The sequence below is a fragment of the Hyperolius riggenbachi genome, chromosome 3, assembly GCF_040937935.1.
Source record: "Hyperolius riggenbachi isolate aHypRig1 chromosome 3, aHypRig1.pri, whole genome shotgun sequence".
In the NCBI taxonomy this organism is placed as follows: Eukaryota; Metazoa; Chordata; class Amphibia; order Anura; family Hyperoliidae; genus Hyperolius; species Hyperolius riggenbachi.
In genome coordinates, this window is record NC_090648.1 from 417,044,236 (window position 1) to 417,332,593 (window position 288,358).

Below are 288,358 nucleotides of genomic sequence, written 5' to 3' on the forward strand. Positions count from 1 at the left end.
CTCCCTGTGAATGGACTCCACAATATACGTCATTGCAAAATATAACAGTACTTCAGCTAAATAGGCGGCAGTGTGCTCAGACCATTTTATATATTGTCAAAGGTGGAGCACATGGTGTGGGGCAATTAGCCAAATACAATGCAAAAAGACAACTCTGGCTCACTCACGCCAGAACAGAAAAAATGTAGGAGTATAAATGTAATAGTTGCTCCACACTCTGTCATAGATTATGCACCACTAGTGAATGCAATGGTTTCTGTTCGTGTGGGGGTGTGTTTCTTCTTTTCTTTGTAGTGGAGGTGGTGTAGTCTATTCAGAAGAGAAACAAGGAAAAATGTGCGTAAAATAGCACCAGTAGAATATCTATAAGTTTACTGATATTCTACTATCTGCTATAGTAGAATATTGGTAACTATACCAATAATCTACTACGCTTCTCTGTACCCTAATAACTCTTATAATAACCCTCCTCTACATATGCCTATCAAGAACCCTCCCCATCTATGCCTAACAAGAACCCTCCCCATCTATGCCTAACAAGAACCCTCCCCATCTATGCCTAACAAGAACCCTCCCCATCTATGCCTAACAAGAACCCGCCCCAGTCCCCATCTATGCTTAGCAAAAACCCTCCTATATCTATGCCTAAAAAGAACCCTCCCCTATCCATGCCTAGCAGGAACCCTCCCCTATCCATGCCTAGCAGGAACCCTCCCCTATCGATGCCTAACAGCAACCCTCCCCTATTGATGCATAACAAGAAATCTCCCCTATTAATTCCTAACATGAACCCTCCCCAATCAATGCCTAACAAGAACCCTCCCCTATCGATTCCTGACAAGAACCCTCCCCTGTCTATGCCTAAAAAGAACCCTTCCCTAGCGATGCTCAGCAAGAACCCTCCCCTAGTGATGCCTAACAAGAACCCTCCCCTAGTGATGCCTAACAAGAACCCTCCCCTATCGATGCCTAACAAGAACCCTCCCCTATCGATGCCTAACAAGAACCCTCCCCTATCGATGCCTAACAAGAACCCTCCCCTATCGATGCCTAACAAGAACCCTCCCCTATCGATGCCTAACAAGAACCCTCCCCTATCGATGCCTAACAAGAACCCACCTCTAGCGATACCTAACAAGAACCCTCCCCTATCGATGCCTAACAAGAACCCACCTCTAGCGATACCTAACAAGAACCCACCTCTATCTATGCCTAATAAGAACCCTCCTCTAGCGATACCTAACAAGAACCCACCTCTATCTATGCCTAACAAGAACCCACCTCTATCTATGCCTAACAAGAACCCACCTCTATCTATGCCTAACAAGAACCCTCCCCATCTATGCCTAACAAGAACCATCCCCATCTATGCCTAAAAAGAACCCTCCCCATCAATGCTTAACGAAAACTCTCCCCTATCTATTCCTAACAAGAACCCTCCCCTATCGATGCCTAACAAGAACCCTATCTATGCCTAACAAGAACCCTCCCCTATCGATGCCTAACAAGAACCCTCCCCCATCTATGCCTAACAAGAACCATCCCCATCTATGCCTAACAAGAACCCGCCCCAGTCCCCATCTATGCTTAGCAAAAACCCTCCTATATCTATGCCTAAAAAGAACCCTCCCCTATCCATGCCTAGCAGGAACCCTCCCCTATCCATGCCTAGCAGGAACCCTCCCCTATCGATGCCTAACAGCAACCCTCCCCTATTGATGCATAACAAGAAATCTCCCCTATTAATTCCTAACATGAACCCTCCCCAATCAATGCCTAACAAGAACCCTCCCCTATCGATTCCTGACAAGAACCCTCCCCTGTCTATGCCTAAAAAGAACCCTTCCCTAGCGATGCTCAGCAAGAACCCTCCCCTAGTGATGCCTAACAAGAACCCTCCCCTATCGATGCCTAACAAGAACCCTCCCCTATCGATGCCTAACAAGAACCCTCCCCTATCGATGCCTAACAAGAACCCTCCCCTATCGATGCCTAACAAGAACCCTCCCCTATCGATGCCTAACAAGAACCCTCCCCTATCGATGCCTAACAAGAACCCTCCCCTATCGATGCCTAACAAGAACCCACCTCTAGCGATACCTAACAAGAACCCACCTCTATCTATGCCTAACAAGAACCCTCCTCTAGCGATACCTAACAAGAACCCACCTCTAGCGATACCTAACAAGAACCCACCTCTAGCGATACCTAACAAGAACCCACCTCTATCTATGCCTAACAAGAACCCTCCCCATCTATGCCTAACAAGAACCATCCCCATCTATGCCTAAAAAGAACCCTCCCCATCAATGCTTAACGAAAACTCTCCCCTATCTATTCCTAACAAGAACCCTCCCCTATCGATGCCTAACAAGAACCCTATCTATGCCTAACAAGAACCCTCCCCTATCGATGCCTAACAAGAACCCTCCCCTATCGATGCCTAACAAGAACCCTCCTCTAGCGATACCTAACAAGAACCCACCTCTATCTATGCCTAACAAGAACCCTCCCCATCTATGCCTAACAAGAACCATCCCCATCTATGCCTAAAAAGAACCCTCCCCATCAATGCTTAACGAAAACTCTCCCCTATCTATTGCTAACAAGAACCCTCCCCTATCGATGCCTAACAAGAACCCAACCCTATCTATGCCTAACAAGAGCCCGCCCCTATCTATGCTTAGCAAAAACCCTCCTAAATCTATGCCCAACAACAACCCACACCATCTATGCCTAACACTAACCAACCACCCCGCACTTGCCTCTATTTTACGCCACAGTTCAGATACAGCGTTAGGAGTTTAGAACACATAGCAGTTCGGCTACTATTCCCAGCATGCCCACGGTCCTTCCTGCAGAGCTTCACTACATCATAGCAGAACTCTACCATCATTATTTTACATCGGAGATTCGCTACAGGGTAGCCAAACTCCGGTGAACTATTCTACCCAGCATGCCCACCACTACCTTTACTGCAGCACTGCATTACACTGTGGCAGAACTCTGCCGCCAATGTCTTTTATGTGTGCCTCTGGCACCAGCTATTTTGAATGGCCACCATCCTATGCCCAGATTTCCAGCTCTGTACTGTTTGAGGAACAAAGTATGTAACCTGATTTATCCGTTAGCACTCTGCCCCAGCTGAGAGGAAACCACCAGACACTGACTCAGACACGATTATCAAAGATTTATTTATGACCGAACAGTGGTCACTGGTAACTTCACTCAACCAGTACCACTTCAACAACGAAATACACTTCCCTTGCCTATCATAGGTCAAATAATACAATCTTTTCCTCTTCACAGCCAGTGCACCGGTAAAAGCTGCAGAATAAAAAGGTTAAGCCACACAACAACCCTGACATGAAAGCTGAGCTACAAAAGGTCTTCTCATACAACCATCAACCACTTTACAATACAGCACCTTCAAAGCACAGTACCACTACTGAGGTATAGGGGCTTGGGCAGGGACAGGTCTACTGAGCAATTCAGTTCCTAAACAGTCTCAGTCCCCTGTAGCCAAGTCCAAGCTATATTGCTCAGCAAAACCCTGGGGAACTCGTGACTCTTTTTAATATGGTACGGAACAGTTTCCACAGTTCGTTGGTTGGCAATATGGCATCCAAAAGAATATCCACTTCACTCAGAAGATCTCTCGGACTCTTACTCTTTATCCTGTATCTCACTATACTCTTGAGCACCACTTGTTTGGATAGGTCCCCCAAAAATAACAAACAAAATAAAGAATAAATCAAATAATCAAAAAGTGTTAGAGAAATGAAAGCAAATAAAATAAAGCACAAAAGTGACCAATGCACCCAGCTATACCATCAATATCACCCTCCAACATAACTCTCTGAATAAGCTCTAATTTTGTTAGGTTGTAAAACTTGTAAATCCAACGTTCTTGACTCTTTATCTCTGTCAGATATCGCTCCACTTTTCACTGTAGTACTGTAACCCGTATGATCCGTTAGCACCAGGCTCCGGCTGAGTGGAATCCACCAGACACTGACTCAGATGAGATTATCAAATATTTATTCGTCAACTAACAGTGGTTCCGGTAGTTGCAATCAACCCAAAACACTTCAATGTCACAACACATCTCCCTTGCACTTCAAAGGTCAATAATACACAATCTCTAGTCTTCACAGTCGGTGCACCGGTAAAACCTGCGGAAGGAAACGGTTAGTTACATACAAATTATAATGAGCTACAATCGGTCTTCTTGTACAACAATCAACCACTTTACAGCATATACAGATCACAGTACCATTGTTGGGTGTGGGCTGGGGAAAGGGCTGGTCTACTGAGCAATTCAGTCCAATACCTAATCAGTTCTCAGTCCCTTGCAACCAAGTCCAAGCTATATTTCTCAGCAAAACCTTGGGGGAAACTTGTGACAGTTCGCAATATGGTACTGAATAGCTGACAGTTCATTGGTTGGTCCAATCAGGACATTCACCTTGCTCCAAGATCTTTTAGACTCTTTAGGTTGTATTTGTAGCACTCAATACACTTTACTCTTAATACCTCCCCTCTGGATTGGGCCTCCCAAAACAACAAACAAGAATAAAATATCAAATAATCAAAAAGGGTTAAAGCAAAATAAAGATAAACAAAATAAAAGATAAAGTGACCGATGCACCCCTTTATACCATCAACACCTTCCCACTACAATAGGACTCTCTTTAAAGGATACCCGAACTGACATGTGACATAATGAGCTAGACATGTGTATGTACAGTGCCTAGTACACAAATATCTATGCTGATATCCTTTTTTTCTTTCTCTGCCTGAAAGAGTTAAATATCAGGTATGTAAGTGGCTGACTCAGTCCTGACTCAGACAGGAAGTGTCTACAGTGTGACCCTCACTGATAAGAAATTCCCCTTTTTTTTATCTCTTTCTTGCTCTCAGAAGCCATTTTCTGCTAGGAAAGTGCCTCTGCACCTGTGCTGTGTCTCTCTGACAGGCCGTGCGGGGCTCTGGAAAGTCACAGCAAATTCCCCTACTTTGCATAATGCGGTCGCCTAGCAACCGACTAAGCGGCCTTTCTTTTACTTACTTTCCCTTCTCATGCGCCGTTTTGGTTCTAGCAGCTTGATACTTAGTCTTAAAGGCGCCACACACATAGTAATACTTTAGTATTTTGGAACCCTCTTTTTGGGGGGGTGGGGTTACAGTACACTTTAGTATCACAAGATGCAAGGAAACTCCTCCTTCACTTATCTTCTTCAATGCTGACAGGTTAACAGACTCAGTTATCTCTCACTGACAAGTTTGCTTCATTTCAACGGCATTTGTTATCTTTCTCTCTCTCGGGCCGTGCACTTAGGTAATATCCACATCACACTTTGGTTCACTTCTTATATCAGCCCTCTAGTAATACTGCAGAACACATCAACTGAAGAACAAATGAAATCTAAACTCTTGACTTGAAAACAGCTTGTCAGGAATAATGTCTTTACATCAGGATTACTGCGAGAGGTTGGCTGTGTCAGCTCTGAGGGGAGTCTAATGAAGGCTAATCACTTATATAATGACAGAAGGGCTCACACACTTAATACATTCAGCAGCAGATTCTTTTCTTTGGCTGTGCAGCTCTATCTTGCATCAATACATGAATTATCATCACATGGTCTCTGTCTCTTTGAAGCTTTATCAAACAGGCAGTCTCTAGTCACACCACATTGATCAGAATATGCCTTCTCAGTACTTTGGGTTAGCTATCTTTCTATCTCAGCAAACCTCCACAGAACACTGGCCTGTATCTGAATACACACTGTGGCTTGTAGCTGGCTCAGAGACCCATACTCATCTGCACTGCCAAAGTCTCTCTCCCTCCATGTCAGTTCAAATCTTGCCTGCACACACCACCTCTGGCCTCCGGTAGCTGTCTGGTCTGGCTGTCACTGCCCTGCTCTCTCTGCTGGTGGTCTCTGGGTCTCCGCCGGGTCCCTTCCTTTACTCGTGGCGGTAACTGCTGTGGCCGTCTCCCTCAGCCTCCTCTCCCACTCACCGCCGCCTCCTTCCTCTTCCAGAGCGCTCCACTGACTGAACTCGCGCTGAGGGAAAACTGGTTAAAACCAGTTCCCTCTAGCTAGATCTCGCGTGCTCTGCCCCTCTGCACCTGTGCTGTGCTCTCTGACCAGATGCACTGGGCTTCCAGAAGATTCCACTGCTTTGTGCACATGGTCGCCTTAGCAACCATGTCTATGCGACCATGTCAGCGCTTAAGCCTCTCTTTCTGTGCGCAGTTTTAGTTCCACAATTCAAAGGCACAGTACACACAAAATGTTAATTTCACAGAATAAAGGCAAATTACACTCCTACTTCACAATACCCATTTTTAAAGGGTTTCAAAAGTACTTTTGCAAATACATTATTTTCACCAACTGCATCAGCAGCAACTGGCATGAGGTCATGAAGCTTGAAGGTAATTGTACCCAGCAGCAGACATCTAAAGTGAAATGACATTTCAAGAATGCTAAAATTACTTTATTGTTATTATTTATCTTCTTACAAGAAATTTCTCGTGCCTCAGTAGAAACTACTTTGAAACTGAATTTGTAATAGCTGGATTAATTCACCATAATCATTGTTTTATATTTAGCGTTGTTTCTGTGCTTGCAGTGTAAAGGCAGACTTCCATAAAAAGCACAATATAAAGTCATTGGTCAGTAATTGCATGTTTGTGCTAATCAGCTCTAGGTGAACTAAACCCGCTAATTCTGAGAAATACAGTGGGCTCATTCAGCTGGAAAGCTTATGGATGCACAAACTAAAGAAAAAAATAGCCTGCATTTACATCAGTCAGCAATTATGTACCTGACAGAAAGAGCAGGAGGTGTGTAATGGTGATCATGTTATCTTTCAAGTATTCCAAATTAACCCTTTGCACTGCTGCATCAGTAGAAAAACAGACTTTCTAAGCACAAGTATTCAAAAGCAGGAGTTCTCAGTAATACCTAAATTGCTCCCTTTAAGGCGTACTTAAACTAGGTGAGTCAAAACGTTTTAGGCCAAGGGCCACATTGCCATTCTTGAGAGTGCTAGGCGGCTGAACTAGCAAAATTAAACACATATTTTGCTGATTGCAGTTAGGCACACTATGTCTGCTGTGACATTTAGTCAAATAAAACATTTCCACAGGAAATAAGCCATATACCGTGTGCAGTTAGCATGTCCCTTTCAGTATGTAGGAATAGTACACATCGGCAGCTGTTACCAGAGCAGGATCATCCACCAGGCATCCTAGGCAGGTGCTTGGGGCCCACTGGGTGTCAAAGAGCCAACATGCCACCATCTTCAACCTCCCTCCACTTCAGCTTACTAAAAGGTCCACAAGGAGGCCCCAAATTTATTACCTTTCTATGGCCTCTTTACATCTCAGTCCATCTCTGGCTGATACTACTGCTGTCATAGTGCCAGTGGCTAATCAGTGGCTGCTACTGCTACAGTGGTGACTGATAATCTACAGGCGAGCAAAGGGGGAGGCAGAGCGATGATACAAGGGGGCCCCTACATGTGGCACTACAGCTAAAACCTATGGGCCATATGGAATTAACAACTGTAGAGAGCTTCGGGAGTCACCACAGAAGGCTTGGTTGACCCCCGGGCTGGACTTAAAAATAAAAAAATCAGTTTTACTTTCCTGGGGCTTCTACCAGCCCCTGCAGACCCTGCCCTTGCAGTCACTCACGGAGCCTCCGATTCCCCGCCACCAGCTAGTTTTGTTTTCACCGACAGGCCTGGTCACGCGTATTTTTCTTTGCGTTCCCGTCCACAATAGCATCCTGCATTTGTGCAGGACACTATTGAGGACGGGAACATGAAGTAGGATACGCGTCGCCAGGCCTGCGCAGGCACAGAAAGCGCCGTCGACGTCCTGTCAGGGCCTGTAAGCGAAATCTGATCGCATCTGAGGAAAATATTGCACCATTAATGGGCACCTTTACATAAAACAGAAACTGCCCAACTCTAAGGACTGGTTCACAATGCAAGAACTTTTTAACTGCTAGTGATTTGAAAAGCTTTTAGCAAGGCAATGCTATGGGTGATTTTTATAAAATCACATTACTCAAATGAGATCACACACATAGAATTACATTGGCGTGTGGTCCAAATAGCAAAATTAATTATACTCACAAGTGTAGGTTGCAAAGACTCACAACCACAGAGTAAATGCCAGTGAGGAAACCCCGCCCTCACTCGGCCTTTTGCAGCAGGTCACACTCCAGAAAAAACAGGGTATGGTGGTACGGGACCCCGCGACACTAACCCGCTCCCCAAGCTGTGGGGGCTGGTGTAGCTAACACTTGGAAGTTATCTACACCCCTTTTAAGTGATAGCATTACATTACATTAGCAAGAGTCAATCACACACGCTTAGAAAAATCTCTTGCAGTGGGAACCAGCCCTAAATGGGTGATTAGCAGGCAATTATCGCTAATCGCTGGCAATCACTAGCACATTTTAATACTAACTATGGCCTAGTGCACACCAAAAACCGCTAGCAGATCCGCAAAATGCTAGCAGATTTTGAAACGTTTTCTTATTTTTCTGTAGCGTTTCAGCTAGCATTTTGCGGTTTTGTGAAGAGTTTTTGGTGTAGTAGATTTCATGTTTTGTTACAGTAAAGCTGTTACTGAACAGCTGCTGTAACAAAAAACGCCTGGCAAACTGCTCTGAAGTGCCGTTTTTCAGAGCGGTTTGCGTTTTTCCTATACTTAACATTGAGGCAGAAACGCATCTGCAATCCAAAATCTGCAGCAGCCCGGGAGTATGCGTTTCTGCAAAACGCATCCCGCTCTGGTGTGCACCAACCCATTGAAATACATTACCCAAGCGCACTAGGCCTCTGTGGCAGTGATCGCAAAACGTGCTAAAAGCATCATTTTTCCAGAGCGATCACGATTACAATGCTAAAAAGCGCAGGAATGCACAGTGATTTTACCGCGTTAATCGCTGTAAAATCACCAGCGCAAAATGCTACCGCTAATCACTAGCATTTTGCAGTTACAAGTGAGAACGGGCGGTCCTCTGCAACCAGGCAATCCACTGTGTGTCATTTGCTGACATGTAGGTGTTACTAACACTCCCATTCGGCTGTATTTTAATTGCACTCAACTGGGGCTTGTGGGCAGCAGACGGGATGTTAAATTGCCTGACAAGCATGCAGCACAACCTCCCTTCTGAGGCTGGGTGCACACATAGCAGAAACGTTAGCGTTGCGGAAAACGCTGCGTTTTGCCTCTAATGAAAGTCTATGGGCCGCAGTAAAAAACGCATATAAAAATGCATATGCGTTTTCTATGCGTTCTCAAAGCTGCATTTTCAAAAACGCTGGTTTTGTTGCATATTATGCCGGAATGCTGCCAAAATGCACATAATGAAAGTCAATTGGAACGCAATGGTATGCGCTTTTCATGCGCTTTTATATGCATTCCCCCCCCCCCCCCCCCATCTTTATTACTGTATTTTCGCTTCCTGTTGTCCTCCAAGTGATTTGCATAAATGGAAATATAAAAAACACATGGAAAACGCATACAAAAAGCATATGCATTTTGTATATGCGAACCGTAAACGCATTAAAACGCATCGCAAAAACACACCAAAAACACAGTAAAAAAAAAAAAAATATCACAAAAAAATGCACATAACATTAACATTAAACTTGACATAAAATGCAGCTTTTCACGCCATGTCATAAATGAACCCAGCCTGAAATTATTTTCAAGTTCAGTCTTGCAGTTATTGGGCCTTCGTGAGAAATCGGCACACAGTTTTGCCATGAAAAAAATTCACCATTCACAAAGTGGGTAAAAATAAAAATGACAAGGTTTACTCTGCAATGTATTTTGCAATGATGCCTGTCAAATTTGAGGGATTTTCAGGAAGCACAGCTTAGCACGTAGGAGACAGGTAGGGCCCATTGACACTTGAGTATTTTGCCGCGATTTTGGCAAAACGCTCAAACGCTAGCGCTTTTTAAAAGCGCTAGTGCAATGAAACCCTATGGAGCTGTTCTTACTTGGGCGATTTGCGCTAATCATCGCAAATCGCCCAAAACCCCTAAACGCAAACGCGTAGCCTGCACCATTTTCAGGCGATTTCCCAGCGATTACGTTTTAGTGCAATTGAAGTGCAAAACGCGTTCGCTAAGAAAAAAAAATAAAAAAAATAAATAAAATCGCCAGGTGGGAATGGTGATTTTTTTGCCTTACTCGCCAAAAAATGCCAGAGCAGAACGCTACCAAAATCGCTAGCGTTTTGCGATAAGCAAGTGTGAATGGGCCCGTAATGTGTACAGTTGCCCAGTTTATTCAGGTTAAGATAACAGAAATCACTTTTCTTTAGCAAAAGGTTTTCAATACAGATATAAAAGCTTACTTCAGCCTAGTAGGATGTCAGAGTCCTTGCTGTCTAAGAAATCTCAGAGTCCAGAAAGCAGTCCAGTTTTTTTTTCAAAATGATAAATAGATCCAGTAAGCAATCCACTCAGTAGAGTTCAAGAGACAAACACACACTCCTGACAGTTCACCTGCTGCAAACTTAATTACCTCACCCCCTTCACAGAGCTCCAGGTAAATGCTGTATGTCTCTTCCAAAACCAGGCATGGACTTAGGTGGAACAGGAAGGGCCACCCAGTTTCATTCCTTCCCTCTTTCAGAGCTCCAGGACCATGCAGACAATCTAATTGAAACATAGCATTCCAAACTACCCAGGCTCCTTTCCCCCACTTTGCACCTGCCTTAGCCATTGCCTAAAATAAGGCGGAATATATCTGCCATCCAGGACCCATCCCTGGAGTCCTGTACATGCCAATTGATGCAGCGTCTATTAACCACTTAAAGAGAACCCGAGGTGGGTTTGAAGAATATTATCTGCATACAGAGGCTGGATCTGCCTATACAACCCAGCCTCTGTTGCTATCCCAAACACCCCTAAGGTCCCCCTGCACTCTGCAATCCCTCATAAATCACAGCCACACTGCTGACAAACAGCTTGTCAGAGCTGGCTGTGTTTATCTCTATAGTGTCAGTCTGCTGCTCTCCCCGCCTCCTGCAGAACTCCAGTCCCCGCCTGCATCCCTTCCCTCCCTGCTGATTGGAGGGAAGGGACGGGGACAGGTACCGGAGCTATGCAGGAGGCGGGGGAGCAGCTGAGACTGACACTACAGATGTAAACACAGCCTCACAGCACGGCTGGGATTTATGAGGGATTGCAGAGTGCAGGGGGACCTTAGTGGGGTTTGGGATAGCAACAGAGGCTGGGCTGTATAGGCAGATCCAGCCTCTGTAAGCAGATAACATTCTTTAAACACACCTCGGGTTCTCTCAGTCATTTTCACTTTATGCATCCGAGCAATGTTCACCTCCCATTCATTAGCCTATAACTTTATCACTACTTATCACAATGAACTGATCTATATCTTGTTTTTTCCGCCACCAATTAGGCTTTCTTTGGGGGGTACATTTTGCTAAGAGCTACCTTACTGTAAATGCATTTTAACAGTAAGAATAAGAAAAAAATGAAAAAATTCATTATTTCTCAGTTTTCGGCCATTATAGTTTAAAAATAATACATGCCTCCATAATTAAAACCCAAGTATTGTATTTGCCCATTTGTCACAGTTATTTCACCGTTTAAATTATGTCCCTATCACAATGTATGGCGACAATATTTATTTGGAAATAAAAGAGAATTTTTTCCATTTTGCATCCATCACTATTTACAAGCTTATAAAAAGAAAAAATATAGAAATATTTCATCTTTACATAGATATTTAAAAAGTTTAGACCCTTAGGTAAATATTTATGTTTTTTTTTGTAATGTTTTTGTTTTTTTTATTAAACATTTTATGTGGGTATTTTTGGGAGGGTGGGATATAAATAGTGTTTTATTTGGGGAAATATTTGTGTATTGTAATGTTTTTTTTACTTTTAGATGTAGTTTTACTTTTTGGCCACAAGATGGCAATCTTGAGTTTGTTTACATGACGTCACTCTAAGCGTACAATGTACGCTTAGAGAGACATAGAGTCAGAAAAAGCATAACTTCCGAGAGAAGCTGACACTTTTTCTGGGGGGGAGAGGAATCAGTGATCGGGCACCATAGCCCGATACATTGATTCCTGGGCTACCGAATCCGCCACCGGGAGTGCACGTGCACGCGCGCGATCGGCCGCGGGAGCGCGCATGTCCTCCTTGACGTTTTTATACGTCAAGGAGGACAAAGTGGTTAAAGTACCTCTGAACTGCTAGATTACAAACATATTTTGTATGCTGTCTTACAGTATATATGGTGCTGTGACATACATCACAGCACCATCCTCCCTCTCCAGTGCCCCCTGTACTCCCCGCTCTGCTCAGCCGAAATATTGAACTTGAGCAGAACTTCAATTATGGGCGGGGAGGAAGTGTCAGTGCTTCCTCCTCTCTGCCCATCCTCACTCGCCACTAATGGTTCCTATATGCACAGCGCCATGGGGAGCTGTGCTGTGTGCGGTCTTGAGGTGATTAATGGCAATTAGGAACAATTAGCGGTGAGTGAGGGGGGCATTCCTGAGGACAGGCAGAGAGAAGAAAGTACTGACACTTCCTCCCCAACCATCAGTGACGTTCTGCTCAAGTCGTTTATTTCGGCTGAGCAGAGAGGGGGTACAGGGGCACTGGAGAGGGAGGATGGTGCTGTGATATTTGTCACAGCACCATATATAAGTCAGCATGAAACAAGTTCAGGGGTACTTTAAGCCTAATATTTGTATGACACAACCACACCTTCTTTTATTTTGGGTCTAACTTTTCAGCTTTTGTAAGAACTATAACTATAATACTGTTTTGCAAAACCATTTCCAGGGATTCTCACAATCCGCATGAAAGTTTTATGAATTATTGTAGTAGCGCAGCCACTATTACATTAATTAAAGTAGCAGCGGCCATGCTAGTAAACTATTACAATAGCGCTACATCCAGGGCCGGATTTACAGCTTAGGAGCCTATAGGCACATAAGCTCTGGCGCCCTAAACTCTGCCCCTTAACACAGACCACACCCTCCAATGTCATGACCCTTTTTCTTATTTAATAATACCACACAATGTAATGTAGATATCCAGATAGGTAGGTGGGAAAGCCCAGCAGGTAGGTGTAGAGGGCACAGAAAGAAGTCAGTGGAGGTAGGTAGGTGGGAAAATTCAGTAGGTAGGTATAGACAGCACAGAAAGAAGTCAGTGGGGATAGTTAGGTGCAGAGGTGTAACCAGAAATCACTGGGCCCCCCCTGCGAAAATTTGGATGGGCCCCCCCAATAGATGCCAAATAATCGTAATGGGACAGCGTTTCAGTATAAAATAATTGTAATGGGGCAGCGTTTCACCATAAAATAATCATAATGCTGCAATGTTTCACCTTAAAATAATCGTAATGTGTGCAGAATGTCACCATGAAATAATCATAATGCTGCAATGTTTCACCTTAAAATAATCGTAATGTGTGCAGAATGTCACCATGAAATAATCATAATGCCGCAATGTTTCACCAGAAAATAATTGCAAGGGCTACCAGGGCTACGGGAAGATGGCGCCCGGAACCCTGTACTGGAGACACAAATAGTCTCCAGTGCAGGGCTTCGGACGCCATCTTCCCGTAGCCCTGCTCTGCTTCCTGGAAGAGTCCCGCAGGCTGAGGTGAGCTGCAGGTAGCTGGGAAAAAACTGGTGTGGTGTCTATTAGACGCCGTGGCCAGTTCAACACTTTAGGGGTCCCCCCGCATATGGAGCTTCTGCTGCTGGTAAAGGGAGCAGATGCAGAGAGCAGTCAGTGGAAGGGTTAAAGCGGACCTGAACACAGAACTTCCGCTCTGCTCTAAAAGATACACAACAGCATCAGGGCTGTGAAGTTGGAGTCAGAGTTGAGGAGTCAGAGAAATTTTGGGAACCTGGAGTCGAAGGTTTCATAAACTGAGGAGTCAGAGTCGAAAGATTTTTGTACTAAATCCAAAGCCCTGAACAGCATAAACACCTTTAAAGATCCATTACAGCTGATACAAATCCTGCAATAAATCTGCATTGTGTCTACTTCCTTCTTTCATGAAATCAGACATAGGCTTAACATCCTGTGCTTTCAAATGATGCTTAAAGGATTCATTAAACAGATAATGCTACCCCCAGTACTACTTACAGGGCTTCCTCCAGCCCCTCACAGCCGCTATCTCCCTCGCCGCAGCTCCGCGCTTCGCCGCTGGCTCCCGGTCCCTGACAGTGTCTTGCCAGTGTCCTCTACTGCGCCACTGTCAATCACCTCCACATGGTCCGGAGCGTACTGCGTAGGCGCAAAACTACTGAGCCTGCGCGGTACACCCCAGACCACGTGGAGGTGAATGACAGTGGCGTTCGCACAGGTGCAATAGAGCACGACCTGGAGGTCTAGGACTAGTGTTGGGCGAACATCTAGATGTTCGGGTTCGGGCCGAACAGGCCGAACATGGCCGCGATGTTCGGGTGTTCGACCCGAACTCCGAACATAATGGAAGTCAATGGGGACCCGAACTTTTGTGGTTTGTAAAGCCTCCTTACATGCTACATACCCCAAATTTACAGGGTATGTGCACCTTGGGAGTGGGTACAAGAGGAAAAATTTTTTTAGCAAAAAGAGCTTATAGTTTTTGAGAAAATCGATTTTAAAGTTTCAAAGGGAAAACTGTCTTTTAAATGCGGGAAATGTCTGTTTTCTTTGCACAGGTAACATGCTTTTTGTCGGCATGCAGTCATAAATGTAATACATATAAGAGGTTCCAGGAAAAGGGACCGGTAATGCTAACCCAGCAGCAGCACACGTGATGGAACAGGAGGAGGGTGGCGCAGGAGGAGAAGGCCACGCTTTGAGACACAACAACCCAGGCCTTGCATGAGGACAAGAAGCGTGCGGATAGCATGCTTTGTACCACCATGCAGTCATAAATGTAATAAAGATAAGTGGTTCAACAAACAGGGACCACGCGGCAACGCTAACCCAGCAGCAGCACACGTGATGGAACAGGAGGAGGCGCAGGAGGAGAAGGCCACGCTTTGTGAGACACAACAACCCAGGCCTTGCATGAGGACAAAAAGCGTGCGGATAGCATGCTTTGTACCGCCATGTAGTCATAAATGTAATAAAGATAAGAGGTTCAATAAACAGGGACCACGCGGCAACGCTAACCCAGCAGCAGCAGCAGCAGCAGCAGCACACGTGATGGAACAGGAGGAGGCGCAGGAGGAGAAGGCCACGCTTTGTGAGACACAACAACCCAGGCCTTGCATGAGGACAAAAAGCGTGCGGATAGCATGCTTTGTACCGCCATGTAGTCATAAATGTAATAAAGATAAGAGGTTCCATAAACAGGGACCGGCAACGGTAACCCAGCAGCAGCAGCAGCAGCAGCAGCAGCACACGTGATGGAACAGGAGGAGGCGCAGGAGGAGAAGGCCACGCTTTGTGAGACACAACAACCCAGGCCTTGCATGAGGACAAAAAGCGTGCGGATATAGCAGCAATGCTTTTTGCCGCCATGCAGTCATAAATGTAATACAGATGAGAGGTTCAATAAACAGGGACCGGAAACGCTAAACCATCACAGATGTTCATCGGTCATGTTACTTGGTTGGGGTCCAGGAGTGTTGCGTAGTCGTTTCCAATCCAGGATTGATTCATTTTAATTTGAGTCAGACGGTCTGCATTTTCTGTGGAGAGGCGGATACGCCGATCTGTGATAATGCCTCCGGCAGCACTGAAACAGCGTTCCGACATAACGCTGGCTGCCGGGCAAGCCAGCACCTCTATTGCGTACATTGCCAGTTCGTGCCAGGTGTCTAGCTTCATGCCCGGTTTCAGGTCCAGCGGTGCCAGCCACAAATCCGTCTGTTCCTTTATTCCCCTCCAAATTTCCTCCCCTGTGTGCCGCTTATCCCCAAGGCAGATCAGCTTCAGCAACGCTTGCTGACGCATGCCAACAGCTGTGCTGCACTGCTTCCACGATCCTACTGCTGCTGGTGCTGGGTTAGCATTTCCGGATGAGGTACAGCTTTGAGATGCGTTGGAGGAGAAGGAGTCAGAGAGGTAGGTGCTGCTGTTGTTATCCAGCTGTTTGCGGCGTGGGCAACACCCGCGCCGTAGCAGGTGAGGAATCGCTGCCAGGCTCCACAAGGTTCACCCAGTGCGCGGTAAGGGAGATGTATCGACCCTGGCCGAACGCACTCGTCCAGGTGTCAGTGGTGAGGTGAACCTTGCAGGCAACGGCATTCTTCAAGCTTCGGGTTATTTAGCTGACCACGTGCTCATGCAACTCAGGCACTGCAGAGCGCGCAAAGTGGTAGCGGCTGGGAACCACGTAACGTGGGATGGCCACTGACATCATGCCCTTGAAGCTGTTTGTCTCCACCACTCGATATGGCAGCATTTCGCAGGCCAGAAGCTTGGCTATGCTGGCTGGCTGTTACTGCCACGGCCCGGGGGTCATTTGCTGGCAATTTCCTCTTGTGCTCAAACATCTCAGAGACAGACAACTCAACCGTAGCGCTGCACACCGAAGGGCTGTTGGTTGTTGTGTTTGATGAACACTGGGAGACCTCAAGAGCACTAGTCCGGAAAGTGACAGTGTCAGCATCGTCTGATGTTTGTGAATGTTGTGAACCACGCAATGGCTGGGCTACTGCTGCTGCTGAGGCGGGTCTGGTGGTGAGTCTGGTGAACCCAAGGGAGGCAGTGTTGCTGGTGGTACCCTGTCCTGCCGCGTTTGCCCACAGAGTGGGATGTTTGGATAGAATGTGGCGGCTCATGCTGGTGGTGGAGAGGTTGTTAATACTTTTCCCCCTGCTCAGGCGGGTCTTGCACACCTTGCAAATCGCCATGGTAACATCCTCAGTGCAGTCTTCAAAGAAAGCCCAGACTTTAACTGGCTGAGGACTCGGACCTCGTGCGTGATGTGCTGGTGCTGCTTAACCCACTGCTGGACGCTTGAGAGGTCATCCAAGTAATTATCTGGTCCTGTTCTTTTGGATCTGTGAGGGTTGTTGTCCTGGACAACATGGGCAGTATTGAGTGGGTTTTCTTGGGTGCTCCCCTGTGGCCTGTACGTGAACCGTCAGGGGAAACACCTCTTCCCTTGCCCCTCCCTCTTTCACCGGATTTCTTCCTCATTTCACTTATCCTTAAAGTACACGCTGACTGGCAGCAGTACAGTGGCAGTACAGAAATGCTATACAGTGGTGGGTGAGCGGTGTACCACTATTGTCAGCAGTGACACAGAGCACAATGCTATACAGTGGCGGGTGAGCGGTGTACTACTGTTCCCAGCAGACACAGAGTGGAAGTAAACACAATGCTATATAGTCTGGCTGAGCGAGCGGTGTACTACTGTTCCCAGCAGAATCAGAGTGGCAGTAAACAATGGTATATAGTCTGGCTGAGCGGTGTACACAGAGTGTCAGTAAACAATGGTATATAGTCTGGCTGAGCGGTGTACACAGAGTGTCAGTAAACAATGGTATATAGTCTGGCTGAGCGGTGTACACAGAGTGGCAGTAAACACAATGCTATATACTCTGGCTGAGCGAGCGGTGTACTACTGTTCCCAGCAGACACAGAACAGTAAACAGAATGCTATATAGTGTGGCTGAGCGAGCGGTGTACCACTATTCCCAGCAGACACAGAACAGTAAACAGAATGCTATATAGTGTGGCTGAGCGAGCGGTGTACCACTATTCCCAGCAGACACAGAACAGTAAACAGAATGCTATATAGTGTGGCTGAGCGAGCGGTGTACCACTATTCCCAGCAGACACAGAACAGTGAACAGAATGCTATATAGTGTGGCTGAGCGAGCGGTGTACCACTATTCCCAGCAGACACAGAACAGTGAACAGAATGCTATATAGTGTGGCTGAGCGAGCGGTGTACCACTATTCCCAGCAGACACAGAACAGTGAACAGAATGCTATATAGTGTGGATGAGCGAGCGGTGTACCACTATTCCCAGCAGACACAGAACAGTAAACAGAATGCTATATAGTGTGGCTGAGCGAGCGGTGTACCACTATTCCCAGCAGACACAGAACAGTGAACAGAATGCTATATAGTGTGGCTGAGCGAGCGGTGTACCACTATTCCCAGCAGACACAGAACAGTGAACAGAATGCTATATAGTGTGGCTGAGCGAGCGGTGTACCACTATTCCCAGCAGAGACAGAACAGTAAACAGAATGCTATATAGTGTGGCTGAGCGAGCGGTGTACCACTATTCCCAGCAGACACAGAACAGTAAACAGAATGCTATATAGTGTGGCTGAGCGAGCGGTGTACCACTATTCCAAGCAGACACAGAACAGTGAACAGAATGCTATATAGTGTGGCTGAGCGAGCGGTGTACCACTATTCCCAGCAGACACAGAGTGGCAGTAAACAGAATGCTATATAGTGTGGCTGAGCGAGGTACACAGAGTGGCAGTAAACAGAATGCTATATAGTGTGGCTGAGCAAGCGGTGTACTACTATTCCCAGCAGACACAGAGTGGCAGTAAACAGAATGCTATATAGTGTGGCTGAGCGAGGTACACAGAGTGGCAGTAAACAGAATGCTATATAGTGTGGCTGAGCAAGCGGTGTACTACTGTTCCCAGCAGTGACACAATGACAGGGGGGACCCTGGCTAGCGTGGCTGGAGCGCGAACTACCCTGCCTGCCTACCCAAAGCTAAACCCACAGACAAATGGCGGAGATATGACGTGGTTCGGGTATTTATTTACCCGAACCACGTGACCGTTCGGCCGATCAGAGCGCGTTCGGGTCCGAACCACGTGACCCGTTCGGCCAATCACAGCGCTAGCCGAACGTTCGGGGAACGTTCGGCCATGCGCTCTTAGTTCGGCCATATGGCCGAACGGTTTGGCCGAGCACCGTCAGGTGTTCGGCCGAACTCGAACATCACCCGAACAGGGTGATGTTCTGCAGAACCCGAACAGTGGCGAACACTGTTCGCCCAACACTATCTAGGACCAGCGACGGAGAGTGGAGCTGCGGCAAGGGACATAGCGGCTGTGAGGGGCTGGAGGAAGCCCTGGGTAAATAGTACTGGGGGTAGCATTATCTGTTTAATGACAGTGACAGTCAGGTGACACGGGGAGAAATAACGATTTGTGATTAGACACAGATTAGCGTGAATTAGACTAAACTCTTTAATCAATACATACAGTGCACTTCTACATGTTTTCCTATGTCCTGTGCACGAGTTCAGATACAGGCAGGCAGCGCTCCTAGGAGTCGGAGGGGGTGGAGCCGCATAAACTTCAAGTCCCTCTTCTCCCAACTATGCCGTGCGGCTCCAGACAGTGGCTGAGGGGAACTTGGGGCAGAAGAAGGCCATGCAGAGGAGACGGTATGGGATCCGGAGGAGCGGCAGCCGCGCAACCCCCTCGGCGGTAACAGGGACGATGCTCACTCCTCCATGCGTTCCAGGCAGCTAACGTCACTCCTGAGCAGCGCCCCCTGCGTCCTCTTCATGGTTACACACAGCGTGACATGGAGTGACAGGATGCAGGGGGTGCTGCTGAGGAGTGACATTAGCGCTGGGTCTGGAACACAGGAACCTTCACTTTACATGCCCCGCTATCCCAAGGATGGAGCCGCTGCCTGCTGCACTGCCATATTTTTTTAATAAAGGGAGGGAAGGAGGAAGAGAAAGAGGCACAATGGGTCAGATTTATCAAGAGTGTCTGAGACAAAATATTAGTAGGTTTTCAGAAATCCGTGCAGAACTGCCTCAGACATCCTAATAAATCACTAGCTAGTGCAGATTCCTTCTTAAACTGTAAGGACTAGAAGGAGCTAGGAAGGTCTGTCAGGCAGTGCGGTGTGTGAGGGGAATTGTTGTTGCTGAGGTAACCAACACACCTGCTCAGAGCAGGGACAAGGTCCTCCAGCACCCAAGGCTGAGACACCAAAGTGCGCCCCTCCATCCCTCCCACCCCAGCAGTCACACAATGATTGCTATTAGACTAAGAGGGCCACAAGGCCCACAACCTCCCCAACACCTTAATCTCTAGTTGTCTGGCTTGCAGTCACTGCCATGTATCCCCTTTTCTTATTTCTTTCTGCTTCATACACAATTAGGAATGACAGCTGAATGAATTGTGCGCCCCCTCCTACACTGCGCCCCGAGGCTGGAGCCTCTCCAGCCTATGCCTCGGCCCGGCCCTGCACCTGCTGTCAGCAAGCTCTGAGTGAGGGGGGGAGCCCTTCACACATCACATCTAGCCTACACTATCTGTAGCACTGCTAATGAGCACTTCTTATCTGCAGCAGTTAAGGAATGGATTTGCACTTTTCTTAACTGTAGTGTAGCTCTAGAAATCCACCCTAAACTGCCATTATTACATAGGCTTTGGGAAGGTTCTTACTATCATGCAGAACTGTTCTTCTGCTGGTTAGAACAGTTTTAGAAGAAAAAACTGTCGTTAATGCTTTGATAAATCTCCCCCATTGGATGAGCAGTGTTCCGCCTGACCCTCACAAACGGTTCCGCCCCTAGGCACGTGCCTACAGTGCCTAATGGTAAATCTGGCCCTGGCTACATCACATCGCACAGCATTTCAAAGGAGCACGTGTAGCTTCAAGGAGCGTGCGTATATATGTGCAGTGATAATCGTAATCAGCAAATTAGGATTACGCAAAATTTTGCATACATTTTTGCAATTAAGCCTGTACGTAATTACAAATTGTTAATTCAATTGATTTTGTATATTCATACGTATACTCAATTTCGCATGAATTTTTGGGTAATTTTTGCGTAATTTCGTGCCAACTTTGGTGGTGAATAGCAAAGCCCCCATACATGTTATTACTACCAAAATTTGAGTTTAAAACAACATTTTCTTTGCATTTGCATTTTTATAAACTACATGGTCTTTTTGTAAAAATCCTTTTTTGACTTGTACCCACTATTCTCCTTAACATATGTAGTATTCTGGTAGCAATAGCATGTAAGGGGGCTTTGATATTAACCACTAAAATCTGCACAAAATTACACAAAATTATGCGAAAAATTCAGCGAAATTTTTAATGATTACAATTACATACAAAATTACGATTTTCCACAAAATTTTGCATTACGATGTGAATTATGATGGGTAATTACGCATAGGTGTAATTTCTGCTCATCACTGTATAGGTGGCCTCACTTTAATCATAATAATTTGTAGAATACATGTTTATGTGTCTTATAGCTTGTGCCCCTGCCACATAAAACATACCATATTTTTCAGCATATAAGATGATCTAGACTATAAGATGAACCTAGATTACGAAGACAAATACCAGGTAATATATATATATATATATATATATATATATATATATATATATATATATATATATATATAAAATATATATATATATATATATATATATATATATATATATATATATATATATACTAAACCTTGTGCTTCCATGGTCCAAGAGCGTCTTGTAGATGTTCTTCCCCCACTTACTGTGTCCTCCTGTGTCCCCAATGTGTCTTCTTGTGTCCTCAAGTGTCCCCATGTGTCTCCTTCCATCCCCAGTGTGTCCCCTTCTGTTCCCAGTGTTTCCGCTTCTGTCCCCGGTGTGTCCCCTTCTGTCCCCAGTGTGTCTCCTTCTGTCCCTAGTTTGTCCCCTTCGGTCCCTGTGTTTCCTCCTCTGCCCCCGTTTGACGCTATCAGCAGAAACCGGCACTAGGAGAGCCATGAAGGAGAGGTCTTTGATTACTGCTAGAGCTATGGATTAGGTGAGCCGTGCTGCTGTTTCTCATAGTTATACATTGGGGCTGAGAAGGACACATGGGGGAAGTAGAGGAGGAACAGGGGACCATACAGTGAGTCCCTGACATGGGACTCGCGACAGCTCAATGGATCGTATTGGCAGGCGTTCGTAAGTAGGGGACTCCCGGTATTTGGCATATAAGAGTGTTATAATAGTGGTATGTGCACTCAATTTGAAACCGATTCCTGCTGCATCCATCTGCTGTGTATGTTTCATCTCTAATCTGACCTGCACTCAATTTGAAACCGATTCCTGCTGCATCCATCTGCTGTGTATGTTTCATCTCTAATCTGACCTGCACTCAATTTGAAACCGATTCCTGCTGCATCCATCTGCTGTGTATGTTTCATCTCTAATCTGACCTGCACTCAATTTGAAACCGATTCCTGCTGCATCCATCTGCTGTGTATGTTTCATCTCTAATCTGACCTGCACTCAATTTGAAACCGATTCCTGCTGCATCCATCTGCTGTGTATGTTTCATCTCTAATCTGACCTGCACTCAATTTGAAACCGATTCCTGCTGCATCCATCTGCTGTGTATGTTTCATCTCTAATCTGACCTGCACTCAATTTGAAACCGATTCCTGCTGCATCCATCTGCTGTGTATGTTTCATCTCTAATCTGACCTGCACTCAATTTGAAACCGATTCCTGCTGCATCCATCTGCTGTGTATGTTTCATCTCTAATCTGACCTGCACTCAATTTGAAACCGATTCCTGCTGCATCCATCTGCTGTGTATGTTTCATCTCTAATCTGACCTGCACTCAATTTGAAACCGATTCCTGCTGCATCCATCTGCTGTGTATGTTTCATCTCTAATATATTACATGTGGCTCATTTCTGCTGTCCTGCTCTGCTTTTCATATTAGTAGCGCCTAAGTAACATATTTACATTGTAATTTACTACTTGCTATTGAAATTCTGGCTTTTGTTTCACACTGCTGGCCTATCTGTAATTTCAAACAAAGTTGTAACACCTACAAGCTTGTTTGATTTGCAGGAGACTATAGTGGCCCTCCCCCCTGCTTAATTGCAAATCGTCTGCCAGACCATCCTGATTACTCATTTGCTCTGATGCTGTGTGTATATCAGGAGGTCTGGTAGTCGCGCCGGCCGACTTCGGGTCGTCTTCTAAGGGTCGTTTCAAAGGGTGGAAATTAACCAGAATTTACCAAAATTCAACAGCAATTCAGCAGAAATCAGCATTACACCAAGGTAACTTCCTCAATCTTTTAGCCTCACCTGCATTCCTGATCACTATCCAAACCTCACACACATTGCTTCCTCTCTCCTACTCCATGCATCTTCCACCGTTCTCTACACATCTACCTCTGTCCAAACCACTGCCAGCCTCCTCTCCACACAACGTAATGCACCCCTTCCCCCCAGTCCTTTCTCTGGCTCACCCACACTTCACCCACCATATTCCTACCAACCCTTTGCCACCCCTCCACCACTACCACATGCTATTCCTCCACCTGCTTCTCCAGCTGGTCCCAGTGCTTTCTCCCTCCATCCTCAACCCACCCGTTCCTAGACCCCCACTGGTCCCCAAACCCCCAGCCAACCCCCTTCCAGCCCCTCCACACTCTTGCATCCGCAGACCACACCATAATAATCTCATTCCCATCCATACAACCCCCAGGCACTCTCTCCCTCTGTTTTGTGGTCTATGGAATGCCAGATCTGTCCGCAACAAGCTCACATCCATCCATGAGCTCTTCCTCTCTAAATCCCTCACCTTCCTCGCCCTCACAGAGACATGGCTCACCCCCTCTGACTGTACCGCAGCCGCTGCTCTCTCCTATGGGGGACTGCATCTCAGTCACACCCCCAGACCTGACAACAGGTCTGGAGGAGGAGTGGGTCTGCTTCTCTCCGCACCCTGCACCTTCCGGGTCCTATCACCGCCCCCTTCCCTGCACTTCTCATCCTTCGAGGCCCATGTAATCCGCCTGTACCAACCTCTCCCAGCCATCATTGCGGTCCTATATCACCCCCCATCTGCTCCAACTTCACTCTTCCTGGACAACCTGGCCTCCTGGCTCCCCCACATCCTGTCATCTGACCTCCCCACCATCATACTCGGGGATTTCAACTTACCTATCGATTAGCCTATCTCCACTGCTGCCAAGCAGCTACTCTCCCTCACCAAATCCCTTGGTCTCTCTCAGCACACAAATTCCACCACCCACCGCGCTGGTCATACTCTTGACCTCATATTCTCAAAGTCCACCTCCCTCAGCAACCTGGACATCGCACCTTTCCCTATCTCTGACCATCACCTCCTCACCTTCACTATCTCCCCACCAACAACTTCTCTCCCCACCCCTCAGCCTGGTCGATGGCAGAGAGACCTACGTAATCTCAGCCCAAATGTCCTAGCAAGTCCCCTTCTCTCCCTCTCCTCCCACCTACCCACCCTAACATGCCCCAATGAAGCGGCTGCACAATATAACCTTGCCCTCTCATCTGCTTTAGATCAAGCTGCCCCCTCAATCTTCTGCCCTATCAAGCCCCCCAACCCCCAACCCTGGCACAACACCCACACACGTAACCTCAGGAAAGAAACTCGAGCAGCCGAACGGAAATGGAGGAAATCACATCTCAATGCTGACTTCCTAGATTACAAGGCCAAACTGTTACTCTTCCACACTGCCCTCTCCGAGGCTAAACAAAGGTACTTTGCAGCACTGATTGTAACCCAAGCTTCCAACCCTCGACAGCTTTTTGCTACCTTCAATTCCCTCCTCAACCCCACTCCTCCCCCTCCCAGCTCCTCCCTCTCAGCCAATGACCTTGCCAACCACTTCACCACTAAAATTGCAACAATACGCAATGAAATTTCCCTCCTCCATCCCTCCCTTACCAATGCGTCTCAGGTTGTCCCCTTGCCTTCCCTCCCAGCGGCTCCCTTGTCTCATCCACCCCTCGCCTCTTTTGCTCCTGCCACCATTGATGAAGTCAGCCTGCTGCTAGTGGCTTCCCCCCCCACATCCTCTCCCTGTGATCCCGTACCCGCGAATACTCTTCGTCCCCACTTCTCTGACCTGGCCCCAGACCTCACCTCCTTGTTCAATCTCTCCCTTTCCACAGGCATCTTCCCCAAAGCATTCAAACAGGCCACTGTGCTTCCCCTGCTGAAAAAACCCTCACTCGACCCATCCCTACCCTCAAACTACCGCCCAATCTCCCTCCTTCCCTATGCTTCTAAACTCCTCGAACGCCTAGTCCACCAGCGCATTACCCAATACATCAACACCAATGCCCTACTTGACCCCCTACAGTCTGGATTCCGACCTGCGCACTCAACTGAAACAGCCCTCGCCAAGGTGGTCAACGACCTTACCCTTGCCAAGGCCAAAGGCAGTTATTCCATCCTGCTCCTCCTTGACCTCTCTGCAGCATTTGACACTGTTGACCACTCCCTCCTCCTCCAATCACTACAGTCCATGGGCATCCATGGGCTTGCCTTGGCCTGGATCTCCTCCTACCTATCCAATCGCTCCTTCACCACTTCCTTCAATGGCTCCTCCTCAACTCCTGCCCACCTTTCAGTTGGGGTCCCCCAGGGCTCTGTTCTAGGCCCCCTTCTTTTCTCCATATACACTTCCTCAATTGGCAAGCTTATCTCCTCCCTGGGCTTCAATTACCACCTTTATGCAGATGACACTCAGATTTACCTCCATACCCCCGATCTCTCAGCCACCACCATAAACAAGGTCTCCTCGTGTCTCTCAGCAATTTCCTCCTGGATGTCAGCTAGGTTCCTAAAGCTTAACCTAGACAAAACTGAGCTCCTGATCCTTCCACCCCATGCTGCTGCACCCATCCCAGGTTTCCACCTCACAATCGACAACACAACCATTCTCTCTACCTCCCAGGCCCGCTGCCTGGGTGTCACCTTGGACTCTGACCTCTCCTTCATCCCACACATCCAAAACATCACAAGAGCCTGCAATTTCCACCTCCGTAATATCTCCAAGATCCGCCCATTCTTAACCCCGGACACGACCAAACTGCTCATCCATGCCCTCATCATCTCCCGCCTTGATTACTGTAACTCACTCCTTTCTGGCCTCCCCCTGAAACGCACTGCCCCCCTTCAATCAGTGATGAACGCGGCTGCAAGACTCATCCATTCTTCGCACCGCTCTGCATCCACATCTCCCCTTTGTGAATCCCTGCACTGGCTCCCTATCCGTCTCAGGATAAGTTTCAAGATTCTATGCCTGGCGTATAAATCTGTGCACAAAACATGCCCTACCTACATCTCGCAGCTTGTTCACAAGTATACACCAGGTCGCCCCCTCCGTTCCTCCAACGACCTTCGCCTCACCACCCCGCGCATTTCACACTCCCATGCCCGCCTGCAGGATTTCTCAAGAGCTGCCCCCACCCTCTGGAATGCCCTTCCACCACCCATCAGACTTGCTCCCTCTTTCAACACATTCAAGCAAGCCCTCAAAACCCACCTCTTTATGATGGCCTACCCACCTCCTACCACACAGTAACTCTCTAAGGAATATTTAACAGCCCCCCCCTAGTGTTTCCACCCCTCCCTTTAGATTGTAAGCCTCTGGCAGGGTCCTCCACTCCCTAGTGTAATCTACAGGATCATGTGCTCCTGTCCTATGACAGCCTGTACTTGTATTACTGGGCCTACCTAACCAGCCCATATTGCATGATCATGTATTTTGTACAATTTGTATGTATAACTTTGTTCTATGTATGTCATCCTTGTATCATTGTATATATTTATTGTCCAGCGCTGCGTAATATGTTGGCGCTTTATAAATACAATAAATAATAATAATAATAATAATGTGCACTCCTCATACAACTCAAACAGGTAAATTCCTGTTTATCACTACTCCAATAGATCACTAAACATTGGGGGGGGGGGGTAACACCGCCCCATCTCTTCTCACAGTAGAAAAAAGTAACACCTGGTTCACACTGACCCAATGGATCGCTGCACAATGGGGGGTATCACCACCCTGTTTGAAACAAAGTATGCACATATGCAGAGTACAGCGCTCACATCTACACCATAATGTACCTAATGAAATTGCAATGATCATAAAGCATACAAATTGTAATGCAGCGAGGAGAACGCCAGCGCATACCACTAAGGCTGCATCTGAAATGACCACCAGCTCAGTGTGCAGCACCTAAATAGATTTTCTGCACACTTTGCATTCATCTCAGATGCAAATCATATGCAAATATGCTACTACTTGTCATGCAAACAGGAAACTCAGAACTTTCTAAGTGAACTGATTTGGACTATTTTTTGATTCATTTGAGAGAAATTTTTTAATCCTTATGTTTTGTGATTATTACAATTTGTATGCTTTGTGATCATTGCTATTTCATTAGGTGCATTACGGTGTAGATATGAGAGCTGTACTCTGCATATTTTCATACTTTATTTGGCATACAAGATGCAGGGACTTCTTGAAGAGAAAAAGTGTGTCTTATATGCCAAAAAATACGGTAGGTAGGGACAAACTCAATCAATCATTCAAAATAAGTCATTTTTAAAGTTTCGATCAAGCTTGGGAAAGTTTCAGCAAAACTACACGAGTCAGTAGCTAATAAAAGACACCCACTTTTGAATAACCCTGTTTTTTTTGCTTTTTCATAATGGTGACATTTTTTCCCTTTTTATGATGCCCTGAGTCTTCTGGGGCTATGCAAACAAAGAATGACCCTGTAATAATTTTAGTGCAAAAAAAAGCCATGGGTGCACCTTGAGAATAAGCGACTACTTTGCATCAAGTTTGTTGTCAAATGACGTATATGTAACCTTATTTTAATCACAATGAGATGTAGAATACATTTTGATGTGCATTATAGCTTGGACAACTGTCACATAAAAAATAGGTAGGGACAAACTCGATCCATCATAAAACAACATGCCACTTTTAAAGTTATGATCACATTTGGGAAGCTTTCAGCAAAACTACAAGAGTCAGTAGCTTACAAAACACCCACTTTGAATAGCCCTGGCTAATGCTTATCATAAAGGTGACATTTGTGGCCTTTTTTCTGCTGGTGAGACTCTTCAGGGACTATGCAAGCAAAATATGGCACCAACATGGGCGTCCGCACATATGGCAAAACCGGGCATCTGCCCGAGCCTGGCCGCCCGCTGCCCCCCCCTGGCCGCGTGCCCGTGCAGCCAGCAGGAGGGGAACACGCAGATAAGAGAGAGAGCGCTATGGGCACAGTGGGGAAGGGCGGACGTCTCCCCCCCCTTCCCTCACCTTAGGGGTCTCTCTCTCCCTCGCTGTCCCCTCCGGATTGAAGTGTGCAGCGGCTGGCAGCGGTGGGCGGAACTTACCTCCTCTCGCTCCTGCGCCGGAAGTTCTGGTGCCGCACTCTGGTCTGGATCAGGCCAGAGTAGCGGCTAATCCATCCGGCGCGTGCGACGAGAGGAGGTAAGTTCCGCCCACCGCTGCCAGCCGCTGCACACTTCATTCCGGACTCCGGAGGGGAGAGCGAGAGAGGGAGGGAGAGCCCCCTAAGGTGAGTGCCCATAGCTCTCCCTCTTCTCTCCGCTGCTCCCCTCCTCCTGCACACATGGCCACTTTTTCTGGGGACATATCCCCCTGGCTACATATACCGGGACATATACCCCTGCCTACATATACTGGGACATATACCCCTGCCTACATATACTGGGACATATACCCCTGCCTACATATACTGTCTGGGACATATACCCCTGCCTACATATACTGTCTGGGACATATACCCCTGCCTACATATACTGTCTGGGACATATACCCCTGCCTACATATACTGGGACATATACCCCTGCCTACATATACCCCTGCCTACATATACTGTCTGGGACATATACCCCTGCCTACATATACTGGGACATATACCCCTGCCTACATATACTGGGACATATACCCCTGCCTACATATACTGGGACATATACCCCTGCCTACATATACTGTCTGGGACATATACCCCTGCCTACATATACTGTCTGGGACATATACCCCTGCCTACATATACTGTCTGGGACATATACCCCTGCCTACATATACTGGGACATATACCCCTGCCTACATATACCCCTGCCTACATATACTGTCTGGGACATATACCCCTGCCTACATATACTGGGACATATACCCCTGCCTACATATACTGGGACATATACCCCTGCCTACATATACTGGGACATATACACCTGCCTACATATACTGGGACATATACCCCTAGCCTACATATACTGGGACATATACCCCCGCCTACATATACTGGGACATATACCCCTGGCTACATATACTGGGACATATACCCCTGCCTACATATACTGGGACATATCCCCCTGGCTACATATACTGGGACATATACCCCCTGCCTACATATACTGGGACATATACCCTTGCCTACATATACTGGGCACATATACCCCTGGCTACCTGTTCTGGGGACATCTCTACCCCTGGCTACCAGTTCTGGGGACATCTATACCGCTGGCCACCTATTCTGGGGACACCTATAGACCTGGGGCTACCTATTTTTGGGGAACCACTGCTGTCAGATTGAGTGTATTTTGGGGAACTGCTGCCAGGTGAGAGGTGTCTACATATTAAGGGGGCATTCTGCCTATTTATGTGAAAAGCTGTCTATTTATGTGCCTCATGACTGCTGAATTTGTCTTGTTGCGGGCCTCATGGTTACTGACTTTGTCTTGTTGGGGGCCTCATGATTTGTTGGGGGCCTCAAGATTGCTGAATTTGTCTTGTTGGGGGCCTCATGATTGCTGAATTTGTCTTGTTGGGGGCCTCATGATTGCTGAATTTGTCTTGTTGGGGGCCTCATGATTGCTGAGTTGGTCATGTTGGGGGCCTCATGATTGCTAAATTTGTCTTGATGGGGGGGGCCTCATGATTGCTGAATTTGTCTTGTTGGGGGTCACATGATTGCTAACTGCGAGACTATGGAAAAAGCTGAATCATCATCATATGAGACAATAGCATTAAACCTACTTTTTCTGCTTTTTAAAACAGAAAATGAAACTGGGAGGTTCTAAAAAAAATGAATAATTTTTTTCAGGAGTACGATGGATGAAATTGTTTATCTTCACAGTTTATTTTCAACTTAATTTTCCATAATGTTCATGTATGAGTTAAAACGTTTGTATTTAGTTTAAATTGCTGTTGGCACTTTGTGATAGTAAAGTGACTTTGCAGTTTGGACACTCGACCTCCAAAAGGTTCGCCACCACTGTCCTAATCTAATGTCCCACCATTGCTTAGTTCATGTAAACTTGTCTCCACCCACGACCACACCCACATTCTGGTTCATGACCACACCCATTTTTCGGCGCGGCGCGTAACGTAGCTCCATTTTTTGGCGCGCTACGCGCGCCACACAACACCAGCCCCAATTTTTAACTCCCCACTTTTTGCCCCCCCCTGGAAAATTTTCTGCGGACGCCCATGGGCACCAAAATACTTTGTGGAAAAAATGTTTCCTGTACAAAGCCACTTGCACACTTCAGAGTTAGTGGCCTGCTAGATGCCCAACTAGTCCTCAACTGAATGATATGTGGTATTATTTGAACCATGATAAGATGCAAAATACATTTTAGGGTGTTTTAGGGATGAGGCCTATGTCTTTTTAATTCCTACAACCATTTTCACTGGCATTTGTTTGTAAAGCTAATTCACATGCAGGTGGTATAGTAATATTCTGGAACCACTTTCTTTTAGCAGCTCTACAATGAATTCTATAACTTCTAATACATTGTACATTTCCGCATACTTACTGTGGTGGGAAAAAATATTCTCGAAGGACTCCTAGCTTTAATACATATCCAGGAGATCAGACGGGATATAAATTTCACTATGTGTTGAACTATGAACGGATTTCAAGAGTTATCATTTTCCCATTAGCAGTCCCCATGTAATCCTATAAAATACTGAGAAGGGATTTATTTCAGACTGATAGCTCCGTGAAATTAATATAAATAAATCTATCCAAAATGAGTTTTGATTTTTATATTAAGCTTTCGGTATCAATCTGCATTGAATATCTATTCAGAGTTTTCCTAAAGATAAAACTGTATCTGCAAACCAGCCGCTTAGGGCTTCATGCAATCTGTTATTTGTATGCTTAGCTTTAGACATTTTTATTTAAACTAAAGGTTTAATATTACTATAATTATTATTATACATTTCTATAACCTGAGCACATTTTAAATAGGGCTTTTCAGAACACATTGAACAAGTTGCACTACTAATTGTCCCTCAGTGAGACTCCCAGTCTAATGTTATGTCTCCAAAGCATAATATGGCACACTTTTGAAGGCGATTCAATCAGTTGACAATCATGCTTTTGGATTGTTGGAAGAAAGCACTCAGAAAAAGCCCACACAAACCCCCATACTCAGAACATACAAACATACAAACTCCATGCAGATGGTGTACTCATAGCGATTTAAATCTGGGACTCTAGGTTCAGTTCATTTACCGGTAGTCATGTTCTCCATTGAATGAATGTTGTGTGGAATATTTTTTTCCCTCTTCTTTAACCCTTTCAGGACCGGCCGCCTAACCCCCCTTAAGGACCAGGCATTTTTGCTGAAAGGGGGGGGGTGCATTTGGGGGCAGAGCTGGGACAAGGCCCTCCAGCACCCAAGGCTGAGACACCAAAGTGCGTCCCTCCGTCCCCTCCACCCCAGCCGTCACACACTGATTGCTTCCAGACTAAGAAGCCCCCCCCAACATTTTAATCTATGGTTATCTGGCTTGCAGTCACTGCCATGTATCCCCTTTTCTTACTTCTATCTGCTTCAAACACAATAGGGGAATGATAGCTGAGTGAGTTGTGCACCCCCTCCTACACTGCGCCCTGAGGCTGGAGCCTCTCTCGCCTCTGCCTTGGCCCTGCCCTGTTTGGGGGGGTCAAGCAGCCAGATCCCTGCAGGGTCTTACTGGGCATAGTGTCCCCTGTGTGGCCAGGTGTCCCCCCTTTAGTCAGCAGCCATCATTCACCTTCCAGACTCCAGCGATGAGCCGCAGCCGACCTCTCTGATCTGGCCGTCATCTCTGCTCCTACTGCCGCTCAGTTCTGGGTCGCGGCTTGATGACGTCAAGCTGGGACCTGGCGCTGAAGTCAGAAGGAGCAGAGATGCCGGCAAGATCGGTGGGGAGCGCCGATCGTCACAGGAAAAGCAGGGAAGTGAGTGGATCCTCTTATTTTCCCCCCTTACCGCCGCAGCTGTCAAATTGTTCACCACGATCCGCCGGCAATCGTAGTGATCACGTGATCAGCAGCCATACACGATGGCTGCTGATCACTGAGGGGAGATGCCAGCTGTCATATGACAGCTTAATTGCGTCGGGAGCGGAAACAGCAGGCAACGTAGATTCTACGCTGCATCAGGCTAGAACAGTGGCGGTCCCCAAAAGGTTAAGCTTCAGGCCTAAGCATGAACATTTTTTATGGTTTGGCGTCTGGAGTGGTATTTTTAGGGTTAGGCATCAGGAAGGGGGGTTTTAGGGTACAATGTCAGGAAGGAAGGGTTCTATGTGAAAGCAGAGTTAGGTTAAGTTATAGTAAAATATTATTAATATATACCGATATGTTATCACAACAATTGACACTATTTACACTTTAAAAACGAAGAATATTGGTAATATTAATGATAATGTTATTAACAAAACGGGCGTCCATTTTTCCTCGCACCCCTATTTCATGCACACGTTCAGGCAGTACATAAAGTCAAAGTCAGTGAACAAGAAACGTTTCAAAATTCTGATTGTGTTGCTTAGAGGAGTTTTGAGCATGGAGTATCCCTAGCATGTGCCCTATTCATATTTCAGTATGCATTGGTCTCTGAGCATATACTGCCATCTCCATCCCTGAAGGAATTTAGGTCCAAACTGAAAAGCCAACTCTTTAGTTTGGCATTTATCTGTTACACAGTCTACCCTGCAACTACGTATTTATATCTATGGGCTTTCAGTTCTATGGGAGAGCAAATGTAGTATGGTTTGGTGTTAGTCAAGGAGCAGAAATGCAGACATCAAACCAACAAACGTTGATTCCAGTAATACTGACTAACAGTACATGGTTTATTGCAAGCTTTCAAAATGTTAAGTTTCTTCGTCAGGCATTATACAGAACTGTATCAGAATGGTACACGTTATTGTACGGTTCTGATACAGTTCTGTATAATGCCTGAAAAAGAAACTTAAAGCGAACCCAAACCAACATTTTTTTTAACCACTTTACCCCCGCCCGTACGAATTTCTCCGTCCCTTTTTCCATCCTTTCACCCCCAGGGCCGGAGAAATCCGTAGTTTCCGCTGCCCGTGCTCCCGCTCGCTCTAGCGCGCACTCCCGTGGGTAAACACGCCGCCGGCCGCTCGCTCGGAGATCAATGAATGGGAAAATCCATTCCCGTTCGTTGATCTAAGCCCCGCAATGATCCGCTGCTTCTCCGCTAAGCAGCGCGATCATTGTGAAAAAAAAATGTTCCCAGCCTCCTAGTACTTCCTCCAACTGTCCGGAAGGACGCTTGGAGGTCGCATTAAACAAAAAGTTACTGTTGCCATCTTGTGGCCAAATAGTAAAACTACACCCTAAAGCATTTTTCACATACAAATACATTACTTATACATAAAAAATTAACTCATTACCTCCCACACTCCCCATTTTTTTTTTGTAATTAAAAAATAAATAAAAAATTTACAGTTAAAAAAAATACATAAATAGTTACCTTAGGGACTGAACTTTTTGAATATTTATGTCAGAAGGGTACAACACTGTTACTTTATAAACTATGGGCTTGTAATTAGAGATGGACGCAAAACTGAAAAAAATGCACCTTTCTTTCCAAATAAAATATTGGCGCCAAACATTGTGATAGGGACATAATTTAAACGGTTTTATAACCGGGACAAATGGGCAAATACATTTCATGGGTTTTAATTACAGTAGCATGAATTATTTAAAAACTATAATGGCCGAAAACTGAAAAATAATGAATTTTTTCCCACATTTTTCCTATTTTTCCATTAAAACATATTTAAAATAAAATAATTCTTGGCATAATGTCCCACCTAAAGAAAGCCTAATTGGTGGCGGAAAAAACAAGATATAGTTCATTTAATTGTGATAAGTAATGATAAAGTTATAGATGAATGAATGGAAGGAGCGCTGAAAGGTGAAAATTGCTCTGGTGCTCAAGGGGTAAAACCCCTCAGTGGTGAAGTGGTTAATTCAAAATATTTAGTTGGACCACTCTGACACATACAAAGATAAATAAACACTCCTTCAAGCCTATGAGCATTTCAGTGCATGCTTTTCACCCTTCTCTTTGCATAACTAGGGTTATACAGGTGGCAGCCATTAGCAATTCCTCCTTTGCTGGACACCACCTACTCCACCAGTTTGCCGGATTCTGTCCCGGCAATATGAAAGGAAGAGAGGGGTTCCTCCAATAAATGTAAAATATTTTATGTTTGTCATCATGCAGCTGAAAAAAGGCTACTATTTATTATTATAATTTAGAAAATAGTTTTTATTTCTGAAATCTTTTATTTTTAATTTGGGTCCACTTTAACATTTTAAAACCTTGCAAAAAAACATGTACAATGAGTCATTAAAGCTAACCACAAAGTAGTATAGAGGAGCACCAATAGAGTTAAAGTGGTGTGCCTAGACCCCGCGTACATCCAATAAAGGTGCGGGCAAATAAGGGAGCACAGTAGTAACGTTGTTAGTAAAATACTGTTCTGAAATACCGATGTTTTACTATAAAATCGTAGAATAGCGATATTAAATAACAATATTTTACTACAGGCAAACCTAACTCTACTCTCACACAGAACCCTCCCCTCTCGACACCTAATTCTTAACCCCCCACCTGCGCACACCACCTGCCTAATGCGTAACCTCCCCCCCAACCAGCTGTGGTGCGGTGCATGGATCGCACCACACAAATTAGGCGCCGAAGAATAGCAGCTTTTGGGCGCCCGCGATGCCCCATAGGTTGCTGGCACTTAATCAGCCCCTGCTATATATCGGGCACCCAAATTTCCACTCTGGCCACCAGAAACCATTATTTGTATTGGCAGCACCCATTTAGTCCACTTGCCACGTGCGCCCTTTTTTTCCTGCTCCGCTAGACCCCTACTCCGTGTCTCAATAAAAGAGCTGAACAATTGTACTTGAGTGGTGCCGACCCATCTTTGTTTCTGTATTACAGGAATCAACGTTTGCTGGTTTGATGTCTGCATTCCTATGGGAGAAACACAATTTACAAATGTTGTTGTTGTGGTCATTAGTGAAGATTTCTGCAGTTTGTGCTTTCTCATTCCCAGTTCATACGCTGGCCACACCTTCTTCTAGTGTAATTGTTCAGTGGCACCTTCAGTTTGATAAAACAATTCCATCTGTCTAAAACTGAACTGTAGAGTGAATGCCTGCTTAATCCTGATTTTTTTTTAAACTGCTTTATTTAATTAAAGAGCAAAAACATTTTGATTGCATGTCAGTGAATCAATCATTTTTGAACACACACATGATCACTTTATGGTCTTTTACAATTGGTTTAAAACCAATAGTTTAAGAAGGTTTCATTAAAATCTGTGTTTTGTCCAGATGACTAAATATTCTTTTAATGAATGTCTGGCTGAAGTGGCATGTGGCAAGATGAGAGAACTCTATGTAACTATAGTCCCAATCCTACTTTTCTGTGTTTTTTCCACTTTAGTTTTTTCACTGTAAGGGCTTATAAAGTCCAATTTCAGCGGCAGCTGTCTTGAAAGTAGTTAGAGGCCAAAACACTTGTATCTGGCTGTGCAAGCAATCCTGATAGCAGGTTGGTAATGAAAAATTCAAAACATTATTTCTCTGTGGAGGAACTGTATGAACCATAGACATGACTTATGTCATGAACCACTGACATGCATTTCAGACGTATAAATTCAGCTCCTAAATGGATTGGGTGCTTGTCAGTATTCTTCCCCCTCCCCAGTGCCTAGTGCACTATACATTACCTGTCTGTGTCTGCAGCTTGTCTGCTTCTGTCTCCAGGCACAGTTCTTGATCCATACACGTGCCCCGCGTGGTTGCCGGAGTAACGTGGGTGCATGTGTGACATAATGCACATGGGTGCATGTGTGACATCATGCACGTGCCCACATATATGCCTTCAACCATGTTGGGGGTGTGTATGGACCAAGTGTACAAGCGGCAGACACAGACAGGTAATATATAGTGCACTGGGCAACAGGGGGCACATTACACATTAGGGGGACAGTGTCAGACCGGCAAGGCAGCAGATGCAGTGTCACAAGGCCAATTCTGGAACTATTTCAGCATGAAATTGATCGGGAATCAGCCTGCCGTGTATAATCAGCCTACAGATCTCTCTCTAATCAGATTTGATCAGAGAGGGATTTGTCTCTTTGTCGAACCTGCCCATCATCGCTAGATGTATGGCTACCTTTAGCCATAGACTCTAAACAAGCACGCAGATTAGATGTTTCTGATAAAAATCTGACAATTTTAGCTGCATACTTGTTCCAGTAGTGTGATTCAGACTCTACTAAACCAGAATGAACAGCAGAACTGCCAGACAACTAGTATTATTTAAAAGGAAATACATATGGAGTCCTCCATATACCTGTTGTTCAGGTTCCCAATAATTTGAAAAAGAGAAACAGTAGGTTCTGGACAATTTAAACCGCTAAGGTGTTCACCACTGAGGGCCCATTTCCACTTGTTGCCGTGAGACGTGCAGCGGCACTTCCGGGTGTGTGGAATCTCAGGCGAATCCCAGAAGCCTCCCGCACAAAATCTGTGGCCAGTGCCGGCCGAACCGCTAGGATAAATCTGGGACTTAGACTGACTTTGGGAATGTTAATTCCCATTCACCAAACTACCCTGTAAGTGCTAATGATGAGAGCGAGCATGGGTGGGTGCGTGCGCACACACATGCACCACACATGTGCAGCAGAAAACGATTCTCTACACCCCTGGAAGGGTAAAAGACATACTGTGGGGCATAGATATACTGCCAGGATTATGGTGAGTGGTTAAAAATCTGAATCTCTGGTCGTATTCTTAAAGTAAGGCAGTCTTATTGGACTTCATAACTATTTGTCTTGTCTATTTTTTGGGGGGGATGAGCTGGATTGCCACACCCAATCAGGACATCTCCACCCCTAGCAGCATGTATGTCCAAATTGAAAAGCCACCTCTTTAGTTTAGCATTGATAAATACCTTACTATTTCCTCTGTAACACAATTCACCCTGAAATTATGGATTGATCGGAGGCATATCTATGTGCTTTGAGTCCTATGGGGGAAAAGCGCTTTACAAATGTTATTTATTGTATGATATCAATGAGGCAGTGGAGGCACAGGGGGACAGTAGGGGCATAGCAGAGGCACAGAAGGAGATACTGGTGACACAGAGGGAGGCACAGAGGGACATTGGAGTAATAGGGGGACAGAGTTGGCACAAAAGGAGACAATGGAGGCACAGGGTGGCACAGTGTTCCGACTTACAAATGGATTCAGGTTATGAACGAACCTTAAGTTCCTATCTCGTTCGTTAACCAGGGACTACCTGTACCATAAAATTCAAAAGAAAATGTTACTATCACGCTTAGTTACAGACGTATACAGTGAGGATCAGATTAATCATTGTCAAAACGTAGGCAAGGGTCATACACGTGAGATCAGATAGCTATGGTACAAAAGGCTGAGACAAAGGCTAGGTCGAAAACAGGCTAAGGTCATAAACGAGATATCAGATAGCTGTGGTACAATAGGCTGAGACAAAGGCTAGGTCGTTAACAGGCTAGGGTCATACACAAGATATCAGATAGCTGCATTACAATAGGCTGAGACAAAGGCTAGGTCGTTAACAGGCTAGGGTCATACACAGGTGATCAGATGGCTGAGGTACAATAGGACTAAAAGAGAGAGTGGTTAGTAAGGCTAGGGTCAAAACTAGAGTCAGTGTAGCAGTCGCATTAATACACAATAACAGAGTAGTAAAGTGAAATACAATACCAATTTTATTACAGAGTGACAAAGTGCCCAGCAGACCAGCGTACTGATTGCTATCACGGGCAATGCAAGATGAGGGTTTAAATACTTAGAGTCTGCCCACAGCAACCATCACAGGCAGACTCCAATCAGAGTGTCAGCTGACAGCGTGTCAGCTGACACTAAACCCTCTGACGTCTCAGTGTGTAGGACAGGCGTCTGCCAGCAGACACTTGCCTTCTGACGTCATCAGAAACTCCCCGAGCGTCCTGGTTGCCATGGACGCCGAGGACGAGGCAGGAGGTAGTACCCGGACGCGCACACACGTCTGGCGAGAACGCCGCATCGCAGGAACCCGTAGGTGAGTTCCTTACAGTTAATTTCTATGTAAGTGGACTAGCTTACAAATTTAACAGGGGGTGAAATAATTATTTTTCCCATTGTCTGTTCAAGTACACGCAAAATCAGGAACATTGATGATCAGAGGGAGCATCGTATTTTGTATGCACTTAGTTATATGTATACTGCCATTTTAAATAGTTTATGGAAATAGGCTTTAATAGTACAGTGTCTCTGAAAAGTGTTTTAGTTGGATTTATATTTATTTTTCAATCCCTATAAGATTGAAACAAATTTACATATACCAGCCATTTTTGTGGTTATGGCAGTTCATTTGCATGTAAAAAACTGAAGGCAAGGAGAAATTATTCCTTATAAACAGAGAGGTAAATTTATTTTTAATCAGGAAAATGCATTTTCCTGCCTGTTAACTGCCACTCGCTAAATTGCTCTCTGAAATGCAGTGATAAGACAGTAAATGAATGGCTTTTGGAGCGGTATCCTGAATAGAGTAATTAACAGCAAGTTAAAATGCAATCATTGACAGACATTCGTTAACTCATCTGTTATTTCAGTCACCGCCGCAATTAAAGAAGGTGATTAATACTTCATAAGACTGCATTCTTTTATTGAAGCGTCTGCAAAAGACCTTTACCAGTTTTAAATAATGTGCAGCAAATATCCTGGCACAGTCCATCAGATTGGAGCTGTTTAATTAGTGAAACATTTTCTGTGCAATTGCAGGAATGGAGAACATGGACTTCTATTTAAAGCGGACCTGAACTCAGAAATTCCTCTCTGCTCTAAAAGATGAGCAACAGCATAATAACCTCTAAATAAATCTGCCATGTGTCTACTTCCTGGTTTCACAAAAGCAGAGAAAGGGTTAACCTCCTGTGCTTACATATTAGCTGTGTCTGCGGAAACTGCCAAACTCCTGTGCTGACACAGTTGAGAGCTCAAATTACACTTTTGATTACTTGAAGATGAGGGGGAATTAAACAGACTCTTCTCTCTAAATACACACAGGGTGGGTTTTTCTGTCTTTTCCTTGTGTCCTGTAAGATAATTCAGGTCCACTTTAAAGCAGCATTTAGAAAACAGAAGGTAAAAGCACTGAAATGTATGCACCAGCATTTAAACTTAAACTGAAGTAGGTGTAATATGTCAAATGTGACACAAAGTAAGTACCTTGGAGCTGGTAGTTGTTTTATGGTTTATGCTTTTATTACAAAGTGTTAAATATCCCTACAGCCCAAAAAATGCCTTGCATCTTCACGTGGTTGATATTTCATCCATTAGTTCTGGTTCCTTACTCCATAAGTGGGGGAGAGCAGTAGGCACAGTGGGCGGCTACTACCAAAGACGACTAGCCCTCCAGGCCCACCAACAGCTACGTTGATAACATTTTAGGTGGCCTGAATACAATATGCTTGCTAACTTACAACGCTACTTTGACTCTATGTTTGTTAACCATCACCTACATTGCTTGCTGCTCTTGCCGTAGACTACTACTGTGCTACCATCTTCATATGTTACCTTAATATCACCATTGGGTGGTGCATGCCAGTTATTTGATCTATATGTGAATTATATGAATTAAAGCAAGCTTATTGTGTCAACAGTTGTGGACATTTCAATATTGCATTTGTCAATTCTCTAGCTGTAATTTGTAGTGCATACTTATCACATCATGTACTGCACACAGGGTCAACATTTCAAGTGCTTATGTCAGTAATATCACATCATACTTTTGGAGCAATATCAATATTTATATGCATGCTGCTTTCAACTCCAATCAGCCATTCAATATGGTATGATAATTACATTGAGATCAGTATGCGGAGATGACAGATACAGCTGTATGCTATTTTTAACAACCACTTTTGGCTCTCTGATATAGCCAGGTGGCTGCAAAAGAGTTTTACACTGGTAGAACTTTTGCCTGGACACATACTATATTTATAAACCCTGCTGGATGACATATCATCAAGGAACAAGTAAAAGCTTCATAATTACATAAACATTATGGTTTAAACATATTGTGATCATCACACCCAATCTACCATCTGTGACATGCATGCACATTTGTGTGTAAGCATTTAACTTTAAATTTGGATTACAAACGCATAATACAAAAGCATAGTCCTGTAGCTATATGAAAGCCTGAATAGCAACACATTAATATTTAGATAAGGGGCCCCTGGTGGACTTCATGCTACTTCTTGACTGCTCAGTTTTCTAGCTCATAGCTGCACTTATCTCCTTTTTAAAGAGGAGCTGTCAGCCATTCTCTCAGAAAAGAACACATATATAAGTAGATAAATACTTGCTCTATTTACATAACAGATGTATTGCACTGTCCATGTTTTGATATTATTGATTTTTGTACAGTAAAAAAAGAGAAAATCCTTCTTAGCATTTCCCATTTTAACTGTGGCTATTTTGAAGCCAATCCTGATGTAATTTCCTCCCCTACTCTCCTCTGCATGATTGTGTATGTAGTTGCATGCCCTTCACTATAGAATGTGCATTGTCTCAGCATGAGAAATATTGGCCAATCAGAGAGGGACAGCGGTGTGGGAGGGGAAAACAGGATGGAAAGGCTTCAGCCAATCAGGCTGCATTAGTTAAGTCTGAGGGGTAGTAGAGAAGCAAAAAAGGACAACCCAGCATGCCCTGCAACTTCCTTTTTGTGTACCAAATTTTTGTGTGTACCAAATAAGAGTCAGGTAAACTGGGCAATGATCATTTATCAACAAGAAAAGTTATAGTGATTTTAATTTTTGGATTGCCTGGTTAGCATCCTTATTATTGTTTACCAGATCAAAATAGAGAATTGATTTTTGATTTTATGCCCGACAGTTACACTTTAATGTTTATAGAATGTTTATAGATTGAGAATCTTAATGAATATTATTGAAGAAATAAAGCTCTATAAGTTTTAACTGCTAAATGTGGGAATACTTCCCTTTGTTCTATAAGTATACAGGACTAACCCAGCTCTCAACCCAAACTGACTTGTCTTAGGAAATGCTGAGCTCAAATTTCTTATCCTGGCTGGGCACCAAATATGTACCTTGGGGCTGCTAGCTGGACTATGCTTTTATTACCAGGTTTCATATATCTCTACAGCCAAAAGAGCACGCCTTGCATCTTCTTCACATGGCTGGTGGTTCATTCATAAGCTCTGGTTCCTCACTTCCTAAAGCTCCCAGTCCATCTGACCCCAAAAAATTATTAAATCAAAATATTAAAGCAAATTAATTTTGTATGCATTGTTAACTTGGCTTTACTTTGATTGCAGGTTCAGAACACAACTATTAATTAGAACATGAGGATGTCAACTTATTTTTTTGTCAGCTAAACTGCACCTCTCCCAGAAATTTGGTCAGTTCTGTTGCTTTCCACAACTTCTGGGGCCTCAAAATTTGCTTCACTGCCACTGTTAATGTCTTCGTTATGCTGTAACATGCTGCATGCTCCATGTTGGGATACCAGCATCTGTTTGATCACATCACACCAGATGCACTCTTTACACCCACAGTGTGATACTGCACGTTAAATTGCCTCTTTTACGTAACATCGCTATGCCCCACTGTGAATGTAGCCTAAAAGTCATTAATTTGCCATTCATTTACTTACTGTATAGGCTAGTAATCAAATGACATTTGCACAGACAAAAATGAGGACTTGCATGAGGTTGGACTGTAAGGACTTAACTTTTTTATCTTTTTTTAAGTCGGCATAAGAATACCTAGTGACGACTTCATGAAAAACAAACTTAGTGTTATTGTCATTGCTATAAAGGTATAGTTATAGATAATGAAACACATAATTTTTCTTCAGAAATGATTACTCATTTCATCTATGTATAATTGTAAGACTTGCTTTGTCAAGAAATGAATTGCTGCTCTCAGTTCAGTCAGTAATATCTTTCCTACCATTGAAGACTATTTCACAATGACATTTTTTAATCTTGCATTAAAAGCCATCTTGAACCACTTCCCATATAGTGGTGTGTGTAAACCTGATAGACCTTATGGTTTTGACATTTTAGCCTTGTCCTTTTTTTTCAGCAATAACTTAATAGTCAAACAAGACCTCTCCTTAGTAAAAACCATGTTCATACTGAGAAATTAGGTTTTTTGCTTTATCCTCTCACCCACCGTCATACAACCTTCTCATATCGTATTGTCACTGTTCTTACAAGGGCCAAGAGGAGCTTTTGTAACTAAAGCAATCTTAGATAGGATCCTGTTCATGCTTTCTTGATACCCATCTGAATCAACAACATGAATTGCGCACTGGTATTATGAAACAAACCATTACCATTCAACTAGCTGATGGATTGACAATACGCTCTGGTTTCATCACCTAAGAGACTCTTTCATTTCTGTCACCATGTCATCTGAACACCGGTACTTCAGTTTTTACCTTATTCCTTCCAATTATATTAGACATGCCCTTGCTGCAGGCATATAATCCATTTATCGACTGGGCCACCAGAAAGATCTCCCTACAATCCTTCCATACAAGTTTTCCCATAGTTTCCTCCTTTACTTATCTACAATTACCATCTGTTCTTATTAGAGCCGAGAAAGAAAATCTTGTCTCAATTGTCTGTCATAACTACTTAGGTATTTTTGAGCAGACTCGTTACCCCCTCATAACATTTATGACTGCCAACTGGGGTAGAAATTCCATTTAGGTGGATGTATCCACAAGTAGTTATGACAGACAGTAGGACAAGAGCTTCTTTCTCTGAGCTAATGAGAACAGATGGCTAATTGTAGGTAAGCAGAGTAGGAAACTACAAGGACAACATGTTTAGATGAAACTCCGTATTTTTCAGCCCAGTGGCCAAGGCAGCAGGATGATACAGAGTTGCAGTATACATTTTGAATGCTATATTTTATTATTTTCGCTTACTGGAGGAGACTCTTTTTGTTTTGTTAAGGCCAGATGAAGAATTGAATACTGACCCAAAACACACTAGTGCTGTTGCCTAACAGATTTGCAAACAAAGTTGTAAGGAGACAAAATGTAGAAAACGGGAGCCCCCAATAGTGTATTATTGATGATATATAATGACAGTAATTAAATGATAAGAGATATACTCACAAAAACGGGTTGCCAAGGTAAGGCAACCACTATATGCACATATGGGGATATTAGACCTGTCCCCACTCAGGTTAAGAAGTCGCTCTCTGTAGTAGGAAAAAGAAAGGGGGTGTTCACACCCATCCACCAGGTGGATAACAATGTACAGTAGTAACAGAGGCGCCAACAGAATAAAAACCAGAACTGTTTTAAAATGATAAAAAACGAGGGGGTAAGGGTGGACTTACCTCCCTAATATCAACACAACCACTGTAGTCAGTATGCAAAAAACATTTAATCTGTACTCCAAGTAAAACACATGCAACGCGTTTCGCGGGTCTCAAGCCCGCTTCCTCAGGCAAAATATAAAAAGGAGCAGCTCAAAGGTTGTGCAGCATAGCGCAGCGCCTCTGTCACAGAGGCGCTGCGCTATGCTGCACAACCTTTAAATTAAATGTTTTTTGCATACTGACCACAGTGGTTGTGTTGATATTAGGGAGGTAAGTCCACCCTTACCCCCCTCGTTTTTTATCATTTTAAAACAGTTCTGGTTTTTATTCTGTTGGCGCCTCTGTTACTACTGTACATTGCAAACAAAGTTATAAGTCATATCATCTCTGGCCAAAATCGTTAACTATATGATCTTCATGATAAATTAATTGATTCTTTGGCACAAGTTTCTGAAGATTCATTTTATTTGACAAACAAGTTTTTTACAAAAAAAAAATGGATTTTTTATATAATAAAGTTGAATACTATTTTTGGAATTATCAATATTTATTTTTCTATTCAATTTTGCATCAGTTTCCGTTCCGTTTTAAATCGGAAGGTGCTAAAAATAGCCCTTTTAGGACACCTATATATATGTGCCCTGCAAAATGTGAAAACATACTCCGGACAGTGTGAGAAAAGCAGCAGCCATTTTTGACAATAGAACTTGTCTATTTTTTTTATTTCTCTCTTGGGATAGCCTCTTTACTGGTCTTTGCATATTATGTGGGCCGTAGGCCTCACATTCTCAGAAGGTGGTGGGTGCATCCACTACTCCTTAAAAGGCAGGTGAAGGGACAGTTCACCATGCTGTATTAGGATTTGAGGAGCCGCCCTGCTTAGCTGAACTGCCAATGTGAACCGGCCCTAACACTTCCCCTGCACACAGCTTTTTACAGCAGTAAAATGCCTGCGCAAACATAGCACTGTCTGCTGAGGGTCAGTGGGCATGAGAGAATGAGCAGCATTGATTTACTAAGAGATGCTCCTGTCAGTTCACCAATAACACTGGCTAGGTACTGTATGTTCAAACAACCATAAATCTGTAGGGATACCAGGCAAAGGAAGTGGCTGAAAAATGTTCATATATCATAGGCAACCTCAGGGGGGGATTACAGCTGGTCAGAATCAGAATCAGAATCAGAATCAATTTATTTTCGCCAAGTAAGTTTGCACCTACAAGGAATTTGTCTTGGCAGTTGCTTAACAAACACAAACAAAAAACAATACAAGGACAGACAGTGTGAATATTACAAGTTAAGGACATTATAAGTATAGTGGCAGTAAGCAATGTGAGAATTGTTCATGTTTAGTTCTGTGCTGATTACTTTCAGTCCTAGCAGCTCTAACGTGGTTCAGCATTAAGTATGGCTACCGCTTGAGGAAAAAAAACTGTTCCTGTGTCTGGAGGTTTTGGTAGCGATTGACCGGAATCTTACTCCTGAAGGCATGCGCTGGAAGATGGAGTGAGCTGGGTGAGAGGGGTCAGAGGCAATTTTGGTCGCTCTCTTTCTGCACCTGCTAGTGTAAAGATCCTGCAGGGAAGGTAAGCTACAGCCAATTATCCTTTCCGCTGATCGGATGATGCGCTGCAGCCTCCCCTTTTCTAATGCTGAGCAGGAGCTGAACCATACAGTCATGGATGATGTTATGGTGGATTCGATGATTGCAGTGTAGAACTGCACCATTAGCTTTTGAGGTAGGCCAAACTTTTTCAGCTGCCGCAGATGGTACATTCTCTGTTGTGCTTTCTTGACAATAGTGGCAGTGTTGTTGTCCCATTTTAAGTCGTTTGAGATCGTGGACCCAAGAAACTTGAATGACTCTACTTGGGTTATTGTGGATCCATTTATGGTTAAGGGGAGGTGCTGGGGGGGGGAGATCTCCTAAAGTCTATTATCATCTCCATGGTTTTGAGAGCATTTAGTTCTAAGTTGTTGCTGCTGCACCAGGAGGAAAGCTGTCCCACCACATGCCTGTATGCAGACTCATCCCCGTTTTGAATGAGACCAACAACTGTTGTGTCGTCTGCAAACTTCAGAACCTTAACAGATGGATCTGTGGAGATGCAGTCATTGGTGTAAAGTGAGTACAGCAGTGGGGAAAGTACACAGCCCTGGGGTGCACCAGTACTGACTGTCAGAGAGCTTGATGTGAGTTTACCAAGTCTAACACGCTGTCTTCTGTCGGTTAAGAAGTCGGTTATCCATTTGCAGAGGGATTCAGGTATGTGTAGCTGGGAGAGCTTGCTGTGCAGCAGTGATGGAATTATGGTATTAAATGCAGAGCTGAAATCTATAAATAAAATCCTGGTGTAGGTTCCTGGGTTATCTAAATGCTGTAGTACATAATGCATACACATGTTCACGGCATCGTCTGCGGATCTGTTAGGTCTGTAGGCAAATTGCAAAGAGTCCAGCAGGGGATCTGTGATGGATTTCAGATAAGTCATTATCAGTTTTTCAAATGCTTTCATGACCAGTGATGTCAGGGCAACAGGCCTGTAATCATTTAAACATGTAGGTTTTTTTTTTTTTTGAATTGGTACAATAGTTGCGCATTTAAAACAGGCAGGAACAATTGAGAGTTCTAGAGATGCTTTGAATATGTCTGTAAATACAGGCGCTAATTGGTCGGCACAGAGATTCAAGCATTTCGCAGACACAGCGTCTGGTCCCATTGCTTTCCTGGTGTTTTGTTTTTTAAAGAGTCTATTTACATCTGATTGGCATATTGTTCGAGCATGCACATCTGGGGACAGGTTAGCAGATTGTGTCTGGCCTCCTGTGTTGTGTAGTTGCTGAGGCACCGCAGGGGGTGGAGACATTGGCTGGCAGGAAGAGTGTTCAGTTTGCCTGTGGCAGAGATGCAAATTGACTTGTTGTGTTTGGCTTTTGTTAGTAGTGTCAAACCTGCAATAAAATGTATTCAGTTCATCTGCAAGCTGCAGGTTATGTAGTGAGGGGGGAGGAGATTTCTTCCTGTAGCTGGTAATTTCATGTAGAGATTTCCATATTGTGGATGAGTCTGCGTTAGAAAAATCCCCTCTCAGACCAGGGCCAGTGCAGTGTCATGGGACAGGCACAAGTTGAGACACCAGAATAACTGCAGGCATCCTGCAGCTCACAGTGCTGCCCCCTTTCTTTCCCTGCTACAGTTGACATTGGATGTAGCAGCAGCGTGTCTACAAAGCATGGAGCAGCTCTGGGGATTTGACAGAGTCAGGTATGAGCACAGCCCTGTGTTTCATTTCCAGGTGCCCTTTTTACATGTAAGCGCATATCACACCCTTCAGAGAAGGAGCTTCATCATCAGTATATTTTACTTTACCCATGGTTGTTTATAACAGATCTGTATCTGCATTGTAGTAGTACCATGTTTAAATCACTAGACCCATTTGGCACAAAAGAAGGGGAGATCTTTAAAGCGTAACTGAAATATCCTAAAAAAAATAAGAGTTTCACTTACCTGGGACTACTGTCAGCCTCCTGCAGCTGACCTGTGCCCACAATGTGACATATTGATCTTTCGTTCCCCGGCCGCAGCTCACTTTCACTTCTTGCAGGCGGTGTCCACTGTGCCTGTGCGGCCCTGGCTGCTCCCGTCACGCTCCACTTGTGCACGCTGGGAGCGTACTGCACAGGCACAGTAGTGATTTTCTCACAGCCAGGGCACAGTGGACGTCGACTTAGATGTTTGCTTCCACTACGAGAAGAAAAGTGAGCTGCGGCGGGGGAACAGAAGATCGGTATGTCACGGCAAGGGCACAGGTCGGCTGCAGGGGGCTGGCAGAAGCCCCAGGTAAGTGAAACTCTTATTTATTTATTTTTTTGACATTTCAGTTTTTTTTTTCCGCTTTGAAGCCCTGCATTAGCTATTAGGATGTCAACAAAAATTATCATTAAAAAAAATACCTTCTGCCTTTGAACCCTGAACTTTTCTTAAAACTCCAAACTGCAAAATCCTTCTAGGAAACTGGACTTCAGGGGTGTTTACAGACTTGTTCATTCCAGAGTATGGGACACATACAGTAGTTGACAGCCTTTCGCTAATGCTTCAGACAGTTTGAGTATATAGCTCTTATTATGTTCCAGCACCTTGTTAATGATGTTTTTAGATACCTTGTAGAATTTTTTTTTTTTATAAATGTATACATGAATGCTATTTCGTTTTTTTCACCAGCAACATGTGAATCATGGTGTTGTACAGTTCCCCCTTCAGGAGCAGTTTTAGGACACTCCTATTTGCTCCCCAAAATATAAAGCTAAGTCCTGTTAACAATTTATGCAATGCCAGTGCTGTTATATTCTAGGAAGCAAGCCTGCAAGTTAAATGAAAGTCAGAATAATAAATATTTAAATCTTTGCAATTAATAAAGCCTGCATATGTCCAATTAGTAAAGGGTGAAAGAGGCATTTTTTCATTTACTGTAGAACGCCAAAAGAAATAAGGACTATTGGCCCTGCCAAATAAAGCTGGGGTTTCTAATTGGTGGAATGTTTTTATAAAGTCTGACATAACCTTTCGTCAAATCATGGCCAGCATTTCAAACAAGATACATCTGTTTAAAATCTCTTTTAATCTTTATTCAATGCATTGTACAAACACTATAAAACATTAATCCTGGTATTGAGTAAAGTCAGCATGAGAGGATTCTATCTGCTGTGTTGTTAAAATCACAGGTCTTTACTATTAGATCTCGAAGACACTTAAACTGTTTTGCTCCAACAATCAGTTGATAACGGTGCTAGAATCAGCATGCCTGGAGACTGTGCACTGTTTATGCCATAGGTCAATCAACTTCTTCTTTGAGACTTGGGCAAAGTATGTGATGGAACTAGGTATCTGGAAATTATTTTTGTCACTCGTTATACAGAACTTCTGGCTGCATAAAGGCAAGTTAGGGAGGAGCTCTGCCCTTTGGTTGTGTGTGTCTTCCTAAAGGATAACCCTCTTTGCCTTTTGGTCTCATCACAGTTGGTGATTATTTGAATTTCTCAATATGGCTGAAATACTGTACAACAGTTGTATTTAGGGCCGGATTTAAGCCAAGGCCACCTAGGCCATGGCCTAGGGCACCACAGGAGCAGGGGCACCAAAGCCGCAGGCTAAGCTGGTGCAGCATTTGCAAGCTTGCAAATGCTGCAATGCAGAGAGATCAGGTGAGCACCTGACCGCAGTACTCTGCTGCTAGCTGCCTGTACAGTAGCCACCTTGCTCTCTGTGCACTTTTGCATTATAGCCAGCGGCTATGGACATGGGCACCATTGGAGATGGAAAGGAAGAGGAAGCTTCTGCACTAGAGACGAGTGGAGAAATGAGTGACACTGATGGCTGCTGCGGTGTGAAGGCGAGCTGGCTACTTATACTGAAAGGTGCGGGGGTGAGAAAAGGAGGGATTAAGGGAGTCATCTGGCTACATATATTAGAGGGAAGGGGGAGGGGTCATCTGGCTACCTATACTGGAGGGAAGGGGAGGGGTCATCTGGCTATCTGTACTGAAGGGGGGTGGTTGGTGACAGTGGCCTAGGGCAGTAAAGAGTACAAATCCGGCCCTGGTTGTATTTCCATAGCATAGGAGCTAGAAGGAGCACCAGTTACTTTACAAGCAAGCTAAAAGCCTTGGATCAACACTGGGGATGCTAATTCTGATTACGCAGAATTGAAATTTCTGCATTTTCAAAAAATGGAAAAGGAAATTGAAATTCTGTGGAAATTTGATTTGCCGCAACTCAGTATTTTTAGCCCAATCACAGAACTCTGAAGCATTGGACCAATCAGAGAATGCAGATATCTTCTATAAAAACTTGATTACTGTGGTACTTTAAGACCAATCAGAAGATTTCATTTTCCAAATTTCTTTTTTGTCATTTTTTTTGCATTATCTGATGTAAACAATTACAAATAAAATACTTATCAGAAATTAAAAAATTGGAAAAACTAAAAATCGGATATCAGAAAGAGTATCGGAAAAATAGAAATCGGCATTGGAGGAAATCAGAAATGTTTGTGGAATGGGAAAAGGTTAAAGATAGGAGCCTCAGAGCTCTGTAGTCATCAAACAAGTTATAGAAAATAAAATGTTACAACCCCCTATCTTTTCGACCCTAATGTTTACAATGGACAAATATGTAAGGGATCTTACTGGTCAGGGAGATGCTGCTTATCTCCAATTTTACTGAAGTGTGATAGTACCATAAAGGCCTGTTTCCACGACACGCAGATTCTGGATGCAGAAAACTGACTCCAATGAATACCTATGGGAAATCTGCATCAGAAAAATCACATGTAGTGGCCCTAAACCATTTCCCTCTATTGCTGAGCATCCCACAGTCAGGATTTGACAAAAGAGTTCCATGCCCCCTAACCATTGATGCGTTGCCTTCCCAATGTGAGCCAAAGATGGCATTTGTATAGTGAATCCGGCTACCAAAGTTTGGTAGCCAGCATTAAAGTTTGCACTGGTTATTGCAGCCTAGGTTTACTGTATGTCTCAGGCCTTTCTAACCTTACACATGAAAACCTGTTACTGACTTATATCACTTTTCTTAGCTTTCTAAGGCCCGGTTCACATTAGCGGTGGCTATCCGGAATAGCCGTGCCGGAGCCGCACCGCATGCTGGCCGGACGAAACGGACGCACGGCATAGCAATGTAAGTCTATGCCAGGGTTCACATGTGTCCGTTTCGTCCGGACCGGAGCCGGACCGGATCCGGACTCCGGTGTCCGTTCCAACATGCGCTATTTTTTGGTCCGGCTCCTCCGGCAGCCGTATCCGGGGCGGAGCCGGACTGCACCATCCGGCCAATGGAAACCAATGAGAACCGGAGAGCGCACAACACACTGGCAAAAAATCCGGATGTTCTACCCCACTTCCTATGAGGATTGTTGCGGCGATATTGTATCGGGGACACATGGGCAACCATTTTGGAGTGGAGCAGCACGAGCTGGAGATGTTGGCAGCATGTTGGAGGTGGAGGTGAGTGCTAAACAGCGGAGGGCCTGATTCCACAGGTCCCCCTTCTGCTGACCTCCCAGACCCCAACATTTTTTTTTGTTTTTATACAGGTTGTTATCTCTTTAAGAATCCGGATCCGGACCGCAACCGTGTTCATACCGCACGGAAACCGTATGCAACCGGACCGGATCCGGACAGGAACCGTACGGTTCAGGTCCGATCCGGCTCCGGTGCGGTCCGGACATCCGGTGCGGTTTTTGCAAAACCGCAAGTGTGAACCGGGCCTTATTCATAGTTGTAGTTGCACCCTTTATATGAACTTCTCACCAGCGGAGGCAAGGTTAAAAATAATAAAAACACCCCCAATTAATATTTACATTTTTTTTAACTAAAAACAAATCTTCACTCTGACTTTGAAAATAAAGATTATTATTTTTCCTGATTCATTTTATATCATTCACTTCTATCTTCTTTTCTTCTTTTCAGGCTTCAATGGTTTTTCCGGTCTGCCCTTCTTGTGCCCTTCTTCCGTTCTAAGTTAAAATCTTCAAATGGGAGATGCAGGTCAAAAAGTTGTCTCTTCAAAGTCTCACCAACAACTGATAGTAAAGTTGGTTAATGTGTAAGTCAGGGGTGCCCACACTTTTTCGGCTCCCGAGCTACTTTAAAATTCATTGAGGCCAGGAGATCTACCGACATTTCAAATGCACCCTCCCCCCTAAAGGTAGTTAGGTATAGATCCCTTCAGTACAGGTTAGCTAGGTATGTGTGCCTTCAGTACAGGTTAGCTAGGTATGTGTGCCTTCAGTACAGGTTAGCTAGGTATATGTGACTTCAGTACAGGTTAGCTAGGTATATGTGCCTTCAGTACAGGTTAGTTAGGTATATGTGCCTTCAGTACAGGTTAGCTAGGTATATGTGCCTTCAGTACAGGTTAGCTAGGTATATGTGCCTTCAGTACAGGTTAGCTAGATATATGTGTCATCTCTTATACCTATTCTTCCAAAACGTAAGCCACAATTACGATTTAGCCACAGCAAAGAACCAGCAGTTGACTGTCCACCCTCTTTGTCACATGCAGCACCAGCCAGCTCCCCAGCACCACTTGCACTGCATCGGGAAACAGGCTATGTGCAGCAGCACTACGTGCAGCTATGACACCTCGTCCTCACCGCCTACATCACCAGCAGAGATCGCTGCACTTCAGGCGGCTGAGGGAGCGCTCCGGCTGGCAGCGTGAGTGGAGGCGGAAGTGTTGCCTCCAGCGCCGCCCCCAGCCAGCCATGACACTGCGTCATGGCAGAGACACCCCTGGCCTCTCAGCCGTGCCTCTCTCCTCCCCGATTGGACACAGATCAGCGGCCAGCAGCAGAATATGCTAGGACACGGCCAAGTGGCCGGCCGCAAAATTCAATGGGACACGGCCATGAGGCTGCAATCTACCAATCAGGCGGTTGTGATCTACTGGTAGATCGCGATCGACCTATTGGGCAGCCCTGGTGTAGGTCATGCCATGTTTCTTTCACATGCATCATTGACTGTTTATGCTCCTGCCCTTTTATGGTCATTGGTATCAGTGAGGTAACTTTGGAATGTGAATACTGGATTAAAGTCACTTGGCACCGAGGGTTTGAACTGTGAAGACTTGGACCCTCTGTTACCTAATATGGGTTTCGATTAAAAACCAAAGACCCTAAAGTCATGTAAACAAAACCTTGATGCCTGCAAGAAATGAAACAAGATTGATAGTGTTAGAATGCAAAATTGTTATATTAACTTTTTAGTAGTGCTTGTGGTAAAAGCAGCATTCACCGCTGAATGGTCATAGCTTTTTCACGTAACTGCCACGCTCAATCCCGCAGACTCATCTAGACTTGGACGCTACATATAGCCTCAAGGATTGACAATGCTTCCGTGAGCCTATTTGTTGATGCGACAACCGAACGATGGGAACTGATGCCAAATTTTTCTCTGCTCCTATGCAGGGAAGCATTTGCCATTGCCTAAGTGGGATGTCTCTGAACACCCATCTGTACAGTGTCTGTTTTTTTAGATTTTTAACGATTTTAACTAGTGTGATTGTTTTGTTTACTTTGTGCACTGGTAAATGAGATTGGATGTCAACCAGGTTACTCGGTCCATTAAGTTCTACCTTGTGATCATATGTACTCACATTTGAGAAAAACATCATACGTAATTAATGAATCATGCTTACATTAAGGAATTATGCCAGGCATTAATTAATTCCTTTTGTATTAGATTCCTTTCAAATGTGAATGAATCAGCCCCATAATATGGTATATATTTGCAGATAATGGAAGGATTTAAAAAAATACGCATTTCACATTTGTATACTGAAAATGCATATTGTGATTTTACACATTTCAAACTCCATCTACATAATTGTGCTGTTGATAACAATGCTGCACGCCTACCATTCAGCTGAATAAGGCAAAAGGTATTTGCATAAGATGTTGTTACTTCCTGGAACAGGGAGAGAGGGGGAGGGGCTGAGTGACAGCTCAGTCTCCAAATGGGTCCTTTAAAAAACATGGCTGGGAGGTTACTTACGATATATAAGCTAACAGATTTAACTGGAAATGTATGCCAGATTTGAATTCTTATTTTGTATCATGAGAAACCAGTGTTATCAGGGCTTGCAAATCTTTATCTGCAGTAAAAGCATTCCGTTTATTGTTAGAGCAAGAATATTTATGTCAAGCAATTTTATTAAAATGTTAAAATGGAATAGCTTTCAGTTATGTGGCGACATCAACTTTTAAACATGCAAATAAAGATTGGTAGAAACAGTAATTTAACTTTAATGAAAAATCTCCAGTATTATTCATATCAGCCTGCCCGTCATTGCGGATAATGTTGAGGCAGTCAACAAAAACCTTGAAAGTAATTAAGATTTGCATAACGCGAACAAACACAACATAAACAGCACAACAGGTAACCAATAATAGGAAATGAGACCAAGAGGAATAAAAGTCTGAAGTGAATCAGAAAGTGGAACAGCATGGCTCCGGGTTACCAATGTTAATTGAATTGAGCCAAACTGAAAAAGAGACAGATAGGAAAGTATTTTCAAATCATTGACTGAATTGTGCAATAAATGTGTCAAGCAGGGTAACTTAACAAGATTTACAGTCAGCAAAGAGTAAAATCTGCAAAAAGCCACAGGGACGACATTAAAAAAAAAGCAAAAGGCTTGTTGAATTTATTGCAGTGGGCATCTTTCATAATACCAATAAATGCACATTTCATTGCTTAGAAATGTGGTCTATGTTTTAATAAATACTGTACCTGTACAAAAATGAAAACATATTAATTAATGAATTATCTTTAATCCTATTTGGACAGTGTCATTATTGCTATTACTTAAACGTGTATGCATTCTGCAGAACAACGGGAACTAATTTGATCATTGAATAAATTGCATTCAATGGAATACCATGTGACCTTGGGCTATGACATGATTGGCAGATGGTACTGATGCCAAGTGTGAAGCAGTCTCTAGAGTGAAAATTCAATACATAATTTATACCTGCTGTGCTCTGAATATCACTCCAGCTGCAAAGTTCTTCAACGTGTGCTTTTGAGTTATATGTCTTGAATGCAAGGTTTGTCGTGAACTGTATTATAAACTTTTGTAAAACACCAACGTATTATGCAGAACTGTACAATAATTAGTTGGGGAATTAAGGATGCAGATGTAACGATTGCGGAATCGTCTCCGTGGTCAGCGCACCAGACGTGCGCTGACGCGGCGGATTTCCTCCACAAGCGTATAATTGAGGACACCCAGGCTAGGTGCTATGCACCTGCAGAGGGAAATTCCTGTCGGCAGGTGGAGCTGTGGAGTGCAGAGGAACAGCTCCTCTGCCCTACCACACACGCCAGACAGGAATTGTACGAAGGGAAGAAACGCAATCGCAAGAGAAGCGATTGAGAGTGAGCACAGAGACAGATTGTGTGTGTGTGCATAAAATTAGTCGCCAACCCGCGACTGTGCACACACCACAGCAGATAAGAAGCAGGAACGCGATCGCGAGAGGTGCGATCGCCAGACGTGACACAAGGTACAGCAAGGCGGAGCACGAGAGTAGCAAAGGCACAGCAAATAATACAATAAGGAAATACGGAAAATAACAAAAGCTAGCTAACCGCGAACACCGCACTCATTCGCAACAGTGCACGCGGTTATGCGCGGTCTCCACGTGATAAGCACAATAGAGACAAGCACGCCTAACTAACCATAAACAGACAAACATGAAACAGAGGACGCGAGCGCTTGCTTAACGGTTACCTCACCGAGCCTCCAGCAAGCGCAGCAGACAAGACAGACACACGAAAACAGGGACAAGCGACAGAAGGATCCCCAGCGCTAGCGAAAAGTGGCTAGCGCGATCCCAGAAGACAGAACAGAAGGATCCCCAGCGCTAGCGAAAAGTGGCTAGCGCGATCCCAGAAGACAGAACAGAAGGATCCCCAGAGCTAGCGAAAAGTGGCTAGCGCGATCCCAGAAGACAGAACAGAAGGATCCCCAGCGCTAGCGAAAAGTGGCTAGCGCGATCCCAGAAGACAGAACAGAAGGATCCCCAGCGCTAGCGAAAAGTGGCTAGCGCGATCCCAGAAGACAGAACAGAAGGATCCCCAGCGCTAGCGAAAAGTGGCTAGCGCGATCCCAGAAGACAGAACAGAAGGATCCCCAGCGCTAGCGAAAAGTGGCTAGCGCGATCCCAGGAGACATAACAGAAGGATCCCCAGCACTAGCGCTAGGGCGAGTGCGATCCAAACACACGGCAGACAGAACAGATGAGGTAGGCAGAAACAACCGCTGTTCCAACCTAGACTCCAGACTCAATCAGAAGGATCCACAGCCGCTAACGCTAGGGCTTGTGCGATCCAAACACAAGACAGACGGAACAGGCAAAACAGATAATACAACCTGACTGGACTAGAAGGGGAGCCTAAAGCAACCCCCAGGAATTAACTATACTAGATAGCAATGGCTGACACTCCAGCAGTGTCCATCAGGAACAGACCATGGAAGGGAAATGTCCAGCCAAGCATTCTGGGAGCAGAATGCTTTTATAGTGCCAGTCATCAAAAGAAGGCAGGTAACGGATTTGCATGACTAATGTATGCAAATCCCTCAGCAACACAAGCTGCACAACTGACAGAAGGTCTCCTTTCCAGAGTCCTGCAGCAAGCAAACCTAAACAATGGTCAAAAGGCTGCCTGCCTGCACAGGCAGCTGAGCGGATTCTCACAGTACCCCCCCTCCTAGGGTCGATTTCCAGACGACCCTCAAAACTGATATCTCCAAACCACTCTAACAGAAGACTCATGAAGGTCGGGGCAGCCCGACAAGGTCCAATTCCAGAGTCAGTCCACCCGAAACCGACCTCATCGGAAACAGAAGCCACCGAAACATGCCCATCAGTACTACCAGTCTCAGTATAACACCCATCAGGACTGTGAACGCCAGAGAAGAAGCCATCAACACCCTCCAGACAATACCCACCACCTTCCAAGGAGCGTCCGAAAATACCAAACCTGCCACAATACCTGTTCGAAGTGTCCCTTACAACACAAAAGCCACCGTTGATCTTATCCAGGGTACCAAGCAAAATCTCTCCCGGAATCTCCCAGAACCTTTTGAAGCTCCACAGAGATCCCAAGAGGGTAGAACAATCACCAGGCTCACATGGAGAATTACCAAGAACCCCCATGGAACCAATGACAATTCCGGATTCAAAATTATGAGGACACCCATCAAGATCAAGACTTTCAGGGACCACTTCTGGGCATGCAAGCAGGCAGGCCATATCAGAGCATGTCTCCACCGAGGAAGCATCTGAGTACGCTGGTAACCGAGGCACACTTGGGCTTTCTGGGTCACAGAGCACACTGGGGTACACCAGCACAGGAGAAACCTCAGGACATGTCGGGGAACTGCCAACCTCAGAGTCCGGCACGTCAAGACCAAAACCAGTACCGGGCAGAGAAACATCATGAGTGGAGGTCACAGGCACTGGACTTTCAAAAGAAGACTCGGATACAAATTCAGAAATTTCTGTGACAATAATATCATCATTGACTACACAGGTGTGAAGCTCCATCAGAGCTGAAAAGGTAGCCAGCAAGGCAGCAATGCCTACTGAAGTGGGCAACACCTCAGAAGGACTTGGGGGGCAGGAGACGTCTCCTACAAGTTCTGCACCCTTTGGGAGGAACTCGGAGATCTCCAGGAGGTCAGACAGGACCTCAGGAACATCCTTTTTCAAGTTTCCTAAGAAGGATTCTGAACTATCCATGTTACAGGGCAAGGCTTGAACTTTATTTTGTGAACCGGGCAGATGTCCCAGGGAAAGTTCCACCATAAACTGAGACTGAATTTCATCATCAGAACAGGGATACACAGAAATATCTAGTGAAACTAACTCTGGCTTTCTGAGTTTCGTTTCACTGCAGGGAAATTCCTCCATAGCAGTCAAACCAGACTGCAATTCCAAAATAGCAGAGAAACAGGTAACAATGGTTTCAATACCTAGACGAGCCTCTAGGGACACTGCAGGAGATTTTAAACAAGGTAATATTGGCTCATCCAGATTACTGGGTGGAGAGTCAGTACTTACTTCAGAATCAGCCTCGCAAATGTCAATGCGAGTGGACATAATGTCTTTATTCATGATACAGGACAGGCTCAGAGACATCTTCTCTGGACAGACTGGACAGAGCAAAGGTGCTTCAGTATCAGGTTCACAAAACCAAAGTGCTGTCTCATTCTTAGACTCGGCTAACGATGTCGAATCCGAGGAGACAGAACGCAAAATTTGCGAATCCACAATCGCTTTAGGTTGCGAAACCGAACACTCCAAAGACAGGGATTCTGAGGTCTCCAGGCTGGATTGCTGGATCTCAGAAACGCCAGCTGACAATGTACCTTTACAAACGTCACCTGAATGACGTACACGTAATTCATTCAGAATCATTTTCCACATACAAATCAGCGGACTCACAAAGTCAAATTCACACCCCTTTTTTTCTCTTAAGGCGGAAGCATAACTTATACATGCTCTCAAGACAGATTCACTTCTGGCAATGTAGTACTCACAAAACGACTCTGAATCGTTCTCCAATTCATACGCCAACGCTTCGAGCTGTTTTTTCTGGAACGGGGGCTCCCATTCACACCTGACTAGGTCTGAGCATTCATACTGAACCATGTTAGGGGAAGTTGTGACAACAACATGAGGAATCATATTAATTTTACTCTTGAAACTGCATAGTTTGGGAATTTTCCCCATAGCAAGATCATAGATGGAGGATCTTAAAGTAGTACTGAGAGAAGAAGACCTGTTTTTACATGACAAGGGATCACACAAATCATTGACAAACCTGACACACTCACGCCGATCACAATCGACAGGAACATCTGAGAAACCGGCATCAGATCGCACAGATTTAACCTCTAAACAAACGGGAGAAACTCCATCAGAATTCACGCAGGTGTCCACAGTCGAGGCACACCCATTCATTTCAGGTCGCACAGTGTTCAAACTCACTTGCTTTACCCCAGAAAGACAGGAATAATCATGTGACAATGGTGTCTCTTTATTGGAAATAATTGGTTGGTGTGTGTGCAATTCGTCCAAAATAGTCTGCCACACATAAATCACCAGATCCACATCACACTTATCACATTCATCAGAATCGATCAAAAGGTACATAGAGTCGAGACAATCATTCAGGTCATCCGCGCTCTTTGCGATATAAAAATCGCAAAAGGCTTTCCAATCGAAATCAAACTCTTCCAACAAGGCCCCAATCTCCCATGAGGCAAATGGCGGTTCAAACAACCCAGTATCTAGGAAATCTCCATATGGGTTGGGGTCAGGAACGAGGACAGACTTTTTAACTGCTTTAATGTAGTGTGCGATCCTACCTATAATAGGATCCACATATGCCTTTGCCTCAGGCAATGACATCTGAACAAAATCGAAGGTTCCCTCTGCCCTGGGAATTTTGGTTTGGCTGGACATTCTGTAACGATTGCGGAATCGTCTCCGTGGTCAGCGCACCAGACGTGCGCTGACGCGGCGGATTTCCTCCACAAGCGTATAATTGAGGACACCCAGGCTAGGTGCTATGCACCTGCAGAGGGAAATTCCTGTCGGCAGGTGGAGCTGTGGAGTGCAGAGGAACAGCTCCTCTGCCCTACCACACACGCCAGACAGGAATTGTACGAAGGGAAGAAACGCAATCGCAAGAGAAGCGATTGAGAGTGAGCACAGAGACAGATTGTGTGTGTGTGCATAAAATTAGTCGCCAACCCGCGACTGTGCACACACCACAGCAGATAAGAAGCAGGAACGCGATCGCGAGAGGTGCGATCGCCAGACGTGACACAAGGTACAGCAAGGCGGAGCACGAGAGTAGCAAAGGCACAGCAAATAATACAATAAGGAAATACGGAAAATAACAAAAGCTAGCTAACCGCGAACACCGCACTCATTCGCAACAGTGCACGCGGTTATGCGCGGTCTCCACGTGATAAGCACAATAGAGACAAGCACGCCTAACTAACCATAAACAGACAAACATGAAACAGAGGACGCGAGCGCTTGCTTAACGGTTACCTCACCGAGCCTCCAGCAAGCGCAGCAGACAAGACAGACACACGAAAACAGGGACAAGCGACAGAAGGATCCCCAGCGCTAGCGAAAAGTGGCTAGCGCGATCCCAGAAGACAGAACAGAAGGATCCCCAGCGCTAGCGAAAAGTGGCTAGCGCGATCCCAGAAGACAGAACAGAAGGATCCCCAGCGCTAGCGAAAAGTGGCTAGCGCGATCCCAGAAGACAGAACAGAAGGATCCCCAGCGCTAGCGAAAAGTGGCTAGCGCGATCCCAGAAGACAGAACAGAAGGATCCCCAGCGCTAGCGAAAAGTGGCTAGCGCGATCCCAGAAGACAGAACAGAAGGATCCCCAGCGCTAGCGAAAAGTGGCTAGCGCGATCCCAGGAGACAGAACAGAAGGATCCCCAGCACTAGCGCTAGGGCGAGTGCGATCCAAACACACGGCAGACAGAACAGATGAGGTAGGCAGAAACAACCGCTGTTCCAACCTAGACTCCAGACTCAATCAGAAGGATCCACAGCCGCTAACGCTAGGGCTTGTGCGATCCAAACACAAGACAGACGGAACAGGCAAAACAGATAATACAACCTGACTGGACTAGAAGGGGAGCCTAAAGCAACCCCCAGGAATTAACTATACTAGATAGCAATGGCTGACACTCCAGCAGTGTCCATCAGGAACAGACCATGGAAGGGAAATGTCCAGCCAAGCATTCTGGGAGCAGAATGCTTTTATAGTGCCAGTCATCAAAAGAAGGCAGGTAACGGATTTGCATGACTAATGTATGCAAATCCCTCAGCAACACAAGCTGCACAACTGACAGAAGGTCTCCTTTCCAGAGTCCTGCAGCAAGCAAACCTAAACAATGGTCAAAAGGCTGCCTGCCTGCACAGGCAGCTGAACGGATTCTCACAGCAGATTAGAAATTTACATAGATAGCAAGAACAAATTATCACTCAGGAGGGGAAGAGGTAGGGAAAATGCGCACATTCAAAATGGGCGCCATGGCAATCTGGGTGCAGGAGAAAGCCACTTGTGTAATATCAGTGAAATTCCTGATATTCCACTACTTAATTTGGGGGTCGCCCACTAGACAAACTGTGGCTTCAAATATCAGGCACCTGCTACTTTATCAGGTGCCTCCGGTGCCCTAATTTCCACTTAAAGAGAAACCGTAACCAAGGATTGATCTTCATCCCAATCAATAGCTGATACCCCCTTTCCCATGAGAAATCTTTACCTTTTCTCAAACAGATCATCAGGGGGCTCTATATAGCTGATATTGTGGTGAAACCCCTCCCACAGTGTGATGTCAGGACAATGGTCCTGACATCACACTGTGGGAGCCTTGTTGCATCGTGGGAAATAACAGATGTTTCCAACTGCCAAAAAAAGCAGCATCTCCTTCCACAGACATCACCTGCCAGCAGTAAAGATGTCGCCATGTGATACATTTCAGAATGTAAATCAAGGAGAGGAAAGATTTAACAATGGGCAAACACCGACTAAATCATTTATAAATACTTATTGTAAAAATTAAGTACTTTTTTAATGACATTATTTTCATTGGAGTTCCTCTTTAAAGCTGCTAATTGCAGCTTTTAACATGGTGTCTATGGAGGTACTTAAACTACCTACTTCAGGGGAAACAGTGTTATCAATTCTTGATGCCATGTGACTACTTGATGAATTATCTAGAAGCATGTGACTCTTTGATTATTTTATCTGGAGGCATTGAAATATTTGATTCTTTTATCTGGAATCCGATTATTCCAGTGATTATTTATTTACTTAATTGTTAGGCACATGGCTACTTAAAGAGACACTGAAGCGAAAAAAAAATGGTTTAATAATATGTATATGTAGTACAGCTAAGAAATAAAACATTAGGATCAGAGACAAAAGTCTAATTGTTTCCAGTACAGGAAGATTTAAGAAACTCCAGTTGTTATCTCTATGCAAAAAAGCTATTAAGCTCTATGACTTTCAAAGTGGTGGAGAGGGCTGTCTTCTGAAGTTTATTATCTCAACTGTCAGTGAAGAATTTTCTTTTTCTCTGCCAGAGGACAGGTCAATAGTTCACAAGACTGCTCTGAAAAAAATAATTTAGAATGCTGAGTAGTGTGTAACCTGCAAATATTAAAGAATGATGCAATGTTATAAAACACACTATATACCGTATATACTCGCAAGCAAGCCGAATTATTGACCCCCAAAAAGTGGGTCAAAAGTTGGGGGGTCGGTTTGCTTGCGAGTGTGTAAAAAAAAATGAAGCCCCCCCTCCACTTCCCCGCTCCCCCCGCGGCCGCCGCTGCTATTACCTTAGCTCGGCGCCGCTTCTATTACCCTGTCCTGCTCGTATAATCCACAGCAGCGCACCCCACGGCTGCTGCTGTGATGAGGGAGCCGTAGAGAGAGAGTGGTTCCCATAGTAACGGCGATACACATCGCCGCTACAGGAAGCCGCTCTCTCTACGGCTTCCTCTCTCATCACAGCAGCCGCCGTGGGGCGCGCTGCTGTGGATTGTACGAGCAGGACAGGGGAATAGGAGCGGCGCCGAGCTAAGGTAATAGCGGCGGCCGCGCGGGGGGGGGGGGATTGGGTCTTCACTACACTACCTACGCTGGGCACTATACTGGGGCACGTTACTAGCTATACTGGGGCACGTTACTAGCTATACTGGGCACTATTGTGGGCACTATACTAGCTATACTGGGGCACGTTACTAGCTATACTGGGCACTATTGTGGGCACTATACTAGCTATACTGGGGCACGTTACTAGCTATACTGGGCACTATACTAGCTATACTGGGGCACGTTACTAGCTATACTGGGCACTATACTAGCTATACTGGGGCACGTTACTAGCTATACTGGGCACTATACTACCTACGCTGGGCACTATACTAGCTATACTGGGCACATTACTAGCTATACTGGGGCATGTTACTAGCTATACTGGGGCACGTTACTAGCTATACTGGGCACTATTGTGGGCACTATACTAGTTATACTGGGGCACGTTACTAGCTATACTGGGCACTATTGTGGGCACTATACTAGCTATACTGGGGTACGTTACTAGCTATACTGGGCACTATACTAGCTATACTGGGGCACGTTACTAGCTATACTGGGCACTATACTATCTATACTGGGGCACGTTACTAGCTATACTGGGCACTATTGTGGGCACTATACTAGCTATACTGGGCACTATACTACCTACCCTGGGCACTATACTAGCTATACTGGGGCACGTTACTAGCTATACTGGGGCACGTTACTAGCTATACTGGGGCATGTTACTAGCTATACTGGGCACTATACTAGCTATACTGGGGCACGTTACTAGCTATACTGGGCACTATACTACCTATACTGGGCACTTTACTAGCTATACTGGGGCACCACCTACCCACACTGGGCACTATACTAGCTATACCGGGACACACTGGGCGGATCACACGGACAGCATTTCCTACCCCCGGCTTATATGAGGGTCAATCATTTTTCCTGGTTTTCCAGGTAAAAGTTGGGGGTCGGCTTATATGCGGGTCGGCTTGCTTGTGAGTATATATACGGTAACTGAAAATAAAAATATGAGAATATTTTCTTTGCTACTAATCTTCTAGTAATTATCCGTACTACACAACCAATTAATTATATCATATATATTTTTTTCGCTTCAGTGTCTCTTTAAATCTACTATATAGAAGACCAAGGCTTCTCAATTTATGTATCTAGGGGCATATTGAACTCTGGTATTTGGGTAGCCCTGCTGCTTAATTCTGGTATCTAGGGACAACACAATTGTTTTACAACAGATAAAACACAGATAAAAGTTAAACTGAACTGCCTCTCCTGCAGTATTGCTTGTTAGACTGAGATTTTCAAACTTGCCTTAACACCCTTTCCTTTCAACCAATAAACAGGGAGGACGGGGGAAAAGTAGGGGGCACATATTAATTGGTTTTCCTGGTGCCCTGCATGTTCTTAATCCATATCCAATTAGTTCAGACTAATTAGCTGTAATGGTGAGGGGAAAGGGGGGAGGTTAGTGTTAGGATAGGAGAGTGTCAGGAGTCAAGAGGGGAAGGTTAGAACCCGGTGTGGGAGGTTAGTACTACGTGTTAAAAGAGGGGAAGGTTAGTATTAGAATAGAGTAAAGAGAGGTAATAAGAAATTTCCCAAAAAAGTAACTACGGCAATATCGCGAGCCAAAAAACAACCAAAACAAATGTACGCAAGAAAGGATGCTGTTCTTAGAGGGTTAGGGGGCTCTGACTGAGGGTGGAGTGCAATGTCAGTGTTTGCCATAGGGGCTATATTACCCAGATACACTCCTGTTTCTAGGTTCCAATAACCAGTATAAGGGCCAGTGCACACCAAAAACCTTTAGCACATCCGCAAAAAGCTAAGGGTTTTTGAAGCAGATTTTCAGAGCGATTCTAGGCATGTTTAGAGAGATTATCTAAACTTGCCTAGCGTTTTTTGGAGCGTTTTTGTGTAGCAGATGTTACAGCTTCTGTAACAAAAACGCTTGGAAAACCGCTCTGATCTAGCATTTTTCAGAGCGGTTTTCCACCTTCTTATACTTTAACATTGAGGCAAAAATGCCTCAGAAATAAAAAAAAATGCTGCAGGACAGGAGTTTGCGTTTAGGGGAAAAATGAACCACTCTGCACCATCCCATTCACTTTCATTAGCCAAGCGGTTTTCCCCTGCAAGCTTTTTAAAAAATGCTTCAGAACCGCTCTGGTGTGCACCAACCCTAAGAGAGCGTGAGAGTGATAACACCAATTTTAAAACTCCTGCATTCCATTCATAGAGATGGGCCAAAGTATTTGCCAGGCGAATAATTCGCTGTGAAGATTGCGTATTCGCATTTGCCTTCTCAGTCGAACACTTGGTGGATTCGATTCACCCCCTATACATCATTATTGAGCTAAGCTTTTACCCCTTAGCTCACAGTCAGCAGACACATGGCAGCCAATCAGCTAGCACCCCATCCTGGACCTCCCACCCCCTGTAAAAAAGCCAGGACGGTAGCCATCTTAGACTCATTCTATGGCTACTGTCTTAGTAAGAACAGGGACAGTGTGTTGCTGACAGGAAGGGAGTTAGGTAGGCCTGGGTTCTGTGTCCTCTCAGTGCAGGTTCTTGCTGCTACCACATTGTTCTGAACAGCTAAGCCCTTCTTATGGTGGTCATACACTGGTCGATTTGCCATCATCCCTCTCTGATTGAATCTGATTAGAGAAGGATCGTATGGCTGCCTTTACTGCAAACAGATTGTGAATCGATTTCAGCATGCAATCGATTCACCATCTGTGAAGCTGCCACTGCTGCCACCGCCCCTCGGGCACCCGCATACATTACCTGATCCGGCCGGCGCGAGTCCCCCGGTCTCCGGCGGGGACTCGTGCTGGCCGGATCAGGTAATGTATTGCCATTAGCGTCGGTCGTCAGGCATTCGAACGCGCTATCGACGTACTCCCGACCCGCCGGTGATTGAGCCAAATCTTCCGCACAGACAGGAACGACGGGAATTGATGGGAATGAACGATTTCTGACAGAAATCGATCGTTCGGTCAGCGTTTGCGCAATGATTTCACAGCCGATTCGATGACAGTGATCTAATCGGCTGTATATATCGGTGGGAAAATCGGTAAGTGTATGGGCCCCTTTAGGGCTGAAACATTGTTTTTCTTGCTATTGTATTGCTCTTCTGTGGCCAGTGCACAAGTTAGCTGTTGGAGCCAGGTCTGCTGGTCCTAGTAGTGCACCAACCATAACCCACCTTCACACCACTACTGGCATCTAGTATCCACCACTGCCCCCTGTAAAAGGCCTCAGTGCATAATCAGTGTTTTTTTGGTCACTTAACTGTCATTGAACTACCTCAGCCTGACCATAAGGGCTGGAAAACCGTGATCGCCTGCACTCCCACAACTGTGCGCACAAGCACGGCGGCCACTACACAATTCTGCGCACAAGCACAGCGGCCACTATACAAAGATTGCCGCCGAGAGGACTAACATTTATGTCCTGTAGGTGTCAACAAGTAAAAACAAAGATATGCTCACCTGACGTAAACACTAAAGGCCTTTGCAGTTGTTTGCGGACTGCGGTGCGTTAAACGCGGCGTTTCGTCTTTCAGTGGGAAGCGGGCGTAACCCTTACACTACCTGATCGACATGTACACACGCTGGATATTTAAAGCACTTTATTTCATCAATTTAGGAATGTAATGTGATTTCTGCCCTTTAGCGATTAAAACACAACTCTGAGGGACTTTTGCCATAGATCCCCCTCCGGAATGCCCCCCAGGTGTTAGGCCCCTTGACACAACTTTTACATCACTTTTGTCGCCAGAAACAGTCTTTGTAGGTTTTAAAACTCTCCTGCCCATTGCAGTCCATGGAGATTTGCAGATTCGCCAGATTCATGAACTTTTGCTGAGATTCGGATTCCAAATTCGCGAACACAAAATTTGATACTCGGCCCATCACTACCCATTCACACCTGAGATCTTGTAACACTTATGAGTAACATTAACTCGGGGAAGCAAAATGTCTACTTGGGCAGAATTTTTATATTCTTCACTTAGGAGTGTAGTCACTCTTGTTGCCAGTGGTTTAGACATTAATGGCTGTGTGTTGAGTTACTTTGATGGGACCGTAAATTTACACTGTTAGACAAGCTGTAGACTGACAATGTTACAATGGCCTCAATTCACTAAGATTATGCTGGAGATAATAAGGCAAGAGATAACTTGCCACCACACAGTGAGAGAGTTATCTTATCTCTTCATTCCTTAAGTTACCTCCTCTGTAGTTAAGTTACCTCCTCTGTAGTTATTTACACACACAGTTAATTAACCACCTTGGCGGTAATGACGAGCTCAGCTCGTCCATTACTGCCGCAGTGGATATCTCCGGCCCCTGTGGGCCGATTTTGATAATTTTTTTTAATACACGCAGCTAGCACTTTGCTAGCTGCGTGTGGAGTCCGATCGCTCCACGGAGATTCGCCACTAGTGGCGGCATCAGGGAGCCCCCCTCCCCACCCAGACCCCTTGCACAGCCTGGCCAATCAGTGCCAGGCTGCGCTATGGGGCTGGATCGGACCCCCTCCCCCCCGACGCCATGACGTCATCCCGATCGTCGCCATGGCAACAAGGGAAGCCAAGCAGAAAATCCCATTTACAACGGGATTTTCTGCTTGCTGTAAAAGCCGGCGGCGATCGGATTAGATAGGTAGATGCGCCCTCTAGTGGCGAATCATGTAGCTAACTTTCAGTTATCTACAATGATTCAGAAAAAAAAAATTGAAAAAAACTGTCCGCACGCCACCCTGGCGATTTTAATGTAACGCCAGGGTGGTTAACAGCCTGAATTCTGGAGTTATTTTAAGGAGTTAACTTTAGGTTTGCCTGAGGTAAAATGTTTCCTGAATAGGACATGCTTCATCACCATGGTGATCACTCTAGAAAGTGTATCAAAGACAGGAGATAAGCTTAGTGAATTGAGGCCATTGGCCTCAATTCACTAAGATCATGCTGGAGATAATAAGGCAAGAGAAAACTTACTTCCACACAGTGAGAGAGTTATCTTATCTCTTCCTTCCTTAAGTTACCTCCTCTGTAGTTAATTTACCTCCTCTGTAGTTAATTTACCTCCTCTGTAGTTATTTTCACACGCAGCTAATAAACAGCCTGTCTTTAACTGTGGAGTTATTTTAAGGATTGAAGAGTTAACTTAAAGACAGAAGAGTTAACTTTAGGTTTGCCTGAGGTAAAATGTTTCCTGAATACGACATGCCTCATCACCATGGTGACCACTCTAGAAACCGTATTAAAGACAGGAGATAAGCTTAGTGAATTGAGGCCATTGTATCAAAGTATCATATTTTCAGTGGTGTCCCCAAAAAGTTATAATAAAAAGATTTACAAAATATTTACAAAACTGTGAGAGGTGTACTCACTTTTGTGAGATACTGTACATAGTTGTCTATGTTGAAAAATGACAAGCAGCCATCAAGTTCAGCCTCACAAATCATCTCCCTGACCAAAACACACTTCAAGAAAGTCGACGCTAATAAATACATTCATTTTGACAGTCATCACCACCGCCCCTGGACCACCAACACTCCATATAGCCAATACAGACGAATATTTCGCAACTGCACAGATAGAAAAGATTACAATGAACAATCAAAAACACTCACAGAAAAATTCAGAGAACGCCAATATCCACGTAAACTAATCAGAGATGCCAAACACAGAGCCACCATCCCCAACCCACCACCCACATCACAACTAGTGTTGGGCGAACACCTAGATGTTCGGGTTCGCGAACGTTCGCCAAACATCGCCGCGATGTTCGGGTGTTCGCGCCGAACTCCGAACATAATGGAAGTCAATGGGGACCCGAACTTTCGTGCTTTGTAAAGCTTCCTTACATGCTACATACCCCAAATTAGCAGGGTATGTGCACCTTGGGAGTGGGTACAAGAGGAAAAAAAATATTTGAAAAAGAGCTTATAGTTTTTGAGAAAATTGATTGTAAAGTTTCAAAGGAAAAACTGTCTTTTAAATGTGGAAAATGTCATGTTTCTTTGCACAGGTAACATGCTTTTTGTCGCCATGCAGTCATAAATGTAATACAGAGAAGAGGTTCCAGGAAAAGGTACCGGTAACGCTAACCCAACAGCAGCAGCAGCACACGTGATGGAACAGGAGCAGGCGCAGGAGGAGAAGGCCATGCTTTTTGAGACACAACAACCCAGGCCTTGCATGAGGACAAGAAGCGTGCGGATAGCATGCTTTTTACCGCCATGCAGTCATAAATGTAATAAAGATAAGAGGTTCAATAAACAGGGACCGGGCGTCAACGCTAACCCAGCAGCAGCAGACGTGATGGAACAGGAGGAGGCGCAGGAGGAGAAGGCCATGCTTTCAGGTGCAACTCAGGCCTTGCATGAGGACAAAAAAATGTGTGCGCAAAGCAATGCAATGAGTAGTTTTCAGGACACAATGGGCTATTCGGAGGAGCTATTCCCACCCCCACAATCTTCTACCTGTGAAAGGTCAATGGAACAGCCACAAATGTTGTGCCCGGATTCACAACCTTTTTCTGTGGAAAATGCACCTCGCACTGAAATGCAAGGCGAGGCCGAGGATGAACATGACATCAACAACTCAACATGACGCAAAATGGGGGCGGAACAGAAAGCTGCTTTCAATGTTTTGAAGGCCTTAATTGCCTCCGGTGGCCAGTTAGATGCATCATTCATCACACCCAAATCCAAGATCAATGTGTGCAGGAATTTGAATCGCAGGAGGTGTACTGAGATCATCTGGACAAGTGACCAAGTGACCAAGTGACAAGTGACCAAGTGACAAGTGACAAAGTGAAAAGTGACAAAGTGACCAGTGACAAAGTGACAAAGTGACAAAGTGACAAAATGACAAAGTGACAAGTGACAAAGTGACAAGTGACAAGTGACAAAGTGACAAGTGACAAAGTGACAAGTGACAAAGTGACAAGTGACAAAGTGACAAGTGACAAAGTGACAACTGAGAGGTTGTTCTGGGGAGCTCCACTGCACTCAGTCGCATATGAGGAGGAGAGGTCTCGTCGGGACTGCTGATCCTCCTCAGCTTGCTCAAAGCCTTGAGGGTTCCTGAAGATCCTCTGCTTGGAGTTCGCCGGGGTTCAGCTTGGTGTCGGGGTCGGCGGCGTCCTCCTCACTCCAACGTGGCAGATCTTCTGTTGAAGGAAAAAAAAAAAAACATTGTTAAAAGTCCAGTACCGCTTCTGAAGGACTCACCAAGAGATGCAGGAGCGCTTCAATCTAGCGCACCATCGCTCGCTGGGTGATGTCCCTCCCTACGCGCTGGAATTCTACGCTGCACATGCTAGCACGCTTTTGCGCATTCCAGCAGCTAGCTACCAAGCTTCTGTGGATCTGATTGGGCCACCATGTTGGATCTCTGCCAAGTCCTCCAAAATTTTGAGCAATCCACGTTGCGTGACTGAGCAGTGACAACTCTACAGTCAGCATTACAATACCACTGCTGTGTTTACTGAAGAAATCAATGTTGAAGATGGAAAACCGCTGGCATGATGCAAGTGGGGGATTCTGAAGATGAAAACGATCAGCGTGATGATACCAACATCAGGCAACCTGCCTCAGGAAACGCTGGTCCCAGCTATGACAAAGAACAGGACGAGGAACAGCTGGAGTTGGAGCAGGAATTGGATGCCCCCACTGCCGAGGGACAGAGCGGTGCACGTTGGACTTCCACAATTTAGCGGGAATGGACAGCAGCAGAGGAAGAAAGTGATGCTGGTGACGAATATGGTGCATCACAACAATCACAACGCTCACAAGAACATGAAGACAGAGGAGTCTGGCAGGACTCTCTGGCACACATGGCTCAATTCATGCTAGACTGCATTGAACGCGGCCCGCGCATTATTCACTATTCATTATTATTCATTATTCTGGAATCTGGACAACACCAATTACTGGGTTTATACCCAGTTTATACAAACACAATGTTAAAAAACTGATTGAAGAAAGTGTCAGACAGGTCAAAAATGGAACAATTCCAGCAGGCCCTTGAGGATGGAGACTTTAGAGAGGAGATTGACATCCTCCTCCTTCTCTAGCCAGTTGTACGCCGACAGACTGACTTCAGCAAACCCAGGAGGACCAGGAGGGCAGCAAAGAACACAAGCTGCTGCTAGTGCCGAAAAGGGAATGGTATTGGCAGTGTCCTTGGAGTGGGAACATTTTCTGACACCCATGCAGCAGCCCACAGAACAGCAATCGGGCAGTTCCACGTCCTCCAACACCAATCGCCTGGAGAAGATGGTCAAGGTCCAGGACTACATGTCAGATGGCGTAGCTGTGTTGAACAATCCATCTGCAGACAGACGGTGAGTGTGACAGGCAGCACAGAAGGACCATGGCAACTCACTCATAGTACCACAGTTTGATAGTGCTGCCCAAAAAATTATATGGATCCGTGGACCCGGGCACTGCGGGCAGTACTGGGAAGTGGGAACGCAGATTTTAGTACCTAAACACACGATACAACATGTTTTCCGGGGTCGGACTCTGAGGCACATACAGATGGTCCCGATCATCATCCTCATCATACAACTCTTCTCCTGAGTCTGACCCACCCACCACCTCTGCCACCCCAACATCCCCAGACACAGACCCCTCATCGTCCTCAACATTAACTTGGGATGCTGGCCTGAGCCAGACCTCCTCCTCCACATCAGGCCCCATCATCTCCTCAATGGCAGCCCTCATTAATCGCTCTGGCGACGGACCGATGGACACAACGTTCTCCTCCGGGGAGGGCTGCTGCTGACCACTGGCTGCTGGGGTGGATGTTATAGCTTGCGTGGGGCGTTGGCTGTTGCTGTTGTTGGGAGTGCTGCTCACAGCGGAGGTCTCTGAGGAACTCATGGTGAGCTCATATAGTGGTTGGCGGTGAGTGGAGTATTACTGATCCCAGCAATATACACACTGACTGGCAGAGTACGCAATGCTACAGTATATAGTCTGGCTGAGCGGTGTACACAGAGTGGCAGTACACACAATGCTATATAGTCTGGCTGAGCAGTGTACAAAGAGTGGCAGTAAACAATGCTTTATAGTCTGGCTGAGCGGTGTACACAGAGTGGCAGTAAACAATGCTATATAGTCTGGCTGAGCGTTGTACACAGAGTGGCAGTAAACAATGCTATATAGTGTGGCTGAGCGTTGTACACAGAGTGGCAGTAAACAATGCTATATAGTCTGGCTGAGCGGTGTACACAGAGTGGCAGTAAACAATGCTATATAGTCTGGCTGAGCGTTGTACACAGAGTGGCAGTAAACAATGCTATATAGTGTGGCTGAGCGTTGTACACAGAGTGGCAGTAAACAATGCTATATAGTCTGGCTGAGCGGTGTTCACAGAGTGGCAGTACACACAATGCTATATAGTCTGGCTGAGCGGTGTACACAGAGTGGCAGTAAACACAATGCTATATATAGCGTGGCTGAGCGAGGTACACAGTGGCAGTACACACAATGCTATATAGTCTGGCTGAGCGGTGTACACAGAGTGGCAGTAAACACAATGCTATATATAGCGTGGCTGAGCGAGGTACACAGTGGCAGTACACACAATGCTATATAGTCTGGCTGAGCGGTGTACACAGAGTGGCAGTAAACACAATGCTATATATAGCGTGGCTGAGCGAGGTACACAGTGGCAGTACACACAATGCTATATAGTCTGGCTGAGCGGTGTACACAGAGTGGCAGTAAACACAATGCTATATATAGCGTGGCTGAGCGAGGTACACAGTGGCAGTACATACAATGCTATATAGTCTGGCTGAGCGGTGTACACAGAGTGGCAGTAAACACAATGCTATATATAGCGTGGCTGAGCGAGGTACACAGTGGCAGTACACACAATGCTATATAGTCTGGCTGAGCCGTGTACACAGAGTGGCAGTAAACACAATGCTATATATAGTGTGGCTGAGCGAGGTACACAGTGGCAGTAACCAATGCTATATATAGTGTGGCTGAGCGAGCGGTGTACTACTGTTCCCAGCAGCGACACACAATGACTGGGGGGGACCCTGGCTAGCGTGGCTGGAGAGCGAACTACCCTGCCTGCCTACCCAAAGCTAAACCCACAGAGAAATGGCGGAGATATGACGTGGTTCGGGTATTTATTTACCCGAACCACGTGACCGTTCGGCCAATCAGAGCGCGTTCGGGTCCGAACCACGTGACCCGTTCGGCCAATCACAGCGCTAGCCGAACGTTCGTGGAACGTTCGGCCATGCGCTCTTAGTTCGGCCATGTGACCGAACGGTTTGGCCGAGCACCATCAGGTGTTCGGCCGAACTCGAACATCACCCGAACAGGGTGATGTTCTGCAGAACCCGAACAGTGGCGAACACTGTTCGCCCAACACTAATCACAACCTACTCAAACAACCACCTCCTCCGCCCTCTTTCCAAGATTCATTACAAAATTCAGCTCCCAACATAAGACCATCAGAACCATACTCAAATCTAGATGGGAAATACTGCTACAGGACCCTTATCTAGTGAAAACTATTCCCAAGAATCCCACATTAACCTTTAGGAGAGCTTCCAATCTCCGAAACCTACTGGCCCCAAGTAGATTAAAGAACCCTCCTTCCAACACCCCAGGACAATCTACCAATCCCTCACGCCCAGGATCTTATACCTGCAAAAAGCCCCGTTGCCAAGCTTGCACCTTCATTACACAAACAGACACTTTCCAATCATTCACAACCAATACCCAGTACACAATAAAACAGACTATAACATGCGAAACAAGGAATGTAATTTATTTAATTTCATGCCCGTGTAAGTTACAATATATCGGACGTACTACCAAGACCACCAGGAGCCGCATTGGGCAACACAAGAGAAATATAATCAACAACTATGCGCTGCACAGCGTGTCTCGCCACTTTGGTACCCATCACCTCAAAAACCCCCACTTGTTCACGATCACCCTAATAGAAGCCCTACCCACTAATACCACCAATGCTTTTGAGATATTGCGGCATAGGGAGATGTACTGGATCCAAATTCTGAAGACCTTAGTACCCATGGGGTTAAATGAGGTTCTTGAGAAAATCTTCTGATCCAACCTCCCATCTAATTCTATAAAATACCTGATTTTTAGTACTCACAATTTTATACTATTTTAATGGTCCTCTCTTTTACTTTATGATCTTATCTCCTCCCATTTAATCTGTTTAACATTTTATATATTTTTATAATTCCCATTTTAACTTGTGTTTGATTCTTATGTTGCTTGTATCAAATTCAGAGCTTTTAGTATCATTTTTATCCAGCATTGTACATAACCTGGGCTATCATATATACTTTCATCACTAGATGGTGACACTGTTATCTGATCACCACAAAAAATGGTGTTAACAATATATAGACTCCTCTGATCTATTGGTTTACTAGCAGTTTCACAAATAATGCAATATGACATCTTTTTTCATTCAATTTTTTTTTTTTTTTTTTTATGATTATTTTTTAACAACGAATACCAGTGACTAGTCCTTACATAGATACTGCCCACTCGCAGAGTTCATCTACTATTATAATTATTGAGACTTAATATAATATATATACAAAAACCTTGCAGATGTTGACCGGGCTGGGATTCAAACCAGGGACCCAGCACTTGCAAGGCGAGAGTGCTAACCATGTTTGTGAGTATATCTAAATATTTTGCTTTTAACCAAAACCAACTTAACAATACTACACCATATCGGGCTCTCGATTTCTCTTTGTTCTTCCAAACATCTCCCTGACTAGATCAAGGTATTATCTTGCGCGTCTAGCAGTTATAGCTCTGGAATCCTTTCAAAGTAAGACCAGCAAAGATTTAACTACACGGGGTCATAAAGTGAGTAGTATAAATGCCATCCATTCTTTGACATCTGTTTAAAATTTAAATTTCTTGCAGAAAGTTTTAAATCAGGATGAAACCATTTATTGTCTAATTTCAAAAGGCTTACAATATATGGTAATATCTTTTAAAGTGGGATTGTCAGCCACAAAATCAAATGCATTTATCCACTGTTCTGTGATTATTATGCAGCCTGCAACCTAACCCTGCATTGCAAGCATTCCAATCTAATCATAAATGTTTCTGCTGTAATAAATCTTATCTCAGACAGACTGGTTCTATTTGGTACATTGCTGATGAGCGGAAAGCTTGTCATCTCCCCTCCCACATTCCTGCTCCTCACTGATTCACTGAGGGCAGTTCAGTGGGAAGCTGATGAAATACGAACCATGCTGTGCTCACATGTGCTTACAAAGCAATGGCAGTGCCATTTCTAAGAGTAAAAAAAAGAGTAAGGGAGAAAGTTACACCAGAATTGGCTTTGATCAAAAGCAGTAAAAATGGAAAATGCCTGAAACAGTTTTGTCTTTATTTACTATACAACATTCATTGAAATCAAAACGTGGACAGTACAATACATGTTATGTAAGTAAAGCAAGTATTTATCTACATATACATATACATATACATATACACATATATATATATATATATATATATATATATATATATATATATATATTTATTTTTATTTATTTTTTCCTGGGATAGTATGGCTGTCCCTGCTGCTTTAAGTCTCTTACATCCTGAAGAAGGTATTACTAAACAAAGAAAGCTTACTCTATGAATCTTTTCAAGTTAGGCAATAAATGAACATTAGAGGCATCCAAGTATATATAAAACTGTGCTAAACACAACTAAAATGAAAAAAGAGGGGGTGGCCAACGTCAAAAATGACAACTTCATGTAAAAAATTTAAATTTATTATGCACTGGCGAATTACGTGAGTTTTAGCTCACTTCATCAGTCCAAATGAAGTGCCATCTAATGGATTCAGCTAACTAGAGGAGACTTTCTTTGGCTGAATCCATTGAATGGCACTTTGTTTGGCCTGCGGAAGTGAGCTGAAACTCAGTGCATAATACATTTTCATTTGTTACGAGAAGCTGTCATTGTTGAGGTAAGCTGCCTCCCCTTTATCCATTTTAGTTATTTTTAACACAGTTTTGTATATCCTTGGGTACCTCTTACCCTCCAACCACCCCACCCCCTGTTCATGCTTCTTACCCTCCTTTGGAGGTGTGATATTGGACCTAGGTGGCCTGCCGCCTGACTACTCCAATACTCTTTGGACACCCAACCCGAGTGGAGTTGGGCTTGTACATTTCCACCTTCCTCCTGCAACCTTCCTTTGTGAGTATAAAGTCCCTTTTCTAAAAGCCTTCCAGTTGGATGACATAGGGGCCTGATTCACAAAGCTTTTCTGTTAAGTTATCTCACCTTATTTATTAACTCACAATTTATCTCTCCTGAAATGACTTAACTCATAAGTTACCTCTCCTGGGGCTCGATTCACTAAAGCGTGATAACACAGTTATCACGTGTTAAAGCTTTTCACGTGCAAACGTGCGTGCAAACCATTGTGCGCGCGTGTTGCGCGTGAAAAGTTTAGCGATCGCGTTTTAATTTTTATCGCGAGTACGCCATTGCACTTCACGCAATAAGCATGCTTTTCACGTGATAATGACGGCACTTCGCGTGTTAAGCAGATAGAGTTTGGTACTGAAATCAGCAATGGTGCTACGCTGATCGTTCGCAAAGTTTCAAGCAGATCGCATGATGTGCTGAGTGCAGTGATATCACGTGATACTGATGTTTATCACTCGATATCCCGCCTTTGCACACAAAGTCATTAGTTATCTAGTTAAAGGTTTGCGTCCTTGCAATCGCGCGCAAAAGCGCTTATCACCGCCGTGATAAGCGTTATCACGCTTTAGTAAATCGAGTCCCTTATCTAGCTTAACTTATAGTTTAGCTCTCCTTATCTAACTTAAATCATGGTTTAGCTCTCCTCATTTGAGATAAATCATGGTTTAGTTCTCCTTATCTCTTTTTCTCATGAATTATCTCTCCTTATTTGTTTATATCATGCATTAGCATTCCTTACAGTTAAGGTGAAAAATAAATAACCTTTGTAAATCAACCCCCTATTTTGCTATTTGGGCTCCCATTGCCTCTGGGTTCTGTTTTCAAGGTGTACAGCCACCCTACTCTATAGCCAATAAATGCTATAATCCTGACTGATCCCTATGCACCTATCGTCTACATGATAGAAGGTTCCAGAGTGTTGCCAGACCTTTCAAGAGTATTAGCCTTGATTTCCAACTCATCATCAACAAAAGCATTTAATAATAGCAAAAACATTCCCCAGAATTCTGCACTTTGCAAATGCAAATTTTGAAATAAGCTTTTAGCCTTGGGCGTTTTATTGCAAGGTAAAACGTTGTTGTTTTGTTGATCATTACAGAAAAAGACATAAATAACCTGTCAACTAACAACAATGCTGTGAGGAATAGATTAAATAAAATAAAATGTTTTGTTAACAGACATTTTGTAGCAGTAAGGAAGAATATATATTATGTGCGCTAAGCTCAGCTAAAAAATTATGCAGACATCTTGGAAGATTCCCGCCTAATATTTAGCTGACGTTTAAAGGATAATAAAATTAAATAAAAAAAAAAACAAAAACAGATATATATTCCAGGTGGGTAAGGTTTCACAGGTAGTGCACTCTCTGAGTGAAGATTCAGTTTATCAAACATTCATTTTTTAAGTTGCTTATTAGTAGGAGGGCTTTTCGGTCTCTTTTATCCCCCTATACCTTCTTAGTGGTTTGGGTCATGACGAGCTGCTTGGTTACTCTGTTTTTTAAGTTTGCTTCTCTTTAACCTCAGTGACTGCCTTTTAGACTGTACTGGCCTGTGGTGCTAGCCAGCATAATGATCTATACCGTATTTTTCCGACCATAAGACACACCTTTTCTCCCCCAAAGGTGGGGAGAAAAAGTAATTCCGTCTTATGGACCAAATGCAGGGAGTCCCCATGTTGGTGTCTCCCTGCACTGTGCTCCTCCAACCCGGTGCAGAGTAATCTGCGGCGGAAGCAACAGCTCACCTTCTCCAGGAACTTTTATGTAATGAGTGGCGTCTTCTCTCCCACATGGCGCTCATTGCGTGGAGGCGCTTAGAGCAGGTGAGCTGCCGCTTCTGCTGAAGTTTACTCTGCACTCTGCTGGGGAGAACAGGAGTGTCAGAGGGACATACTGGGGAAATCCGCATCTGCCTATTTTCTGCATTTACATTACAGTAAAAATCCGCCGACTTTAGCGGTTAATAGCAAAGCCCCCGTAAGTCCTAGAAACACCAAATTTTTAGGGTTTAATAAGCAGAATCTCCTGAACAAGATGCAAAAAAAGTTTTCAAAAAGACCCTATAGTTTTTGAGAAAATCGATGTTAAAGTTGGGCGGAATTTTCGTGATTTCCGGCGAAAATTCCGCATTGGAATGCGGAAATTGGTAGCGGAAAGCGGAATCAGTATTTGGCAATGGCGGAATGTGGATTTACTGCGGAATCGGAAATTGGCATTTCCGACCATCCCTAGTCAGGAATACATTGGTCAGAAGGGTCTTTATAGAGGGCAAGAGGGAAGTGAGATGTTCACCTTCTGAGGCCAAGTGATGCCCCAACATATCAGATTCAAAAGTAACTCCAACAAGCCCAATTAAAGAGGCGCACTACTAATTTGGAAGAAGACATTATTCATTTACAAACAAATCAGAGGTAAGAGTGCAGACACTTTAACAGACAATGGGGTTGATTCACTAAGCTACAGCAGCGCAGCTTAGTGACCGCAGCGCGTGGTAATAATCCCCAGTGCACACTATGCAGCCATAGTGTGCGTTGCTAAATTACGCTCTGCTCCTATAGTTTAACGAGCGCATTGTTAAACTTAATGAGGGCTCCACTAATCCCGCCCCCAGCTCTCCAGATCACCCTCAAGGCGATCCTTTGCCTGAGCATTTCAACACAACTTTACTAGACATGGGGCAGAAGGGCAGTGGCGTGCCTAGGGAATTTGACACCCAGTGCTAATTGTATACAGACACCCCCCCCCCCCCCCCCTTCCAAACAACCAACTTTTTTGATGGGAAGGTCGACAGGGCGCAGATTTAAAAGTAATCATCAGGATGTGGACAAAGCAAACCGTTATGAAACTCTGTACTCTATACAGTGCTGCAGAAGATGTCATTGCTGTATAAATACACAATAATAATATTGTAGGACATTAGACTATGACTATGATACAATTAGATTTCTAGATTTCTAGATGAGCTCCTCTAAGGACAGTCAAAACAGGGGGACATACAAAAGAGGGGGGGGGGGGGGGTAAATAAGTAGAGGCACAAGACAGAGAGCCTGGTGGGAGAGGAGAAATGGCAGGAAGGGCTTTCATCAGAACTGCAGACTTCACCAGTGCTGGTTGGCAGGGACATGCTGTTAATAGAAGCCACTAAAATCTGAAAAGAGGAAAGGGTCATGGGGAAAGACAACAGAGTGGGAGGGGGAGCTGGGAAAGTAGATAAGATTACCTGCAATCAAGCTAATTTAAATTGCCTGGAGCTTGCTTCTCTGCTCACTACAGAAGATGGCTGTCAGCACCTGTTTCACTGTCTTCTGCAACAGCAGACTGCCCTGCATTATTGATTCATTACTCTGATCAGGATAAATAAATAGTCAATAGTCCAGGGAACTTTGGCATTACAGCAGGAAATCTGGGGAGCGCTTTCTGAAAGAGGCAGAGCTTAGCGCAGTAGCTCTGCCTCTACTGAAGTCAATCCCCGGTGCTCGCCACCTCTCCCCGCCCCTCTCAATCTTCCTTCACAGAGAGGGGCAGGGGAGAGGTGGAGATCCGCGCGGAGATTGACTTCATTAGAGGCAGAGCTGCAGCTCAAAGTTCTGCTTCCCCGGCTTTGAAAGTCGTGGATGTTTGCCCTGGGATTTGGGGGGTATACACCCCTCGTTTTGCCACTGGAATGCGGGGTTTCACTTCTCCTCAAACTCCTTATGCAAGCTAGCAGGCAAAAAGAACAATTTATTTTCGCTTCAGAGTCTCTTTAACAAATACACACTGATTCATATTTTTCATGTTCATCACTTCTTCTTTTTTGTTTTGTAGAGTATTCTAGATGCTCCTGTCTTTACTCTCCTTCTGTGACTCACCTTAGCAGTAATATGCATTTTCTTTTCTCCATCATTAATCAATTTTAAACCACATACGATTTGTCAGTGCAGTAATGTGTGTCTGTGTGCCTGTGCATGCACAAATACATGTGCAACCGCTGTGGCTACCAAACCCTTCATGAATGTGAGGCTTGGTGGTGTATTCTCCACAGTCAGCATGCAACGCATGAGCTGGCGTGGAGGAGGTACACACACCAGCACAAGGAAACAGGCTATCCCTAGTATAGTGGAGGGGAGGACTGACTCCAATAGGAGATTGTGGCGCACAGAGCCGGTGCAGATCTGACAGCCACAAACAATGCTTTCGTTATAACGTCTCAGCGCAAAGTAGCGCTGAGCGCATAAACCAGAACTGAGGAGATCAGGACAGGTAGACAGAATGAACGCTTGCTAGCTAGCGGCTACTTAGCGACAGCAAGCGTCCAAAACAAGACAGACTGGAATGAGGCAGCCAATGCGATTGCAGCGATGGCGTTCCTCACAAAGACAGGACAGGATAGTCAGGAAATAGCAGGATCAAGATAGATGAACGTAACACAGACAAATATACAATAAGTATGTTTTCCTAGCGTATTACAATTACAGCTATCAATGAAACTATTTGTAACGTCTGACTAACATATGTATATATCGGCAATGAACCGATATATGACATAAGCAGGAACGCTGACTAGGACTGGAGTAATACAGGGAACAGGACTCAGAAGGATTCGCTATCTCTTCGCAGAGATGAACGCAATCCACAAACGGTAACAGAACAGGATTCAGAAGGATTCGTTATCTCTTCGCAGAGATGAACGCAATCCACAAACAGTAACAGAACAGGATTCAGAAGGATTCGTTATCTCTTCGCAGAGATGAACGCAATCCACAAACGGTACCAGGAGCAGGGTAACTACCTCAGCACGGGTGATCACGGTACGCGCAAACTACCAAAACGTGCTGGAAAACTGACTAACTGAACACAGAATATAAACAGTTCGTGTACGTATATATCAGCGACACTGATGTATCAACGTAACACGAATACAAGGAAAATAATAAACGTGCTGGTATGCATATATATTGGCAATGAACCAATATATGATGCAAAGACCAGCAAAGTATCTTTAGAACAAGAAACACGATCGGGGGCTGAAGCGACAGCAAGACAGGCTTAAACTGAAGCTATGAAAACCCGAGGAGTCCTGCAGGAAGCAGATCTTTATACTGAGGTCATCCAATGGGAGCAGACATGCAGATTCCCACACAGGTGAATAATAATCAGTCACAAGCTGACAGCAGGGAAAGGCAGACAAAGCTATGCAGCTTGCATGGAAAGAGATCAGAACTGCCTGAGCTGCAGCACTACTACTTCCAGCAACACCTGCTGCAGCAGCGATCATTACAATGAAGATGTGCAACCAAAGCTTAGGTCAGGATGCATTCCCATCATATCTGTGGCTATTTCCAGAAGTGGTTTTTTTTATCAGTTTGTGTGAGTCTGATGTTCGACCACCAGAAAATGTACCTGTACTGTAACGCTCGGTGAAGCACAGAGAGATCTGATTACCGGTGACCTGCAGCGTCACGGGGAATACAGACGTATACCAGATTATATGTGATCTGCAGTATCACCGATAATCCAATATACCAGCTAACCTCTGTTCACCGGAGTAGAGTGTAGTGTTTAGGTGTAACAGTAACACTTAGAGGACTAGGCCTCAGTACAGTAAGACGTACTGTACAGATTACTTCCGCAACCCTGAGCTCTCCAAGACGGGAGGAGTCAGACTGCAAGCAGGAAGTATCTTCTGAAAGTCACCCTCAGGCGGAAGGGTTACCAACAGAACGAAGAACCTCCTCCAATGATGAGGTCGGTTCTCGAGGTCGGACAAACCAGGTCGTACACACACAGACAGATAAAGTACAAGATCGAGAGGCAGAGACGGAGTCAAAGTACAGGCAGGGTTCGGCAACGGGGTATCAGATATATCGGGGTACAGAATCAGGAGGCAGAAACAGAGTCTAGGAGCGAGCCGGGGTTCGGCAACGGTGTATCAGAAATAACGAGGTACAAGATCAAAGTTCAGAAGAGTAGTCAAGGCAGGCAAGAAGTCATAACAAATAATCACAATCAAACTAGTACTTTAAGCTATCAACAAATCTAGCTTTAGTGTAGGATTACAGCTCCAGCTGGTCCCGGCACACTAACGGATCTGACTAACGGATCTGGGTGCTCCCACGTATGTGAACGCAACGCCAGACACCAGAGAAGTGAATTGCCGGCAGTATATATACTCAATCGTGACCCCCAGCACCTCCCTGATTGCTGGACCAATGGGGAGCGGAATCAGGGTCAGCTGACCAGCCTGGTCAGCTGACTCCCCTCAGACTATCATAAATCTTCCTTGAGTGCGCGCGCGCGCGTCACTCTAAACACTGAGGGACTACGAGTCCCAGCCCTGCTCTGTGGTGCAGCGGAGAGATGTGCACCAGCCGCCGCGTCTAACGCGGCGGCTTCTTCGCGTTCCGTCCGCCTCTCCACGGGGACAGCCGCCTCACGCTGGGAGGAGGCGGCTGCCTCCCCGTGTGAGCGGGCACTGCACGCGGGAAGAGCCGCCGACCGCTGGCTCATGGCGGCGGCTCTTCCACGCTTCCTCACAGTACCCCCCCCCCAAGGAGTGGACTCCGGACAGCTCCCACCAGGTTTCTCGGGATGTAAGGCATGAAACTCCCTCCTTAACTCGTCCGCATGCATGCGGTTCCCAGGTACCCATTGCCTCTCCTCAATGCCATACCCTTTCCAGTGTACGAGATACTGTACCGAGTTCTGTACAGTACGTGAATCAATTATCTTCTCCACCTCGTATTCAGGTTGGGCATCTACCAACACAGGAGGGGGAGGAGTGGGACCCACCTGGACCGCTGGTTTAAGAAGGGAAACATGGAAAGACCTTACCCCCCGCATGCTAGTGGGAAGTTCGACAGTATAAGTGACATTGTTGATCTTTTTGGTTATTGGGAATGGACCCACAAACCTGGGACCAAGCTTACTAGAAGGTTGTTTTAGGGCCAAGTGACGTGTGGACACCCAGACCGGGTCTCCTGGTCGGAATCTCCACTCCACCGACCGTCTCTTGTCGGCTTGACCCTTCTGACTCAAAAAAGCCTTCTCCAGGTTATTTCTTACTGTCCCCCACAGGTCCTTGAATGACCTTTGCCAGACCTCCAGGGCTGGGAATGGAGTGGAAGCTATAGGCAATGGGGAAAATTTGGGTGATCTTCCCGTCACTACTTGAAAAGGAGAAAAACCGGAGGACGAGTTTTTTAAATTATTTTGGGCAAATTCTGCAAACGGCAGAAATCTGACCCAATCGTCCTGTGCTTCAGCTACATAACACCTTAAGAACTGTTCTAACGATTGATTTATTCTCTCAGTCTGGCCGTTGGTCTGTGGGTGATAGCCAGACGAGAAAGACAATTTTATGTCCATGAGCTGGCAAAAAGCTTTCCAAAAACGTGAGACGAATTGGACTCCCCTGTCTGAGACTATGTCTTCGGGAATACCGTGCAAACGAAAAACATGCGTGATAAACAACTCGGCCAGTTCTCGAGCGGAGGGGAGTCCTTTCAAAGGTACAAAATGGGCCATCTTGCTAAATCGGTCGACCACGACCCAAATGACCGTCATCCCCTCAGATCTGGGAAGCTCGCCTACAAAATCCATGGACAGGTGGGTCCACGGTTCAGTCGGGGTGGGCAATGACTGCAAGGTACCGACAGGTGCCAGTCGGGAGGGTTTACTCCTGGCACATGTCACACACTCCTTCACATATTCCTTGCAATCTGCTGCCAAGGAAGGCCACCAGGCGCATCTGGCTACTAGATCCTGTGTTCTGGATGCCCCAGGATGTCCCGCATTCTTATGTGTATGGAACATCTCTAGAACCTGAAGGCGAAACGGCAGAGGAACGAACAGAACCCCTGCGGGCTTCCCTTCCGGGATGTCCTGTTGAAAGGGAATCAGCGTCTCCGCCCAATCCTCCCAGGTTCCAGTGGCTGCCAGTATCAACCTCTGAGGAATAATGGTCTCTGGAACGGAGGGCTGTGCTGTCTCTGACTCAAAGCATCTGGACAAGGCATCTGCCTTAACATTCTTGCTTCCCGGGGTGTATGTAATGATAAACGTGAACCTGGAGAAGAATAGCGACCATCGAGCCTGACGAGGGCTCAATCTCTTAGCCCCCTCGATGTATTCTAAGTTCTTATGATCGGTGTAAACCGTGATGGTATGCTCAGCTCCTTCTAACCAGTGTCGCCATTCCTCGAAAGCTAATTTGATGGCTAGGAGCTCCCTATTACCAATATCATAATTCCTCTCTGCAGGGGAAAACCTGCGAGAGAAGTAAGCGCATGGGTGCATTCTACCCTGCAAGCCTGACCGCTGAGACAGCACAGCCCCCACCCCTACCTCCGAAGCATCCACCTCCACAATGAACGGGAAGGATGTATCCACATGTCTGAGGATGGGTGCTGAACAGAATAGGCCCTTCAGAGTGGAAAAAGCATGTAAAGCCTCAGGAGACCAGTGAGTTGTATCTGCCCCTTTCTTGGTGAGACTCGTAAGGGGAGAAATGACCGTGGAGTACCCCTTTATAAATCGTCTATAATAATTGGCAAAGCCAAGAAAGCGCTGAAGAGATTTCAACCCCACCGGCTGTGGCCACTCCAGCACAGCCGAGACCTTGGCAGGATCCATCGACAGGCCTGTGGTGGAAATTATATACCCCAAGAAGGCGACAGATGTTACTTCAAAGATGCATTTTTCAAGTTTTGCATATAAAGAGTTCTGCCTTAACAGATTCAAAACAAACCTCACATGGTCTCTATGTTCAGAGAGGTTGTTGGAGAAGATGAGAATATCATCAAGATAGACCAAAACAAACTTCCCCAACACCTCTCTGAATACCTCGTTAATGAGTTCCTGAAAGACGGCCGGGGCATTACACAGCCCGAAGGGCATCACCAGGTACTCATAATGCCCGTCTGGTGTATTAAAGGCCGTCTTCCACTCATCGCCCTTTCTTATGCGTATCAGGTTATACGCGCCCCGCAAATCTAATTTAGAAAAGATTTTAGCGTCTGTAATTTGTGTGAATAAATCGTCTATCAGTGGCAAGGGATAGCGATTTTTGACTGTAATCTTGTTAAGGCCGCGATAATCGATGCAGGGTCGCAGGCCTCCGTCTTTTTTCTTAACAAAAAAGAAACCAGCTCCAGCAGGTGACCGGGACGGCCGAATGAAACCTTTGGCCAAGTTTTCACGGATATAATCCTGCATGGCTACCTTTTCGGGTCCCGACAGATTGTACAAATGACCCCGGGGAGGTACACATCCCGAACGGAGGTCAATGGGACAATCGAAAGGGCGATGTGGGGGCAACTTGTCTGCTGCTTTGGGACAGAACACGTCGGAATACTCGGAGTACTGGTCGGGTACCCCTTCTACCTGAACTTTGGTTTGTCCCAGGGTCAATTTTCCCAAACACTGTTGAAAACAACGAGGTGACCAAGTGGTTAGCTGACCTGTGGCCCAGTCTATTTGAGGTGAGTGGAGTTGCAACCATGGCATGCCTAGGATGATAGTGGAGGTTGACATGTGCAATACAAAAAATGATAATTGTTCCCCATGTAGTACCCCGATGGTGACCTTCACCTCCGGAGTCTGAGACAGTGCATGATTCCGTTGTAGCGGGGAATCGTCTACTGCCGTGACCTGAATGGGGGGACTCACAGGAGTGAGGGGAATACCCAACTCTTGTGCGAACTCAAAATTCATAAAATTGGCCGCTGAGCCTGAGTCAATAAATGCCTCAGTGGCCATAGACTTATTTTCCCATGTAACCGTACAAGGGAGCAAAAATTTCTTTTCCTTAAGGGGTGCAATTTGTGTACCTAGGGTGTCACCCCCCACTACTCCTAGGCAAACTCGTTTCCCGACCTGTTAGGGCAGTTTCGTACCCTATGCCCTGCTGCTGCACAGTACAGGCACAGCTGTTCTGTCATTCTCCGCCTTCGCTCCACCTGGGTCAGTCTCGACCGACCAATCTGCATTGGTTCGGGCGGCGGTAAAGCCGGGGAGGGTGAGACAGGCGGAGAAGGTGTTACTAGAGGTGTAGCGGACGGTGCCGCGTACGATGTCACCCTGACACGGTGACTGCCTCTAGCCTGCCTCTGATGGCGCAACCTGCGGTCCACTCGAATGGCCGATGATATGGCCTCATCAACTGTCTTGGGCTCGGGTACCGTCAACATTAGATCGGAAACCTCTTCCGACAACCCAGACAGGAAGTAGTCCATGAGGGCAAAATTATCAAATCTTGAGGTGACTGACCACCTACGGAACTCTGCCGCATAATCCTCGACTGACCCTCTGCCTTGCCGTAAGAGTTTGAGCTTCCGCTCTGAGGATGCGGCAAGGTCAGGGTCGTCGTAGATTATGGCCATGGCCTTAAAAAATTCCTCCACTGAGGTCAAAGCAATATCGGTAGTGGGCAGGTTGTAAGCCCACGACTGGGAGTCTCCAGTCAACAAAGTTTTAATGAAAATGACCCGTTGGGTCTCAGTCCCCGAGGATCGGGTCCTTAATTCAAAATATGACAACACTCTACTCCTGAAATTCCGGAAGTCAGACTTGTGGCCGGAAAATTTATCAGGGACAGGCATGCGGATGTCGTCACTAGGAGGGGATCGCACTGAATCAACTGATGTCTGGAGGGTTCTCACAGAGCCTGATAAAGCATCAATTAAGGCTTTGTGCTGGCCTAATGCTTGATGAATGCTATCCACCGAAGTGGCAAGCGCAGTCAGAGGATCAGTGCGTTCCATCAGTATTTTTGGTCTGGCGTTCTGTAACGCTCGGTGAAGCACAGAGAGATCTGATTACCGGTGACCTGCAGCGTCACGGGGAATACAGACGTATACCAGATTATATGTGATCTGCAGTATCACCGATAATCCAATATACCAGCTAACCTCTGTTCACCGGAGTAGAGTGTAGTGTTTAGGTGTAACAGTAACACTTAGAGGACTAGGCCTCAGTACAGTAAGACGTACTGTACAGATTACTTCCGCAACCCTGAGCTCTCCAAGACGGGAGGAGTCAGACTGCAAGCAGGAAGTATCTTCTGAAAGTCACCCTCAGGCGGAAGGGTTACCAACAGAACGAAGAACCTCCTCCAATGATGAGGTCGGTTCTCGAGGTCGGACAAACCAGGTCGTACACACACAGACAGATAAAGTACAAGATCGAGAGGCAGAGACGGAGTCAAAGTACAGGCAGGGTTCGGCAACGGGGTATCAGATATATCGGGGTACAGAATCAGGAGGCAGAAACAGAGTCTAGGAGCGAGCCGGGGTTCGGCAACGGTGTATCAGAAATAACGAGGTACAAGATCAAAGTTCAGAAGAGTAGTCAAGGCAGGCAAGAAGTCATAACAAATAATCACAATCAAACTAGTACTTTAAGCTATCAACAAATCTAGCTTTAGTGTAGGATTACAGCTCCAGCTGGTCCCGGCACACTAACGGATCTGACTAACGGATCTGGGTGCTCCCACGTATGTGAACGCAACGCCAGACACCAGAGAAGTGAATTGCCGGCAGTATATATACTCAATCGTGACCCCCAGCACCTCCCTGATTGCTGGACCAATGGGGAGCGGAATCAGGGTCAGCTGACCAGCCTGGTCAGCTGACTCCCCTCAGACTATCATAAATCTTCCTTGAGTGCGCGCGCGCGCGTCACTCTAAACACTGAGGGACTACGAGTCCCAGCCCTGCTCTGTGGTGCAGCGGAGAGATGTGCACCAGCCGCCGCGTCTAACGCGGCGGCTTCTTCGCGTTCCGTCCGCCTCTCCACGGGGACAGCCGCCTCACGCTGGGAGGAGGCGGCTGCCTCCCCGTGTGAGCGGGCACTGCACGCGGGAAGAGCCGCCGACCGCTGGCTCATGGCGGCGGCTCTTCCACGCTTCCTCACATGTACTAATGCTAGGGCAGTAGCAGGAGTTATGCAATTAGCCTAATGCACTCCTATGGTAAGGTGGTATGCTACTTGTGGGCGTGGCATAGAGCACGTTACCATAGCAACGTGCATGTTACCTTGTGTAACGTGTGCTACTCCCCTGGAATTAGTAGCTGTAAAATTTACCTGCGGTTTGTACATCAAGCCTTTTGTTTGCTCCATTGCAGACAGAAAGCACAAGATTATAGCAAGTCTACAGAGGAACCTGCTATCCAGTTGCTGGGCCTGGGAACCACATGAAAGATTATGGATGCCATCTAAAATGGACTGAAAGGGGACACTTCCAGATATGACTTGATGATGGCTTATATGGACATAACTGGAACTTTACTACCAGCTACTTTTTTAATGTGCTAAGCAATTAGCTGTGTATTTTGTCCCTGTGGATTTGGGGGCAGTGTGGTTTGGGGAACGACGACAAGAGAAATGTGTGTGTGGGCAGAACTGAAACAACTGGGTGGCTTGAAGCAGTTGGGTGGAGGGGGAGTGAAACACCAGTGTTTGGGAGGAAGGGAGGGAGGGTGAAATACCTGTGTTTGGAAGGGGGGGAGGTAAAACACCTGTGTTTGGGAGGGAGGGGGGGTGAAACTCCTGTGTTTGGGAGGGAGGGGGGGTGAAACTCCTGTGTTTGGGAAGGAGGGGGGGGGGGTGAAAAACCTGTGTTTGGGAGAGAGGAAGGCGAAACACCTGTGTATGGAAGGGAGGGGGTAAAACATCTGTGTTTGGGAGGGGGGGGGGGTGAAACACCTGTGTTTGGGAGGGAGGGGGGGTGAAACACCTGTGGATGTGGAAGGGGGTTGAAGGAGTTGTATGGGTGCTGGGGGGGGGTGAAACACCTCTGTGTGTGGGGGGTAGCAGTTGTGTGAGGCCCCTTCTCCCAGGGGCAGTGCCAAGCCAATAGAGGACTATTATTGGTGCTCTCTACTTTCACAGAGAAGCATGTTCTAAATTATATATATGGGGGGATGATATCTGCATTCGATCTGCCGGTGGCATAATATCTGGATCTGATCTGTGGGGGACATTATCTGCACTTGATTTATGTGGGGCACAATACCTGATCTGTGGGGTAAATGCTATCTGCATTAGATCTGTGGAGGATATTATCTGCAGTTGATGTGTGTGTTCGCATGTGCATGTCCACGTATGTGTGTGTGTGGGGGGGGACCGCAACAAACTTTCTCGCCTGGAGTGACAGAGAGGCCAGAAACGCCCCTGCCATACTGTATGGGGAAATTTTTTCCTTGAGAATTGGCCTTTGTTAGTGTGGTGGAGATACGGCTTGCCTTTCTGCTGTGAACAGTACTAGTCGCTTTATTGGAATCCTTCTTCCAAGTGATTATTTAAAGTGGAAGGGAATTAACGGTGATTTGTCTCACTTACACAGCATGAAGATATTTTTGATAACAAGCTTTTGTTGGCATATAGGAGACATAACTTGTTTACTGGGAGCAATTACTGCAATCACAGCATCAGCTAAACAAAAGACTAAGTTCTAAATTGTCCTTTTCTTTGTGTAGAGAGTGATTTTATTGTACTGGAAAATGTTTATTTAACCCCCACTTGACTAAAGATGCTCTCCGTAAATAGTTTCTAGTTTAGGAGGACAGGGGATGCCCTTCAGAATTTGGAAAGATCTGACAAAGGGTAGATAGATTTGGACTTCTCCTTGCAAGTATAAAACGCTGCTGGCCTATGTGCGACTATTGTTTTTAAAACCTTAGATTTAAAAGACCACTATCGTGAAAAAAATGTACATTTTAAAATATATATTTCTTTCTGAGTAAAATGAGCTATGCATTACTTTTCTCCTATGTTACTATCTCTTACAGTAGGCAGTCAAAGTCTTACAGATCTGACAGGTTTTGGACTAGTCAATCTCCTCATGGGGGTTCTCAGTATTTCCATTGTTCTTTACAAAAGTACTCCCTGGAAAGGATCTATACAGAGATGCTGGCCTGCCTCCCTACTTGTCATGCATATTTATTTGGCAGTTGGAATAAGCAACTGGCATCCAGTGAGTTCTTTAACCACCCTGGTGGTATTGACGAGCTCAGCTCGTCCAGGAAAAACTTGCTGAAAGCGGTATTGACGAGCTGAGCTCGTCAATACTGCCAGGGAGATTTATTGTTTCTCTGCCCCGCCGGCTGCACTTTTCCCTCATCAGAGGGATTCCCCAGGATGGCTGGATGCCTGTCAGCACGCTGTGGGTAGCGATCTGTGCTACCCACAGCGTGCAGAACAGGCATCCAGCCACCCTAGGGAATCCCTGTGCAGCCATCGGAGCAGAGAATGTGTTCAGCAGCATGCGGGATTCCCCTTCTGTGCTGCGGGTGGCTGATGCGGGGATCCCCTCTGTGGGGGGGGCGGGGGGTGTCCCCTTCTGTGCTGCGGGTGGCTGGTGCGGGGATCCCCTCTGTGGGGGGGGCGGGGGGTGTCCCCTGCTGTGCTGCGGGTGGCTGGTGCGGGGATCCCCTCTGTGCGGGGGGAGGGTGTCCCCTTCTGTGCTGGCTGGTAGTGGCCGGTACTGGCGGGGATCCTCTCTGTGGGGGGGGGGGGGAGGGGGCATCCCCGTAATGGGCGTGCGGGTGACCCTGTAGTGTGTGTGTGGGGGGGCGGGTATCCCCCCTATGGGGCTGGTCTTGGCCGGTCGGGGACACCCCCTTCTGTGCGGGGGGGGGGGGGGGAGGTGGGTGTCCCCTTCTATGAGAGCTGTGGGTGGCCTTTCCCTCCTCCCTCTCTGTCCCCCGTGCCCCCCTCACCCCCGATCCTGTGTCCCCCCCCATCCCGTGTCTCCCCCCTGTCAGTCAGAAGCCCTGCTTTACTCACCTGAGGGCTTTCTCCTGCGCTGGCCGAGATGCACACCCTCCATCTCCATCGCCGAAGTCCCGGTCTCTGTAATTACAGTACGCGGCTTGGTGACATCACCAAGCCGCGTACAGTAATTACAGAGAACACGAGACTTCGCGATGGAGGAGGAAGTGCGCCGCTTCTGCCGCAGGAGCAAGCCCTCAGGTGAGTAGATCAGGGCTTCTGACGGGGGAGACACGGGCTTGGGGGGGGGGGGGCACGGGGGATCGGAAGGGATGGGGGGAAGAGGAGGGAGAGGCCACCCACAGCCCTCATAGATGGGGACACCCACCTCCCCCCCACAACAGAAGGGGGTGTCCCCGACAGACCATGACTAGCCCCCATAGAAGGGGATATCCCCCACACACACAGAAGGGCCACCCAGCCACCTGCACGCACAGTATGGGGATCCCCCCACAGAGGGGATCCCCACCGGCCACTACCAGCCAGCACAGAAGGGGAGCCCCCCCACAGAAGGGACACCCGGCCAGAGTCAGGGGGCATCGGGGGCAATGGGGGGGGGGCAGAGGCACCCGCAAACCTGGCTCCCTATACATATGACTCCCTACACCTGGCTGCACATCTGTCTCCTATAGACCTGGCTGCACATCTGTCTCCTATACACCTGGCTGCACATCTGTCTTCTATACACCTGGCAAACATCTTGCTCCCTATATACCTGGCAAAACATCTGGCTAAACTATTCCTGGCTAATACATCTGGCTAACTACACCTGGCTGCACATCTGGCTAACTATACATCTGGCTAACTATACATGGCTATACATCTGGCTAACTACACCTGGCTGCACATCTGGCTAACTATACCTGGCTATACATCTGGCTAACTATACCTGGCTATACATCTGGCTATACATCTGGGTCTTATACTCACCATTGACATGCTGATCCCTCGTCGCGTACCTCTGATAGCTTCCCCGGTGCCTTCTTCCATGTCCCTTGGCGGATTTTGCTTCTCCCTTGGAGATCACATGTCCCCCGTCGATCGGCGTTGATGGAACCAGTGTCACACAGCATCATCAAAATCTCGCAGCAAACACTTTTTTTTTTAAATTTAATTCAATACAATAACCTGTATTGAATTCAATACAAAAAAAAAAAAGATTGCAAAAAAAAAAATTGGTTGAAAATTATGGGAAATTAATTGAACCACTTTTTGCACGGAAATCCTGGGGAAATAGAACGCCAGGGTGGCTACAAAACAAAGAAAGCCCTGAGAAACCCCCAGGAGGAGATGGACTAGTCCAAAACCTGCCAGTGTTTACCTATGTACTGTAAGTGATAGAAGCGTATGAAAAATTTTATGGCTCTTTTTACTCTGGGACAAACATACATTTTATACATACAGTATGTATACACATGTATTTTACATTTTAAAATGTTTCACCATAGTGGTCCTTTAACAACACGGTTGCAAAATGATTGAGTGTTTGATTCTCTTAAGTCAGTGGTACCCAACTTTTTCCAGGTCGTGACACATCATGACAAACATTCAGATCTCCGTGACATGTCACATATGTATAATAGAAAAATGAGCATAATAATTATGAAATCAATGAATGAAATTTTTTTTCAGAAAACACTTAAAAATGTGGCCTAGATCTTATCATCATGAAGACGATTTAAAAAAAATCAGCGGGACAGCTGCAGAAAGGTCACAAAAACCCAGACAGGCTATATACTGGTCAGGGAAAAAATCTGACAATGCTGTGGGACTGAATTACAGAGAACACTACTGCAATAACTCAAACAAGGTCACTTTTTTTTAAATGTGAACAGAAACTGTGCATGTGGTGATATATTGGGGTGCTGATGATGTTAAGGATAATACAGGAACATATTCTTTCATTTTTCTATCTGCTGTGTATTATGTCAAAGGTGTAGATATGCCAGGCTGGCTTCATGGAGTTCCTGTATGTACAGTGGGTTGCAAAAGTATTCGGCCCCCTTGAAGTTTTCCACATTTTGTCATATTACTGCCACAAACATGCATCAATTTTATTGGAATTCCACATGAAAGACCAATACAAAGTGGTGTACATGTGAGAAGTGGAACGAAAATCATACATCATTCCAAACATTTTTTACAAATAAATAACTGCAAAGTGGGGTGCAGTGATGCTCGGATACCCCTTTTTATTATTCGAGTTTGGTCGAATTTGAATAGTAAATTATTCGAATTCGGTCGAATATTCGAGTCGAATATTTTTTGCTATTCGATTCGACCTCTGACTTCGAGCTCACTATTCGAGTCGGTATTCGAGCTCATTATTCAAGCTGACTTTTCGAATTGGCCTTAAATTGCTTCCAACACTTGTTTTGAGGGTGAATGATGCAAGAAACATCTTTTTTCACAAGTAACAACAGCAAGTGATTATGTGGGGATGTTCCTTTGAAAAAAAAAGGTGGAAAGAGAAGAGAAGTTGTGTCCAAAATTATGTTCAGTAGTGTATATACTTCTTCTTCTTCTTCTTCTTCTTTATCTTCTATATCATCTTCTTCTTCTTCTATATCTTCTTCTTCTTCTATATCTTCTTCTTCTTCTTCTTCTTCTTCTTCTTCTTCTTCTTCTTCTTCTTCTTCTTCTTCTTCTTCATCTTCTTCTATATCTTCTTCTTCTTCTTCATTTTCTTCTTCTTCTATATCTTCTTCTTCTATATCTTCTTCTTCTATATCTTCTTCTTCTTCATTTTCTTCTTCTTCTTCTTCTTCATCTTCTTCTTCATCTTCTTCATCTTCTTCATCTTCTTCATCTTCTCCTTCTATATCTTCTTTTTCTATATCTTCTTTTTCTATATCCTCTTATTATTATTTTTCTATTTTGTCTTCTTCTTTTTCTATATCGTCTTTTTCTATATCCTCTTATTATTATTTTTCTATTTCGTCTTCTTCTTTTTCTATATCTTCTTCTTCTTCTTCACTTATTTCTCTTTTATATATATTTTTTTTAAAGAAATGCAGCTATTTTTGAGCGTAATAAATAGCTGGTGGCGCACGCATGTTGGAAGCGCCATTGTATGTGCTCCCTGGCAGTGGAAACACACAGACAGCAATAGGTAAATTCAGCAGCAGGAGGATGAGTGTGTGGCAGCAGGCAGTCAGGTAGGTAGGCAGCGTGACATAATAGCCCTGGTACCTAGCGTTGATACCAGGGCTGTAAATAAACACAACAGGAGGTCCCAGACAGCGGTCGTGCAGCCCACATCGTGTCCAATACACAACTGGGACAACACAGTTTTCAACCCGGGCACCTCAGAAAAATTAAACCTTTTTTTTTTTTTTTTTTAATGGTTTACTGTTTTTTTTTTTTTTTACAACAAATTACACAGATATAGCTATTGTTGGACGTAATAGCTGGTGGCAGAGTGGCAGCAGCAGAAGGTAAAATCTGTGTACCCTTGGCAGTGGGAAACACAGACAGGCAGCAGCAGCAGCAGGAGGAATGGAGGAGAGTAGTGTGAGTGTGGCAGCAGGTAGGTAGGCAGCGTGACATAATAGCCCTGGTACCTAGCGTTGACACCAGGGCTGTAAATAAACACAACAGGAGGTCCCAGACAGCGGTCGTGCAGCGCACATCGTGTCCAATACACAACTGGGACAACACAGTTTTCAACCCGGGCACCTCAGAAAAATTAAACCTTTTTTTTTAACCAGCTTGGCGGTATGGACGAGCTGAGCTCGTCCATACCGCCGATACAAATAGTGGTAATGACGAGCTGAGCTCGTCATGCAGGAGCAGGGGCTTACCACTGCGATCGGCGGCGCGTCCGCTGCATCCCGCTGTCTGTGCTGGCTCTGCGGGCTGTGTGGTCTCCCCTCCCGGGCTCCCTGTATCTCTCTGTGCGGAGGATTTCCGGATTTCCAAGATGGCGATGCCCAGCTTCCTTCTGTGATGTGTATCATGCGCCCTCTGCTGGCCGGCGCATAAATTACATCATAAAGTGACTCATTACACAATTACAAAGTAACACCAATCATGATACATTCATTCAAAGTTGTTTAGTAAATACACCTGATCACAGAATAAAAAGGGTGGGCTGTTACTGATTCTTCCTCTTTCAGAGTCACTGGTGTCCCATTGCTAGTCTGCTTGTCAGCTACTTTTGGTGATTGCTGTGCTTTGAGTGATTTTCCTGCATTTGCTTCATACAGTTTTGCAGTTTTGCTAGTCTTTCTAAAGACGCTGTGATTTCTGTGTGTTTTTTTTTTTTTTTTGCCGCTGACCCCGTATCTTGTTTGGAGTCATGGCTTCGTCCTCCCGGAGGCGTCTATGTGACCAGGAGCTGATGGACGTCTTTGAGGATAGCGGCAGTGATGTCGAGTCTGTGGCGGAGGAATCTACCGACAGTGACGTTCCAGGGGATCTGTCATCAGAGACCGACGCCACAAGTGACAGCGACATCGAGGAGCCAGTCGTTGTGCGCACATGGTGTGAGCTGGAGAGCCTGGACCAAGTTCCGCCACCCAAGTTCCCTTTCACTGGGGTACCTGGGCAGAAGCGCAACTGCGACCACAACCCGCTGGCCTACCTGGAGCTCTTCCTGACCGAGGATGTCATCCAGCGGATTGTAGAGGAGACCAACCGCTACGCAGTGCAGCAGCAGGGTGCTCCTCTCAGCAGGTTTTCCAGGAGCAGGAGGTGGGAACCGGTCACCAGGGATGACATCTGGTTGTTCCTGGGCCTCATCTTCCTCCAGGGACTGGTTGGTAAGCCGCTGCAGAAGTGGTACTGGTCCACCAACCGGATGATTGCCACTCCGTTCTTTGGTTGTGTGATGCCGGAGTACCGCTTCAGCCTCATCATGAAGTTCTTACACTTCGCGAACAACGAGGACTTCGATGAGGCCACCCATCCTGCACCCAAGCTGAAGAAGATCTGGGACATCTACCAGATGATGGTAGGCAATTTCCGGGATGCCTACACACCAGATCGAGATGTCACCATCGACGAAAGTCTCATGGCCTTCAAGGGGAGACTCAGCTGGGTGCAGTTTATCGCATCAAAAAGGGCCCGCTTTGGGATCAAGTCCTTCATGCTTTGTGAGGCCAAGTCTGGGTACATCTGGAACTCTATCGTGTACACGGGCAAAGGCACGAAGTTTGGTCCCCAGTTCAGTGAGTATGGGTTGGCTACCTCATCCGTGCTCACTCTCATCGAGCCGTTGCTGGGTCAGGGGTACTGTCTTACGACGGACAACTTTTATACTTCCCCTGAACTTTGCGACTACCTAATCCAGCACAAGACGGATTCATACGGCACAATAAGACCCAACCGGCGCCAACTTCCACCGGCCTTTTCTGCCTGGCGTTTGAAAAAGGGAGAAATTGTTGCCTGGCAGAAGGGGAAAATGATGGCCCTGCGGTGGAAGGACAAGCGGGATGTTTGTGTTCTTAGTTCCGTGCACAACGCTGCTACCGTGCACACCACTAGTGTTGGGCGAACAGTGTTCGCCACTGTTCGGGTTCTGCAGAACATCACCCTGTTCGGGTGATGTTCGGGTTCGGCCGAACACCTGATGGTGTTCGGCCAAACTGTTCGGCCATATGGCCGAACTAAGAGCGCATGGCCGAACGTTACCAGAACGTTCGGCTAGCGCTGTGATTGGCCGAACGGGTCACGTGTAGTGTTGGGCGAACATCTAGATGTTCGGGTTCGGGCCGAACATGGCCGAACTCCGAACATAATGGAAGTCAATGGGGACCCGAACTTTCGTGCTTTGTAAAGCCTCCTTACATGCTACATAACCCAAATTTACAGGGTATGTGCACCTTGGGAGTGGGTACAAGAGGAAAAAAATTTTTAGCAAAAAGAGCTTATAGTTTTTGAGAAAATCGATTTTAAAGTTTCAAAGGGAAAACTGTCTTTTAAATGCGGGAAATGTCTGTTTTCTTTGCACAGGTAACATGCTTTTTGTCGGCATGCAGTCATAAATGTAATACATATAAGAGGTTCCAGGAAAAGGGACCGGTAACGCTAACCCAGCAGCAGCACACGTGATGGAACAAGAGGAGGGTGGCGCAGGAGGAGAAGGCCACGCTTTGAGACACAACAACCCAGGCCTTGCATGAGGACAAGAAGCGTGCGGATAGCAATTTGCATTTTGTCGCCATGCAGTCATAAATGTAATACAGATGAGAGGTTCAATAAACAGGGACCGGAAACGCTAACCCATCACAGATGTTCATTGTTCATGTTACTTGGTTGGGGTCCGGGAGTGTTGCGTAGTCGTTTCCAATCCAGGATTGATTCATTTTAATTTGAGTCAGACGGTCTGCATTTTCTGTGGAGAGGCGGATACGCCGCTGATCTGTGACGATGCCTCCGGCAGCACTGAAACAGCGTTCCGACATAACGCTGGCTGCCGGGCAAGCCAGCACCTCTATTGCGTACATTGCCAGTTTGTGCCAGGTGTCTAGCTTCGATACCCAATAGTTGAAGGGTGCAGATGGATTGTTCAACACAGCTACGCCATCTGACATGTAGTCCTTGACCATCTTCTCCAGGCGATCGGTGTTGGAGGTGGATCTGCACGCTTGCTGTTCTGTGTGCTGCTGCATGGGTGTCAGAAAATTTTCCCACTCCAAGGACACTGCCGATACCATTCCCTTTTGGGCACTATCTGCGGCTTGTGTTGTTTGCTGCCCTCCTGGTCGTCCTGGGTTTGCGGAAGTCAGTCTGTCGGCGTACAACTGGCTAGAGGAGGGGGAGGATGTCAATCTCCTCTCTAAAGTCTCCACAAGGGCCTGCTGGTATTCTTCCATTTTGACCTGTCTGGCTCTTTCTTCAAGCAGTTTTGGAACATTGTGTTTGTACCGTGGATCCAGAAGGGTATAAACCCAGTAATTGGTGTTGTCCAGAATGCGCACAATGCGTGGGTCGCGTTCAATGCAGTCCTAGGCCGAAGAGGTCATAGCCTAGGGTCACAAAACCTGTTTATTGGGCAATTTCAATGGTGGCGAGTCTGACGTACATAAATCGCAGCAATGGCCGTTAGCAACGTCTGAATCTCACGAAATGTCTCATGCAGGTAGAAGACATATTGTTAGACTTGGGCTCCAAAGATGGGTTCCCTACATCTCTGCAAACCAGAGTTACAGGGCTCCAAATTTGGTAAAATCCCCCATAGGCTTTCATTGGGCCTCCTTTTTACAGTTCCAAAATCTCACATCTTTTCAAAGGGCAATTACTCAGCAGTGGCAAATTTTCTAGCATTGTAGGGACCCTTAGGGGGAACATGACTGGTGAGTTTCGGGCCCCTAGGCCGAAGAGGTCATAGCCTAGGGTCACAAAAACCTGTTTATTGGGGCTATTTCAATGGTAGTGATGGTGACGTACATAAATCGCAGCAATGGCCGTTAGCAAAGTCTGAATCTCACGAAATGTCTCATGCAGGTAGAAGACATATTGTTAGACTTGGATTCCAAAGATGGGGTCCCTACATCTCTGCAAACCAGAGTTACAGGGGTCCAAAATTGGTAAAATCCCCCATAGGATTTCATTGGCTCCCTATTTCACTTTCCAAAATCTCACATCTTTTCAAAGGGCAATGGCTCAGCAGTACCAAATTTTCTAGCATTGTAGGGACCCTTAGGGGGAACATGACTGGTGAGTTTCGGGCCCCTAGGCCGAAGAGGTCATAGCCTAGGGTCACAAAAACCTGTTTATTGGGGCTATTTCAATGGTAGTGATGGTGACGTACATAAATCGCAGCAATGGCCGTTAGCAAAGCCTGAATCTCACGAAATGTCTCATGCAGGTAGAAGACATATTGTTAGACTTGGATTCCAAAGATGGGGTCCCTACATCTCTGCAAACCAGAGTTACAGGGGTCCAAAATTGGTAAAATCCCCCATAGGATTTCATTGGCTCCCTATTTCACTTTCCAAAATCTCACATCTTTTCAAAGGGCAATGGCTCAGCAGTAAAAAAATTTCTAGCATTGTAGGGACCCTTAGGGGGAACATGACTGGTGAGTTTCGGGCCCCTAGGCCGAAGAGGTCATAGCCTAGGGTCACAAAAACCTGTTTATTGGGGCTATTTTAATGGTAGTGATGGTGACGTACATAAATCGCAGCAATGGCCGTTAGCAAAGTCTGAATCTCACGAAATGTCTCATGCAGGTAGAAGACATATTGTTAGACTTGGATTCCAAAGATGGGGTCCCTACATCTCTGCAAACCAGAGTTACAGGGGTCCAAAATTGGTAAAATCCCCCATAGGATTTCATTGGCTCCCTATTTCACTTTCCAAAATCTCACATCTTTTCAAAGGGCAATGGCTCAGCAGTACCAAATTTTCTAGCATTGTAGGGACCCTTAGGGGGATCATGACTGGTGAGTTTTGCCACTGCTGAGCCATTGCCCTTTGAAATGGTGTGAGATTTTGGAACGGTAAATAGGAGGCCCAATGAAAGCCTTGGGGGGATTTTACCAATTTTGGACCCCTGTAACTCTGGTTTGCAGAGATGTAGGGACCCCATCTTTGGAATCTAAGTCTAACAATATGTCTTCTACCTGCATGAGACATTTCGTGAGATTCAGGCGTTGCTAACGGCCATGGCTGAGATTTATGTACGCCACCATCACTACCATTGAAATAGCCCAAATAAACAGGTTTTTGTGACCCTAGGCTATGACCTCTTCGGCCTAGGGGCCCGAAACTCACCAGTCATGTTCCCCCTAAGGGTCCCTACAATGCTAGAAAATGTGGTACTGCTGAGTAGTGATGCTCAAATACCCCTTTTTAAAATTCGAGTTTGGTCGAATTCGAATAGTAAATTATTCGAGGTCAGTCGAATATTCGAGTCGAATAATTTTTACTATTCGATTCGACCTCGGACTTTGAGCTCACTATTCGAGTCGGTATTCGAGCTCACTATTCGAGCTGACTATTCGAATTGGCCTTAACCTCCTGAGCGATAATCCCGAGCTGAGCTCGGGGTATGTCGCGCAGGAGGATTTCTCAGGCCCCGCTGGGCCGATTTGCATAATTTTTTTTTTGTTACACGCAGCTAGCACTTTGCTAGCTGCGTGTAACTTCCGATCGCCGCCGCTCGCCGCCGATCCGCCGCTACCCGCCGTTCCGCGCAGCCCCCCCCCTCCCCAACCCCTTGCGCAGCCTGGCCAATCAGTGCCAGGCAGCGCTGAGGGGTGGATCGGAACTCCCTATGACGTCACGACGTCCATGACGTCGGTGACGTCATCCCGCCCCGTCGCCATGGCGACCAGGGAAGCCCAGCAGGAAATCCCGTTCTGAACGGGATTTCCTGCTTACTCTGATCGCCGAAGGCGATCGGAGTGGGTGGGGGGATGCCGCTGCGCTGCGGCTATCATGTAGCGAGCCCTGGGCTCGCTACATGATTTAAAAAATAAAAAAAATTAAAAAATAGTGCTGCGCCACCTCTTGGGCGATATAATTGTATCGCCCAGAGGGTTAAATAGCTTCCAACACTTGTTTTGAGGGTGAATGATGCAAGAAACATCTTTTTTTCCAAGTAACAACAGCAAGTGATTATGTGGGGATGTTCCTTTAAAAAAAATGTGGAAAGAGAAGTTGTGTCCTTAATTTTGTTCAGTAGTGTTACTGTATATACTTGTTCTTCTTCTTCTTTATCTTTCTTCTTCTTCTTCTAGATCTTCTTCTTCTATATCTTCTTCTTCTTCTTCTATATTGTCTTCTTCTTCTTCTTCTTCTTTATCTTCTTCTTCTTCTTCTTCTTCATCATCTTCTTCTTCTTCTTCATCATCTTCTTCTTCTTCTTCTTCTTCATCATCTTCTTCTTCTTCTTCATCATCTTCTTCTTCATCTTCTTCATCTTCTTCTTCTTCTTCATCTTCATCTTCTTCTTCTTCTTCATCTTCTTCATCTTCTTCATCATCTTCTTCTTCTTCTTCATCTTCTTCTTCTTCTTCTTCTTCTTCTTCTTCTTCTTCTTCTTCTTCTTCATCTTCTTCATCATCTTCTTCATCTTCTTCATCTTCTTCTTCTTTTTCATCTTCTTCTTCATCATCTTCTTCATCTTCTTCTTCATCTTCTTCTTCATCTTCATCTTCTCCTTCTCCTTCTTTTTCAATATCGTCTTCTTCTTCTTCACGTATTTCTCTTTTCAATTTTTTTTTTACAGAAATGCAGCTATTTTTGAGCGTAACAAATAGCTGGTGGGCGCACGCATGTTGGAAGCGCCATTGTATGTGCTCCCTGGCAGTGGAAACACAAAGACAGCAGGAGGTAAATTCAGCAGCAGGAGGAGGAGGATGAGTGTGTGGCAGCAGGCAGTCAATGAGGCAGGCAGCTCGCCGTGACATAATAGCCCTGGTACCTAGCGGTGATACCAGGGCTGTAAATAAACACAACAGGAGGTCCCAGACAGCGGTCGTGCAGCCCACATTGTGTCCAATACACAACTGGGACAACACAGTTTTCAACCCGGGCACCTCAGAAAAATTAAACCTTTTTTTTTTTTTTAATGGTTTGTTTGGTTTTGGTTTTGCAACCAATATAGCTATTGTTTGACGTAATAGCTGGTGGCAGAGTGGCAGCAGAAGGTAATTCTGTGTACCCTGGCAGTGGGAAACACAGACAGACAGCAACAGCAGCAGGAGGAATGGAGGAGTAATGTGAGCAGCTATTGTTTGACGTAATAGCTGGTGGCAGAGTGGCAGCAGAAGGTAAATCATCTGTGTAGTGTACCCTGGCAGTGGGAAACACAGACAGACAGCAGCAGCAGCAGCAGGAGGAGGTGTGGAGGAGTAGTGTGAGTGTGGCAGCAGGTAGGCAGCGTGACATAATAGCCCTGGTACCTAGCGGTGATACCAGGGCTGTAAATAAACACAACAGGAGGTCCCAGACAGCGGTCGTGCAGCCCACATTGTGTCCAATACACAACTGGGACAACACAGTTTTCAACCCGGGCACCTCAGAAAAATTAAACCTTTTTTTTTTTTTTTAATGGTTTGTTTGGTTTTGGTTTTTTAACCAATATAGCTATTGTTTGACGTAATAGCTGGTGGCAGAGTGGCAGCAGAAGGTAAATCATCTGTGTAGTGTACCCTGGCAGTGGGAAACACAGACAGACAGCAGCAGCAGCAGCAGGAGGAGGTATGGAGGAGTAGTGTGAGTGTGGCAGCAGGTAGGCAGCGTGACATAATAGCCCTGGTACCTAGCGGTGATACCAGGGCTGTAAATAAACACAACAGGAGGTCCCAGACAGCGGTCGTGCAGCCCACATTGTGTCCAATACACAACTGGGACAACACAGTTTTCAACCCGGGCACCTCAGAAAAATTAAACCTTTTTTTTTTTTTATTTTTATGGTTTGTTTGGTTTTGGTTTTGCAACCAATATAGCTATTGTTTGACGTAATAGCTGGTGGCAGAGTGGCAGCAGAAGAAGGTAATTCTGTGTACCCTGGCAGTGGGAAACACAGACAGACAGCAGCAGCAGGAGGAGGAATGGAGGAGTAGGCGAGCAGCTATTGTTTGACGTAATAGCCGGTGGCAGAGTGGCAGCAGAAGGTAAATCATCTGTGTACCCTGGCAGTGGGAAACACAGACAGACAGCAGCAGCAGCAGCAGGAGGAGGTATGGAGGAGCAGTGTGAGTGTGGCAGCAGGTAGGCAGCGTGACATAATAGCCCTGGTACCTAGCGGTGATACCAGGGCTGTAAATAAACACAACAGGAGGTCCCAGACAGCGGTCGTGCAGCCCACATTGTGTCCAATACACAACTGGGACAACACAGTTTTCAACCCGGGCACCTCAGAAAAATTAAACCTTTTTTTTTTTTTAATGGTTTTTTGGTTTTTGGTTTTACAACCAATATAGCTATTGTTTGACGTAATAGCTGGTGGCAGAGTGGCAGCAGAAGAAGGTAATTCTGTGTACCCTGGCAGTGGGAAACACAGACAGACAGCAGAAGGGCAGTACACAGCAGCCCACTGTAGGTGTAAAATGTGTGGCTGCAGGCGACGTAATAGTCAAAGTGAACCAGGCTGGCTTAGTGAGCAGGAGCCAGGAGGTGGTAAAGGGTGGTAAGGCACATTAACGATGGTTCCGGCAGCCAGTTCATGTCCCCCTCTCGCCGACAACAGGGGCCAGGAACTCGCCTTCCACCCACGCCTGGTTCATCTTGAGAAACGTCAGTCTGTCCACAGACTTGTGAGACAGACGTGAGCGTTTCTCGGTGACCACGCCACCAGCTGCACTGAAGCAGCGCTCGGACAGCATGCTGGAAGGGGGGCAGGACAGCACTTCCAGGGCGTACTGCGCCAGCTCGCTCCAGATCTCCATGCGCTTGACCCAATACTCCATGGGATCAACAGGGGCATCGCTGTCAAGCCCGCTGTACGACCCCATGTAGTCAGCCACCATGCGGGTCAGGCGCTGGCTGTGACCGGAGGAGGATGCTGCTGCATGCATCTCCTCTCTAGTCACTGCTGCCGGAGCCTCTACAGTCTTGTAGAGCTCGTGGCTGAGAGACAGCAGGTCTGTGGGACGCTTGCTGCTGCTGGATGCAGGCACCTGCTGCTGCCTCTGTGCTGGCTGCTGGACAGTGGGGGTGGAAGGCTGGGGGAAGGCTTCCTCCAAGCGCTCAACAAGGGCCTGCTGCAAGCTCCTTATTTGTTGCGCTGGGTCTCCTCCTGCAGGCGGCAGGAACTGGCTCAACTTCCCCTTGAGGCGTGGGTCCAACATCATGCTGATCCAGATCTCCTCCCTCTGCTTCATCTGGATCACCCTGGGGTCCCTGCGCAGGCACGTCAGCATGTGCGCTGCCATTGGGAAGAGGCGGGCCACGTCTGCTGGCACATCGACGTCAGTGCTGTCCTCATCCTCCTCCTCTGCCGCCTCATCCTCTCTCCACCCCCGCACCAACTCAGCTGCGCTGTGCTGATCCCCCTCATCAGCAGCCAGGTCAGGGACCTCCACCAAGTCCTCCTCCTCCTCCCCCTCAGAGGTGGACTGCGCAGCTGGTTGCCGCTCCTGCTGGTCCAAGGCTGCCGCTCCCTGTTCCAGCAAAGCATCGAGGGCCCTGTTCAGCAGAGAAACCAGGGGCACCCACTCGCAGACCATAGCATGGTCCCTGCTCACCATGTTTGTGGCCTGCAGGAAGGGAGCCAGCACAAAGCACACCTGCTGCATGTGCCTCCAGTCATCATCGGGGACGATGGACGGGATGTTGCTGGTCTTGTCCCTTCTCTGAGCTGCGGAAACAGTGGCCAGGGCAAGGTACTGTTTGACAGCGTGCCTCTGTTCAACCAGACGCTCCAACATCGCCAGGGTGGAGTTCCAGCGAGTCGGAACGTCAAGGATCAGCCGATGGCGTGGCAGATCCAGCTCCTTTTGCACGTCTTCCAGGCTCGCACAGGCTGCAGCCGAGCGCCGGAAGTGACGCACAACATTCCTTGCCGTTTCCAGCAGTTCGCCCATCCCCTGGTAGGTGCGCAGGAACTTCTGCACCACCAGGTTCAGCACGTGGGCAAGACAGGGGATGTGGGTCAGGTTTCCCCTGTCTATTGCGGCAACCAGATTGGCCCCATTGTCGGCCACCACCTCTCCGACTCTGAGGCCTCTGGGGGTCAGCCAAATCCTCTCCTGCTCCTGGAGTTTGGCCAACACATGGGTTGCCGTCAGCTTGGTCTTCCCAAGGCTGACCAAGTGCAGCAGCGCTTGGCAGTGGCGGGCCTTCACGCTGCTGCTGAGGCGGGGGGTTTGGCCAGGTGTGCCGGAGGATGGCAGAGGATCGGAGGAACCTGCTGCAGTTCCCCTGACCCTGCGGGGTGGCACCACCCACTGTGTTGCTGCTGCTGCTGTGCCCGCTGCTGCTCTCCCATCCTCACCCCCTTCCACCAAGCTGACCCAGTGGACAGTGAAGGACAGGTAGCGGCCTGTCCCGAAGCGGCTGCTCCAGGAGTCCATGGTGACGTGGACCCTTTCACCAACCGCGTGCTCCAGCCCTCGCTCCACATTGGCCATCACAAAGCGGTGCAGTGCAGGAATGGCCTTGCGGGAGAAAAAGTGTCTGCTGGGGAGCTGCCAGTCTGGGGCTGCGCAAGCAAGCAGCGCACGAATGTCGCTCCCCTCCTGCACGAGCGTGTACGGCAGGAGTTGGGAGCACATGGCCCGTGCCAGCAAGCCGTTCAGCTGCCGCACGCGACGGCTGCTGGGAGGCAGAGCCCTAACCACCCCCTGGAAGGACTCGCTCAAAAGGCTCTGGCGTGGTCTTTTGCTGGCACGGGAATCAGCAGACACAGCGGAGGAGGCCACTGAGGACTGGCTGCCAGAACAGGCCTCAGTGTCGGCGGCAGGAGTTGCAGAGGGGGGAGGAGCAGTGCGTTTCCGCACTCCTGCTGGTGCTGCTGGAGGAGCAGGAGGGCGGGTGGCTGCTGTTGCTGCTGCTGCTGAAGGCTGTGCAGTGATGGGTGTGGTGCCACTGCCAGCACCAGATGCCTTCAGCCTCTGGAACTCCTGATGCTGGTGGAAATGTTTCGCAGCAAGGTGGTTGATGAGCGAGCTGGTGCAGAACTTTAAGGGGTCTGCACCTCTGCTCAACTTCCGCTGACAGTGGTTGCAAGTGGCGTACTTGCTGTACACTGTGGGCATGGTGAAAAAGCGCCAGATTGGAGACAGAAACATCCCCCTACGGCATGGAAGCGCTGCTGCCTGTCTCCCTGTGGTGGTTGGGGGTGGGGCTTGGGGGGCTTGGGTGCGGCTGGTGGTGGTACTGGCAGATGCTGCTGCTGCTGCTGCTGAGCCTGAGACACCAGCAGGCTGTGGGACCTGCCTACTGCTGCTGCCAATGCTTGCAATGATGCGCCTCCTTGCAAGGCCCACAAGAGCATCCTCCTCCTCCTCCTCAGAGCTGCTGAGGACGACATCCCCTGGAGGTGGTGGCACCCAGTCTCTGTCTGTCACCGGGTCATCAACATCCTCCCCCTCCTGAAACATGTCCTGCTGGGATGAGGACCCCCCAAACTCCTCTCCTGATGCATGGATGGGCTGCTTGACTGTCGCCACAGTCTTGCTGTCCAATCCCTCATCCCCCAAAGTGCCCATCAGCATCTCCTCCTCAAGATCGCCAACAACAGCAGACAATTTACTCATGATGCCTGGGGTCAAAAGACTGCTGAATGACAGGTCGGCGAGTGACGGTGAACTGGCCTCCTCCCCAGACCCTGCTGGGCGGCTGCTGCGAACAGGGGTGGTGGTGGTGGTGGTGAGGGTGGAGGCCTCAGATGCAGAGCTGATGGCGGGCTGCTCATCCTCCGTCATGAGTTGCACCACAGTGTCTGCATGCTTTTCCTCAATGGGACGTTTCCGACCCGGCTGGAGGAAAATGGGAGCAGGTGCTACACGCTGCTGCTGCTGTGTCTCTGCAGCGTGAGTTGCAGATGCTCCTGCTGGGCGGCGCCCAAGGCGTCCACGGCCAGTGGCTATGGGAGGAATGTTAGCCACTGACGCTGCTGCTGCTGCTGCGGAACTGTGCATGGTGGCGCGCCCGCGGCCGCGGCTTGCCACAATGCTGCTCCCTCTCCTCCTGATTCCCTTGCTGCCCTTCCCCTTGCCCAAACCGCACTGGCTGCCACTTCCAGACATCTTCAATGTTTTGGGCGTATAGACAAAAGTTTTTTAAAAGGGCGGGTGAAAAGTGGGGTACTTTAATGGAGTGGGTTGGTTGGTGAGGTGACTGAGTGAGTGTCCCCTAGTACAGTAAGTAAGTAGTAACAGTCAGGAAGTACAACTAGCAGTTACAATAATCAGTAGTAATCACAAGTAAATTTAGTGTGTGTACACTCAGACAGTGAGTGCACGCACGCAGGAGCTAGTAGCCTATGAACACAGTGACTGAGTGTCCTAGACTCCTAGTACAGTAAGAGTAAGTAGTAACAGTAAGTAGAACTAACTAATTACAATAATCAATCAGCGATCAGAAGGAAATGGAGTGTGGGTGTGTGTACACTCAGACAGTGAGTGCACGCACGCAGGAGCTAGTAGCCTATGAACACAGTGACTGAGTGTCCTAGACTCCTAGTACAGTAAGAGTAAGTAGTAACAGTAAGTAGAACTAACTAATTACAATAATCAATCAGCGATCAGAAGGAAATGGAGTGTGGGTGTGTGTACACTCAGACAGTGAGTGCACGCACGCAGGAGCTAGAAGCCTATGAACACAGTGACTGAGTGTCCTAGACTCCTAGTACAGTAAGAGTAAGTAGTAACAGTAAGTAGAACTAACTAATTACAATAATCAATCAGCGATCAGAAGGAAATAGAGTGTGGGTGGTGTGTGTACACTCAGACAGTGAGTGACCGCACGCAGGAGCTAGTAGCCTATGGACAGTGACTGAGTGTCCTAGACTCCTAGTACAGTAAGAGTAAGTAGTAACAGTAAGTACAACTAACTAATTACGATAATCAATCAGCGATCAGAAGGAAATGGAGTGTGGGTGTGTGTACACTCAGACAGTGAGTGCACGCACGCAGGAGCTAGTAGCCTATGGACAGTGACTGAGTGTCCTAGACTCCTAGTACAGTAAGAGTAAGTAGTAACAGTAAGTAGAACTAACTAATTACAATAATCAATCAGCGATCAGAAGGAAATGGAGTGTGGGTGTGTGTACACTCAGACAGTGAGTGCACGCACGCAGGAGCTAGTAGCCTATGAACACAGTGACTGAGTGTCCTAGACTCCTAGTACAGTAAGAGTAAGTAGTAACAGTAAGTAGAACTAACTAATTACAATAATCAATCAGCGATCAGAAGGAAATAGAGTGTGGGTGGTGTGTGTACACTCAGACAGTGAGTGACCGCACGCAGGAGCTAGTAGCCTATGGACAGTGACTGAGTGTCCTAGACTCCTAGTACAGTAAGAGTAAGTAGTAACAGTAAGTACAACTAACTAATTACGATAATCAATCAGCGATCAGAAGGAAATGGAGTGTGGGTGTGTGTACACTCAGACAGTGAGTGCACGCACGCAGGAGCTAGTAGCCTATGAACACAGTGACTGAGTGTCCTAGACTCCTAGTACAGTAAGAGTAAGTAGTAACAGTAAGTAGAACTAACTAATTACAATAATCAATCAGCGATCAGAAGGAAATGGAGTGTGGGTGTGTGTACACTCAGACAGTGAGTGCACGCACGCAGGAGCTAGTAGCCTATGAACACAGTGACTGAGTGTCCTAGACTCCTAGTACAGTAAGAGTAAGTAGTAACAGTAAGTAGAACTAACTAATTACAATAATCAATCAGCGATCAGAAGGAAATGGAGTGTGGGTGTGTGTACACTCAGACAGTGAGTGCACGCACGCAGGAGCTAGAAGCCTATGAACACAGTGACTGAGTGTCCTAGACTCCTAGTACAGTAAGAGTAAGAAGTAACAGTAAGTAGAACTAACTAATTACAATAATCAATCAGCGATCAGAAGGAAATAGAGTGTGGGTGGTGTGTGTACACTCAGACAGTGAGTGACCGCACGCAGGAGCTAGTAGCCTATGGACAGTGACTGAGTGTCCTAGACTCCTAGTACAGTAAGAGTAAGTAGTAACAGTAAGTACAACTAACTAATTACGATAATCAATCAGCGATCAGAAGGAAATGGAGTGTGGGTGTGTGTACACTCAGACAGTGAGTGCACGCACGCAGGAGCTAGTAGCCTATGAACACAGTGACTGAGTGTCCTAGACTCCTAGTACAGTAAGAGTAAGTAGTAACAGTAAGTAGAACTAACTAATTACGATAATCAATCAGCGATCAGAAGGAAATGGAGTGTGGGTGTGTGTACACTCAGACAGTGAGTGCACGCACGCAGGAGCTAGTAGCCTATGGACAGTGACTGAGTGTCCTAGACTCCTAGTACAGTAAGAGTAAGTAGTAACAGTAAGTACAACTAACTAATTACGATAATCAATCAGCGATCAGAAGGAAATGGAGTGTGGGTGTGTGTACACTCAGACAGTGAGTGCACGCACGCAGGAGCTAGTAGCCTATGAACACAGTGACTGAGTGTCCTAGACTCCTAGTACAGTAAGAGTAAGTAGTAACAGTAAGTAGAACTAACTAATTACGATAATCAATCAGCGATCAGAAGGAAATGGAGTGTGGGTGTGTGTACACTCAGACAGTGAGTGCACGCACGCAGGAGCTAGTAGCCTATGGACAGTGACTGAGTGTCCTAGACTCCTAGTACAGTAAGAGTAAGTAGTAACAGTAAGTACAACTAACTAATTACGATAATCAATCAGCGATCAGAAGGAAAGTGTGTGTTGTGTGTGTACACTCAGACAGTGAGTGCAGTGCGCACACGCAGGAGCTAGTAGCCTATATGAACAGTGACAGTGAGTGTCCCTACGGGTACAGTAAGAGTAAGTAGTAAGTAAGTACAACTAACTAACAATAATCTATCAGTAATCAGAAGGAAATAGAGTGTGTGTACACACAGACAGTGAGTGAGTGCACACACGCAGGAGCTAGCTAGTAGCCTATAAACAGTGACAGTCAGTGAGTGTCCTACTCCTAGTACAGTATAACTACAATACTATTAGTAAAGGACAGCAGAAATACTGGTATAGATGAGAGAAATAAACAGAGGACAGCTGCCTAAACCTGTAAGCTTGCAGCAGCTGCCTGTCTCTAATGTAACACACAAGCTACTAACTAAAATACAATGTCTATCTAACTAACAACAATATAGGTGTATATGGCAGGTGTAGGTGAGCAAAAACGCTAGGTAAATGATCACAATAGAGCACTTGCTAAGCCAAAGCACAAAGGAGCAACTCTCTCTCTGTACAAGTCTCAGGCAAGCATGGAGAAACGGAACATGGCGGCCGCTATTTATAGGGTAGGGGCTGGCCAGGGTCCCCCTCTGTGATTGGCTGCCGTCAGAGGGCCTGGGAGCCCTCTGATTGGCTCTAAGGACATCAATCTGGGCTATGACGCTATTCGAGCTTGGTACCGAGCTCGAATAGCGCCGGGTTGCTCGAATAGCTCGAATAGTGAATGGGCTATTCGAGTGTACTCGGATAGCCCATTCGAATAGCTCCAGCTATTCGGAGCTCGAATACCGAGCTCGAATAGCTGAAAAAGAGCTCGAATATTCGAGCTACTCGAATATTCGAGCTCTGCTGAGCACCACTGCTGCTGAGCCATTGCCCTTTGAAAAGATGTGAGATTTTGGAAAGTGAAATAGGGAGCCAATGAAATCCTATGGGGGATTTTACCAATTTTGGACCCCTGTAACTCTGGTTTGCAGAGATGTAGGGACCCCATCTTTGGAATCCAAGTCTAACAATATGTCTTCTACCTGCATGAGACATTTCGTGAGATTCAGACGTTGCTAACGGCCATTGCTGCGATTTATGTACGTCACCATCACTACCATTGAAATAGCCCCAATAAACAGGTTTTTGTGACCCTAGGCTATGACCTCTTCGGCCTAGGGGCCCGAAACTCACCAGTCATGTTCCCCCTAAGGGTCCCTACAATGCTAGAAAATTTGGTACTGCTGAGCCATTGCCCTTTGAAAAGATGTGAGATTTTGGAAAGTGAAATAGGGAGCCAATGAAATCCTATGGGGGATTTTACCAATTTTGGACCCCTGTAACTCTGGTTTGCAGAGATGTAGGGACCCCATCTTTGGAATCCAAGTCTAACAATATGTCTTCTACCTGCATGAGACATTTCGTGAGATTCAGACTTTGCTAACGGCCATTGCTGCGATTTATGTACGTCACCATCACTACCATTGAAATAGCCCCAATAAACAGGTTTTTGTGACCCTAGGCTATGACCTCTTCGGCCTAGGGGCCCGAAACTCACCAGTCATGTTCCCCCTAAGGGTCCCTACAATGCTAGAAAATTTGGTACTGCTGAGCCATTGCCCTTTGAAAAGATGTGAGATTTTGGAAAGTGAAATAGGGAGCCAATGAAATCCTATGGGGGATTTTTTACCAATTTTGGACCCCTGTAACTCTGGTTTGCAGAGATGTAGGGACCCCATCTTTGGAATCCAAGTCTAACAATATGTCTTCTACCTGCATGAGACATTTCGTGAGATTCAGACTTTGCTAACGGCCATTGCTGCGATTTATGTACGTCACCATCACTACCATTGAAATAGCCCCAATAAACAGGTTTTTGTGACCCTAGGCTATGACCTCTTCGGCCTAGGGGCCCGAAACTCACCAGTCATGTTCCCCCTAAGGGTCCCTACAATGCTAGAAAATTTGGTACTGCTGAGCCATTGCCCTTTGAAAAGATGTGAGATTTTGGAAAGTGAAATAGGGAGCCAATGAAATCCTATGGGGGATTTTACCAATTTTGGACCCCTGTAACTCTGGTTTGCAGAGATGTAGGGACCCCATCTTTGGAATCCAAGTCTAACAATATGTCTTCTACCTGCATGAGACATTTTGTGAGATTCAGACTTTGCTAACGGCCATTGCTGCGATTTATGTACGTCACCATCACTACCATTGAAATAGCCCCAATAAACAGGTTTTTGTGACCCTAGGCTATGACCTCTTCAGCCTAGGGGCCCGAAACTCACCAGTCATGTTCCCCCTAAGGGTCCCTACAATGCTAGAAAATTTGGTACTGCTGAGCCATTGCCCTTTGAAAAGATGTGAGATTTTGGAAAGTGAAATAGGGAGCCAATGAAATCCTATGGGGGATTTTACCAATTTTGGACCCCTGTAACTCTGGTTTGCAGAGATGTAGGGACCCCATCTTTGGAATCCAAGTCTAACAATATGTCTTCTACCTGCATGAGACATTTCGTGAGATTCAGACTTTGCTAACGGCCATTGCTGCGATTTATGTACGTCACCATCACTACCATTGAAATAGCCCCAATAAACAGGTTTTTGTGACCCTAGGCTATGACCTCTTCGGCCTAGGGGCCCGAAACTCACCAGTCATGTTCCCCCTAAGGGTCCCTACAATGCTAGAAAATTTGGTACTGCTGAGCCATTGCCCTTTGAAAAGATGTGAGATTTTGGAAAGTGAAATAGGGAGCCAATGAAATCCTATGGGGGATTTTACCAATTTTGGACCCCTGTAACTCTGGTTTGCAGAGATGTAGGGACCCCATCTTTGGAATCCAAGTCTAACAATATGTCTTCTACCTGCATGAGACATTTCGTGAGATTCAGACTTTGCTAACGGCCATTGCTGCGATTTATGTACGTCACCATCACTACCATTGAAATAGCCCCAATAAACAGGTTTTTGTGACCCTAGGCTATGACCTCTTCGGCCTAGGGGCCCGAAACTCACCAGTCATGTTCCCCCTAAGGGTCCCTACAATGCTAGAAAATTTGGTACTGCTGAGCCATTCCCCTTTGAAAAGATGTGAGATTTTGGAAAGTGAAATAGGGAGCCAATGAAATCCTATGGGGGATTTTACCAATTTTGGACCCCTGTAACTCTGGTTTGCAGAGATGTAGGGACCCCATCTTTGGAATCCAAGTCTAACAATATGTCTTCTACCTGCATGAGACATTTCGTGAGATTCAGACTTTGCTAACGGCCATTGCTGCGATTTATGTACGTCACCATCACTACCATTGAAATAGCCCCAATAAACAGGTTTTTGTGACCCTAGGCTATGACCTCTTTGGCCTAGGGGCCCGAAACTCACCAGTCATGTTCCCCCTAAGGGTCCCTACAATGCTAGAAAATTTGCCACTGCTGAGTAATTGCCCTTTGAAAAGATGTGAGATTTTGGAACTGTAAATAGGAGGCCCAATGAAAGCCTATGGGGGATTTTTTCCAAATTTGGAGCCCTGTAACTCTGGTTTGCAGAGATGTAGGGAACCCATCTTTGGAGCCCAAGTCTAACAATATGTCTTCTACCTGCATGAGACATTTCGTAAGATTCAGACGTTGCTAACGGCCATTGCTGCGATTTATGTACGTCAGACTCGCCACCATTGAAATTGCCCAATAAACAGGTTTTGTGACCCTAGGCTATGACCTCTTCGGCCTAGGACTGCATTGAACGCGACCCACGCATTGTGCGCATTCTGGACAACACCAATTACTGGGTTTATACCCTTCTGGATCCACGGTACAAACACAATGTTCCAAAACTGCTTGAAGAAAGAGCCAGACAGGTCAAAATGGAAGAATACCAGCAGGCCCTTGTGGAGACTTTAGAGAGGAGATTGACATCCTCCCCCTCCTCTAGCCAGTTGTACGCCGACAGACTGACTTCCGCAAACCCAGGACGACCAGGAGGGCAGCAAACAACACAAGCCGCAGCTAGTGCCCAAAAGGGAATGGTATCGGCAGTGTCCTTGGAGTGGGAAAATTTTCTGACACCCATGCAGCAGCACACAGAACAGCAAGCGTGCAGATCCACCTCCAACACCGATCGCCTGGAGAAGATGGTCAAGGACTACATGTCAGATGGCGTAGCTGTGTTGAACAATCCATCTGCACCCTTCAACTATTGGGTATCGAAGCTAGACACCTGGCACAAACTGGCAATGTACGCAATAGAGGTGCTGGCTTGCCCGGCAGCCAGCGTTATGTCGGAACGCTGTTTCAGTGCTGCCGGAGGCATCGTCACAGATCGGCGGCGTATCCGCCTCTCCACAGAAAATGCAGACCGTCTGACTCAAATTAAAATGAATCAATCCTGGATTGGAAACGACTACGCAACACTCCCGGACCCCAACCAAGTAACATGAACAATGAACATCTGTGATGGGTTAGCGTTTCCGGTCCCTGTTTATTGAACCTCTCATCTGTATTACATTTATGACTGCATGGCGACAAAATGCAAATTGCTATCCGCACGCTTCTTGTCCTCATGCAAGGCCTGGGTTGTTGTGTCTCAAAGCGTGGCCTTCTCCTCCTGCGCCACCCTCCTCTTGTTCCATCACGTGTGCTGCTGCTGGGTTAGCGTTACCGGTCCCTTTTCCTGGAACCTCTTATATGTATTACATTTATGACTGCATGCCGACAAAAAGCATGTTACCTGTGCAAAGAAAACAGACATTTCCCGCATTTAAAAGACAGTTTTCCCTTTGAAACTTTAAAATCGATTTTCTCAAAAACTATAAGCTCTTTTTGCTAAAAAATTTTTTCCTCTTGTACCCACTCCCAAGGTGCACATACCCTGTAAATTTGGGGTATGTAGCATGTAAGGAGGCTTTACAAAGCACAAAAGTTCGGGTCCCCATTGACTTCCATTATGTTCGGAGTTCGGGTCGAACACCCGAACATCGCGGCCATGTTCGGCCTGTTCGGCCCGAACCCGAACATCTAGATGTTCGCCCAACACTACACACCACCACCAGAGGTAGCAGGGAGGTGGACAAGCCACAAGCTATAGTGGACTACAACCACACCATGGGAGGTGTGGACAGGGCTGATGCTGCCATGACTTTTTATCCGGCTGTCCGGAAGCAGCAAAAAAAATACTATAAAAAAATTTTTAGGCACCTCCTGGAACAGTGCATATGGAATGCCTATGTCCTGTTCAAGCAAAACAGTGAAAGGCCTGTTGCACACCATGACTTCATTTGGCAGTTGTGCGAAAACATTTACCTGAAGCACCCCCCACCGGAGTCCAGTAGAGTGGGGCGCAGAGCCTCATATGTTGTGAATCCAGAGAGACTGACTGGACGCCACTTCCCTGAATATTTGCCCCCGACCGCACAAAAGCTTCACCCTACAAAAAAGTGTGCGGTGTGCTGCGCCAAAAAAGGCCCCGAAGGTAAAAAAGTGCGCAAAGAGACACGCACTTATTGTCCGGAATGTGACGTTGCACTTTGTGCTATACCTTGTTTCAAAATCTATCATACGAAGGAGGTATTTTGAGATATACCATGCATTTGTTTTTCTGCCTCCATTTATTTCTGCCTTTATTTTCAGCATATTACTGCATTTATTTATTTGTATTATTATTTATTACTGCATTGATTTAAAGTTATTTCTGTTTGTCATTAATAAATTTCATTTTATTTTTGACAAGAATTTGTGTTTGACGATTTTATTATACTCCTATTGTATACTAAACTCTTGCTTGACTCATGTTGGTAAGTTACAGGAAAAAGGTTATGAAAATTAATTGTACCAATTTGGGCACGGAAATCCTGGGGAAATAGAACGCCAGGGTGGTTAATGGTTTACTGTTTTTTTTTTTTTTTTTACAGCAAATTACACAGATATAGCTATTGTTGGACGTAATAGCTGGTGGCAGAGTGGCAGCAGCAGAAGGTAAAATCTGTGTACCCTTGGCAGTGGGAAACAGAGACAGACAGCAGCAGCAGCAGGAGGAATGGAGGAGTAGTGTGAGTGTGGCAGCAGGTAGGTAGGCAGCGTGACATACTAGCCCTGGTACCTAGCGTTGATACCAGGGCTGTAAATAAACACAACAGGAGGTCCCAGACAGCGGTCGTGCAGCCCACATCGTGTCCAATACACAACTGGGACAACACAGTTTTCAACCCGGGCACCTCAGAAAAATTAAACCTTTTTTTTTTTTTTTTTTAATGGTTTACTTTTTTTTTTTTTACAGCAAATTACACAGATATAGCTATTGTTGGACGTAATAGCTGGTGGCAGAGTGGCAGCTGAAGGTAATTCTGTGTACCCTGGCAGTGGGAAACACAGACAGACAGACAGCAGAAGGGCAGTACACAGCAGCCCACTGTAGATGTAAAATGTGTGGCTGCAGGCGACGTAATAGTCAAAGTGAACCAGGCTGGCTTAGTGAGCAGGAGCCAGGAGGTGGTAAAGGGTGGTAAGGCACATTAACGATGGTTCTTCCGGCAGCCAGTTCATGTCCCCCTCTCGCCGACAACAGGGGCCAGGAACTCGCCTTCCACCCACGCCTGGTTCATCTTGAGAAACGTCAGTCTGTCCACAGACTTGTGAGACAGACGTGAGCGTTTCTCGGTGACCACGCCACCAGCTGCACTGAAGCAGCGCTCGGACAGCACGCTGGAAGGGGGGCAGGACAGCACTTCCAGGGCGTACTGCGCCAGCTCGCTCCAGATCTCCAGGCGCTTGACCCAATAATCCATGGGATCAACAGGGGCATCGCTGTCAAGCCCGCTGTAGGACCCCATGTAGTCAGCCACCATTCGGGTCAGGCGCTGGCTGTGACCGGAGGAGGATGCTGCTGCATGCACCTCCTCTCTAGTCACTGCTGCCGGAGCCTCTACAGTCCTGTAGAGCTCATTGCTGAGAGACAGCAGGTCTGTGGGGCGCTTGCTGCTGGATGCAGGCACCTGCTGCTGCCTCTGTGCTGGCTGGACAGTGGGGGTGGAAGGCTGGGGGAAGGCTTCCTCCAAGCGCTCAACAAGGGCCTGCTGCAAGATCCTTATTTGTTGCGCTGGGTCTCCTCCTGCAGGCAGCAGGAACTGGCTCAACTTCCCCTTGAGGCGTGGGTCCAACATCATGCTGATGCAGATGTCCTCCCTCTGCTTCATCTGGATCACCCTGGGGTCCTTGCGCAGGCACGTCAGCATGTGCGCTGCCATTGGGAAGAGGCGGGCCACGTGTGCTGGCACATCGACGGCAGTGCTGTCCTCATCCTCCTCCTCTGCCGCCTCATCCTCTCTCCACCCCCGCACCAACTCAGCTGCGCTGTGCTGATCCCCCTCATCAGCAGCAAGGTCAGGGACCTCCACCAAGTCCTCCTCCTCCTCCTCCTCAGAGGTGGACTGTGCAGCTGCTTGCCGCTCCTGCTGGTCCAAGGCTGCCGCTCCCTGTTCCAGCAAAGCATCGAGGGCCCTGTTCAGCAGACAAACCAGGGGCACCCACTCGCAGACCATAGCATGGTCCCTGCTCACCATGTTAGTGGCCTGCAGAAAGGGAGCCAGCACTAAGAACACCTGCTGCATGTGCCTCCAGTCATCATCAGGGACGATGGACAGGATGTTGCTGGTCTTGTCCCTTCTCTGAGCGGCGGAAACAGTGGCCTGGGCAAGGTACTGGTTGACAGCGTGCTTCTGTTCAACCAGACGCTCCAACATCGCCAGGGTGGAGTTCCAGCGAGTTGGAACGTCAAGGATCAGCCGATGGCGTGGCAGCTCCAGCTCCTTTTGCACGTCTTCCAGGCTCGCACAGGCTGCAGCCGAGCGCCGGAAGTGACGCACAACGTTGCTTGCCATTTCCAGCAGTTCGCCCATCCCCTGGTAGGTGCGCAAGAACTTCTGCACCACCAGGTTCAGCACGTGGGCAAGACAGGGGATGTGGGTCAGGTTTCCCCTGTCAATTGCGGCAACCAGATTGGCCCCATTGTCGGCCACCACCTCTCCGACTCTGAGGCCTCTGGGGGTCAGCCAAATCCTCTCCTGCTCCTGGAGTTTGGCCAACACATGGGTTGCCGTCAGTTTGGTCTTCCCAAGGCTGACCAACTGCAGCAGCGCTTGGCAGTGGCGGGCCTTCACGCTGCTGCTGAGGCGGGGGGTTTGGCCAGGTGTGCCGGAGGATGGCAGAGGATCGGAGGAACCTGCTGCAGTTCCCCTGACCCTGCGGGGTGGCACCACCCACTGTGCTGCTGCTGCTGTGCCCGCTGCTGCTCTCCCATCCTCACCCCCTTCCACCAAGCTGACCCAGTGGACAGTGAAGGACAGGTAGCGGCCTGTCCCGAAGCGGCTGCTCCAGGAGTCCATGGTGACGTGGACCCTTTCACCAACCGCGTGCTCCAGCCCTCGCTCCACATTGGCCATCATAAAGCGGTGCAGTGCAGGAATGGCCTTGCGGGCGAAAAAGTGTCTGCTGGGGAGCTGCCAGTCTGGGGCTGCACAAGCAAGCAGCGCACGCATGTCGCTCCCCTCCTGCACGAGCGTGTACGGCAGGAGTTGGGAGCACATGGCCCGTGCCAGCAAGCCGTTCAGCTGACGCACGCGACCGCTGCTGGGAGGCAGAGCCCTAACCACCCCCTGGAAGGACTCGCTCAAAAGGCTCTGGCGTGGCCTTTTGCTGGCACGGGAATCAGCGGACACAGCAGAGGAGGCCACTGAGGACTGGCTGCCAGAACAGGCCTCAGTGTCGGCGGCAGGAGTTGCAGAGGGGGGAGGAGCAGTGCGTTTCCGCACTCCTGCTGGTGCTGCTGGAGGAGCAGGAGGGCGGGTGGCTGCTGTTGCTGCTGCTGAAGGCTGTGCAGTGATGGGTGTGGTGCCACTGCCAGCACCAGATGCCTTCAGCCTCTGGAACTCCTCATGCTGGTGGAAATATTTCGCAGCAAGGTGGTTGATGAGCGAGCTGGTGCTGAACTTTAAGGGGTCTGCACCTCTGCTCAACTTCCGCTGACAGTGGTTGCAAGTGGCGTACTTGCTGTACACTGTGGGCATGGTGAAAAATCGCCAGATTGGTGACAAAAACAACCCCCTACGGCCTGGAGCCGCTGCTGCCTGTCTCCCTGTGGTGGTTGGGGCGGGGGCTTGGGTGCGGCTGGTGGTGGTACTGGCAGATGCTGTTGCTGCTGAGCCTGAGACACCAGCAGGCTGTGGGACCTGCCTACTGCTGCCAATGCTTGCAATGATGCACCTCCTTGCAAGGCCCACAAGCGCATCCTCCTCCTCCTCCTCCTCAGAGCTGCTGATGACAACATCCCCAGGTGCTGGTGGTGGCGGACCCCAGTCTTTGTCTGTCACCACGCCATCATCATCATCATCATCCTCCCCCTCCTGAAACATGTCCTGCTGGGATGATGACCCCCCAAACTCCTCTCCTGATGCATGGATGGGCTGCTTGACTGTCGCCACAGTCTTGCTGTCCAATCCCTCCTCCCCCAAAGTGCCCATCAGCATCTCCTCCTCAAGATCGCCAACAACAGCAGACAATTTACTCATGATGCCTGGGGTCAAAAGACTGCTGAATGACAGGTCGGCGACTGACGGTAAACTGGCCTCTTCCCCAGGCCCTGCTGGGCGGCTGCTGCGAACAGGGGTGGTGGTGGTGGTGGTGAGGGTGGAGGCCTCGGATGCAGAGCTGATGGCGGGCTGCTCATCCTCCGTCATCAGTTGCACCACAGTGTCTGCATCCTTTTCCTCAATGGGACGTTTCCAACCCGGCTGGAGGAAAATAGGAGCAGGTACTACACGCTGCTGCTGCTGCTGCTGCTGTGTCTTTGCAGCGTGAGTTGCTCCTGCTGGGCGGCGCCCAAGGCGTCCACGGCCAGTGGCTATAGGAGGAATGTTAGCCACTGACGCAGCTGCTGCTGCTGCAGAACTGTGCATGGTGGCGCGTCCGCGGCTTGCCACAATGCTGCTCCCTCTCCTCTTGATTCCCTTGCTGCCCTTCCCCTTGCCCAAACCGCGCTGGCTGCCACTTCCAGACATCTTTGATGTTTTGGGCGTAAACAAAAAAGTTTTTTAAAAGGGCGGGTGAAAAAGTGGGGTACTTTGATGGAGTGGGTTGGTGGGTGAGGTGACACTAATCACTAAGTGATTAGATCGCTAAGTGATTACTAGTACAGTACTAATACAAAATACAATAATTCAGTAATCAGTATAAGTGTGAACAGTGAACAGTGAGTGTGTCCCCTAGTACACTAACTAGAAAATACAATAATCAGTAGTAATCAGATTAAGTAGAGTGTGTGTGTGTGTGTGTACTGAGTGCACGCACACACACACGCAGGAGCTAGCCTATGAACAGTGACTGAGTGTCCCTAGTAGTAAGTAAGTGTACAACTAGAAATTACAATAATCAATAGTAATCAGAAGGAAATAGAGTGTGTGTACTGAGTGCACGCACACACACACGCAGGAGCTAGCCTATGAACAGTGACTGAGTGTCCCTAGTAGTAAGTAGTAAGTAAGTGTACAACTAGAAATTACAATAATCAGTAGTAATCAGAAGGAAATAGAGTGTGTGTACTGACAGTGCACGCACACACACACGCAGCGCAGGAGCTAGCCTATGAACAGTGACTGAGTGGCCCTAGTAGTAAGTAGTTAGTAAGTACAACTAGAAATTACAATAATCAATAGTAATCAGAAGGAAATAGAGTGTGTGTACTGTGCACGCACACACGCAGGAGCTATGAACAAACAGTGACAGTGAGTGTCCTAGTACAGTTACTACAAAATACAATCACTCAGTAGTAAAGGTAGGACAGCAGAAACACTGGTATAATAAACTAACAGAGGACAGTCACAGGAGGACAGCTGCCCACACAGGCAAGGCCCTGAGGCCTAAAGCAGTGTAAGCTTGCCTGCAGCAGCTGTGTCTGTCTCTATGTAACACACAAGCTACTAACTAAAATACAATGTCTATCTAACTAACAACAATATAGGTGTGTATAGGAGGTGTATGTGAGCAAAAACGCTAGGTAGTTGACCACAATAAAGCTCTTGCTAAGTTGCTAAGCCAAAGCACAAAGGAGCAGATCTCTCTCTGTACAAAGTCAGGCAAGGACGGAAAAACGGAACATGGCGGCCGCTATTTATAGGGTAGGGGCTGGCCAGGGTCCCCCTCTGTGATTGGCTGCCGTCAGAGGGCCTGGGAGCCCTCTGATTGGCGCTAAGGACATCAATCTGGGCTATGACGCTATTCGAGCTCGGTATTCGAGCTCGAATAGCGCTGTTAGCTCGAATAGCTCGAATAGTGAATGGGCTATTCGAGTTCACTCGAATAGCCCATTCGAGTAGCTGCAGCTATTCGAGCTCGGTATTCGAGCTCGAATAGCTGAAAAAAGAGCTTGAATATTCGAGCTACTCGAATATTCGAGCTCTGCTGAGCACCACTGGTGGGGTGTGCGTAATTATTCGGCCCCCTGAGTCAATACTTTGTAGAACCACCTTTTGCTGCAATTACAGCTGCCAGTCTTTTAGGGTATGTCTGTACCAGCTTTGCACGTCTAGAGACTGAAATCCTTGCCCATTCTTCTTTGCAAAACAGCTCCAGCTCAGTCAGATTAGATGGACAGCGTTTGTGAACAGCAGTTTTTAGATCTTGCCACAGATTCTATGTGATGGTCTGTGAGTTTAGGTGGACGGCCTTGTCTTGGTAGGTTTACAGTTGTGACATACTCCTTCCATTTCTAAATGATCGCTTGAACAGTGCTCCGTGGAATGTTCAAGGCTTTGGAAATCTTTTTGTAGCCTAAGCCTGCTTTAAATTTCTCAATAACTTTATCCCTGACCTGTCTGGTGTGTTCTTTGGACTTCATGGTGTTGTTGCTCCCAAGATTCTCTTAGACAACCTCTGAGGCCGTCACAGAGCAGCTGTATTTGTACTGACATTAGATTACACACAGGTGCACTCTATTTAGTCATTAGCACTCATCAGGCAATGTCTATAGGCAACTGACTGCACTCAGATCAAAGGGGGACGAATAATTATGCACACCACACTTAAGAGCAGAGAATGCTAAATGGATTTGTTAGCCTCTGGCAAGGAGATGTCTAATTAGTCAATAGCCAGTCAGATCCTTACCTTTGATCTGCTAGGAAATAATGTCACCAATGTGTTGTCACCTGTAACCTGGAATAGGGAAGTCTTTTGTTGTGTGTGTGCTATAATACCCTTTTACATGTGGAAGTTAGATTTCTGGGAATTAAATTAAATAAAAAGCAGGGGCAGATACCTAAAATCAGTCCGCTCCTGACGATAGCTGAAGCTAAGGGGGCTCCTGGTCCAACCAGAACTGTGTCCGTCCACAAAAACCAAGTCCAAGGTTCTTCTATCTTGATCCCTGTTTATTTTGGTAAGCAAATAGCCCTGTGTGTATCTTTGTAACTTTTTAAACTTTTATTTTGTAACTTTTTTTACTTTGTTTTTTTAAATCTTTTGTATATATTATTTTCTGCATTGTTCCACTTTTTTTACTGGAATATTGAATCGTTATTTAATAAGTTTGACTTCTGCTGTACTAAACTAACACGCATAGCCTAGTAGAGATGTAGCGAACGGTTCCAGGCGAACTTTGGTGGTTCGCGTTCGCCTGGACCAGGCAAACTTTTGTGGAAGTTCGATTCACCCCATAATGCACTATGAGGGTCAACTTTTACCCTTTGCATCACAGTCAGGAGGCACATTGTAGCCATTCAGGCTACACTAAGCCCTGGAGCCCCACCCCCCCCTTATATAAGGCAGGCTCGCCGGCCATTAGAGTCACTCGTTTGCCTGCTATTAGACAGACTAGGGCGAGCTGCTGCAGATTGTTCTCCTAGGGACAGATTAGTTAGGTTCTTGGCTGCTTAGCTTGCTCCTGGCTGATTATTATTGCTTTTATAGCACCCCTCAACAGCTCTTTTCAGAGCTAATCCTGTCCTATTTTTTGTGTGTGTGTGTCAAACTGACACTTTTGTTGCAGACACAGGCTTGCTAATTCATACTGTGTGTGCCACTGCCAGCAGCCCAGCACATTTAGTGACTACCTGTGTGTGTGACAGGGAGCTGCACATTGTACTACTACCCAGTACTGCATATACACAGTACCTGTTGTGTTTACTTAACCCACCTCATCACTGCATATACCTAGCTTTCTGTTGAGTGAACCCAGCTCACTGCATCTATAACTACCTGTTGTGTTGAGCGAACCCAGCTCTCTGCATCTGACTACCTGTTGTGTTGAGTGAACCCAGCTCACTGCATATAACTACCTGTTGTGTTGAGTGAACCCACCTCACTGCGTATAACTACCTTTACTTTTGAGTGAACCCACCTCACTGCATATGCATAAGCACCTTTACTGTTCAGTGAACCAACCTCACTGCATATAACTACCTGTTGTGTTGAGTGAACCCACCTCACTGCATATAACTACCTGTTGTGTTGAGTGAACCCACCTCACTGCATATAACTACCTGTTGTGTTGAGTGAACCCAGCTCATTGCATCTAACTACCTGTTGTGTTGAGTGAACCCTGCTCACTGCATCTAACTACCTGTTGTGTTGAGTGAACCCACCTCACTGCATATAACTACCTGTTGTGTTGAGTGAACCCACCTCACTGCATATACAGTGGTGTGAAAAACTATTTGCCCCCTTCCTGATTTCTTATTCTTTTGCATGTTTGTCACACTTAAATGTTTCTGCTCATCAAAAACCGTTAACTATTAGTCAAAGATAACATAATTGAACACAGAATGCAGTTTTAAATCATGTTTTTTTATTATTTAGTGAGAAAAAAAACTCAAAACCTACATGGCCCTGTGTGAAAAAGAAATTGCCCCCTGAACCTAATAACTGGTTGGGCCACCCTTAGCAGCAATAACTGCAATCAAGCGTTTGCGATAACTTGCAATGAGTCTTTTACAGCGCTCTGGAGGAATTTTGGCCCACTCATCTTTGCAGAATTGTTGTAATTCAGCTTTATTTGAGGGTTTTCTAGCATGAACCGCCTTTTTAAGGTCATGCCACAACATCTCAATAGGATTCAGGTCAGGACTTTGACTAGGCCACTCCAAAGTCTTCATTTTGTTTTTCTTCAGCCATTCAGAGGTGAATTTGCTGGTGTGTTTTGGGTCATTGTCCTGCTGCAGCACCCAAGATCGCTTCAGCTTGAGTTGACGAACAGATGGCCGGACATTCTCCTTCAAGATTTTTTGGCAGACAGTAGAATTCATGGTTCCATCTATCACAGCATGCCTTCCAGGTCCTGAAGCAGCAAAACAACCCCAGACCATCACACTACCACCACCATATTTTACTGTTGGTATGATGTTCTTTTGCTGAAATACTGTGTTACTTCTACGCCAGATGTAACGGGACACGCACCTTCCAAAAAGTTCAACTTTTGTCTCGTCGGTCCACAAGGTATTTTCCCCAAAGTCTTGGCAATCATTGAGATGTTTTTTTTAGCAAAATTGAGAAGAGCCTTAATGTTCTTTTTGCTTAAAAGTGGTTTGCCCCTTGGATATCTTCCATGCAGGCCGTTTTTGCCCAGTCTCTTTCTTATGGTGGAGTCGTGAACACTGACCTTAATTGAGGCAAGTGAGGCCTGCAGTTCTTTAGATGTTGTCCTGGGGTCTTTTGTGGCCTCTCGGATGAGTTTTCTCTGCGCTCTTGGGGTAATTTTGGTCGGCCGGCCACTCCTGGGAAGGTTCATCACTGTTCCATGTGTTTGCCATTTGTGGATAATGGCTCTCACTGTGGTTTGCTGGAGTCCCAAAGCTTTAGAAATGGCTTTATAACCTTTACCAGACTGATAGATTTCAATTACAGTACTTTTGTTCTCATTTGTTCCTGAATTTCTTTGGATCTTGGCATGATGTCTAGCTTTTGCGGTGCTTTTGGTCTACTTCTCTGTGTCAGATAGCTCCTATTTAAGTTATTTCTTGATTGAAACAGGTGTGGCAGTAATCAGGCCTGAGGGTGACTACAGAAATTGAACTCAGGTGTAATAAACCACCTTTAAGTTATATTTTAACAAGGGGGGGCAATCACTTTTTTACACAGGGCCATGTAGATTTGGAGTTTTTTTTCCTCACTAAATAATAAAAACCATCATTTAAAACTGCATTTTGTGTTCAATTAGGCTATCTTTGACTAATAGTTAACGGTTTTTGATCGGCAGAAACATTTAAGTGTGACAAACATGCAAAAGAATAAGAAATCAGGAAGGGGGCAAATAGTTTTTCACACCACTGTACCTAGCAGATGGGCAAAATGGACAAACCAGGAAGAGGAAGAGGTAGAGGCAGACCCAGAGGAAGGCCACCTGGCACCGGCAGGTCTGTGCGAGGTGGTGTTACTGTGATTTCGTGTGGACCTGGCCCAAAATACAGTGCTCAGAAGAAGGCACGTGCCATCACTTCCCAAAATTGTGAGGACGTGTATTTAACACAGAAAACCTCATCTCCTGCAGCCAGTGCCACCAGCGCTAGTACAAGCACCACATCCGCTGCATTTGACACTTCGCAAGAGTTATTTGGTGGTGATGAAATCACTGATTCACAGCCACTACTGCAACAACAAGAAGAAAGCGCAGGTACACCACCTCATACGTCTGACTTAGGTGGCAATAGTATGGACGTAACGTGTGAGGAGGGGGATGATGAACCACCTGAAGTTGGTGCAGTTGTGGAGGTGTCTGAGGAAAGCGAAGCTGGGCAGGAGGATTATGATGATGATTATACGGATGCCACGTATGTTCCCAGTAGAGGAGATGACCAGGGGGACAGTTCAGAGGGGGAGTCTTCAGAGGGGGAGTCAGAGAGGAGTAGGAGGAGATGACTCCATGATAGAAGCAGAGGGAGCTCGTCCTCAGAAACAGCTGCGGGCAGTGTCTGGTGCCATGTATCGCCAGCTATGGACACCCAGCCAACATTCCCTTCATCTGCTGATGCACCCGTAGCGCCATCACACCAGGGGGGCTCAGCAGTTTGGAATTTTTTTAACATGTGTGTCTCAGATCAGAGTAAAGCCATATGTTCTCTCTACCAGCAAAAATTGAGCCGTGGAAAGGCCAACTCTCACGTAGGGAGTAGGGACAAGTGCCTTACGAAGGCACCTGGAGAAAAGGCACAATCAGCTATGGCAAGAACACCTGAGGAAAAGCAGCACCCAAAAGACAAGCCACCCTCCTTCCTCTCTTCCTCCTTCCGGTGCATTGGCTTCATCCGCTTTCTCCCTTGCACCTTCACAGCCACCCTCCTCCACACCGACTCTGCTTTTGAGCGGTTCCTTCTCCTCTGCCCACAGCAGTACCCAGCTGTCCGTAAAGGAAGTATTTGAGCGTAAGAAGCAAATGTCTGCCAGTCACCCTCTTGCCCGGCGTCTGACAGCTGGCGTGGCAGAACTATTAGCTCGCCAGCTATCACCATACAAGCTGGTGGAGTCAGAGGCTTTCCGTAAGTTTGTGGCCATTGGTACACCACAGTGGAAGATACCAGGCCGCAATTATTTTTCTCAAAAGGCCATACCTAAACTGTACCGTGCAGTTTAGAAGCAAGTGGTGTCATCTATTGCGAAAAGCGTTGGGTCAAGGGTCCACCTGACCACGGATGCCTGGTCTGCCAAGCATGAGCAGGGCCGCTACATTACGTACACAGCCCATTGGGTCAACCTGGTGACCGATGGCAGCAAGCAGGGAGTACGTGGCTGCGCAGTGGACCGACTTGTCACACCTCCACGGCTTGCAGGCAGGCCTCCTGCCACCTCCTCTCCGCCTGCTACATCCTCTTCGCTGTCGTCATCCTACTCCTCCTCCTTGGCTGGTGCCGCAATCTCCTCTCCAGCTACACAGCCCCCGCATGCCAGGTACGACGGTGTCACTCAGTCTTAGACATGTCTTGCCTCAAAGCGGAGAGTCACACTGGAGCAGCTCTCCTGGCTGCTCTTAACAAACAGGTGGAGCAATGGCTGACCCCGCACAAGCTGGAGATCGGCAACATGGTGTGTGCCAACGGCAGCAATCTAATTTCCGCGTTGAATTTGGGAAAGCTGACACATGTACCCTGCATGGCACATGTGCTGAATCTGGTCGTGCAAAGATTTGTGTCCAAGTACTCAGGCTTAGAGGACGTCCTGAAGCAGGCCAGGAAGTTGTGTGGGCATTTCAGGCGATCTTACACGGCCATGGCACGCTTTGCGGACATTCATCATAGAAACAACTTGCCGGTGAGACGCCTGATTTGGGATAGCCCGACTCGCTGGAATTCCACCCTGCTCATGTTCTCTCGCCTGCTAGACCAGGAGAAAGCCGTCACCCAGTACCTGTATAATTACAGTACAAGGACACAATCTGGGAAGATGGGGATGTTGTGGCCCAACAACTGGACAATGATGCGAAATGCATGTAGGGTCATGGAGCCCTGTGAGGAGGTGACCAAACTGGTGAGTCGCGCTGAGGGCACCATCAGCGACTTGATCCCCTACGCTTACTTCCTGTAGCGTGCCGTGCGTAGAGTGGTGGATACAGCTGTGGAGGAGTGTGAACAGGAACAGTTACGGCAGGAGGAGTCGTGGGAGCGATTTTCATCTGAAACAGAGGTTACCTCAACACCTGCGGCAGCACAGAGGGGGGAGGAGGAGGAAGAAGAGGAGTCGTGTGGGGAAGGAGAGGAGTCAGACTCTGATGATGATGATGAGGAAGGTGTTTCTGTGGAAAAGGAAGAGGCGGCGGAAGAAGAACAACCACAGCAGCCGTCACAGGGGGCTTCTGCTGCTCCACATTCCCGTGCAATTGTTCGTGGCTGGGGGGAGGAAGAGGAGTTGCATGCCGTCACTGAGGAAGAGCAAGAGGAGATGGAGAGTACTTCTGCATCCAGCTTTGTGCAGATAGCCTCTTTCATGTTGTCCAGCCTGTTGAGGGACCTCCGTATCAAAAATCTCAAGGCGAATGACTTGTACTGGGTGGCCACGCTACTAGACCCTCGGTACAGGCACAAAGTGGTGGACCTGTTACCAACGCAACACAAGGCGGAAAGGATGCAGCACTTGCAAAACAAGCTGTCAATGATGCTTTACAATGCGTTTAAGGGTGATGTGGCAGCACAACGCAATCAAGGTACCACTGGCAGTAATCCTCCTCCTCCCAAGTCCACGCAGGCAAGGACAGGACGCTCCAGCCATCTCAGGGTGATGTCGGACATGCGGACATTCTTTAGTCCAACTCCTCGCCATAGTCTTTCCGGATCCACCCTCCACCAACGCCTGGACCGGCAGGTAACCGACTACTTGGCCTTGAGTGTGGATGTAGACACTGCTAGCAGCGACGATGAACCCTTGCACTACTGGTTGCGCAGGCTTGACCTGTGGCCAGAGCTGTCCCAATTTGCCATACAACTTCTCTCTTGCCCTGCCGCAAGCGTCCTGTCAGAAAGGACCTTCAGTGCAGCTGGAGGCATTGTCACTGAGAAGAGAAGTCGCCTAAGTCACGACAGTGTTCAGTACCTGACCTTTATCAAAATGAATGAGGCATGGATCACGGAGGGCTACTGCACGACCGAAGACTAAGTCAGTCCCCACACACAGCATCTCTGCCTGCAGGCCACTTGCCTTCTCCGCCACCACCAACAGGGTCCAGGACTCTAGGCGGATTCCTGAATTTTTAAGGCCGCTGCTATCAGCGGCCACTACACTAATTTTTCTGCTGCGTGTACATGCCTGCCTAATTTTTCTGGCTGCACTGCGGGCGGCTGCAACAAAATAACAAAAGGCATGTACATGTGCCCATCCCCCTTCATGATCATTACCTTGCAGTGGTGAAGAGGCTTGCATATCACAATGAAGCAATGACCGCCGGCTATTTGATTGTCTCGGGTGGGGAGTGGCACACAAAAGATAATAAGGTCGTTGCATCATTGTGGTCAGACCAAATTTGATTAGCTGGACAGTCACTGTTGTTCTATCATTGAGCTACCACAGTCCGGCGACTATATGGACTTGAAAACCCCCACAGCCTACACTCTCGCCATGGTGCGCACCAATCCAGCACGGCCATCACTACGCAAACAGCTGTTTGCGGTGCGTTACACAGTGAGTTTGGTGTGTTAGTGTGAAGCAGAACTCCCTGATTGATGTATACACATGCAAGATGTTTTAAAGCACTTTAGGCCTGCAATTTAGCATTCAATGTGATTTCTGCCCTTAAAACGCTGCTTTGCGTCAAATCCCGATTTTTCCCCGGTACTTTGGGCATGTATCCCACTCCGCCATGCTCCCCTCCAGGTGTTAGACCCCTTGAAACATGTTTTCCATCACTTTTGTGGCCAGCATAATTTTTTCTATTTTTCAAAGTTCGCCTCCTCATTGAAGTCTATTGCGTTTTGCGAACTTTTCCACGAACCGAACCTTCCGCGGAAGTTCGCGAACAGTGTTCGTGAACCGAAAATCGGAGGTTCGCGGCATCACTATAGCCTAGTAGAGACTGAAGTGTAACTGTGTATAAGTCCATGCCTGATTGTATGACTGAGCAACACTACCGTATAAGATTGTAATTGCATTGTGTGTATGGGGCAGTTCCGCACTCGACAGCAGAGTGGGAAGTCTCAGAGTGTCTAACAGTGTTGTTCAGAATGACTGTTAGTGGTTTTGCTTCACTACAGTGTAAGATTGCAATTGTGCGTGTCTGTGCGTGGCAATCTCGTATTCGGCCTAAAGCGCAAAGCTGACCCGAGTACGAAAACGTGGATAGCGTGCTGAGCATTCGACAGCAGAGTGGACGTGTCTAGCAACAGCTAGTGGTGGCAGTGAGAAGTGTTTGAGGGGTCCCAGCCTTGTTTTTAGCTTGAATAAGGCTGCTCTCCGCTTGATCTGGTCAAACTCGCAGTCAGGAACCGTATACGCAGGCGTGCCGCGGGCCGGTTCCTGACATAATTGGCTGGCAGTGGTGGGAACGTTTGGTACATTAGTACGCAGTTTAGCTCGCTATTCTGAGTACTAAAGGCTGGAAGCTTGCTAGAAGCGACTAGCCTACAGAAGTCTACTCAGTGCAGAAGCTATATACTTTTTTTTTTTTATCACAAAAGGTACAAACTTGGCATTTTTGCTTTCCCTTCCCCTTTTTCTTTTTATTTTGCCACACGATGGTTCAGAAAGCAACCAGTTATGCAAGGCAAAGCAAAGAAAGAAATACTACTCAGCCTGTGTAAGCACAAAGGCATTGAGACGGTGAGCGGCCAGACAAAGGAGCAGTTAGTTTGTGCCCTCGAGTCGTATGATAAGGCAGAACAAGCCCGTGCTCCACCGACAGTGGATGCAGCTCACAACACGCCAGAGGAGGAATCGCTCCCGCCGCAGGATGCGAGTAGAGACGATGTCCCGGATGATCCACCGAACACGGAGATGACATCTCTGGAAGCTGATCTACAGCTACTGAACTTTGCTGATCCTGAACTGCGCCTAAAGCTGATCCTACTGCACCGACAGGCAGAGAAGGAACAAGCTGCACAGAGACTCTGGGCAGAGGAGGGAAGAGCTGAACGGCAACACCAGCTGGAGCTGGCTAAACTTCAGCAGCAGAACTGGTCTGCTGGACCCGCAGAACGCGAAGGTTAGCGAGTCCACAGAATCCCCCTGGATAAGTTCCCCGCTATGGAGAAGGACTCTGACAGACACTTTCTTACAGGGGTTTGAAAGGACTTGTCATCAGTATGGGGTGCCCCGTGAGCAGTGGGCAAGATACCTCACACCAGGGCTGAGAGGCAAGGCCCTGGAAGCGTTTGTGAGTCTCCCGCAGGAGGAAGAAACAGACTTTGAGGCGATTAAGACAGCCATTAGTACGCAATACCACCTCACGCAAGAGGTGTATCGCAAACGTTTCAGGACAGTGCAGCGAGGTCCTAATGACAGTTACCTGGATCATGCGCAGGGCACTGCCTTCCAGCAGTGGTTAAAAGGACTGGCGGTTGAAACCTTTGATGCCCTGCAGGAACTGATAATAAAAGACTAGTTCCTCCACACTTGTCCTGTTGAGGTCCGGCAGTTTGTATGGGACCGAGAGCTGAAGACCGTGGATGAGGCCGCGAAAGTCGCTGATTCCTACACGTCCAATCGAGCATCTGATTTTCAGAGTACTACGGCGCCCAGCTGGAAGGGAGAAAAGACCGCGAGACCTTCTCCTCTGAGCACCCAGCAAAGCCAAGCACTGCAACCTCCTGGAGGTAAAACAGCCACCGTTGACACTCGGAAATGTTTTGCCTGTAACAAACCGGGTCATATCAGTGCTACGTGCCCAGAAAAGAAGAAGGAAGCCCCAAACTCTGGCAGGGCCCAAAAATGTGTTGTGTGCCACCAGGAATGCAGGTAGCTATGCAGAGAATCTGCAACCTGTCACGGTTAGGGATACAGTTACCACCGGTCTGAGAGACACTGGAGCAGAGGTGACTCTAGTGCACCCCCAGCTTGTGAATCCTGAGGAGTACATTCCTGGCAAGACTATGGCTGTCAAAGGAGTTGGGGGTTTCAACCCCGCCATACCCACCGCCTTGGTCCACCTGGTTTGGGGGGCCGGCAGTGGAATGAAAGAAGTGGGGGTAACAGATGCCATCCCCACGAACGTTTTGCTGGGTACTGACCTGGAACGGTTAGTGGCCCGGTATTAGCCTACTCCAACCCCCGTGGAGCCTGTATCCCCAGCAGAAGTTCAGGACTCTTGCAAGGTACTGTTTGATAACTCTGTGCAAGTGGGGGGTGCTGGTGGGGCCCCAGGGGCTAAGGACTGTGTACTAGGAGCCAGCCCTAGTGAGTCTTCAGTGCCCAGGCCTGGAGGGGGACACGTTGTTACCATGAATACAGATAATGTTGATGTAATATGTGATGTGTTGCATAATGACATATGTACAGTGAACGCTCCGTCAGCTGCAGTGGTTACCCGTAGTACTCACCAGGCTGCAGCAGACGAATTGTCCACTTAAGGGGCTGATGTCACTGGGTCGGGCTCTTACACTTCAGAGCCTGGCTCTGAGGACGCAGAGGCCTCTCAGTTTGCCACCTCTCTGGTGCCTGTGGTCGACAGCGCTGAGTTCTCTGAGGCTGTATGACTTGATAGCAGCCTGGAAGACCTCAGGGGTCTGGCGGACAGGGCACCGGCTGAGGGCAACAAAGTGAGGGTGTACTGGGAGCAAGGCAGACTGTACAGAGCGCTACCAGTAAGGAAAAGGGGGCAACTGCCCCCAGGCCCCAGAGTCCCTGGGGGGCCCCGCTTTGCCTGGCAGCCAATGTCCACGCGGCCCCGTCCGATGCTGACAACTGTGTGTATCTGCCCGACTGCCCCACGTGCCGCCTGTGTGGTCTGCTGCTGGGTGCAGGTGGCGGCTGTGCGGGCAGTGAAGTAACTGAACCGGAGGGGGACAGACTGATACATACCTCTTCCTAGCGGTTCCAGTGTCTGTCTCCATGGTTTCCTCCATGCACGCAGCACTGCTGGCATAGCTGCGTGTATGGTGCTGCTCCTGCTGGTGATTAGTCCAGATCAAGAGGCCGCAGTGTGCTACGTGCCGACGTGTAGTCACTGACGCCAAGCCTGAGCGACCCTGTGAAGAGGAGGGAGTGCCGAGCAGCCTGCGCGGACTAGAGCTGAGCCAAAGTGATAGCAGAGCCAGCGGAGGAGGGTGGCCAATATCTCTCCTTCCCCCCTCCCTCTCCTCGGTCCATCCTGTACTGTGCTGTGAGCCTGCAATGATGCAATCAGCACCCCGTCCTGTCACTGTGCACATGGAATCCACCTGGTAAGCTGCTGGCTCACATTCCTATCCCACATGACTTTCTTTGATCTTCTCCCCTCTGCCTGCCTATTCACCCCCTTCTGCTCTCCACAGCAAGGCAGATTCATTGCTTATCTCAGAGTGAGTGTTAACACTCTTTCCCTGCTGGTTTATTTATTTGTTTTATGTGGCTGCAGGAAAGCTTCTTGTTTTTCTATATTGGCATGTGTTTATTTCTTTACTCGGTTCTCCTGTTCACTTGTGCATAATCTGTCAGTTTACACAGTCTATTCACTGACAGACAGCACTAAGCACTTTTTATTGGTTCCTTGCTGCTAATGGCATTTAACAACTACTGTATTTATCATGTGTACATTCTATAGTCTAAGGGACCACTAGTCCTAATGTAGATCTATGTGTGCGCCACTAGGACATGTGCCATCTTCTCCACCAGACCGGCTGCTTCTGCTGGCTTTGTAATTCTTGGAAATCATGCATATGTGTGCCGCAATACATTCCTGGAGATGTAGTCTATGGCATCTGGGGACTACATCTCTCAGCATGCATTGTGGCATACGTGTGACACCAACAGGAATTACAAAAGCTGTTAAAACCTGCCGATCAGGTGGAGAAGATGGTGCATGTCGTATGGGCCTGTAGGTAAGTAATGATTCTCTGCCCAGCAAAACACACCATTATGACCCTCCCTTATGGGAAGGCCACCACCCATAATATATAAAGTGTTAGGGGGGGGAGGGGATAAGGTGTTTGGCCAGGGGGCCCCCGCTTCAGTTTGCCCCAGGGCCCCAGAGCCCCTTGAACCGGCCCTGTCCACAGGTACAGGGAGCAGCTATTAAGAATAGCACATGAGGTGCCCCTGGCTGGTCACTTGGGGGTCCGCAAGACCAAAGCCCATCTTGCCCACAATTTTATTGGCCCCACATGGGGACAGATATTGCCGATTTTTGCCGGTCTTGTGTCGCATAACAGCGGGTCAGCAAAGCAGGTGACACAGGCAAAGCCCCACTGAGGCCCTTACCCATCATAGAGGAGCCCTTCCAAAGGGTTGCTGTTGACATCATTGGGCCTCTAGCAATACCCAGCAGCACAGGGAAACGTTTCATTATCACGGTGGTAGATTATGCCACTCGCTACCCTGAAGCTGTAGCCCTGAGCTCCATACGGGCAGACAAGGTTGCGGACACATTGGTGCGCATTTTCTCACAAGTCGGTTTTCCCCGCAAAATGCTCACGACCACGCCCCACAATTCATGTTGCGCCTAATGGAATGCCTCTGTAAGCAAATGCAGGTAGAACACATCATGGCTAGCCCTTACCACACCCAGACAAATGGGTTATGTGAGCGGTTCAATGGTACACTGAAACAGATGCTAAAGGTGTTTGTTGAATCGCAAGGGAGAGACTGGGAGCGCTACCTGCCCCACTTACTGTTTGCTTATCGTGAGGATGTCCCAGGCATCCACCGGGTTCTCTCCCTTTGAGCTCTTATACGGGAGAAGGGTACGTGGACCCCTCAATCTCATTCAAGAGGCCTGGGAGGGGCAGGATATGGGTCCCGGGGTCTCCATAGTAGAATACGTTCTAAAGTTCCGGGAAAAGATGGACACCCTGGTGGGGTTGTTGTGAGAGAATCTTACTCAAGCCCAGGCCACCCAGAAGCAGTGGCATGACCACGGGGCTAGGGAGAGAGTTTATGAGGTAGGTGGCAAGGTGTGGGTCCTAAACCCGATGCGACAGAATAAGCTGCAGGCCGCTTTGGATGGGCCCTATACCTTACATAGGAAGATTAGTGATGTGACCTATGTGGTCACGCTGGAGGACCGAGGTAAGCAGCTGAAAATGTACCATGTCAATATGTTAAAGGAACATCATGATAGAACCGCTTGCGCTCTCCCTGTCTGCAGTTTACTACCGGACGGTGAAGCAGAGGCCCTGGTTAATATCATGGCCTCCACCCAGGAAACCGACTCTGTTACCGAGGTGCAGATCAATCCAGAGTTGACAGCAGAGCAGCAGGCTGGGCTATCTGATGTGCTGACCCTTTACCATGGTACCTTTACAACCCGCACTGGTCTGACCAGCCTGGCTGTACACCATGTTGACACCGGAAATAACAAGCCGGTTAGACAGTCAGCCTATAGAGTCTCCCCTGAGGTTCAGGCCCACATCAGCAAGGAGATTGAGGAAATGCTGTCACTAGGGGTGATCCAAAGGTCGCACAGCGCATGGGCATCACCTGTAGTGCTAGTACCCAAACAGGACCAGACCACTCGGTTCTGTGCAGATTTTTGAAAACTAAATTTGATAACTGCTTCAGATGCTTACCCAATGCCGAGGGTCGATGAATTGTTAGATAAGCTAGCTGGCGCGCAATATCTAACAATCGTAGATTTGAGTCGGGGATACTGGCAGGTCCCTCTAACAGCTGAGGCACAGGAGAGGTCTGTCTTTATCATCCCCTCAGGTCTGTTTGAATTCAATGTGATGCCTTTTGGGATTTAAAACGCCCCAGCCACCTTCCAAAGGGTTGTAAATGGTCTCCTGGAAGCCTACCTAGATGACATTGCCGTGTTTAGCGCCAACTGGAAAGACCACTATGCACAGCTGTCACAGGTTCTGGGACGCATCACTGCAGAAGGACTAACAGTCAAGCCTAGCAAGTGTCAGATAGGTATGAAACAGGTACAGTACCTGGGACATGTGGTGGGGGGAGCTTCATCCAGATACTGGGAAGGTAGATGCCATTGTGTCCTGGCCCACCCCCCAAACGAAGAAACAGATTTAATCCTTCTTGGGAACTGCTGGGTACTATAGAAAGTTTGTCCCCAACTACAGTGCCCTCGCTAAGCCATTGACAGACCTCACAAAAAAGAAACTGCCCAAGCAGATTCTCTGGACGCCAGAATGTGAACAGTCATTCACAGCTGTAAAGAGGGCCCTAGCCAGCTCTCCCGTGTTCAGAGGCGGCCTGGTGATGCGCTGATCCCACTTTTTTTGCGAAGCTCTCCCGTGTTGCAAGCGCCAGATTTCAGCTGACGGTTTGTAGTCCAGACGGACGCCTCAGCCTTTGGCCTAGGTGCTATGTTAAGCCAGGTAAACCAAACTTGGGAAGAACATCCGATTCTGTATTTAAGTCAGAAGCTGCTACCCCGGGAGGTAGCTTACGCCACCATAGAGAAGGAGTGCTTGGCAATTGTATGGGCCCTACAAAAGCTGCAGCACTATCTCTGCAGTCGCGTATTCATGGTCGTCACCGACCACAACCCTCTTAGTTGGTTACATCGGGTTTCTGGTGACAATGGCAAATTGCTGAGATGGAGCTTAGTTCTCCAACAATATAGCTTCACTATTCAACATAGGAAGGGGAGCAAGTATGGGAATGCGGATGGGCTGTCCCGTCAAGCAGAACCAACAGTGTAGGCGCTGGCAGGATGATCTGGGAAGATCATCTGCCTTGTACCACGTTAACGGCGGAGGTGTGGTGATATATTGGGGTGCTGATGATGTTAAGGATAATACAGGAACATATGCTTTCATTTTTCTATCTGCTGTGTATTATGTTAAAGGTGTAGATATGCCAGGCTGGCTTCATGGAGTTCCTGTATGTACATGTAAATTAACTCTATCATTGTCTGCTTCTAATTAGGAAACACTTAAGAGCAGGGAATGCTAAATGGATTTGCTAGCCTCTGGCAAGGAGATGGCTAGTTAGTCAATAGCCAGTCAGATCCTTACCTTTGATCCGCTAGAAAATAATGTCACCAATGTGTTGTCACCTGTAACCTGGAACAGGGACGTTTTTTGTTGTGTGTGTGCTATAACACCCTTTTACATGTGGAAGTTAGATCTCTGGGAATTAAATTATGTCTGGAGATTTAATTAAAACTAGTTCCCCCCTTCCAAACGGGCTTGCAGCCTCAAGCGAAATTTCCCAGCATAAAAAGCAGGGGCAGATACCTAAAATCAGTCCGCTCCTGACGGTAGCTGAAGCTAAGTGGGCTCCTGGTCCAACCAGAACTGTGTCCGTCCACAAAAACCAAGTCCAAGGTTCTTCTATCTTGATCCCTGTTTATTTTGGTAAGCAAATATCCCTGTGTGTATCTTTGTAACTTTTTAAACTTTTATTTTGTAACTTTTTTTTACTTTGTTTTTGAAATCTTTTGTATATTGTAATAAACATGGAGGAAGCAGCTGCGGGCAGTCTGGCGTCCTCCGCAGCTGCCTCCATTCCTCTGCCTAGCATGTCACCCGTGCCTCCGGCGTCTAGCACGCCGAGGACAGGTTTGTCAGCCGCACATAGGGATGCATTGTCGCATGCGCGCGCGCGCACAGTCAGGACCTTTATGCGGGGAGGAGGCGCGTCAGAGGAGATGTTCGCCGCTTCTCATTGGCTCAGAGGAGGGGGCGTGCCAATTGGGTCTCCTCTGCTTCTTAAGCCTCTCGGATTCACTCGCACACTGTCTGCTGTTGCGAATACTACGTGTTAGCGCTCAGACCTTAGATAGATCCGGTGTGCTTTGATCCGGGAGGAAACAGGGGATTTCACACTAGATAGGAATATTATTGTTTGCATTACTCTTTATTGATACCTGTGTATGACTCTGGTTTGCTTCTGACCTCTCTCTCGTTTACTGTCTCTGTACTTCTGCCCATCTGATCCTGTTGCCGACTTTGCCTGTATAACCACCTTCCTATTGCTTTCTGATTCTGTACCGTTACTACCTGTCTGTTGCCGACCTTGCCTGTCTGACCTCGCCTTCCCACCAGAGCCCTGATCTCTGGTGAGGGCCTCTGTACTGATAGTACCCACCAGCTCCTCTGGTGAGGTATAGTTAATCTATCAAGTACTACTGTTGCACCAAGCACTATACATTGTATACCTTCTGTGTGTTGCTATACTTGTATTATTGGTGATTCTGCAGATCACTACATAATCAGGTATAGTGTCTGGATTATTGGTGATACTGCAGATCACTCAATAATCAGACATCTGTTTGCTGACACCAATCGTTACATATATATTATTTTCTGCATTGTTCCACTTTTTTACTGGAATATTAAATCGTTATTTAATAAGTTTGACTTCTGCGGTACTAAACTAACACGCATAGCCTAGTAGAGACTGAAGTGTAACTGTGTATAAGTCCATGCCTGATTGTATGACTGAGCAACACTACCGTATAAGATTGTAATTGTAAATTAACATACATTCAAAGAAAGTGTCCTCTTAAATTTGAGAGTATCTGGATCCCATGGATCGAACATCTTAAAGAACAAGGTATCGACTATGATACGCAGAACTAGCGTGTTTCACATTAGAAATGTTTGGTTATATTTAACAATGCAAGCAAGACCTGGTGGGATAGGGAAGGGGGAAATGGGGTGGGATGCTGAGGGTTTGTATGTTACTTGTTGTGATGTATAAGCAAAAATTTTCAATAAAACTTATTTGTAAAAAAAAAAAAAGATTGTAATTGCATTGTGTGTATGGGGCACTTCCGCACTCAACGGCAGAGTGGGAAGTATCTGAGTGTCTAACAGTATCGTTCAGAACGACTGTTAGTAGTTTTGCTTCACTACAGTGTAAGATTGCAATTGTGCGTGTCTGTGCGTGGCAATCTCGTATTCGGCCTAAAGCGCAAAGCTGACCCGAGTACGAAAACGCGGATTGCGTGCTGAGTACTCAACAGCAGAGTGGACGTGTCTAGCAACAGCTAGTGGTGGCAGTGAGAAGTGTTTGAGGGGTCCCAGACTTGTTTTTAGCTTGAATAAGGCTGCTCCACGCTTGATCTGGTCAAACCCGCAGTTAGGAACCGTATACGCAGTTGGGCCGAACCTCCGATTTTAGGTTCGCGAACCGGGTTCGCGAACTTCCGCGGAAGATTCGGTTCGCGTTAAAGTTCGCGAACCGCAATAGACTTCAATGGGGATGCGAATTTAAAAAAAAAAAAAATTATGCTGGCCACAAAAGTGATGGAAAAGATGTTTCAAGGGGTCTAACACCTGGAGGGGGGCATGGCGGAGTGGGATACACGGCAAAAGTCCCCGGGAAAAATCTGGATTTGACGCAAAGCAGCGTTTTAAGGGCAGAAATCACATTGAATGCTAAATGACAGGCCTAAAGTGCTTTAAAACATCTTGCATGTGTATACATCAATCAGGTAGTGTAATTAAGGTACTGCTTCACACTGACACACCCAACTCACTGTGTAACGCACTGCAAACAGCTGTTTGTGTAGTGACGGCAGTGGCGGGTTCACTGAACAGGAATACAGTGGTGGGTTCACAGAACAGGTATGCAGTGGCAGGTTCACTGAACAGGTATACAGTGGCGGGTTCACTGAACACAACAGGTATGCAGTGGCGGGTTCACAGAACAGGTATGCAGTGGCAGGTTCACTGAACAGAACAGGTATACAGTGGCGGCAGAGGCGTAGCAATAGGGGGTGCAGAGGTTGCGACCGCATCGGGGCCCTTGGGCCAGAGGGGCCCCATAGGGCCCTCCCTGAACTGCAGTATTAGCTCTCTATTGGTCCTGTGCTCATAATAATTACTTTTATAGATACTTTGAATAGTGATAATCATTAACAAACTGTTCCCCATCCCCTTCTTGCACCTCTGACACTGTAGTTGCCATTGGCAAGTTTTGGCGCGCTGTATCAATTGTTATGTATAGAGCGCTTGGGGGGGCCCCATGTAAAACTTGCATCGGGGCCCAAAGCTCCTAAGCTACACCACTGAGTGGCGGGTTCACAGAACAGGTATGCAGTGGTGGGTTCACAGAACAGGTATGCAGTGGCAGGTTCACTGAACAGGTATGCAGTGGTGGGTTCACAGAACAGGTATGCAGTGGTGGGTTCACAGTACAGGTATGCAGTGGTGGGTTCACAGAACAGGTATGCGGTGGTGGGTTCACAGAACAGGTATGCAGTGGCAGGTTCACTGAACAGGTATGCAGTGGTGGGTTCACTGAACAGGTATGCAGTGGTGGGTTCACAGAACAGGTATGCAGTGGTGGGTTCACAGAACAGGTATGCAGTGGTGGGTTCACAGAACAGGTATGCAGTGGTGGGTTCACAGTACAGGTATGCAGTGGTGGGTTCACAGAACAGGTATGCAGTGGTGGGTTCACAGAACAGGTATGCAGTGGTGGGTTCACAGAACAGGTATGCAGTGGCAGGTTCACTGAACAGAACAGGTATGCAGCCAGGAACAAGCTAAGCCTAACTAATCTTTCCCTATGAGAGACAGTCTGCAGCAGCTCGCCCTACTCTCACTAACGCAGGCACACGAGTGAGCGTAATGGCCGCCGCTGCATGCCTTTTATAAGGGGGGGAGTGGCTCCAGGGGCTAGTGTAGCCTAATTGGCTACACTGGGCCTGCTGACTGTGATGTAGAGGGTCAAAGTTGACCCTCATGGTGCATTATGGGGCGAAACGAACTTCCGCAAAAGTTCGCCTGCGGGACGCGAACGCGAACCACTGAAGTTCGCATGGAACCGTTCGCAGGCGAACCGTTCGGCCCAACTCTAGTGCCGTGGGCCGGTTCCTGACAGTGCATGTGCAGCACGGATAGAAAAAAAACAACGGGCTGCTGCTGGCGCAATATGGGTCTGCTTCAGCTGTCACAATAGCTGCAGGGACAATATACTGCTTCTGGCAAGATAGATAAATAAAAAGAGCTGCAGGCACAATGTTGCTGTCGCTGACACAATGTGGGTGTGAGGTGTGGGGGGTGCAGGGACAGTATGCTGATGGCAAAATTTCTGAAGGGGGCTCCATGAACAATATGATGGCACTGGCGCACTGTTAGTGGGCAGCAGGGACAATATGCTGCAGGCACAATGGGGGCTGGGCTATAGGAACAATACGCTGCTGCTGGCACAATAGGGGAGCTGCATGGATAATATGCTACTGCTGTCACAATAAAGGAGCTGCTGCTGAAACTTCCTTCATTCACCATTGGCCTTTGTTAGCCACTCCCCCCACCCCAATCATTGTTAGCAGGGCTACAAAAAAAAATGACTGCCAGTGTCAACAAATGTGGGCTCCTGTGGTCATTTTCTTGTAGCATTGCTCTAACTACAGTCGGAGCAGAGGAGGTGGAAAAGTGGAGAAACAGGGAGGAAGACAGAGCGGGACACGATGAGCGGTGACTCATACCCGAGGCTGCCTGCATGTATGTGTCACCTGGAACTGTGCCTTAAGAGCTTGCTACAAAAAGGTGTGAATCTATGTGTGATTGCATTGTCTTTGGCCTTCTTTTACCTGCTATTGTATGCTGATCTTATACTTTGCATACTGGACCTGTATGTCCTGCATTATTGCTTACTGAATTGTATCCAGTTAAAAACTGGTAAGGTAAAATGTGCAATCTTTATTGTAGAAACATTTCCTGACAAAAACAACAGCTCATGAGTATTGGAGTTCAATCACTCCTTAACCATTGCGTGCCCTGATTAAGAGTAATTGAACTCCCATATGTGTAAGCTGTTGTATGGAAATTTTCTACAATATAGATTGGATGATTTACCTTACCAGTGGAGCGAATAATACCTTCTTTTACATTGATAGAGGAACAGTTGCAAATTATTTTCTGGATTATACATTTCCCCTAACACAAATTATCATCCTTGGAGAAGAGAGGTCAAATCCAAGCTCCCTGATCCTAATTTATACATGGCATTGTAAGCAATATAACTAGTGACGGGAGGAACTATGCCATTGGTACTTTTTATATTTACGATTTCTCTAAATGATTTGCTTTTCTCTTGAAGAAGCAAAAACTTTGGTCATGTTAGCCAAGTATGTTATAATGTTTTTATGTGCCTCATGATACATAAAACCTTATTAGACAGATGGTGGGAGTCCCGACTGAACTGAAACCAGACTTCTGTCTTTCTGTGGCTCCTGAAAGTTTCCATGAAAATAACACATTATTAATTAATCATTTTAATAGTGGCTAGATCAATAATTTAAAGTGCTAACGGATAAAGTAATAAAGTACTGTATTTTTTGGACTATAAGACTCACTTTTCTACCCCAAAAGTGGGGGAAAAAAGTCACTGCATCTTATAGTCCAAATGCAGGGAGTTCCTGACATGTGAACACCTGCCAATACGAACTTCCAACCCGCCGCAATGTCGGGGACTCCCTGTACTGTGCCCATGCAGAGGAGGACACAGGGGACAAATGGAGAATACAGGGGGACACAAAGAGGCATAGAGGAATACACACGGTTGACACAAAGGGACATAGAGGAGGCCAGAGGCGGACACGTGGGGGACACAGGAGAACACAGGGAACTCAAGGGGTACAAGGGGGCATGAAGTACAGAGGGAGTATAATCCACAAGATGCCCCTTCACCATGGATGCATCTGGTTTAATATATATATATATATATATATATATATATATATATATATATATATATATATATATATATATATATATATATATATCCCTGGTTTTTGTCCTCTAAACCTAGGTGCGTCTTATGGTCAGGAGCGTCTAATAGTCCAAAAAATACTGAATAGGAATTTTTAGGGAATATGAGTTAGATCCATAATTACAAAAATACTTAAGAGGCTCCGATACAACATGGGCTAAGCAAATTGTGAATAATACCTCAAATCACCTACTAATACATTATGTTTAATATTATGTCTGTCATTGTCCAGTATCTGAAAACTGGTCAAGGAGGAGATTGCTTGAATATCAGTGGCAAAAGAATTGAATGTAGCATTGGGAATTACATCCAGTTATATTCCACCTCTATTTTGATACACATGATGTTTTAGATGTCCCCTTCATCAGGGATAATGAGCACTGGTTTTATAGGTTTTACAGAAAATACACAAATACTACGGTATATACAGAAAAATGTAAAGCATATGTAATAATGGTTCCAACAGTATGTGCTTTGCTCCCTCTGTCATCTGGCCTGAATTTCAGTGCATAAGTCCAAAGGCTAGTGCACCACTATTTCCATTCTCTCCCTTCCAGTTCACTTTTGATATTTTTTTTCTTCATCCTGGCATTCCCTTAGACCAAGAAGAAATTGATGAAGTATGGAATGCTTTAGCATTACTGTAAATAATATATTGTAAAGCAGTGAGCACTCCATCCCCTGATAAGTTTCAATGAATGCAACACATAGGAAGAGTGGTGGCAAGTGTCACATGTCTCCTACTGGTCAGACCGCTTAGTGTCTTCCAATCTCGTGGACAAAATCGATATGCCGAAGTAGCTGGAATTGGGCAAACAGACAGGCCAGGAGGGAACGTGTGAAATCACCAACAATTTACTACACCCAATTTTAAAGTTAAAAAGCTGCCACTACCTCTTTATTTCGGGAGAGAGGAACCCGCTATCTAATTTGAGCTAAGAAAAAATGGTTAACATTTATTTATTTTATTTATTTATTGTATTTATAAAGCGCCAACATATTACGCAGTGCTGGCATAACCTAATCTTATTAAAACAAGAAGGACTTTCTAGGTGGCGTCTCTCAGGAAAGCAAGGTTTGCTCTGTGGTACTCAAACTAGGTAAATGGCTGCATAAATGACTTTTTTCTGTTTATTTGCAATCAAAATATCTACCGAAAAATTGTTATGAATAAGAGATATGAAAATGGAGGCAACAATATTGTAATAATAATTAAAACTTAAGAGTTCGAGGATTTCCTTTGTTTGTGGAAGTCAAAGTAAAAGTCCTTTGTTTAAGAGTCACAGCTTGGGTGAGCTATTTCCAAATTTTTTGTTTGATGGAAATTGGGAGACTAAAGATGGCCGCCAGCCTACTTCCTTTGAAGAATCTGGTTTTAGAGATGGGAGTCCAAGTCATGCCTCCTGCTTCAGGCTGACCCTCCCCTGTATTCTGGCAGTTTTGGAGGTAAAAAATTGGTCATTAATGTATTATTCATCCATATTTTGGGAGCAATATTTCGCTCATTGCCCACATACAATAATAGCATATCCATGACCCGTGAAAAATGTACCACATTTTGATTTGAAACATTATTTTCCTAGTATAAAATGTTAATCCTATATTTTATAACCATAATTTGTCTGTATGTCATCCAGTAGTGCAAGATGTCCTCATGACAGGCTTGATGCTAGGAATTTGGTGATATATACGTCCCATAGGAATGAGAGTTATGGTTTAGCTGGAAAAAGAACAAATATGAAATGGCTTCAGTTTATCGAGTGAGCACAGCTCAGTACCTCCCATGGCTTCTGAGGGAGAAAGATGGCTCCCTACTGAGGTTTAGGGCTGCTCTGCCCAACATCTACACCAAATGGCCTCTTTGACGTTTGTTTACACCTATTTTGAGCATTTTCTTGATTGCTGGTTGTTTTAAAAGCATTTTATGACAACATGGGCCAATATTACCTAGGATGGGATTCTCACAGGTTCTCAGCATGTGACAGGCAGCTCCTTCCCCCCCTCAGCCTCACAAACTGCACAAGCTGAAACTGAGAGCAGAGAGTGAGGAATAAACAAGGCACACAGTGCCTGCAGGGTGCGTGCATAACTTGTATTCATTACAACAGAGGCAGCCCATTCCTCCTTGGATCCACAAAGCTTGACAAAGTAAAGAAGATTAAATATATTACAGAGGCAGTGCAACTAGAAAAGGCTGCAGTAATCCAGACCACATTAGAACAGGTATAGGAACTTATAGGATAGAATAAATAAGGCTGAAAACTTTGTTACAGAGTCTCTTTAAGCTGGGAATACACGGGTCGATTCTGGTGCTTGATTCTGCACCCGATCATTTTGCCCGCTAGATTTGCTTATCTTCCGCTTGTTTTTCTTATCTTTCTTCAATCAACTTCAATGAGAAATCGAGCGGCAAAACGATGAATGGTGATCGGACATGTCGGAAATTATCTATCGAGCCATCCTAATGGCTCAAAATCGAGCCATATATTCCCAGCATAACACCACCAAATTAGCTGGCGTTAAGTAGTTAAGAATAGAGAACTCCGTTTTCAGCTCAGTTTTGACTATTTGACAATATGTGTTAAATACAACATTTTATAATAATTTAAGAAAAGGGAAAAAAAGTGTATGACTAGACTAGAGCAAGTGTATGACTAGAGCTAGCCATCCAGAACAGACAAATGTTTCAGAAGTCAGAAGAAAAATCGCACACCACTATGGAGGTGCATGACCAATACAACAGTCAATAATAAATCCAGAAGGTCCGCACACTCACTTGTAGACCAAGTCTGCTTTTTATTCAATAGACATGACAATTCCATTCCATAACCAATGATTCGTTTCAGGGCCCTGAGGGGTCCCCTTTGTCAAGGCAATAACACAGAATGGATATGTGGTATTGCCTTGACAAAGGGGACCCCTCGGGGCCCCGAAACGAGTCGTTGGTTATGAAATGGAATTGTGTCACGTCTATTGAATAAAAAGCAGACATGGTCTACAAATGTTTCAGAAGGGTTCAGCTAAATATGACCTACAAATGTATAGGATTGAAAACTATATTTATGAACAAATAACTTCTTGGCTAGTAAAGGTTTTTTGTTTTTTTTTCTTGTCACAAAATATTTGTACTTCTAAGATATAAACTGTATTGAAGGCCTTCATTGTATTTCAAACACCCCCAGTACACGTTTCCACAAGTGTCAATAATCAAGTGTGACAGGCCCAGGCTGCATCTACATTTGCCTTATTTGAACCATTAAGCACTGAGCTCTGGCAAATCTGTCTCACAGATGCACTGGCATAATACGCTACGCCCTATGCTGTCTGTTAAATCCTAATGGTTATTCAAGGTTCCAAGTGTAACACTGTTTTTTATAAACAGATCTAATTGCCTTAAAAAAAATAATAGAGCTATGCTTGCTAACTAGCTATACTATGAAAATCACAGGTAAATAGATGAGGATTAACAAGCCAGAAACATTAAATTATAATTATTCTGAAAGGAAGTTAGTTGGCAGAACACTGTTGTTTCAGAGAGAAATTGTAATTTCATGCCAGAGAGAACACTGAAAAGGTTTTAAATAATCTCTTCTTCAGTGTTTCCACTTCAGCAGCGGTGAACAAGCTGCTGAGAGCGGTGCTTGTGAATGGTCAGTAGAGAACATCACAACGACAAGCTGCTGTTACATATATGCTGTTCAGAGTCAATTTTCAAAACGTACATATATATTTCAAAGGAATGTATAATATTTTCATTAGAGGAACATCTCAAAAAGGATCCAGTATCAAGCAATTAATTATTGTGTGACATTATTGTTCACTTACAGGGAACTGTTTATCTTTGGTAAAGTTTTTTTTACATATGAATAGATGTAATTACAAAGATGCCACTACTTTCCTGACTCAGGGCTGGTGCACACCAAAACCCGCTAGCAGATCCGCAAAATGCTAGCAGATTTTTAAACGCTTTTTTTTATTTTTATGAGGCGTTTTGCTAGCGTTTTGCGGATTGCTGCTGCGGTTTTCAGTATAGTAGATTTCATATATTGTTACAGTAAAGCTGTTACTGAACAGCTTCTGTAACAAAAACGCCTGCAAAACCGCTCTGAAGTGCCGTTTTTCAGAGCGGTTTGCGTTTTTCCTATACTTAACATTGAGGCAGAAACGCACCCGCAATCCAAAAAATGCCTCACCCAGGCATTTTTCGTTTCTGCAAAACGCCCCCCGCTCTGGTGTGCACCACCCCATTGAGATACATTGACCAAGCAGATCCGCAGCCGCAAGCGGATCTGAAAACGCCCAAAAAGCCGCTCGGTGTGCACCAGCCCTCAGTAGTCTTTGTCTGCAGGTACTCTCCATGGTGCTGAACTTCTGCTTTAAAGTGGTCCCAAACTCTAGCACAGCAAACAATAGAAATGTTTTCTGATACACACCTTCTGATGCAGCACCTTTTGGTACACAGGTGCTGGACATAGATGAAGATATGTATAAATGTATCAATGTTGTTAGAAAAAATGTTGGGGGAACTATGTGTTCACATACTGCATACCACTGCATTCACTGCACTTCCACACTTGGGATCCCAAAGAACTCTAAGCTCCTGCAAATCTAATGGATAACCCAATATATTCTGCAAAGTCTCATGAAGATGATGCAAGGGGGTCTGTGCCACAATTCTCACAGGCTGCAGAGCAATAAGCATGGTTCAAAAGCATTCACTAATTAGATTAGTGCACGTGCATAAGCCAGTGGTTTGCCAGGCAAGCATGTCTGTCAAGTGGTAAACAGGATCCTGAATACAGTGAGCCAATCAGCATTGCCTCACAGAGGATCTCACCCTCTGCTGGGTTCCACTCCCATGTGCTGGTATCTGCAGGTCACACTCAGTATCCGGTTGCTGTGTCCATGGCTTTCCAACGGTCTACAAAATATATAAACTTAGCAGACGCTCACATGTTTTTAATGGGTTTTTTTATGCTTAATGTGTAAAAAGATGTTTATGGAATAAAGATACCATTTATGTGTTGAAAATGTAATGAGCCTATATGTGATTTCATTTTTAGGAGGTTCATTAATAATAAAAATCATGCTCCCCACTCATTGGGTAACTATTGAACTTTGAAATACCATGAACTCTACAGCAGTATTTGTGGGGGAAACTATGTGACACTAACTACTCTTGTACCTAGCAATAGCCCTATTATCGATTTACATATCGCCAAGATCTTTTCCGTGGCGCTGTACAACAAAATAAAAGGTATCACAATACAATATAAATAATACAACAGTTAACAATACAAAACAATGGTGGATTACAGCTGAGAACAAATCAATTACAGATTTTAAGATTTTAACATAATGGTGGAAAAGTTTTCAATTGGCAGTTCCAACCCGCTTTAAAGAGGAACTCCAGCCTAAACAAACATACTGTCATTAAGTTACATTAGTTATGTTAATTAAAATAGATAGGTAATATAATCTCTTACCCACCCTGTATTAAAAGAACAGGCAAATGTTTGATTTCATGACGGCAGCCATCTTTTTGGTTGAAAGGAGGTGACACGGAGCATGAGACACAGTTCCACCTGTCCTGTGTGCTGATCACCCCTCCCAGTTGCTAGGCAACGTGAACAACAACATAGGAAATCCCATCATGCTTTGCACAGCATCAGGGGAAAACCGCCCGGCAGTTTTCTTTGATGGGTGGAGCCTAGCTAAAAATGCAACTAAAAATGATGCTTTGGTAAGAAAAATAAAGGTCTGATGCTGTGAAACTGTTAAAGAAAAACCAAGCCTTTTCATTTCTGCTGAGCAGATTTTTAGTCCGGAGGTTCACTTTAACGAACAGCAGAGATTAACATCCAGAATAGCTTTATTCATTTAACAGGAGAATATAAAGCCCTACTTCAGGGACTAATTTTACAACTGCATTAAAATTAAAAAATGCAATTTTATGCCCCCCCCCCAAAAAAAGTTTAAAAACTAAACTGCAAAATGTCAGTGTGAATGATAGCCAATGCATAGACTGTTGCTCACTAGGGAGGGGCGGCTGCAGTAGGGATTGTAGTCAGCCCCACTTACCCATGATGTTGACCTCATCACTGCCGAGAAAAATGAGCCAAGAAAGTACAGGTCATCAGAAAGGGAGAGAGGTGGAGTCAGAGCAGGCTGTTATGAGTGCAGGTGCTGCCACCACTGACCGTTTTAAGCCTAATCTTGAGAACTTTTCCATTCGAATTTTACCATCTATGTTTTAATTCACATATTTTTATAACTGCATATGTATGCAAACTGGCTCAGCCAGAAGGCATTTAAGCCAGATTTTCCCAGTTAGAATCATGGCAAGCATGCAACACTGTTCCATCTTGTTCAACTAGCCAGTATTCTTTTTTAGGGGTTGGTTATCTGCTTGCTATCCCAGTAGGAAGAAAACAGGCAGGTAACATACATATTTTCTTTTGCATTGATATTTATTTATGTTAAGGAAGCTTGCTTTAAAGAGCTAAACTAATGCTAGTGTACATGGATCTTTGACTTCAGTTTGATTTTAGGATACATTCTGTCTGTGTTGCAGTTATACTAGAAATGGAGAAACTGTAATTGACTTTAAGTCATCCTTGAATGAAAAACAAAGGCAAAGGTTAATTTGCATTACAACAAAACAGATGAAGTCACTTGAAATAGCAGTTTTCAGCAGTTAGAATGTGGTCAAATACATTAAATTGACTGAACTCCGAAGTTAAAGCACACTAGACATCAAAATATCCTGCAACAGTGAATCAGTGAACATGTATCCTTAGGGAACATGGGGATCTTTTGAAAATGAACTGTTCATAAAATGAAATCCATCTTTACTGTGTTGCTGCAATATACAAATAGTTTCCGGTTTAGAGTTAGGTGCATTACCTTAAAGTGAACCTCCAGACTAAAAATCTACTCAGCAAAACTGAAAAGGCTTGGTGTTTCACAGCATCAGAACTTTGTTTTTCTTACCAAAGCATCATTTTTAGCTAAGCTCCACCCATCAAAGAAAACTGCCAGGGCTTTTTTTCCCTGATGCTGTGCAAAGCATGATGGGATTTCCTATGTTGTTATTCAAGTTGTCTAGCAACTGGGAGGGGTGATCAGCACACAGGACAGTTGGAACTGTGTCTCATGCTCCCTGTCAACTCCTTTCAACCAAAAAGATGGCTGCCCGCATGAAATCAAACATTTGCCTGTTCTTTTAAAACAGGGTGGGTAAGAGATTATATTACCTATCTATTTTAATTAACATAACTAATGTAACTTAATGACAGCATGTTTGTTTAGGCTGAAGTTTCTCTTTAACGCTGGTGAATCAACACCCAATCTCCACTAGTGCCATGGCAATGGTAATTTGATGTTTCTTATAGTGTACCCGAGGTGACATGCAACAGGATGAGATAAACATGAGTATGTACAGTGCCAAACATATTAATAACTAGGCTGTGTTTCTTTTTTTCTGTTGCTGCCGGGAAGATTTAACCTTCATGCATGCAGGTGACAGTTTATATCTTGTCGGACCCTTGTTGTCTTTTAGCTCTGGGACACTTAATAGACTGCCGTTGAGCATAGACAATAAAACATTAAATCTACAAATGACATTGTAAATGTTTGAACATAAAATGAAACCCTGAGATTTGTAAAAGGGCCATTTTAGGAGTAAGAGGTTAGATACAATTGTTTATCTCATCAGTTTATTTTCACCTGGGGTTTACTTTAAAACATAGTAAGGAAACAAATAAAGAAAAGTGACTTAAATAGCGATTATTCCCAATGGCAGAGACAATGTGAACAATTAATTAACAATGAACTTAATTAACATTGGCATAAATGTTAATGTTAATGTGAGACAGCACAAATTTTCACGTGATGCACACAAGGAACCGCGCATATGCCAATCAATGCATGATGTCATGCATTAACTAATTAGGTGCACAAATTTGTACATTACCCCAGTTATATGCAAGTATAATTTTGCATTAGTTAATGTAAAAATATATGTTGCTCTCAGTTATTTTGCATTCATTTTTATGTTTGCCTGGTAATTTCAGCATTCTTTTTTAAGCATCTAAACAATTACACATGAACCCCAATGCAAAATAAAAATATTAAACATCTTGCATTAGAGACATTGGGGTTAGTGGTTACAGTGTAACATAGCATAAGTTAGATAAGAAAAGTTTTGTAGAACTCTAATTATTCTTAAATTCTAAAAAATAAAACGTTTAAACCAATTTTTTAGCATATGCATTCCATCAGAATATATTTCAGTGATGCGCACACACTTTATCAGCCCAAACTGAAGAGACATGTAAATCTTTATCAAAATATCTGCAATAAAGATTTCACTCAAAATGTCAAGCTGAAGAATAAGCCACTCTAAAATAAGATAGAGTTCAACAAAGGTAGGTGTCATCCACAAATTAATTCTTCAAAGATGAATCTGACTAGCACAATTTTTCAGAGGAGAATGCAGAATGTCACGGCATTAATGTCTGTCACTAGCTACAGATATAGATAAACCAAGAAAGCCTGAAGAGGATCAGAAGTGTTGACGGGCGGTCTAGAATGTGGGCATTAGGGATGGTCAGAAATTACAATTTCCGATTCCATGGAAATTCCGATTTCCGCCAATGACGATTTCTGATGTGTCTTTTTTTCTGTCATTTTTTTGTATTTTCTGATTGGCTCAATTAAGAAGTATTGGACCAATCAGAAAATGCAGAATTTTACCTCAGTAATTGGACACCGCAGAAATTTTAGGCCAATCACAAGACTCAAGAATACTCGGTAGTATCAAGTGTTCTGATCAGTCTAAAATTACCACATTAATCCGATTTTGGTAGAAAAATTCTGCATTCTCTGATTGGTCCAATGCTTCTGAGTTCTGTGATTGCGCTAAAATTACAAAGTTGTGTTAAATTGGATTTAAAGTGGATCCAAAGTGAACTTTTACACATTGCATAATTGTATTCCTTTCCTATTGTTTATAGGGCATTCCTCAAGCCAAATACTTTTTTGTTTTTGTTTTAATACTCTAATTCCCTATAAACTAAAAAAGCCACGCCCAAAGGTTTTTAGAGAGCCTTGTTAGTAGCAAGGGCTCATGGGAGTTCAGTCTGGGCAGGAGGAGGGGGAGGTGTTACTGGCCATTGATTTCAGAGGCAGAGGGGAGGAGGAGGGGGATTAGGCTGATGGCTCAAGATACAGATAATCCTGCCTCTGTTTAATGTTTACAAACAACATGGCTGCTGTCATTGTATCACAGGAATAAATAATCATATTCTATTAAAACTGTTTGCAGCTAGATTTGCTTTGTAAACCATCTAAGCTTTAGATAAGATATATAGACAAGTTACTTGTTATAGTTAGTTTTTCATCTCGGATCCGCTTTAAGTGGAAATCAAACTTCCATTTGATGAGTTTCAATTGGAAATTTGGAAATGTCAGATCCGCAGAATCCGAATAAGCATCTTTTGCGGCCACACAAAGGGAAAGGAGCTAGAAAGATTATAACTAGGAAAGAGAGATAAGCTGCATTGTGCCTGTGATGTTACTAGGTAAAGATTTCAGGTGCTGGAACTTCAATACATCCAGTCCTGAATACTGAAATAGCTTCTAAACTAACTGGAACTGTAAAATTGATTAGTCTATTACCCCAGCACACATTCAGAAGCATTAGTGGTCTGCTGTGACATATACTCACCTCTCATTATTCTTTTAGTATTGCTCCTCAAACCCTTGAATGTTCAAAGCTGGTTTTATGCATAACACCACTACAGCCTGTGTTGGCTGAAGGTACCCATACACTACGTCAATTTCCCGTCAATATACAGCAGATTGGATTACTGTGATTGAATCTGCTGTGAAATAGTTAACGCAAATGTTGACTGATCGACTGAATTCCATCCGAAATCAATCGATTCAGTCGATCTGTCCAGGCGGAAAATGTACCTTAAGCACCAGCAGGTCAGGAGGGTGTGGTTAGCAGCGTTCTATTCGGCAACAACCGATACAGCAATAACATCACCTGTTCGGCAGGCGTGAGTCCCAGGGTCCATGTTGTCCCTTTCTCCGGCTGGCCTTCTTCTCCCTCTCCTCTTCACTTCCTGTCCCGTCCAGTGAGAAGGCAAAGTTCAAACAGCAGAGCGCCCTCTACTGTTTCAACTTCTGCTTGTCACAGGACGGGACAGGAAGTGAAGAGGAGACGGAAGAGAACGCTGGAAGAAGGGACAGCACGGACCCGGGGACTGATGCCAGCGGACAGGTAATATAATTGCTGCTGGCCGGAGGAGCCCGAAAGGAGGCCTGGGGGCGGCGATGCAGGGTGGCAGCAGCAGTTCCACAGGTTGTGAATGGATTTTATGCTGAAACCGATTCAAAATCTGTGTGCAGTGTATGGGCAGCCATTAGATCCCTCTCTGATCAGATTTGATCACAGAGGAATCTATCTGTTGGTCGATCTGGTGGCAATCGACCAGTGTATGGCAGCCTTAAGCTAACAGTCACTAGGCTTGTGCATGGTTATATAATGTGAGGTATAATTTGCCTAGGAAAGTCCCAAAACCTTTGACACCCGACCCCCTTATTCATTTCACTTTTTCTCTTAAGTTTTTTACTATTAGATAATGTTTAATCTTTTGTTTAAATTAACTTTTCAGTACTCTGTAATAATGTTGTTGTTCAAATTTGGCAACACATGTTTTGGAACCCGAACTTGAAACAGCAAGACAGAGTAGGTTTTATTTAACTCTGATACTTCCTCCTTGGAAAGAGGAAGCATTAAAGTTAAATGAAACGCACTAAGGAAGAATTATTGGTTGATTATTGGATGGATAAATGACACACACTCCGTCCTGCTGTTCAGTGATGAAATGGTGCTGAAAGCGTGTGTTCAGGTTGGAAACCATGTGGTTCCGAATTCAAACACTAACTCTACTCTGCAATTGAAAAAAAATACTGAAAGGTACGTGGAAATATACTGTCAAAATTATTCTGAGTATGCCCTTGCTTGCTGGTGGTTAGAAAGGCATTTTATTGATGAGGTGTGAAATATCACCCAAAAGAAAGTTTAGGAAAAAAAGTGAATTGAATAAGGGTTCTGATGTTGTTGGCTATGTACCAGGGGATCAGAAAGCCTTTTTTGTTTTCAGATTCACTTTAAATTTTTCTCAAGAGCTTATGTTATGCACTGTTAGTGCGCATATTTAGAAACCTTGTTCCGACAGTAGGATGTTTCCACTAGCCCAGTCCACTGGTCAGTCACATCTGGTTTATACTATATTGTTTTATAAAAAAAGATTCCGAGTGGCTTTTACCAACAATTCATTCTTGCTCAAATAATAACGTAAGATACACATCCTTTCTCACGGTTTTGATCTCTTGCCCCTTTGAATTGAAATGATTTTTACTCTATCTTCTCCACCTATAACACTGTGAAACGTACTATGCACCGTGAAACGCACTCGTTTTCCAAATCTGTGGTTCAGTGTTTGGAGTCTTACAAAGGCCTAGTTAGTATTACATAAAATTAAAAACAATGGTGCATGAGCCAGCCTGGGGCCCCGGGAACTCTCACTGCCCGGGGCCCCAGAACCAGCATCTAACACCATATGTGAGCGCAGCCAAACCCCTGGAGCTGCCACCTCCAAGGCCTGTCTCCTACTGCTCTAAAACTTACCAAACACACAATTGGAGAAACTCACTCCCAAACAGTTCTCTGCTGCTTTATAAAGCCTGCAGGCTGCTTATAAGCCAATGAGAAATGCACACATATAATACACCTAGCTTGCAGTGATTAATCAAGCAGAAGCTGAGCAAGTCAGCCAGTCAGTTGGAGAGGGCTTCAGTTGCATATAGACAATTAATTAATTTTTTTTAATTTTATTGTAGTATCCCATGCAGTTTAGTTAGGAGGGGGGCAGATGAGAGGGAATATCCTGCACGCTGGTGCCCCCTGCTGGTCATATAGCCATTGTCTATATGCAACTGAAGCCCTCTCCAACTGACTGGCTGACTTGCTCAGCTTCTGCTTGATTAATCACTGCAAGCTAGGTGTATTATATGTGTGCATTTCTCATTGGCTTATAAGCAGCCTGCAGGCTTTATAAAGCAGCAGAGAACTGTTTGGGAGTGAGTTTCTCCAATTGTGTGTTTGGTAAGTTTTAGAGCAGTAGGAGACAGGCCTTGGAGGTGGCAGCTCCAGGGGTTTGGCTGCGCTCACATATGGTGTTAGATGCTGGTTCTGGGGCCCCGGGCAGTGAGAGTTCCCGGGGCCCCAGGCTGGCTCATGAACCATTGTTTTTAATTTTATTGTAGTATCCCATGCAGTTTAGTTAGGAGGGGGGCAGATGAGAGGGAATATCCTGCACGCTGGTGCCCCCTGCTGGTCATATAGCCATTGTCTATATGCAACTGAAGCCCTCTCCAACTGACTGGCTGACTTGCTCAGCTTCTGCTTGATTAATCACTGCAAGCTAGGTGTATTATATGTGTGCATTTCTCATTGGCTTATAAGCAGCCTGCAGGCTTTATAAAGCAGCAGAGAACTGTTTGGGAGTGAGTTTCTCCAATTGTGTGTTTGGTAAGTATTACATAAAGACAGAAAGTTTGGAATCAACGTGATACCATTTATTTGTGAAAATTTTAACTTTTACTTATTTGAGTAAGTATTCAGTACATATTAATGCCTTTTTCAGATTCCTATCCTGTGTATTGAGTATTGCATACATTTGGCGAGCATGGTCTACTTATTCCAAAGACAGAAAATAATTTTCATTTTTTTTATGCTTTATTTTCATTCTATCAAGTTTATCAAGATTGCTTGGGTTATTCTGTTTATAAAAATTTTCTTTACTGTTTGGCCTAGAGCCCAAACACTTAAGACCCCAAACAATTAAGAGCAATATGGAGGCTGACATGTTTATTTCCTTTTAATAATAATTCCTCAGCGCTTTCCTCATGTCGGACTCAGAGTGCTTGCGAGGCAGCCACTAGAGCACACTCAGTAGGCAGAAGTCTTGCTCAAGGTCTCCTCACTGAATAGGTGCTGACTTACTGAACAGGAAGAGCCAAGATTTGAACCCAGGTTCTATGTGTCAGAGGCAGAGCCCTTATGGGTACAATGCCGGTTGTCCTGTTGATCCTCTGCCTTTTATACTTTTAGCTATAGACCCTGAACAAACATGCAGATCAGGTGCTCTCACTGAAATCTGGCTAGATTAGCCACTGGCTTATTTAAGGTGTGTGATTCAGACACTACTGCAGCCAGAAATATCAACAGGACGCCAGTAAAGAAATAAATGTCAGCTTCCATATTCCTCTCACTTCAGGTGTACTTTAAATATGGCATATGGTAATACAGGTATCTTCTGCAGTGGCTCAGATAGTCTTCTGTGAGGACTAGAGTCTTGTATGCACACTAGATGGAACGCTAGCATGTATACAGCTGATATCTAGTGTGTATACAGCTGATTCCCAACGTTGTTTAAAGATCTGGCATGCATTGTGGGTAGCCACAAAATATTCACTTAATGCTGAATTATTGCAAGTTTCCTTCTGTTTTAAGGAGGCAAATCAAACCAAGCATTACTTTTTAGTTGGAGGGCTTTTTGGTATCTTTTAGCCCTTTATACATTCCTAGTGGTTTGGGTCACCCCGAGCTGCTTGGTTACTGGTTACTCTGCAAGATCTTTAAATGATAGTGATGAACATCTGCACTATTCCCGTCCTTACAACAGAAGTTCCATTTTGTTCTGTGCTGTTTTCCCTCCTTCCATCTCCATAGAGACAGTGCACATGGCTCAGCTGTAGCCTGGAGACATATCTTTATGAGCTCATAGCCAGAACTGTTGCCCTGGGGAAATGCAAGGTGATCTCTAGATAACAGTTATAGTGAGTGTATCTGAACCTGCAGTAACAACATTTAAATATTAAAGGACAACTATCAAGAAAACTGTACAATTTGAAGTAATTGCATATTAAATGTAGGCTTCTCCCAGAGTAAAATGCATTGTAAATTACTTTTTCCTATGTCACTGTCACTTACAGTACCTAGTGTACTGACAAGTTTTTGGACTAGTCCATCTCCACATGGGCGATTCTCGGGTATTTCTTTATTTACAAAAGCCCTTACTGAAGGACAGTTGCTCAGTCCAACTGCCAAAATAGAGTGTAAATGAGTAGGGATGCTGACTAACAGCTTTGTATAGATACTTTCCAGGGAGTACTTTTAAAAAGAATAAAGGTGATGCTGAGGATGCATGAGGAGATAGACTAGTACAAAATCTGTCAGATCTGTCAGCTTTTGTATAAGTGACAGCAACATTGGACAAAAGTTATTTATAGTGCTGGGAGAAAAAAAATCACAATTGTCTAATAACCACCAGTATTGATCTATTGCCAGGATTCTTCTTTCTATACATCATTGTTGCATGTGTACCAATCCATCTTTGTCATAGTTTAATTTTGTATGACTATGTAAAAAACTGAATAAAAATGTAATTGGAATAAAAGGTTTGAAGAGGTAGAAGTGTGATGAGTAAATGGTTGTTATTTGTTATTAAAGCTGAGTATGACGTAGTAATTTGCAAACTACATAAATTAAGAAGCAATCCAGACCTAAATTATCCATTGAAAAGCCTCTTCCTGATGTACCCATTAGAACAGAAGTACATTATGTATGGTTGTAAAAGGCTGTTGCTTATAGTATTAAGTGACAGCTTTTTGTATACTCTTCTTTTGATGCGTGCTCTCTAATGTATTATGAGTCACCTGTGGAGGTATCTGTGTTTGATAGTGCAGGATGCATTAACCTAATGCATGGTAAGCAGAATATTGGATGCAATGCTTTGATAAAAGCCTCATACATTCTCATCCATTCATCTTTTCTTGATTTTAACTATATAAGCCTGTTTTTTTTTACCTTTTCGATTCAGTATGGATCTTTTCTAGTAGGTATGGTCTGTTCTAGTATGCAGGAAAATGAATTACTTTATGTATGTCACATCTTATGTTAGAGCCTAACTCTGTGCATCCTGGGGTAAGCGATAAGTAAATCTCCCATAAGGTGCCGGGTATGGTGCCTGCTCACAAACCATTTCCTTAAAGAGGAGCTGTCAGCAATACTATCTCTTAAAAATAACTCCTATATAAGTAGATACATACTTTCTCTATGTATTGCACTCAGGGCCGGGCCAAGGCAGAGGCGAGAGAGGCTCCTGCCTCAGGGCGCAGTGAAGGAGGGAGCACACAACTCACTCAGGTCAGGAGGTTTTGCATGATTAGCCCCCCCCCCCCCGCGCTAATGTATTAGTTTAAATTCGTCCATTACATACTAGCTAGCACTAGGCTGGCTAGTATTGTCTGCTGGCACCTCCGGAACCCCCCTCCCACCGTTTGCATAATGGGTACATTACCCTGCCTGGATCCCACGATAGGTGCAGCCTCCCCGCTCAGCTCCAGTCTTCACTACCAGAGCAAGGGCAAGGTCCTCCAGCACCCAAGGCTGAGCCTGAGACACCAAAGTTCGCCCCTCCATCCCTCCCACCTCAGCTGTCACACACTGATTGCTATTAGACTAAGAGGGCTAAAGGGCCCACAACCTCCCCAACACCTTAATATCTAGTTATCTGGCTTGCAGTCACTGCTATGTATCCCCTTTTCTTATTTCTTTCTGCTTCATACACAATTAGGAATGACAGCTGAATGAATTGTGCGCCCCCTCCTACACTGCGCCCTAAGGCTGGAGCCTCTTCAGCCTATGCCTCGGCCCGGCCCTGTTCACTACAATAGTACATGACGGTTTGCCATCACCAACGTCATGCGCAGTCCCGATCCTCCCCATAGTGAGGACCGGAGCTAAGCAGGAGCATGGTAATGTATCTAGCGGCCAATCGGGGGGGGGGGGGGATTGCGGCTAGCGTAGTGCTATCTAGTATCTAATGGACACAAATAAATAGATAAATTCCGGCGGGTCCCGATCGCAACAAAACCTCTGCAGCGGCATGCCCAACACAGTGTTGGGCATACCACTAAGGAGGTTAAAGCAGAAAGAAATAAGAAAAAGGGATACATGGTAGTGACTGCAAGCCCGATAACTAGAGATTACGGTGTTTGGGGCCCTGGGGCGCCTCTTAATCCAATAGCAATCAGTGTGTGACGGATGGAGGGGCGCACTATGGTGTCTCAGCCTTGGGCGCTGAAGGACCTTGTCCCGGCTCTGATTGCACTGTCCACATTTTGATTTTAGTGATTATTCTATAGTAAAAAAAAAAGAGAATATCCTTCTTAGGATTCTCAATCTTAACTGTATCTATTTTGAAGCCAACCCTGGTGTCATTTCCTCCCTTACTCTCCTCTGCCTGATTGTGTATGCATAGCCTGCCCTCGTCCCAGTCCTCAGGCACTCCCACCCAGCTCTGCAATAGAAAGTGCATTGTCTCAGCATGATAAACATTGGCCAATCAAAGAGAAACAGAGGTGTGTGTGTGTGTGTGGGGGGGGGGGGGTTGCAGAGGGAAAGAGGCTTCCGACAATCAGGCTGCATTAGTTAAGTCTGATGGGAAAGTAAAGAAGCAAAAAAAGGACAACCCAGCATGCCCTACAACTTCCTTTTGTGTGTCAGATGTACCAAATAAGAGCCATGGAAACTGGGGAATGTTGTTTAATGGATAAGACAACTAAAAGTGATTTTTAACTTTTGGATTGCTTGGTTGGCATTCTCGTTACTTGTTTACCAGATAAAAATAAAGAATTGATTTGATTTTTGATTTTCTGGCTGACAGTTACACTTTAACCTTTTGCAGGATACATTACTTCTTCACCTATAGTTTTCTTACAGATGGTCTCACATGCTCCCCAAGCCCCCTCTAGCACAGGGAAGAATGTATGGTGGATTCTATGATGGTAGTGAACTGACCAGGTCCTGCTGCAGCAATGCATCCCCAAACCGTGAATCTTACACCTCCATGGTTTGCAGTTGGTATGAGGTTCTTTTCCAGGAATACTTTACTTGCTTTATGCCAAACATGTTCTGTGTCCTGGTGTCTCAATAATTCAATTTTTGATTACCGGTAATCTGTCCAGAGAACATTATTCGAGGAGTCCTGATTTTTGTCTATGTTCTCTCTGGCAAACTTCAATCTGACTCACTTCAGTCTAGTAGTCCCCTTTACATATATTACCTTGGTGTCTAATGGTCTCCCCTACACCCCCATATGCAGAGATCGGATGCAGTATTACTCACCTTCCCTGGTTCCAGCAACAATGAGCAGTTCCCCTCCACTAAAGATGGCATCCAGCCTCGTACTGCTGCAAATACCAGGTTCTGGCTTGGTGATGGCATCAAGCTGAGATGCGACACTAGAGGCAGTGCGGTGTTGGATGTTGTCCTGAGAGGTGATCGATGATTGTCGGGCGAATGAGAAGAGGTGAGAGCCATTCTTCATCTGTGTCTGCCTTACTGGCTACTACAGTACTTGAAATAACTCAGCCAGCCACTGGTAAATTTTTGATGGTGCTGATCCATGGGTTTTGCGTGGGGCAATTCTGTGTTCCAATCCTGACTCATCACTGCCATTGTTAGCTATTTTTGTTGATAGTTAGTCCTAAACAGTTTAACTTGAGATGCATTTGTGACATATTAAGAAGGAAATGTGGGTGGAAATTCTTATTCTATTTTATCAAATCATCAGATGGAGAATTGAGAGTGTTTGTTTAGAGTCAGTTACTAAAAATAGAAAACAAGTGCTCGCTGCAGTTTTTTCTTACTAGTGATTTTCATACATTTCATTGGAAAAAGATATTAAAACATTTACATATTATTTTTACATTTACATACTAGTCTTCAGCGCTTCTCGTTTTAATATCCTCTCTTTTTAACTCTTTTTTTGGTGGGTGGAAGGACTATCCCCTCTTTATACAATGCAGCAGCAGGATATAACCTGTGTACTGCGCACTCTGTCTTTTTTCTACCTTCTGCATTTTCATACATTGATATACTTTATGAATCCTGTTAGGCCCTTTTCACACCATGTGCGTTGCTATCCATTTTTGAGGAACACGTACAGGCAACAGAAACGCATACAAACGAATAGCAATGTTTTGTAATGGGCATGTTCACATCAGTGTGTCTGAGACGTATACGTTTCAAATCCGCATACTTGCACGCAGATCTGTGCGTTGCGCACAGAAATGCACAGAAACGGACGGTAATGAAAGTCAATGGACGCATATCAAAAACGCATGGTATTGCATTTTTTGCTGTGCGTATCGAGATGCGTGTACAAGAATTCTATGGAATTTCCTGTATGACGCACTTCCTTTTGCAACATGGCGGCAAGAAAGAAGGGAGGAGCACATGGCTCGGCTCCTGCAAAAAGAAGCGGTGTGGAGTTGCCCCGGAAAGCTTTCTCCACAGAAGAGCTCATAGTGAGGGTACAGATATACCCTGAACTGTATGACAAGGGCCACAGCCTTTATAAAGACAACAGCCATGCGAAGGTGATATGGTTGGAAATAGCTGAGCATTTCTATGCTGAACAGTGGTACTCCTATTCTGATTTGCAGAGAGAAGATCTCAGTAAGTATAATTGTTTTTGAGAAACAAACTTCTGCCATGTAATTGTATTTTGGGGGTAACAGCTGGCATCTAATAGTGTTTTGGGGGTAACTGCTGCCAGATTTGTGCATTGTGGGGGAAGGTCCTGGCACATTTTTGCATTTTGGGTGTCGCTGCTGGCAGTTTTATCCATTTGGGGAGAAGCTCCTGCTACATGAGTGCATTTTGGGGGAAGCTCCTGCCAGATAATGATACATTTTTTACCTTGGGGTAGAGTTGGAGGGGTGCTGGGGGAGTGGTGTGTGTGTATGGGGGGGGGGGGGGGGTGCGAGTGTTTCCTGTTGGTGGAGTATGCAGAGGCAGGTCTGCACCATCAGTGACAGGGATGCTCATCACGTAGCAATCACCAGTAAGCACTGTGGTTAAGCGTGCTGCAAATCAGCTTTCATTGCTGCAGCTGTGTGCCTACATGCGGCAGGGTTAATTACCCATAATGCCACTGTCCGCCCAGCATTTCACCGAGCATCCAAGTGGCCTAATGGACGAATTGCAAGCCTCGCTATGGCGCACTTCCTCCTTCCAACCGGAAGCTTGCAACTTGACCATTACGCCGCTTGCAAGCTTGTGCAAACACTGGGTGGACAGCGGCATTATGGGTAATTAATGAAACCTTATTAGATATCACGAGTAACCACCGCGCTTAAGTGATTACTCCGTGATTGGCATCCTTGTCACTGATGGGCAGAGTGAGCTGATGCTGATGGGGGAGCATCGTTGTTGTTGTGTATGTGTTTTGTGCACATCCTGTGTATCTGTGTGTGTGAGAACATGAAACTTTTATCACAGAAGGTCATGTAATTATTAGACGAAAAGCCTGCAGTGACCTGTAGTTATTGTCTTGGGGAACACATTCAAGTGGGCACTAGCCAGTAGAATAACATAGATTCTCAGTTTACCTATGCAGAATGCAGGGGGGGAGGGGATCTATTCACATTTTAGCTGGGGGGCCCAGTGATTTCTACTGACACCCCTGGCTAGCAGACCTAACCAGGGACACCCATATGTACCTCACCTAACCAGGGGCACCCATACCTACCAAAACAACCTTTGGGGGCACTCATACATACCTCACCTAAGCTGGTGCAACCACATCTACCTCACCTAAGCAGGGTTATCTATATATATGGGTAGAAGTTGTTATTAGGTACGCAGTATAAAATATGTCTCAGTAAAAAAGTAGTCATATAAGATTTTTCACCAATCTAAAAATATGTTTGTTTTTGTCTTTTACAGTGCTTGAAGTAAAATCACTTTGGCGTTCAGTCAAAGACGCCTACATAAAAGACCTGAAACTGAAGGTGATAGAGTCAAGAAGTGGTTCCGGTGCTTCACGGCGAAATCCGTACAAATAAAAAAAAAAATCTGGAGTTTCTACGTAATTGTGTGGAATTACGAATGTAAGTATAAGAATGTCTTTTTTCCTACAAAATAATACTCATATTAAAGTGGACCCAAATTAAAAATAAAAGATTTCAGAAATAAAATCTATTTTAAATTATAATAATAAATAGCAGCCTTTTTTCAGCTGCATAATGACAAATATAAAATATTTTACATTTATTGGAGGAACCCCTCCCTTCTTTTCATATTGCCGGGACAGAATCCGGCAAACTAATGGAGTAGGTGGTGTTCGGCAAAGGAGGAATTGCATTAGCTGCCACCTGTATAACCCTAGTTGAGAAAGGAGAAGGGTGAAAAGCATCCACTGAAATGCTCATAGGCTTGAAAGAGTGTTTATTTATCTTTGTATGTGTCAGAGTGGTGCAACCAAATATATTGAATTAAAAAAATGTTTGGTTTGGGTCCGCTTTAAACCCTTTAAAATGTTATGGGTACTTGGGGGTGGTTAAGGGGGGGGGGGAGTTGTCATTGATGCTGGGTGGTACACTTTATCCTGTTACCGCCTTTCAGATCTGGCTGCAGAGGACTGTAGTGTACTGGCACATGCGCACGTGGTAAACAGCTGAGAGACAGAGAAGGAGGTAATAGGATACAAGGGCGAGTCAGACGCCTGAAAGAGGCGTGTTTTATGGGTATAGCGTAATCTATTGTTCCGTAATACTTTGATAAATAGGTACACAAGCAGAGCTCAAGATTCAGCTAAGGAAGAGGGAGAGTTGGCCAAGCCAACTAGTCATTCGCCTATTGGGTACTACTTACAGTACATCAGCAGTATCTGTGCATACATCACACCAGTATATGATGTTTTCTTACATTATTTGTTGAGCATTGCAAGAAGGAATGTGATAGTAATAAGGTATACGTTTAAAAAGTAAATATGTATTTATATTACTTTTGTAGCACTGAGGACAATATTACTGTGTATCTCGATTCTGAGGGAGAAAATTCAAATATGGAACCTGCGACGATTGTGTCATCTCCGAAAGTCTGAGTCCTACAGATTCACAGACACAATCTGCTACTGAAGATGGCCAATCCCCTGCTACCAAAGCAGCACCTTCAACAAGTAAAAGTAGCTAAAGTGCCCATATGAAGGAAAAAAACAAGAAAACAGATAATGAGCAGGGATGGTCGTAGTCAGCCAACTTCGCTACGCTGGAACTACGCGTATTTTTACGCAAATACGCTTCGCAATCTACGGCTCCGAAATCATCCACTTCGCTACGTTAGCATACCGTAGACTACGCATTTAAATACGCAAGCTTCACGTATCGCGTAGCGTAGTTGATGCGACCGCTTATGCCCTTATGCGGAAAAATTTCCGCAATAATCTGCTAACTATGCGCATACACAAACTAATATAAGCATACATTCCACCAGCAAATGCGGAATTGTATGCGTATAAAGGGCAATAAAATTTCTGCGCATGCGCAATGACCCATATAAATGCAGTTACCACACGCGTAGCTGACTTCGCAATACATACGTCAACTACGCGTAGCGGGCGAAGCTACGCATAGTGGGACTACGACTACGCAGAAATGCGTATGTGTAGTTCTTAAACTTCGCCTACGAACTACGATGCGTAGTTGCGTACTACGATGCGTAGATTCGCGCTGGCGTAGTTTACGAGCAACCCTCATAATGAGGTACTGTTAACTTCTTTGAAATCGATAATGACTGTCATGGAAAGAGAAACAAAGTCTGCTTACACACTGGCTATGAGTTTGATTCCAATGATTGAGGCAGTTCCTAAAGAAAATATGTTTAAGTTGAGACATGCTCTGATAGATACCATCCAAAGTTGCGTATCTGTCCAAACAGAATTGCACCCACTCCAGTGAAAAATGAACCAGTTGCAATTGATTACACAAATTACAGATACACTCAAAATGATATGCCTCCTGCAGCAGTACAAGGTGGTGGTTCAATGAGGCCTAGCTCTCCCTATGCCTCAAATGTTACATACACAGGGCAGCCACATTTTCAACAAGAATTTCACCATGCAAATGAGTCTCAAAATGCTCCTTACATGCAACAGCCACAGCGCCAGCATTCTCCACAATACATGCACACTTTTGATGCTGGTGATGCACAAAACAGGCAACAAACAATTCCTTAACAACATGTTGACATGGGTGCTCAAGGTCCAAACACAATGCGTAACATAGCATCGTCTTTCACTGAGTCTTTGTATTTGACTGACATATAGAATGAACATGGCGTACTTTACAGTGAGGTGCTTTTTGTTTATATTTGTATGTGTGTTTTTCATGCCGGATTTTTTACACATACTGATTTGGTGTAGTAAAAACACCTTTATGGGGCAGTATGATATTTTTAAAAAGGGGAAAAAATCTGTAGAACAATTGTTAATGTCATAAATGTTATCTCACGTCAGTGGGTGCACATTTGTGTTTACAAAAACAAAACCCATTTTAATAGCTGTGCAGGGATGCTCTTCACGGAGTAATCATGAGTAAGCATCGTAGTTAATCGAGATTCACATAAGTTTTAATTATTACAGCTGAACAACTAGATGCGGAAGGGTTAATTACTCAAAATGCTGTTCTCCGTCCAGCTTTGCCATGAGTTTGCAAGTGGACAAAAAGACGCGTTTGCAAGCTTTGCTATGGCACACTTTCTCCTTGAAGCTGGAATGAGGAAGTGCTCCATAGTGAGGTTTGCAACTCAACCATTATTCTGCTTGCAAGGTTCTTTCAACCCTGGGCGGAGAATGGCATTATGGGTAATAAACCTTGCTGTTACAATTCCAACTGATTTGAATCACGAGTAAACACCATGCTTACTGGTGATTACTCCGTGATCACCATTTCTGCACCAGTGTAAAAGAGAAGAACCGAGAGCCAAATATAGTGTAGTAGGTTGTGGTAAAAGGAAAAATAAAGAAGAGTATGATTATATACTCACAAACACGGGTTACCTCCAGGCAACCACTATATAGGCAGGTGAGGAGATTAGCCTGTCCTCACTCAGGAATAAGAAGTCGCTCTCTGTAGACAGGAACAAGATGGGGTATCCCCCTCCACCAAGGGTGGATGTTAAGTATAACGTAACGAAAGACAGAGGCGCCAAAAGAATAAAAACAGTATTTAAAAGGTTTAAAAATGCTTAGGAGGCAGTGGTGGACTTACCTCCTGCAAGCAGACACAACAAGCTGTGTATTTGGAACAAAATAAATTTATTGGTACACTCCGGGGGGTAGTCGCAACGCGTTTCGCAGGCAAAACCTGCTTCCTCAGGCAATGGCATACGGCGTACACAACTGGGGACAAGAGGCATGATTGGTGTATGAACTCGGACATATGCATAGGTAAATATAACAGACAGGTACTGGTCACACATGTATAGGTAAGTATAACAGATATATGGTAACATATGCATAGGTAAGTATAGCAAGTGTATGGCGGTATAAATATACGTATACATTGATATGTGTAGTGTTCGCATCATTCAGTGTTGTTTGTTGCCATGGTGAGAGGTAGAGGAAGGTATTGGTGTGTGAATGGAAAGGCCCTGGAGGGCTATGGGGAGGGTGGAAATTTATTGTATAAGGGTATAAGTGTATATGGGTCGGTGGATGGGGGGTAAAAAGGTACCTCTGTCTTTCGTTACGTTATATTTCTGCACCAGTGATCACCAGCATAGCCGGCCTTTGATATGAGCGACCGGAGCGGTCGCTCAGGGCGCCGGCTTCCAAGGGGGCCCCTATAGCTGGTTACCTTTACTGAGAGCACCAATGCCTGATTCCCTATACTGGGGGCACCTATAGCTGGCTACCTTTACTGAGTACTCCAACACCTGGCTACCTATACTGGAGGCACCTACGCCTGGCTACCTATGAAGGGGGGGGATGGAGACCTTCAACTGGCTTCCTGTACTGGGGGCACCTATGCTTGGCAACCTATATTGAGGGCACCTACACGAGATCCTGTACTGGGGGCACCTATACCTGGCTACCTACCTATACTGAGTTTGAGGTCATTTTTTTTTAGGGGGGGACACTGCGGCTATAACGTGTGGTGCAAATTGTCTTTCTTTGTCATTGTAAATGGGGAGGGGGGGAGGGGGGGGCTAACTGTCCCACTGATTGTTTTTATTAATATTCCTGAAAGGCTCTAGCCTTCATTTTTAAGTATATTTAAGATAATGCACTCTTTCCATGCATTCGTGGTTATTAATACTATTTTTCCTATTATACATTTGAGACATGTCACGGAGAGCTGAGCATTTGGCATGATGTGTCACAACGTCAAAAAAGGTTGGGAGCCATTGTCCTAGGAGATATCTCAGGAGAAAAGGAATTGCATATGGGCGCGTGTGTGTGCGCGCATGCGCGAAGAGGATGAAGGGGGGCACAAAAATCAGGTTTCGCTCAGGGCGCTGTGAAACCTAAGGCCGGCCCTGATCACCAGTTGTAGTAAAGTACGTTTTTTGAAATTTTTCTACGGTTTACAATAGATCGATTTTCTTTCCTATGAAAATATTTTGCTAATGCTCTAGGACAAACAAGCACATCAAATTTACGATGTGTTGGAAATAGTTATCTGTTGTTCTCTTCATTGTTGATGTTCAATAATTGATTAGCACTTCTTATTTTATTTGCTATAGCAAATGATCATTGTACAGTTTTATTTTTTCTTTCATGTTATGAGGAGAGATTTTACATTGAGTCACAGAGGCGTATCTAGAGGGGTGCAGGCATAGCTTGTGCCATGGGCGCCACAGTACCATGGGCGCCATGCCTGCTTCTGTGCTGCACCACCATGTCTCCCATCACTCATACCTTAGATCAGATTAATTATGTTAACTGGGGAACATGTAGGGCCCACTTGGGTTAGTGTTAGAAAAGTTAGAAAGGGAATAAGAAGAGCTATTTCCAAAAAAGTAACTTCATCAATATCCAGAGCCAAAATACACAAGCAAACATAACAAATGTACGCAAGAAAGGATACTGTTTTTAGACAGGAGGGGGGGCGCAATTTCAGAGTTTGCCATAGGCTCTATATTACTCAGATACGCCCCTGTTGAGTCAAGTATTATTTGATTACAAACCACTTGCTTCATACATCTCTGTATACAGTATTATATCATGCACATATCTATTTTGTATTACACACCTATTCAGTTTGAGGGTGCTTGCTTCATTGGCAACACCAGTAGAGGTAGTACAACTCAATGTGTGATGAAAAAAACTCATGGCAATTCCTTAGTGTACAAATTTGTATTTTATGGGGATGTAGGATGCAAGTGGTAAGGTAAGCACTTTATAAGGTGCACGGAAAAGTATGACAGCACCCTGTCACCATGACATGACTGGAGGGTGAAGTGATTCCTTAACGGACTACACTGTAGACTTTGAAGGAGTCATCAAGCTACTTCTCCCACCCTCCCCCCTTGTACTTACCCGTGAATTCTTCTACCTCCTTGTAGGCGACATGTTCCACCATGCACCACTGCTCGCATAGACTGGTGTCTCTGTCGATACTGACTCTGACCTCAGGGTCGTGCTCAAAGTGGCCATATGCAAGAAACATTATCTATGAAGTCCACATTGTCCGTGCTGTTCTACACTTGCGCAATAGTTCTGTGCATGCGCAGTACAACATTTTTTAAAGTAACCAATGGGTAAGTACAAGGGAAGGGGGGGGGGGCTAATTAGACTGATGACTCTTTTAGGTAAACAGTAATTTTTTCCTTTGGTGCATATACACTGCGTTGTTGTAGTTAATAAGTGTAAATATGATGTGACCTTGCATGTTGTTCTATTTCACGGGAATGTCTTCAAAAAAATGACATGGGTCTTCAACAATCAGTTCTATGCTACTATGTGTCATGTTACAGCTCTGCTGTAAGGTATTGTGACCCGGACCACTCAGCTGCAGAAGCCAACCTTGTCATGTCATCATCTACTACAACTGCGCAAGGCCCTCTGGCAACCAGGTGAACACTGACTGGAATGTAGTGTGCAGACGACAAAGTACTGCAGCTCAGCATTACATTCAATACCACATGATTAATAGGGGTGCTCGCACAGGTCCATATGCGGGTAGCCTCTGTAGTGGAGGGGTCCAGTAGCCAATGCCTGCAAGTGGAGCAGAGACGTGGCACATAGTAGATGCAAAGGGATTGAATAAGCCCTATTTACAACATTTTTTTCCAAAGTGGACATTCACTACAAATAAAATAAAATATGTTTTGTACCACTATTTGAAACACTGAACTGTTTTGCAAAGCTGGTTTATTGGGCCTAGGAAACATTTCAGTACTGGAGTTTTATTATTGACAGTTTGTTAAATACTTTATGTCTATACAGGCAATTGTAGTAACTTTTATAAAGTACGCCATTTTTGGTTTGGATGGAACAAAAGTACATCCTGTTTTTTGGACTGTGTGTCTGTTATAGCTATCAATTCGCTAAGCGCTGGTCCTTGCCTTTCTGCTGTGCCTAGTTAAGCTAGTTTTTCAGAGCTATATATATATGCAGACACTGCCGATATATATGTACTCTAGTTAGATGAGTATTGTATATTGTATATTCTTATGCTACTTTACCTGTGTATGACCCGGCGTGCCCCTCACTTTGGCGTCAATTCACTAAGCTTAACTCCTGTCTTTAATAACTCTTCTGAGCTGTTTACAGTTATCACAATTATATCACCATGGTGATACCTGTAAAACAGCTCAGATGAGGTATTAAAGACGGGAGTTAAGCTTAGTGAATTGAGGCCTTGTCTCTGCCTCAACCTACCTGTACTGCAGTCATCTGACACTCGGTTTTGACTTTGGTCTGTTTACGACTCTGTCTCTGCCTTACTCTTGGTACCTCAGTTTCTGATACGTGTATGACCTTTGGCTATCCCCGACTTCTCGATATATGTATATGTTTATGCTAAGTATCTAGTACCCAGGAATTACAGTAAACATGTTATTTAACATCAACTAAAACTCAGCGTATGCCCAAAACATTGTTTTAACTGCAGTTAACAGACCCAACATGGTTGACGGCATAACAGGCCAGAAAGCAAAATGCTCAATTTAAAAGGTACAAAAGGTACAATAGATTCCAAAGGTACATTCCACCATTTTTCTTGCTCTGCTGAGGCGAGTGTTAAAGGTCGTTTTCTTCACATTCATTGCACTATTTGAATACGGGCGCATGATGTAAGTGGATAGGCCAAAGGCTTCATCATCAACAAAAAAGAAGGGGTAAGTTGGCTCACTCTTTCCAGGCCAGGGTTTGGGGTCAGTGACCACTTTGCAGCAATCTTCTGAATTTGGACCTGCTGTAGATAGCAGAATGACAACTACTGCCGTATGAGCCAACATCAATGTACAAAAATTTATAGTCAGCATCCACGATGGCGAGTAAAATGACAGACATTTTTTTTTGTAATTGAAGAATTTGCTTCCACTGCAAGGGGGACAGACCATTCTGATATTTTGCAAAAAGGGTGTGTGCATCAACCAAGTGAACCCTTATATACCTGGCTTAGCAGATGAGGCTTAATTAGCTTATTCATGAGGCATAGCTCAAGCAAATCTGCATTTGCTTTCGCCTGCCAGGATATGCAGGGTTTTGCCAACTAACTCACCGCAAAATTTTTGCCCTGCAGGGGATTCGTTTGCGCAGCATTTAGCACTTATCCAGGATCGCCACGTGGAGGCCCCCCAGGATCCCAGGTAAAGGGGGGTCAACAGGGCACTCCAAGAACTCTCACTGCTCAGAGACCCTGTAGCCGCCCCCCTGGGGGGAGGTTAAGAAGTGCGGGTGGCCCCCCCAAGCGCTGCCACCACCAGAGAGAGCCGCCCCCACCCACCTCCCAAAGGATAGGACCTACCTTATTTCGTATTGCGTCCAAGTGCATTATTATGCCAGGCCAAATGTGCGCAACTTGGGGGCACTACGAAAGGGGGGGGGGGGGAGGAGACAGCCCACACAGAGAGGGTCATCCACCACCTGCCTCCAGAAGAAAGAAACAAACGACATTTTGACAATGAGGAAAATTACATCTCCAAAAAAGATTTGCCACTTCCATCCATTTTGTTTGGTCAGGGAACTTCATATATTCCGGTAGCAGCTTTCTCCAAATCGCTTTACAGGTTGTTAGAACAATTGACTGGATAGTACTTTTCCATAGTCGAAATTTCAAATGTAATGAGGTATACGAGTTTCCAGATGCCAGAAACCTGGGAAACAGGTAAGTAAATAGATATAAGGATTACGAAATGGGGAGAGGGGTTAAGAGTGAGAGGATGCAGGATGAGGGAATATAAGATTAAGTGGTTGAGCGTTATCAGATGGTGGATGATGGGAGACATAAGAGTGGCAGGATTCCAGGGGGGGGGTGGGGGGAAGGGGATCCAGGATGAGAGGTGGAGAGTGACAGGATGCAGGATGATGGGAGTCATTAGAGTGGCAGGATTAGGGGGGTGAGGATGCAGGATGAGAGGTGGAGAGAGACAGTATGCAGGATGATGGAAGGCATGAGAGTGGCAGGATTAGGGGGGTGAGGATGCAGGATGAGAGGTGGAGAGTGACAGGATTCAGGATTATGGGAGGCATGAGAGTGGCAGTATTAGGGGGGTGAAGATACAGGATGAGTGGCAGGATAAGGTGTGTGTGTGTGTGTGGGGGGGTGGGGGGGGGGGGGGGGCAAGAGGATGCAGAAAGAGAGGGGGATATTTTTGGATGCAGGATGATGGGGTATGAGAGATGCAGGATAAGGGGGGAGGGTGAATGAGTTAAAAGGTAGGAAATCTTGATACAATGTCCAAAATTGCCCCTTCTCTCTATGCTCCTAAGGGGTGTACCCAGAACCTCCTGGGCCTTAATTTCTTCCTGATGAAAATCGCAATGATAATGATCAGAGCTAATCCACCTAAAAAATACATTTTCCTCAATGAGTACACACAAAACACTCCCTTTTTCCTTCAAATCTCCTTCACAGCCCACACCCAGGATATGACATCAACTGCACAGATTAAAAAAAACAAAACACTTTATTAACCACTTCCCCAGTAAGCAAGAACGCTTGCCTGTATGTGGGGGAAAAAACGCATACAAAAAACGCATTGAAATGTGCAGAAAACGCATACAACCGCATGGGTTTTTTTACATTCGTTTTTGTGCTATTTTCATGCGTTCTACACACACAGCCAGTATGAACAAGGCCTTGCAGCAACTGTGGCTGCAAATTTCACTGTAACTTTATCAGGTGGAGAGAAAACATTAACATGTGTCATTCTTAGTAAAGGTTCTCCCCAAACTGCTAAAAGAATAAGCTGCTCACAAACATGTTTAACATTTATTAAAATTTACTGAAATTGTGTCTTTGGGGGATTCTTTTTCATTTGGGACTAACAGAAAATAAGTTTCCTAATAGGGTTTGCACAATTAAAAAGAAATTCCGCTTTTATTATTAAATTGCCACAAACATAGAATAGTGCTGCAAAAGCTTTATTGTAATTTAATTGTATAAAAATGATCTTTCAGTTTCAATTAGCTTCCAACTAAGCCTTTCCAAAATACGCTGTAAGGGCCCTTTTCCACTAGCAATCGCTAGCGTTCACGCTGAACGCTAGCGATTGCTGAATCGCAATTACCGGCGATTCCCCGACGTTCGCGGCCGCGATTTTGCTATGCTATGCACTGCATAGCAAAATCGCGGCAATTATCGCTCCGCCGCGCGTTCGCGTTCCCCGCAAAAACGAATCGCGGTAGTGGAAATGACCTACCGCGATTCCCATGTTAAAAAGCAAACCGTAGCGATTGTAAAATCGCTAGCGGTTTGCGTTTTTGCGATTCAGCCAGCGCTGGTGGAAAAGGGCCCTTAGATAAAATTGTTCTTTTTTGCAACAGTACACTGTATGGTATGTAGGTTGCCCACGCTCTCACCTTGCTGTGCTAGTAATTTGAGATGAACTCCTTGTCTACAACATCTGCACTACTCCAGTGGCTAAAGGTGCCTATGCATCTAGTGATGTATGGGCAGATTCAACCAAGAGACAAATCTCTCTCTATTTGAATCTTATAAGAGAGACATCTGTCAGCTGTCCATACACTACAGGCGGATTCCTGATCAATTTCAGCATGAAATCTCTCTGGAATCGGCCTAGTGACACCACATCCGACCGCCTCGCCGCCCCCCCCAATTATAAATGTCCCCCATGCCCAGTGCAAGGTATACATTACCTGCCCCTGACCCTTTGCTTGTCCCTGCAGGCTCCGGGTGCACTCTACTCATCATAAACGCTTGCCACATGGTTGCCTAGTAACATGGCTGGTTGTATGACGTCTGACGTCATACACACACCTTTTACTAGGAAACAACATGGGGCGTGCATGTATGTAGAGCAGAATGCGCCTAGAGCCTGAAGGGACAAGCAGAGGCGGCGAAAAGGTAATGTCCAAAATATCAATCATTCTCAATAAAATCTGAAATTACACTAACGATGTTATATATATTATTGCAACATATATATATTATTGCAACATAACTGCAACTGCACACAGATTTTGAATCGATTTCAGCATGATTTCAATTCAAAACCTGTGGAGCCGTCGCTTACCTCGCCGCCCCAAGGCCTTCCCCCATTCGGGCTCCCAGGCCAGCAGCAATAACATCACCTGTCCGCCAGAGCGAGTTCCTGGGTCCTGCTGTCACTTCTTGACTTCTTCACCTCTTCCTGTCCCATCTTTTGGCAAGTCGAAGTTCAAACAGTAGAGGGCACTCTACTGTTTGAACTTTGGCTTGTTACAGGACGGAACAGGAAGTGAACAGGACATGGAGAAGAAGGCCAGTCGTAAAAATTGACAGCATGGATCAGGGACTCCTGCTGGTAGACAGGTGATAGTATTGCTGCCGCTATGCTGCATTGCTTGTTTGCCGAAATGAACAGCGCTAGCGAGACACACCCAACCCGCTGACAATGAAGCAAAATTTTCCATCTGGACCGATCGACTGAATCGACCAATGTCAGATGGAAATCGGTCGATTGGTCATCGTTTCCGTTAACGATTTTACAGCAGATTCAATCACAGTGATCAAATCTGCTGTATATCTAAGGGATTTCGAACAGGTGTATGGGTACCTTTACTCCAATTGTATTTTGGTATTGCTGTTAATACTTTATTGCCTCTTTGTGTATATTGTATATTGATTGTCCATTACATTTTTTATATTCTATGGTGCTCATCTAAATAATTAATAATGATAAAATCCTAGTCTCACCATTATCAGCATCCTATTGTTTTTCAGTGGCCAGTAATCTGCCTTGTTATTAGAGATGGCTCGAACCTCCGATTTTAGGTTCGTGAACCTCAAACTCGAGCTTCCGAAAATGTTCGCGAACCTGCAAACTTTTTGAACCGCAATAGACTTCAATGGGCAGGCGAACTTGAAAAGCTGCAAACACTGTTTCTGGCCACAAAAGTGATGGAAAAGATGTTTCAAGGGGTTTAACACCTGGAGGGCGGCATGGCGGAGTGGGATACATGCCAAAAGTCCTGGGGAAAATTATGGATTTGACGCACTGCTGGGTTATAATCCCTAAAAGGCAGAAATCACATTGCATTGCTAAATTGGAGGTCTAAAGTGCTTGAAAACATCTTGCATATGTATACATGGATCAGCAGTTAGTGTAAGTAGTGTACTGCTTCACACTGACAGACCAAACTCACTGTGTAACACACCGCAAACAGCTGTTTGTGTAGTGATGGCTGTGCTGGACTGGTGCGCACCATGGCGAGAGTGCAGGCGATGGCGGTTTTCAAGTCCATATGGTCGGGCTAAGGCAGCTCAATGACAGAACAACTGTCCACAATGAAGCAACAACCTTATTATCTTGGGTCAGGTGTGCCCCCCAACACACCCATATAGCCGGTCATTGCTTCATTGTGATACGCACGCCCCTTCACCGTGGCAAGGTAACGATCATGAAGGGGAATTGACACATGTACATGCCTTTTGTTTTGTTGTTGCAGCCGCAGTGCAGCCATAAAAGTTAGAAAAATTATTATTATGTTTGGTAGCAGCCGCTGCTAGCAGCAGCTGCCATAAAAATTCAGGAATCCACCTGGAGTCCTGGACCCTGTTGGTGGTGGCGGAGAAGGCAGTCAAGTGGCCTGCAGGCAGAGATGCTGTGTGGGGACTGACTTAGTCTTGGGGCAGGCAGCAGCCGGCACGCAGAGATGCTGTGTGTGGGGACTGACTTAGTCTTCGGGCAGGCAGTAGCCCTTCGGAATCCATGCCTCATTCATTTTGATAAAGGTGAGGTACTGAACACTTTTTTGACCTAACTGCTGGTGGTATAATACAAAGTGCAGTCACACAGAGGAAGTGAAAGGTATGCACTGACTGAATGTGCTGGGCCTGGCACAGTACAGCAATTAGCATGGGCCAGCTGTGACAGACAGGGCTGTATAATGCAGTGTCAGTGGCACATACTCACAAAAAAAGAAAAAAAAAACACATCAGAAGAACATTAGCTCTCAAAAGAGCTGTTTTGGGGTGCTTTTCATCAACAAATATCAGCAAAGAGCAAGCTAACAGACCTCCTAACTATCGCTTTCCCTATTTCTCCAATGTCTCTCCTTTCTCTCACTAATACAGCAGCACACAGTGTGAGAACATGGCCGAAGCTGCTGCCTTTTATAAGGAGGGGGGGGGGCCTCCAGGAGGGAGTGCAGCCTGATTGGCTGCCATGTGTCTGCTGACTGTGATGTAGAGGGTCAAAGTTTAGCCCAATGATGTAGTATAGGGGGCGGGTCAAACCCGCTAAGGGTTCGCGGTTCACCGCAAACTCGAACCAGCTAAGTTCACGTCAACAAGTTCTCCGGCGAACCGTTCGGGCCATCTCTACTTGTTATCTATCTAAACAGCCTTTCTAGTTTACACCTTGGTTGAACCTATCCTTGCATACAATGCTGTATACAGTTATTGTTAATAGGTTTGTTCTTTTCTGTTTTTGTCTAAACTGGGGAATTTGAGTTAATCGTGCCCCTTTCAACCTTCCTGTTATACTTTCTACATTGTGTGCTGTGCTTATTTCCACTGGCAAGTAGGTGTATTGTTTATACAATATTAACAACAAACACTGTATTTATCCTGATGTTTGTGTCACCTTGGTATATACTCTTTTACAGGGTTTTTGCAGAATAAGCTATGTTGTTACTGCACTATAAACACTTAATGTAACCTTTTTATTATTATCATTATTACTGATTTATAAAGCGCCAACATATTGAATAAAGTAAAAAACACATATGGGGTACATCATAATACAGACAATGGTATACACCAACATACAAGATACAGAAATGGTACAAAATACACAACTGGTAATTACAGTGACAAAAGTAACATGATGGATACCATGCACAACAGATTCCTAGACACAAAAGGGTGAGAGAGCACTGTGTTTGCGAGTTTACAATCTAAAGGAATGTTAATCAATCATACCTAAAGGCAGAGTGTTTTAGGTTATCAAGTAAGGAGTGCAATTTAGCCTTAGGTCAAAGGGGGAATAGCCTAACGTAGAGCATATTTTTCTGTCAGAAAAAGTGCTGCGGGAGCGTTTAAAGATATTAAATGTTGGATAGTGACAGATGAGTTATGGAAGGGCATTCCAGAGGAGGGGTGAAGCACGTGCAAAATCTTGTATGCGAGAATGCATAAAGGTAATTCTAGAGCAGGACAAAAGAAAGACACGAGCAGATTGCGATTGGTTTGGTATCTGGGAAATAGTGAGGAGATGTACAGGGGAGAGAGATTAAGGGGAGTTTTGTAGGTTAGGGTTAAGAAGAGTTTGAACTGGATCCTCTGGTTTATTGGTCGCCATAGCCAATGAAGAGCTTGACAGAGAGGAGCAGCAAAGAAAGAGCGGGAAGAAAGATGAATGAGACGAGTAGCTAAGTTGGTAGTCCACAAAGTAGTTACAATAGTCCAGACAAGATATTTTAAAAACATGTATTAACATTTTAATTGTGTCCTGAGTGAGAAAAGGTTGAATGTGAGGCCTTCTGCCTATAATCCACTCTCACAGATTTTGGTGGTCTAGGATGGGACTACTGAGAAAACATAAAATTAGCTTCCCACTTATCAGGCCTGTGGTGACTCTGAGAATGGCAAAAATAAGATCAAGGCACTACACAGACAGAGGGCCAAATTAAAACCTAGCTCCAGCTAAAACAATTTTTTCATAGTTTTTGATAAAGTATGAATTGATTACAACTTTTTTTTTTTTTACTATGTTATCGCTTTTAGTGTACCCAGTGGGGAAAAATGTACTTATTTCTGTCCCTGTGACACCAAGAGGTCAGATTTGAGCCCATAATATGGCATGGAAGGAAGCCACAAGCCACATTAGTAAAAATCCAAACAGAGGTTGTGCCTCACCTCACTCTGTCAAGAAGGGTATTCTTCAATGCTTTCTTTGTTGAAGTAATTTACTCATTTCTCGTACGTGTAAAAAATAGTGTGAATACTGCTCACTTCCGGTACGTGTAAAAAAAAGGGTGAATACTATGCCTTTAAGAAACTAAAAGTAGATTTTATTGATTTAGGACTACAAGGCTAATGCTTTCCTCCCATCAATCAATTAACATTTTAATAGTGAAAGACCTGCTGCAGAATTACATGAACATTATTCCATTTAACAATGTGTCAAAACATCCTAAACAATTCCGACCAATCTTCATATTGCTCTTATGTGATATAATAGATCTATCTCTGCACATCGGAAATAGAAGCAACCAGTTTCTTCACAGTTACTTTCAGTTACTTCACATCATTGTTGCTAGAGGACACCCCTGGAGACCAGAAGTTTGTCATGAAAATTTCAAAAGCATTTGCCTTTAGATTATGTGATGTAGTAGAAGGGTTATTGCCCCTTAATTGGATTTGTTCTTAAATATTGGAAGAAACAAAAAAAAGATATCTGCAATGAAAGTTATTAGCACAGTGTATTAATGTTAATTTCAAAAACAAAACCTAAGATCTAATAAGAGCTGATAACAACCTTTGAACTAGTAATTGGCGTTAGCATATCCACAATGCTGTTGCAGTCCTGCCTTCATAAAATTGTATGTGTTTTTTTCCTATGCTGACAGTCTATTGTAAATGAATTTCCTTGTAGTTTAACCACTTCCCAATTAAGGGCCCATTTACACTGTGGCGGTGCGGCACAGTGCCGCGCTGCTACCGCAGCCTAATGAAATTCTGGCATTGGCAATGTTGGCATTGCGACGTCACGGCATGCATGCACGGAAGCTTATTTTTACAATACGCTTCCATGCACTTCCGCATATCTGAGACAGGTAGTGACCGCAAGTCCGCATCCCTTCCTGTTTGGACAGATGCCAGACTGGGAACACCGTGTACTAATGCGGTGTTCCCTGATGACCTGTTTTTAGCAGTGCAACGCTAATGCCAATTTGTAGTATGTAACCAGCCTAAGAAGTTTTTCCCTCCTGGACCAGAGTACACATTTTGGTGACAATACTTTATTTTGGAAATAAAGGTGTATTTTTTCAGTTTTGCGTCTATCACTTACATAATTACAAGCCCTTACTTGCAAAAAATATTAGTAATATACCCTCATGACATACATATTAAGTTGAATCCCTAAGGTAACTATTGATGTATTTTTCTAATATATATACTGTATATATATATATATATATATATATATATATATATATATATATATATATATATATATATATATATATACACACATATATTTTTTTGTTGGGTGCGAGTAACTATGGGAGAGTGAGGAGGTAATCGTAATGGGAATTTATAGTGGGTTGCAAAAGTATTCAGCCCCCTTGAAGTTTTTCCACATTTTGTCACATTACTGCCACAAACATACATTAATTTTATTGGAATTCCATGTGAAAGACCAGTACAAAGTGGTGTACACGTGAGAAGTGGAACAAAAATCATACATGATTCCAAATTTTTTTTTACAAATAAATAACTGCAAAGTGGGGTGTGTGTAATTATTCGGCCCCCTGAGTCAACCACCTTTTGCTGCAATTACAGCTGCCAGTCTTTTAGGGTATGTCTCTACCAGCTTTGCACATCTAGAGACTGAAATCCTTGCCCATTCTTCTTTGCAAAACAGCTCCAGCTCAGTCAGATTAGATGGACAGCGTTTGTGAACAGCAGTTTTTAGATCTTGCCACAGATTCTCGATTGGATTTAGATCTGGACTTTGACTGGGCCATTCTAACACATAGATATGTTTTGTTTTAAACTATTCCATTGTTGCCCTGGCTTTATGTTTAGGGTCATTGTCCTGCTGGAAGGTGAACCTCCGCCCCAGTCTCAAGTCTTTTGCAGTCTCCAAGAGGTTTTCTTCCAAGTTTGCCCTGTATTTGGCTCCATCCATCTTCCCATCAACTCTAACCAGCTTCCCTGTCCCTGCTGAAGAGAAGCACCCCCAGAGCCAGAGGCGTAGCTAGGGCTTTCAGCGCCCGGGGACAAAGACTATTAATTCGCCCTGTAAGGAGGGACCTGCCGCTCCAAAAAAGGGGCATGGCCATGCAACAGAATGTGGGTGTGGTAATGGGTGTGGCCAAATATACATGACCTTAGCAGTGGTGTAAAAGGTCTGCCAGGGAAGTTTGAGCTCTGCCATAGTGTTTCCCCCAAAATACATTTAATCTGACAGCATTTCACCAAAAATACATGTCATTTGGCAGAGGTTCCTCCAAAATACAGATAATTTGGCAATGGTTCCCCCAAAATAGACATAATCTGGCAGCAGTGGTTCTCCCAACATACATATAATCTGCCAGCTGTTCCCCAAAATACACTTAATCTGGCAGCAGCGGTTCCCCAAAAATACAGGTAATCGGTGCCCCCAGTATAGGTAACCAGGTCTATAGGTGTCCCCAGAATAGGTAGCCAGGTGTATATGTGTGCCCACTATAGGTAGCCAGGTGTATATATGTCCCCAGTATAAGTAGCCAGGGGTCTATGTGCCCAGTATAAGTAGCCAGGTGTATATATGTCCCCAGTATAAGTAGCCAGGTGTATATGTGTCCCCAGTATAAGTAGCCAGGTGTATAGATGTCCCCAGTATAAGTAGCCAGAGGTATATGTGCCCAGTATAAGTAGCCAGGGGTATATGTGCCCAGTATAAGTATCCAGGTGTATATGTGTCCCCAGTATAAGTAGCCAGGTGTATATATGTCCACAGTATAAGTAGCCAGGGGTATATGTGCCCAGTATAAGTAGCCAGGTGTATACATGTCCCCAATATAAGTAGCCAGGGGTATATGTGCCCAGTATAAGTAGCCAGGTGTATACATGTCCCCAATATAAGTAGCCAGGGGTATATGTGCCCAGTATAAGTAGCCAGGTGTATATATGTCCCCTGTATAAGTAGCCATGTGCATATGTGTCCCCTGTATAAGTAGCCATGTGTATATGTGTCCCCTGTATAAGTAGCCAGGTGTATATGTGTCCCCTGTATAAGTAGCCAGGTGAATATATGACCCCAGTATAAGTAGCCAGGTGTATATATGTCCCTAGTATAAGTAGCCAGGGGTATATGTGCCCAGTATATGTAGCCAGGTGCCCCCCCTTCCCCAGCGGGAGCGCAGAGAAGAGGGAGAGCTGTGGACACAGCGATGGGGAAGGGGGGAAGTCTCCCCCCCTTTCCTCACCTTAGGACTCACCTTCTCTCTCGCTCCCCCTGCAGATATGAGCGGCGGGCGGCAGAACACTTACTCCATTCGCGCGGAGAAGACAGATCTGTGCTCCACTAATCTGGTCTAGACTAGACCAGATTAGCGGAGCACAGATCTGTCTACTCTGCGCGAATGGAGTAAGTGTTCTGCTGCCCGCTGCTCATATCTGCAGGGGGAGAGAGAGAGAGAGAGGGTGAGCCTTAAGGTGAGGGAAGGGGGGGGGGAAAGACTTCCCCCCTTTCCCATCGCTGTGTCCACAGCTCTCCCTCTTCTCTGCGCTCCCGCGCGCTGGGGGGAAAATAAATAAATAAAAAAACACAGGTCACGGCAGGGTGCCCCTAGGGACCCAGCGCCCGGGGGCACGTGTCCTACCCCGCCCACCCCAAGCTACGTCTCCTGCCCAGAGCATGATGCTGCCACCACCATATTTGACAGTGGGGATGGTGTGTTCAGAGTGATGTGCAGTGTTAGTTTTCCGCCACACATAGCGTTTTGCATTTTGGCCAAAAAGTTCCATTTTGGTCTCATCTGACCAGAGCACCTTCTTCCACATGGTTGCTATGTCCCTCTCATGGCTTGTGGCAAACTGCAAACGGGACTTCTTATGCTTTCTGTTAACAATGCCTTTCTTCTTGCCACTCTTCCATAAAGGCCAACTTTGTACAGTGCATGACTAATAGTTGTCCTATGGACAGAGTCTCCCACCTGAGCTGTAGATCTCTGCAGCTCGTCCAGAGTCACCATGGGCCTCTTGACTGCATTTCTGACCAGCGCTCTTCTTGTTCGGCCTGTGAGTTTAGGTGGATGGCCTTGTCTTGGTAGGTTTACAGTTGTGCCATACTCCTTCCATTTCTGAATGATCGCTTGAACAGTGCTCAGTGGGATATTCAAGGCTTTGGAAATCTTTTTGTAGCCTAAGCCTGCTTTAAATTTCTCAATAACTTGATCCCTGACCTGTCTTGTGTGTTCTTTGAACTTCCCGGTGTTGTTGCTCCCAATATTCTCTTAGACAACCTCTGAGGCCCTCACAGAGCAGCTGTATTTGTACTGACATTAGATTACACACATGTGCACTCTATTTAGTCATTAGCACTCATCAGGCAATGTCTATAGGCAACTGACTGCACTCAGATCAAAGGGGGCCGAATAATTATGCACACACCACTTTGCAGTTATTTATTTGTAAAAAATGTTTGGACTCATGTATGATTTTCGTTCCACTTCTCACGTGTCCACCACTTTGTGTTGGTCTTTCATGTGGAATTCCAATAAAATTGATTCATGTTTGTGGCAGTAATATGACAAAATGTGGAAAACTTCAAGGGGGCTGAATACTTTTGCAACCCACTGTATGTATTATGTGTAATGTAATGTATGTAGGGTGTATTTTTACTATTTGGCCACTAGATGTCACCCCACTGTATCTTCCTGTGCGTACTGTTAGGACGCTAACAGGAAGTTATGCGTGTATGTTTTTTCTTTATTTTTGTCAATGATCATGGCATCTCATTGACGACATAAGTGGTTAAAAGATGTCAGATCTTTTTCAACATTACAGGAGTAACCCAGCTTTCTGTAAAATAGTAATTTTTTAATTGTGAACCTGAGGGAAATAACAAAAAACACTTGATACTAGGATAGTGGCTGGATAGTGTACTGGTTAAGGGTTCAAATCTCGGCTCTGCCTGTTCTGTAAGCCAGCACCTATTCAGTAGGAGACCTTGGGCAAGTCTCCCTAACACTGCTACTGCCTATAGAGCGTGTGATAGTGGCTCTGGTGCTTTGAGTCCGCCAGGAGAAAGGCACGTTATAAATGTTCTGTGCCTTGTCTGTGTCTATACTGTCCTCCTTGCTCCCACCATGGTCATGCACAGAACCTCTGAACATATCCAACAACAGCTTATCGTATATGATCTTGCAGCCGCGCTCCTCACCATGCACAAGCACAGCCTTACTGCGCCTGGGTGAGTACTGTTGCCTGCGCATTAAGCCAACACAGTACGGCCATACTCATTCACAAAGAAGAGCCCAGCCACAAACTTTCAGAAGGTCCTGAGCAGTGGTGGTGGTCTAGAGACTTGGGAAGCCTTGGGATTCCCTCTTTTTGAGGTAAGTATCAATTTTTTTTTTAATTTTCAGCCGACTCGGCTTTATGCATCTGAATGGAGTAGGGTTTGGTAGTTCAGTTGTGCGGTTTTAAGTGGACCATGGTCACATTAATGTGTACCTTTTTATTTTCTAAAAAATATCCATGAACTTGCATACAATTACGGCCAGCTTGTATCCACCACTGCAGGGGTGCATCAAGTGACCGTGACGGAAAAATAAGCACAAAAGAAGGACAGGATCCCAATATAGCTCAATATAGTATAGTATATTGCAATATGTGGAAGGAATAATATAAGCAAATGTACTCACAAACCTGGCTTAATTCTTAATTTATTGTACAACAAAAGACAACACTTTTTGTAGGCTATAACCGCAACTTCAACAATAATAAACAATAATAAACTGCAACAATAATGTGCTTGATATGATCAGAAAGTCACCAAATTATACAGACTTCGACATTCTTCCCTAGGTAAGCAATCCCTTAACTAAATGAAACTGCTTTTAATCATTTTATACTTTAGGGCTGGTTCACACTGGGGCGATTCTTCAGCGGCAATCAGCAAAGCGCTGCTACTAATGTGTATCCCTATGGATACATTTACACTGCAGCAGTTGTGATTTTAATTAATCGCAAACACGCTGCATGCAGCATTTCATGGGTGATTCTCATTCTATTGAATGGGAATCACAAGCACAAATCGCAGCAAAACGTGAGATTTTGGCTGCCGAATCGCAGCTGCAAAAGCGATCACGGTAAATCGCCCAATGTGAACCAGCCCTTAGGTTCCTCTTACCCCCTATTTGCATCTGAAGCCACCACTGTCCGCTTTCCATTCTGTAAGTAGCAGCTGACGGTAGATGGAGGAACACCTGGGTGAAGGTTACTTACTGCTAATTTTCTGGATGTTTATCTGTTTGTTTGTTGTTTTTTTAAAGAGACAAAACAAAACAAAACAAAACAAAATGTTCAGCCTTATTTCTTCTATCTTATAAGTTCCTATACCTTTTCTAATGTGGTCTGGATTACTGCAGCGTTTTCTAGTTGCACTGTCTCTGTAATGTACAGTATGTAATCTTCTATTATTTGTCAAGCCTTGTCGACCCAGGGAGGAATGCACTGTCTCTGCTGTGATAGAGAGAAGTTATGCACGCCCCCTGCAGGCTCTCCTGTTTGTGAATGAGTCACAGGCAATGTCCCTGCTCACAGCCAGCGTCTCTGCAAGGCTCCTGGAGCTGAGACATTTCAAACAGCTGTGAGTGCAGAGAGATCAGTGCACAGCTCAGGCAAGCAGCTAAGGCAACATATGGGAGTAACATTCCAGCAATCAAGTCACATTTAAGAGGAGCTTCTGCAAACAGGCACCTGCTCTGATGATGTATTTCCTGTTTGGCAGCCATCTTCATTGTTTACCAAAACAATGACTAAAACAGTGATTTTATCACCAGGAAAGCAGCAGGGAGTGGTGAAAATGTCACAGAGGGGGCTAGGAGAAGGCAACAAACAGGCTGGTACGTTTATTTATGTTAGATTTTCACAGTACAGATTTTCTTTAATGTTTGCACACTTCCTGCATGTGTGCATATGTACAGTATATGTCATCCTCCATACTCACAAGAAGAAAGCATAACTAGAATGGGAGAGGGTCTCCCACGCAATCTATTACAGGTGCACATTGCAGCATGGAAACTATAGTGAAATGTTATTTATTTTCATTTTTTTTCTTTTATGCTGTGAAGACAATTATATTAACAAACTTGGAACAATACTTACACCTTTTCAAGCTTATAAGTTTCATACGTTACAATGCATTTAGCAATTTCGTATGAAAGTAGCAATCACATTCGCATCAGAAGACGTCAGTCATACCTAGTTTTGTAATATACATTCTAAACACTAGCTTTTATACACTTGAAACTACGAGCAAGGCAATACGACTAGGCAATTATTTCAGCAATTCTTAGAAACTATCAAAGAAGTAACCTGTTCTTTTATTATTCTGAAGGCAGCGGCAACATCACATGTGATGATAATCAGCATTAACAACAGAGTGATTTTCAGGATGCACATTTTATCTGGATGAAAAACTGCTTAAAGGACCATAATCACAAAAATCATGAAATATAAAATGCATGTAAACACATACAATTAAGGACTGTGTTTCTTCCAGAGTAAAATGTGCCATAAATTACCTTTCTCTCATATTGCTGTGCTGTCACTTACTGTAGGCAGGGCTGGTTCTAGCTATAACAGGGCCCCTGGGGCAAAAGTAGCCTGGGGACCCTCTCTACACTAACACCCTCCCCCCTTTGCCGCAGCAGACAAACTCCCCCAGGACCCCCGAGTCCAATGCTGCCCCTCCCCCTGAAGTGTTCTGAATTCATTAATGGGAAAAAAGATTATTTTTAACAGGGAAGATCAATACCAATTTTCAACTTCGTGCACTCAAAGCAGGAAGTGTAGGGAGAAGGGAGGCAGGGGGCTGTCACTGCTGCTGTGTGCAGACTTCAAAGACCTGTGCGGAATGTCTGGTAAAAAAAAAAAAAAAATTACAGGGAGACGCTTGTCAGTACCTGGCGGCTGCAGGGTGACTTTGAGAGGGTTGATGATGGGGGACACTTAGGGGGCCACTATAGACTCTGGGGCCCTGGGGCAATTGCCCCCTTTGCCTCTATTGTAGCGCCGACCCTAACTGTAGGTAGTTAATATCTGACAGAACTTTTTGGACTAGCCTATCGCCTCATGGGGGATTCCCTGGGTTTTCTTATTTTTTTAAAAGCATTTAGTGAAAGGCAGTTGCTCAGTACAACTCCCCAAAAAAGTGAGCAAGTAGGCTAGCCAGCATCTTTGTATAGATAATTTTCACGAAGTGTCTTTATAAATAATAAAGACCATGCTGAGAATCCCCCATGAAGAGATGGGCTTGTCCAAAACATATCAGTTCTGTCAGATTTCTACTACCTACTGTAAGTGACAGCAACATACGAGAAAAGTATTGTATGGCTCATTTTACTCTGGAAGAAATGTACTTCTTATTTGTTTGTGTTTACATGTATTTTAAAATTTACTATTTTTTTTGCGTTAGTGGTCCTTTAAGAATTTATATTTTTTGATCAGAGCAGAAAACAGAAACAGATCTGCTTTCCTCATTGTTTTGCAATTAGCATTTGTCATTCTCTGTTATGGGTGTAATCCATAAACCTTACAGAGTGCACTCTAAGCTTGCTCTCTTGGCCCACCCTATATAGAACATGTGGAGGCACAGAAGGTTATAAACATGAATTTCTCAAGTACTCTCCTTAACCACTTTAGGATCCTTGGTACGCATATCCACGCCCCTTTAAACTACATGTGCGGATCAGGGGGGTAGATATGCGTACTGCTGCCTTACCGTCGCGTTCACGATCCCCACGCTGTTTACCGTCATTCTACCATCGCAGCCCCCTCCATCTGTGATCAGGATGTGAGAATCTTTTGATTCTCAATCCCGTTCACCGTTCCCGTGTCTTCGGAGAGCTTGTAAATGTCACACAAGCTCTCAGACTTCCGTGTTTGGCGGTGTTCTATTAATAGAAACACGGTGGCCAAAAAGTAAAATACACCTATTTATGCCACTATACTGTTTTACATAGAAAGTTTATTATAATTTTATTACTTTTAACCCCTTCCAACCCTGCCCCACAGTGATAGAAATAAAACACTTGTTAAATTTTTTTTTTAAAAATTACATCATTTAATTTTTTTTACATAAATAGTTACCTTGGGGACTTTTTTAATATGGATGTCATGAGAGTATATCACTGTTAATTTTGCAAAAAAAAGTTATTGTAATAAGTGAAAAAGTATTAAAAATCCCTAAATGGAAAAATGCTCCTTTATTTACAGATACAATATTATCACCATACATTATACTAGGGACACAATTTAAATGTTGTAATAAACCAGACAAATTGGCAAATAAAATGTGTGGGTTTTATGTACCAAAGCACATTTTATTTTAAAACTATAATGGCTGAAAACTGAGAAATAATCATTTTTTTTCTTTTTTTCCTTATTATTCCTTTTACAATGCATATAAAATAAAATAATTCATAGCAAAAACTACCATCCAAAGAAAGCATAATTTGTGGCGAAAAAAAACCTATATATAGATCATTTCAGTGTGATAAGTAACAATAAAGTTATCGCTGAATGAATGGGAGGAGCGCTGAAATGTGAAAGTTGTTTTGGTTTTTAAGGGAAAAAACCTGTGATCCTGAAGTGGTTAAATGCATCATGCATGTGAAACTCGTAAGAGGCCGAATGCCAAACTGAGCAGGAAAGCAGTACAAGGGGTCACATTAGTTCTACAATAGGCCATAATTGCCTAAATGAAACATAATAGAGTAGTGTGGGAAGAAACATATAATTTACTATATATGTTACAGCCAGACCCCGAAGTGTGGCCACTTTGCGCTCTGGCCGGTCACTTCGCACTCTGGCCGGTCAAAGTGGCCGCTGCGCTGCGGCCAATGTTAGAAATGGAATGTTTCCTGTTAAGATTAATGTATTTTCTGGCCGTCTCTGGCCAAATGTAGCAAATGTTAGTTAATGTAATGAAATGAAGCCGGCGGCAATGTAACGGATGAATCCGCCGGCTTCAGTTCTCTCTCTCCTCCCCCTGCCTCCTCTCCTCCCCAATACTGGCAACTGAGTTATATGGCCCTGCAGCAAGGCCTTAAAGAGCTGCATCTGCCTATTTGAGTAAAAATGGACTGGTCACTAGGGGGGTTTAACACCGCGGTCCTCAAGAGGTTAAAGAGGAATTCTAATGACATATAGTAGAATGTAATACTTGTTTCAGAATACCCAATCTTATCTTAATTATCCTGGTTTCTGCATCAGGAATACTTCCTGTATCTATATATGAGTGTGTAACCCAACCCCCCCAGTGATGTTTAATCTAGGCTATGATGTCACACAGCCCTCTGCCCCAGAGCATTCTGGGAGACCAGGTGTTTTTGCTCACTTCACAACAAACAGGCAAACAATCCGCAGTAATGCACCTTGCCAGCTGTTTTACGTTGCTGTCATCTGTAATAAATTTAAGAAAGTCGATCAAGATGAGGAAAGATTTTACATAGGCAAACATTAACTAAATAATATTATAAAGCAATATTGTAAAAATAAGCAGTTTTATTCATTAAGTTATATTCAGTGAAGTTCATCTTTTTTCACTTTTCCCCATGATGGGACTTAGCGTTAGCTCTCCATCTTAATCTGCATTTATCCATAACTATTACTGCCTCTACCAGAATTCTACACAGATCACCTGGTTAATTAGAGACGTTTTTTGCATTCTTTCACAACACTGTTTTAATAGCGCTCCTAAATACCTTGAGGAAGGCAGTCCTGAATGGCTTATCTTTACGGAGTCTTGAGTGAAGCCTCTATCTGAATAGAATACTATAAAGAAAGCATTTTAGTAGAACATGACAGAATATATGATTGCTTAAGTAAGAGCAGCCCACTGAGCTCTTTGAATGTAGCAAATATCACTGTGGATTAAACTACGTAAAAACCTGCAATGTAGGAAATAATACGTTTCAGCCCCTGATAACACTGTTCCATGGCAAAGGAAAATATTAAAAAGATCACCAAAGTACTATACTGATTTGTACAGTCTTACTGAATGTTTGTCATTGCTATATTTCCAAGTAAACGTCTTTTAATTAAAAGTCTGCATTCTTTGTCTGCAGTGATCTTTGAGGCCAAGAACACAAAGTACCATATCCTATTGCTTCTTTCACTCTACCTCCCCACCCCCGGGTGGTAAAGAACTTGCTTGGACAATATTATCGCCCAATGACTTCTTTACACTCAACCCAATTACATTTTGCATGCTGTCGGGAAGTGATGCTTCGTATCAGACATGAGCATTGGCTTACACCCGCAAAGAGCTGGTCATCACCGCAGCATCTGAGGGTCTCCTTTAATAAAGGTCCCCATCGGCAGCCGCACATTGCCAAAGTCCCCATCGGCAGCCGCACATTGCAGCTGCGCCGTCACCCCTGTTAAATTTACATAACACCGCCTCTCGCTGCAAGTCCCGATGCTGTAATTACAGTGTATCTCTCACTATAATAACTGTCTCTCAGAGCCCCGGAAAAGAATCTTTGAAGCTTATGCCGGGGCTCCCCAGTGGTCCACTGTGGAGCTTCAAAGAGGGTTTGCTGGGGCCCTGAGAGACAGTAATTACAGTGAGAGATACACTGTAATCATTGCATCAGGATTTGTGGCAAGTGTTCAATGGTGGTAACTTAACAGGGGTGATGGCACAGCTGCAAGGGGGCTTCAGTGATGTCCGGCGGCCTGATGGGGAGCTCTGTGGTGCAGTGGCAGAAGACGGCGGCAGTTATTCGGCGGTTGCACGCACATCTCTGGGAAGCGAGGCCATGGTGCTGAAGTACAGCACCACAGTGCTAAACCTCACTCCTGGGAATAGGGAGCATCGCTCATGCTTTCGCCTGAGTAATGCGCCCTAATAAGGAAACCGGCAATAGGATTTTCCAGTAGCTTTTGCTTGCCGGTGGCTTAAAATGTATTTTATTAACAAGTTGTGAAAATATCACCTAGAAGAAAACTAAGGAGAAAAAGTTACTTGCATATGGGCCCTTGTCATAAAATAGCTTTTAAACCACAAGCAAGCAAGAAATATGCATAATCATTTTTATAGTACTATTTCACCAACTTTTATGTACTTTTTCCATTGTAAAATGCTTAAAAGATATTTTAAAAAGAATATGAAAATTATCTCCTGGGAGATAACTCAGGCAAGGGTTATTTGGCAAGCATTAGGCAAGGGAAGGCAAGGGTTATCAGGTCTAGATAACATTGCCTGGGACAATCTTTAGTGTTTGCAAACCCTGTGATATGGAAGTAGAAACTAGCACCTAGGAGAAACAGTTAATCTCTGGCTTTTAAAGTGTTTGAATATAGAGGTCTAATGAACCCTTTATCGGTGCACTGTACAGACCACAGAACAGTATCCACAGTGGTAATCATTGATACTAATGCAGGGGGGGGATTACAGCTGCCCAGAATCCCCCCTCAGACTAGGGCCGGTGCAGTGTCTTAGGACAGGCACATGTTGAGACACCGCAATATCTGCAGGCATTCTGCAGCCTCCCAGCACTGCCCCCTTTCTTTCCCTGCTACAGTTGACTTTGGATGTAGCAACAACATGTGTACAGAACATGGAGTAGTAGCATATGTGTACAGAGCATGGAGCAGCAGTGTGTGTACAGAGCATGGAGGTGCTCTGGGGAACTTATTAGAGTCAGGTATGAGCACAACCCTGTGCCCCTGCTGCCTGTGTGAATGCTTCACTTTCCCCTTCATTAGCAATGTTGTCTGTCCTCATTATTATCTGTATCCAAACTGCTCCTGATCGATCTCGTTGTTGGTCAGTCAGACAGAAAATTGCATTACCGGTATGTGTACCCAGCATAATGTCCTACCTTATAATTATACTGTGTTGTGCGTGGGTGAGGGAGACCTTTCAGGAACACCCCCCCCCCTTAAAAATCCTGGGCTTCCCCTGTAACTATACCACCAATGAGCTGGTTTCTACCTGCTAGTATTGGTGGTGATGGTCAGATTGCACTATATTGGGGGAGGAAGTAGTATCTGGAAAAATGTTGCAACAATAAAGTGGTGGGGGAGCAGAACTGGGAGTGGGTGGGGAGGCAGTGCTTGCAAGCATGTGCAACTGTATCAGAGGAGCAGTACTCGGGGTGGCTCTACATGGGGGAGGTGCATTAACAGGTTGTGTGGCTGTGCTCAGGGGGTAGTACTAGGGGGTTGACACCAGCAGTAATGGGTGATCCTACTGCAATATTTGCACTGGGGAAAAGTGACATGTAGCTATACTTCTGGCTGTGCCTAAACAGGACTATAAGAATGTTAGTCTCTGGAGTTGGACCTTAACCACTTCCAGCAAAATGGACATTTTAAAACGTCTTATTTTAGCACTTTTCAGTGCAAAACAGACGTTTTAAAATGATCTATTTTTCAGGGCAGTAGATCAGGATGCACTTATGGGTCCCGTGGAGGGGGGGCGCACACGTTTACATGCATGCACAGCCACTTTCCACCACCTATGGACATTTGGGAAGTGGATAAGGAGCAGGGAAAGAATATGAAAAATAAGCCCTTGTGATCAAGACACCCGGTAAATATTTTAACTTCATAGAAAACAAAAAAATGAAATACAGTACATAAAACTTGCACAAAAAGCATTTTAATAGCTGAACTGGGGCTTTTATTATACAACTAAGAAAAATATAGCTTTACTCATGTGACTATGGCTTACTTCATCCTTTGACAAATATGTTGCACTTAGATTCAAGTCAAATGCCACCATTACTCATGCTCTCTCTAGATTTGCTGCAGCTGTAAATAACTATAATTGCAGTGAAAAGGTCAGGCATAAAATACATAAGCGACATAACGTGCATAGGTGACTCAGAGCGAAAATTCATAACAGCCTAATGATTTCCTTTCTACAATAGATAGAACAAAAAGATTTTACAGAAATGATTCCATGCTACCATGTACGAGTGTTAATTAACAGGAAACTATAACATCTTTTCCATATCTATTTATTCATTAATCATCAAATCTAAAAGTTATTTTTAACCCCGCACATACAACATTTTACATACAGTATTTATTTTTTATATTTCTTGGTCACTCCATAGTCCTTATCTCAGTTACAGTTTATAGTCTACTACCATAACATAAGATTAGCTGGCAATGTAGGCTAATTAGCGATTCAGCTACATAAATGTTAACATCTTTTTACTCAGCTACTGCTGATCATAATGTTGCTTAAAAAACAATCCTAGCCTTTTTGACACTCAGAACTAAAAATACTAATTAATATAATTTGAATTAACATTAAGGGCTTCTTTTCTAACATTAAGGGCTTCTTTCCTATTGATCTTTGACTATCTTGTGTTTTTGCTTCTTATCTTTTATATTAGGCACACTTTATAAGTGTTTGTTATGTGCTTTGCATGTGCTTTGAATGCATTTTGCAATAAAACCAGTTTTTTTGACAGTTTACGTGAAGAAGAAACCATATATTTTAGGGAGTTTAAATTTAGATGGATAAGGATCTGGGTGTCTTGCTAAATTGAATTTCTGTACGGAGCTTATTTGAATTTCCTGCTCATAATTCCTCTTGTTCCACATGAATAAACTAATTGGTTACCTGTGAAATTCAAACATACAGGCTAAGATCACACTAAGCAGAATCACCTGTGTTGCATAAATCGCATGCATTTTTGCACATAGACAAGTCTATGGACAAAGTAAAAAAACATATCTCTGTGTTTTCCAGTGGGCATTTTTAAAAACACACAACTTGCTGCATATTTCTGTGAAATGCATCTAAATAACACATAATGAATTTCAATGGAGATGCAGAAGAAGTGTATTTCATTTCATTTTTAATGCATTTTTTATAAAACAAAATCTGATACTGTATTTTTCTCCACTGAAAAAGGTAAAATATTGATAAAATGCATGATAAAATGCAAATACACCGAAAGTACATGAAAATGGAAAACGCAAAATCCAATTGCATACACAAACTCATAGAAAAACACACAGAATCCTGTTCTCTCTCTACTCAACTGCACATCCACGGCAAACTCTGTCAAGGTCATCAAATTTGCAGATGACGCCACCATCGTTGGCCTGATAACAAACAATAATGAGCAGGCCAACCATCAGAATACAGAATTTGGCAGTGGTGTAGGGAGAACAGGTTAGTCCTCAATACATCCAAAACCATAGAGCTGATAGTGGACTTCAGGAAGCATGCCCCCACCCCACCACCAATCTTCATCGATGACACAGAGGTCGAAAGAGTGACCAGCATCCACCTCCTGGGCACCACTATCTCCAAAGACCTGAGCTGGAAGGCAAACACAGCCCAGCAGAAGCTTTTCTTACTCCGCCAACTGAAGACGTTTGGCAGGGCCCAAGAGTCTGTCCTTCGCTCATCCATCGTAGTCTGGTACGCTGGCTCTTCCACCAGAGACAGATACAAACTTCAGAGGGTCATTAGATCAGCAGAGAGAATCGTTAGCAGACCTCTCCCTTCGCTTGACCTCCTCCATAAATCCAGACTATGCTCCAGAGCACTGTGGATTGCTGACGACCCCTCACACCCTGGTCACCGTTTTTTCAGCTGGCTCCCTTTAGGCTGTAGGTTTAGGGTCTTCGCCACCAAAACTTCAAAGCATATGAACTCCTTTTTCCCCTCTGCTGTCAACCTCCTGAACTCTCTTCAGGTCATTCCATCCCCTCCACCACTGTGACTGAACTGCACCTTGCCTTTCCTTATTTTAACTTGCACTCCTGTTTATAATAGATATATTGCACTTAGGATTCGTCTTCCGCCCAGTACCGATTCGCCCCATCCAGCGTAACATTGCATTTAGAACTGCACCGCTTATTTAATCCTAACTTGCACTCATGTTAATTAATTATTAATTTGCACTCCTGTATAATTATTGACTTGCTCTTCTGTTTATGCCTTAGGTGTCCCTCCCAGTGATATTACTCACTATTTAGTGGGTCCGAAATGATCAGTTTTACTTAATATTCCCAAGGAGGTAGATATCTGGGATTCCTTCATTTAAAATAGATCTCAAATTCCCTTATAAGCCCCCATTATAGTATTTACACTCCTCCTGAACAATGGAGAGGGGATTGAGACCTTTGATCTTAACTTGTAGACTGGCATGGAAATCTATAGGTAAATCTTCTGCACCCATACATCACAGGCTTTTAAAGGCATTTTATTACAAAACTATTTCTGCCTGCTGCAGATTTCTATGGGCCTTTTTGTTTTCCTATAGGCTTTTGCCTTGGACGTCGAAGACGAAATTTTGGCTACCTTCTACTTGACTTGAAATATGCAAATAAATCTAAGATAATGCAGAATTATGCAAATGATTGAAAATGCTTTCACTACAAGATTTGATTATAGTTAATTTACATTTTAGATTTTCATAATAATTTTGTATCATGATACGTCTCAATCACCTTAAATTTATTTGCACCTTAATGACAATCCCTACTGACAAATGTGGACTTTGGTACAGGTAGATTTGGGCAAGTCATTTCATAAACATTCAAACATATCACATTTAACTGGCAGTCTAAGGGTTAACCTATTTTGGTTCCTGGACGTAGTTTCTATGTCCAGAAACCATGCGCGCTACCGCGCGCCCCCGCGGCCGATCGCGCGTGTGCACGTGCACTCCCGGCCACGGATTCGGTAGCCAGGGAATCAATGTATCGGTCTACGGTGCCCGATCATTGATTCCTCTCCCCCGCTGAAAAAGCGACAGCTTCTCTCGGAAGCTGCACCTTTTCTGGCCGTTCCCTCTGCGATGAGTCACTCTAAGCGCATGTTACGCTTAGAGTGACGTCATGTAAACAAACTCATGGCCGCCATCTTGTGGCCAAAAAGTAATACTACACCTGTAAAAAAAAAAATTTAAAATTAACACACATTTACATTATCAATCTATTGTTTACCTCCCACCCTCCCCAAACTACCCAAATAAAATGTTTACAATAAAAAAAACAAAAAACCATTACAATAAAAAAAACAAAAAACATGTAAATATTTACCTAAGGGTCTAAACTTTTTAAATATCAATGTAAAGATGAAATATTTCTATATTTTTTTTTATTTTAAAATTGTAAATAGTGATAGATGCAAAACGGAAAAAATGCACCTTTATTTCCAAATAAAATATTGTCGCCATACATTGTGATAGGGACATAATTTTAATAGTGTTATAACCGGGACATATGGGCAAATACAATACGTGAGTTTTAATTATGGAGGCATGTATTATTTTAAAACTATAATGGCTGAAAACTGAGAAATAATGAATTTTTTCCGTTTTTTCTTATTCTTCCTGTTAAAATGCATGTACAGTAAAGTGGCTCTTAGCAAAATGTACCCCCCAAAGAAAGCCTAATTGGTGGCGGAAAAAACAAGATATAGATCAGTGCATTGTGATAAGTAGTGATAAAGTTATAGGCTAATGAATGGGAGGTGAACATTTCTCACGTGAAAACGACGGAACCTGAATGGGTTAATATTGTATAAGGAAAGGAATTTGAGATTACTGTGTGTTTCTCCTGCCTTGTTACATGTTAGTTATAAGCTAGCTTGAGAGATCTGCCATTCGTTTGATTTGCATGTTGTAGTGCGCTCAGCTGTAAAGGATAATTCTGCTGTTGATAACCACCTGAAGTTAGTTTTGAAGGAGCAGAGTGGTCTGTACATGCAAATAGACACCCAGTATAACAAGTTAGAACTTTTTTTTTTTTTTAAGAACTCAGCCATTTCAAACTACATTACATGTTTCATTGTAACACTCCTATGCCCAGAAAAAAGGTTTGCATTATTTTAATATCAGCTTTGATTTACAAGGATTTTAAAAAAGAAAGCATATATAGTATATCTGTCATGATCGGTGTCAGCACGCAGAGAGTATCTGATTATTGGCGATCTGCAGTATCACCAAGAATGCAGATATATACCCGATTATCGATGATCTGCAGTATCACCGATAATCCAATATATGGTACTTATCCGTTAGCCGGGCGCATCCGGCAGGTGGCGCTGTTGTAGCGAATTTCGATGCGCTGGGTTGTATCTAATTCCATTCATACTTCAACGTAGTACTGTGTGAATGGAAGCGCCGCAGGTGGCGCTAATTACATTGATACGTTGATAACAATACAGTGTTAATGGCAAGGAATACATTTTATTTGTAGTGGCTGGCACTTTTACATGGAATTCAAATGAAGGCGGCGGCAATGTAACAGATGAAGCCGCCGCCTTCGTCTGTTCTTCTTCTTCTTCTCCCCCTTTGCCCTCTTCTTGCTTCTACAATGCTGGCAGCCTGCGGGGACATGCGTCTCCCCCCAGAGTTGTTTGTTGCGGCAGGGAATCCTGCTTGTTTCCTTGTGACGAACGACTGTGGGGGGGACAGGCGTGCCCCCCCCCCCCCAGCTGGCAGGGTTGTATAGTTGAGAGAGGGCAAAGGGGGAGAAGAAGAACAGACGAAGGCGGCGGCTTCATCTGTTACATTGTCGCCGCCTTCATTTGAATTCCATTAAGTGCCAGTGCCGGCCACTTCAAATACAATGTATTCCTTGCCATTAACACTGTATTGTTATCAACGTATCAATGTAATTAGCGCCACCTGCAGCGCTTCCATTCACACAGTACTACATTAACTAAGTATGAATGGAATTAGATACAACCCAGCACATTGAAATTCGATACAACAGCGCCACCTGCCGGATGCGCCCGGATAACGGATAAGTACCCAATATATTGCTAACCTCTGAACACCAGCAAAAAACACAATAAGACAGTAAAATATTAGATGGTGTGGAAATGTCTACCACACGGTAATTCCTCAGAGGTGTGGTTACCTCTGAATGGGAACCCCGTGCGTGAGATCCTCTGAACAGACTGAGTGAGGAATCTCGACCCCCAGCAGTAATCGTCTGCTTGGGGCAGGCGTCTCGGAGAGGCAAGCCTCAGAGTAGACCCTCCAGTGGGAGACGTTCCACTGGAGGGAGAAAGGTCAGACAGGCAAGGGTTCGGCAACAGAGATGGCAGCGGCAGTACAGGAGCGGAAGGCAGAAGAGAAATCGTTGAACAGGCAGGAGTCGGCAACAAGGATCAGATAGGCAAAAGTACACAATCAGAAAGAGATAGAATAGTCAGGGATAGCCAGAGTCAAAACACAGATCAATATACAATAATAATCCTAAGATAAGGTGTGAAGTCCTTAGTATCAACACCAGGGCACTGCACTAAGGTCTGAACGCTAACACAGAAGTGTTTACACGACAGCAGACAAAGAAGAACTGACATCCAGCTCTTTTTATGCTGAGTGTAACTCAGCCAGCCCGCCCAGGAGCTAAGCCAATCCGGAGACCTCCTGAGGTCAGCTGACTGGAGAGTCAGCTGACCTTCCTTCGTAGGAGGTAAGAGTCCTGTCGCATTGCGCGCGTGCGCATGAGCCTCTGCCTCTGAATGTCAGAGAGGCCAGGCTCCAGGTCAGCGTGCGCTCCAAAGTCCGCCGGGTGAATTGCGGGACCCGCCGCCATATTGCCAGCGGCGGTGGTGTCCCCTCTGCTCTGTGCCGGCGGCTCCGCATGAGTGGCGGAACCCGCCGGCTGGGACATGGAGAGCGCCATCTATGAAGCGGTGACCGCCGGCTTGCTGCCCTGTGCAGCGGCGGCTCCGCTGTGCCTCACAATATCAGACCTCATACCCAAGAAATGCCTCCACCCCATCTTACCTCCTCCATATTAATACATCCCTTGCATACGTGCTGTAATATATATCCACTACCTTCACACATGTCATGTCAACATACCTGCAAACCTACACGTGTAATCACTCAGCTACCCACCTCTCCATATTTGCATTATCCATGTACTGTATACCCCAGTCAGACTTCTCCTGGTCAATCTTCCTATTCACTATTCTTGATCTTATCCATCTTCCATAAACCATTCATCCTCCTATCCTAACATTCACCATTTGCTCCTACCCCCTTAGCCCTCCTATTTCAGAAGCTCCTCCCATATGTTCTTTATGGGAGTGCCATATTTTACTTAACATGACTACTCCAACTTTCAGTCTGTTCCAATTCTATTATGCCTTCTTCTCAAACATTGCACGTATCCTCTGTCCATTCTTCAACTAATAAGGGATTATTATTTCTCCAGTTTTTTGCAATCATCCTCCTTGCTATCAACGTACCAATTTCTACCAATGATGCTAAATCCCTTTTGTACTATATCTGTTATCCCAAACATGGCACTTAGAGCTGTGAAATTAATCTTATATTCTTCTTTCTCTAACCAAAAATGCTCAATTTTGTGCCAGAAAGCTTTTATTAATGGACAGTTAGAACTCTTTACTGAAGAAAAACATGCAGAGATGTATCATACACCACCCTCAGGTAATGCAGCTTACTTAGAACAGAGAGGAACACAGAGTGTAAATGGGAAATACCATAGAGGTCATTGCATCATTTTTACAGACAGTGACATCTTTTGGTTTCTTTACTATACTACAGTTTAGGTAATAATGTTGTCAAACAAGTTTCACCCCATAAGGTTTGCATATTTGAATCCTGCAGGTAACCTCACGATTTCTGCAGGTGAATTAGCAGGTTTGCTTTCTAGTTTTTTTATCCATATACATCTGTGTCTAATATGAATGTGTTTATTGTTTGTGTAAGATGAATTAATATTTACTGCAAGCAAAGGGATTTGAAATGAAACTGACCAGGTGGTAGATTTGGAGTTTGCCAACACATCTGTGGATATGTGGAACCCAGTCTTTGTTTTATTTGGAGTGTTGTGTATATCCACTAGCTTCATGTGAGTTTGAAATGAGATCCATTACAATTTTGCTATCTACTGTCTCAAGGCAAAGCCACAGAACACAGATATTCTGCATTGGTACAATAGGTCTCTGTAGCAGAAGAAGTCAAATGTACACAGCTTGATTCATTATTATTGAAAGACATTCAGGCTAGGAGCAGACTTTGAAGAATTGCATGAGTTTTTTGGGAGCACACGCCTTAAAAACGCATGCAATCCTGCAAAGTCTGCTCCTAGCCTCAATTTCATTCATGTAAAAGAAAGGAAAAACACAATCGAGAGCCCCAATAGTGTATTATTGATGATAAAGGAATGCCAAGGTAGCAGCAATAAGAAATATACTCACAAGTATGGGTTGCCGGGTTCAGGAAACCACTTAAAGCACTTATGGGCATTTTAGGCCTGTCCCCACTCAGGCTAAAAAGTCGCTCTCTGTAGAAGGAAAGAAGGGGTGTTTACCCATCCACCAGGTGGATAACAATAATTGCAATGAAAACAGAGGCGCCAGCAAAGTAAAAATTGATCATAGGCAAAAAAAGATAAAAGTTGGGGGGCAAGGGTGGAGTTACCTCCCCAAAACCAAACACAACCACTATGTATGGTGTAAACAAGATTTAGTTCTGGAGTACAAGTCCACCCATGCCCCCCAACTTTTATCTGTTTTTACCTATAATCAATTTTTACTCTGCTGGCACCTCTGTTTCAATTTTATTCATGTACATTACACATAGGCCTCAATTCACTAAGATCATGCTGGAGATAATAAGGCAAGAGAAAACTTACCTCCACACAGTGATGGAGTTATCTTACCTCTTCATTCCTTAAGTTACCTCCTCTGTAGTTAATTTACCTCCTCTGTAGTTATTTTCACACGCAGTTAATTAACAGCCTGTCTTTAACTCTGGAGTTATTTTAAGGATTGGAGAGTTAACTTAAAGACAGAAGAGTTAACTTTAGGCTTGCCTGAGGTAAAATGTTTCCTGAATACTACATGCCTTATCACCATGGTAACAACTCTAGAAGAGTTATTAAAGACAGGAGATAAGCTTAGTGAATTGAGGCCATTGTCTTGCACCTTAACAAAACTAGCTATATTTAAAGCACATCTTTCACAACAAAAACTTTTCAAATAACACAGCAGACCAAGAATACACACCTCCAAATTCACAATAACAGATTCTGTGAACTCATCAGGAAATGTTTCATCTTCCCTTGTATAAAAATAAATAATTCATCCTATCTGAGTTTTGATTTGACTCTCTGACATAACTGTACGGCAGATGGTAGCTACCCCCCCCCCCACACACACACACACACACAAAATGGCTGCAGAAATCAACTATAAGATAGGAGAAAATGTGAAAACATACTGTGATAAGCATGTCTGTTGCTGCAAGTTGCATATATTTTCACATTTATTTGAAATCTGCATTACATAAAAATTTGCTTTAGATGAAGGCATTGAGCAACTGTGAGAAAATGAACATTGCTTATTATCTGTTGTAACTGTCTGAGTTTGCTTGCACCCGCCCTGCAGATCAGAGGCTCTGTAAGGTTCTGATTTTGTATTTTATTACTCAAAAATACATTTCAAAAGTGCTGCATATAACAAGGCAGTTGATGTGAAGACCAGCCCCTATCTCAATCATGGGGACTTGATGTGACCAAAAAGAGAGCAAGGAAGATGTGGTCCCCTCCCTCAGCACCTTATGCCTTCCAGTATAGGGTGGTGCTTTGCACGGGAGTATGGCAAATTCTGGCCCCTCACAATGAACCATATCTAATTCTGTTGGGCCCATGAGATCTTTGGACATCTCCTGTGCTTGTGTCTATCCTGGTTCTCTGAGGATGCTCACATGTCTTGTGCATTCCTGCTGTGCTCTTGGTCAATCTGTTAGGCAGAGAGCTAGCAGGAGTGTTTCTGTCACCCAGTAACAGTTTAGGTATTGCAGCTGGTTTTTCCTGGTTCTCACTAGGCTAATTATGGTCCAGGTGATCCTTTTGACATGCAGCCAAATTCTGCTGAACTCACTTTGGGCTAATCAGTGTTTTGATGGGTCTGATTTGCATGTGTTCTCTGATTGGTTGCTGCTTAAATAAAGGTCTTCTCCTGTTTGAGCTTCATGCCCGTGATAGCTGCTAGTGCTGCCTCTTCGTTGGTTTTTGCAGCCTCAGGTTCTATATCTTGAATGCATAAGTCCTGGGGGCAACCAAGTAGGGTTGATGCGTTCCGTCTCCCATTCAAGTGCAAGAATTACTTTAGGTGAAGAGCGTGGTGGAGATTGGGGCATAGGAGGTTCTGTAGGGAAACCAGGAATTGCCTGGAAGCCCCACATGGCAATACTGGCAACCCCAGATACTTGCAGATGTGGTGGCAGTGACAAAATTTACCAAAAGAAGATAAATCAATTAAAATATTCTAACAATTTAAATATAGTATATAACTTTGCTCATGAGCTAAATGTACTCCTAAAATGTATGGAATAGAGCAGGCTTTAAAGGGGAAAGTGTAAATCAGGGCTGCCACCTGTGTCTGAACTGTGATTGAGGTTTGCTATTGTTCTGGACTAATATGTAAACACTGAATGTTAACCCTTTCTGTGCTCCCAGGATACCAGGAAGTACCAGTAAACACTGCAGGGTTTTTGTAAGAGTTCTATGAGTTGTAACAAAGAAATGCTTTTCTTTAAAGGTTACTATGCTTTTGCTTATCTTTTAGAGCAGTGAAGAAGTTCTGAGTTTAGATTTGCTTTAAATGGAATCTGAACCAAGTAAAATTATTTAAAATAAACACATGATGTACCTGCAAATAATTATTACATATTTACCTTGCCATCAGTTCCTCTCAGAAGCTCACTGTCACACACCCCCTAGTGGCCAGGCTGCTCAATGCCTTCCAATCTATTTCAACCCAGAAACCGTCCAACCTCATGGATGCAATGGTTGAGCTAAAACCGCTGGAATTGGGCAGCAGAACAGGCTAAAAGGGAGCTTGCAAGCTACAGAAACGCTTTACTACACAATTTTTCAGGTGCAAAGCTGTCACCTTCCCTTATATTCAGGTAAAGGGATACCCGCGCTGTGAAGGACAGAGGACCTACTTACTATCCTTAACCTGTGAATGAAAAGGGTTAAAGCACTCTGCTCTGGCTAACAATACAATTTCAGGTAGTGAATCTTCAGAAAGGCTAGGATTCTCTGTTAGCTGAAAGCAGGTTTGCAGCTGAGAAACTGCCTTGAAGCCGTTTATTGTAAATGCAATATAAATCTTTAATATATACAGAAAATTATTAAAAGTAACAATTATAGCAACAATTATAGCCCAGTGTAAAATAAAAGGTAAAAATACAGCAATGGATACTTAAAGTTTGGAAGAAATATGTCCTTTGTGGAAACTCCAAGCAAAAGGAGGGTAATTTGTTCCACAATAAGAGTTCAGACAAGATGGCAGCCGACCTAGGTTCTCATGCTGGCTGCTCGCAATCCTTACACGATGGTAAAATGGAGAACTGCCTGCTGAGAATGCTCTGTCCTTCTTATACAGATTGGCCTCTGAGGGTGAATCTCAGAGCCCTCCCTCTAGGGTGGGGTTTTATTTTGGTGGGAATTTTAAGTCCAAAATATCTGGCATTTTCATATAGCAGACCCCATTCATCGCACAGTAATAATAATAACAAAATTGTAAACAATCAGAAAACCGATTGATTGCGTTTTTTCCCGAATCGAATGTGTTTCCTTACGGTTCGTCCATGGCACTCACCATTTTCTTCTAACAATGATTCCTCCCAGTTCCAACTAGATCTAGTTGGAAATGGAAGCCTTAGGCTCCCTTTCCACTACAGTATATCATTTGCTGTCAGTTATAACTGAAAGAACAACTGATGTGCAGGGTAATGTCCTTGTTTCCCTATGGCTCAAATGGGCTATATTACAGGTTGAAGGGGCATTATGGTGAAAATTAGGTTTCTGGCATAACCCTGGTAGCATGCACCTAACAGTAGGAGCATCAGATTCTAAGCAGTTGGTATTTTGAAATGTCTGCTTGAAAGGTTATACAGAGCAGATGCAGAGATCCTGGCCGTCATGTCTTCGAGCTATGCAACCCCCCCCCCCCCCCCCCAATCAGGCTGATTTGTAACGTTGAAACGTTAATTTCTCCTATCTGCCCTCTCTCTGATAAAGCTGTACAGGGACACGCAGGTTGAGTGCTTTGGAAGATCATAGCACTGAGAGCAGAAGGAGTCCAGCAAGTTTAAAATGGAGTGTAAAGTCATTTATCTTGCTTATTTGTTTATCTAAGATCTTCCACAGGGCTGTTACAGAGCAGCCAAGTCATCAGAGGAAGAGGATGGGCAGAATATCTGCATCTGTGCTCTCTATAACCTTTCAAGCATTTAAAAAAACAAAAACTGCTTAGTATGTGGTGCTCCTAATGTTAGTTGCATGCTGACACGGAAGAGCCGTAAAAAAAGTGAACGCAATCGCAATCGGTTTGCTGCAGCGATTGTCGTTGCATTGCCAGATCTAGATTGTAGGTCTGTGGATACCAGGCAGTCAAGCCTGGGGGTTTCTGTTGTCTTCATAGGTGTTAGCAGAGTTCTTTTCATGGGAGCCAAGTATGCTTTCTGATAAGGCCTGTGTGGTTAATTAACTGGATCAAAAGTGTCCCTTGCCAGCGACACTGAGGTGTGAAAGCTCCAGCAGTAAACCCCCAAATGGCAAGTGTTACTGCCTTTAGAAGAGACAGGATAAACTCAGCATGAGACCAGACTGCCTGACTCCGTCAGAAGCAGAGAGTAAATGAATGCTGTATATGATTTTTTGCCTATTTACAGAATATAGTATCTAGTACAGTTATGAGAGTTGTATCATTGGGTTTGTAGTGTCTTGCTGAATCTTTTGATACCAGTCTTGAGGGGCAAGGGGTACGCTACAACCAAGTTATTTAACTTCTCAGGAACTGGACTCTCTACCCTAATCAAGTCTGATGTCATAGGAAGTGTCATAATCTGAGGAATATTAATCTGTTATCAGCACAAATGTGGCATTTATCGGTTTTGAATCACAGCGTTTTATAAGTTTAAACCTAAATCTCTCTCCGAGGGAATGAACTGTGATTGGTTTGTGAACCGGGGGGGGGGGGGGGGGGGCTGGCTTTGTTCCATTCCCAGAACCAGCTTCCATAAAACCAGGGTGCATACAGGGAGGGGCAGTCCTCCAAATCCCATCTTCACGAGACCATGCTGCTGCTAGCCAGAGGATCATGTGGTTAGCGGCCATCTTGTCTGAACTTTGCTCCTGAACTGAAACAAAGGAACTTTGATTTTAATGATTTTCTTTATATATTAATTATTTATATTGCATTTTTTTTTTTTATTTTTTTTTTTTCATAAAACGTTTATTGAATGAAAAAGGTCATACATTGTGTTCAGACAAAACGATACTTGTTACATACAAAGTCACTTTGGGTTCAAAAGCGCCATAAATAGTCACACAGTACTCATGAATTTTATGCTGATTAATCTTTTTTACATGTATATATTCATTTATGCACTCATTGTTGTTTTGTCATTTCTCAGAGCAGCTGGAGGTAATTTTCTCTCCCTACTCCTGGAAAGGACAAACCTGATCCTATTGATCAGCTGGCTCAAGGGAGCCTCAATAGGTTAAGAATTATAACTGAAAAATTACCGTGCATCTTGGAATTCACTAATCAGTTAGTACATGCATTTGGACATTTGCTTTTTCATCATGAAATGACTTAGATCTGTTTAATTGGCCTAAGTGGACATTTAACCGATAATAGCCTTAGCATTGAACTAAAAAACCTAATAACAATAAAGGAAAAGGAAATCTTAAGTATTGATCCATATTGATTCTATGAATTAGTTGAATTAGTTCCCTATCCAGGACTCTGGGATGTAAAAGTCATATTTTCCCCCCATTGATCTGTCTTTGATTTTTTGTTCCAAAAGCAGGTTTCTTTTGACTGTATGTTTTAACTGTTCTATGGAGATTTGGTTTGCTGTTTTCCAATTTGCGGATATAAGTGTGAGCGCTGTCAGTATAACATGGGTTATGTGAGGTCTGATTTGTTTTGGGAGCTTCTCTAATCCCACTAGTAGTAATGCTAATTGTGGTGAGATTGTCAGTTTTAGCTTAAAGGCGTTGTTTATCAAGGCCTCGACCTGTTTCCAGAAGGTAAGTATCACTGGACAATCCCAAAACATGTGTACTAGTGTACCTTGTGCGGATGCACAATGCCAACATAAGGGAGAAACTTCATTTGAGAATGATGCTAACCTTCTTGGGGTATAATACCAACGAAATAGGAGTTTTCGAGTCTGTTCCCAGTGGGAGTTACATTTGGAGATCTTTAAGGTTGTGTTAGTAGCTGCAATTAGTTGGTCTGATGAGATCTGGCAGTTTAGGTCGTTTGACCAACTGAGGGCGTATCGTTCAAGGGGCGATTTTGATGTGGTGAGTAATGTTTCATACCAAGTGGATATCTCTCCTCTGCTTGGACCTTTGAAATTTATTAAGGTAAGTATGTGGTCTGGTAGTTTGGGAGGACCTACGTTGTGAGATTTTATCCAATGGTATATTCTGTGGTAGTTAAAAAGTTGGGACGAGGGAAGCTTGTATTCTGTCTGTAAATCAGTAAATCTTTTTATCTCTGCACCATTGAATAAATCGTTAAAAGACATGGGTTTCTTTGCTTGCCAAGAATTCAAATTTAGGTCTGGAATGAATTGCTTTACCACTGAAAGGGGGAAAATAGGACTATGTTTCAGATTGATGTCAGGAGGGTGTTTAAGGAAGTGTTCCCATGCAAGCAGTAATGATTTGATTGTTGGATATTGCGAAGTGGGGGCCTTTGCTCCTAAAACCATGCTCATTAATGTTAGGCGGGGATCTTTAGTTAGAAAACATTTCTCCATTTCTGCCCAGGGTTTAGAGAGCGAGGGGTTCCACCAGTTTTTAATCATATCTAGTAAGGTGGCGTGGTAGTATGAGTCTATACACGGGAGGCCCATACCTCCCCATTTTTTTGGCAAGATCATAATCTTGTGGGGAACCCTTATTTTTTTCCCTTGCCAAACAAAGTGGGATACACATTTTTTTAACTCTGATAGGTAAGATTTGTTCAGTGGTATATTGACCGTTCTGAACATGTAGAGGATTTTGGGGAGAATGAACATTTTGAATGCGGCAATTCGGCCGGACCAGGACAGCCATTTTTTTGACATCTCCGTACACTCTTTTTTAATAGAAGTCAGCAGGGGTACATAATTGCAAGAAAATAGTTTATCAGTGGCATTGGGTACTTTTATTCCTAGGTATGGAACCTCAGAATCAGCCCATGGGAAGGGGAACTCGTCTGTTATTTTGGCCTTCTCTGTGGGAGATATATTAAAATCCAGGAGAAGCGACTTGTTATGGTTTAGTTTATATAATGAGGCTTCTGAGAATAATTTTAATTCCTTCATTACTTGCTCTAAAGAATTAACCGGTTCGGTCAGAATCAATGCTACATCGTCTGCAAACATATTTATAACATGTTGGTTATTGCCAATCTGAACCCCTTTTATCTTAGGGTTGGAACGGATTTTTTGGGCCAATGTCTCCATTAAGAGTACAAATTTAATTGGCGAAAGGGGGCACCCTTGTCGGGTTCCGTTCGATATACTAAAAGATTTTGAAATGAAACCAGCCGCATTGACTCTGGCCGACGGTACTGTGTATAAAGCAAGTATTGCTGTTAATATAGAGCCGGAAAATCCAAATTTAATAAGTGTGCTTTTGAGGAATTGCCAATGAACTCTGTCGAATGCCTTCTCCGCGTCCAGTGTAAGAAGCACCGAAGGCATTCGACAGAGCTCTACATGTCTCAATATACCCAGCAGACGTCTAGTTCCATCATTGACTTGTCTTCCCCTGGTGAAACCCACTTGATCAAATGCCAGTAGATTTGGAGTTATCTGCATCAAGCGATTAGCCAAAAGTTTTGCATACAATTTAAGGTCGGTGTTTAGTAATGAAATGGGTCGGAAATTTGCTGGAGAGGACTGATCTTTCCCAGGTTTGGGGATAACGGTTATAATTGCTTCTAGGTATTCACTCGGAATATTATTCCCTTCTTGGAAGGAGTTGAATAATGATTTAAGAGAGGGTGCTAAAGATTCTGCGAATGTTAGATAATATTCGTTGTTGTAGCCATCCGGGCCTGGTGCCTTATTTCGTTTTGCGTTTTTGATGGTTTTCAGGATTTCTGATTCAGTAAACGGGTTATTTAGAGATTCTAGCTGTGATTCTGATACCTTGGGTAATTTAATAGATTCTAAAAATGTATTTATAGAATCTTCTGAGGGTTGTGGGGTCTGTGGGTCGTTTTTAAGATTGTATAGGTTGGCATAAAAATCACTAAATAGGTCTGCAATCTCTTTAGGGTTAGTGATTTTGTTCTTGGAGATAGGGTGAGTCATGGAATGTATTCTGAATTTCAGACGTTTGCTTTGTAATTGTCTAGCTAGTAGTTTGCTGGCCTTGTTGTTCTGAGAATAGAATGTTAAGTTTGCTTTTTGTAGCATAAAATCGTATTGGTGGAGGAGGAGGGAACGAAGTTCCTCCCTGAGGTGAAATAATTCTCTTTCTACTTCTAGTGTACTAGAGCTTTTAAAAATCTTTTCCTTGGATTGGATTTGGGCCAGTAAGTCGTTGTATTTTTTAGTCCTGTCTCTTTTAACTATGGAACCCTGTCTTATTAAGAGGCCACGCATAAACGCTTTAAGTGCGGACCAGGTTAAAGGGAAGGTCCAAGCAAAAAAAAAAAATGAGTTTAACTTACATGGGGCTTCTACCAACCCCATGTAGCCATCCTGTGCCCTCGTAGTCGCTCACTGCTGCTCCAGTCCCCCGCTGGCAGCTTTCTGACCTCGGAGGTCAGGGCCACATTGCATACATTTTTATGCATTCCAGCTAGTGCAGGAACAAAAATGTACGCTTTGCACCACTAACGCGTAAAAATGTATGTGTTAATGATCCTGCACTAGCGGGAATGTGTAAAAATGTACGCATTTCGGCCCTGACCTCCGAGGTCAGAAAGCTGCCAGCGGGGAACTGGAGCAGCAGTGAGTGACTACAAGGGCACAGGATGGCTGCATGGGGCTGGTAGAAGCCCCAGGTAAGTGAAACTCATTTTTTTTTTTTGCTTGGACCTTCCCTTTAAGGCTGGGCTACTATCTGGGTTGTCATTTCTCTCCAGAAATTCTTTGATTTCGTTTTTAAAGAGGAACTCCAGTGAAAATAATGTAATAAAAAAAGTGCTTCATTTTTACAATAATTATATATACATGATTTAGTCAGTGTTTGCTCATTGTAAAATCTTTCCTCTCCCAGATTCACATTCTGACATGTATTACATGGTGACATTGTTACTGTGGGCAGATTAAGGAGCTGTTGCTAGCTGGTCTGGCTTTAACAGACAGCTGTAAGCAGCTATTTCCTGTCTGAACATTGTTACATTGTGGCAGTTTGCCAGGAGTACCGTACGGTACCAGAGCCTCTTGTGGGAGGGGTTTCAGCACAAAATCAGTCATACAGCGCCCCCTGATGGTCTGTTTGTGAAAATCATTATTTTTCTCATGTAAAAGTGGGTATCAGCTACTGATTGGGATAAAGTTCAATTCTTGGTCGGAGTTTCTCTTTAAGCTTTTGTACAAAGACTTGGTCGGTGAGTAACGAGCTGTTAATTTTCCAGAAAAGGGGTTTTTGTATGATTGGGCCATCCTTGATGCAGATATGGACCGGTGCATGGTCCGACCAGGTTTTAATTCCTATTGTCGCTGATATCACTTCTTGAAGCATAATCTTGTCTGTTAAGAAAAAGTCGATCCTTGAATGTGATCTATGTACGTGGGAAAAGTGAGAGTAGTCCCTCTCTGAACCATGTAAGATTCTCCAAGGGTCATATAGATTAAACCATTTCAATTGGTTGTCTATTGAGACAAAGGATCTGCTGGAGCTGGAGGATGAGTCCAATGGGGATATGGTTGCATTGAAATTCCCCCCCAGCAACACCAGGCCTTGTTTGACCGCATTAACCTTCTCCAGAAGCTTATGGAAAAAGGTTTTTTGCCCTGTATTGGGGCCATAAACCGCTACAATCGTGATCATTCTGTCATTAATGTGCCCCACAAAGATAATAAATCTCCCTAGTGGATCAATATCAACAGTTGACGGAGTTACCTTTAGGTCCTTGTTAAAGGCCAATAATACCCCTCTTTTTTTTTTTTATAAATGTGCTGTGGTATATAATTGGGAACTTTGGATGGGAGCATAAATGTGTATCTTTGGCGATAAGGTGGGTTTCCTGGGCTAATACAATTTGAGCAGAGCAGGATAATATTTCTTTCCAAAAGATATTTCTTTTGAACAGGGAGTTTAGTCCCCTCACATTAAGGGATGTGCAGTTTAGGGACATGGAAAATGGTAGTGCTGGAAAAAAAGTAGCATAAGATTTAAATAGTGCCATTTCTAGATAGGGATAAATCACATATAAGCAATACGAATATGCACAGCTAGGACCGATATACTTAAGAGTAATATAAACACTAAGGATTAAACATACTAAACTATCACAACTATGTTTAAACATAAACCAAGTAAGTGGCTGCAATAATAGGTGCAGCAAAGTTCCACGATCTGCACCAGTTTTGGGACATAAACTGTAAGATATACCGTCTTTCGTCAACTTGTCACACACTCCAACTGAAGGCATTGGAGAGAGAAAAAGAGAGGCAGGTCTATTGGACTAAAACCTGGTTTCAACGCTTATTTTGAACCCTCCAATCTTGTGAAATTTTGGAAGAGGTGGCCGTGGTTGCATTACGCTGGTAGTCGCTCGGGATCTGAATTTGGAGCTGCTTAAACAGCTTGAAGCCAGAGTCGTAGGATATGATCACATATTGTTTATTTCTGAAAGAAAAAATAAGCTTCGTGGGGAACCCCCATTTATATTGAACTTGTAAGGATTGGAGTGTCTTCGTGAATGGTTGAAGTTCTTTGCGAAGCTGCAGCGTTGCTGGTGAAAGGTCCGCATACAAATGAATGTGGGCATATGGGTCTGGGAAGGAGCCCGCTTTCCGGATAGCTATCATAAGCTCTTCTTTAACTTCGTAAAACAAAAAGCGAATGATTACATCCCTTGGCACTGTGTCGGCTAAGAATGCTGGTTTTGGTAGTCGGTGAGCTCTATCTATGGTCAATTCTATATCAGATACTTGTGGAAGAACCGATTTGATTACTGATTTAATATAAGGTTTGAGTTCGTTTGTGGAGATTTGTTCTGGGATACCGCGGAATTTCAGATTGTTCCGTCTACTCCTATCTTCCAAGTCAGCAGACTTCGTTTTTAGCCATGCGATATCAGCAGTGTGGGCCTCAGTAACATCCACCATTGTATTGTGTTCTTTAGTCAGTTCTGATATTTTGCATTCTGATCTGTGTATCCTTTCACCCATATTTGCTAAGCCCTGACGCAGTTCAGATGTGATAACAGAGATTTCTGTGAACAGGGATGTTCTGAATGTCAGTAATATGTCTTTTATGAATGCCTGCGAAGCAGGCTGCTCCGTAGCAGGGAAGGCTTCCATAGGGTATGGCGCGGCTAGGCCTGCGCATGTTGTGAGTGAAGCATCAGATTGACCTACCCTTCTGCTCTCCGCGTTGTCCTGTTCCCGTCTAGGCTTTGATTTTGCTGGGCTGTCGGTGGGGGAGACAGGGTTGGAGGACTGGGGCATCTCCTCCAATGGTTGTTGCGGATCTCCGCTGTTTGCCTGTGAGTCTGGCTGCTGCGTAGGACTCGGGCCGGCGCCATCTTGAGAGCGCATCTCCGCTGCTGGGGCAAAGAAGTCTGTCAGCTTTTTCGGCCGGGAGAATGCGCCTTTCCTCTTCCGCGAGGGGTCTGGGTCTGCTACCATCTCCTCTTGGCTGGCCATGGTTGGTTTTTCTCCGGGTGGGTCAGTGTTTGGAGCCGCTTTGTCCAGGCTTTAGACGGAGCTACCTCAGAGCGCGTCCGTCTTCCTCTCCGCGTAAGCCACGCCCTTTATATTGCATTTTTAATAAACAACGCTAACGTCATTTATTTGTTCGGCTACACCTATTATTCAGCAACACAAAACTGAACCTTGGCTTCTGAAGTGTCACTACTATTGTTGATATCTAGATAAAATAGAGTGTGTTTAACCATTTTCTATTTGCAGGTCTAGAGTCAGCCAGTCAATGGGTTCCTCTGTCCCATGGTAACAGAGGTGGTGGCAGTTATACCCTGAAATAGTGTGGAATTTGTATTACCGTAACTCACAGGCTCCCTTCTAGTCGGTCTGCTGCCAAAATCCCAACGGTTTCTGCGCACCGATTGCGACCTCAGATTGCATGGTCTGTGTGCTGAAACCGATTGGAAGGCATTGTGCGGTCTGGCCACCAGGGGGCTTGTGACACATGCTACCAGGTTTATGCCAGAAACCTAATTTTCACCATTGTGCCCCTTTAATGGAGTGCTGGCCCAGAAGCTGTTACGAGGTTATCGCCCTTTTAAAAATGGAGGTCGGAGAATTCAATAGATCAAACAGTAAACAAACAGGATCACTGAGAGGGAAAAGAGATTGATGAGTAGACTACGTGGGAGATAAGTACAATGTGTGTGTTTATTTTTACTTTTATTTTTCAGTTTTGCTTTAAAGGCACTCAAAATGTACAGCATCAGGCCCAAAGTGTGTAAGGTAAGACTGACTAAAGCTTATGCTTACACTGAATGCAAGAAACAAGAACAGGTTTTAAGACAAGCTTCTTAAATGATTTGTCAAAATAATTTTAAGTGTTCAACTGGATGTTGAAACTATTCATCCAATCAAATATTTCCAGTTCTTTCATTCAATAAAATCAGTTACAATTTCTCTTTAAGCCACCTCCCACTGCACTTCAAGGCACAGAACTTTTATATCATGCTTTTTTCCTGGCGGGCTCAAAGCGCTCAGTGGGCAGTAGCAGTGTTAGGGCTCAATCCCACTAGAAGCCTTTTCTAAGTGCTAGTAAAAAAGCTCTAGCTAATGCAATGCTATGGGGGATTTTTATAAAATCACACAGCTCAAGTGAGATCACGCCCACAGCATTACACTAGCAAGAGTTTTTCAAATCACAAACTGCTCAGAAAAGTGCTCCTAGTGGGTTCCAGGCCTTAGGGAGTCTACCCCAAGGTCTACTTACTGAATAGGTGCTGGCTTACTGAACAGGAAGAGCCAAGATTTGAACCCTGGTCCCCTGTGTCAGAGGCAGGGCCCTTAACAAGTACACTATACAGCCACATATACCTGTTAATCTAAGGTTTTAACTTTTCCTTTAAAGTAGACCTCCGCTGTACATTCCAAAATGCAAAAGAACCAGAATAACTTTTAAGTAAACTGTTTCCCCTCTTTTTTTACCCAATGCAGCAACAGCTGACTACTTCACTAAACTGTAGCGAAGCATTGTGGCTGCACTGGAATGCATCTTCACTTCTCCTCTTTGTGATAGGCTGGCTCAATGGCACTGGTAGAAGCAGAGTACCCCTCAGGCCACACTATGAGGCTCCTCCCATTCGCATATGATACAACCTCTTAGCAGTATTTGCAAAGACAGAAAACTGCCATGACAGTTTTTCAGAAAGGGGGAGTGGCTAACCACCTAAACCTGGTTTTTATGGACACAAGTAGTCAGTTTTTAGACATTTTTCTCTGCTACTCTGTTATAACATATGCTGCCTGTGCTGATAGTGTGGGTTTCATATTTACTGCAAACAAAAAAGAAAAAGGGTGTGTGCTTAGACCAGGTGTCACCTGACTTATATACTGGCTGACTCATGTCTATTGACTAATTAAAATTGTATATTTAAACCTGAGGTCCTCTTTTAAAGTTGCATAGATTATATTATTTTATTAAACTGAATTTGCACGTGGGGAGTGTCACAGCAAGTGCGGGCCATCATGTCTTAGGCCCAGTGCACACCAAAACCGCTAGCAGATCCGCAATACGCTAGCGGTTTTGGGAGCGGATTTCAGAGCGATTCTAGGTATGTTTAGAGAGGTTTTCTAAACATACCTAGCGGTTTTGGGTGCGTTTTTGTGTAGCAGATTACACAAATTGTTACAGTAAAAGCTGTTACTGAACAGCTTCTGTAACAAAAATGCCTGGCAAACCGCTCTGAAGTAGCGTTTTTCAGAGCGGTTTGCGTTTTTCCTATACTTTACATTGAGGACGAAACGCTTCCGAAATCCGCAAACGCGCAGCAGGAGGTGCGTTTGCGGCTTGGCAAAAACCTCAAACCGCCGGTAAGCACCATCCCATTGCAATACATTAGCTAAGCATTTTTCCAGGCGGATGCGGCCGGCGGTTCGCTCCAAAAAACGCTCGGTGTGCACTAGGCCTTACAAACACATGCCGGCACCGTGGAAACAGTCCCTTAGGCCTGGTGCACACCAGAGGAGTTTTTCTGAGCTTTTTGAGTTTTTAAATCTGCTGCTAATGTTATCCTATGTGTCTGTGCACACTGGAGCAATGAGGTTTTGTAAAAAGCCCCATAGCATTACATTGGGAAGAGCTTTTGAAAAATCTAAAAGCTCTTCCCAATGTAATGCTATGGGTTTTTTTTACAAAACCTCATTGCTCCAGTGTGCACAGACACATAGTATAACATTAGCAGCAGATTTAGAAACTCAAAACGCTCAGAAAAACTCCTCTGGTGTGCACCAGGCGGTGTGCACCAGGCCTAAGGCCCAGTGCACACCAAAACCGCTAGCAGATCCGCAATACGCTAGCGGTTTTGGGAGCTGATTTCAGAGCGATTCTAGGTATGTTTAGAGAGGTTTTCTAAACATACCTAGCGGTTTTGGGTGCGTTTTTGTGTAGCAGATTACACATATTGTTACAGTAAAAGCTGTTACTGAACAGCTACTGTAACAAAAATGCCTGGCAAACCGCTCTGAAGTAGCGTTTTTCAGAGCGGTTTGCGTTTTTCCTATACTTTACATTGAGGACGAAACGCTTCCGAAAACCGCAAACGCGCAGCAGGAGGCACGTTTGCGGCTTGGCTAAAACCTCAAACCGCCGGTGTGCACCATCCCATTGCAATACATTAGCCAAGCGTTTTTATAGGCAGATGCGGCCGGCGGATCGCTCCAAAAACCGCTCGGTGTGCACTGGGCCTTAGAGTTGTAGTTTTCTTTGCATCTGATAATGTATTCTGAGCATGCATGTATTAAAAAAAGAAGGCAATTTCATCTGCATACATTTCTGTAGATGCTTATCCAATGAAATCAGGTAATATTTTAGCTGTGGGTTTCCCCATCAAAGTGCCAAAAAAGACTAAATTACACCACTGACTGAGTGTAATTGGAAATGAGAAGAATTGTATAACAAAAGCACTGAACAAAATGCTCAGACAAAAAAGATTAGTCTCTGTTTGAAACATTCAGTGAAACTCATATACATGACCCACATTAAATGACATGAACATTTAGAATATATATGCTATAAGCTTTCTCATATAGCTATTAAATGACCCTTGGTAGCAATCACATAAAGACAAAAATACTCAAATGTGAATTCCACTGCATTACAGAATTCTGTGCATGATTTACAAGATTAGTCTAAAGCAAATTTAATGACTGCAGTTCAGTCTGAGCTTAAACTAAGACTGGGTTACAGTTCTTTGTTTGGATAAGTTTTGTTAGTACTCTGTATAGGGAATTAGCCACTTCCCGACCGCCGTATTGACAATTGGCGGCCGGGAAGTGCACCCCGCAAGGACCGCCGTATTGACAATTGGCGGCGGTCCTTGTAGGGGCATGGGCGGAGCGATCGTGTCATCAGTGACGCGATCCTCCGCCTCCGCCTGGCGCCGCTCACCCGCCGCAACATCCCGCCGGCTATACGGAAGCGCCGGCGGGATGTTAACCCCGCGATCGCCGCATACAAAGTGTATAATACACTTTGTAATGTTTACAAAGTGTATTATACAGGCTGTCTCCTGCCCTGGTGGTCCCAGTGTCCGAGGGACCACCAGGGCAGGCTGCAGCCACCCTAGTCTGCACCAAGCACACTGATTTCCCCCCCCCCCCTGCCCCAGATCGCCCACAGCACCCATCAGACCCCCCCTGCCCACCCCCCAGACCCCTGTTTGCACCCAATCACCCCCCTAATCACCCATCAATCACTCCCTGTCACTATCTGTCAACGCTATTTTTTTTTTATCCCCCACCCTGCTCCCTGCCCCCTCCTGATCACCCCCCACCCCTCAGATTCTCCCCAGACCCCCCCCCCCCCCAGACCACCCCCCCTGTTTACTGTATGCATCTATCCCCCTGATCACCTGTCAATCACCTGTCAATCACTTGTCAATCACCTGTCAATCACCCATCAATCACCCGTCAATCACCCCCTGTCACTGCCACCCATCAGCCAGCCCCTAACCTGCCCCTTGCGGGCAATCTGATCACCCCCCCACACCAATAGATCGCCCGCAGATCCGACATCAGATCACCTCCCAAATCCATTGTTTACATCTATTCTCTCCTCTAAACACCCACTAATTACCCATCAATCACCCATCAATCACCCCCTATCACCACCTGTCACTTTTACCTATCAGATCAGACCCTAATCTGCCCCTTGCGGGCACCCAATCACCCGCCCACACGCTCAGATTGCCCTCTGACCCCCCCTTATCAATTCACCAGTGCATTAATTACATCTGTTCTTCCCTGTAATAACCCACTGATCACCTGTCAATCACCTGCCAATCACCTATCACCCATCAATCACCCCCTGTCACCCCCTGTCACTGCCACCCATCAATCAGCCCCTAACCTGCCCCTTGCGGGCAATCTGATCACCCACCCACACCATTAGATCGCCCGCAAACCCGCCGTCAGATTACCTCCCAAATGTATTGTTTACATCTGTTATCTTCTCTAAACACCCACTAATTACCCATCAATCACCCATCAATCACCCCCTATTACCACCTGTCACTGTTACCTATCAGATCAGACCCTAATCTGCCCCTTGCGGGCACCCAATCACCCGCCCACACGCTCAGATTGCACCCAGACCCCCCCCCCCCTTATCAATTCGCCAGTGCATTAATTACATCTGTCCTTCCCTGTAATAACCCACTGATCACCTGTCAATCACCTGCCAATCACCTATCACCCATCAATCACCCCCTGTCACTGCCACCCAACAATCAGCACCTAACCTGCCCCTTGCGGGCAATCTGATCACCCACCCACACCAATAGATCGCCCACAGATCCGACATCAGATCACCTCCCAAATCCATTGTTTACATCTATTCTCTCCTCTAAACACCCACTAATTACCCATCAATCACCCCCTATCACCACCTATCACCACCTGTCACTGTTACCCATCAGATCAGACCCTAATCTGCCCCTTGCGGGCACCCAATCGCCCGCCTACACGCTCAGATTGCCCTCAGACCCCCCTCTTATCAATTCGCCAGTGCAATATTTACATCTGTTCTCCCCTGTAATAACCCACTGATTACTTGTCAATCACCTATCAATCACCCCCTGTCACTGCCACCCATCAATCACCCCCTGTCACTGCCACCCATCAATCACCCGCTGACACTGCCACCCATCAATCAGCCCCTAACCTGCCCCTTGCGGGCAAACTGATCACCCACCCACACCAATAGATCGCCCGCAGATCTGACATCAGATCACCACCCAAGCGCAGTGTTTCCATCTATTCTCTACCCTAAACACCCACTAATTACCCATCAATCACCCCCTGTCACTGCTACCTATCAGATTAGACCCCTATCTGCCCCTAGGGCACTCAATCACCCGCCCACACCCTCAGAATGCCCTCAGACCCCAGCCCTGATCACCTCGCCAGTGCATTGCTTGCATCTATTCCCCCCTCTAATCACACCTTGAGACACCCATCAATCACCTCCTGTCACCCCCTAGCACACCTACCCATCAGATCAGGCCCCAATTTGCCCCGTGTGGGCTCCTGATCACTCGGCCAATCCCTCAGATCCCCCTCAGACCCCCTTCCGATCACCTCCCCAGTGCATTGATTGCATCTATTTTCCCCTCTAACCACCCCCTGAGACACCCATCAATCACCTCCTGTCACCCCCCTAGCACTCCTATCCATCAGATCAGGCCCAATACAACCCGTCATCTAAAAGGCCACCCTGCTTATGACCGGTTCCACAAAATTCGCCCCCTCATAGACCACCTGTCATCAAAATTTGCAGATGCTTATACCCCTGAACAGTCATTTTGAGACATTTGGTTTCCAGACTACTCACGGTTTTGGGCCTGTAAAATGCCAGGGCGGTATAGGAACCCCACAAGTGACCCCATTTTAGAAAAAAAGACACCCCAAGGTATTCTGTTAGGTGTATGACGAGTTCATAGAAGATTTTATTTTTTGTCAAAAGTTAGCGGAAATTAATTTTTATTGGTTTTTTTTCACAAAGTGTCATTTTTCACTAACTTGTGACAAAAAATAAAATCTTCTATGAACTCGCCATACACCTAACGGAATACCTTGGGGTGTCTTCTTTCTAAAATGGGGTCATTTGTGGGGTTCCTATACTGCCCTGGCATTTTAGGGGCCCTAAACCGCGAGGAGTAGTCTAGAAAACAAATGCTTCAAAATGACCTGTGAATAGGACGTTGGGCCCCTTAGCGCACCTAGGCTGCAAAAAATTGTCACACATGTGGTACCGCCGTACTCAGGAAAAGTAGTATAATGTGTTTTGGGGTGTATTTTTACACATACTCATGCTGGATGGGAGAAATTTCTATGTAAATGGACAATTGTGTGTAAAAAAATCAAACAATTGTCATTTACAGAGATATTTCTCCCACTTAACATGGGTATGTGTAAAAATACACCCCAAAACGCATTATACTACTTCTCCTGAGTACGGCGGTACCACATGTGTGGCACTTTTTACACCCTAAGTACGCTAAGGGGCCCAAAGTCCAATGAGTACCTTTAGGATTTCACAGGTCATTTTGCGACATTTGGTTTCAAGACTACTCCTCACGGTTTAGGGCCCCTAAAATGCCAGGGCAGTATAGGAACCCCACAAATGACCCCATTCTAGAAAGAAGACACCCAAAGGTATTCCGTACGGAGTATGGTGAGTTCATAGAAGATTTTATTTTTTGTCACAAGTTAGCGGAAAATGACACTTTGTGAAAAAAAACTATTAAAATCAATTTCCGCTAACTTGTGACAAAAAAATAAAAACTTCTATGAACTCACCATACTCCTAACGGAATACCTTGGGGTGTCTTCTTTCTAAAATGGGGTCATTAGTGGGGTTCCTATACTGCCCTGGCATTTTAGGGGCCCTAAACCGTGAGGAGTAGTCTTGAAACAAAAATGACCTGTGAAATCCTAAAGGTACTCATTGGACTTTGGGCCCCTTAGTGCAGTTAGGGTGCAAAAAAGTGCCACACACGTGGTATCGCCGTACTCGGGAGAAGTAGTATAATGTGTTTTGGGGTGTATTTTTACACATACCCATGCTGGGTGGGAGAAATACCTCTGTAAATGACAATCTTTTGATTTTTTTACACACAATTGTCCATTTACAGAGGTATTTCTCCCACCCAGCATGGGTATGTGTAAAAATACACCCCAAAACACATTGTACTACTTCTCCCGAGTATGGCGATACCACATGTGTGGCACTTTTTTGCACCCTAACTGCGCTAAAGGGCCCAAAGTCCAATGAGTACCTTTAGAATTTCACAGGTCATTTTGAGAAATTTCGTTTCAAGACTACTCCTCACGGTTTAGGGCCCCTAAAATGCCAGGGCAGTATAGGAACCCCACAAATGACCCCATTTTAGAAAGAAGACACCCCAAGGTATTCCGTTAGGAGTATGGTGAGTTCATAGAAGATTTTATTTTTTTGTCAAAAGTTAGCGGAAATTGATTTTAATTGTGTTTTTTCACAAAGTGTCATTTTCCGCTAACTCCTTGGGCGTCTCCTGACCCTCTGACGAAGGATTTTCCGAAACAGCGCTGTCAGGGTAATGGACATTTGATACTCTGCTACAGATACTGTAGGATCCTGTGTCTCCAAGCTTGTATTGTGGCTGCTTTACTAGGATCTCTTTCGCTGTATTTCATGTGGTCAGCACCATAGGTTTACAAACAAAAAAATTTTTTTGGCATCCCCGGCATCACCTAGTCCTACTGATGTTAGACTCATTGCTGTTTACTGCTGTCATTGATGTTATGTACTTCTATGGTGTACCACCATTTACAGAGTGTCTTAATTGAGTGTTTATCTCAGCTGTTACTATATTGTTGTTACATGTGATTGTCTAGCTTTTTGATTATTTAAATATAAAACTTTTTTGCAACATACAAAATTGGTGTGCAGGTATACTTGATTTTTAATGTATTGTGGGGGCTGTCAGCCCTATTTATCTTACCTAGCACCCAGTCGCACTGATGTCATATGCTTGATTGTGGGTGTGCATACCATATTTTTATATAATGTGCCCTCCAACACACTCATATAGGTCATTGCTTCAATGTGACACTTCACCGCGGCAAGGTGATTACGAAGGGGAATTGACACATGTACATGCCTTTTGTTTTGTTGTTGCAGCCGCAGTGCAGCCAGAAAAATTAGGCATGTACACGCACCAGAAAAAAATATTCTTTTTGTTAGCGGTAAAAATTTAGGAATCCACATGGCGTCCTGGACCCTGTTGGTGGTGGCGGAGAAGGCAGTCAAGCGGCCTGCAGGCAGAGATGCTGTGTGGGGACCGACTTAGTTTTGGGGCAGGCAGCAGCGGCCGGCAGGCAGAGATTTATTTATTCATTTATTGTATTTATAAAGCGCCAACATATTACGCAGCGCTGAACATTAATTTAGGTTACAGACGATATTTAGGGGTGACATACAGCAATATGACAATACAGGAATAATAGAAAACCAGATCACACGGCACAGTATGAGTGCCAGGTAATGCTTAGTCATTGGATTGAGCATGTAGATTAGGCAAGTTAGGTTCACTCAGATGCATAACATGGGTTCACAGTAATGGAGGTGCATGATCAGGTAGGACACAAAAGGAGGAGGACCCTGCCCAAAGGCTTACAATCTAGAGGGAGAGGTAAGGACACGACTGGTAGGGGACCAGAGTTCAGCTGTAGGTTTAGAGCACTTGTGAAGGGTAGTAGGCCAGAGTGAAAAGGTGAGTTTTGAGGGCTTTCTTGAAGATGTTGAAGGAGGGGGCTGCCCTAATGGGTGGAGGTAGGGAGTTCCATAGTGTTGGAGCAGCTCTTGAGAGATGCTGTGTGGGGACTGACTTAGTCTTCCGGCAAGCAGTCACACGGCGTGCAGGCAGAGATGCTGTGTGTGAGGACTGACTTAGTCTTCGGGCAGGCAGTAGCCATCCGGGATCCTTGCCTCATTCATTGAGGTACTGACTACTGAACACTTTTTTGACCTAGGCGACTTTTCTTCTCACTGACAATGCCTCCAGCTGTGCTGAAGGTCCTTTTTGAAAGGACGCTTGAGGCAGGGCAAGCCAGAAGTTGGATGGGAAATTGTGACAGCTCTGGCCACAGGTCAAGCCTGTGCACCCAGCAGTCCAGGGTTTCATCGCTGCTCAGAGTGTCTATATCCACACTTAAGGCCAGGTAGTCAGCTACCTGCCGGTCGAGGCGTTGTCGGAGGGTGGATCCAGAAGGGATAAGCCGATGCGTTGGACTAAAGAATGTCCGCATGTCCGACATCACCATGAAATCGCTAGAGCTTCCTGTCCTTGCCTGCGTGGACATGGGAGGAGGAGGAAGATTACTGGCAGTGGCACCTTTATTCAGTTGTGCTGTGACATCACCCTTAAACGCATTGTAAAGCATACTTGCCAGCTTGTTGTGGAAGTGCTGCATCCTGTCTGCCTTCTGATAATTTGGTAACATCTCAGCCACTTTGTGCTTATACCGAGGGTCTAGTAGCGTTGCCATCCAGTACAGGTCATTCCACTTGAGTTTTTTTTATATGGGGGTCCCTCAACAGGCTTGACAGCATGAAAGACCCCATCTGCCCAAAGTCAGATGCCGACCTACTAGCCATCTCCTCTTGCTCTTCCTTAGTGATGTCAGGTAAGTTCTCCTCCTCCCCCTGCCACGAACAATACCATGGGAAAGGTGAACACCACAAGCCCCCTGCGACACCTGCCGCGGTTGTTCTTCCGTCTCCTCCTAAAAAAAAACACCTTCCTTATCTGACTCCTCTTCCCCAGACGACTCCTCCTCCCCTTCCGCCTCTGTGCTGCCGCAGGTGTTGATGACAAATCTGGTTCTGGTCATGATGCTTCCAACAACTCTTCCTCCTCTTCCTGTTCACGCTCCTCTACAGTTTGATCCACCACTCTATGCACGGCACGCTCCAGGAAGAAAGCATATGGGATCAAGTCGTTGATGGCGCCTTCACTGTGACTCACCAGGTTTGTCACCTCATCAAACGGACACACGAGCCTGCAGGCATTACGCATGAGTGTCTGGTACTTCTGCCAGTAAATGCCCAGCTCCCCAGAGCATGACCTTTGAGCTTTGCTGTACAGATAGTCATTGACGGCTTTCTCCTTTCAGGCAGTCAAACATGAGGAGCATTGAATTCCAGCAAGTCCTGCTATCGCAAATCAAGCGCTTCACCAGCAAGTTGTTTCTCTGCTGAATATCGGCCAAGCACACCATGGCCGTGTAGGAACGCCTGAAATGCCCACACATCTTCCTGGACTGCTTCAGGACTTCCTGTAAGCCTGGGTACTTACACACAAATCTTTGGATTATAAGATTCAGCACATCTGCCATGCAGGGTACATGTGTCAGCTTTCCCATACTCAAAGCCAACAAAAGATTGCTGCCGTTGTCACACACCACGTTGCTGATCTCCAGTTGGTGCGGGGTCAACCACTGATCCACCTGTTTGTTCAGAGCAGCCAGGAGAGTGGCTCCAGTGTGACTCTCGGCTTTGAGGCAAGACATGTCCAAGATGGCGTGACACCATCGTACCTGGCATGCAGCATAGGCCCTGGGGAGCTGGGGTGTGTAGTTGGAGAGGAGATAGCAGCACCAGTAGAGTGGCACTGCCACTCAGCCGAGGAGGAGGAGGACGACAGCAAAGAGGATGTAGCAGGAGGAGTAGGAGGAGGAGGATAGGAGGTGGCAGCAGGCCTGCCTGCAAGCCGTGGAGGTGTCACAACTAGGTCCGCTGCACAGCCATGTACGCCCTGCTTGCCAGCGGTCACCAGGTTGACCCAATGTGCTGTATAAGTAATGTACCTGCCCTGACAGTGCTGTGCAGACCAGGCATCCATGGTCAGATGGACCCCAGATGGACCCACGGTACAGTTTGGGTATCGCCTTTTTAGAAAAATAATTGCGGCCTGGTATCTTCCACTGTGGTGTCCCAATCGCCACAAATTTTCGGAAGGCCTCAGAGTCCACCAGCTGGTATGGTAACAGCTGATGAGCTAACAATTCCGCCAAGCCAGCTGTCAGACGCCGGGCAAGGGGTTGACTGGCAGGCATTGGCTTCTTCCACTCAAAGATTTCCTTAACAGACACCTGGCTCAGGGGCGCCTCTAGCCATTTTGTTACTCCAGGCGAGAAAACTTGTGCCGCCCCCCACTCCCTCCCGCACCCATGGCGCCCCCCATGAAAAGAATCGTAATGCGGCAGCAAGGGGGGACAGTAAAAAGCACAAAGGGGGGCACAAGGGACAGAGGAAGGCACATGGGGACTGAAGAGGCACATGGAGACAGAAGGAGGCACAAAAGGAGACAAATGGGGCACAGGAGGACAGAAGGAGGCAGAGTGGGTCTGAAGGAGGAACAGGGGCAGAGGTAGTACAGGGGGACAAATAAAGGCAAAGGGGACAGAAGGAGGCACAGGGGACAGAAGGCGGCACAAATGGGCACAGAAGGAGGCAGAGGTGGCACAGGGGGACTGAAGGAGGCACATGAAGACAGAAGAAGGCACAAAGGGAGACAGAAGGACAAACAGGGGGTCAGACATGGCACAAGGGGCAGAAGGAGGCACAAGACGACAGAAGGTGGCACAAAAAGGACAAATGAGGCACAAAGGGGGACAGAAGACAGCAGAGGGGGATGGAAGCACAGGAAGACAGTAGGAGGCACAAAGGGGGACAGAAGAAGGCAGAGGGGGATGTATGGAGGCACAGGGAGACAGAAGGAGGCAGAGGGGGACAGAAAGATGCACAGGGAGACAGAAGAAGACACAAAGCAGCACAGAAGGAGGCACAGAGGGACAGAGGAAGGCACATGGGGACTGAAGAGGCACATGGAGACAGAAGGAGGCACAAAGGGAGACAAAGGGGGCACAGGAGGACAGAAGGAGGCAGAGTGGGACTGAAGGAGGAACAGGGGCAGAGGTAGCACAGGGGGACAAATAAAGGCAAAGGGGACAGAAGGAGGCACACAGGGTTCAGAAGGAGGCACAAATGTGCACAGAAGGAGGCAGAGGTGGCACAGGGGGACTGAAGGGGGCACATGGAGAAAGAAGAAGGCACGAAGGGAGACAGAAGGACAAACAGGGGGTCAGACATGGCACAAGGGACAGAAGGAGGCACAAGAAGACAGAAGGAGGCACAAAAGTGACAAAGGAGGCACAAAGGGGGAAAGAAGGATACACAAGGCACAGAGGTGGCAGCTGCCTGGAACTTTTGCTAAGTAGATGCAGCAGAAGCAAGTAATAGAACACCCATGGGGCAGGGCTTAGTTCAGGGTGGGGCTTAATTTGGGGGTGGGGCTAAATCCAGCAACATAGTGCCCCCCAGGACCAGGCCTGTACTGCCTATGCCTAGAGGCACCGCTGACCTGGCTGCTGTGTGCAGAGGAGCAGGAACCGCTCAAGGTGAGAGGTGGAGTGGAGGAGGGTGGCTGTGAAGGTGTAAAGGATAAAACGGCTGAAGATGCTGCACCTGAAGGAGGAAGAGGAGGCGGAGGGTGGCTTTGCGGGTGTGTGCTGCTTTTCCTCAGGTGGTCATCCCATTGCTGCTTGTGCTTTTTCATCATGTGCCTTCGTAAGGCAGTTGTCCCTACGTGGGTCTCGGTCTTTCCACAACTCAATTTTTGGTGGCAGAGAGTACAGATGGCATTGCTGTCATCTGAGGCAGACACACAAAAGAATGTCCACACCGCTGAGCCCTGGGATGATGGCACTTTGGTGGTGGCGGCAGCAGCTGACATTGAAGGGCATGTTGGCTGGCTGTCCATAAGTCGCGATACATGCCGCCGGACACTGCCACAAGCTGTTTCTGTCGACGAGCTCCCCAGGCTTCTTTCAGCAACTCGTCTCCTCCTTCTCCTCTCTGACTTCCCCTCTGAACTGTCCCCAAGTTAATCTTGTCTATAAGCTGGATTATATTTGAGTATACACATATATGTGAAATCTGATTTAAAGTTTGTCTTACTGGAATACAGCCCTGCTTATGCAATTTGGAAATATAGAAAATCAGAAATCTGTGTAATGTTTGATGACAAGCCCTGAAACAGTAACCATGCCAACAAATATATTGCTCTAAAATCAATCATATGGATAGATTCTTATGTTAGCTGAAACTGTAACCATCTGTTAAAGGATTATACTGGCAGAGGTTTCAGTTCCATTTTCAAACATAAAGCATGTCAATTCAATGACAGAAAAAAAAAAATCTTGTAAGGAACACATTTACTAATCTGTAATCATTTCATCAGTTTGCCTGGAACACCATTTAGCATTTGTAATGCACTAAACTCCATGTCATGATGTGTAGTTTGGAAACTTCATACATACTGGTACAGTACATATTTATTTGGTAAAGTGCAACAGAAACAGGAAACACTAGTGGGAGGTCCCTGTCCTTACAAGCTTGTTGGGAGTGTATAGCATACACAGATAATGTCATAAAAGGCCACTAGAGCAAAAAAACAAACAAAAACAAAAAAAAGCTAAGCAGTTAAAATCTGAGAGAACTGCCATTTTTTTTTTTTGGGGGGGGGGGGACTAGTCCATCTCCTCATGGATAATTCTCAGGGTTTTCTTTGTTTTCAAAAGCATTTCCTAAACGGCGTAAAGAGGAGTAACAGAATTTGGGCACCCACTACAGACAGCAATTAACTGTCACCTTTAATCCATTCCCAGCAATTCCGACAGTACATACAATATAAATGGCCTGACAGACATTTTGAAGGTTTACACCCGGCAGAAAGTAGTTACACTAAACAGTGGCAGAGCGAATACTTATATACATATACATAGATAATGTATGGCTTACCGCACCTTTGTCTGTCCTGCCTATTGGATGGACAGGTGGTGCCTCTTTCTTTATTTCCTGCGAGGCTAACCAGATTGGGGTTTGTATATTGGCTGCTGCCCTTCTGTATTCTCCATCAGTCCTATAGACTTTACCCACACATATACAATCTGTGACACTTTGTTTCAGTGAAGCAATCAGATGATCTTTTCATGAGATATTATCGTTCCTGATTTAAGTTGCTAGTATTGTGTTGCAAGCATTAGCCTCACTTGTTTTAACTGTATTCTCTTTGTGTGTTTTTATTTTACAGGTCTGCCTCATACTCAAGTGGGGTGTCTAGGTTACAAGACGCCAGTTTACCTCCCCATTGATAGCGCTGGCTAGACATATATGACTCCAGGCGGTCACATGGTAAGCCACCTGCCAATCAGGGAGCTCCTGAATGACGCATCCAAAGGGGGCGTAGTCTATTATGCCAGAGAGTCATGACAGCGTTCTGTCCGAGCGTTCCAGGCTGTGGGTAGTTTCTGCTAGAGGTGCAGTAAACCATACATCATGTATGTATATGTATATACGTATTCGCTTTGTCACTGTTTAGTGTAACTACGGTATTTCCTGCCTCTGACGAAGCAGGTGTAAACCTGCGAAATGGCTGTCAGGCCATTAACACTGTATGTACTGTCGGGATTGCTGGGAATGAATTAAAGGTGACATTCAATTGCTGTCTGTGGTGGATGCCCGGATTCTGTTACTCCTCTTCATTCTTCAAAGCTGCAAAGTCTGGAGCAACGGCCACTGCACCTGTTTCTCTCGGCATTGCCAGCAATCTAGTGCAGATCAATCTCTCTACAATCTACGTATTTCCTGAATGGCAGTTGCTAAGTCTAGCCAAAACTGGAAGATCCCAGGCAGCCTCTCCACTCGCTTGCGCACTGTTTTGGCAGCGAGGTGGCTAACACGATACACGGTACAATACACTACTTTTATTTTTTATTTATGAAACACCAACAGATTATTTAATAATGAACAACAAATGATAAGAAGTACAAATAATGACACACGACAAAAAGAGGGCCATGACCAATTAAGCTTACATTATTAGAGGAGGGGTCATACTGTATTATCAAATACAACAGGAATGGGAAATAGGAGTTAGTTAGCAATAAAGGGTTACAGCAGAGAGGTAGCAAGGAGGATGACATTGAAGAAGTGGGTAATGAGAGTCTGAATGTGCTAAAAGTATGGGCAAGCCTAACACAATGAGGGAGGGAGTGTCAGAGAGTGGAAGCAGCCCTAATCTGATAGCATTTGGAGAAGATATTTGCCAATAAGTCTGATATAAGTGTATGGTAAAGTCAGACTGGATTCTGTGTAACATGAGGCAGCTAGGAGAGGGCTGCATGATGTGCTATTGACAATACATTGCTACTACATGGATTATTAGAATAAAGCAGGTTATGACTCCAACATTTTTTTTTTTGGGGGGGGGGGGGGGAGGGTCTGGACCCTGGAGTGGGTTGTTAAAACAGCAGAAGCCAGTAACAGCACTACCATAACTTAAGGAGGTACTTTACTGAAGATAGTAGTAGGGGGGGAGAAAAATCAATACTTGCAAAGTGAGAAGTGAAAAAAATAGGAAATACTGTAGATCAAGAAATGATTGATACTCGATGTGTGAAGCACTACTTTCCATTGGCCTCAATTCACTAAGCTTAACTCCTGTCTTTAATAACTCTTCTGAGCTGTTTTACAGTTATCACAATTATATCACCATGGTGATAACTGTAAAACAGCTCAGAAGAGTTATTAAAGACAGGAGTTAAGCTTAGTGAATTGAGGCTTATCTATAAATGCACGCTCACTAACAATGTGATAGGCTAAAAGATTGCTTATTTGGCAGTTGGAGTCAGCCGTTATTTCACACAATGCAAAATGGTTCACAGACAGAAGTCTGTCAGACCCCCCTGATGACCTATTCAAGAACAGTTAAAGGGACACTACAGCGAAAAACTGTAAAATTTAAAACATATACAAACATATACAAATAGGAAGTACATTTTCATGGACCAGTCCAAAACCTGTCACTTCTGTCAGATTTCTACTGCCTACTGTAAGTGACAGCATTATAGGAGAAAAGTAATTTATGGCTCATTTTACTCCGGAAAAAATGTACTTCTTATTTGTATATGTTTGCACATATTTTGAAATGTTATAGTTTTTCGCTGTAGTGTCCCTTTAAAGATTTCTGTTGAAAAAAAGAGGGATCGGCTGCTGACTGGGATGAAATTCAATCCTGGGTTAAAGTTCTTCTTAAAACCTTTGTTTAAGACCCGCTTTATGAGAAGGACCAAAAGCATTATCAAGCATTTCAGGTCTAACCTACAGGAAGACATTTTGGATCAATATGCTTTTCCCCATCTGCTATACACTTTATAAACGCTGAATCTTTTTTTGTATAATTTTATGAATTGAACATGTGCACTAAGCCATATTGGTAATTTGCAATACATTATTCATTAATAGGTACAATAACAATTATGCTACTTAGCATTTAAGGAAACAGTAAATTCGGACGCCTGAGGCTAGTGGACAAATCGGGCGCCGCCATTCACTCCTATAATAAATATCGTTTAATGGGCGCCCGATAGGAAAAAAGGGCGCCGGAGAAAACTAACGTTTTAAAAGCGGCGCCCCGGAGACTTAATGTTTTATTACTGTTTCTCATGATTACACATTATTTAATGATTTATACATTTTTAAATATTATTTTTAAACGAAAAACAGTACAATATTTTTTTCCAAACATTATTTTTAAACGAAAAACAGTACTTTTTTTTTTTACATTATTTTTAAACGAAAAAACCAACAGGGGGGTCTTAGGTTTAGGCACCAACAGGGGGTTTTAGGTTTAGGCACCAACAGGGGGGTCTTAGGTTTAGGTACCAACAGGGGGGTCTTAGGTTTAGGCACTAACAGGGGGGTCTTAGGTTTAGGCACCAACAGGGGGGTCTTAGGTTTAGGCACTAACAGGGGGGTCTAGGGGTTAGGGGTAGGTACAGGGAGGGTTACTTAGTAATTTTTTTTTTAAACGTTATTATACGTTTCACTATTTAAACGAAAGATTAACGTTTTTACAATTGCCGATTTAATGCACATTATTTAATGATTTATAACTTTAAAAAACATTAATTTTAAACGAAATACAGTACAATACAATTTTAAACGTTATCCATGCTTATCGTTAAAAACCCGGCGCCCTTTTTTCCCAGCGCCCCTTTTTAACGTACGCAGCATTTAATGCTGTATAAGGTATTTTTTAAATATTTCACAAATGAAAATCAGGAGAGCACTATTAGCTCTGCATATACAAATATTTATTCCGTAAGTTTATTTTCAGTTCAGGTTTCCATTAATACAGACTTAAAATGTGATGTTTGCAGGTTCCAGTGACAAGAAAAATAATATTCATTTAGTTTGGATAATATATTAAATAAGCATTACTTATTATGTTCTCTTTATATAAACAGATTTCTAGTAGAAAATATTGAAGATATACATTTAAAGCTAGCAGAAAAACACCCATAATCTTGAAGCTCCAACTTACATGCTATCTCGCATAAAAACCCCATAATAAATAACAGTAACAACCACACATGCAGAGAGAAGAGCAATCACTGACAGTAAACACCTATTTATTCTGCCTGAAATGGAGCTCTTGCCAAAGGTCACACTCAGTGTGATACTAACAGCCTTGTAGGCACTTGTCTTGAAGAGCATCACCCACCGGGAGAGTCTAAATTTAAATGCAAACTAGTACTTACTAACAAAAATTATATCCCAGCATCACTCTCTGCCACACTTAAGTCAGGCTAATGCATCTGGAAAACATTCTCTCTGTATTCAGGCTATGTTGCTTCAAACTCAATACACCTACTTATAACTTCACTATAGTAACTGCATACATAATACATGAATTTAGTTAAACTATGGATATATTTTAATGAGCCAAAGAGCTACTCTTCTGTAGTGTTTGACTTTCATGCATATACAGTGGGATGCGAAAGTTTGGGCAACCTTGTTAATCGTCATGATTTTTCTGTATAAATCGTTGGTTCTTACAATAAAAGATGTCAGTTAAATATATCATATAGGAGACACACACATAGTTATATTTGAGAAGTGAAATAAAGTTTATTGGATTTACAGAAAGTGCACAATAATTGTTTAAATAAAATTAGGCAGGTGCATAAATGTGAGCACTGTTGTCATTTTATTGATTCCAAAACCTTTAGAACTAATTTTGGATCTCAAATTGGATTGGTAATCTCAGTGACCCCTGACCTACATACACAGGTGAATCCAATTATGAGAAAGAGTATTTAAGGGGATCAATTGTAAGTTTCCCTCCTCTTTTAATTTTCTCTGAAGAGTAGCAACATGGGGGTCTCAAAACAACTCTCAAATAACCTGAAGACAAAGATTGTTCACCATCATAGTTTTAGGGGAAGGATGCAGAAAGCTCTCTCAGAGATTTCAGCTGTCTGTTTCCACAGTTTGGAACATATTGAGGAAATGGAAGACCACAGGCTCAGTTCAAGTTAAGGCTCGAAGTGGCAGACCAAGAAATATCTTGGATAAACAGAAGAGACGAATGGTGAGAACAGTCAGAGTCAATGCACAGACTACCACCAAAGACCTACAACATCATTTTGCTGCAGATAGTCACTGTGCATCATTCAACCATTTGGCGCACTTTACACAAGGAGATGCTGTATGCGAGAGTGATGAGGTATGCTAAAGCACATTTGGACAAGCCAGCTTCAGTTTGGAATAAGGTGCTGTGGACTGATGAAACTAAAATTTAGTTATTTGGGCATAACAAGGGGCATTATGCATGGAGGAAAAACACTACAGCATTCCAAGAAAAACACCTGCTACCTACAGTAAAATATGGTGGTGGTTCCATCATGCTGTGGGGCTGTGTGGTCAGTGCAGGGACTGAGAAACTTGTCAAAGTTGAGGGACGCATGGATTCCACTCAGTGTCAGCAGATTCTGGAGACCAATGTCCAGGAATCATTGACAAAGCTGAAGCTGTGCCGGGGCTGGATCTTTCAACAAGACGACGACCCTAAACACTGTTCAAAATCCACTAAGGCATTCATGCAGAGGAACAAGTATAACGTTCTGGAATGGCCATCTCAGTCCCCAGACCTGAATATAATTGAAAATCTGTGGTGTTAGTTAAAAAGAGCTGTCCATGCTTAGAAGCCATCAAGCCTGAATGAACTAGAGATGTTTTGTAAAGAGGAATGGTCCAAAATACCTTCAACCAGAATCCTGGCTCTCATTGGAACCTACAGGAAGCATTTAGAGGCTGTCATTTCTGCAAAAGGAGGATCTACTAAATATTGATTTCATTTCTTTTTTGTGGTGGCCAAATGTATGCACCTGCCTAATTTTGTTTAAACATTTACAAAATTTTACATTTATACTTTCTGTAAATCCAATAAACTTTACTTCACTTATCAAATATCACTGTGTGTGTCTCCTATATGATATATTTAACTGACATTTTTTATCGTAACAACCAGCAATTTATACAGGAAAATATTGACGATTAACAAGGTTGCCCAAACTTTCGCATCCCACTGTACTACTTGGTTACATATGCTTTAACAATAGATACTGACTAAAAATGGGTTGAAGGACAACTGAAGTGACCAGTTGCCTGGCATCCTGTTGGTCTTCTATTCATCAGTAGTGTTTGAATTACACACCTGAAACGAGCATGCAGAAAAGCCAGTCAGACTTCAGTCAGAGCTTCAGGCCAGTTTAGGGACTATGGTTAAATGTAATTAGAGGCAGAAGATCAGCAGGACAGCCAGGTAATTTGCATTTTTAAATATGGCAACAACCACATCTTTCTCACTTCAGGTGAGCTTTAAATAATGTATAGCAAGCAATAGAAGCATCATGATCAATACTCTAATTTATATTTGATAATTGATTCCTTCCCCCCTGAGAAACACCTGACTACCTCTTGTTTACACTTGTCTTCCCTTTCCCAGCAGTCTGTGCATGTATAAACAACAAGTGTCAGCGACAAGGCAGAAGGCGACCGCAGCTGAGAAGGACAATGTCCAAAAGTCCACACAAGCAATGAATATATAAAGTCAGCGCAGGTCTATAGTAATACAGCTTTCGTCATTTTCTGGTATACAGGATCTTCAAACACAAAGGTAAATAAGCAAGGCTTACCAGATTCCAACAACCCACATTATAAGGTTGTAAACGAGTTTGATAGATGGTCCGCAGATCTTTCAAATGGTGTCGTTTCACCAGCGATGTTGCACACCACAGATTCCTCCGCAATATAGTAGATATCCTGAGGTCGCAGAGACTCACCAAAGGGGAGTCCAGTAGGATAGTGACATGAAAGAGTTATACGGCACATCTAAGTGTAAACCGTCTTTATTACATAACAAGTAAAACAATTTAAAAACAAGGATAAAGGAAAACTCACATACGGGGCCCGTGCACTGGGAACCCCGAAAAAGTAGCGCGCATAAAATGGTCAATAGAAGACCTCAAATAAAATGGTGCCGTATGTCGCCTTCCCGACCGGCTTCGCAATCTTGCGTCATCAGGGGAGATGACGCAAGACGAAAGCTGACTTTATATAGTCTGTGCATGTATACCATGGCCACTGTTAGAGTTTCCTCCTTGTTTCCACAGACCTCCACTGGTGCATGTGAACTTTTTATAAATTGGGAGTGCCACTATTTCTCAGGAAATTGTAGCTTTACAATAATATTAATCTTCAGTGGTGAAAGTCAATGAGATTCTAGTAATCTCACGTAGTGATGCTCGGATGTGCCTCATCCACGAATTCGGAAATCCGCGTGGTTGCAAAAAAAAATCCGCATTCGGCCCCGCCGCATGCGGATTTTCGTCCGCGTCCACGCAACCACGCGGATTTTTTCCCGTGAATGGCGTAATCACGCGCGGATTCACGCCCATAGGCGGATTTTCTTTTAACGTTAATAACAAAGCCCCCATACATGCTACAGTCCCCCAAATAGCATGGATTATCGAGGTGATAAGGGGCAACATAACTTCAACATAAAAAATTCCCCCAAAAATTTTTTTTCTAGAGAAAATGGATTTTAAAGTGAAATCAACACTTTAAATGGGGCTATTAATTGGTAATAAGTGGTTTTAAAAAGGGATATATGCGTTAAGCAGTCAAAGAGGTGAAGGCGAGTTCCAATGGCACTTGGCGGCGAAGGTACCGCTGGAGGAGGATGAGTGGCTGACGGCAAAAAGGCTCCAGAGAGGTTTTTGTAAAAAAATTTTTGTTTTTTTTGCAGCAATTAGCAATGACATCGCAGCAGAGTTGTCAGTGGACACGGGCAGTGTGAACGCAGAGTGCAGTGGTGGTAGCGACTGAGTCAGGAGAAGGACTATGCGGGCGGTCAGTTCAGCAGCACAGAAGGACCACGGCAACATACTGGTGGTAGTAGTAGCAGCACAGCGTCATAGTGCTGGCCAAAAAATTAAATGCACCCGGTGACCCGGGCAGTGTGAACGCAGAGTGTAGTAGCGACTGAGTCAGGAGGACAAAGCGGGCGGTCAGTTCAGCAGCAGCAGCACAGTAGTAGTAGCACAGCGTCATAGTGCTGGCCAAAAAATTAAATGCCTACCGCTTGGAGGATGTTGGTTTCCTCTAACAGCTTGCATACAACTTGTTAGGTACTCGTCCCTCCCACTGTCGTAGAAGTCTTTCCTCCATGGGAGGGGACCTAACACTAACTAAATTATACCTATGCATATGCATAGCCTGGGCGCGCTACCAAGTAAAATTGAAAATTGCGTAAAAAAAATTGCGCTGATCCCACAATTTTTTTTTACGCAATTTTCAATTTTACTTGGTAGCGCGCCCAGGCTATGCATATGCATAGGTATAATTTAGTTAGTGTTAGGTCCCCTCCCATGGAGGAAAGACTTCTACGACAGTGGGAGGGACGAGTACCTAACAAGTTGCATGCAAGCTGTTAGAGGAAACCAACATCCTCCAAGCGGTAGACAGGTCATGTGTGTGCTCAGTGTGTACTTTATCCCATTAGTGGGGCTTGCACACTTTTGCAGGTAAGCATATATCTGTTTTTAAGTAGCGCTGCTCAGCTCTTTACTATGTTTTAATTTATTTCCGGCCAGCTGCTCCCACTTAACAGTTTTGCTTTTGGTGTATATGCAGAGCTTCTGTTTGGTTCAAGGTGCGTTTGCAGTCTCTGGGGGGGCTCAGCGCATCTCTGAGTTGAGGCCAATCGGTGGCGGCCTGGTGATGCGCTGATCCCACAATTTTTTTTTTACGCAATTTTCAATTTTACTTGGTAGCGCGCCCAGGCTATGCATATGCATAGGTATAATTTAGTTAGTGTTAGGTCCCCTCCCATGGAGGAAAGACTTCTACGACAGTGGGAGGGACGAGTACCTAACAAGTTGCATGCAAGCTGTTAGAGGAAACCAACATCCTCCAAGCGGTAGACAGGTCATGTGTGTGCTCAGTGTGTACTTTATCCCATTAGTGGGGCTTGCACACTTTTGCAGGTAAGCATATATCTGTTTTTAAGTAGCGCTGCTCAGCTCTTTACTATGTTTTAATTTATTTCCGGCCAGCTGCTCCCACTTAACAGTTTTGCTTTTGGTGTATATGCAGAGCTTCTGTTTGGTTCAAGGTGCGTTTGCAGTCTCTGGGGGGGCTCAGCGCATCTCTGAGTTGAGGCCAATCGGTGGCGGCCTGGTGATGCGCTGATCCCACCATTTTTTTTTACGCAATTTTCAATTTTACTTGGTAGCGCGCCCAGGCTATGCATATGCATAGGTATAATTTAGTTAGTGTTAGGTCCCCTCCCATGGAGGAAAGACTTCTACGACAGTGGGAGGGACGAGTACCTAACAAGTTGCATGCAAGCTGTTAGAGGAAACCAACATCCTCCAAGCGGTAGACAGGTCATGTGTGTGCTCAGTGTGTACTTTATCCCATTAGTGGGGCTTGCACACTTTTGCAGGTAAGCATATATCTGTTTTTAAGTAGCGCTGCTCAGCTCTTTACTATGTTTTAATTTATTTCCGGCCAGCTGCTCCCACTTAACAGTTTTGCTTTTGGTGTATATGCAGAGCTTCTGTTTGGTTCAAGGTGCGTTTGCAGTCTCTGGGGGGGCTCAGCGCATCTCTGAGTTGAGGCCAATTGGTGGCGGCCTGGTGATGCGCTGATCCCACAATTTTTTTTTTTTTTTTACGCAATTTTCAATTTTACTTGGTAGCGCGCCCAGGCTATGCATATGCATAGGTATAATTTAGTTAGTGTTAGGTCCCCTCCCATGGAGGAAAGACTTCTACGACAGTGGGAGGGACGAGTACCTAACAAGTTGCATGCAAGCTGTTAGAGGAAACCAACATCCTCCAAGCGGTAGACAGGTCATGTGTGTGCTCAGTGTGTACTTTATCCCATTAGTGGGGCTTGCACACTTTTGCAGGTAAGCATATATCTGTTTTTAAGTAGCGCTGCTCAGCTCTTTACTATGTTTTAATTTATTTCCGGCCAGCTGCTCCCACTTAACAGTTTTGCTTTTGGTGTATATGCAGAGCTTCTGTTTGGTTCAAGGTGCGTTTGCAGTCTCTGGGGGGGCTCAGCGCATCTCTGAGTTGAGGCCAATCGGTGGCGGCCTGGTGATGCGCTGATCCCACAATTTTTTTTTACGCAATTTTCAATTTTACTTGGTAGCGCGCCCAGGCTATGCATATGCATAGGTATAATTTAGTTAGTGTTAGGTCCCCTCCCATGGAGGAAAGACTTCTACGACAGTGGGAGGGACGAGCACCTAACAAGTTGCATGCAAGCTGTTAGAGGAAACCAACATCCTCCAAGCGGTAGACAGGTCATGTGTGTGCTCAGTGTGTACTTTATCCCATTAGTGGGGCTTGCACACTTTTGCAGGTAAGCATATATCTGTTTTTAAGTAGCGCTGCTCAGCTCTTTACTATGTTTTAATTTATTTCCGGCCAGCTGCTCCCACTTAACAGTTTTGCTTTTGGTGTATATGCAGAGCTTCTGTTTGGTTCAAGGTGCGTTTGCAGTCTCTGGGGGGGCTCAGCGCATCTCTGAGTTGAGGCCAATCGGTGGCGGCCTGGTGATGCGCTGATCCCACAATTTTTTTTTTTTTTTTATTTTTTTTTTTTTTTACGCAATTTTTTTTTTTTTTTTTTTTACGCAATTTTCAATTTTACTTGGTAGCGCGCCCAGGCTATGCATATGCATAGGTATAATTTAGTTAGTGTTAGGTCCCCTCCCATGGAGGAAAGACTTCTACGACAGTGGGAGGGACGAGTACCTAACAAGTTGCATGCAAGCTGTTAGAGGAAACCAACATCCTCCAAGCGGTAGACAGGTCATGTGTGTGCTCAGTGTGTACTTTATCCCATTAGTGGGGCTTGCACACTTTTGCAGGTAAGCATATATCTGTTTTTAAGTAGCGCTGCTCAGCTCTTTACTATGTTTTAATTTATTTCCGGCCAGCTGCTCCCACTTAACAGTTTTGCTTTTGGTGTATATGCAGAGCTTCTGTTTGGTTCAAGGTGCGTTTGCAGTCTCTGGGGGGGCTCAGCGCATCTCTGAGTTGAGGCCAATCGGTGGCGGCCTGGTGATGCGCTGATCCCACAATTTTTTTTTTTTTTTTTTTTTTTACGCAATTTTCAATTTTACTTGGTAGCGCGCCCAGGCTATGCATATGCATAGGTATAATTTAGTTAGTGTTAGGTCCCCTCCCATGGAGGAAAGACTTCTACGACAGTGGGAGGGACGAGTACCTAACAAGTTGCATGCAAGCTGTTAGAGGAAACCAACATCCTCCAAGCGGTAGACAGGTCATGTGTGTGCTCAGTGTGTACTTTATCCCATTAGTGGGGCTTGCACACTTTTGCAGGTAAGCATATATCTGTTTTTAAGTAGCGCTGCTCAGCTCTTTACTATGTTTTAATTTATTTCCGGCCAGCTGCTCCCACTTAACAGTTTTGCTTTTGGTGTATATGCAGAGCTTCTGTTTGGTTCAAGGTGCGTTTGCAGTCTCTGGGGGGGCTCAGCGCATCTCTGAGTTGAGGCCAATCGGTGGCGGCCTGGTGATGCGCTGATCCCACCATTTTTTTTTACGCAATTTTCAATTTTACTTGGTAGCGCGCCCAGGCTATGCATATGCATAGGTATAATTTAGTTAGTGTTAGGTCCCCTCCCATGGAGGAAAGACTTCTACGACAGTGGGAGGGACGAGTACCTAACAAGTTGCATGCAAGCTGTTAGAGGAAACCAACATCCTCCAAGCGGTAGACAGGTCATGTGTGTGCTCAGTGTGTACTTTATCCCATTAGTGGGGCTTGCACACTTTTGCAGGTAAGCATATATCTGTTTTTAAGTAGCGCTGCTCAGCTCTTTACTATGTTTTAATTTATTTCCGGCCAGCTGCTCCCACTTAACAGTTTTGCTTTTGGTGTATATGCAGAGCTTCTGTTTGGTTCAAGGTGCGTTTGCAGTCTCTGGGGGGGCTCAGCGCATCTCTGAGTTGAGGCCAATCGGTGGCGGCCTGGTGATGCGCTGATCCCACAATTTTTTTTTTTTTACAAAAAATTAAATGCACCCGGCGACCCGAGCAGTGTGAACGCAGAGTGTAGTAGCGACTGAGTCAGGAGGACAAAGCGGGCGGTCAGTTCAGCAGCTCAGAAGGAGGACCATGGCAACTTACTGGTAGTAGTACCATAACACCAAAAAATTAACCAAGGTAGGCACTAGGCAGGTAGTAAATGTCTCTATAAAGGCAGGCATAGTTAACAACAGCACATGCAGCAGTCACTTCATGTCCCCCTGTGTCCGACAATAGGGGCCAGGAACTCACCTTCCACCCAAGCCTGGTTGATTTTCAGGAAGGTGAGTTTGTCCACAGAGGCGTGGGAGAGCCGAGAGCGCTTCTCTGTGACCACGCCACCGGCCGCACTAAAGCATCTCTCTGAGAGGACACTGGAAGGAGGGCAGGATAGGAGTTCCAGGGCGTACTGGGAAAGCTCGCTCCAGATGTCCAGTCTCTTAACCCAGTACTCCAAGGGGTCCACGGGGCTGTCGGTGTCATTAAGCCCGCTGGATGACCCCATATAGTCAGACACCATGGTGGTCAGTCGTTGCTTGTGCTGGTTGGTGGTGGATGCTGTGGCGGGCACCTCTGTTCTGGGCTGCTGCACTGCATACAGGCTCTTGCTTAGGCTCTTCAGGTCTCCGGGGCGCCAGTTGCTGCTGCTGCTGCTGCTGGTGGTTGTTGTTGTGTTGCTAGTGGCAATGGCAGGCACCTCTTGCTGGCTTGGCAGAGCAGTTACAGTGGGGGTGGAAGGCTGGGGGAATGCTTCCAGTAGTCTGCGCACAAGGGCCTCCTTCAACTCCCTTGTGCATTGCTCGGTGGTGGATGGCGTCATTAAGTCTCCCAGCTTCCCCTTAAGACGGGGATCAAGCATCAAGGTAATCCAGATGTCCTCCCTTGAACGCATCTGGATCACCCGGGGGTCCCTGCGAAGGCAGCGCAACATGTGCACAGCCATGGGAAACAAGTGGGCCCTGCCAGCAAGATCTTCCTCGTCCTCGCCATTGTCCCATAACGCATGCCTGTCCTCTTCCTGTGCCATGTCGTTGTCCTCCTCAAACCGCCATCCACGTACAACGCCTGCTGCACTCTGCTCCTCCTCCTCCTCCTCATTCAGGTTAGGGACCTCCAACTCTTCCACTACCTGCTGTGAGCCCTCCTCTGAGCTGGACTGTGCTGCCATCTGCTCCTGTTCTTCCAACTGCCTCAGGGCTTCATCCCCACGCTCAATTAAATTGTCCATTGCCTGCTCCAGTAGACAAACCAAGGGCACCCACTGGCACACAGAGGCCCGCTCCTCACTGACCATCTTGGTTGCCTCCAGGAAGGGACTCAGCACCAGGCATAGTTGCTGCATCAGTGTCCACTGAGTGGCAGTAATCATGGGAACTTGCTGGTTGCTGGGGACACTTGGGTCTAGCATGTAGGCCCTAAGAGCCAGCCTGTGCTGACACAGCCGCTCCAACATGGCCAGAGTCAAATTCCAGCGAACTGGCATGTCGATGATCAGCCGGTGTTGTGGCCTTCCATACTGCTGCTGTAAGGTGGACAAGAGTGCAGAGGCAGTGGCTGACAGGCGGAAAAAGCGTACCACCGCCCGGGCATCCTGCAGCAACTCGCTCATCCCCTGGTAGGTGCGCAAGAAGCACCACAAGATTGAGCACGTGGGCCAAGCAGGGGATGTGCTGGAGGTTTCCCTGCTGCACTGCTGCCACCAGGTTGGCCCCGTTATCGGCTGCCACATACCCCACTTCCAGGCCTCTGGGGGTCAGCCACCTCCGCTCCTGCTTCCTGAGGGCGGCCAGGACGTTGGTGGCCGTAAGCCTCTCCTTCCCCAGGGTCACCAATTTTAAAAGGGCTTGGCAGTGCCGAGGCTTGGCGCTGCTGCTGCCGAGGCGGGCTTGCTTTCCGGGTGCTGAGGGAGTGTCGTGACAGGACCCTTCTGCATCCCCCCTGATCCCGCGTGGTGGCACCACTAGCTCTGCTGATGCGCTCTTGTCCTCCCTCCCTTCCATCAGTGTCACCCAGTGGGCCGTAAAGGACAGGTAGCGACCTGTCCCAAATCTGCTACTCCACGAGTCCATGGTCACGTGGACCCGCTTGCCCACAGAGTAGTCCAGGGAACGGGCCACGTTTTCCACCGCAAACTTGTGGAGTGCTGGGATCGCGATCCTGGGGACTTGCCACTCGGGGATGCCAAATTGGAGCAGCGTCCGCATGGCGCTCCCCTCCTGCACCAGGGAGTAGGGAAGCAGCTGTGATGCCATGGCCCGGGCCAGCAAGCCATTTAGTTTGCGGATCCGCCTGTGGCTTGGAGGCAGAGGCTTGGTCAGACCCTGAAAGGTGTCGCTCAGCAGGGTCTGACGACGCTGGGATGCAGGGGAGACAGAGGAGAGAGACGAACACTGGCTGCCAGCCTCAATGTCTGTGTCCTGAGCAGCCGAGGTGGAAGAGCGCTTGCGTGCTACTACTGCTGCTGCTGTGGGGGATTCACAACCCTGAAGGAGGGAGGATGCTGCTGCGCTGGTGGGCCTTCTGCTCTCAGGAACCCCTGCCAGCAGTGCCTGCTTCCTCTTAAAGTCCGCATACTCGCGGCAGTGGCGGCTTCTCAGGTGGCCCTGGAGGGATGAGGTACCCATCTTGCTCAGACTTTTCCCACGGCTCAATCTTTTGCTGCATAACCTGCACACCGCATACCTTTTGTCATCAGTACATTCCTCAAAGCAATCCCACACTGGTGACTTTAATTTACTGCGGCCCCCCACTAGCAGAGGGTGCAGCGGAGCAATGTGTGGTAGTAGTTGCCGGGGGTTGCATGGTGGTGGTGCCGGCTGAAGCAGTGTCCTGTCTACTTCCTCCACGCCCACTGCTGCCGATGCCCCTGCCCCTGCCTGACATATGGCGATATCCTTGCCTAGGCCGAGGTGACTCGTCATCCTGCTCTGACCATTCTTCCACGGACTCAGCAGGCTGCACATAGTTAGGGTCCACAACGTCGTCATCATCAGCAGCATCATCATAATCCAGCTCTTCCTCTGACTCCCCCGCCTCCTCTTCTGTCCCTACATCCCCAGACACAGACCCCTCTTCTTCATCACCAGAACTCAACAACGCTTGTGATTGTGGCCCGATCTCAATCTCTGCCACATCAGTCCCCAGTAAGTCCTGAGCTTCTTGCATCAGCAGGTTCCCAGATGCCGGACTGAGGGACAGAACACTGTCATCCTGGGAGGGCTGCTGACCAGTGGGTGCTGGGGTGGATGTCACAACAAGCGTGGGATGTTGGCTGCTGCTGCTACTGCTTGGAGTGGTGCTCACAGTAGAGGTCTGGGAGGAAGTCATGATGTCCATGAGTACGTCAGGTTCCATTTGCTCAACCACCACACGGGGACCAGAAACTTTAAATTATTTGGACAATGGCGTCCGCTGACTCGGCTTTGCTGCCCCCTTTTCTGCTGCATCACGACCACGTACAGCTGGGCGTCCTCTCCCTGGACGTGAAGCAGTCCCAGAAGTGGCTGAGGCAATTGAACTCCCTTTCCTCTCACCCCGCGAAACCCTGCCAGACATGTTGCTAGTAATGAATCACTGGATGCAGTGGGCACAGTACAAGGTCACTGAAGGATGCAGTGGGCACAGTACAAGGTCACTGAAGGATGCAGTGGGCACAGTACAAGGTCACTGAAGGATGCAGTGGGCACAGTACAAGGTCACTGAAGGATGCAGTGGCCACAGTACAAGGTCACTGAAGGATGCAGTGGGCACAGCAGTGGGCACTGGATATACAACTAGGTCACTGAAGGATGCAGTGGCCACAGTACAAGGTCACTGAAGGATGCAGTGGGCACAGCAGTGGGCACTGGATATACAACTAGGTCACTGAAGGATGCAGTGGGCACAGTACAAGGTCACTGAAGGATGCAGTGGGCACAGTACAAGGTCACTGAAGGATGCAGTGGGCACAGTACAAGGTCACTGAAGGATGCAGTGGGCACAGCAGTGGGCACTGGATATACAACTAGGTCACTGAAGGATGCAGTGGCCACAGTACAAGGTCACTGAAGGATGCAGTGGCCACAGTACAAGGTCACTGAAGGATGCAGTGGGCACAGCAGTGGGCACTGGATATACAACTAGGTCACTGAAGGATGCAGTGGCCACAGTACAAGGTCACTGAAGGATGCAGTGGGCACAGTACAAGGTCACTGAAGGATGCAGTGGGCACAGCACAAGGTCACTGAAGGATGCAGTGGGCACAGCAGTGGGCACTGGATATACAACTAGGTCACTGAAGGATGCAGTGGCCACAGTACAAGGTCACTGAAGGATGCAGTGGGCACAGCAGTGGGCACTGGATATACAACTAGGTCACTGAAGGATGCAGTGGGCACAGTACAAGGTCACTGAAGGATGCAGTGGGCACAGTACAAGGTCACTGAAGGATGCAGTGGGCACAGTACAAGGTCACTGAAGGATGCAGTGGGCACAGCAGTGGGCACTGGATATACAACTAGGTCACTGAAGGATGCAGTGGCCACAGTACAAGGTCACTGAAGGATGCAGTGGGCACAGCAGTGGCCACTAGATATACAACTAGGTCACTGAAGGATGCAGTGGCCACAGTACAAGGTCACTGAAGGATGCAGTGGGCACAGCAGTGGGCACTGGATATACAACTAGGTCACTGAAGGATGCAGTGGGCACACAAGGATGTCACACTGTGTAATGAGATGCTCATATGCCAGCGAGCGAGCGAGCAGTGGGCACTGGGCACGGCACAAGGTCACTGACAGAATGAATGAACAGCGCTGGCAGAGAGTGGCGGCGCCGGCGGTGTGACTGGCTGCCTGCAAATAGTACAAGTGTATAACTGTCACTGGAATATACAAGTGAACACTGCAGCTGCACTAACCTGCCTGCCTGCACTCTACACACAGATAATCCCCACTCCCACTACACTGCAGCACTGAACCTGCCTGCACAGCACTACACACAGTTAAATAATCACTAGACTCCCACACTCCCACTACACTACACTGACTACAACTAACTACAGCAATCACTCACTGACTAGCTAACTGTGTACAGTATAAGAGCAGTGTTAGCAAAAAAAACGCTTTGTTTTTAACACAATAAATGCACTTGCTCAACCAACAATGGCCTGGAGATAATCCTCTCAGCACCACAGTCTAGCAAGGACAGAGCTTTTCCATCATGGCCGCCGCTTTATATTCAGGAGGGGAGGGCATAGCTCCCCTCCTGTGATTGGTTGCTAGGGCCTGGCTGGGGCACTCTGATTGGCCTGCAATGTGTCACTTCCGCATAGTTTGACGCATTTCCGCAAACCACGACTTCAGCACCGGGTTTCACGAGCGTGAATGCGGATTTCTGTCCGCATTCACGCGAAGCCGAAGTAGATTTTCGTGGTTGAAAATCTATTCACGGATTTTCGTGTCCGAGGCGGAATGCGTCAAAATGGTCGTGAATCCACGCGTAAGCGTGATCACGACCTGGCGGTGAGCACCACTGATCTCACGTTGATGCAAATGTTATGCTTATTTATTCAAATATATGCAGCTTGATTTTCAACTGAATTTAGCAACTAATGATTTTGATGGGTCTATTTCCAAGCACCTTCAATTTATGTAAAATTAGAATAAAATCTGTATCAAAATAGAATTATTAGAAAAACTGTCCTGACCCTTAGTTTGGCTGGAGGATGAAAAATGTACATGCTCTATTAGGTGGCTGGATAGTGTAATGGTTAAGGGCTATGCCTATAACACAGGAGACCTGGGTTCAAATCTCAGCTCTGCCAGTAAGCCAACAGCTATTCAGAAAGGAGTTCTCGGGCTAGACTCCCTAACACAGCAACTGCCTACTGAGCGCGCCCCAATGACTGCAGCTCGGGCGTTTTGAGTCTGGCAGTAGAAAAGCGCAATTTAAATGTTATTTAGCTGAGTGCACACTTAGCAGTGCGTGAAAGATCGCGTTTTCTGTGCGTTTGTGCTTTGCATTTTCTTCCCGCACATGCATTTTTTGTGCGTTTTGAAGGTTTTTTTTTAAATGCGTTTTATGCAAATCATCAACATGAAGCAGAAATTATAAAAACGCGTATTTAAACGCATGCAAAATGCATACAAAATGCAATCACCATTGACTTTCATTATCTGCGTTTTTTAATGCCCCTTTGAAAATATGCAACAAAACCAGCGTTTTTAAAATGCGTATTAAAAAACGCATACACATGCGTATTTTCATGCATCTCATTGACTTAACATTATACAGGTTAATGCTGCGTTTTACGCAACGCTATAATTTCTGCTTAGTGTGTTCCCAGCCTAAAGGTGAAGACACACAATACAATAATTCGATCCGATTTTACGGCAATTCGATAAAAACGATTGTATCGCCCGAAAAATCAAAAGCTTTTTTTTCATTCGACTGAAAAATCCGATCGGATTTCCTGTTTTCTTCGATTTTTATCGATCCAAAATGCCGGATATTTTTCTACAATCTTTCTAATGATTGTATGGTGTGTGTTAGATTGTCAGTTTATTAATATATACACACCCTAGCAATTTTGTCAGTTTCCAATCATTTTTATCATAATTGAGGAATAATTGAACATAGGTGTGTGGTACATTGGTCATATTTTTGAAATGTTACAATCAGTCAGAAAAATGTATTGCAATTCTTAAATTGAACAGATATTTAAAAAATTGTATGGTCCGTGGCCACCTTAAAGAAAACCTGAACTGGAAATTAAAAGTCAAAATAAGAATACTGTGATGATCCGCTCAGCTGGCTGCACAGGCAGACAGCTGTTTGTCCATTCTTCTAGTCTGTGGGCTGCAGGTCTCTGGAACAGAGACCTGTCTTTCCATTGCAAGTTTCTGGTCTGTTCTCTTGCTGGGGAATTTGCATACATTCGTTATGCAAATCCCCTACCTGCCTTCTTTGATGACTGGCACTATAAGAGCTTTATGTTTCCCAGAAGGCTTTGCTGGTCATTTCCCTTCCATGGTCTGTTCCTGATGGACACTGCTGGAGTGTCAGCCATTGCTATCTAGTATAGTTAATTCCTGGGGGTTGCTTTAGGCTCCCCTTCTAGCCCAGTCAGGTTGTATTATCTGTATTGCCTGTTCTGTCTTGTCTTGCCTGTTGCCATTGTCCAGTCCCAAAGGTGGTCGACAGGAAATGGTTCTGATCTCTGTTCTTGGAGTATAGCTGGTGCAGCGGTTGCTACCAGCTATCTCTTTTGTTCTGTCTCCTGGGATCGTGCTAGCTACTTTTCGCTAGCGCTGGGGATCCTTCTGTTCTGTCTTCTGGGATCGCGCTAGCTACTTTTCGCTAGCGCTGGGGATCCTTCTGTTCTGCTACTCTGTACCTGGATCGTGCTAGCCACTTTTCGCTAGAGCTGTGGATCCTATCTCTCGCTTGTCCCTGTTTTCGTGTGTCTGTCTTGTCTGCTACGCTTGCTGGAGGCTCGGTGAGGTAACCGTTAAGCAAGCGCTCGCGTCCTCTGTTTCATGTTTGTCTGTCGATGGTTAGTTAGGCGTGCTTGTCTCTATTGTGCTTATCACGTGGAGACCGCGCATAACCGCGTGCACTGTTGCGAATGAGTGCGGTGTTCGCGGTTAGCTAGCGTTTGTTATTTTCCGTATCTCCTTATTGTATTATTTGCTGTGCCTTTGCTACCCTCGTATTCTATTCTGATCTGCCTTGTGTCACGTCTGGCGATCGCACCTCTCGCGATCGCGTTCCTATTTCATATCTGCTGTTGTGTGTGCGCGGTCGCGGGGTGGCGACTGGATTGGCGCACACACATACAACCTGTCCCTTTGCTCAATCTCATTCGCAATCGCCTCTCTTGCGATTGCGTTCTGCGCTTCGTACAATTCCTGTCTGGCACTTGTGGAGGTGCAGATGATTGGTTCCTCTGCACTCCCCAGCGCCATCTGCCGACAGGAATTTCCCTCTACAGGTGCGTAGCACCTTTTGCTGGGTGCCTGCAAATATACGCTTGTGGAGGATTTCCGCCGTGTCAGCGCACGCGTTGTGCGCTGATCACGGAGAAAGTTCCACAATCGTTACAGAATGACCAGCCAACCCAAAACCCTAGTGTAGACGGAATTTCCGATTTGTACGATTTTGTCGAATATGGCTCTTGTACCTTTAAGAGATTTAAAAAACTTGAACCTGAATCAGCAGACGAATTTTTGTCTGAGTGTACGAAACTGTTAGCGAACCCTGAATTCCAATGCACCCCAGTGTCTACCTGGGCCCCCCAAATGGTCTACATTCTGTTGGGGGGCGAAATGTCAATGTGGGGTTATGATGTGTTAGATCATACCACCCTGAGTCAAAGACCCCTGGAATTCTTGGCCTTTTTAATTCACAATTGGCTGAGATTACCTCAATTACCATACCCCCTTAATGAGTTGTTGTCAGCAGCTCAATCAGCTGTTCCATCTACTCTTTCATCCATAAGGCAGCCATCCAAAGCCTCTAAGTCTAAACGTAAAAGATCTAGGAAGACTTCCCAGCGGAAAGATCCGTTGCCCATGGCAACCACAGATAGAGAGGTTATTTCTGTCAAGTCTGAAATGGGCAAAACCATGCAGTATGATAATGATGTTTATAATGCATCTGCTGATCAGTTTCCAGGTTTTTTGCCCCAATCCAAAGCTTATGTGGATCCTGCTATAGGTAGGATCGCACACTATATTAAAGCAGTTAAAAAATCTGTACTTGTTCCTGATCCCCACCCATATGGAGATTATTTAGATACTGGGTTGTTTGAACCGCCATTTGCCTCATGGGAAATCGGGGCCTTGGTGGAGGAATTTGATTTGGATTGGAAAGCCTTTTGCGATTTTTACATCGCAAAAAGCGCGGATGTCCTGAACGATTGTCTTGACTCTGTGTGCCTTTTGATTGATTCTGATGAATGTGACGAGTGTGTTGTGGATCTGGTGATGTATGTGTGGCAGATCATTTTGGATGAATTACACACACACCAATTAATTGATCCCAATAAAGAGGTAAAAGATTCCCGTTCTGTTCCTGCTCCAGTTCCATCTGTAGACTGTGCGCACTATAATTGTTCATCCTTTGTTAAGTGTGCATGGGAGCCCCCATTTGAGAAATGGGAGATCGAGCTCCTGGTCTATGAATTGGAATGTGATTGGAGATCGTTTTGCAATCATTACCGTTCTAAAAATGAAGCAGTTTTGTATGCGTGCATTGAGTCTGCGTGCACTTTAATCAAGACTGGTGAATGTATCTCTGACTTTGTGACTCCGCTGTTTGACGTGTGGAGAATGATTTTGGATGAACTACATGCGCTTCAATCTGCTAAAAACACATTGTCAGCGGACGATTGTTCCAATCCTCTGGATTTAAAGAAAGTGAGTTTTGAATGCATTCCCTTTCCCAAAGCAACTGAGTGTTTGAAGTCTGAGTGCAAGTCGTTCAGAGCAGTTGCTTGTGTGGAAGTTGAACCAGTGCGGTCTGATGTCGCCACCGCACGTATGGCTGCAAAAGGTCTGTGTGGTCCTGTGTCTAAGGAAGACAGATTTTTTTCCCTCAGGTTCTCTAAGATCGTCCGTTTGTGAGCCTGCCATGGGGAAAATTCCTAAGTTATGCAACTTTAAGAAAATTATTGATGTGTCTAATAAAGTTTCTCCTGTTGTTGTCGCCACTTCTTTTGCAAATGAATCTATGTCTTATTCTGTTCACACCTGTGCAGGCCTGTTGCCTGATGACAGTTGCTCCAGTGTTTCTGTCCTAGATGCCTTGCAGTCTGCTCCGCAGATCGCGGAGGTTTGCGATATGGAAGCGTCAGTTTCGCAACCTAAAGCGATCTTGGATCCGCAAATTTTGCGTTCTGACTCCTCGGATTCGACATTGTTAGCCGAATCTAAGAGTGAGACAGCGCTTCGGTTTTGTGAATCTGATGCTGAAGCTTCTTTGCCTTGTCCAGAGAAGCTTTCTCTGAACCTGCCCTGTACCATGAATGAAGGCACGATGTCCACTTGCATTGACATTTGCGAGTCTGATTCTGAAGAAAGTATTGACTCTCCACCCAGTACTCTGGATGAGTCAATATTGCCTTGTACAATCTCTCCTGCCCTGCCCCTAGAGGCTCGTCTAGGTATTGCTGCTATTTTTACCTGTCTTTCTGCAGTTTTGGAGTTGCAAGCTAGTTTGACTACTACGCAGAGTTCTGGGTGCAGCGAGATTAAAGTTAGGGAGTCAGTGTGTGGTCCAGTGAATATTCCTGTACGTTCCACTCATGATGATGAAATTCACTCTCAGTTTATGGTGGAACCTTCTCTGGGACATCTGCCCTGTTCTCAAAGTAAAGTTCCAGTTTTGCCCTGTAACATGGATAGTACAGAATCCTCCTTAGACAACTTGAAAAATGATGTTCCTGAGGTCTTGTTTGATGATCTGAAGGTCTCCGAGTTCCTCCCAAAGGGTGCAGAACTTGTAGGAGATGTCTCCTGCCCCCCAGGTCCTTCTGAGGTGTTGCCCACTTCAGTAGGCATTGCTGCCTTGCTGACTACTTTTGCAGCTCTTGTGGAGCTTCATTCATGTGTAGTCAATGATGATATTACAGTTACAGAAAATTCTGAATTTGAGTCCGAGTCTTCTTTTGAAAGACCAGTACCTGTGACCTTTACTCGTGATGATTTTCTGCCCGGTACTGGTTTTGGTCTTGTCGTGTCGGACTCTGAGGTTGGCAGTTCCCCGACATGTCCTGAGGTTTCTCCTGTACTAGTGTACCCCGATGTGCTCTGTGACCCAGAAAGCCCAAGTGTGCCTCGGTTACCAGCGTACTCAGATGCTTCCTCAGTGGAGACATGTTCTGATATAGCCTGCCTGCTTGCATGCCCAGAAGTGGTCCCTGAAAGTCCTGATCTTGATGGGTGTCCTGCTAATTTTGAGTCTGGAATGATCATAGGTTCCATAGGGGTTCTTGGTGGTTCTCCATGTGAGCCTGGTGAGCGTTCTGGCTTCTTGGGATCTCTGGGGAGCTTCAAGGTGTTCTGGGAGATTCCGGGAAAGGTTTTGCTTGGTGCCCTGAATACGATCAGCAATGGCTTTGGTGTTGTAAGGGACACTTCGAACAGGTATTGTGGCAGGTTTGGTATTCTTGGACGCTCCTTGGAAGGTGGTGGGTATTGTCTGGAGGGTGTTGATGGCTTCTTCTCTGGTGTCCACAGTCCTGATAGGTGTTACGCTGAGACTTGTAGTGCTGATGGGCATGTTTCGGTGGCTTCTGCTTCCGATGAGGTCGGTTTCGGATGGACTGACTCTGGAATTGGGCCTTGTCGGGTTGTCCCGACCTTCATGAGTCTTCAGTTAGAGTTTTGTGATGATACCAGTTTTGAGGGATGTCTGGAATCCATCCCTAGAGGGGGGGGGGGGGGGGGGGTACTGTGATGATCCGCTCAGCTGGCTGCACAGGCAGACAGCTGTTTGTCCATTCCTCTAGTCTGTGGGCTGCAGGTCTCTGGAACAGAGACCTGTCTTTCCATTGCAAGTTTCTGGTCTGTTCTCTTGCTGGGGAATTTGCATACATTCGTTATGCAAATCCCCTACCTGCCTTCTTTGATGACTGGCACTATAAGAGCTTTATGTTTCCCAGAAGGCTTTGCTGGTCATTTCCCTTCCATGGTCTGTTCCTGATGGACACTGCTGGAGTGTCAGCCATTGCTATCTAGTATAGTTAATTTCCTGGGGGTTGCTTTAGGCTCCCCTTCTAGCCCAGTCAGGTTGTATTATCTGTATTGCCTGTTCTGTCTTGTCTTGCCTGTTGCCATTGTCCAGTCCCAAAGGTGGTCGACAGGAAATGGTTCTGATCTCTGTTCTTGGAGTATAGCTGGTGCAGCGGTTGCTACCAGCTATCTCTTCTGTTCTGTCTCCTGGGATCGCGCTAGCTACTTTTCGCTAGCGCTGGGGATCCTTCTGTTCTGTCTTCTGGGATCGAGCTAGCTACTTTTCGCTAGTGCTGGGGATCCTTCTGTTCTGCTACTCTGTACCTGGATCGCGCTAGCCACTTTTCGCTAGTGCTGTGGATCCTATCTCTCGCTTGTCCCTGTTTTCATGTGTCTGTCTTGTCTGCTACGCTTGCTGGAGGCTCGGTGAGGTAACCGTTAAGCAAGCGCTCTTGTCCTCTGTTTCATGTTTGTCTGTCGATGGTTAGTTAGGCGTGCTTGTCTCTATTGTGCTTATCACGTGGAGACCGCGCATAACCGCGTGCACTGTTGCGAATGAGTGCGGTGTTCGCGGTTAGCTAGCGTTTGTTATTTTCCGTATCTCCTTATTGTATTATTTGCTGTGCCTTTGCTACCCTCGTATTCTATTCTGATCTGCCTTGTGTCACGTCTGGCGATCGCACCTCTCGCGATCGCGTTCCTATTTCATATCTGCTGTTGTGTGTGCGCGGTCGCGGGGTGGCGACTGGATTGGCGCACACACATACAACCTGTCCCTTTGCTCAATCTCATTCGCAATCGCCTCTCTTGCGATTGCGTTCTGCGCTTCGTACAATTCCTGTCTGGCACTTGTGGAGGTGCAGAGGATTGGTTCCTCTGCACTCCCCAGCGCCATCTGCCGACAGGAATTTCCCTCTACAGGTGCGTAGCACCTTTTGCTGGGTGCCTGCAAATATACGCTTGTGGGGGATTTCCGCCGTGTCAGCGCACGCGTTGTGCGCTGATCACGGAGAAAGTTCCACAATCGTTACAAATACATACAGTGGAGGAAATAATTATTTGACCCCTCACTGATTTTGTAAGTTTATCAAATGACAAAGAATTGAAAAGTCTCAGAACAGTATCATTTCAATGGTAGGTTTATTTTAACCTCTTGCCGACCGCGTCACGCGTAAAGTCCTGGGGCTCTGTTTTGCAGGAGATCTCGCGCAGGCTGCGCGCGCATCTCCTGCTTGGGGGGCGGAGCTCCGTCCCGCCTTCAGTCTCCGAGCGGCTATTGCCGCTCGGGAGACTGTTAGACAGCGTGATCGCCGTCTATTTACTCTGTGCAGCGCTGCGATCAGCAGCAGCGCTGCACTGGGGACAGCCGTGTGACATGGCTGTCCCCCTGGGGGACAAGAGAGCGATCGGCTCTCATAGGCAGAAGCCTATGATAGCCGATCGCCGTAATTGGCCGGCTGTGGGGAGGGAGGGAGCGAGGGAGGGAAGGGATTTAAAGGAAGAGGTTTTTTTTTTAAAAAAAAAGCGGCAACACAAATATTTATTAAAAAAAAAAATAAACATGGGGGGAGCGATCAGACCCCACCAACAGAGAGCTCTGTTGGTGGGGAGAAAAGGGGGGGGGGAATCACTCGTGTGCTATGTTGTGCGGCCCTGCAGCTTGGCCTTAAAGCTGCAGTGGCCTTTTAAACTAAAAATTGCCTGGTCACTAGGGGGGTTTAGCCCTGCAGTCCTCAAGAGGTTAACAGTGGCAGATAGCACATCAAAAGGAAAATCGAAAAAAAAATAACCTTAAATAAAAGATAGCAACTGATTTGCATTTCATTGAGTGAAATAAGTTTTCGAACCCCTACCAACCATTAAGAGTTCTGGCTCCCACAGAGTGGTTAGACACTTCTACTTAATAAGTCACCCTCATTAAGGACACCTGTCTTAACTAGTCACCTGTATAAAAGACACCTGTCCACAGAATCAATCAATCAATCAAGCAGACTCCAAACTCTCCAACATGGGAAAGACCAAAGAGCTGTCCAAGGATGTCAGAGACAAAATTGTAGACCTGCACAAGGCTGGAATGGGCTACAAAACCATTAGCAAGAAGCTGGGAGAGAAGGTGACAACTGTTGGTGCGATTGTTCGAAAATGGAAGGAGCACAAAATGACCGTCAATCGACCCCGCTCTGGGGCTCCACGCAAGATCTCATCTCGTGGGGTGTCAATGGTTCTGAGAAAGGTGAAAAAGCATCCTAGAACTACACGGGAGGAGTTAGTGAATGACCTCAAATTAGCAGGGACCACAGTCACCAAGAAAACCATTGGAAACACATTACACCGCAATGGATTAAAATCCTGCAGGGCTCGCAAGGTCCCCCTGCTCAAGAAGGCACATGTGCAGGCCCGTCTGAAGTTTGCCAATGAACACCTGAATGATTCTGTGAGTGACTGGGAGAAGGTGCTGTGGTCTGATGAGACCAAAATAGAGCTCTTTGGCATTAACTCAACTCGCTGTGTTTGGAGGAAGAAAAATGCTGCCTATGACCCCCAAAACACCATCCCCACCGTCAAGCATGGGGGTGGAAACATTTTGCTTTGGGGGTGTTTTTCTGCTAAGGGCACAGGACAACTTAATCGCATTAACGGGAAAATGGACGGAGCCATGTATCGTGAAATCCTGAACGACAACCTCCTTCCCTCTGCCAGGAAACTGAAAATGGGCCGTGGATGGGTGTTCCAGCACGACAATGACCCAAAACATACAGCAAAGGTAACAAAGGAGTGGCTCAAGAAGAAGCACATTAAGGTCATGGAGTGGCCTAGTCAGTCTCCGGACCTTAATCCAATAGAAAACCTATGGAGGGAGCTCAAGCTCAGAGTTGCACAGAGACAGCCTCGAAACCTTAGGGATTTAGAGATGATCTGCAAAGAGGAGTGGACCAACATTCCTCCTAAAATGTGTGCAAACTTGGTCATCAATTACAAGAAACGTTTGACCTCTGTGCTTGCAAACAAGGGTTTTTCCACTAAGTATTAAGTCTTTTATTGTTAGAGGGTTCAAAAATGTATTTCACTCAATGAAATGCAAATCAGTTGCTATCTTTTATTTAAGGTTATTTTTTCGATTTTCCTTTTGATGTGCTATCTGCCACTGTTAAAATAAACCTACCATTGAAATGATACTGTTCTGAGACTTTTCATTTCTTTGTCATTGGACAAACTTACAAAATCAGCGAGGGGTCAAATAATTATTTCCTCCACTGTAGATCATACTTACCTCCTGCGTAGTCTACTCCTCAATCTCTTTCTCCTCTCCTGCATCCTGTTTGTCTGTAACATTGCCGACTTGAGCCATAGGGAAACATGGGCGTTAACTGGCACCACCAAAATGTTTGTCAGAACTGGAAGGGATCATGGTCAGAAGAAAATGGTGAGCTTTTGAGAGGAGCTGATGGCAAGGTAACTATGTAATGTTCATTTGAAGTTACCTCATGTGTTTATTTTAAATAATTTTACTCAGTTCAGGTTCCCTTTAAGTCTTGTTTTGACTAAGGAAATACATGTATCTGTTTATCAGAGAGCCCACAAAATGCAGTGTATATTTTGTGCTCAGTAAAGTGTATTTATGTTCATTATTCAAATACAATATTTGTTGATCCATTATTTGGCTCTAATTAACTCATATTGCTTTCTTAATCGGTTGCTGGTAAGTCATTATAAATGTGGATGCTTCATAATGACTTAACAAGGCAAACATGATATCTTGCTCTTGGAAGTGAACATAGTGTACAGATGTGTCTAGTTTATATGTATGAAGCAACAGAGCATGCTGTTTTTAAGTACGAGTGTAATTTCCATGGGTCAGTAAAATGAGTTCATGAGCTTTCATTAGTCATATATATTAGCTCATGTGTTAATGAAAATTCATTAAAGAAGGAAGGAGCATCAATGCTAAATAACTAATTAGAAACGGTACTGTTAACTGGAAACACTTATACAACCTGTCAAAAATTCATTTAGCGATAACTATATATTATTCTGCCTATACATGTGAAAAAAGAGGCAAAAACAGAACAGCTGTCAGATATCGCTAGATCCCTGCTAATAAAGACTGGCTGATTTTCAGTTTTCGACTTTAGTTATTTTAGTAATCACAGGCCTTTTGGTTTCCCTGATGCTCAGTGTTAGTGAGATAGATGAAATGCCTTCCAGGTTGGTGATCTGGGTTACCCAAAAATAGGTAAACTGGGAAATTGACACTCATTTGTAAAAACAAAAAAACAAAACCCAATATGCATGGAATGATATGAAGTGAACATGGAAGTTGTGAGCTATGTTGTGACATGTGGGGGGGGTGTTAATACGATGTACACTCAGCATAGTGTTATTGGCATAGTTTATCATGGTGCCGAAAAACAGTTGGAGTTAGTGCAACCCAAAAAGAGACATCACACTAGGCCTTTGCAGGTATGTGTCCAGTAAGCACTATCTGGGCCTGTTAACGTTTATTCTGTGGGTCATACAGTTTAGTGTGCTGCCCTAGGTATTAATAGCCATGGAATGCAGGGGTAAAACATGGTCTTGAGAAAGTCCAATGGTGGTGGGGTGGGGGGGGGGGGGGATTAAAATGCTGCCTGGTCTTCCTCAGGAAAGATCCTGAGGTGGAGGTAGTGAGTCCGCAATGGTTGCGCATAGTATGCACATAATGAAGCATGTGTTCACTGGGGCCGTTTATATGACATAATGAGGTGAGCTAGCTGCGGTTAAGGTCACGAGGGGTGAAGAGGACCTATGCACATCTATGCAGTTTGCAAAATGTATGCAGTGGGGTTCATTGGACTTTACAAGTCGACCTGTTATTGGATTTTTTGTGCCAGGTCTGGACTCTACTCTGCATGAAGGAAATGCTTCCCGGTTTCCAAATGTTTAAGGGCCCACTGCTGTTGTCTTTTTTAACTTGTCGAGGTGCACCTTGTTATGTATAAGTGGTCTGTATGTGTGTGGATTGGATGATTAGTACAAATAGTTGCATTCAAATTCATGCTTATATTTGCATTTAGATTAATAAATACATTTTTCCACGTTGCCAGATCTGTTTACTCCTCTGTTTGCTTTAAGTTTATATGCTAAGCAAAGAGTTGTTTTCGAGTGAGAAGCATAGATCCAACTTAGATTATTGTTCTCCCCCTGCCCTATGCTTATTCTTATTTAAAGGAATCAATTCTCATACAATTCAATAATAGTGGTCAAAGGGAGTCGAATGAGAAAATCGATGTGTGTATGGGCACCTTAACTTTAGACAGATCACTTAAAGAAAACCTGAATTGAAAATTAAAGTAAAAATAAACATACACAAGTCATACTTACCTCCTGTGTAGTCTACTCATCAATCTCTTTCTCCTTTCCTGCGTCCTGTTTGTCCACTGTGATCAATGGAATTCTCCATCCTCCATATTGAAAATGGCCGTTACCCATAACAGCTTTCTGCTCAGCACACAGTTAAACTGTAGTATCACCCACTTGAGCCATAGGGAAACATGGACACATCAGTTCTCCTCTCAGCTGTAACTGACAGCAACTGATATATAACTGACAGCAACTGGTATATTTCAGTTCTGACAAAATGTTGTCAGAACTGGAAGGGATCATTGTCAGAAGAAAATGGTGAGCTTCTGAGTGGAACTGATGGCAAGGTAACTATGTAATGTTCATTTGAAGTTACCTCATGTGTTTATTTTCATTAATTTTACTCAGTACAGGTTCCCTTTGAGGCTGGTTTCACATATGGTGCAATTGTCCTGTGGCAGGAGAGACTGGGGCAGGACAATCACACTGCATCCTTTCCCTGTGCACATCACCCAGCAAGAGTGTGCCGACAGGGTAAGTACATCCCTGTTTTTTTACCAGATCGGCGCATGCATGCTGTACTGCGACTGCAAAAAAAGATTGTTCGGTGCCATGCCGTACTTTGCTCAGCAACGCACAGCAGAGTCTGTGTCGCCTCTTAGTTGTCGTGACCTCTTCCATCTCATTGCATCGCACCTTGGGTAGTGTGGCCACCATCACTAATGTCAATAATCACTAATAATCATTTCATGAATACTCATAGGATTACAAAGAGTAACAAACAGATGCTTATCAGGCATAGTTTGATGGCAGACTGAACGTGTGGAGGACGGTCTACAATCATTTCGACCGACACTTAGGGCTTTATCAAGAACGTATGACCCCCCCACCACTTAGGCCCGGTTCACATTAGCGTTTGCTGTCCGGATTCGCCTGATCGGATCCGGACCGTATACTGTACAAACGGAACGTACGTTCCGCATAGCAATGTAAGTCTATGCGGACGTTCACACGCGTCCGTTCCGTACAGAACGGAGCCGGATCGGATCCGGACACTTTTCTAACACGCGCTATTTTTTGGGTCCGGCTGATCCGGCCCACGCACCCGGAGCGGATCCTGACTGCACCATGCGCTCATTGCAACCAATGGGAAACGGAAAGCACAGAACACACTGGCTATAAAAAAAACAGGATGTTCTACCCCACTTCCTATGCGTTCTCTATGGTACTGGTGGCCATTTTAGATGGGGACACATGGGCCCAGCATTTCAGGAGTGGAGAAGCAGTGACTTTTTGCTGGAGCTGTTTGACAGTATGTCGGAGGTGGAGGTGAGGCCCTACACAGCGGAGGACCTGATTCTACAGGTGCAACAGATACCTGCCCTGTGGGACAAGGAGGACAAGGACCACAGCAACGTGAGGCTTTGCCGAAGGCAGTGGCAGAGTATTGCAAAACTGTATGTGGAGGGTTTTGCCAACCTGAACCGCAAACAAACGGCAGAGGGTAGGTTGACTACAAGTGTTGTTTTGGGGGGCTTGTGGCTTTTCATATGTGTTTTGTTTGATTGTGATGTATTCCACTTTTGCTATTGATGAGTGTTGCCCACCCACCTGTGTCCCACCCACCTGTGCCGTGGCCTACCCACCTGTGCCGTGGCCTACCGACCTGTGCCGTGGCCTACCCACCTGAGTCCCACCCACCTGTGCCGTGGCCTACCGACCTGTGCCGTGGCTTACCCACCTGTGTCCCACCCACCTGTGCCGTGGCCTACCCACCACCTTTTCCCTACCCACCTGTGTCCCACCCACCTGTGCCGTGGCCCACCCACCACCTTTTCCCTACCCACCTGTGTCCCACCCACCTGTGCCGTGGCCCACCCACCACCTTTTCCCTACCCACCTGTGTCCCACCCACCTGTGCCGTGGCCCACCCACCACCTTTTCCCTACCCACCTGTGTCCCACCCACCTGTGCCGTGGCCCACCCACCTATCTCCCACCCACCTGTGCCGTGGCCTACCAACCTCTGCCGTGGCCTACCCACCTGTGTCCCACCCACCTGTGCCGTGGCCTACCCACCTGTGCCCTACCCACCTGTTTCCCTGCCAACTGTGGCCCTGGCACAACCTTGTAGCATGCGTGTCTGGGCCGCAAGTCCAATCCTGTGGCCTAGACACGCATGCTTTGAGCGCAAACAACATCCAGATGGACCAATGAAAATTGTAAACCACATTTTTATTGTACATTTTAACAAATTTAAACATGTTACAGTAATTTAAAAAGTGTAACAAATCTTAACAAATGGGAAAAACTCAAAAAATACAGTAAAAACAAAACAGTATTCAGGGTCGTCCTGGCGGGGTATAGAAATAGTTTTTCAGTAGGTCCCTGTTGCGGAGGGACACTGCCCTTGGCCTGGTGGCATACCTCCTCAACGGCAGTATTGGAAGCACATTTGGGGGTTCAGGAGTGTCATTTTCCTCCTGGCGCACAAAGTTGTGGAGGATGCACGCTGCCTTCACCACGTCGACTGTGTTGGTCGGCTTCAACAGCATCGGTGTGTGGAACACCCTCCACTTTGACACCAGGATCCCAAATGTGCATTCCACCATTCTCCGAGCTCGGCTCAAACGAGCGTTGAAGTGTAGCTGCCTGGCATCAAGGCCTCTGTCTGGGTACGGCCGCATCACATGGTTGGACAAGGCGAAGGCCTCGTCCCCCACAAACACATAGGGGTAGGCCGGTGCCCTTGTCCCAGGCCAGGGTCTGTCATCAGGGAGATCCAGTCTGCCTTGCTCCATCCGCTGGCAAAGGGCCATATGCTGGAAGATTCCAGAGTCATTGGAACTTCCGTACGACCCCACATCCACATAGACAAAGTTGTAGTCCGCATAGGCCACTGCCATTAGCACAATGCTAAAATACTTCTTATAGTTAAAGTAATGGCTGCCACTCCCCATGGGTTTCTGAATCCGAATGTGTTTGCCGTCCAGCGCGCCAACACAATTTGGAAACTTGCACTGGGTCCAGAAGCGCTGGGCGATCTGCCATTTCTGGGTGTCTGGCACTGGCATATATGTGGACCTCAGTCTTCGCCAAATGATCCTTGAGGTACTCACAACGATGCCTGACACCGTGCTCTTCCCAATCCGAAAAGTGACATGTAGCGATGCATAAGTTTGCCCAGTTGAGATGTACCTACAACAGAAATAATCAAAATCAATTTTTTATGTCTTTGCAGGTGAAAAGTACAAAACACGATGGCGCAGTATTCGGGACACCTATGTCAAGTTCCTCAAGCGCAAAGCCGAAGAAGAAAGACGTGGCAGTGGCTCCTCAAAAAAAAACAAAAAAAAAACGGACTATCAATTTGCACAACAATTGACGTTCCTAAATGCAAGAGTGGAACCGAGAGAGTAAAGTACCGCTATTGTGACCATCAACTGAGAAGGCATTGTATATGACGTTGACAGACAACTACCATGACTTTGATTATGCATTGACAAAACAGGCCTCAATTCACAGGGCTTTATCAAACCTTTATCGAACACTTTCTCAAACATTTGCTAATTTACCTAATGTCGTTTGATAAAGTGTTTGATAAATGTATGACAAAGCTCTGTGAATGTAGGCCACATTATATGTGATGTTGTTTGGAAAACCAATATATTGTTTTTTTCATCGACAGGACTCAAGACAACTTTCAGGAACAAGAGGAGGCAGAGGCACAGTACACCAGCGAGGAGTTTGACGATGAGACAACGGATGTCACATTTATACCAGAGAGGAGGAGGAGGCGGCAGTCATTAACTTATGTTGAAGACGTGTAACCGACTGAAATAGAGTTGGGTGAAGACATGGAACATGAGGTGGCCCCAGCTCCTAGTGATGAAGCTCAACCTCCTACGACCCATGAAGAAAAAGAACAACAACAAACGACAGGGGAAACTCGGGCACAAGTGCCATGCAGGGCAACCCCTACACAAGGCAGAGGCCGGGGTGAAGAAGCTACCCCCCCCCCCCCCCCCACTAAGGCGTCCATTGGCCCCTGTCCACCCTCCAACCCGAAGGGAGACCGAAGCCGAGATGTCCGGTACTGTCTCAGGACCTTTCGGCATTATGCAGAGCCACGAGGCACTAATAACCAGGCAGCTGCAGGATGGGGACAGGGGACATTTAATAGAAGAATATAAGAGACACATAGAATCTCTGCAAAGTGAGCTACAATCGGTGCATGGACACCACCGTGAAGAAATAAAATTGATGCACGAGGTGCACAGGGCACAGTTTGACCAGCTGCGTGCGGAACATCACCAAGCGCGTGCGGAACATCAACAAGCGGTGGCACAGCTGCAGCAGATGATGCAGTAGATGCATCAGCAAAGTTGTGAACTGTTGAAACTGCAGGCACACCCGGCATTCCACACAGTCATGTCTCTCCTGCCGTACTTAGAAAAGGTGCCAAGCAACAACATGTTGGCATGCCATTCAAGTGTGCTCGATACTATAAAACAATACATGGAGACGCCCTTGATCCTACCGCCAACATTTAGACATTCTCAACCTGCAGTGGTGCCCCCCTGGCAATCTTCATCCCAGTCGTACACTGGCTTCAGAGGCAGTCAATACACACCGCTGCTGTCAGGGTCCAGCACCTCCACGGCCAGCACCCAAGACAGTCCAGAGTTTCAGGCAGCACCTCCTATGTTCCCAACAAGTGCTGTAGACCCTAACATTTCACAAAATGTACTCTTGTTGCTGGACATGGTCCTCTGAATCCCTGTGAACTTTGTAGGAAGGAGACAAGCACAGGGCTTTAGCCCATACTTTCCTCTGCCCTGTCTCAATCACCCAAGGTTCATAGGGTTTCCGATGACCATGTCCAAGTACTTAGGTTTTTAAAGTCCTTTAAACTTAAGGCCTGGTGTCCCCGAAAGACACCTTGGGCAGCTATGCCCTGCACCTCTGCCGCTTGTTGTTGTTCCGCACTCTCTAGTTGTTCCTCACCCTTGCACGTGATCCTTGGAACCTTGGACGAAGGAGACCTGGACAGGGAAGCATTTTCCGGCCTTGTCTCCTTCATCCAAGGTTCAGAGGACCGCGCCTGCAAGTGGTTTGGGTTTTAAAGCACTTAAATTTAGGGCCTGGTGTCCCCCAAAGACACTATACCTGGGTCACAAGAGTGCCTTTCGGGCAGCTATGCCCTGCACCTCTGCACAAGTTGCCCTGCACCTCCGTCTGTTTTTGTTCCTCACCCTTGCACGTGACCCTTGGAACCTTGGACGAAGGAGACCTGGACTTGGAAGAGTCAAGCCTTTTAATGCCCTGTCTCCTTCATCCAAGGTTCAGAGGACCGCGTGCAAGTACTTAGGTTTTTAAAGCACTAAATTTAGGGCCTGGTGTCCCCCAAAGACACGATACATGGGTCACAAGATTGAAAATGTGTCATAGAAATGTTGTTTATATATTGTCTTCCATGTTGGAAGAATGTTTCCATGTTGGAAAGTTTTTTTTTTTAAAATAAAAAAAAATGTTTTTTTACATACCTCAGCGTGATCAGTAGTTGTTCTTGTGGTGTGACTGCTCTCCTGAAAGTGGTATCCTTCACCATCTCCAAGAGGGTATCAAACCTGACAGGAGATGGAAAGGAAGAAGCTGTAAAGGTTGCTGTGGGACAAGGTGTTGGGTGGAGGATGGGGGAGGTATGTTTAGGGGTTTGTGTGTTTTGTGGAGGGTGGGGGTGGTGTGTTTAGCTAGGTATACAGGGGTGTGGGGGTGAGGGTGGGTTGTTTATCTAGGTATACAGGGGTGAGGTGTTGTGGGGTGTTTAGGGATGGGGTGTTTAGGCATGGATACTTACAGGGGTATGGACATCCGGGTATAGCTGTAAAACTTCTCTGGGTGTCGTCTCAGGTCCCGGTAGAGGGTCTGGAACTCTCCCTTCCTCTGCCTCCTGGCTAGTAGAGGATGCAATCACCATCTCCTGCGAGGAGCACGCCTTCTCCCCACATAGTAGTAGGTGAACACCAAAAAGGACAGTATACTCAGGTAAAAGGAGTAAAAAAAAATAAAAAAACAAAAAAAAAAAAATCACTGGATCCATGGTCCAAACTGCAGTTTCTGTATACAAGGATGATCTGCACACGTCAAGCTCTCTCCAACAATGACCCCAGCGCTTCTGCTGACCTCCCAGACCCCTGGAATTTATATACTGTGTTATCTCTTTAAAAAGCCGGAATCCGCATGGCAGCCGCGTTCACACCGGATGGAATACGCATGCAAACGGACTGGATCCGGATAGGAGCCGTACGGTTCCGGTCCGAATCCGGTCCATTTGTCAACAAATGCAAGTGTGAACGGGGCCTTACCTGTCAGCATTTATGCAGGAGCAAAATACACCTATTACAAGGCTCCACCCCATCGGGCAATTAATATAATTACCTGGAACTTATTACCACTCAGACTGCAAGGGTCATTTACACTATTTTTAATCTGCTGTTACTCTGTTACTTTTTCCGCTGTTACTCTTTGTGTGATATTCTGTTTTTTTTTTAACTCAATGGTAGAGTAGGTCAGCAGCATTAAGGGTCATAACACCAGCCAGTGAGTCTTTTTAGGGTAAAAATAAAACAATCCAGCTTTATTGTCAGTCAAACAGTGTTCATAAACAGCCAAAAAATAAACCACTCTGGATATTCAGTAAACACACTGTAGGCACAGCACAAAATATACAGCGGTCTCCAGCTACACTGGCTTTTCAGTGACACCCTGCCACGGGACTAATGGCAGTCCTGGTGCCACTCACCTTTCCCAGGCTTCTCCTGGTTTTTCCAGTACTGGAGTCCAACTCCCCTCCAGCACTTCCGCATCAGCAGTTTCCCTGCTGCTAGCCTGCTACAGGCCTGGCAGCCCTCTTGGCTACACAGCCTTCCCAGAGCCTGCTTGCTCCACATACAGCCCACTGAATCCTGACTGATGCAGGTACTTCTGCAAATCCACACAGGTGAATCCATTAACCCTCCACCTGCCAGACTCAGGCCTGGACTTGGAGGAGTGGCGTGTAAGGCCCACCCTTCTCCCAATACACGCCAGACCTGGATCCCAAACTAATCTACCAGATAATGTTGTTGCTAAATTGCAACAACAGTCATTATCCAGGACCTTTCCATCCAAAACCAGACCAGAATCAAGCAGACATCCGCTCTGACCATCACATATTGACCCCCCCCCCCTCAGATCAACGCCCAGGCGGTGATCTATTGTGGGACAAGACACTTGGTGGCGAAGTCCCCCTTCTACATCTGAAGATCCACCTTTCTTCCTCAGCTGTCTAAGCACGACTTCTTTCACATAGCCACTTTCCTGAATCTTTGGGAAACAACTTTCCAATACTTTTTCGTGGCCAAGTCCCCCTTCTACAGCTGGAGAACTACCTGTCTCCATAGCTGTCTGAACAGGACTTCTTCCAAACAGCCACTTTTTAACAGTTCCCTGTTTACCTCGCTTTTATGCAAACTGGCACCACTGGAGTAATTCCATCTTTTGTCTCCCTTGGCATCAGTTTTATCTGCTCCTACCTCTTGGGGTGTTGCTCTCTTTTCCAGTAAGGGCTTGTCATCAGCACTTGCTGGAACCACCCCCTTTCTAACTGTACCAGCCCCTGACAATCCATCTAGCTGGTTTGACATCACCACACAGGGTGCAGTGTCACCCCCACTTGGCACAGGCTTACATTCACAATCCTTGTTAACATTGACCATCTTGGAACCTGAATTGTACATACTGGTTGCATCACAAATTTCACATTCTTCATTTGCCAATTTTTCCTGAAGCAAATTTTCTCCTATCTGCATTTCATACATTGCCCCGGAATCTGCATGAGACATTTTAAGTGCGTTTGCACAAGAATTGATTTCCATTTGGTTTTCAACCTCTGCCCTGAAACATGAATTAACCATATCGCTGAATACATTTCCTGGTGCACCACATTGACCAACATGGGCAACACTTTCATACCCATTTTCAGTACCAACTGATTGAGCATTATCCTTTTCATCATTTGCATTATTTGACTCAGAACGCAGATGAAACCTTTCATCTACCAAATCGGCCAATAATGCCTCCTGTACAGGTTTTTCCTCACAGTTACCACCTGCTGAATTCACCACACTAATGGGGACAGTATCAGAATGTTTGGGATCGGTATCCATAATATACCTAATCACAGTACACATAATTACTCCTAGGGCAAACATCTCAACTTGCGCACCTTCTGCCCTGGCAATTAAAGGAACAGCATCATCATTTTCTGCCTCTTTTGCATTCGGTTGTCCTGTAAAACTATTCTCAGGACACCCACCATTTTGTTCTGATTTTATACTGGTGTTAACGGGAACTTTTACCACCAACTGTGCAGCCTCTAAGTGACTGAAATCCACTTCGCATATTTTTATATTATGGTCATCATTTACCTCAGATTTTTGCTTGCAAATGATATCAGAAAAGACAGGGTTAACATCAGATGAACATTTTTCCTGACTATCTGGCACTTTACTGGTGACTGTGAATTCAGCACATTCCAAACAAGCTGCAGATAAGCTTTCACACTGGCCTTCAATTAGATTTGCATTTTGGTTGCACACACTGTCATCTGAAGGGATAGGGTTAATTTGTGGAAGCCTTTGTTCCAGCTGCAACCAGGTCAAAGCACTCTTTAGCATTAGACAGCACCTCTATACCTGTGGTTACACTGTCTACCACCAGTGGGCTTTCCCTACACACAGCAGACAAATTAAACAGATTTAGAAATTTCACATCTTCTGTCATGTCAGTTCTCCAACCATCAGCAACCACTTTTGTTTCCTGCAATGTTGCAGCAGTGTTCAGAGCAGGGACAAGGTCCTCCAGCACCCAAGGCTGAGACACCAAAGTGCGCCCCTCCATCCCTCCCACCCCAGCCGTCACACACTGTTTGCTCTTAGACTAAGAGGGCCACAGGGCCCACAACCTCCCAAACACCTTAATATCTAGTTATCTGGCTTGCAGTCACTGCTATGTATCCCCTTTTCTTATTTATTTCTGCTTAAAACACAATTAGGATTGACAGCTGAATAAATTCTGCGCCCCCTCCTACACTGCGCCCTGAGGCTGGAGCCTCTCCAGCCTATGCCTCGGCCCGGCCCTGGCAGTGTTACCCAGAACATTTTGCACACCTAGCACTGAGTTTAACCCTTCACAAACTGGCGACTTTAGCCACTCTGGTTCAAACTCAGTGCTAGGAAGCTACACACTCTCATCAAAACCATATATGAAATTATCAACATTCACAGGCTCTGATTTTAAGCTTCCCTCCACATGCTGGTTGTACCACAAGTCCCAGAATAACGCACAGTCAGTTCCCGGTAAGACATCAAATTCAGCATTATCACATTTCACCAGTTCCTGGGTTACTTCTCCCATCTTGGTTTGCACTATAACAGTGGCAGTGCGCACAGTTTCACTGATGGGACATATCAAGAGGAGCAACGCACTATTTACCACAGAGACTTTGCAGGAAGGATCACACCAACCTCTGCAACCCATCTGACCAGCTATGATAGTTATATCCAATACTGGGCCATTCTTGCCACACATGACAGTGCGACCCCTTCCAGGTACTGGAGGTCCCACAGAACCAGCCACACCACTGAGGCTACCAGTGACAGTCATGGACAGTACATTACTTTTCACAACTCCAGCACGCACATTACATGGAATAGTCTTACCAGCTCCAGTCGCAGTTCCTCTTGGCGACAGCGTGCAGTTCAGCTGCGTGGAGAATAAGCCCTCCTCTCCAGGCTTTGCTTTCCCCACAACTTGACAGCACTGTGCAAGCTCACTTGCATGCATCAAACATTTTGGGGTTCCCAGACCCCGCTGAAAGCAAACACACAGCTCCTCCTGCTGCTCTGGCTTTTTGTGATCCAGCTTCCTCTGGTGGCCTTTGTAAACAACACTCTGTATCCGCTGCTTTGGCTTCTCCAGACTTTTGGACATCACCCTCTCATCCAGTGCAGGTTGGTTACCCTTGGCAACGACACTTCCAATCGGCAACTTTGGCACTCCCAGTCTTGTGGAGCCCACGCTTTTTCCGGGTTGGTTACCCCTGGTAACATCATCCATCCAATGGCTGACAAGCATTGGACCCCAGCGATCCTCTTGCTGCAAAACAGGTGCATCTCTCTGAAAAGGCTGCAGAAATGCATTCCTCTGCTGCTGCCTCCATGCTGGCTCAGAGCAATTTGCAAACACATGAACCTGCTTTGCAATGACCTCCTGGTCTGACACACCTGTGTGGACTTACTGCAAGCTTCTCCTCACAGAAACTTTTTCTTGTGCTTTTAGCCGATTCTCATAATCTTGCATGAAAATATGCTCAAATCATTCATCGCTGTCTGCGAACCATCTCTCTTGGACAGCAGTTGGACACTTTTTCTTGCGACCCATCTCTGTATTATGAAGTTAATCCACTCACAAAAAAAACTTCATAAAAAGTGCAGCAAGCAAAAAAAAAAAAAATGTCCTTTACTCTTGCAGACTGACATTTAACCCTTTCACTGCTGGTGTGAACTCCTTTGCTCTGCCCGCATCCGAGCACCAATTGTGATATTCTGGGGTTTTTTAACTCAATGGTAGAGTAGGTCAGCAGCATCAAGTGTGAGTCACACACCAGCCAGTGAGTCTTTTTAGGGTAAAAATAAAACAATCCAGCTTTGTCAGTCAAACAGTGTTCATAAACAGCCACAAAATAAACCACTCTGGATATTCAGTAAACACACTATAGGCACAGCACAAAATATACAGCCTTCCGCAGCTACACTGGCTTTTCAGTGACACCCTGCCACGGGCCTAATGGCAGTCCTGGTGCCACTCACCTTTCCCAGGCTTCTCCTGGTTTTCCAGTACTGGAGTCCAACTCCCCTCCAGCACTTCCGCATCAGCAGCTTCCCTGCTGCTATAGGCCTGGCAGCCCTCTTGGCTACACAGCCTTCCCGGAGCCTGCTTGCTCCACATACAGCCCACTGAATCCTGACTGATGCAGGTACTTATGCAAATCCACACAGGTGAATCCATTAACCCTCCAAACTCAGGCCTGGACTTGGAGGAGTGGCGTGTAAGGCCCACCCTTCTCCCAATACACGCCAGACCTGGATCCCAAACTAATCTACCAGATAATGTTGTTGCTAAATTGCAACACCAGTCATTATCCAGGACCTTTCCATCCAAAACCAGACCAGAATCAAGCAGACATCCGCTCTGACCATCACTTTTGTTACTCTTTTTAATCCGCTGTTTTGCTTAAGATTTTTACATCTTATGAGGATTCATAAAGATTTTTCGAAATGTTTGCTAAATGCGAGTTGCTTCTGGATTTATACTCTCCTGACATTACATTTCCTCTATCTCAGAATCAGATTTATTTTGTCAAATACAGCAAGAGCTATAGTCGGAATTATTTGTGGTACACATGGCATAGACATAGCATAGGAAGACAAGATGCACAGCACAGACAGTTTAGAACTGCAGCAATGGTATATATGACAGATATGACAGATTAGTGTTCCTTCCTGCCGGGCAGGTAGCAGTTCCATAATACTACTAATAATAATGATAATAATACTAATAGTACTGATGATGGTGGCCCCTGTACGGACCTTGGGCAGTGTGAACGAGGGAGGGCAGCGGCGAGAACTGAGGCATGCCAGTAGGAGGGGCCTGACGGGGGGGAGGTTGGAGTTCAGCAGCTGGACCGCTTGGGGGAAGAACGTGTTCTTACGTCTGATGGTTTTGCATGGTATAGACCTGTAGCAGCGGCCCAATGGCAGAAGCTTGAAGTAGCGACTGCCTGGGTGGGAGAGATCACGAGAGATCACAGTGGCCCTCTTCATCATCCTATCGGAATGGAGGAGATCAAGTGGTGGGAAAGGAGCCCCGATGATTCTCTCTGCGTCAGTTATGACTCTCTGCAGTTTATGTTTTTCGCTCGCCGTTGCTCCCGCATACCAGACAATGACTGAGGAGCAGAGGATGGATTCTATAGTGGCAGTATAGAAGCTGGTCAGCAGTTCCCTGGGCATGCCGAATGTCTTCAGTTGGCGCAGGAATAACAACCTCTGCTGCGATTACTTCTGAATTTTGGAGGTGTTCAGCCCCCACTTCAGGTTGTTAGTGAGAGTCGTGCCAAGGAACTGCACGGATGTGACCCTAGAGACTTCGGTACTCCCAATGAAGACAGGTGGAAGGGGGGGTTCCTCCTGAAGTCTACGACTAGTTCAACAGTCTTTGCGGTTATTGTCTCTGCACCAGCTAATCTCTTCTAAAAGCATCAGGTGTGCATCAGAACTTTTTCTTTTTGCTATATTATTACTAATATAGCTAAGGGGATAGCATAAGCGATTTGAAAATCGAGCCATAATACACAGGACTGATTACAAATCAGATTACAAGTGAGGGCAACAAGTACTTAAAAAAAAGTGTATCTGCGCTAGTGACATTTTTTTGTTAACAATAGAGTTCTCCTTTAAGTAATGATTGCCAATGTCATGCTGAAAAATACTAAGGTAAATCATTTGCTGCACACAATCTTTTTGGATTTTGAATTCCACATGGCAGATCCCCTCTTGTTTTTTTGTCAAGAGCTGTTGTTGCATAAACTGTGGAAATCGGAGTTAGAATAAAACATGCAGCATATGTAGATATTGTCACCACGGGGGATTCATTCCCTCATTCTCATGATAATCAATGCAGAATATCCCTTTTGCTTAATTAATTGATTAAACAAACACTGAGGCTAGGGCGAAATGCATACTTGATTATTTAACACCAAAAATCAAGAGGTCTGACTGAATAATAATTGCACAATTAAAACGCAATGGAGAACATTTCAGATTTAATTAATATTTGCTATTGCCTTAAAGATACTTTCGATCATTTAATCATTTTGGATAAATTTTGTGTTCTTTTATTTGCTTTGTTGTGGAGCTATGGAATGTTTGAAAATGGATTCACTGATGACATACGTTTACCATAGTACACAGTGCCAAAACCAATAAAGCTATAGAGCTGGCATTGAAGATACAGTAAGTAATTAGTATTCTTGTATTGAAGCACTAGAGTCCAATATTTCCATTCCAGCCAGGACATTGTCTGCATGCCGTTTGTATGATTTCCTTTTGGGAAATACAATTCTTCAGGTGCTTCCGCTTTCACTAAGAAACGTACTGATAAGTAACTCCACTCAAAAAGAAACAGATTCCAGGAGCAACCCACAGTATTCTTCATACAAAAATCCACATCTTTATTCTTCAGCTTCATAAAAAGCAGTAGCTTTAATCAGAGGTGGCCTTAGAGTACGCGAGGCCTGGGGCGAGTGTCATATGCGGGGCCTAGAGATATATGCTGTGGATACACACGTTGTGGAAGCACACACTCTGCATAGGTTAGATAGGTATGTGCCTCCAGTATAGGTTAGATAGGTAGGTGCCCCGCAGTATAGATTAGATAGGTAGGTGCCCTGCAGTATAGATTAGATAGGTGACTGCAGTATAGATTAGACAGGTAGGTACCCTGCAGTACAGATTAGATAGGAAGGTGCCTGCAGTATAGATTAGTTAGGTAGGCACCCCGCAGTATATATTAGATAGGTGCCTGCCGTATAGATTAGATAGATAGGTGCCCTGCAGTATAGATTAGACAGGTAGGTGCCCTGCAGTACAGATTCGATAGGTAGGTAGGTGCCCTGCAGTACAGATTAGATAGGAAGGTGCCTGCAGTATAGATTAGTTAGGTAGGTACCCCGCAGTATATATTAGATAGGTGCCTGCAGTATAGATTAGGTAGGGTGGTGCCCTGCAGTATAGATTAGATAGGTGCCTGCAGTACAGATTAGATAGATAGGTGCCAGCCTGCAGTATAGATTAGATAGGAAAGTGGCTGCAGTATAGATTAGATAGGTAGGTGCCTGCAGTATAGATTAGATAGAAAGGTGGCTGCAGTATAGATTAGATAGGTAGGTGCCTGCAGTATAGGTTGGATAGGAAGGTGGCTGCAGTATAGATTAGATAGGTGCCTGCAGTATAGATTAGATAGGTGCCTGCAGTATAGGTTAGATAGGTGCCTGCAGTATAGGTTAGATAGGTGCCTGCAGTATAGATTAGATAGGTAGGTGCCTGCAGTATAGATTAGATAGGTGCCTGCAGTATAGGTTAGATAGGTGCCAGCCTGCAGTATAGGTTAGATAGGAAGGTGGCTGCAGTATAGGTTAGATAGGTGCCAGCCTGCAGTATAGATTAGATAGGTGCCAGCCTGCAGTATAGGTTAGATAGGTGTCTGCAGTATAGGTTAGACAGGTGCCAGCCTGCAGTATAATTAGATAGGTGCCAGCCTGCAGTATAGGTTAGATAGGTGCCAGCCTGCAGTATAGATTAGATAGGTGCCAGCCTGCAGTATAGGTTAGATAGGTGCCAGCCTGCAGTATAATTAGATAGGTGCCAGCCTGCAGTATAGGTTAGATAGGTGCCAGCCTGCTGTATAGATTAGATAGGTGCCAGCCTGCTGTATAGATTAGATAGGTGCCAGCCTGCAGTATAGATTAGATAGGTGCCTGCAGTATAGATTATATAGGTAGATGCCCTGCAGTATAGATTATATAGGTAGATGCCCTGCAGTATAGATTAGATAGGTAGATGCCCTGCAGTATAGATTAGATAGGTAGGTGCCCCGCAGTACAGGTTAGATAGCAAGGTGGCTGCAGTGCTGGGGAAAGCGGGCACAGTTGATAAAACTCACGTGTCTCCGATGCTCTCACAGCTACCATCTATTTCCTCTCCCAGCATCTGTGTATTGGTAACAGTGCCCCCCTGTGGTGACATGCGGTCACGTCATCATAGGGGGCGCTGTTACCAATACACAGATGCTGGGAGAGGAAATAGATGGTAGCTGTGAGAGCATCGGAGACACGTGAGTTTTAACAACTATGCCCGCTCTCCCTGGCCAGCACTGCAGAGGGTGCGGGGCCTCCTCAGACGTGGGGCCTGGGGTGATTGCCCCACTTGCCACCCCCAAAGGCCGGCTCTGGCTTTAATCCTGTCAGAAAAGATAGACAATGCTTATCGGCACATGAAGACTTCAGGAGGTGCGGAGGAGGGTCGACGATCGTTTCGCCAGACGTATGTTTTAGGTCTTGATAAAGCCCAGATAGCAGGGTGAAACAATTGTCGACCCTCCTCTGCACCTCCTGAAGTCTTCATGTGCCGATAAGTATTGTATATCTTTTATACCAAGATTATAGCTACTGCTTTTTATGAAGTTGAAGAATAAAGATGTGGATTTTTGTATGAAGAATACAGTGTGTTGCTCCTGGAATCTGTTTCTTTTTGAGTGACGTATATGATGTATCTTGTAGGTAAACAGAGGCACCAGAAGGATAAAAATAGCAAAAAATTGTTAAAAAGGAGGAGGTAGCGGTGGACTCATCCCATAAAAGCAGACACAAGATGCTGTCGATTTACAGTATATTCAGCAAAAAACGTTTATTTACATACTCCAAATAGGTGCAATGTGTTTCGCAGACATAACCTGCTTCATCAGGCTATAAAGGGAGCATAAAACTCATGCAGGCCTGATAAAAAGATTAGCGCCTCTGTGGACACAAAACTTGTTCTTCACTGTTTCCAAATTGCCTGTACCGACCTGGACGGATGCGTACTGACCTGGACGGATGCATACAGAATGACTGAATCAAACTCTGCAATCACATCAATAATTTCTGTAGTAAATGGACAGGAAAAATTAATACAGTTTTCCTGTGAGTATTGTGATTTCTGGTGGTAACCAGACCATTGATTTTCAGTGAATATTACAATGACATAATTTTGGTTACACCTTACTGTGTTGCCTTAAGTATAATACTTTACACCAGCCTGTCCTGACCCTATCCAATACAATTTATTGTTGTGGGCGCATACACAAAAACTGACTCTTATTTAATTCACTTCTCCTAATTTTTCTCCTACGATGTAATTTTTAGTCTTCTGTTTAAAATAACTTCTCAGCAGTCTGCAATTGGAAAAACAGTGGGTGAAAAAGTGCTATCAAAATTATTCTGAGTATTTTCTTGCTTGCTGGTAGCTTAAAGAGAATTTGTACTGTAAAATTCTTACAATAAAAAGCATACTATTCTATTCATGATGTTCTCCTGGGCCCCTCTGTGCTGTTTCTGCCACTCCCTGCTGCAATCCTGGCTTGTAATTGCCATTTTTATGCAGTGTTTACAAACAAAAGACATAGCAAGTGATAGGCTGAAAGTAGCTCAGTGTGTGAGTCATACAGGGGGCCTGGAGAGGGTGTGTATAGCTTCTATCCAATCACAAGCAGCACAGCACATCCCAGCCTGACTGCCTGAGCCCAACAGACCCGACAGAGGAGAGAAGATTAGATCATATAACAGAGATAACACAGCCACTGTGCAAGTAGGAAAGGCTGCAGTAAGACAGACCACATTAGAACAGCTATAGGAACTTGTAGGATAAAAGAAATAAGGCTCAAAATTTTGTTACAGAGTCTCTTTAAATGTAACTTTACAAAGGTGTGAAATTATCACCTAGGAGAAAACTTGGGAGGAAAAGTGAATTTAATAGGGGCCACTGACTCTCCGGCATCTCTGCAATTTTCATTGTGTTCTGGTGTTGTAGCGCAGGTAAGGGAAGAAAACATTTGGAATCAAATGCTAGACGCTGTTTTAACAAACCCAGATTGACTGCAATATTTTTCACTGTAAATTTTTTTTTATAAATTGAGAGGTTTTTGTGTATCTTTCCAGCCATCAGGGCCGGGCCGAGGCATAGGCTGGAGAGGCTCCAGCCTCAGGGCGCAGTGTAGGAGGGGGCGCAGAATTTATTCAGCTGTCAATCCTAATTGTGTTTTAAGCAGAAATAAATAAGAAAAGGGGATACATAGCAGTGACTGCAAGCCAGATAACTAGATATTAAGGTGTTTGGGAGGTTGTGGGCCCTGTGGCCCTCTTAGTCTAAGAGCAATCAGTGTGTGACGGCTGGGGTGGGAGGGATGGAGGGGCGCACTTTGGTGTCTCAGCCTTGGGTGCTGGAGGACCTTGTCCCTGCTCTGCCAGCCATCATGATATCACAGCACATTGTAATATTCATATTTACATACTGTACCTGTGTGCCTATCATTTGTTAAATGCCTAATAAACCTTTAGTAAGATTTTCTGTAAACTATTCACACCTATCAAGCATACTGTACACCCATATAAGTTGTGCAGCAGTATGGATGGTTATGGACCTATAATCTGTTTCTTCTTACTGAGCTCATCTACATGCAATCCTACCTCTCTAGCATTGAGCTGCTTACTAAAGTCCGAGTTCTAGAATCTGCCAGGACACAATCACACTGGCTTATGGAAATCAAGTGTTCTGATTTCTCGGCAATCATACTTAAGGCAATGCTTGTAAATTTAGCCTTGTCAAAATACATGGCACTTGTCAGAGAATAAGCCAAGGGAGACAGTGCTAAGCTGCCAATGTGAAAAAGAGATGCAAATAAAATAAACACCTGACTTAATCGCGCTCTCTCCCGCTTGTGTATATATATATATATATATATATATATATATATATATATATATATATATATATATATATATATATATATATATATATATATTGGTATGCATACACCAGAATAAGTTTAATGCTTTTTAATGTCCACTTTGTAGATGCTCTGATCTACAATTATGGATATTCAAATGCATTAATCAATTAAAAAAATACTTAAAGCGGAATATAACCCAGAATTTTTTCTTTACTCTAAAAGATTATTTACAGCATATAATATACTAACAATGTTTTTTGTTTTTTTTTAGTAAAACAGCATTCAAAGGGTTACATCACAGGGCTGACTCTTTCTTCTGCAGGGAGAACCTGCATCAGAACTGCTTATAATCTTATCTTGTGTACACATTCTTTACTTGATACATTTATGTAAATATTCTCTGAGGCCTGGTGCACACCAAAAACTGCTAGCAGATCCGCAAAATGTTAGCAGATTTTGAAACGCTTTTTCTTCTTTTTCTGTAGCGTTTCAGCTAGCATTTTGCGGTTTTGTGAAGCGTTTTTGGTGTAGTAGATTTCATGTATTGTTACAGTAAAGCTGTTACTGACAGCTACTGTGACAAAAAACGCCTGGCAAACCGCTCTGAAGTGCCGTTTTTCAGAGCGGTTTGCGTTTTTCCTATACTTAACATTGAGGCAGAAACGCCTCCGCAATCCAAAATCTGCAGCAGCCCGGGAGTATGCGTTTCTGCAAAACGCCTCCCGCTCTGGTGTGCACCAGTCCATTGAAATACATTACCCTAGCGGATCCGCACCCGCAAGCGGATCGCAAACCGCAGCAGAACCGCTCTGGTGTGCACTAGGCCTCACTGTGCAGGACTTCAGCTGATGAGTGCTGAAGTGAAAACAGATCAGAAATAACTGCTGGCAGCATTTAAAACAGAATGACAACAGTTATAAATAAAATGCACCAGCAGCTTTCAAAGTAAATTAACTGAACTTTGGGAAGTTATAATATCTAAATGAATATTAATACTTGTGCACAAAAGCAAATATGATAATTGTATGGGTTATGACATGTAGGAAAACACATTTTTGTTGAACATTTTGTCAGAGTTTTAAACAACTTTAAATAGGAACTGTAGTGAAAATAATGCAACAAATACAATTACTCATTTTTTTACAATATTAATTTATACATTATTTAGTCACTGTTTGACCATAGTAAAATTTTTCCTTACCCCATGTACATTCTATAATGTATAACAGGTTTTGACATCGTTAGTCCTGTCAGATAATCTCTAACGGAATGTTCGTTGAGGGCTGGTGCACACCAAAACCCGCTAGCAGATCCGCAAAACGCTAGCAGATTTTTAAACGCTTTTTTTATTTTTATGAGGCGTTTTGCTAGCGTTTTGCGGATTGCTGCTGCGGTTTTCAGTATAGTAGATTTCATATATTGTTACAGTAAAGCTGTTACTGAACAGCTTCTGTAACAAAAACGCCTGCAAAACCGCTCTGAACAGGCGTTTTTCAGAGCGGTTTGCGTTTTTCCTATACTTAACATTGAGGCAGAAACGCATCCGAAATCCAAAAAATGCCTCACCCAGGCATTTTTCGTTTCTGCAAAACGCCGCCTGCTCCGGTGTGCACCACCCCATTGAGTAACATTGACCAAGCGGATCCGCAGCCGCAAGCGGATCTGAAAACGCCCAAAAAGCCGCTCGGTGTGCACCAGCCCTATCTGAGAGTTCTATGCACAGAGGGAGATATTCCTTGCTTGGCAGTTGGAAACCGCCATTATTTCCGACAATGCAACAAGGTTCACAGACAGCAAACTGTGGGAGGGGTTTCACTACAATATCAGCCATGCAGATGTCCCTGATGACCTGTTAGAGAAAAGCTAAAGTTTTCTCACGGGAAAGGGGTACCGTCTACTGATTGGGATGAAGTTCACCCTGAATCCTGAGTTCCTCTGAACATGGAAAATGAAAAACTGAAAGATACACTCTCATAGAGTTATATCTTTTAGCTTTAAGTTGCAGCCCTGCTAAAGTTGACAATGTATACACATTTGTTCCAGCATAACTAGCTCAAGTGAGCAAGATCTTTCCTCCACCAAATGAACAATCAGACTGTGGCCAGTGGCAGGACAACTGTTGGATATTATCAGAGGGAATACACCTTGCAATCCACTGACTTGTATGTGGCTGGGTCACCCACTACATGTTTTGAGTCTCTGCCCCTACATCAGGTCCTCTTTAAACATGCACATTTTTAGGTCATATCATAACCTGTCCCCATCCCCCCTGCTTTGCCAATGCCTGTATTGAAGCTTGGTCATGCCAATACAGCTATCTTTGATGTGATTTGATTGATTTGATTTAATTTGTAAAGAGTATAGAGTATCACAGATCTATGAACACAAATTTGGTAAACTAGTTTTTGTGCAATGAATAATAGCTGCTTATTTTGCTCACTCCACTAGTTCCAGTCACCTGTAATGATGTAACCAGGAAGTACCAACACTAGAGGGAAGGAGCAAGTGAGAGAAGCAGCTGGTCGTCTTGAGCTCTAAGGATCAGGCGAGGAATACACGTGGCTACTACTGCTAATTACATTTACACAGAGGGAGCGGAGAAGGACGCTGGGGAATGCAGGAGGACTTTGTTGGACATGAAGGGGGGGCAGGAGGAGGATACAAGGACGACAGGAGGAGGACAAAAAAGGGGACAGGAGGACGGCACCAAGGGAACAGGAGGAGGACACCAAGAGGCACAGGAGGAGGACACCAAGGGGGACAGGAGGAGGACACTGAGTGGGACAGGAGGAGGACACTGAGGGGGGCAGAAGAAGGATGCTGAGGACAGGAGGTGGACACCAGGGGGGACATGAGGAGGACACCAAGGTGGACAGGAGGAGGACACAATAATTGGAGGGAAAACATTAAACATCTACAAGAAGCCCCTGGACCATGGAAGCACCCAGGTTTAGGATATTTTTCCCTGGTTTTTGCCCTGTAAACCTAGGTGCGTTGTAGGATTAATTGAGAAAATTATTTATTTTTAACTACATTCGAAGGAAAAAATATTCAAAGTACTATTACATAGGGTTTTTTTCTGTTTGGAAAAGAAAAAGTATGTGCAGTGGCAATTTAGCTGCATTATGGAATATAATAAGCATTAATTTCCTGTAGATAATTGCAGGTTAATAGGGGAAGGCTACTCACAGGGTAAAGAAGCAATCAGATTTCTGAAAAAACTTGGTATTAATTCTTTAGCATTTTTTAGAAGATATATTTACAGCAGACCACTGAAAAGCGAACACCTATTGTGAGATAAACAGGCCTGCACTTATAAATCATGCTTGGCTGGAATTCCATTTGGCGTACCATTTCACTTAATTCAAGGGCATTTCAACATATACTTTAACAATGACTGCTAAGAGGCTAAATGCACAAACTATGTGAAGTACTTCAGCTTTGTTGATTTCACTGAACTTTAGTACAGGCCTATTCCATCTTCTGTTTTGTTGGTGAGGTAGCCCATGCCAAGGCATAGGTGGGAAGTGAAGGCAGGCTCAGTGTTGTAATGAAAATCTAATAAGAGCATTGCCCATTTATTACAAAAACAATCTTTTTGTTGTGGTAGACCTCAGGAACACAGTTGATGGGCTAACAATAGTCCAATGAAGCTCCATTGAGACAGCTGTCTTTGATCTAGAAATAAATGCTGTATATTAGAGTTCAATCTGGGTGAAACATGCAATGTAGTAAAGGTATTGTGCAATTTAGTATGTGGAGAAGATCACAAGCCCCACTGACAGCAGAAAGCAGTCATGATGATGGTGATTATACACATGCATACACCAACAATTACATATCCTGCCTGACCTGCAAATACCATACCCTAGAAGAACCCCTCCTACCTCCAGACAGCAGTAGAAATATTTACACCAGGGGTGCCCACACATTTTTGGCTCGCGAGCTACTTTAAAATTTGCCAAGTCCAGGAGACCTACCAACATTTAAAGTGTTGCAGACACCCCCCCCCCTCCCCCGGTCATGAACAGCCCCCAGGTACAAGTGCCTCCAGTATAGGTAGCTAAGTATAGGACCCTTCCGCAAAGGTAGGTGGGTACAGGTTCCTTCACTGGGTACAGGTGCCTCTAGCATAGGTAGGTAGGGATAGGGGCCTCTAGCATAGGTAAGCTGGGGATAGATGCCTCTAGCATAGGTAGGTAGGGATAGGTCCCTTTAGCATAGGTAGGTGGGGATAGGTCCCTTTAGCATAGGTAGGTGGGGATGGGTGCCATTAGCATAGGTAGGTGGGGATGGGTCCCTTTAGCATAGGTAGGTGGGGATGGGTCCCTTTAGCATAGGTAGTTGGGGATGGGTTCCTTTAGCATAGGTAGGTGGGGATGGGTCCCTTTAGCATAGGTAGGTGGGGATGGGTGAAATTAGAATAGGTAGGAGGGGATGGGTGAAATTAGAATAGGTAGGTGGGGATGGGTCCCTTTAGCATAGGTAGGTGGGGATGGGTCCCTTTAGCATAGGTAGGTGGGGATGGGCCCCTTTAGCATAGGTAGGTGGGAATGGGTCCCTTTAGCATAGGTAGGTAGGGATAGGTGCCATTAGCATAGGTAGGTGGGGATGGGCGCCATTAGCATAGGTAGGCGGGGATGGGTGCCATTAGCATTGGTAGGTGGGGATGGGTGCCATTAGCATGGGTAGGTGGGGATGGGTGCCATTAGCATAGGTAGGTGGGGATAGGTGCCTCTAGCATAGGTAGGTGGGGATGGGTGCCATTAGCATAGGTAGGTGGGAATGGGTACCATTAGCATAGGTAGGTGGGGATAGGTGCCTCTAACATAGGTAGGTGGGGATGGGTCTCTTTAGCATAGGTAGGTGGGGATGGGTCCCTTTAGCATAGGTAGGTGGGGATAGGTCCCTTTAGCATAGGTAGGGATAGGTGCCATTAGCATAGGTAGGTGGGGATGGGTGCTATTAGCATAGGTAGGTGGGGATTGGTGCCATTAGCATAGGTAGGTGGGGATAGGTGCCTCTAGCGCTCCGGCGGGCAGCGTGATTGATTGAATGAGGCAGGCAGGCGTGCGTGCATGCCCGGCGCCGCCCCCAGCCATGACGTCACGTCATGGCCTCTTCAGCCGTGCCTCCTCTCTCCTCCCCTGCTTCCTATTGGCCAGCGGCTGGCAGCAGAATTCAATGCGACAGCTGCCGGCCGCAAAATGTAATGGGACGCGGCCAAGAGGCCGCGATCTACCAAATAGGCGGTCGCGATCTACCGGTAGATCGCTATCGACCTATTGGGCACCCCCGATTTACACCTTCCCTCCAACACACACAACTAGATGTACTAGACAAATATCTATCTTCTCATTCTGAAGTCAATCTAACTAGCTATAAAATTGCACAACAAGATGGCTGCTAGAACCCATGCCAGTTTTTTTTTTCTATTTTAAAGAGACTCTGTAACAAATTGTTTATCTTTATTTCTTCTATGCTATAAGTTCCTATGCCTTTTCTAATGTGGTCTGGCTTACTGCAGCTTTTCCTAATTGCACAGTAGCTGTGTTATCTCTGTTATATGATCTAATCTTCTCTCTATAGTCGGCACAGTCAGGCTGAGGCAGTCAGACTGGAATGTGCAGGGCTGCTTGTGATTAGCTAGAAGCTGTACACACCCCCTGCAGGCTCTGTGTGACTAACACACTCTGCTTAGCTGAGCCTATTAGAAGCTGGTTAGTTTGTTTGTAAACACTGCCTAAAACTGGCAATTACAAGCCAGGTTTGCAGCAGAGAATGGCAGAAACAGCACAGAGGGGACCAGGAGCACATAATGAATAGAATGGTATGCTTTTTATTGTAAGAATTTCAGAGTACAGATTCTCTTTAAGCCCTGAGTTATAGGGACTGGGTGGATCGTATAGCAAGTGATCAAGCTGTCATGTAGGATACCTGCCCCCTTGGGCGTAACAATCACCCCTGCAACCCCTGCCTTTACAGGGGGCCAAGAGACTTTGAGGCAACTGCTCCTCTCTCTCCCCAACCATAAGTGTGGGAATTAGCAAAAAAAAACCTCCCCTTTTGCTAACAAAAACCATCCCCACCACCTCCTTCCAGCATGTAGAGTAGCAAAAGCGGGGGTAATTTTTTCCTGCATCCAGACGCTGCTTTACAGCAGAACACTCTCTGCTGCCATTCGCTGGCTCCTGATAACGAGACCTGCATGGGGTTTGTAGACCAAGGGGGCCCCATGCTATAATATTTTCAGAGGGGCCCTATTAAGTCTAGTTATGCCCCTGCCAGCCACCACCAAGATGGTTGTTAGTCACCCTCTGCTTGTTCTTTGCCATTCATCGGTAGAGCATTGCAGTTTTGTACAGCCTACCAAGCTTGCAGAATTTTGATTGAATTTAGAGGTTACTTATTTTTGATCAAACCAAAATGAATTGCCATTATTAGGAAAAAATGTACGTGATAATTGTAGTTTGAAAGTAGTACAGATATTGGCAGAGGTGGTTTTTAGTGGTGAAGATGGAGCAGATATTGATGGCTATTGTAGTGGGAAGGGAGGGGGGTAGGGATAGGCATCAATAGAGGGAGGGATTGTGTGAGAGAAGGGTTAGGTATAGCAATAGAAAAGTGTTAAAAAAATTACCTATACCTTAACCACCTTAGCGGTATGGACGAGCTCAGCTCGTCCATCACCGCCGGTGGCTGCCGCTCAGGCCCTGCTGGGCCGATTTGCTCGCTGTAAAAAGCAGCACACGCAGCCGGCACTTTGCCAGCCGTGTGTGCTGCCCGATCGCCGCTGCAGCGCGGCGATCCGCCGCGTGCAGCGGCGAAAGAGGGTCCCCCCAGCCGCCCGAGCCCTGCGCAGCCGGAACAAACAGTTCCGGCCAGCGCTGAGGGCTGGATCGGAGGCGGCTGACGTCAGGACGTCGGCTGACGTCCATGACGTCACTCCGCTCGTCGCCATGGCGACGAGCAAAACGAAACAAGGAAGGCCGCTCATTGCGGCCTTCCTTGTTACTGCGGATCGCCGGAGGCGATCAGAAATATGGGTTAGGAGCGCCCTCTAGTGGGCTTTCATGCAGCCAACTTTCAGTTGGCTGCATGAAATCGTTTTTTTTTTATTAAAAAAAAACCCTCCCGCAGCTGCCCTGGCGATCTTAATAGAACGCCAGGGTGGTTAATACCATATTACGCATTGCTTAACCACTTAAAGAGAACTAGAGATGAAGCGCCCTCATGTATTTTATTACATTTATCAGTGGGAACATGACAGTAAACACCTACCCTGCTTTTAGTTGTATTCTTCTCAGTCTAATCTATCTGTTATCAACTGTGATAAGAATCCACCGACTATTCAGTCGAGGTTTGACCTGGAATCATTATAGCTGAGTCACTCTTCTGTGGAGTGTTTTCAAGCCCAAGCCTTCCCCCTCCTGGCTCAAATTTCATGCTTTACATGCTGAGAGCTGTGATGATATAGGAGGAGCTGCTGCTGCAGGAAAAATCTCTGTCTAACAGACAAGTGTGGCTGTGTGATCTGTGTGCTCTGTCTGTGCAGCCAGTCATCATTATTATCTACTGTATGCAGTTTCATTACTATGAGAGACACTTCCTACAGGCAGCCACACAGCATGCCAGAATATGAAGTTGAAAGCAGACAGATGAAAGCCTACAGCAGCCCTGCTTTTCTATAGTCTCATATAGCCTAGACAGCACATCCAGAACACCTCATAACCTGGAAACAGAAGGAATATGAGCCGGCGGCCATATTGGATATTTCCTGGAGCAATAATGGATAAAAAGCACTCAAAAAGGCACACCAGAGTGGCGAAATTATCGAGTAGAGCATTTATTCTTTACAAGCTATCAACTGATATGTTTATTTTGTGTGGATCGTTCATCTCTGGTTCCCTTTAAGGACCACTCCCCCCCCCCCCCCCCATACACACCTTAGTGACCAGGCTATTTTTTACAACTAAGTGCTCCGAGTCTGCAGCTTTAATAGCTTGCTGCAGAGTGATACAACTTAGCAGCCAAACCAATCCCTCCCCTTTTCTGCCCACCAACAGAGATTTCTGTTGGTGGGCTCTGATCGATGCTGCATGGTTGACTTTTTTTAAATTAATGTATTAGTCTTTTTTTCACTCTGTGAGCCTCTTCGGGGGACAGCCAAGTGACAGGACTGTCCCCAGTACAGCACTGCAGGAGATTGCAGCACTGTACAATGTAAATAGACGGCTAGCGGTGATCGCCGATATACTTCTAGTGGCTATCCCTGGTGCCAAAATTACTGAGGCTTCTTTTTACATGTGTGCTGAGCCTGAGATAAGAAGCTCAAGAGGATCAAACTTCACCTATTTTCTTCCATCCAAGAAACACATGCAGAAAATAACTACTTTGTCCTAATCCCTCAACATCCAAAACAAGCAAAGGAGATGGGTGTTCTGTAAACAAAAGATTAGGCCTTCGACACTATTTATTATCAAATTACCGCGGATGGGTAAGGGTAATCTGGGGTTCCGGCGATATCTGGATCCCGAATTACTTCTGCCTCCAAGCTGCGGCGACTCTGAGGAGGAATAGTATTAAATGCCGCAAGGGATTTGAGCTGCAGCAGGCTGAGTCGTCATTTGGCTCATCGGTGGCGTACTAATACGTACGCAAAATACATGATATTATTTCCCATATATTGTTTTATATATTGTTCTGTATTATAAACTCAATGATGTAAATCACGTACTGTATTTTCTACTGGGGATTTCAAAATGCTTAATGGCTTTTGTTTTTTTCTTTTCTTTATTTTTACAATAGCAATTAAATTAAGTAAACAGTTGTGTAAGATCCTTGACGAATATTCTTTTCCTTATGCGGAATTAATATTTGCTTTACATTTACAATGAGGAAAGTGAAGTCTGTTTGCATTTTCCATTAAACTGGCCAGGCAGAAAATGAATGTGCAAAAGCGAGGACACTGCCTAAGTAATTCATTGTAATGTTTGTTTCCTGAGTATTTAAACAATTCTATCATTCGATTCTCATCAGGAATCAATCCAAAGTAATTCCAGCAAGCAGGGAAAAGTTGTGCCCATTTATTCTGTAAATCTAAGTCAATCATCTGAATAAATAGATTTAAAATTATATATTATTTTTCTGTGGCATTCAGGTGAAGTCTGAGGCCTTTCCAGAAACATATAAATGCTTTTTAAAACATGCACCGTATGTGCTTTAGACCCATTAATAAAAATATTAATGGGTCCAATTTATTAAGTCTCTCTGGGGAAGTGGGGGAGGGGGGAATAATTGGAGAAAATAACTAATCCAGCAAACCTGGCCTGGTTTTAATGAAAAGTGTTTGCCATAAGGCATCAAAAGTTTTTGATACTCGCCTGAGTTTAATCAGACTGCAGTTAGGCCCCTTTTCCACGAATGGCAGAACTTGGCACCTTACGGCACCAAGCACCTTTCAGGTACAATAACAGCATCTGTAACACCACGCATATCATCGTTTGACACATGGTGGTGTTACCCAGAGGCAGAAAACAGCAATTGCAGTCAATTTCTGGTGTAACTCTATAGCATTGGTAACCTTTGGATTTGGATTTGGTGAATTCACTGCCTTCATCCTCCCTATGGAAAAGGGGCCTTTGCATTGTGAAAGGTTACTGAATTTGATGTGAGATAACAGTGCATCCGACCAGGGCCAGTTCTAGACTTTTTACTGCCTGAGGCAAACTTGTGAGGATGCGCCCCTTCCCCCCCGAATTGGAATGATCGCACAGCACCTGACAATTTGCTCCGCACGTTATAGCTGCGGTGAGCCCCCCAAAACACCCTCAGTATAGGTAGGTAGCCAGGTATAGGTACCCCCAGTGTTGGTAGCTATGTATATTTGCCCCCAGTATAGGTTAGCCAGGTACAGTTGCCCCCAGTATAGGTTGGCCAGGCACTCTCTCTTTACTTCCTGTTTCTGCCTGGTGCTGCCCCCAGACTTCTGCTGCCTGAGGAAGTCGCCTCGCTTGGCATCATAGGCCTACCGGGCCTGCATCTGACCCACAGTGCAAAAAATATGATAGATTGAGGTTATGTTCACAGTGGCTATTGCTTTGTGTTGCCTGTGACAGCAGCAATGCAATGGATCGGGACAGCGGCACGGAACGCTATCATTATTGTTATCATACGTTTCTGTTACTGTTAACTTGCATGTTTAGAGGTAACACACTGCATGTAGTGCCTTACATGCGGAAAGGAGCACACAACATCTCCAGGAGCTTTTGATCTGCAGCCCCTGTGGGTATCCCTGGAGAAGATGGATGCCAGCATAATGATGGGGCTGGGGAGCAGCCCCTTGAAGGTAAGAAATGCCAGCCATTGCTGCCATCCAACAGCATACTCCATCTATGAACCTCTCTTAGGGGGAGGTTACCTTTTCACATTTTGATAAATGGGTTTTTAGTGCAATGAAATCTTGGACTTAACTTAGATTAAATACCCATAACTGCCTAGTCATTGCCTTCTATTTCTCATTTTAGATAGTGAGTCTAATCTGAAAGATATGTATTATCTTTCTTACTTCCAGTCTAAGGCCTCTTGCACACTATGCAATTCCAATTTTTTTATACAATCCGATTTTTTATTCCAATTAAAAAAAGTACTGCATGCTGCTAAGTTTTTTAATTGGAATTAAAAATCGGATCATATAAAAAAATCAGAATCGCATGTAGTGTGCAAGAGGCCTAACTGGGATAAAAATTTTCTACATTTTGGAAGGTGTGCTGTCAAAGCTTTTTTGAAGTCAGTTGGATTTCATTGGTGGTGCTGAACACGGAAAATTATTACCAGGATTGCAGGATAGGACTGGATATTAGTCGTCATAAAACAAGCATAAGTTATCTTCACAGAAAAATATATTTTGGTTGATTGGTCCTGTTGATTGTGAGTGTTCTAATTACCTTCAGTTTATTTTTCTTGCCATATTCTTCTTCTATATTTTAGAATGATACATTTATATATTAGCTGTGCCAGGGAGTTGACAGCAGACAAGGTTTAATAGAGCTACCCACAGGTTGCAAATGAATACAAATGTTAGAATCAAATGTATTACCCAAAAGTCTAAGTTCCTTCACAGCATATTTCCTATTCATTCCAAACCTGCTAGCCAATATATAGTTAGTCACAATATGTGCAAGTAAGACATTGTTCCACTCTGCATCTACTGATATTTTGGCAGTTCTTTGTTGAAAACAACTCTCAGAGGGATTTAAAAAAAAAAGGTAAAGTTCAATCTAAAATAAAATGTCATAGCTGAAATTATAAGACTTCATAATATCCAGCGGACTAATGACTGCTCAGTCACTGATTTACCTTTTCCTTGACTAATGCTGAGCGTGAAAAGCATACTAATGCTTTTTAACTTTTAGCAGTCATCGGTATGTCGGATGTCTATTGCATTCCTTCAGAAGCAGATCAGCTTTGATAAATCAGAATAATACTGAAGATAAGATATATAAACTACCGTATATTCGGAATATAAGACGCACTTTTTCTTCCCCAAAAATGAGGGGGAAAAGTGGGTGCGTCTTATATTCCAAAGATGCGGTAAATGTGGCCCCGGAATATACTTACCGGCTCCTGTTGCCGCGATCCTCTCCTCTTCGTCTGGCGCTCTTCATCCCAGGACGTCTTGTCATTCATTGTGAACGTCTTCAGAGCCCCAGCTGCCCGCGCGCCTTTTCACTGCAGTCTTCGTATAGACTGCAGCCTTTCGATATACATGTGCTGCCGCCGCCATCCTTCCTAGTTACGGCGTCCTCCCCCAATGTCCTCCCTAGTTACAGCGTCCTCCCCGACGTCCTCCCTAGTTACAGCGTCCTCCCCTGACGTCCTTCCTAGTTACAGTGCCTCTGACGTCACGCGCACATGTGCGCCGCAGATCAACCAGCACAGGGCACTGTAACTAGGGAGGACGTCGGGGAAGGACGCTGTAACTATCGAGGACGTCGGGGAAGGACGCTGTAACTAGGGAGGACGTCGGGTGAGGACGCCGTAACTAGGAAAGATGGCGGCGGCAGCACATGTATATCGCAAGGCTGCAGTCTATGCTAAGACTGCGGCGAAGAGGACCGCGGGCAGCTGAGGCTCTGAAGACGTTCACAATACATGACAAGACGTCCTGGGATGAAGAGAGGAGACTGCAGCTGAAGAGGAGTGCCGCAGCTTGGACCCTGAAGACCTGCATCCTGAATGACGGGTGCCCTCTGATGAAGAAAGCCAGATGGGGGAGGAGAGGATCGTGGCGACAGGATCAGGTGAGATGTTTCATCAGGGTTTAGCTAGTGTAGTGTATTTGGTGGTGGCAGAAGGGGTTGGTTAGTGTAGTGTAGTGTAGTGTAGTAGGTGGTTACAGCAGCAGGGGTTAGTTAGTGAAGTGTAGTGTAGTCGGGGCAGCAGGGGTAAGTGAAGTGAAGTGTGGTGTGGTATAGATGGGCAGTGTAGCTTAGGCCAGTGTGGTGTAGATGGGCAGTGTAGTTTAGGGAGAAAAGGTCCATAAGACGCCCCTGCACCATAGACGCACCTAGGATTAGTTTTTTTTTTCCTCTGATTTTTGCCCCCTAAACCTAGGTGCGTCTTATATGCCGGAGCGTCTTATATTCCGAAAAATACGGTAAGTAGGGATAAAATATAAAGACAGTTAATCTAATCTTCAATTTATTTAAATGACAGCTGTTTTGATTTTCAATTCCTCATTTAAAGGAACATACACAATACGAAGCCATTACAGATGTAGCTTTAGTGACTTTTTTTTTAACCAGAAATAAGGTTTTTTTTTATTCATCACTGTAGGTCATAGCATACAATACTAAAGTCATCAAAGATTAGAGGGCATATTCTACGAAAAAAGTACTAGAACCATTCTGACCTTCCTCCCTCTACCAGTTCCTTTGACCAAATACAGGGATTGTTGTTTTTTATACTTGATCTTAGTTCAAATTGACAACTGTTGAAAACTAAACTTTATATTCTCAGGTGCATAGACTTTGTGAAACTCTGCATTATGTTTTATTAACAGGTCCAATTTTTGTCACCTCTCTTATTTCGGCCTAAGATCTTGAGCCTACTTATTGTGTACTGTTTTGTAGAAAAAGTTGATAATTGACTATGTACCTGTACTTGTATACCTTTTTCTTTATTTTTATTTTTTTTCTCCAAACTCAGATGCATTTTTGATATGGGAAGTTTATCAGCTTATGGTCTAGTCGCTTGGACGCCCAAACCAGCGCTGAAAAATGCTTTCATCATTGTTTGAGCCATACATAGTTGAAACTTTATTTCACTATATCTATGTCTATGCGTGCTTCAAAAACCATAAACTCCCCCCTTCCCTTACGCAACCCTCCCCATTCCAGAATTAACCATGTCTTACCATATCCTGTATCCCCTATATCTTAAATGAAAGGGAGGTGTAATAACCTGTTGTTCTTGCAACCGAGTATGTATACACATTCAGAAACTCTTACATTCAACCAAGCATACCCTTCCTTAAAGCGGACCCAAACCAAACATTTTTTTAATTAAAAATATTTAGTTGCACCACTCTGACACATACAAAGATAAATAAACACTCCTTCAAGCCTATGAGCATTTCAGTGCATGCTTTTCACCCTTCTCTTTGCATAGCTAGGGTTATACTGGGGGCAGCCATTAGCAATTCCTCCATTGCCGGACACCATCTACTCCACCAGTTTGCCGGAAAAATGCCGGCAATTTGAAAGGAAGGGAGGGGTTCCTCCAATAAATGTAAAATATTTTATATTTGTCATCATGCAGCTGAAAAAAGGCTGCTATTTATTATTATAATTTAGAAATTAGATTTTATTTCTGAAATCTTGTATTTTTAATTTGGGTCCACTTTAACCCATAACCCATCCATATTAACCTGGCCCAACCCACCTGACCACCCCACTTTTCCACTCTTACCCCCACTCGTGTTATACAGCGTAGCCCCTATATTATATGTATACTTATTGCTTATCCATATATTTTTTTGTAATTGACAGCCAGGTATCCCTATAGGATCTGACCCACTGAGTACAATCTAAGTCAGGTGTGTGATCTGCTGTGTCGCCGTTGATTTCACTGCCACACAACCGATCCATTCTGCTCAACCAGTCATCGAGATGGGGGGGAGTCGAGTCTTTCCATTTTTCTACTATCATTCTTTTTGCGACTTTTGTTCCTAGCTCTTTAATAAGAGCACTTTCTTTACTATCGCCTGCTTCAGATATGCCAAAAATAGCTTCACTTGGAGAAAGTTTAAAGCCCCCTTCTAGCAGGTTTTTACAAAAGCTTATTATACTATCCCAAAAGGTCTTTGATATGGGACATGCCCACCACATGTGCAATTCGGACCCGTCCTCCTGCCCACACCTCCAGCACAATTCTCTTTGTTTGGAAAATTTTTGTATACGTTCCGGGGTAATGTACCATCTAGCAATGGTCTTGTACTGGGTAAGCTGGAGATCAATATCCGGGATCATCCAATTTTTATGCCAAATCGTGAGCCATTTACTTTTAAGCGAAGGGCCGAGGTCTCTTTCCCATTTTGTACAATAGTGTGGAGTAAAATTTTGCCTTTCTCCTTGGCAAATAAGTCTATTAAGTTTGGATAAAGCTTTGTCCATTTTTTTATTAAGGAGAATATGTTTTTCAAAAATATTTGGGTCGTTCCTTAATCTGACAAACTTGAATTTTAATTTATGTATAAAACTTCTCGCTTGCATTGTACACCAAGTCTCCTTTTGCCTACGATTGTTTAATATGCCAGGTATCCCCAATGCAGGGTTTCCCCAGAGATTGATAATGCGCGTATCGGGGCTTATCGTGTTTCTGGAAAACCAGGACCTCACCAAGCCAGGCATGAACTCTGGATTCTCCCTTAAAGTGGTAAGTGGGGATGGGCCTGTGTCTTTGTGCCATTTTGAGACGAACCAAAAAAGAGTTTTTACTGTTGGTTTAATCAAAGGGTGATCCGTAGTGGCGTAAACTTTATAGATGTTTACTGGAATCCACGAGAAAATTAAATCTAAGTTACATTCGTCCTTTTCTAAGATAGACCAAGCTTTACCAGATCCAATGGGGGAAGATTCTATCTTCCAGTCCAAGACCCTTGCCAAGTGTGCACTTCTATAGTAATTTATAATGTTTGGTGCGGCTAGGCCTCCCTCCTCTTTCTGCCTAGAAATAAGTTTATAACTAATTTTACGTCTGGATTTACTCCAGATAAAATTTTGAAAAATTTTATGCCAGTTTTGAAACCATGAGTTGGGGATAGCCACTGGCAGGCTCCGCAAGAGAAAAATAAGTTTGGGTAAAACCAGCATTTTTAATATGCTGATCCTACCGATGACATTAAAACAGGGTCGATCCCATGATTGGAGTTTACCCTTGTACTCTTTAACAGTCTTAGAAAAGTTAGCCGTGAACAGGTCGTTAGGGTCTCTAGTGAGGGTAATACCAAGATATTTAATTGCTTGATCACTCCATCTACATTTACTGTGTGTTTTAATAGCATTCACGGTGTCATGTGAACAACCCAAATTCAGGATTATAGTTTTAACCTGGTTAATCTTAAAATTAGAGTGTAACGAGAATACCTCGAGAAGTTTCTCACACCTGGCGATGGATTGGATTGGTTTGATCAAAGTTAGTAATAAATCATCGGCGTAGGCAAGTATTTTAATCTCCTCCGTCTTTGTTTTAACTCCTTTAACCATGTTGTCATTCTGAATTAGTTGTATAAATGCTTCTAAACTAAAATTGAAGAGCCATGAAGACAATGGGCAACCTTGCCTAACCCCATTCTTAATATTGAAAGTATTGGATACGGATCCGTTTATATTGACGCCTGCACTTTGATTGATATATAATTTCTTTATTCTGTTTATAAAGTTCCGGCCCAAACCCAATCTTTCCAATATAGCAAAGACAAATTCCCTTGATAGACGGTCAAATGCCTTTTCTGCATCTACTGCAACCATAACTGCTTCTATTTTTCTCTTTTTACAAGTATGGATCAGATTTGTTGCAGCGTAGATATTGTCTTGAATTTGGCTATTTTTGACAAAGCCCGATTGTTGTTTGCCCAGAATTCTATCGGCAACCCTGGTCAGTCTATTTGCCAATATTTTTGCATAGATTTTCACATCGCAATTTAATAGTGAAATTGGCCTAAAGTTTGCACAGTCTAAATTTGATTTCCCTTCTTTAGGGATTAGTGTTAGTATATCTTGGTTAGATTCTTTTGAGAAGGTAGCAGTTCCTTCTTTGTTATTGACCAAGTTGCAGAAAAGAGGGGCCAAAATATGAGCAAAGTGCTGATAGAATTCTATGCAGTAACCGTCAGGGCCCGGGCTTTTCCCCTTCTGAAGCTTAGACACTGTTTCCAGAAATTCACTTTCAGTCACTGGTGTTTCGAGCATTTCGCGGTCACTGTTATCTAAGACAGGTAGGTTAATATTTTCTAAATATTCTCTTGTGTTTGTGGGTTTTGGTATGTCAGTGTTGTATATACCTTCAAAGAAACTAGAGAATATCTTACCTATGGTTTCGGTGTCCTGAACAATGCTTCCATCTTGATTTTTTATTTGGTGAATGAAGTTATTTCTTTGTTTTTTGTTGAGTAGGTCTGATAGTATTTTACCTGGTTTGTTCTTCCCGTGTATGAACTGTTTTTTTAAATTTTTGTACTCCTGTGAACATTTGTTATCAAGCAACTGATTTAGTTCTGTCTTAATCTTTGTGAGCTTAAGCAAAGTTTTAGATGAGGGCCAGATTTTATGTTCTGCTTCTTCTGATTGTAGGTGGGCCAGAAGCTCAACAATCCTTTTCTGTTTTGCCTTTTTTTTCCTATTACTTACCAGAATCAGAACTCCTCTAGATACACATTTTAAAGTGTCCCAGAGGATCAATGGTGACGTTACAGACGTCAAATTGAATTTAATAAATTCATTTAATGACTCAGCTATCTGACGTCTGGTGTCTTCTTCCTCTAGTAACGTTTTATCTAGTCTCCAGACTTTTTTCTGAGGTGATTTAAGGCCTAAATAGATTGTCATAATTACGGGGGCATGGTTTGAAAAAGTAATATGGCCAATTGAGACGTCAGAAACTGAAGTGATACGATTTTCAGGGACTAGGAAGTAGTCTAGCCTGGAATAGTTTTGATGTACGCTAGAGAAAAAAGTGTAGTCTTTTTCGTCTAGATTTTTAATTCTCCATATATCGACAAGTTTTAAGGTCTTGAGTTCATTTTTGAGATTAGCAATGTCACGTTTGGGAATACATGATAGCCCTTTGGAGGTATCATATTTGGGATCAATCGTGAGGTTAAAATCCCCACCAATAACGGTTAAACCAACTGCTTTATCTTTGACTTTATGGAGGAAGTTAGTCAAAAAGGCCACTTGACCTTTGTTGGGGGTATACACATTAGCTAATGTTATTTGTCTGCCATTAACCGTCCCCAACACTATCAGTTCCCTGGCTTCTTTATCTTTGTATACGCGATTTATACAGAAGTCCATCCCAGATCTTATTGCAATCGCAACTCCGCATGTTTTTTTTTGCTCATTGAAGTTAATGATCCATTCTTTATATCTTTTGTCAAAGAATCTCGGGGTTTTTCCCTTTTGAAAATGTGTTTCTTGAATAAAGGCTATGTCAATTTTATTCTTTATTAATTCATCAATAATTCTTCTACGTTTACATCCGGAGTTGGCACCTTTAACATTAAGTGTAAGAATTCTTAATTTATCAGTCATATTAAAGGTTTATTTATTAAGGCCAGAAGAGAAGGGAGTACACTCTGTACAGGTTGCGCAAGATGGAGCAGAAGGGCGGGACCGCGTCGACAGATCAGGTCAGAATAAGCAACAACACACTCGTACATACCATTCAAAGACTCACATCCATTCAACCTTTCGACAAACAAGCCAGTCTTGTCCGGGTTGACAACTAAGAGTTGCCGTAGAGTACCGGACTTTCCTGTTCCAATATTGATTGATATCAACTGGAACAGAGCCCCGCTTATCAGGGAAGATGCCTACAATTCCTCCTATTTGGTAATATGTTTAGAGCGGTGAGGGAAAGTGCAAAAAGGAGAGAAGGGAGAACAAACATAAAAAAAAAATAACATAACAAAATTACTATGCGTTTTAAATGTCCTCCCATCCTGGGATCGTCACCAATGGTAGGCCGAGGTTGTTTAGGAACTTTTGCGGTGGTTCTCCATCATTAAGAATGCATGTCTTCCCATCAATCGTGGCTCTCAGGGAAAGAGGGAAACCCCACTTATAGATTCCCCCCTTTTGCTTGATTTTTTCTAGCAATGGTTTCAGTAGTCTCCTACGATCAATTGTTCTTTTGGACAGGTCTGGGAATAGCTCGATTTTCCATTCGTTGAACTTAAGAGAACCTAGGGCGCGTGCTTTAGTTAGAATCTGTTCCTTTTCATGAAAAAAGTGCACTCTGCATAGGACGTCTGTGCGTTTGAAGCTTGAGATTTCTTTTTCTTTACCAATTCTGTGGATTCTATCGATTATGATGCCTGATGGTGAGTCGTTGCCGGTTATCTCTTTAAAAAGCCTTGCGGCAGTTTCATGTAAATCCTTGGAGGGAATCGATGAGGGGAGCCCACAAATTTTAATGTTGTTCCTACGGCTCCTATTCTCCAGGTCGTCTATTTTATGCGTAAGATCTTTTAATACCTTTTTATGTGTTGCGATCTCTGCATTATAAGATCCAACATGTTTAGTATTCTCTTCTGAGTTTTTTTCCAAGATGCCTACCCTATCAGACAACTGTAACATTTCCTCCTTAATCGATTTGAGCTCGCTGCTCATAGCGTCTCTTATTGAGGATTGAACTGTTTCCACCACCGTTTCCTTAATCTTTACCGTGAAGTCCTCCAACATCCTTTTTATTTTTTCGTCATAGAACGTTTCACTGGGATTTTCGTAAGCCGCGGTTGTCTGGCTAGGGGCGGTTGGCTGAGCTTGCGGGTTAGCAGCTGCAGTTGTAGCGTGTGTTTTTGTGGGTTTTGCTGTTTGTTGAGAAGCGTCACAAAGTTCAGAAATTTTTTTTATATGTTTATTTATGTCTTTTGGTGTTACAGACCCCTGTGGGCCCAAAATTCCTGTATTTTGCTTTAGAGGAGTTAGTGCGGCCGATGGTTTATCGTTGTTCATCTTGCCAAGTTTTGATGTGTCAGAGATAATATGAAAACCAAAGTTGCTGAGACCTTTCTCTTTGTCTGTTTGCCTTACTTTCTGTCTCTGTCTAGTCCCAGCTGCCATCTGCCACTGACCCCCACAATAAGTAGAAGAGTGTGGGCCTTCTAATTACGTTTAAAAAGTAGTTGGTGGTAGTGGAGTGGCTCTGTTTATCGCGGAAAAGAGTCAGAGAGAAAAATTAGAAAATTAGAAAATTTAAACTGCCAGAGCCTGCTACATTCACTCACATTAGTGTAGCAATTTACCAATGACAGCAATATAGTGGCGAAAGCAAGGAGATCAACCGCTGCAATAAAGTAGGGGTGCCAGCTTAATACAGTTGCTATGCAAATAGTATCAGGCACCAGCTGATAAACAGAGACAACATCAAACAACTGTTGATAAGCAGAGATGGCATCAAGCATCAGTTGTATACAGAGATGGAGTCAGGCGTCAATAGAGGCAATTAGGCAATTAAGCAATACAGTTGCCATGCATTAGTTTCAGTAAATGCAATAGTATCAGGCATCAT